General features: G+C 38.5%; 1 non-coding gene across 1 annotated transcript; it reads left to right on the top strand.

Annotated features, from left to right (window-relative positions):
• The first annotated feature begins 61,590 nt into the window (after nucleotides 1-61,590).
• LOC127099847 (small nucleolar RNA R71) lies at nucleotides 61,591-61,697 on the top strand. Its single transcript, XR_007794314.1, has one exon. It is a non-coding gene; the product is annotated as a small nucleolar RNA R71 (small nucleolar RNA).
• Nucleotides 61,698-288,358: the final 226,661 nt, after the last annotated feature.

Here is a 288,358-nt window from a genome sequence, read left to right as displayed (position 1 = left end):
CAGCTGGAGAGGCTAATGGTCCCAATGGACCGGGGCCTATCCCGATCCCGCATGTCAACCTAGATCAACAACCCATTCAGGATGGTCAGGATGATCAGTTTCCCTTGCTTCAGGAAGACTTTGGCATGGACCCCATGTTTAGAAGATTGGAAGAGAGGTTGAAAGCAGTGGAAGGACAGAATCCTCTGGGAGTAGATGTTGCTGACTTGGGGCTGGTCCCAGGTGTGAGGGTGCCACCGAAATTCAAGGTCCCGATATTTGACAAATACCATGGCAGCTCTTGCCCCAAAACTCACGCGCAAGCCTATTTCCGTAAAATGGTTGCATACTCTGATGACGAGAAGCTACTTATGTACTTCTTCCAGGATAGCCTAGCTGGGGCATCCTTGGAATGGTATATGAGGCTGGACAGAGCCCACATCCGTTGCTGGAGGGATTTGGCAGAGGCTTTCGTGAAGCAGTATCAGTATAATACAGACATGGCTCCGGACAGAACTCAACTTCAGAATCTGTCTCTTAAAAGCAATGAGTGCTTCAGGGAATACGCTCAACGCTGGAGGGATACAACTTCCCGTGTTCAGCCTCCTATGTTGGAAAAGGAAATGGCCAACATGTTCATGAATACGCTGCCTGGACCTTATCTGGAGCGTCTGGTGGGGTGCAATGCTTCCAACTTTGCTGATGTGGTCTCTACTGGAGAAAGGGTGGAGAATTACCTAAAGACCTATAAGAGCCAGAGTGGAGGTGGATCCTCATCAGGGGTGAAGAAGTCGTTCATTCAGGGACAGAAGAGGGGAGAAGGGGATGCAAATGCCATATCTTCTTATCAGAACAGGGATAACCGGAGGAATAATTTTCAGAATTATCATCAGCAACCGTATGTTGCGGCTGTGACCATTCCAGCTGCAGCGCCACTACAACAACAACAATCACAACGTCAACCAGCTCAGTACCAACAACAGCAACAACCGGGTAACAGACCCTCTTATCAACAGAGGCAAAGGATGATGGACCGGCGTTTCGACACCCTTCCAATGTCGTACGCTCAGTTGCTTTCTAGTCTTGAACAACTACAACTTGTGCAACTGCGCACTCTGGCCCCTCCTGTTGGTAGACTTCCGGTGGGTTACGACGCCAACGCTAGGTGTAGCTTCCACTCTGGGGCACCTGGCCACAATATTGAGAACTACAAAGCTTTTAAGCACGTAGTTCAGGACCTCATAGATTCAAAGGCCATCGACCTTGCACCGGCTCCGAATATCGTTAACAATCCCATGCCCCAACATGGTGGTGCGAACGTTAATATGATGGAAGGGGAAGCCAGATCCGTCAAAGATGTGCTGAAGTTGAAGACTCCATTGTTGGATATCAAAGGATGCTTGCTGAAGGCATATGTTTTCCCCGGTTGTGGGAAGGGTTGTTTGGATTGTGCCACTCAGAGTGGAGGTTGTTTGAAGCTATAGTAGGGTATCCAGGCCTTGCTCGACAAAGGTATCCTCCAGGTTGAAGATTTGTCTGTCCAAGAGTTTGTGGAAGGAGTTGAGGAAGAAGGGTTTGAAGATGCTACTGATGAATTCGCAGATGTTGTTCCTACTGATTCTGTAATCCATGATGATGTATTTATTTTTTCCAATGTGGATGATCCTGATGTAATTGAACTTGATCCTGATGTTTCGGATGCTTGCATTTCAATGAATGAGATTTCCGAGTACGACTGTGATATTGCTACTATCACTATTTTCTACCCAACTAATCAGATCAGTGTGCCAGAAGTGCAACCCGTGCCACCAGTGCGACGATCTACTATGACCATCACAACCCCTGGTCCTTTACCTCTTACCAGTGAAAGGCCATTCCGTGGCATTATGGGGGGAGTGTGTATACGCACGATCATAAGGTGGAACGGCCACTGAAAGCAGAAGAGGGTCAGAAGCCTGAACTTGACGATCCCGCAATGGATAATGTCGGTGGAATCGGCCGATTCACCAGGAGTGGTAGATTGTTCTCACCACCGGTTACCCAAGCTGATAATGCTGATGCTGTGGCGAAAACCAAAGGCAAGCAAGTCGTGAATGAGGGTACCTCTGCACCCCGGGATGGTTCTGAGCCCACTTTTACAAAGGATGTGGACGAACTTCTGAGAATCATAAAGAAAAGCGACTACAAGGTAGTCGATCAGTTGATTCAGACTCCGTCCAAGATATCCATTCTCTCGCTCCTGTTGTGTTCGGAGGCACACAGGGAGGCACTTCTGAAGGTTCTTAATGCTGCATATGTACCTCAAGAAATCTCGGTAAACCAACTAGAAGGGATCGTCGTCAATGTGCATGCAGGCAAACGGGTTGGGTTTTACCGATTCTGACTTGACACCAGCCGGACGCAATCATAACAAGGCTCTGCACATCTCAATGAAATGCAGAGACACCGTGCTATCGCATGTTCTGGTGGATACAGGCTCCTCTCTCAATGTGCTACCCAAGAGAGCCCTGTCGAAGTTAGAAGTAAAGGGTTTGGTCTTGAAACCTTCAGGTGGGATTAAGGCAAAAGTTAGGGATTAAGCGAATGACTGCGTTCTGAGTTAGGGATTAAGCGAATGACTGCGTTCTGAGTTAGTTCTGAATCTCATCTCATGTCGATGACTGGAAATTTTTGAAAGGTAGGAAACAGTCCAATCACCTTTTCAGAAGGCTGATCATCTGGAGGATCTTGAAGACGGGCAAGTCATAGCAGAATTGGAACCCAATAGAAATCCATTTCACATTGCCATTAGATTAATTTCTGTTTTTATCTTTTGTGCGATTACCTCTTTCCAGGGATTGCTTCCTGATGTAAATGCCTATTCAGAGGCCATTCAATCAATAAAATCATGTTATTCAGTATATCTCTGTTTTCATTTTCATTTTACTGTTTTGTTTGCAAAAATGACGTCCGAATTTTTGATAAACATTGCATCATGACACATAAGGGCTTTACAGGTACATGCTCAATAAACATATAAAATTGTTGTAAATTTTAAGTGCTTTGGATCGTCTATTCAGAACAGATACCCTCGGGGCATTTCCTTAAAATCCCCTTGCAGATGATCGTGAATATCTTCCCCAGTGAGGTCACCAACAGACGAATTCGGTGTCTTATCCCTGCAGAGCTGATCAGAGTGTTGGATTCTTCAATCCCCAGCAGGTTCTCACCACCGTACTTCCCCAAGCGGTTGTTTCAGAATATACACTCCCCAGTAGAGTTGACAGTTCCAGATTGTATACCCCCAGCGGAGTTGACAGTGTCAGACTGTATCTTCCCAGCAGAAGTGGCTGCTCCTTAGAGTTCGAGGCCAGATCGATAACCCCAATGCCAGATCCATGGTTTCTTTCCTTGAAGCAGAACCTCGGTACCGTATCGGTGTTTGCTTCCCTTGCTGAGTCATCTCTCGCAAATCGTGGTTGCCAGAACCACTATCGCTTTCCCCAACAGCGGGTTTTCAGTGTCGTTCTCTCCCCAGTAAGAATCTCGGTATTTCGTCATTGCTAGAACACCGTGTGGCGGGTCATTTCCCCACAGAATTCTTTGCACTGTGCATCTCCAACAGCCTTGCCAGAGTCCAGAAGATGGTGATCATTTCCCCAGTAGATCCCCTTGCCTCAGCTTGGCATTCTACCCAGCATTTCGCATCCCTGCATGTAGAATCATATTCCATTGCATCCTCCCAAATCGCGTAGCATTTCCATTTTCATGGAGCATTACGCCATTGAAAGATTCAAACATACGCATGTAAGCATAAAACATTCTCGGTATCCCAAGTGATAAGCTAGAAGTTATTTCCAGTACTCAGACTGAAGATTGTTCATTACCCACCTTGGTTATCCCCAGCAAGTGTCATTGGCCCATGCGCCACCTTTATTATCATTCCCTATTTCTGCCAATGCTGACAGGCATGAAGTTTTCCAATGTTCAGATCGAAGAAGTTTCCGACGTTCAGGTCGATGCAACTTGTGGCATTCAGGCCAATTTTCCGGTATCCAAACCGAAGGGGCATTCAGGCCAGTTTTCTGGTATCCAGACCGAAGTGGCATTCAGGCCAGTGTTCCGATATTCAGATCGAAGTGGCATTTAGGCCAGTGTTCCCGATATTCAGATCTAAGTGGCATTTAGGCCAAGTCTTTCCGATGTTCAGATCGAAGAAGTTTCCGACGTTCAGGTCGATGCGACTTGTGGCATTCAGGCCAATTTTCCGATGTTCAGATCGAAGTCCTTTCCAGTATTCAGACTGATGAGCGACATTCAGACCATGGTTATTTCTGTGTTACCATTTATTTTGGTATCCAAGTTAACATTCTTTTTCGGTATTCAGACTGACTCTCACCGTACCAGACGGATTCTTCTTTCAAGACCACCTCTTTGCCGATTCTGACAGGCATTGTTACTTCACTTCACTTCAGTGCAAATTTTTGGGCTTTTATTGTATTCAATCCCTTGATACCTCGAAAGCACGAAAGTCACTGCTATCTTCTTTCCAGGTCTCCAGTTGATTGAATAGGGGCAGCTGTAATACCCCAAAATTTACCCTTCATTTTCCTGGAAGCATACGCTTTACACCTCATGCATGCATTCATTTTTAGGTCATTTAACATTAGATACATTGCATTTCATCATGTCAATCAGAATTAGATCCAAGAAAACGAAGAAAAAAAAAAGTTAAAAATAAATAAATAAATAAAATTAATTAAATAAATAAATAAAATATAACAAATTTTTTTGGACTTGGGTCTCCCTCATTTGAGCCCAGTACCCACGAAAACCAGTCTATAAATACTGAAGTTTCAGTAGAGGAAAGGACACTTGGAGTTACACTGGGAGATTCACTGGAGAAAGATTTTGAGAGAAGGAAACCTAGGAACTACTCTGCAGCGACCTTCAGGCAGCCTTGAGAAGTTCACTCCGCCTCACACAAACCCTAGTATTACTTTGCAGATCCGGCCGTACCATTCAATCTTAATCAATCTCTCCAATCAGGTTTGCCATATATCCATCATCTTTATGCCTTTAATTTGAATGCTCTAAATGTATGAGGTATTATGCGTGAATTTGATACCCTTTTGATGCATGTGTTTGACAAGAGGTTTAGGCCTCCTACCCTTGATTGCTTTTTGTGAATTTTTATGGAATTACTCATGTGGTTACATTTTGATTTAGGGGCAACTCTTGGTTACCCTATTTTTGTTTCTCTAACCTGTCTTTGTGTTGCCATGGCATTGTTTTCCCTGGATTTCACCTTGTTTGTCTAACCTTTCTGTTGAGTTTTCGTGAGGGCTCACATACTCTTGCAAGGATACCATCCGGAGGTTTATCCTGATTAATCGTATTGACTGATTTTCTTTGATGGTCTAGCTGGAGAGATCTCAGGGTTGCTAATCCTTTAATTGCTGTAACTTCGGATCTTTATCCGTGTGGTAATTTTTTCCTTTTCTCGTACTTTATCGCTTTCTTAGCTGGAAGACCTCGATAGGAGGCAATATTTGAGCCCCTTGGTGGCATTTTACTTTGAGATACATGTTTTGTGTTTTGTATTCATATCCCCACATGTAGCGCGGTTCCTTCGTCAAGGACTGCCTGTTTGCCCTCGAGCATCCCAAACCCTAAAACCCAAAGCAACATGTTTACTCCTTCTACTACAGGCGAGTAAGTCTCCAAAGGTCGAGCATCCGGTAGATTGCGTAGTGACGTCGTTCGTCCAAAACCCAATCCACAACCCCGTAGTTAGCCGAACTACGGCTTGCTCTGATTCTCATTCCAGATGAGATACGTAGGCATAACACGCGATGTCTTAGCGAGCACACATCCCCCAAACCATAGGTCAGCCGAGCTACGAAGACTCTGATTCTCATATTCAGATGAGATACGTATGCAGTGGATGCGACATCCGCGCGAGTCATTTCTCTTAACCTTTTTAGTAAATAAACACATTAGGTAAACCCATACCCTTTAGACAAAAACCACAAAAGTGGATCCCGTAGAGTACTACGGATGCGTAGGGGTGCTAATACCTTCCCTTCGCATAACCGACTACCGAACCCAAGATTTGGTTGCGAGACCCCGTCTTGTCCTTTCCTTTTTCAGGTTTACTTCGAGCGTTTCCTTTCCCTCCTTTGGGATGAATAACGCACGGTGGCGACTCTCCTGTCTTTTTCATTCGCCGGTTGTTTTTTCGCGCACTGTATTTTTCAGGTTGCGACACATCTCCCAAAATGAATGGATGATATTAATTTGGTAAAAGTCCTCCTGACCAATTTGATTTTTGATCCATTCCCCTCCCTCTTCACCTCATTCCCTTTCTTTATACATCCATTTCATTTGGCCTATGATATCTCAAAGTCCTAAGGCTAGTTGATTGAAAATTCAACATAGGTATGGATGAGATTAGGCCACCTCTTTTGCATATTCTTTTTGTGTGTGGTATGTTTCATGAGCATAATCCATTATACTATGTCTCTAACATGCATTAACACCAAAATTCTATTGCTCGACCTCAAATAGTTGTGACTTCTACATAAGTCCAATTACGATTGCTTAACATAGCGCTAAATTTGTGACACAAAAGGCATATCAGTCTAGTTAGTGAGATTGTAAGTCTCCTCTCTTTCATGGTATTGTGTGGAAACTTGGCCTTTTTTCCTTCCTTTGGAAGATGTCTTGGCTCAAGGATCCATGCTTGTAACAAGTGGGTTGAGTGTTCTCTAAAGAATGTCTTAAAAAATGAAAAGCAAAAGCAAAACAATACTAACTTCTAACTTATCAATAACTAACTTTTAACTTCAAGCCCTTTACCTTAATGTCATTTAATTTTAGCCTTTATTCATTTCCCATTATTCATACCATTCTAATTGTTTATGTTAATGCAATTTTCACTTTGTCCACTTCGACCATATTATGTGATATATCTTGTTTGTGTACTTTGCTTGTTTGTGTGGTCTTTGACCAATAATGTACATAATAATAACAAAAACCCTAAAAAACTTTTGTGTGGACTGTTGGCTTGATCTTGGACATATGGACTTAGAATTTAGCCAATGCCAACTTTCTGTAAAACCAAGTGCTTGCAATTTGAAACTTTATCTGATACATCATTCAAGATTCCTCTGAGTTCATCTACAACATGATAATTGTGAAGTTGTTATTTTGAACATGTGACTTGTGGAATTCATCTGTTACATGGGCTAATTTGAAAAAGATCATAAAGTGGCTAAAGCTTGGATGTGGCTATCTTTATTTGATGCATTTGCTCTTCAAGATTGATATAATTGTTCATTTGTGTGTTGCTTAATTCAAAATGTCCAAGGGAATTCTGGGTTTCTATTGACATTCTTGTTTATTGGATTGCTACCCATTGGTCAGATCTTTTCAACTCTCAACTTTTAATTTTTTGCATAGGATTAGTCTCTTCATCTTCTCCCCTTTTCTTTAATTTCAAGATCTCCCCCTCCTCCCTTTTCAAAATCTTCTTTGATTGAACTTATGTTGTTTTAAACTTTGAGCACTTTGCAAAAAGATAGAAACTTTGGCCTTATGCCATAGCATTTTCAAACTTCTTTTCTTAAATAAAATTTGTAAATAAACATAACTATACTTGACTTAAACTTTCAAAAAGCCAAAAAGAACTAACTCATTCAAACCATTTTTAGGCCTTTGTGCCTTTAAAACTTAATTTTTATTAAAAGCAATGCATTCACTTTGAAATTTGTGTCACGAACTACGAGGTTTTGATCCCTCATTTTTATGTTGGTACGTAAGCACAAGTCCGAAGGTCTTGTCAAACACAAAAATATAATTCATGAATTCTTTTCTCATCCCCACATTCTATTAGTTTGTAAACATCATTTTTGTACAAAATACATATGCACACAAAAAGGGATCCCTAGGAGTACCTAGGAAACTTTGGGTGCTAACACCTTCCCTATGCGTAACCAACCCCCTTACCTGTAATCTTTGACATTTTATTAGTTTTAATTTGAAAACTTCTTACTTTTTGGGTTTTCGTACTTTTTCCCCTTTCCCTTGGAAACAATAAAAGCGCGATGGTGACTCTTGTTATTTGATCTCTAGCTTATCCATAGCTTGATGATCATGAATTCACCGCTACAGGATACCCGAAGGGTTATCTGCTTGGGAAACCCATAGAGCTCCACACTTAAGAATTGCTATTTTTCGAAATGCTATTGATATTGCTTTAAAACTGCCTCTGAAAAATTCTTGCATTTATATGTCTAAGTAAATTATTTTCGTTAAAAAATTTAATTTCAAAAATGATCATAATAAAATTTAAAACTATTTGGCTGAAATAAACAAGAGTAGAAACAATTGGATAAAAGTTCAACTTTATTTAATAGAATGGTAGTCTGTAAATGACAAGACTCCATAGATTTTACAAAGTTAAAAATGGTAATTTATATGGAAAATGGTTACATTTAATACAAATGACTGCTAATCCTTCTAGCAATTCTTGATATCCACTATGCTTTTGGCCGCCACCAGGGATGATAAATTGTCGTCAACCCTTGTGCTCAACAAAGCTTCTCCAATACTGGACGATTAATAACATGAAGTTACTTGCCATAATCCCTAATTTTTGCATAAGTTTCGCCAGGGTGGGATACATAACTTATCGGGATATTTTTTCTTCTGTTTTATGTCTCTAATTTTTTCCTGGATCACCCTTTCGGATTTTCAATCCACCGAGACGCTCATTTTTTCCTAAGCCGCCCTTTCGGGTTTTCAACTTAGCGAGTTGTTCTTTTCTTTTTTAGGCGAAGTATTTCTTGACTGCATCTGCGTTCACAGGACGAGTGAACTCTTCACCATCCATAGTTGTAAGAATCAAAGCACCGCCTGAAAAGGCTCTCTTAACAACATACGGGCCTTCATAATTAGGAGTCCATTTGCCGTTAGAATCTGGTTTGAAAGATAAGATATTCTTGAGCACAGGGTCACCTTCTTTGAACACCCGAGGTCTGACCTTCTTATCAAAAGCTTTCTTCATCCTTTGCTGATATAACTGACCATGACACATGGTAGTTAATCTCTCATCTTCTATAAAATTCAACTGATCGAACCTGGTCTGACACCATTCAGCCTCAGTCAACTTGGCTTCCATGAGCACACGCAGCGAAGGAATATCGACCTCTACGGGGAGCACTGCTTACATACCATATACAAGAGAGAAAGGGGTTTCCCCTATTGAAGTGCAGATGGATGTACGATACTCGTGCAAAGAAAATGGAAGCATCTCATGCCAATCCTTATATGTGACAACCATCTTCTGAATAATCTTCTTGGTGTTCTTATTTGCAGCTTCAACAGCCCCATTCATCTTGGGTCTGTAGGGAGAAGAATTATGATGTGCAATCTTGAAGTCTTTGCAAAGAGCTTCCATCATATTATTGTTCAAGTTTGATCCATTATCAGTAATGATCTTACTTGGCACACCATAACGGCATATAATTTGATTCTTGATAAACCTTACCACAACTTGCTTGGTTACATTTGCATACGATGTCGCTTCAACCCATTTTGTGAAGTAGTCTATTGCCACCAAAATGAAACGATGTCCATTCGAAGCTTTAGGCTCAATCATCCCAATCATATCAATTCCCCACATGAAGAAGGTCCATGGGGAAGATATAACATTCAATAGCGTCGGAGGAACATGAATCTTATCTGCATATATTTGACACTTGTGGCATTTCTTTACAAACTTGCAACAGTCAGATTCCATTGTCAGCCAATAGTAACCTGCTCGCAACATCTTCTTTGCCATCGCATGTCCATTGGAATGAGTACCAAAGGAACCTTCATGGACTTCAATCATCAACAAGTATGCTTCGTGTCTAGCCACACATCTGAGCAGAACCATGTCGAAGTTTCTCTTATACCGTACATCACCATTCAAGTAGAAATTGCCTGCTAATCTTCTCAAAGTCTTCTTATCTTTCAAAGATGCCCCAGGCGGGTAAATCTGACTTTGGAGGAAACACTTGATGTCATAATACCACGGCTTCTCGTCTTGGACCTCTTCTAAGAAAAACATATGAGTCGGCCTATCAAGACGCATCACAGTCAAATTGGGAACCTCATTCCAATACTTTACTATGATCATTGAAGCCAACGTTGCTATAACATCTTCCATCCGGTTCTCATCTCGAGGGATATGATGAAACTCAACTTTTGTAAACAAAGTTAAAATCCTCCTTGCATAATCTTTGTACGGTATCAAACCGAGTTGATTCTTTTCCCATTAACCTTTGATCTGATTCACAACCAAAGCTGAATCTCCAAAGACATCTAAGTACTTGTTTCTGAGATCAATGGCCTCTTCAAGCCCCATAATGCAAGCTTCATATTCTGCCATATTGTTTGTACACTTGAAAGTCAATCTAGCTGTAAATAGTAGATGCGTGCCTTGAGGAGTAACGATCACTTCCTCAATGCCATTTCCATATTGATTGACAGCTCCATCAAATACCATGCCCCAACGAGAACCAGGTTATGGCCCTTCTTCAAGCAATGGTTCATCACAATCTTTCATTTTCAAGTACAAGATATCATCATCAGGAAAATCATACTACACAGGCTGATAATCTTCAATTGGTTGGTGAGCCAAATGGTCAGCCAAGATACTATCTTTGATTGCTTCCAGAGATTGGTATTCAATATCATACTCTGATAATAACATCTGCCAACGGGAAATTCTCTCAATTAAAGCAGGCTTCTCAAATATATACTTGATTGGATCCATTTTGGATATCAAACAAGTGGTATGATTCAACATATACTAACGCAGACGCTTAGCAGCCCAAGCCAATGCGCAACAAGTTTTCTCGAGCATAGAATACCGAGTCTCACAGTCGGTGAACTTCTTACTGAGGTAGTAAATTGAAAGTTCCTTCTTTCCAGTCTCATCTTGGTAACCAAGAACACAACCCATACTATCTTCAAGCACAGTCAAATACATGATCAAAGGTCTTCCTTCAACAGGTGGCGACAAAATCAGAGGTTCAAGTAGATACTCTTTGATACTGTCAAAAGCTTTCTGGCAGTCTTCGGTCTAATCACAAGACTGATCTTTCTGAAGAAGCTTGAATATAGGCGCACATGTGGCAATCATGAATGAAATGAATCTTGAGATATAATTCAAGCGACCGAGAAAACGTCTGACTTGCTTCTCAGTTTTGGGCGTTGACATCTCTTGTATTACTTTGACCTTAGCAGGATCAACTTCAACACCCTTCTCGCTGATAATAAAGCACAACAATTTACGAGAACGAACACCAAAAGTACACTTATTGGGATTCAAGCGGAGTTTATACTTCCTCAAACGCTGGAATAGTTTCAACAAATGCTCAACATGTTCCTCTTCGTCAATTGATTTAACAATCTTTTCATCGACATAAACTTGAATCTCTTTATGCATCATATCATGAAAAAAAGTAGTCATTGCTCTCTAGTAAGTTGCACCAGCATTCTTTAAACCGAAAGGCATCACTCTATAACAGAATATTCCCTAAGGTGTAATGAATGTGGTCTTCTCCCTATCTTCGGGTGCCATCTTGATCTGATTATATCCGGAAAATCCATCCATAACCGAAAAGACTTTGAATTTAGCAGTATTGTCTACCAACATATCAATGTGTGGCAGAGGGAAATCATCTTTCGGACTGGCTTTATTCAAATCTCTATAGTCAACACATATGCGTACTTTTCCATCTTTCTTTGGCACAGACACAATATTGGCCACCCATTGCGGATACTCAGCGGTCACAAGGAAACCGACATCAATATGCTTTTGCACTTCCTCTTTGATCTTCACAGCCATCTCAGGATGTGTTCTTCTCAACTTCTGCTTGACTGGCGAGCATTCTGGTTTCAACGACAATCTATGCTCCACAATCTCAGAATCCAAACCAGGCATGTCTTGATATGACCAAGCAAAACACATCTGAATACTCTCGAAGAAGATCAATCAACCCCTTCTTGACATTTGGACACCGTTTAGACCCAATCTTGACTTCCTTCACATCATCCTCGGAACCCAATTTGACTAACTCAATCTGCTCTTCGAACGACTGAATGGTCTTCTCATCATGCTCAAGAAGACGAGATAATTCATCACTCACTTCTTCATCATTTTCCTCCTCGGCCTCAAATACAGGGAATTCAAAATTTGGAGAAGGAGAAGAATAATTGTATTCAATGGGGTTAGAAACCAACCTGCATAATGATTTTATATTTTGATTTTAGAGAAGTGAATTTGTGACCAAATATTATGCAGATGGACAATTTATATTGTTTACTTATGTTTTTTGTGATTACCATTTTCAGAATAAGGAAAAAAGTAAAAACAAAACATCATAGATGTGGATGAGTAGAATTAATTTTATTAATGATCAATTTCAAAATGCCCAAAAATGTTCATTTCCCCCTTAGGCATAGGAGAAGGATTTTTCAAAACATATAAAAGCAATTACTTAGATCGATGCAAAATAACAGGAACATCAACAACAGTCCAATTGTTGCAAGCCTTTCCATGCGTCACAAAATTGGTGCAGTCTTCCTCTTCGTCATCCTTTAGCACAATAACTAAGTGTTGTTCTTTGCCATGAATGAACCCTCTGCTATGGAAGCTAAGTTGCATATCCTCAGACCTTGCAGTTGATGAACCTTGCTAAAAACCCATACCGATTCTTCCTTTATTGCCGGAGACCTCTACCATGCGCCCCCACTGATCAGAGTTGCCTTCTCCAACAATCTTCCTTGCATCTTTCAATAAGGACATAGGTGTCCCAACTCTCTTTTCAGCAGCAATAGATAAGGCTTGGAACAGAGTTCCGACCTCGTCCTCAGCTTCAATGTAAGAGAAAGATGACAGGTGGCTAACCAACAATGCCTTTTCCCCGCCATCAATTACAAGCTTTCCATTCTTCATAAATTTGAGCTTTTGATGCAAAGTGGAGGTAACAACTCCCTCCTCATGGATCCATGGCCTTCCCAACAGGAAACTATAGGCCGAGTGGATATCCATTACTTGAAAATTAATCTAGAAGTCACTCGGACCTATCTTCACTGGAAGGTCCACTTCACCTATCACTGTTTTGCGGGAACCGACAAAAGCTTTGACGATTACACTGCTATACCTCATGGGCGCTCCTTGATATGATAGCTTTGACAAAGTTGACTTCGGCAACACATTCAATGAAGACCCGATGTCAACAAGCACATTAGACAAATCATCATTGCATTTCAGAGAGATATGCAAATCCAAGTTATGATTTCTACCCTCCTTAGGGAGTTCTTCATCACAGAAACTGAGATTGTTGTAGGAAGTGATGTTAGCCACAATATGATCGAATTGATCCATCGTCACATCATGTTCCACAAATGCTTTCTCAAGAACTCTTTGTAGTGCTTCTCTGTGCGCTTCTGAATTCATGAGCAGAGACAGTACTGAAATTTTTGAGGGGATTTGGAGCAGTTGCCTCACCACATTGAACTCACTCTTCTTAATCAGACGAAGTACCTCATCATCATCATCATTAGCCTTCAAATTGATGGATTCACCAGAATGACATTTTGAAGTACTAACCGGATCTACAGCATGCACTTCCACCTCCTTACTAACAGCTGATTCTTCTTTATCTTTTGGGAACAACGACCCAAACACACGACCACTTCGGGTCACCTTGGTAACATCAACAATGCTCACTGCAGAGCTGGTCATAGGCAACGGAACCTCTTGACCATCATTCATCATTGTTGCATTGTACTGATATGGAACAACTTTATCGGATGAATACGGGACTGGACCCGCTAACCGTATGACCAACGATGATATTGATCTGTTGTTGACTTTGTTATTGTTACTGCTGTCATATTGAATCACCACTCTCTCGGGATTCTTGAATACTAGAACTATTACATTCACATGGTAATCTACATGACGGGATTGAACAATCTGAATCATGCCTTCATCCATCAACCGCTGGATGTCCCTTTTCACAACCTCACAACCTCTCGGGTTGACACTACAAAAAGCACAACCGTCATGGTCATGCTCATAATCACTCACCATACAAATGTCTCTGTGCATCGTCACCAAGGACCTCCGGATGAAACGAACATCAAATACTTTAAACTCCCCAGGACAACCGTCCACCAATTTTAACTGATGAATTCCCATCAACGGGCAATGGATTTGCTTTTAAGTTGGGTGCACGGTCCTTGAAGGACACCATTCCACTCTTTACCAACTTCTGAACCACGTACTTGAGCGGATAGCAGTTCTCAATGTCGTGTCCGGGTGCTCCTTGGTGGAAAGCACAACGGAGTTCGGGCTTGTACCACCATGGAAGTGGTTCGGGAATTTGTGGCAGGTTTCTTGGCTGGAGTAGGTTCTTTAGAACCAAAGATGGGTATAGCTTTGCATAAGTCATAGGAATCGGGTCAAAAGAGACCTTCTTCCTCTCAAAGTTTTGTTGATGGTGATTGTTGGTATTATTGTTGTTGTTGTAAGTGTTTGTGTGTTGTTGCGGCGGTTGCTATTGACGTTGTTGTTGTTGAATTGGTACTGATTAATTATTCGAGAATATAGGAATGACTGAAGATACTTGATGATGGTGTTGACAGGATGGTTGATTCCTTCTGATCTGAGGCCTCCTCTACCTCCCACTAGAAATTGCATTAGCTTCACTATCTTTCTTCTTCCCAAGGCTACTGCCATATCTCTTACTTGACGACGCTTCATATTTTGACAATCGTCCTTCTCGGACACCTTCCTCAAGCCTCATCCCCATGTTTACCATTTCAGTAAAGTCACTGGGGGCACTGGCAATCATACGTTCATAATAAAATGAACTCAGGGTCTTCAAAAAGATTTTTGTCATTTCCTTCTCCTCTAAATGAGGAATGATCTGAGCATCCAATTCTCTCCATCTCTGCGCGTACTTTTTGAATGTCTCCTTATCCTTCTGAGACATAGACCTCAGCTGGTCTCTATCAGGCGCCATATCCACATTGTACTTATACTGTTTGATAAAAGCTTCTCCTAAGTCGTTGAAAGTTAGAATGCTTGCACTGTCCAACCCCATATACCATCTGAGCGCAACACCGGTCAGACTGTCTTGGAAGTAGTGGATCAACAGCTGATCGTTGTTAGTTTGGGTAGACATCTTGCGGGCATACATCACTAGATGACTGAGCAGACATGTGTTCCCTCTGTATTTTTCAAAGTCAGGCGCTTTGAATTTCACTGGAGTCTTCACATTTGGCACCAGACATAACTTAGCAACACTTTTCCCAAACAGGTCCTTACCTCTCAACGTCTTCAATTCCTTGCGCAACTCAAGAAATTGATCCTTCATTTCGTCCATTTTCTCATAAACATTCGGACCCTCAGATTGCTCAAAATGATAAATGGTGTCCTCTACACGAGGTAAGGTGTGCACAACGGGAGGTGGCACAGACATGACCGGGCTAGATGTCGACATAGAAACAAAAGTGGGTGCAAAGCCCTCAGGCACGAAATTCGGCAGCATTTCCCACGAGAATCCGGAAGGCATAGCAGGCGCAAAGTGAGCGGTAGCAGCAGGCATGGTAGAGGTAGCCACCTTGGAAATAACAGTCCTCTGAGGAGGAGGAGTTGCGGGTGTTGGAGACGACTAGCTCTGAGCAGCCAACACTGACTCAATCATGGCAGTCAGTCGAGTGATCTCGTCCTTCAGCTCTTTGTTCTCTTGCTCAAGATGTTCCATGATTCTCAGATGATTGGCGTGAGTGTTGTACCGATGAGTCAGCTTGGCTGAAGCACAGAAGAAACAACAATGAGACATTTGGTGAAAGAGAAACCTGCATATGCAAATGATGCATGAAATGCAATGCTTGTTTATTTATTTTTATTTTCAAGGAACTTACTATATTATTTGCAAATATATATATATTTAATAACAATTGCAACAATTTGATACAACCATAAGAAATCTCTTTTCATTTATATAATTGGAAGGATTACACTGAGTACAACTTCAGAAACCAAATGAAAAATTACAAGAGAAAAGGAGACTAGTCATCCTAAGGATCCCTAACAACAACGTCAGAAGATCTGGTTGAAGGTGCGTACTTCCTTCGCATGCATCGAATCTCGGTCTCAAAAGAAGTCTCCATCCGAGTCTTCTCGAGGACAAGCTGATCAACAATCTTCTTCCAAGCAACGAAATGCTGAGGCATGCTAGAGGAAGATGAAACCTCCGACTCTCTTTGTCTCTTTGTCACTCGGTCTTCATGTAGTTCAATAAGTGCATCTTTGTCCTTAGATTCTGACTACAACTCCTCATGCTTCTTGCTCAAAGCATGGAAACGCTCTTTCCACATATCCTTCTCTTGCTTTATCTTGGCGAGCGCGTCTTCCAACTACTCTACATCTTGGTTAGGGAGGGTTAATGGCTCAACCACAACCCTAGACATAGGTCTTTCACAAGGATAAGGCATCTTCAACTCCAAAGCTCTCTTCTTCACCCAAAGAGTGTAGGCTTCCAAAGCTACACAAATGCACAGACCAAGCTTGGATCTTCCCTTCCTATACACATTATGCGAAGCATGCACAATCTTCTGCTTCAAATGTTGGGGATCTTTACCCTTTTAATAGAAAAGACCTTCTAATAAAGTGTTATTAGGTTTGTCTCTCAAGAGGAACCCAAGCTGACGACGAGCCAAAGCAGGGTTGTAGTTAATTCCTCCTTGTGTACCAATGAGAGGCACATTAGAGAATTCACCACAACAATCAATAATATCCAAACTGCTCAAAGAAGGATCATACCAAACTATATCATCATTAGTGAGAGACATAAGTCTCTGAGACTACCGTAGACATTGTTTGTTCTCCACAAAAGCATGTGTCTAAGGCAAGTGCGAAATAAACCACTTGTATAGAAGAGGAATGAAACAGACAATAGTTCCACCACCTTTAGAATTCCTTAGATGCAAAGAGAAATACATATCACCCAACAAAGTAGGCATAAGATTCCCAATCAAGAAAAGTCTAATAGCGTTAACATCAACAAAACCGTCAATGTTAGGGAACAAAGCTAATCCATAAATGAGCAACACAAAGATAGCTTCAAAGGCATCCACACTACCGGCTTGAGCTAAAGGAGTAGCTTCCTTAATGAGGAAATCAGATGGCAACCCAAATAAACCTCCTTTCTTCACCCAATGAGCCTCTATCTCTGACTTCTTCAAGTGAAGAGCTTCAACAATAAGTAAAGATCTGGGAATCTCTTCCAATCCACTAAAAGGCACCCTACTAGAAACAGGTATCCCCAAGAGATGGGCATACTCCTCCAATGTAGGCACAAGCTGATAATCTGGGAAAGTGAAGCAACGGTAGAGAGGATCATAGAACTGCACTAGCACACTCAGGAGTCCTTCAACCACATCAGTAGACAAGATAGAAAGAAGCTTTCCATGATGTTGTTTGAAGTCCAAGGGATCTAATACAAAAGATGCTAGCTTCCTTAACTCTTTCAAGTCGGGACATCTGAAAATATTTGCAAATAATACCTCAGTTCCTTGAAATTTTCGTGTGATGAATATTATGATGCGCATGAATGCATGGATGCAACAATCACAAATAAGGGATCACACACAGGAAAAACAAACAAAGGTCAAGGGATGAATCAAGTCATTGTCAAGATCAATCATCCATTTTGGTGGATTATGGTTTACACCTTATCAACACCCAAGTTCCATTGATATTGACAAGACTTGATTGGATCAACCAAGAATCAAGGGTTTGTTGTGAGTCACGAGCATGGAGTCTGGGTAAGAACCATCCCAAAGGAGTGAACTAAGGGTAAAATTTTGTAGATCATGTTCTAAAAAGTTCCCAGAGTCTTAATTCCATCTATTAGATATTACAGGTTAAGATGACTGACTCATCGACCCATACTATTCTCAAGAGAAACCCGTCTGAGTGTAGTATCGCGTAACAACTGTTATCAAGTCTACATTTGAACAGTCTCTGTACTACGTCCTAAATAGGCCAAGAGGGGTAAATGTTCTACGGTCCACAGCTTCTCGGACCCAAATTAGAGATAGTAATGCCTAACCACAAATAATTGTGTGACATTTCCCAAATCCAAAAGGGTCTCCACTGAGCAGATGGATATAAAGCCAACTTGTTAAGGACTACTCCGCACAAGTCGAACATGACTATACCATCCTCCTATCTTAATTGCACTCAAGCTCGGGTTAGAACTTATCTCATAACTCAGAGATCACTAAGCACAACAAGCAGATTATATCACACAAATAAATATACATACATCAAATATACAATTATATACACACAAAAAAGTAGGCTAAACATCAATAAAACATAAGAATCGCCACTTAATTTCTGTAGCGGTAAGTTCATGATCATCAAGCTATGGATAAGCTAGACATCAATAAAACCAGAGTCGCCACCGCACTTTTATTGTTTCCAAGGGAAAAGGGAAAAGTACGAACAAAACCCAAAAGTAATAAGTTTTCAAATCAAAACTAATAAAATGTTAGAGATTACAGGTAAGGGGGTTGGTTACACATAGGGAAGGTGTTAGCACCCAAAGTGTCCTAGGTACTCCTAGGGAGCCCTTTCTTGTGTGCATATGTATTTTGTACAAAGTGATGTTTACAAACAAATAGAATGGGGGGATGAGAAAAGAATTCATTAATTATATTTTCTGTGTTTTACAAGACCTTCGGACTTGTGCCTACGTACCAACATAAGAATGAGGGATCAAAACCTCGTAGTTCGTGGTATAAATTTCAAAGTGGATGCATTGTTTTTAACAAAAATTAAGTTTGAAAGGCACGAAGGCCTAAAAATGGTTTGAATGAGTTAGTTCTTTTTAGCTTTTGAAAATTTTAAGTCAAGTATAATTAAGTCTATTCATAAGTTTGATTAAGAAAATGAGTTTGAAAATGCAATGGCATAAGACCAAAGTTTCTAGTTTGCAAAGTGGTCAAAGTTTGGAACAAGACTAGTTCAAGCAAAGAAGAATTTTAAAAGGAGGGAGAGATTTTGAAATTAAAGAAGTGGGGAGAAGATGAAGAGACTAATCCTATGCACAAAAATAAAAGCTAAGAGTTGAAAAGATTTGACCAATGGATAGCAATCCAATAGACAAAAATGTCTTATAGAAACCACAAATTCCCTTGGATATTAGAATCCATCCACAAACAATGCATACAATATTATCTTGAAGAGCAAGGCATCAAATAAAGATGGCCCCATCCAAGCTTCAGCCACTCCATGATCTCCTTCAAATTTGCTCATGTAGCAGATGAATTCCACAAGTCACAGGTTCAAAATAACAGCTTCACAATGATCATGTTGCAGATGAACTCAAAGGGATCTTCAAAGATGTATCAGATGAAGTTTCAAATTACAAGCACTTGGTTACGTGAAAGTAGGCATTGGCCAAGTCCTTTAGCATAGGGAGGTTGCCTAGATTCTAAGTCCAATTGTTTAAGATCAAGCCAACAGTCCACACAAAAGTTTTTTAGGGTTTTTGTTATTATTATGTACATTAATTGTCCAAGACCACACAAACAAACAAAATATACACAAGCAAGATATATCACACAATATGGTCCAAATGGACAAAGGGAAAATGGAATTTAACATAAACAATTAGAATGGTATGAATAATGGCAAATGAATAAAGCTTAATAATTAAAGTGCATTAAAAGTAAATGGCTTGAAATTAAATGTTAGTTGTCAATGAGTTAGAAGTTAGTATTGTTTTTCTTTTGCTTTTTTTTTGTTTTAAGTCATTCTTTGGAGAATACTCAACCCACTTATCACAAGCATGGATCCTTGAGCCAAGACATCTTCCAAAGGAAGGAAAAAATCCAAGTTTCCACACAATACCATGAAAGAGGGGAGACTTACAATCTCACTAACTAGAATGATATGCCTTTTGTGTAAAAAGTTTAGCGCTATGTTAAGCAATCATAATTGGACTTATGGAGAAGTCATAACTATTTTAGACCGGGCAATAGAGTTTTGGTGTTAATGCATGTTAGAGACATAGTATAATAGACTATACTCATGAAACATACCACACACAAAAAGAATATGCAAAAAGGGTGGCCTAATCACATCCATACTTATGTTGATTTTGCAATCAACTAGCCTTAGGATTTTGAGATGTCATAGTCCAAATGAAATGAATGCATAAAGAATGAGAATTAGATGAAGAGGGAGGGTAATGGATCATAACTCAAATTGGTCAAAGGAGGACTTTTACCAAGTTAATATCATTCATTCATTTTGGGAGATGGAACGTAGATTCCATCAATCCCCTAAATCCAATGATATTAACTTAACAAAGTCAAATCAACCTTGACCAAGGCCCAACAACACAAGTCAAACTTACACAAACCATCACAAGAGGTCAACACAATTATTTGGCATTTATTCAATTTAAAAATACTAAAAATAATGCATTAAATTAAATATGGTTTTTTAAATTCCTAAAACCTCATCAAAGTACCAAAGAAATGGCGATGAGATTTATCATAGGTCAAACAAGGTCAAATGACCTTGGATAAATATTTTTAGAATTTTTTAAGACTTAAAAGTATTTTTAAACAATTAAAAAAATCACAAAATCAGTTAAATCATGAAAAATATTAATAATGATCCAAAAAATAATTTTAATTCAGAATATGAGAGAGGAAATTATTTGAATTTTTTTGGTGAAACTCTCATATTTTTTGGATCAATATTAAAATTAATATGAATTAATGAAAATCAAATGGATTAAAACAAAAATCAAAAAATCAAAAAACGTGAGCCACTTGATCTCCCTCATTAATAGAGGTGGCAGATCAAGTGGATGGAAACGCGCGTTCCATGATGCACTGCAGTCAACATGACATAGGCTTGGTATTCAAAAGCAACATATGAGATTAAAACATTTTGAAAGAGATCAATGGCTTAGAACTTGTCCAGCACACCACCGGCGCTGGACCTCCGATCACCTTCTCAGGCGAGGTCCACCGGACTGGTTCACTCATCACCATCAAGAAAATGAAAAAGGAGGACATGATCTGAAAGAAAAAATGGTGTTGAGCACGAATCTGACCTCAATTTCAACTAACTCCAAATATATAGAAAGATACGAGGAGTTAAATTTTGAGGTGTATCAACTGAGTTGCTTCGATTTGACCTCAAAGCAACTCAATCTTCTTGCCTATATTGGTAGGACTTCAGATAACCAAAGATCCAAGAGAATTGATGAGATATGAGTGAGAATTGAAGAGAAGAAGTTTTCTAAGATTTACCTTCAATGCTGTGCAGAAATGGATCTTGCTTGCTTCAACCTTGATCTAATCACACTTGAGAAGCTTGCAGGAGAGGCTTAGCAATGGTACAAAGCTTTGGATCCTGGAGTTTCTGAATCTCCAAACAGTGAGATTCAAACTTAATTTTCAAGTTGAAAATTCTCAGGTTTTCCTTTGAATGGTGAGGGTTTCAATTGGGGGAAAAGCTGGCGCGCAAGGTGTGTTTGAATTGATCTCCAAGGGCCTGTATTTATAGCAATCGGGACTGATATTTGCACACTTGAAAAATTGCTAAATTTGGACATTTCATGCACAAGCTTGCATGGGTGTCTACAGGCCCATGAAGCAATCCAATTTGATCCATGTACAATCTTTTTGAAGTTCAAATGAGGCTTGGATGTCAAGGCAATGTGAATTGTGATTTTTGGCATTTGATTTCTTCCAATCATGCAGACCTGTTAAGACCATGTGCAGCCCTAGCAAACTTTATCCAAAATGCATGAACTTGGGTACTAGGGAAACAACTTTTATGTTGAACACTTTTTCATTTAGAACTTGGATCATGGTGAATTTTGAGGTGGAAGTTTGGAAATTTCAACATGTTGAAATTTTTTCTAAGTGTCAAGCCATATATCTCAATATTCCACCTTACTGAACTTTTTATATGAGCTTCAAATGAGAAAGGTGTCTTCATAAAAAATGTAGCTATTTCAAAGAACTTAAACATGGTCACCAATTTGATGTCATTTGGATTTAAAATGATAGAATTATGCATTTTTGAAGTTTGGAAAAATCACTTGTTCAATGGTATAGGTAAAAAATGACCTATAATGTAACCTCATATCACATGCTCATAAAAGTTGAATTCGCTCTTACTCCAAACATCAAAGTTGAATTATAAATCTTGAATTTAATTGTGCAACTTGTAAATCTTTCATATCATAAAAATTGAGCAAGTTATGGTCTTGGGAAGTTGACTTTCAAATTAAGGTTTAGACAAAATGACCTATAATGTTTCAACACAGAAAATGATTTTCCAAGCAAAACTAGCTCTAGGTCGTAACATGAAAGTTATTTGGAATGTCATTTATAGTAACGTTGTTCTTGGAATCATTTTGATATGGTGAAAATTGTAGGAGATAGGGTCTAGGGAGACCCAACTTTGATCAGATGAATTCATCTGGCCAACCACCATCAACCAACTTGCTAACCTTCAATTCTCTTGACTTTTTAGGCTCATGGTAGATCATATATGCATAAGATGATGAATTTTGTAGTTTCCCTTGAGAATTTTGATCAATTGATGAGATAGCTTGTTGGGGAAGTTACTTAAGATACCCAGTCAAACTAGGGTTTCCAAGGCAAATCACCTCCAAACTCTTGAAGAATACTTGATCAACATAACATGTAGAGATCATTGGGACTCATATATGATGCTTATGACCATTTGTGGATCAATACTTGGTTGTGATTTTTTTATCATGAGGGTCTCAAACCCTAGATATGGATTTAATAGATCAATGAGGATCATGCCTTACCTACAAAAGAGTTAGGCAAATGATAATATACAAGTATGATACAATCATATGGTGCTTGGTGATCTCTCCCAAAACAAACCCAATGAAAGAGGGGTAAGGAAAATGCCAAAGTATGATCCCAATGCTAATGCATATGATGAGATTGCATGAGGGATCTTAGGGTCAAAATTGGGGTCTTACAAAAACCTCATAGTTCGTGATACAAATTTCAAAGTGGATGCTTTGCTTTTAATAAAAATTAGGTTTAAAAGGCACAAAGGCCTAAAAATGGTTTGAATTAGTTAGTTCTTTTTGGCTTTTTAAATCTTTAAGTCAAGTATAGTTAAGTTTATTTACATGTTTATTTAAGAAAAGAAGTTCAAAAAATGCAATGGCATAAGGCCAAAGTTTCTAGTTTGCAAAATGGTCTAAGTTTAGAAACAAACCAAGTACAAACAAAGAAATTTTTAAAAGGAGGGAGAGATTTTGAAATTAAAGATATGGGGAGTGTAAGACCCTAATTTTGACCCTAATATCCCTTATGGCATCATATCATTTGCTCAATACATTGCCTCAAGGATCATAGCATGTGTGGCTCCTTAACTCTAGGGGTGTGACTTGTGTGAGTGGTTTGAGACCACCAAGTATGCTTGTATTGTATATTATTGCTTTTATTATTTTTATTACTAACCAAAAGCACAAAAATATGTCACTAACTCTTTTTGTTTTGAAGCTCAAGTGATCATGTGCTCCAATGCTCCTAGGAGGCTCCTAAGCTCAATGAAGTGGCTAGATGAAGATGAGAATAAGCATGAAAATGGTTCACAAAGATCCTAATCATCATATATACCTCCCACATATCTCAATTTGCCAATTTGATCAAGATAACCCAAGGGGCTTAAGGATTGTTTCCCAAGGAAACCCTAGTTCAACTGTGCATTGATTGTGCCTTGCTAATGAAGCAACCTCAACCTATGATCAAATTTAATCAAGGGAAGTTCTTTCATTCATTATTTTATGCATATATGAGCCTATGTGAGGCCCCTAAATCATTCATTCATCAAGATTTGAAGTTTGGCCTTGAGAAGTTGACCAGTCAAGTCATCCGACTAAACTAAGGATCACTGAGACACAACGTGTGATGTGCTTGTCAAATGAAGATGACCCCAAAATACAAAATCTTCTTAAGAACCATATGAACAAATTTAATGTTCATCAAAAATCCATTTGAAACTTGGAAGGTCATCATTCATTTCAAAACATTATAGGTCATTTTGATTGAAACCCTAATTTTGGGTCAACTTCTCAAGGACCTAACTTCCTTAATTTTTGTGATTTTGAGGTGAGACGAAATTCATTGGAAATTTTAAGATGTCTAATTCAAATGTTATGTTGGAAAAAATTTCATAATCCTAAAAGAAACACATCTGATAATACAAAACATTATAGGTCACTTTGGACCTAAGTCATTGAATTTGAAAAATTCCCAACTTCAAGTGCCCATAACTTTCTCATGACAAATCCAAATGATGCAAAATGTAAGTCTAAATTGATCATATTGAAACTATCTACAACTTTGATGTTGGAGGTTTTTCCGTTTGAGGCTTTTACCATTGAAAAAGAAGGGCTTGAAGATGCTTGCTTTTAGTAAAAAAATTCAAAGGAGAACCTAGACATGTTTTGTACCCAAACCTTCACAGTCAGTTTTCATAAATTTCCAATTGCCAAATGAATTTTTGCCCAAGATGACTTTTGTTCCTTATTTCAAGGGCTTTCCAACCATTACTCACATTAATTTTTTGGACTTTTCATGTGTGAGTTACGAATAGCTTTATGTTTATATTCATTTTTGCATTTCACATTATAACTGGGTGTGCAAGCTTGTGCAGTCCCTTGTGCACGTCCAATTCACTTCCATTTGATCTCAGCATGGATTTCCATTCATTCTTGGGCCTTACATGCGCCTGTACAGGCCCATGCAAGAAGGATTCAAACTTCATGCACACGAGGGAAGCATTGCCTTGCATCACATTTCAGCTATAAATAAGAGTGCATTCTCATTCAAATGGCAACCAAGTGGAGATCTAAAGTGCTGCTGAATAGAAATTCAAACCCTCACTAAAGGAATTTTCAGTTTTCTTTCTCTTTTTCAAGCTTGAATTTCAACATCATTAGTTGATTTTCAAGGCTTAATTCCTTAACCTAGCATCACCATCACACTTCCAGAGCAAAAGTAGATCAAGAGCTTCGAAAATTTGTGTTGTTTAAAGCTTCAATTCAGAGGTAGAACCTCAAACTTTTTTGATTTAGATCTTGCAATACAATGTGAATTCCTTTGGTTTATGTTGTTTTCTGAAGTCCTCATGCTTGAGGCAGGCCAGTGGTGGTCTTAATTTTGCAAATCGTGCCATTTCAGTTCATGCACCATGATCTTCAAGCTCATGTTTCTCTCTAAATAGGAACCGTGAGGAGGATCCATGGTTACAGGGGTGATGTACATCACCTCAGCTTCATTTTGATATCCTCAGTTTTCATTTTCATTAAACTTTAATTTCCTGTGCGTGGTGGCCGGATCTGGTTAGATCGCCGAAGAAGATGGTGGTTTTTACCACCATCCCCACGTGGGAGCTTCAGAGCCCTTGGATCATGATGAAATGTTTTAATCTTGGCCATTGCATGTATTGACTTATTTTAAATCATTGTGTTGCGCCTTTGACCAAGGCACACCATGTGACCACGCCTCTGAGCCATTGATGCATTGCCCGTCAATTAATGAAACCATCTGAGGGCGCTGCTTTTTTCTATTTTCTTTATTTTGTTTTAATTTCAGTTAATTCCTTTTGTTTTCAAAAATTCATAAATATTTTATTTGAAGTCACAAAAATATGAGATCAATGCCAAAAAATTTCTTGAAAAATCTAGTTTCATATTTTGATTTTTGATTATTTTTGTGACTTCATTTAATATTTTTTGTGAATTATTTGGTTTTTAATAGTTTTAATTCATATTTAATTACTTTATGATATTTGAAAAATCCAAAAATATTTTCATAACACCCATGGATCATGATAAGTCAATGAAAAATAGTCTCATCAATTTCTTAATTGACTTGAGATTTATTTGAGATTCTAATTCATATTGTGTTATTTTTCATGATTTTTAATTGTTTTTAAATAGTTTCTGATTTCAAAAATTATTGAGAAAATTTATCAAAGCTTGTTTGACCATGTTAGACCTATGAGAATATAATTGGACTTGTTGAATTTGATTTGAATTAAATTTAAGGTTTGACCATATTTTGTTTATTTTATTTTGCATTTTATTTTAATTCAAAAAACACCAAAAAATTATGTTTGACTTGTTGACTTGTAGTCTTCATTTCTCTTCTGTTTGACATTGATTGATGATGACTTGGTTCACATTTGATCAATTGAGTTTGATGTTTGAATTCTCTTTCCATCCATTTCATCTTCATCCCATTTTATTTTATTTTATTTTTTTGGCCAATGAGTTAATGTCTTATGGTTAGTCTTGACAAATGAGAGGTTTAACCAATGAGTTGTTTTGTGTCCAAGATAGGTTGCTTCTTGGTCAAGCAAAAAAACTAAAGTCCATACAAGGCCTTTCTCTTTTCTTTTGGCATGGCAAGTTTGTGGAGCTTAGCTTACTAGTCATGATCTCTAACTTGTGTTTATTTGCCTATAGTTTTATTGACCGACTTCAGATAGGTGTGACTACTACATTAGTCCACTTACGATTTCTTAACATAGCGCTACATTGTCTTATGACAAACTAACATAACCATACTAATTGCTAACTTTAATTTGAGCATTTAATTTCTTGCCCTTTACTTTAATGCACTTTATTTCTTGCTCATTTATTCATATTGCCTTGTCATTTTTGCTCACTTGAGCACATATTTTATGTTTATGCCATTTTCCTTTTGCTCATTTGAGCTTATTATTGTATATAAATATATTGTTGCCTTGTGTTTGTTTTGTCTTTGTTTTGTGTGAACCTAATGCAAAAAGGAGAAAGGACTTAGAATTAGGATATAGCTATGCTTAAAGGAGTTCAAGAGCAACTAGGCCTCATGCCTTTAGAATGCTAAAACTTGTTGAAGAGCAACTAGGCCTCATGCCTTTAGAATTCTAAATCTCAAAGTTGACTTTAAAGGACTTCCTTTCCAAAACTTATTCTTTATCCATTTCCCTTATTATGTTGTGAACTTTTTGATGTTTGCTCTTGTGTGATAGGGATTCCATCTTGAGATAAAAAGGAGGACCATTGTCATGAGTAGCCAAGTTAAGAGAGACAAGTCAAATGGAGATCCTAGGAGCTTGAATATATTTGTTTGATTGCTTGAATGTTTGCTAAGTCCAAAGAAAAGGAGCATCTTGAATCATCTCTATGATTCCAAGAAAAGGAACTCAAAGGGTTTTATTTTCTCTCTTATCTTTGTTTGCTTTAGGACTAGCCCTTCGCTTCTTCTCCTCACTCTAACCCAAGCAAAAATCTTTTCTTTCAAACTTTGAAATTGTTTTCAAACTAGAAACCTAGGCCTTATGCCTTTGACTTTTCAAACTTTTTTTCATTAATACTCATTGTGAATGAATCTTAATCCTACTTTGACTTCATTTTTGTAAGTACATCTAACTTGTAAATACAACTCACTTCAAGTAGTTTTGTGGTTCCAATGGCCACCTTTTCTAAAAAATTTCATAAAAATTAGTCATAGGTTTGAGTTATCATAGTGGTTGATGTAAATCTCACCTCATCCTTAGTGATTGGATTATAAGCCTTCCATACTTATTATAGGGTTAACCCCTCACTAGTATGTTAAAGCTCTCCTCACATGATGGATTGTTGGTTTAGGTTGAGTTTTCTCCCTTTGATAACAAAAGACCTTAAGGATTTTGATCAAATCAATTCCCCAATCTTTGTGATTTTTACCCCGAACTACGAGGTATTGATCCTACCTTTGTGATGGTACGTAGGCAATGGGTTCATCCATTCAAACAATAAAATTTGTAAATATAATCTATTCTTTTCTCATCCCTCCAATCTTTTGCACATATTTTCACAAATACCAACCTATAACACATATTTGCAAAAAGGGTTCCCTTAGAGTACTAAGGATGTTTTGGGTGCGTAAAACCTTCCCATTTCATAACCAACCCCCTTACCTAGATCTTTGACATTTTCATTAGTTTTTGACTTGATAAAACTTCTTACTTGGCTTTTGTTCTCTTTTTAGCCTTTCCTTTGGACAAATAAAAGTGCAGTGGCGACTCGAATTGTATGTTGACTTTTGGTTTAGTCAATAAAGCATAAGGTAATGAAAACCCCGCTACATAAAAGTGGCGACTCTGTTGGGGAACTTATCACTCTCTAGTGGGTTTAGCCTACTTTTTTCTTATGTGTGTTTATATTTATTTGGTGACATATTTTTGTGCAAATTTAGGATGACTGTATTGTTTGTAATGTATGAATTGCTTGATATACTAATTGCTTGTATGCTTGGTGTAGCGGGGTATTCGTTACCTTTATATTTATTGACTAAATCAAAAGTAAATCATACAATTCGAGTCGCCACCGCACTTCTATTTATCCAAAGGAAAGGTTAGAAAGCGAACAAAAACCGAGAAGTTTTATCAAATCAAAAACTAATAAAAATGTCAGAGATTTGGGTAAGGGGGTTGGTTATGCAATGTGAAGGTTTTAAGCACCCAAAACATCCTTATTACTCTAAGGGAGCCCTTCTCACCAACGTTATAAGGTAGGTTGGTATTTGTGAAAAAATATTTGTGCAAACATGATTGGGGAGGTGAGAAAAGAGCATACAATTTATTTACAATTTTGTGTTTGAATGGATAAACCCATTGCCTACGTACCATCTTAAAAAGGTAGGATCAAAACCTCGTAGTTCGGGGTAAAAATCTCAAAAAGAAGTTGGTGAATTGATTGGTCAAAAGCCTTAAGGTCTTTTGTTATCAAAGGGAGAAAACTCAACCTAAAACCACAAATCCACCATGTGAGGAGAGCTTCAACATGCTAGTGAGGGGTTAACCCTATAATAAGCATGGAAGACTTATAGTCCATCACTAAGGATACAGGTGATTATTATATCAACCTCTAGGATAACTCAAACCTAATAGCTAATGTTTATGAAAAGATTTGGCAAATGGTCATTGGAACCACAAAACAATTGAGTGAGTTGTATTTACAAATGAAAAGTATTCACAAAATAAGGTCAAAGTTGACTTAAGATTCAATTCAAAATAAGTGTTATGAAAAGAGTTTGAAAAATCAAAAGCATAATGCTTAGGTTTCTAATTTTGAAGACAATGTTAAATGTTTGCATAAAAGTTTGGCCTGGGTTAGAGTGGGGGGAAGAAGAGAAGGGCTAGGTCTTAAACATGCAAAAATGAGGGAAGAAAAATAAAACCACATTGGAGTTCCCCTCTTCAGATCATAAAGATGATCCATGTTGCTCCCTTTCCTTTGGAATTAGCAAGCAATAAGCAAATAACTCAAGCAATCAAGAAAACAATCAATCAAGCTCCTAAGAATCTTCCAATTGACTTTTGTATATCTTATCTTGGATGTCCATGACAATGGTTCTTCTAATTGGCTCAAGTTTGGGTCCCTAGCACACAAGAACACAAAAATCAAAAAGTTCCACAATGCAAGTAAAAGAATGGACAAGAGTGAGTTTAGAATTAGGGGTCCTTTCAATGTCTTCTTCAAGATTAATCATTCTAAAGGCATGAGGACTAGTTTCTCTTTGACAATTTAAAGCATTCTAAAGGCATGAGGCCTAGTTGCTCTTCAAACTCCAATAGCATAGGTAAGGTCCTAAATCTAAGTCCTTTCTCCATTTGCATTGGGTTCACACAAACAAAACAAAACAAGCACAATAGTATATACACAATAATGTGCTCAAGTGAGCAAAAGGCAAATTGCATTAACATAAACATGAGCACAAGTGAGAAAAGGGCAAAGGCAAATTAATTAATATGCAAGAAATTAAATTTCATTAAAGTAAATTGCAAGAATTAAATGCTTGAATTAAAAGTTAGTGATTAGTAGTTAGTGTTAGTGTGCCATAAGGCAACTTAGCGCTATGTTAAGCAATCGTAAGTGGACTAATGTAGTAGTCACACCTATCTGAGGTCGGTCAATAAAACTATAGGCAACAAACACAAGTTAGAGACCATGACTAGTAAGCCAAGCTCCTACAACTTGCCATGCCAAAAGAAAAGAAAAAAATGATCTTGTATTGATTTAGGTTTTTGGTTGACCAAGAAGCAACCTATCCTTAATGCAAAGCAATTCACTTGATATTTGATCAAGATGAATTTGATTTGAATCAAGGAAGGTTAAACCTCTCATATGTCAAGGCTAACCCCCTATCTTTAACTCATTGATCAAAAAGAAAAAGAAGAAGAAGAAGAAGAAGAAATGGAATGTACATGAATGGAATTCAAATAACATAACCAACACATATTGATCAATCATGAATGGAATCAACATGAATCAATGGTAAACAAAAGTGAGATGAAGCTTAGAAGTCAAGAAACAAATAAAATATTTTTGGTATTTTTGGAATTAAAATAATACTTGAATTAAAATAAACAAATAAAGGTCAAACTTCAAATCCAATTCAAATCAACTTGGAAAAGTCCAATTGGATCATCATAAGTTCAACATGGTCAAACAAGGTTTGACAAAAAATTTCATCATTTTTTGAAAACAGAAACTAATTTTAAACAATTAAAAATGAAGAAAAATAGCATAATTGAACTAAAATCTCAAATAAATCTCAAATCAATTAAGAAATTGATGAGAATATTTTTCATAGATTCATCATCATTCAATGATGTTAAGAAAACATTTTTGGCATTTTTGAATATTGGAAACTATTTTAAATGAATTAAAAATAACCAGAAAAGAGAAAATTCACAAAAAAAATATTAAATGGACTCATAAAAAATATTAAAAATAATTTTTAGAAACTAGAATTTAAGAGGGAAATATTGCAATTGGTCCCATATTTTTATAATTAAAAATGAAGAAGTTATGAATTTTTGAAATAAAATGGAATTAAAGAAAATAAAATGGAATAATCAGAAATTAGAAAAATCATGGAGCGTCTGATTCTGATTCATTAAATGACGTGGAGGATCAAATGGATGATAGGCGTACGCTCATGATAGATCAGAGCCACAAATCGAATGGTCCAGAGCTCATTCACGTGGAGACGGTGGTGTACACCATCGTCTTCTCCGGGGAGACTCACCGCTCCGGCAAAGATTTGCAGGTTTTCAAAACCTCATTAAAATGCACGATCCTTATATCATTGGAAAGCTGGGGTGATGTACATCACCCCTGTGCCATTGGTTTCCACTCAAGATCACTATATGAAGAGAAATCAGAGATGGAAATTTATGGTGTTCAAACTGAACTTGCCCAATTCATGAAATTAAATGCACAGATCAATTGCCTCTCACATGAGGACTTCAGAGGTACCAACAAACACAAGAAATGAGCAATATCCAAGGAGTTTCGAATCAAAAAAGTTTGGACAACAACCTTTGAAGTGCAGCTTTCAAACACTTGATCTACTCCAATTCTTTGATTCAGCTTGTTCTTGAGATGGAAAGGAAGCAAGGTCTAGGAATTGAAGTTCAATGATCAACCAATGAAGTTGAAAATTGAATTTGAAAATTGAAAGAGAAAAGCAAAATCCCTTTTAATGGAGGTTGGGATTTTACTTCTGCAGCAATTCAGGCGCCTTGAGGTTGGTCTTGAATGAAGCCAGGCATGTGTATTTATAGCAAGAGATGATTCAAGCAATGGAAAACTCATGTGTGCATGAGCTTGGATCCTCCATGAATGGGCCTGTACAGGTGCATGGGAGGCCCAAATCCAATGCAAATGCAAGTTGAGATGCAAGTGAGGTGTTTTGGACGTGCAAATTTCATGGTACAAGCTTGTGCATGGAAATTTAACATGTTATGCATAAATGAACACAAATCTTCTCCTCTTCGAAAATGCCCTTTGCCAAATTGAAACATGGCCATGTGGGTAATGGTTGAAAAGGCATTTACATGAGGAACAAATGTTATTTTGAACAAAAATACATTTGGAGTTGGGAAAATATTGAAAACTGATCATGAAGTTCAAGGTGCAAAACATGTGTATGGAAATTTTGCCAAAATGGACAAACTTCAAGCCCTTCTGTTTCAATGATGCATGCCTCAAATGACACAACATTCAACATAAAAGTTGTATATATTTTCAAGACAATCAATTTGGACTTAAATTTTGCATCATTTGTATTTTGTATGAGGAAGTTATGGGCACTTGAAGTTGGACTTTTTCAAGATTCAATGGCTTTGGTCCAAAGTGACCTATAATGTTTTGTATTATCACATGTATTTCTTTTGGGATTATGAAATTTTGTCCAACATAAACAATTAAGTAGACATCTTAAAATTTCCAATGAATTTGATCCCACCACAAAATCATGAAAAATGAAGGAGTTAGGCCCTTGGGAAATTGACCCAAAATTAGGGTTTCAGTCAAAATGACCTATAATGTTTTGAAATGAATGATGACCTTCCAAGCTTCAAATCAATTTTTGATGAACATGAAAGTTGTTCATATGGTTCTTAAGAAATGTTTTCTTTAGGGGTAATATTCATTTGACAAACACATCAAAAGTTAGGTCTCAGTGGATTTCAAAATAGTCTGATGAATTGACTGATCAACTTCTCAAGTCCAAACTTCAAATCTTAATGAATTGATGATTGAGGACACTAACATAGGCACAAATATGCATAAAATGATGAATGAAAGAACTTCCCTTGATTTTATTTGATCATGGGTTGAGGTTGCTTCATGAGCAAAGCACAATCAAAGCACAATTGAATTAGGGTTTCCTTGGGAAACAATCCTCAAGCCCTTTGGTTTATCTTGATCAAATTGACAAATTGAGATACTTGGGAGGAATATATTATGATTGAGATATTTGTTAAGCATTGTCATGCTTTCTTTCAACTTCATCTGGCCACATCAATGAGCATAGGGGCCTCCTAGGAGCCTTGGATCACATGATTGCTCAAGCTATAAAACAAACAAAGTTAGTGACATATTTTATGCTTTTGGTTAGTAAACAAAATAAGAAAAGCAATAATATAAAATTCAAGCATGCTTGGTGGTCTCAAACCAACTCACACAAGTCCCAACCCAAGGTTTAAGGAGCCAAGATGCTATGATCCTTGAGGAAAATGCAATGTGCAATGATATGATGCCATGAGGGATCTTAGGGTCAAAATTGGGGTCTTACACTTGGTCGTTTCTTGTGAGATGAGTTCTATACCTGAACTTGAGTGCACTTATGATAGGAGAATGACATAGTCTTGTTGACTTGTGTGGAGTTATTCCTTAGCAAGTTGACTTGCAAGCCCATTCAGTTGGTGGAGGTCTTGTTGGGATCAATAATGTCACACGAGTAGTCGTGGTTAGGCATTACTCTTTCCAATATAAACCTTAGAAGCCAAGGACCTTAGATACCTAGCCCATCTTGGCCTATTTTAGGATGTAGTGCGAAGGTCGTTCAAGTGTAAGATTTGATACGATTGTTACGCGATACTACACTCATAAGAGTCTCTCTTGAGAATATTTTTGGAATACGAGTAGTCGTTTTATCTGATAATATCCGAAAGATGAGATGATGACTATGGGGACCTTTTTAGAACATGATTGTCAGGTTTAACCATAGTACACTCCCTTTGGGTGGTTCTTAACCAAGACTCCATGCTCGTGACTTAGAACAAACCCTTGATTCACGGTTGATTCGTTCTCGTATATCCTCAATATCAATGGAACTTGGGTGTTGATAAGGTGTAAACCATAATCCACCAAAATGGATGATTGATATTGATGATGAATTAAGCCATCCCGTGACCTTTGTATGGTGTGACTTGCTTAATCCTTGAGTGTGATTGTTGCATCCATGCATTCATGCATTCATTTGCATCCATATCATCAACAATAAAGAATTTTCAAGGAACTTAAGGGGTCTATTTGCAAATTTTCAGAGACATGGATAAGCAAAGAAGGAATACGAAGAAGTACAGTTTCAGACGACCCGACTTGAAAGAGTTAAGGAGTTTGACATCTTATGTATTAGAGCCTTTGGAGTTCAAAGCTCTCCATGGGAAGCTTCTGTCTATTCTTCCTACTGAGGTGGATGAAGGTCTGATGAGTGTGTTGGTGCAATTCTACGATCCTCTGTATCGGTGCTTCACTTTTCCAGATTTCCAGGTTTTGCCTACACTTGAGGAGTATGCTTATCATGTGGGTATACCTATCCTGGATCAGTTGTCATTCAGTGGTTTGGAGAGGGTTCCTTCTTCCCAAGAGATTGCTGACATGCTTCACATAGATGTATCTGATATTGTTGCTCATATGACTACCAAAGGTGGAATTCAAGGTCTCCCATCTGATTTTCTCATTGCCCAAGCTACTTTGTTTGGGAAGGCCATGAGTGAGGACGCCTTTGAAGCCATATTTGTACTTCTCATATATGGGCTAGTGTTATTTCCCAACATCGACAATTTTGTGGATGTGAACACTATTAGGGTTTTCTATTCTCTTAATCACGTTCCGACTCTGTTGGGTGACACTTACTTCTCTTTGCATATGAGGAATGCAAATGGTGGTGGATCCATTGTGTGCTGTCTGCCTCTGTTGTACAAGTGGTTTATTTCTCACTTGCCTTAGACGCTCGCCTTCAAGGAGAACAAGGGATATCTACGGTGGTCTGCGAGACTCATGTCTCTCACTAATGATGATATCTCTTGGTATAACCGTGTTTATGATGGCATTCAAATTATTGATTCTTGTGCTGAGTTCTCCAATGTGCCTCTTCTTGGTACATGTGATGGAATCAACTACAACCCTGGTTTGGCCCGCCGTCAGCTTGGGTTCCCCTTAAAGGATAAACCTAACAACGTTTTGTTGGAAGGCTTATTCTTTCAAGAGGGTAAAGATCCTCAGAACTTGAAAGATAGGATGGTCTGCGCCTGGCGCAAAGTTCATAAGAAAGGGAGGAAGGAGCTTGGTATGAAGAATTGTATTGTTTTGGAACCCTACACCGCTTGGGTGAGGAAGAGAGCTCTCGAGTACCGCATGCTATATGATTATCCGAGACCTACCCCTATGGTTATGGTTGGGCCCTCAACCCTCCATAACCAAGGAGTAGAGGAGTTGAGAGATGAAGACCCGTCACGTACATGGGTTCGTGAGCGTGAGGAACTTCTTCAGCAGCTCAAAGATAAGGATAAAGTGATAGAATTTCTGGAGCATCGGGTTATTGATGAGCCTGATGATGTGGTTACTTCTCTTCTTCCTCACTCATCTAGGTTTTGGAAGAGGAAGTATGATCGGATCGCCAAGGAGAAGGCCGATATGGAAGCAACTTATAAGAGAGAGGTGAGGAGGCTTCGTGCGTCTTATCTTCCGATCTCGAGAGCTTTGGATGATTGTTTCTAGGGATCCATAGGATGTTCATTCTCCTTTTCCCTTATATTGTATTTGGTTACCAAAATTGTACTACTTCTTTGGTGTAAAAATTCCCCAAATATTATTGCTATGAGTATTCCATATGTGTCTTAAAAGATTAATATTTCCAAATATTTGCAAATAGATCTCTATAAAGTGCCTCTGATTAAAAAACAAAACCATATGCACAAACATTGCATGCATCATATGCATAGGCAGGTTTTGTTCTAAGCTCTTGGTTAGTGGTCTAACTCTTTGTTCTTCATTTATTTTGAAGACAAGCTGACGTACCGGTATAATACTAGAGCCAATCATCCGAGGATAATGGAGCATTTAGAGCAAGAGAACAGGGAATTGAAGGAAGAGATCGCTAGGCTGACTTCCATGATGGAGTCAATTCTGGCCGTACAGAGCCAACCTTCGCCAACTCCTCCCGCGAGGACGGTCATATCTGAGATAGCAACTTCCACTGTGCCGGCTGCAATAGCCCACTTTGCTCCGTCTATGCCCGCTGGGTTCCCTTGGGGAATGCCTGCTAATTTCGTGCCAGAGGGTTTTGCTCCTACTCTCGCTTCTTTGCCGGCATCTAGCCCCGTCCTGTCTGTGCCACATCCCGTTGTGCACACCCTTCCCCGTGTTGAAGACACCATCTATCATTTCGAGCCATCTATGGGTCTGGATGTGTATGAGAATATGTATGAAATGAAAGATCAATTCCTTGAGTTGCGCAAGGAACTAAAGACTTTGAGGGGTAAGGACCTCTTTGGTAAAAGTGCTGCTGAGTTGTGCCTAGTGCCCAACATGAAGATCCCTGTTAAATTCAAAGTACCTGACTTTGAGAAGTATAAGGGAAACACATGCCCGCTCAACCATCTTGTGATGTATGCTCGCAAGATGGCAACACAGATTGATAATGACCAACTGCTGATCCACTACTTTCAGGATAGCCTGACAGGTGCTGCGCTCCGGTGGTATATGGGGTTTGAGAGTGCTAGAATCCGCTTTTTCAACGATCTAGGCGAGGCCTTTGTCAAGCAGTACAAATATAATATGGATATGGCTCCAGACAGGGACCAGTTGAGAGTAATGTCGCAGAAGGACAAAGAGACCTTCAAGGAGAACGCCCAGAGATGGCGAGAGTTGGCAGCTCAGATAGTGCCACCCCTGGAAGAGAAGGAGATGACAAAGATCTTCTTGAAGACTTTGAGCTATTTCTATTATGAAAAAATGATTGCCAGTGCTCCCTCAGACTTCACTGAAATGGTGAATATGGGGATGAGATTGGAAGAAGGGGTCCATGAAGGACGGCTATCTAAAGATGACAGCTCCTTAGCAAAGAAGTATGGAGGCTTTGCGAGGAAGAAAGAAGGAGAGGCTCATGTTGTGTCCTCTCATACTAAAAGAAGGCCCTCTATAAGGAGGAAGGATGTGCGTCCAGCCATCAACCAACACCAGGTGGCTCATATAGCACCTGCTTTTAGAGAAGTTCATCATCAACAACAACAATAATAACATCATCAACAGCAACAGGCCTACCAGCCTCACAATAATAATAACACCAGCACCAGCAACTACGAGAGGAAGAGGGTAACTTTTGACCCGATTCCGATGACATATGCTGAGCTTTATCCTTCCTTAATAGATAGGAAGCTGATAACTCCACGAGATCCTCCTGCTATGCCAACCAACCCTCAGTGGTGGTATAAGCCAAAGCTTCATTGTGTGTATCATTCCGGTGCTCCCGAACATGATGTGGAGAACTGTTACCTGTTGAAGACCAAGGTGCAAGACCTTGTGAGAAGTGGGATATTGGTTTTTGAGGACGTAGGTCCAAACGTGAAGAAGAACCCATTGCCCAAGCATGGGAAAGCAGCTGTTAATATGGTCCAGGGTTGCCCTGGAAAATACAGAGTCTTGTATGTTAACAACATAAGGCAATCTTTGGTCGAGATGCACAAGCGGTTGTGTGAACACAGCCACTATGAGCATGACCATGATAGGTGCCAGGTGTGCACTATTAATGAGAGAGGATGCTGACAAGTAAGAAAGGACATCCAAGAGATGATTGATCAAGGGATGATTGAGATACTTCAGAATCGTAATGAGGATGTAGTTGATGTTATCACCCCAATGTTTAAAATTCCTGAGCTTGTTGTCGTCAAGTATGATGGGAGCAAGAAGAAGGTATCGCCGACTCTTGTGATAAAGCCAACGGGCCCTGTCCCTTATGTATTAGACAAGGTTGTTCCCTACCGATATAACATTATGATGGTAGAAGATGGAAAGGAGGTGTCATTGCCCTCAACTTCTGTAGTGAGCATTTCAAATGTCAGTGGTGTGACCCTTAGTGGTTGTGTTTTCTCGGCTCCGCCAAAATCCCATGAAGATGTCATGAAGAGAACTGTTGTTAATCCTGTCGGTCCTGTGGGGACTTCTTCTTCAAATAATCCTGTTGTGAAGGGTGTTGACCCTGTTGCTGTTAAGAATAATAACACTCCTATCCTGGTTGGCCAGTCTTGCATTATGAAAGAGGATGGTGATGAGATTTTGAGGCTCATCAAGAGGAGTGAATACAATGTTGTTGATCAGTTGCTACAAACTCCATCAAAGATATTTGTCTTATCTTTGTTTATGAATTCTGAGCCACACCGCGAAGCTTTGCATAGGGTGTTGGACGTGGCATACGTGGACCACGATGTCACAATAGAGCAGTTTGATAGCATTGTTGCAAATATAACCGCTTGCAACAATTTGAGCTTCTGTGATGATGATCTTCCCGAGGAGGGAAAATACCATAATTTGGCTTTACACATATCCATGAACTGTAAGGATGATGCCTTGTCCAATGTGTTGGTGGACACAGGATCATCACTTAATGTGTTTCCAAAATCCACTCTGGCTAAGCTTTCGTACTAGGGGCCTCCCATGAGGCAGAGTGGAGTGGTTGTGAAGGCGTTTGATGGATTGCGCAAAACCGTGATCGGTGAATTAGAGATCCCGATCGAGATTGGACCTAGTGATTTCCATATCACTTTCCAGGTCATGGATATTCATCCGTCTTACAGTTGTTTGCTTGGCAGACCATGGATTCACGAGGCAGGCGCCGTGACATCCACCTTACACCAAAAGTTGAAGTTCGTGAAGAACAAAAAGTTAGTGATGATAGGGGGAGAGAAGGATCTCTTGGTCAGTCATTTATCTTCCTTCTCCTATATTGATGCTGAGGACGAGGTTGGAACTCCGTTCTAAGCCTTGTCTATTGTTGAGCCTTCAAGGAAAGGACTTTCTTCATTTGTCTCCTACAATGATGCAAAGTTGGCCATTGAGCATGGTGCAACTATTGGTTTAGGGAAAATGATTAAGTTGGAAGATAACAAGTCCCGAGCTGGCATATGGTATTCTTCTGGTGTTTCCAATGAGCGTGGGTTGTTCCAGAGTGGAGGATCCATCCACACCGTTGAAGATCAGGAAGCTGTTGCCATTGCGGAAGATGATGAAGAGGAAGACCTTGGCAAATTTGTTATACCCGGAGGAATTTTTAATAATTGGGTCGCTGTTGATGTTCCAACAGTTATCCATAAGTCAACGTAATGTGGTCATTTTGTTTTAAAACCCTTCTCCCATGCCAAAAGGAGAAGTGAAGACATTGTTGGCACAATTTGATTAATACAATGCTATTCATTCAATAATCACATGTTAAATGTTTGTTTTTCCAAATTATTTTTCCTTTTTCCTTTTTGCATGAAATTGGTGATCACCATAAAACCCTAAAAAGAGAATAAAATCAATCTTTTCATCTGCATAATGATTTGCCTTGTTTGAATTTTGAAATCTCTTTTATACTCAAAATCATTATGGAGGTTGATCAAACCCATTGAACATAATGATCCAACACCATCTCCCAATTTTGAGTTCCCTGTATTTAAGGCCGAAGAAGATGATGTTGAAGAGATTCCTGATGAGATTACCCGTCTGCTTGAGCACGAGGAGAAGATCATTCAGCCACATCTTGAGAATCTGGAAACGATCAACTTGGGGTCTGAGGACTGCATTCGTGAAGTAAAGATTGGGGCACTCCTGGAAGAATCTGTTAAGAAGGGGTTGATTGAGTTTCGACGAGAATATGTCGACGTCTTTTCCTGGTCGTATGAAGACATGCCTGGTCTAGATACGGATATCGTGCAAAATTTCTTGCCATTGAACCCTAAGTGTGTGCCTGTAAAGCAGAAGCTTAGAAGGACTCATCCTGATATGGCAGTGAAGATTAAAGAAGAAGTTCAGAAGCAAATTGATACGGGGTTTCTAGTGACTTCTACATATCCTCAATGGGTGGCCAATATTGTGCTTGTGCCTAAGAAAGATGGAAAAGTCCAAATGTGTGTGGATTACCGTGACTTGAATAAAGCTAGTCCGAAAGATGATTTTCCGCTACCATATTGATATGTTGGTAGACAATATAGCTAAATTCAATGTCTTTTCATTCATGGATGGATTTTCCGGATATAATCAAATTAAAATGGCACCCGAGGATATGGAGAAGACAACATTCATCACACCGTGGGGAACATTCTATTATCGAGTGATGCCATTCGGTTTGAAGAACGCCGGAGCCACGTATCAACGAGCTATGACTACCTTGTTTCATGATATGATGCACAAGGAGATTGAGATATATGTTGATGATATGATTGCGAAGTCGAAAACGGAAGTTGAACATGTAGAACACTCGTTGAAGCTTTTTCAGCGTTCGAGGAAGTACAAACTCCGCCCTGAATCCGAACAAGTGTACATTTGGAGTCCGTTCTGACAAGTTATTGGGCTTTATCGTCAGTGAAAGAGGTATTGAGGTTGATCCTGCCAAGGTCAAAGCAATACAAGAGATGCCTACGCCCAAAACTGAGAAGCAACTCCGAGGTTTTCTTGGCCGCTTGAATTACATTTCGAGATTTATATCCCACATGACTGCCAAATGTGCGCCTATATTCAAGCTCCTCCGGAAAGATCAGCGTCATGATTGGACCGAGGATTGCCAAAACGCCTTTGACAGTATCAAATAATATCTGTCTGAGCCTCCAATTCTGTCTCTGCCTGTTGAAGGGAGACCTTTGATTATGTACTTGATCGTACTTGACGATTCTATGGGGTGCGTCCTAGGTCAGCAAGATGAATCAGGAAAGAAAGAGTATGCAATATACTACTTGAGTAAGAAGTTCACCGATTGTGAGTCTCGGTACTCAATGCTTGAGAAGACATGTTGTGCTTTGGCTTGGGCTTCTAAGCGTTTGCGCCAGTATATGTTGAATCATACGACTTGGTTGATATCCAAAATGGATCCAATCAAGTATATCTTTGAGAAGCCTGCTTTAACTGGGAAAATTGCCTGTTGGCAGATGTTGTTATCTGAGTATGATATTGAGTATCGAGCTCAAAAAACTATCAAAGGTAGTATCTTGGCTGACCATTTGGCACATCAACCAATTGAAGATTATCAGTCTGTGCAGTATGATTTCCCTAATGAGGAGATTCTGTATTTGAAGATGAAAGATTGTGATGAGACTACGCTCGATGAAGGGCCAGAGCCTGGTTCCCAATGGGGTATGGTGTTTGATGGTGCTGTTAATCAGTATGGAAATGGTATTGGGGCAGTGATTATTACTCCTCAAGGCACACATTTTCCTTTTACAGCAAGGCTAACTTTCAAATGCACGAATAATATGGTGGAGTATGAGGCTTGTATTATGGGTTTGGAAGAATGTATTGATCTTAGGATCAAACATCTTGATGTTTATGGTGATTCGGCCCTTGTTGTTAATCAGATTAAGGGTGAATGGGAGACAAATCATCCTGGCCTCATCCCATACATAGATTATGCGAGGAGGATTTCAACTTTCTTTACTAAGGTTGACTTCCATCATATTCCTCGAGATGAGAATCAGATGGTAGATGCTCTTGCTACGCTTGCTTTAATGATTGTTGTCAAGTATTGCAATGAAGTCCCCAATATTACTGTGATGCGCTTGGATAGACCAGCTCATGTGTTTGCAGTTGAAGAAGTGAAAGATGATAAGCCGTTGTATTATGATATCAAGTGTTTTCTCCAAATTCAGACTTACCCGCCTGGGGCATCTGTTAAAGATAAGAAAACTTTGAGAAGATTATCCGGTAGCTTCTACCTTAATGGTGATGTGCTTTATAAGAGGAATTTTGACATGGTTCTGCTCAGATGCGTGTATAGACACGAAGCAGACCTGTTAATGACTGAAGTCCATGAGGGTTCATTTGGCACTCATTCCAATGGACATGCTATGGCAAAGAAGATGTTGAGAGCAACCTACTATTGGCTGACAATGGAGTCTGACTGCTGCAAATACATGAAGAAATGCCATAAGTGTCAGATTTATGCGGATAAGATTCATATTCCCCCGACACTTCTGAATGTTATTTCCTCGCCATGGCCTTTCTCCATGTAAGGAATTGACATGATTGGCATGATTGAACCTAAGGCGTCAAACGGTCACCGTTTTATTCTCGTAGCTATTGATTACTTCACCAAGTGGGTTGAAGCGGCATCATATGCGAATGTCACCAGGCAGGTGGTCGTGAAGTTTATCAAGAATCAACTCATATGTCGATATGGTGTGCCAGACAAGATCATTACGGATAATGGATCTAACTTGAACAACAAGATGATGAAAGAGCTGTGTAGCGAGTTCAAGATTGCGCATCATAATTATTTTCCCTATAGACCCAAGATAAATGGGGTTGTTGAAGCTGCTAACAAGAACATCAAGAAGATTATTCAAAAGATGGTTGTTACGTACAAAGATTGGCATGAGATGCTGCCATATACTTTGCATGGCTATCGTACATCTGTTCGCACTTCAACAGGGGCAACCCCTTTCTCCCTTGTATATGGCATGGAGGTTGTGCTCCCCGTGGAGGTTGAGATCCCATCAATGAGAGTCTTGATGGAAGCCAAGTTGACTAAGGATGAATGGGTTCAGAGTCGTTTTGACCAACTGAACTTGATTGAAGAGAAGAGATTAACTGCCATGTGTCATGGTCAGTTATATCAGCAAAGGATGAAGAAAGCCTTTGATAAGAAGGTCAAGCCGCGTGTGTTCCGAGAAGGTGACCTCGTGCTCAAGAAAGTCTTGTCTTTCACGCCCGATTCCAAGGGCAAGTGGACTCCAAACTATGAAGGTCCATATGTTGTTAAGAGAGCCTTTTCAGGCGGTGCTCTGTTGCTTACAACTATGGATGGGGAGGATTCCACTCGTCTTGTGAATTCAGATGTAGTCAAGAAATGCTTCGCCTAAAAAAATTTAAAAAACAGAATAGCTCGCTAAGTTGAAAACCCAAAAGGGAGACTTAGGAAAAAATGAGCGTCTTAGTGGATTGAAAACCCAAAAGGGAGGTCCAGGCAAAAGTTAGAGACATAAAAAAATGAATATATATCTCGCTAGATTGAGTACCTCACCCTGGGGCAATCTAGGCAAAAATTAGGGATTTGGCAAGTAACTACATCCTGACAAGACATTGCTCTACAGCTGTCTTTTGTCAAAGATTCTCGCTCAGTCATCGTCAACTGAAGCTTCAAATACATTGGGTTCATAGTTGGTGGAGAAACGGTCATTATGTTCAATGTAGCCCTTTTTCCAATATATATCACCAATTTCAAATTTGTAAAGATCCATGGAGTCTCACCATTTGCGGACTACCATTCTATCAAATAAATTTGAGCCTTTATCCAATTCTTGGCACTCTTACTTGTTTCTGTTTAAGAAATGTTTGCATGTTTTAATTGATAAATATCATTGTTTTAAACAAATAAAATTTTATAAACTGTTTTTAAGCTAAATGAACATTCACAATGACTTAAAGGATAGTTGGAACGTCTTCAGTGCTCTCCCAAGGATAGTACGATCTCCAAAGGGTAAGACATTTGTTCATATTCTGGCATGTTTATATCCTCTTCATCAACTTTCAGTTGTTTCTTCAGCAAGAAGTTTTCTAGAGCAGTTGGTGAAGGGTTTGTTTCCTTTTTTATCCCTAACTACAGCGTGTTTACGAGGGATTCATTTCCGATCCCCTCAACCGAGGTTGTTTCCTTCAAGGGTTGCTTACAGTCCATCCCCAGTGGAGTTTCCTAATCCGAGCTTGATAATTTGTATCCCTTCCGTGTCTGAAGATTTCTTCCAATATTGGACGGCGATGAGGAGGATGTGTTGTGTCCTTCCCCAGCGGAGAAAATTTTTCTTTTTCCCCTAAACAGAGATGTCTATGCAGCAGTTAGAAGGGAGTGTTTTGATTGATGGGTATCTGTTTGACGATTGTCCCCCATAGAGTTTCACATCATTCCTTGATAAGATCCCTAGTAGAGGTTCTTCTATGACTGATCTTATTAGTATTCAGCCACCTGTTCCCAAGAATTGTTGGAAAATCCCCGGCAGTCGAAAGTTGTGACTTTGCCTAGCGGTGGTCCATGTCTCCTGGTATTAGATCATCCCCATCAGAGCTGAGTTCTCCTATAGGCCTTGCCCTCCTTCTCAGGATGTTGCGCCAAATGTCTGTTCGTGGCTCTTGGGCCTGTTTTAGTTAGATATGTCTGTCTGTCAGCATTAATCATACATAAATCACGCATATATATGCATAATCATAGCATTCAGATATTCATGATGCATTCTTTGCCATATATCTTTGTTGGCTATCTCCTGCTATGGGTGAAATGTTCTTCCCCAAGAAGATGTTTGAGTATGATCTCTCCATATAGAGTCAACCCCATAGGCAGAAAGTGTCTATTTTTCCCTCTTTATTCCCCATTGAGTTATGTCCTTGTGGGCGACTTTTGTTTCAGTTTCCACCCCAATTATGTACCGGGATGGAATTACTCCCCTGAGTTATATCCTCATCAGGTTGAGTCTTGTTTGATTGTGTCTTTCTGGTTTGTTCCTAGATTGACTCCTTTCTTGTTATACCCTGCAATTCCCTGTGGTTCGGTTGTTCAAATGCTCAGTAACCAGTATTTGTTCACCTTCTTCCCCAGCGGATTTCTATGGTTTTTAACCTAGTAACCGATAGATGTAATCCCTTCTTTGTTGGTTATCTTTACCCAGTAACTGATATTGATATTCCTTCGTTTTTGAGTATACCACCCAGTAACCGGTGATATATCTCTTGGATAATTGCTTTTGTTAGGCAATTTATCCCTTGCGAGTCATCTTTCATTTACCCTTTGTTTGGTAATGATTGTTTCTCCTTTTGATTGATCATCATTTTATACCCAGTAACCGGTATCCCGATGTCCTTTCTTTTCGGTCGATTTATCCTTTATTAACCCAGTAACCGGTTGTGGATAATCTTCCATGCGAGTATGTTATCTATGTTATGACGGTAATAGATAATATATCTCATGCGCGTTTCGGTCGAAGTCTTTTTCTTCCCCAGTTGAGTAAGATTCGTATCCTCTTGTGGGATCGAATGTCCATCCTATAAGTCGAGTTTGCTTTTTCAACCCTCCTTTCAGATGATGAGTGTCTTGGATATGCTCCGAATTCAGGCCTAGTTAGTCACCTATTATATGCCAAGTAACCGGTATCCCTGGTGTTCCTTCCTTCTGCTCCCTATTATGACTTTTGTCCCCTGTGGAGTCAGATTTCCCTGAGTTGAGATATGCCTTTTAGGTCCTTCTCAGATGTTTTGGATATTTGATATCTCTCACCCTTATACCGGTCTTAGATACTCTGTCTTCTTGAGTGTGTTGTTCTCTCACCTAGTAACTGGTGCTTTGACAACATGTCTCTCTTTGAGTTTATTACCCAGTAGCCGGTAATATCTCGTCGTTTCTTCCTCAACCGCGTCCTTTGTGGACATCCCCGTCTGAGTCCGGGTTTTTTATCCGATGTATCCTTTGTGGATAGTTTCGCTGTATTGGCATATTCCCTAGTACATGCATCTTTGCGCCAGCTCGAGTCTTTCCATCGATTTATTTTCATGGAATCCCTTCGCGTCTCCAAGGAAGTTTTTAAGTCGTGACCTGCTCACGCATTTTTCCTTATGTTCCCCCGGAGTCTTTGTTTCCCTAGTGAATGAGATATTCCTATGGATTTTTCAGTTTCTCCCGATTTCTTTTCCTTTGTGGCAATTATTCACCATGAAGATTTTATTTTGCATGCATACATTTGCATCATGAGGTCTCTTAGGGACCAAAATTCGTCTCTTTGTCATTAATTAAGCCCATTCTACCTCGTCGAGATGAAGATTTTAACCTTCATATCTCCGGCTAGAATGAACTTAAATAGGGGCATCTGTAAGACCCTAATTTTGACCCTAAGATCCCTCATGGCATCATATCATTTGCTCAATACATTGTCTCAAGGATCATAGCATGTGTGGCTCCTTAACCCTAGGGGTGAGACTTGTGTGAGTGGTTTGAGACCACCAAATATGCTTGTATTGTATATTATTTCTTTTCTTATTTTGATTACTAACCAAAAACACAAAAGTATGTCACTAACTCTTTTTGTTTTGAAGCTCAAGTGATCAGGTGCTCCAATGCTCCTAGGAGGCTCATATGCTCAATGAAGGGGCTAGATGAAGATGAGAATAAGCATGACAATGGTTCACAAAGCTCCTAATCATAATATATTCCTCCCAAGTATCTCAATTTGCCAATTTTATCAAGATAACCCAAGGGGCTTGAGGATTGTTTCCCAAGGGAACCCTAGTTCAACTGTGCATTGACTATGCCTTGCTCATGAAGCAACCTCAACCTATGATCAAATTTAGTCAAGGTAAGTTCTTTCATTCATTATTTTATGCATATATGAGCCTATGTGAGTCCCCTCAATCATTCATTCATCAAGATTTGAAGTTTGGCCTTGAGAAGTTGACCAGTTAAGTCATCTGACTAAACTAAGGATCACTGAGACACAACTTGTGATGTGCTTGTCAAATTAATATTACCCCAAGAGAAAAAAATGTTCTTAAGAACCATATGAACAACTTTCATGTTCATAAAAAATCCATTTGAAACTTTAAGGTCATCATTCATTTCAAAACATTATAGGTCATTTTGACTGAAACCCTAATTTTGGGTCAACATCCCAAGGACCTAACTTCCTTACTTTTTATGATTTTGAGGTGAGACCAAATGCCTTGGAAATTTTAAGATGTTTACTTCAAATTTTGTGTTGGAAAAAATTTCATAATCCTAAAATAAACACATGTGATAATACAAAACATTATAGGTCACTTTGGACCTAAGTCATTGAATTTGAAAAATGCCCAACTTCAAGTGCCCATAACTTTCTCATGAAAAATCCAAATGATGCAAAGTTTCAGTATAAATTGATCATATTGAAAAGATCTACAACGTTGATGTTAGAGGTATTTCCATTTGAGGCTTGTATTATTGAAACAGAAGGGCTTGAAGATGCTTGCTTTTGGTAAAAATTTCCAAAGGAGAACCTAGACATGTTTTGTACCCAAACCTTCACAGCCAGTTTTCATAAATTTCCAATTGCCAAATGATTTTTTGCCCAACATGACTTTTGTTCCTTATTTCAAGTTCTTTCCAACCATTACTCACATTAATTTTTTGGACTTTCCATGTGTGAGTTTAAAAGAGCTTTATGTTTATGTTCATTTTTGCATTTCACATTATAACTTGGTGTGCAAGCTTGTGAAGTCCCTTGGGCACGTCCAATTCACTTCCATTTGATCTCAGCATGGATTTCCATTCATTCATGGGCCTTACATGCGCCTGTACAGGCCCATGCAAGAAGGATTCAAACTTCATACACACGAGGGAAGCATTTCCTTGCATCATATTTCAGCTATAAATAAGAGTGCATTCTCATTCAAATGGCAACCAAGTGGAGATCTGAAGTGCCGTTGATTTGAAATCCAAACCCTCACTAAAGGAAATTTTAGTTTTCTTTCTCTTTTTCAAGCTTGAATTTCAACATCATTAGTTGATTTTCAAGGCTCAATTCCTTAACCTAGCATCACCATCACACTTCTAGAGGAAAAGTAGATCAAGAGCTTGGGGAATTCGTGTTGTTTGGAGCTTCAATTCAGAGGTAGAACCTCAAACTTTTTTGATTTAGATCTTGTAATACAATGTGAATTCATTTGGTTTATGCTGTTTTCTGAAGTCCTCATGCTTGAGGCAGGCCAGTGGTGGTCTTAATTTTGCAAATCGTGCCATTTCAGTTCATGCACCATGATCTTCAAGCTCATGTTTCTCTCTAAATAGGAACTGTGAGGAGGATCCATGGTTACAGGGGTGATGTACATCACCTCAGCTTCATTTTGATATCCTCAGTTTTCCTTTTCATTAAACTTTAATTTCCTGCGCGTGGTGGCCAGATCTGGTTAGATCGCCGGAGAAGATGATGGTTTCCACCACCATCCCCACATGGGAGCTTCAGAGCCCTTGGATCATGATGAAACGTTTTAATCTTGGCCATTACATGTATTGACTTATTTTAAATCATTGTGCCGCGCGTTTGACCCAGGCACACCATGTGACCGCGCCTCTGAGCCCTTGATGCATTGCCACGTCAATTAATGAAACCATCTGAGGGCGCTGCTTTTTTCTATTTTCTTTATTTTGTTTAAATTTAAGTTAATTCCTTTTATTTTAAAAAATTCATAAATATTTTATTTGAAGTCACAAAAATATGAGACCAATGCCAAAAAAATTCTTGAAAAATCTAGTTTCATATTTTGATTTTTGATTATTTTTGTGACTTCATTTAATACTTTTTGTGAATTATTTGGTTTTTAATAGTTTTAATTCATTTTTAATTACTTTATGATATTTGAAAAATCCAAAAATATTTTCATAACACCTATGGATCATGATAAGTCAATGAAAAATAGTCTCATCAATTTCTTAATTGATTTTAGATTTATTTGAGATTTTAATTCATATTATGTTATTTTTCATGGTTTTTAATTATTTTTAAATAGTTTCTGATTTCTAAAATTATTGAGAAAATTTGTCAAAGCTTGTTTAACCATGTTAGACCTATGAGAATTTAATTGGACTTGTTGAAGTTGATTTGAATTGAATTTGAGGGTTGATCATATTTTGTTTATTTTATTTTGCATTTTATTTTAATTCAAAAAATACCAAAAAATTATGTTTGACTTGTAATCTTCATTTCTCTTCTGTTTGACATTGATTGATGATGACTTGGTTCACATTTGATCAATTGAGTTTGATGTTTGAATTCTCTTTCCATCCATTTCATCTTCATCCCATTTTTTTTTTGGCCAATGAGTTAATGTCTTATGGTTAGTCTTGACAAATGAGAGGTTTAAACTTCTTTGATCCAAACCAAACTCAACTTGATCTAAGATTAAGTGTGTTGTTTTGTGTCTAAGATAGGTTGCTTCTTGGTCAAGCAAAAAACCTAAAGTCCATACAAGGCCTTTCTCTTTTCTTTTGGCATGGCAAGTTTGTGGAGCTTGGCTTACTAGTCATGATCTCTAACTTGTGTTTATTTGCCTATAGTTTTATTGACCGACCTCAGATAGGTGTGACTACTACATTAGTCCACTTACGATTGCTTAACATAACGCTACATTGTCTTATGACAAACTAACATAACCATACTAATTGCTAAGTTTAACTTGAGCATTTAATTTCTTGCCCTTTACTTTAATCCACTTTATTTCTTGCTCATTTATTCATATTGCCTTTTCATTTTTGCTCACTTGAGCACATATTTTATGTTTATGCCATTTTCCTTTTGCTCATTTGAGCTTATTATTGTATATAAATATATTGTTGCCTTGTGTTTGTTTTGTCTTTGTTTTGTGTGAACCTAATGCAAAAAGGAGAAAGGACTGAGAATTAGGATATACCTATGCTTAAAGGAGTTCAAGAGCAATTAGGCCTCATGCCTTTAGAATGCTAAAACTTGTTGAAGAGCAACTAGGCCTCATGCCTTTAGAATGCTAAATATCAAAGTTGACTTTAAAGGAATTCCTTTCCAAAACTTATTCTTTGTACATTTCCCTTATTATGTTGTAAAAAAATTTATATTTGTTCTTGTGTGATAGGGATTCCATCTTCAGATAGTAAGGAGGACCATTTTCATGAGTAGCCAAGTTAAGAGAGACAGGCCAAATGGAGATCCTAGGAGCTTGAATATATTTGTTTGATTGCTTGAATGTTTGCTAAGTCCAAAGGAAAGGAGCATCTTGAATCATCTCTATGATTCCAAGAAAAGGAACTCCAAGGGTTTTATCTTCTCTCTTATCTTTGTTTGCTTTAGGAGTAGCCCTTCTCTTCTTCTCCTCACTCTAACCCAAGCCAAAATCTTTTCTTTCAAACTTTGATATTCCTTTTAAACTAGAAACCTAGGCCTTATGCCTTTGACTTTTCAAACTTTTTTTCATTAATACTCATTGTGAATGAATCTTAATCCTACTTTGACTTCATTTTTGTAAGTACGTCTAACTTGTAAGTACAACTCACTTCAAGTTGTTTTGTGGTTCCAATGGCCACCTTTGCTAAAAAATTTCATCAAAATTAGTCATAGGTTTGAGTTATCATAGTGGTTGATGTAAATCTCACCTCATCCTTAGTGATTGGATTATAAGCCTTCCATACTTATTATAGGGTTAACCCCTCACTAGTATGTTGAATCTCTCCTCACATGGTGGATTATTGGTTTAGGTTGAGTTTTCTCCCTTTGATAACAAATGACCTTAAGGCTTTTGATCAAATGAATTCACCAATCTTTGTGATTTTTACCCCGAACTACGAGGTTTTGATCCTACCTTTGTGATGGTACGTAGGCAATGGGTTCATCCATTCAAATAATAAAATTTGTAAATATAATCTATTCTTTTCTCATCCCTCCAATCTTTTGCACATATTTTCACAAATACCAACCTACAACACATATTTGCAAAAAGGGTTCCCTTAGAGTACTAAGGATGTTTTGGGTGCGTAAAACCTTCCCATTTCATAACCAACCCCCTTACCTAGATCTCTGACATTTTTATTAGTTTTTGACTTGATAAAACTTCTTACTTGGCTTTTGTTCGCTTTTTAGCCTTTCCTTTGGAAAAATAAAAGTGTGGTGGCGACTCAAATTGTATGTTGACTTTTGGTTTAGTCAATAAACCATAAGGTAACGAAAACCCCGCTACAGGGAGGAGATGAAGAGACTAATCCTAAGCATAAATTTAAAAGTTAAGAGTTGAAAAGATCTGACCAATGGGCTGCAATCCAATAGACAAGAATGTCATATAGAAACCCAAATTCCCTTGGACATTAGAATCAAGAAACAAACAATGCACATAATATTAACTTTAAGAGCAAGGCATCAACTAAAGATAGCCACACAATAGACAAGAATGTCTTATAGAAACCCAAATTCCCTTGGACATTAGAATCAAGAAACAAACAATGCACACAATATTAACTTTAAGAGAAAGGCATCTACGAAAGATAGCCACCCAAATTCCCTTGGGCATTAGAATCAAGAAACAAACAATGCACACAATATTAGAATCAAGAAACAAACAATGCACACAATATTCCAAGCTTAGCCATTCCATGATCTTCTTCAAATTTGCCCATGTAGCAGATGAATTCCATAATGCCACAAGTCACTGGTCCAAAATAACAGCTTCACAATGATCATGTTGCAGATGAACTGAAATGGATCTTTGATGATGTATCAGTTGAAGTTTCAGATTACAAGCACTTGGTTACATGAAAGTTGGCATTGACCAAGTCCTTTGCATAGGGAGTGTTGCCTAAATTCTAAGTCCAATTACCTCAAATCAAACCAACGGTCCACACAAGATCTTTTTATGGTTTTTATTTTTTATTATGTACATTAATGGTCAAAGACCACACAAACAAAACACAATATACACAAGCAAAATATATCACAAAATATGGTCCAAATGGACAAAGTGAAAATGGCATTAACATAAACAATGAGAATGGTCTGAATAATGGCAAATGAATAAGGCTTAAAGAATAAAGTGCATTAAAGTAAATAACTTGTAAGTAAATGTTAGTTGTTAATGGGTTAGAAGTTAGTATAGATTTTGCTTTTTTTGTTTTAAGTCATTCTTTGGAGAACACTCAACCCACTTATCACAAGCATGGATCCTTGAACCAAGACATCTCCCTAGGGAAGGAAAAAAGGCCAAGTTCCCACACAATACCATGAAATAAGGGAGACTTACAATCTCACTAACTAGAATGTTATGCCTTTTGTGTCAAAAATTTAGCGTTATGTTAAGCAATCGTAATGGGAGTTATATAGAAGTCACAACTATTTGTGATCGGGCAATAGAATTTTGGTGTTAATGCATGTTAGAGACATAGTATAATGGACTATGCTCATGAAACATACCACACACAAAAAGAATATGCAAAAGAGGTGGCCTAATCTCATCCATACTTATGTTGATTTTTCAATCAACTAGCCTTAGAATATTGAGATATCATAGGTCCATGATATGAATGCATAAAGAAGAGGAATAAGATGAAGAGGGAGGGGAATGGATCAGAACTCAAATTAGACAAAGGAGGATGATCGCAGCTTTATGAGTCGAATTTGGGGTACAAACTGCAAGTGCACAGTTCTATCGCGTAGTTTTAAAAGATATCGATCCCACAGGGACTTATGAATCGATATACCGTTTTCTAAGGTTACTTCGTAAAGCTAAGGCGGATGATACTTTGATTGTTCGAGGGAAAAGTTAAAACTAAAATAAGATATAGATTAAATATCAATTAAGCGGATATCGGTATGTAGTTCGTCGTAATTAGGGAATCAAATCTTCGTTGGTTTCTTGGTTTTTTTTAAAATAAATCTTTTCAGTAAATACTGTTGATTAAAAGTCTTTTCTCAAACTCTCACTCTGTTGAATAGACTATGACTTTATATTAACGCAGCTGTCACTTATTGGTTAAGTCCAAAATCACTTTTTGAAAACAACAGAATCTATAGAAACTCTTTTTAAGAAAACACTAATCGTTTAAACACCCTCGTCTCAAACTCTCGCTCTGGTGACTTAGATTATATAATTAAATTCAAATGCTTAACTCTCGTCCTCACATTTAACTTTTAAAAATACTTTTTGAAAAAGATCAGAATTTAATTAACTCTAAAAATTTCTTTCGCCCTGATCTAGAATTAATGCTCAATTTACTATGTCCAGTTAAAAACTCAAACTTTCGCTCTATTGATTTTAACTTCTTTAGTCTTTTACTCTCGTACAAAAACCTTGGTATTAAACTTGTAAATTGAGACCATAAAAAAGAGTGATTTTATTTTTAAACGTAATTAAACCAACTTAGTTTTGATTCCTTCATTCTGCTTACTTTACATACCGATACCTAAGTAAATTAGCCAGACATGCTAAATAGATCTAAACAATCATTGTGCTTAAATAAACTCATCTCAGACAAATAATATAAATAAACAATAAAGCAGGGCATATATAAATTCAAACAATAATTAAAGAACCTGAATAATTTATAGCAATCTTTGAACACTCCACCACAGACCGGTTGGATTTGTTCTTGAATTCTTCAATCGGGCAGGAAAATAAAAGTGAAGGAATAAAAATCTAGGGTCTAACGTAAGGTTAGATCTAGTAAAAGATACACAATAGTTTCCGGTGTAGAAACTATTGTGTGAAAAATTAATTAAGTGCTTAAAGGAATTGCTGGAAAAGAAAATAAAAAAATTGCAAATAAAGCAAAAACTGTAAAAAGGTAATGATATGCTTGCACGGCTGGAAGAGAAAAATTGAACGAAGCAGAGAGACGGCCGAGAGAGCCTTAGGGTTTGCCAAAAGCCACTATTTATATTGCTCACTTTTTGTAACGGTTTCCAAAGGCTTTCCGTGTAAAAATCCTCACGTTCCAATAGTCAAGCGTAACAATAGGCTTCAACGTGCCTCTGTTGCGCTTCTGAAGCCAAAAATATAGGAGAATGGTGTGACGTCCGTCACACCATGTGTTACGCTCGTAACACAAGTAGGCAGGGCGTGACGCTCGTCACACCTTGTGTGGCGCTCGTCACAGGCGCAGCGCCTGTGCTTTTGGGCTGGGCCTTGGCTTGGTGGAATTTGCTTCTTTTCATTTCTTTTTGCACCTCCTTTTCTTCCTTTTTCACTTGTGCTTCAAATAAACTACCTGAGATAAATAGAAAGCAAAATACCAAGTAGTATCGAATAAAATGAAATAAATTGAAGTGAATAATAATATAATTTAATTAAATCGAGTCCTAGAATGTGATATTATTTCATGTTATCAAACTCCCCCATACTTAGACCTTTGCTTGTCCTCAAGCAAAATACAATATAGAAATCGTTTAAAAATTTAGCCAGATGAAATTTCAAAACACACATCAATTCGTACTAGGTTGCAAGTAGATTTTGTTTAGGAGTAGCTTGAGTTTAATCTTGACATCAACAACTACCGTTACAACCTCAGGTAACCTCACCTTATGCAAACCAGTTCGAGTCATGCCATTATAGCTAGCCTAGTTCTTTCACTCTTATTTCACCCGTTTTCATTCTAGCGAAATCACATTAAGCCCTTTATCGTTTCGCGCACATAGTGGAGTGACCGGTTAGTGATTCTGATCCCCTTTTTAGCTTGAAGCTCTGGTACATTAGTCGGATAACTTCGTTATTTGGTCCATTGCAAATTGCGGGGGATCGGACCGTAGTCTGCCCTACCAAGTTCAGCACCAGATACCTGCTGAACCAACTCATAATGGATCTTTCGTATTATGTTTTTGTATGATCTGCAGCCTTTAGATTAAATGATCTGGTAAGGATCACCTAACTTAGTTAGTGCATTTCCTGATATATATATTTTTTATTTTGGGAATCATTCACTTATATTCATCGGCCTTCCACGTAGTTTGCTATTAAGATGGTGCTGACTTCTTGTATAAACTACTTGGGGTTACTATAAAGTTAAAAGTCCAGGGACTTGTATAACAGGTACCTTTCTGATCTAACATGTTGAGGTTTGTTTAGAGTGTTGGGGCGGTAATAATTTTTTTTGTCTTAATTTTTCTCAAGTTTGATGAAATAGGCAACCATTATACTTACTGAGTGTGTTGAATTTTTGTTATGGCTCATGAAAATTTGAGGGAATAGATAATAGAAATTTCTCACACTAGGGACTTGATTTAGAATAAATATATATTATAATAAGTATTTTTTTTAATTAAATAATAGAAAGGGAAATAACATTGAAAGGAAAGATAACGTACTTGAAAAGGGAAAGTTTAAAGAACAAGGTTGCTGGCCTTCTTCGTCGACGACGTCGTGAGGATAGCATCCATGATAGCATCCATGATGTCGTCGTTGGTTGCTGGCCTTCTTCGTCGACGACGTCGTGAGGATGGACCAGCTGCATTATCGGAAGGGTTGAGCGGGACTGATTGTTGTGCAGGAACTTGATCACCCTGCTCCATTTCGGCGAACTCGTCTGAAGGCGGGTTTGCTTGGGTAGGCTCGGTGGCTTCAGGAGCATTCAGATCATAGATGTGGCGGTTGGGATTGGTGACATCTGTTAGGGCAATGTTGGGTAGAACAACGCTTGGGACTTCCTGGTTGTTCACCATAAGGTAATACCCTCCGCCTACTCTGTTTTTGATTAGACGGCTGGACCGACAGTAACTTATATCCATAGATAGGGGAGGTAAAGATTCTAAATTTTGGAGTCGGTCCCCTAGGTTTAAGCCAAGTGCTATTGTGGTTATTAGTCCACCTATTACAAAAGGTTGACGGCCTCTAGCACATAGGGTGCGGATGTGATGAAATAGGAAGGCGGCAGCGTTTACCTAAGTATCGCTTTCAAAGACGCATTGGAGGAAGAATAATTCCTTGGCGTTTACTTTGCTGTTGTTCGGTCTTCCAAAAACTGTGTTTTGTAGGATGCGGGTAAAGTACCGGATGGTTGGGTTATGTATATGGGAAGCAAGGAGCACATCCCAGTTGTTGGTTTCTACACCGGATATTTTCCTAAAGAGGTCGAAGGCGTGTATGTGCCACTGGGAATTCGGAGGGATTCTCGGGTGGACTTGACCTTCTACGGGGAATTGTAGCATGGTACTCAATTGGTTTTGGGATAGGGAGTACTCGGTGTTGAACAAACGGAAGGTTGCGGTACCGGTTAAGTACTCGTCTTCACCGGTGGGAGTGTTGTACGAATAGGAACTTAAAAATTCTAAGGTTAGGGATGGATAGGTAGGTTGATTGTGAGTGCACAGAAAGGTTCAACCAGCAAGGCGGAGCATCCATTCTATACCTTGAAGTAATCCTAATTGTTGTAAACAAGTTAAATCAGGGTACCTGGTGGATTGGACGCCTCGCTGTTGGAAACGCTCGAATTGCTCCCTTTGATAATTATCATCTTCGGATCAGAAGATGATAATTCCGAAAGCTTGGTTGCCCGTCATATCGATAAGTGGTTTGAAAGAAGTAGAAGGTAAGAAGATGAAATGTATTTTATAGAATGGTTTGTGGTGTATGAAGAAAGGTATGGTGGGTATTTATAGGAAAAAATTTGGAAGTTGGAAAGGGAGTGGTTGAAAAGTAAATAAATGTGGGTAAATGTGAATAAATGGGGAAGGTAAAAAGGTGAAGTGGTGTAACGGTCGTGTCCCAACGGTTAGTAACGTCATGGATTGTGTGACGCTCGTCACACAGTCATTCTGGCAACGTACTTTGTTTTTACCATTATATTTTATTGTTGTTATTTTGTTATGGATATGTTTTATTTTATTTTGCTATTGTGATAATTTTAAATTGCCTTGCATGCTATTCTACTTTCCATAATATATATATATATATATATATATATTATAATATATATATATATTATATATATATAATATTATATATATATATATATATATATATATATTATATATATATATATATATCTTTAATAAGTCATGTAGGTAGTAACAGTAGAGAGCATTATTGCTAGATGTTGCATAAGCCATAATAAAGTAAAATAAATCAATAGCTTCATAAAATAATCATAATGTAACATTGGAAAACAAAAACAAAAATGCGAAAGAGAAACAAATACTAATATTATAAATAATATAAAAACTAATGAATAGCCTAAACTAAAACTAAGTAACTAAGAAAAACAACTTCTAGCCACTTGCGGGATCTCTGGCCGGAGGGGCAAAGGAGTTAACACGGTTTAGCAACTCGTGGAATTGATTTGTCATAGTGCTCATGTATCCCAGAAATTCTTGTCCCATAACAAAATAAAATTAAAGAGAAAATAGGAATAAAAATATCTGTGGGTTGTCTCCCACTAAGCGCTTTGTTTAATGTCGCAAGCTCGACATAAAAACTATCAAATATAATCTATAAAGTCTGGAGGCATTACGTCTAAGTGCAAGACTTGCGAATCTTCATTGTTTTCTGCATAGTGATAATGTTTTAGACGTTGTCCGTTTACGGTAAATGGTTTCATAGATTTGCCTTTAATTTCTACCGCTCCACTGGGAAAGACATTGGTGATTTGGAAAGGACCTGACCATCTAGATCGTAGTTTTCCCGGGAATAACTTTAGCCTAGAGTTAAATAACAGGACTGTATCGCCTTGTTTGAAGATTTTCCTTGATATGCGCTTGTCATGCCATTGTTTTGTTCTTTATTTGTAGATTCTGGCATTTTCGTAAGCGTCTCGTCTGAGTTCCTCTAGTTCGTTTATATCAAGGATTCGCTTTTCACCGGCGGCCTTATAGTTTAAATTTAGATTTTTAATAGCCCAGTAGGCTTTATGTTCTAATTCTACCGGGAGGTGGCAGGATTTTCCATAAATAAGCTTGAATGGGGTTGTCCCTATGGGAGTTTTGTAAGCGGTTCGATATGCCCATAAAGCTTCTGGTAATTTCAATGACCAGTCTTTCCTTGAGGTGGCGACTGTTTTTTCCAATATTTGTTTGATTTCTCTGTTAGACACTTCCACTTGCCCACTGGTTTGAGGGTGGTAAGGTGTCGCTACTCTATGCCTTACGCCATACTTAAACAGTAGTTTTTCGAGTACCTTAGATATGAAATGCGATCCGCCATCACTGACTACTATTCTTGGGACACCAAATCTTGGAAATATTATATTCTTAAAGAGTCTAGTTACTACTCGTGTGTCATTTGTTGGAGAAGCTATAGCTTCAATCCATTTTGATACGTAGTCAACCGCTACAAGTATGTACTTGTTACCGAAAGAAGGTGGGAAAGGTCCCATGAAATCTATTCCCCACACGTCAAAAATCTCTACTTCCAAAATGCCCTTTTGTGGCATCTCGTCACGTCTAGATATGTTTCCTGTGCGTTGGCACCTATCACGTTTCTTGATAGCCGCATGCACATCCTTCCATATATTTGGCCAATAAAAACCGGCTTGTAGGATTTTGGAGCAGGTCTTGGATGTACTTGCATGTCCACCATAAGGAGCGGAGTGACAGTGTTAGATTATATTTTCTACCTCTTCTTCAGGTATACACCGACGGAAAATACCATCGGGGCCTCTTTTGAAAAGTAAAGGGTCATCCCAGTAATAGTGTTTTATGTCATAGAAGAATCGTTTCTTTTGCTGGTAGGATAAAGTAGGTGGGACTATTCCGGCAGCTAAATAATTGACGAGATCAGCGTACCATGGTGTAACAGATATAGCTAAGGTGGTTTCTACCTGTTTATCAGCTTTATTTTCTTCCAAAGTAGCTATAAGTTTATCGTACGAGAAATCATCGTTGATCGATGTTCTTTCCGGTTCCAGGTTTTCAAGTCTAGAGAGGTGATCTGCTACTAAGTTTTCAGTTCCTTTTTTATCTTTGATTTCCAAATAGAACTCTTGTAGCAACAAGATCCACCTTAGGAGTCTAGGTTTAGCATCCTTTTTTGTTAAGAGGTACTTGATAGCAGCGTGGTCAGTGTAAATGATTATTTTGGCTCCGACCAAGTAAGAACGAAATTTATCTAGCGCAAATACTACTGCTAAAAGTTCTTTCTCGGTTGTGGCGTAATTCATTTGTGCTTCATCTAGAGTTCTACTTGCGTAGTATATGACGTGAAGCTTTTTATCCTTTCGTTGTCCTAAAATAGCACCCACAGCGTAATCACTGGCATCACACATTATTTCGAATGGTTCATTCCAATCTGGTGTCTGCATTATGGGTGCGGAGATCAATGCTTGTTTAAGCGTTTGGAATGCTTCTAAACATTTGTTGTCGAAGATGAATTCAGCATCTTTCATCAATAGTCCGGTCAAAGGTTTAGTTATTTTAGAGAAGTCTTTAATGAATCGTCGGTAAAAACCGGCATGTCCTAAGAAGCTTCGTACTTCTCTTACAGTTTTCGATTACCTCTATTTTGGCCTTGTCTACTTCAATCCCTCTGTTTGAGATGATGTGTCCTAAAACAATTCCTTCTTGTACCATAAAGTGACATTTTTCCCAATTAAGTACTAGGTTTACTTTTACACATCGTTATAGAACTTTTTCTAGGTTTTCAAGACATTCTTCAAGGCTTTGTCCGCATACGGAGAAATCGTCCATAAATACCTCCATGATGTTTTTGAGAAAATCGGCGAATATCACCATCATGCACCTTTGGAAGGTTGCAGGAGCATTGCACAAGCCGAACGACATTCGTCGATAAGCGAAGGTACCAAAAGGACATGTGAACGTTGTCTTTTCTTGGTCATCAGGATGAATTAGTATTTGAAAGAAGCCTGAATAACCGTCTAGATAGTAGAAATGAGAATGTTTTGCTAATCGTTCTAACATCTGGTCAATGAATGGTAAAGGGAAATGATCTTTTCGGGTTGCTTTGTTTAGTTTCCTATAGTCAATGCACATTCTCCATCCCGATTCGATTCGTTTAGTTATAGTTTCTCCTTTTTCATTTTCAATAACTGTTATACCTCCCTTCTTTGGTACTACGTGTACCGGACTAACCCATTTGCTATCAGATATAGGATATATGATACCTGCCTCTAATAACTTGGTTATTTCCTTCTTCACTACCTCACTCAGGATCGGGTTTAGTCTCCTCTGGTGTTCCCTAGAAGTTTTACAGTCTTCTTCTAGCATGATGTGGTGCATACAAATAGAAGGACTTATTCCTTTAAGGTCGGTGATGTTGTATCCTAGTGCGGTTGGATATTTTCTTAAGATATGCAGGAGTTTTTCTGTTTCGAGTTTTCCTAGGTCTGCATTAACTATCAGTGGTCGTTCAAGTTCTAAGTCTAGGATTTCATATCTCAGATTTTTGGGAAGTGTTTTCAGGTCTAGGGTTGGTTTCTTAAGGCATTGCGTAGGATCCGGTGTTATTGCTAAACATTGGTTGAGTTTGTCTTCTACAAGATAGTCAGATGATTTTTCATTTTCTAACTGTTTATTTTATGCATTCATCGATGATATCCATGAAGTAACATGTGTCTTCTATTGCAGGTGCTTTCAAAAATTGGGAAAGAATAAACTCAATTTTCTCTTCTCCTACTTCGAAAGTGAGTCGTCCTCGTTTTACGTCTATGATTGCACCGGCAGTTGATAAGAACGGTCTTCCCAGTATAATGGGTGTAACTTCATCTTCTCTAATGTCCATAATTATAAAATCGGTTGGAATGTAGAATTGACCTATGCGCACGGGAACGTTTTCAAGAATTCCTACAGGATATCTAACAGAACGATCTGCTAGTTGCACAGACATTTTAGTTGGTCTTAATTCTCCCATTTCAAGTTTCTTGCATATGGATAAAGGCATAACACTAATACCGGCTCCTAAATCGCATAAGGCTTTATCTATGACAAATTTTCCTATGTGACAGGGTATAGAGAAACTACCCGGATCTTTAAGTTTAGGAGGCATATTCTGGATTATAGCGCTACATTCAGCAGTGAGTGTAATGCTTTCGCTATCTTCAAGTTTCCTTTTATTAGAAAGAATTTCTTTTAAGAACTTAGCATATGAGGGCATCTGCGTAATAGCTTCTGTAAAAGGAATTGTGACGTTTAATTGTTTCAGTAGGTCAATAAATTTTTTAAATAGGCCCGCATCTTTGGTTTTAATAAGCCTTTGAGGGTAAGGGATAGGTGGTTTATAAGGTGGTGGAGGTACATAAGGTTCTTTCTTTTCTACGGTTTCCTTATTACTCTCTTACTTTTCCTTAGGTTTATTTTCTTCCTCAGTTGACTTTTTAGAGTTTTGGTTTTCTATCCTTGGATCAGACGGTCCTTCCACTTTCGTTCCACTTCTTAGTATGATTGCATGAGCGTGGCTTCTCGGGTTAGGTTGGGGCTGTCCAGGAAATGTACCAGTTGGGGCAGCAGTAGGCGCTTGTTGTTGAGCTACTTGTGATATTTGTGTTTCCAGCATTTTGTTATGGGTAGCCAGGGCATCTACTTTACTTGCTAGTTGTTTTATTTGTTCGCCAGTGTGTACATTCTGGTTTAAGAAATCTTTATTAGTTTGCTGTTGAGAAGCTATGAAGTTCTCCATCATGATTTCCAAGTTGGATTTCCTAGGAACGTTATTGTTAGGTGTAGATGGGATCGACTTTTGATATCCAGGAGGTATAGCTGGGGCTTGATTTGGAGCTTGTCCAGGCGCGTATAAGGGATTATTACTCTTATATGAAAAATTAGGATGATTCTTCCAGTTGGAGTTATAGGTATGCGAGTACGGATTTCCTTGAGCATAGTTTACTTGCTCTGCTTGGATTCCTGTTAGGAGCTGACAATCTGCAGGAGTGTGACCTTGGATTCCACAGACTTCGCAATTCTGAGTTATGGCAACCACGGTGGCTGGAGGTGATACATTTAAACTTTCAATTTTCTGGACCAGAGCATCCACTTTTGCATTAACATGATCAAGGTTACTTATCTCGTACATGCCACTTTTCGCCTGAGGTTTTTCTACCATTGTTCTTTCGCTTCCCCACTGATAGTGGTTTTGGGCCATGCTCTCGATAAGTTGATAAGCATCAACGTAAGGTTTGTTCATAAGTGCACCACCTGTGGCGGCGTCTATTGTTAACCTCGTGTTGTACAAGAGACCATTATAGAAGGTATGAATCACTAACCAGTCCTCTAAACCATGGTGTGGACAAAGTCTCATCATGTCTTTGTATCTTTCCCATGCTTCGAAAAGAGACTCGTTATCTTTCTGTTTAAATCCATTTATCTGGGCTCTTAACATAGCTGTTTTGCTCGGCGGAAAATATCGGGCAAGAAAGACTTTCTTCAACTCGTTCCATGTGGTGACTGAGTTGGAAGGAAGAGATTGAAGCCATCTTCTAGCGCTATCTCTTAACGAGAAAGGAAAGAGACGAAGTCGAATTGCCTCTGAAGTGACACCATTAGCTTTAACAGTATCAGCGTATTGGACAAATACGGATAAATGAAGGTTTGGATCCTCGGTAGGATTTCCAGAGAATTGGTTCTGTTGCACTGCTTGCAACAGTGAAGGTTTAAGTTCGAAGTTGTTTGCTTCGATTGCGGGCGGAGCAATACTCGAATGCGGCTCATCTTGCGATGGAGCGGCGTAATCTCGAAGAGCACGAGCTGGTTCTGCCATCTCGGGTTTCGGTGAAGGAAGAAGATTTTTGAGATCAGGAATTTCAATAGGAGGGAGATTGTTTGCAGCACGATATTCTCGAATTCGTCGTAAGACTCGGAGATATAGTTCGATGTCGTTGATTCGTAAGTAGAACGACTCGCCTTGTGAGCGAGTGTGTGGCATACAAATCAACGAAAGAAATAAAAATAAAAATAAGCCTTGGTCTCTACAGCGTAACAGAAGAGTTACGATATCGACTAAATAAAAGTCCCCGGCAACGGCGCCAAAAACTTGATCGCGACTTTATGAGTCGAATTTGGGGTACAAACTGCAAGTGCACAGTTCTATCGCGTAGTTTTAAAAGATATACCGTTTTCTAAGGTTACTTCGTAAAGCTAAGGCGGATGATACTTTGATTGTTCGAGGGAAAAGTTAAAACTAAAATAAGATATAGATTAAATATCAATTAAGCGGATATCGGTATGTAGTTCGTCGTAATTAGGGAATCAAATCTTCGTTGGTTTCTTGGTTTTTTTTAAAATAAATCTTTTCAGTAAATACTATTGATTAAAAGTCTTTTCTCAAACTCTCGCTCTGTTGAATAGACTATGACTTTATATTAACGCAGCTGTCACTTATTGGTTAAGTCCAAAATCACTTTTTGAAAACAACAGAATCTATAGAAACTCTTTTTAAGAAAACACTAATCGTTTAAACACCCTCGTCTCAAACTCTCGCTCTGTTGACTTAGATTATATAATTAAATTCAAATGCTTAACTCTCGTCCTCACATTTAACTTTTAAAAATACTTTTTGAAAAAGATCAGAATTTAATTAACTCTAAAAATTGCTTTCGCCTTGATCTAGAATTAATGCTCAATTTACTATGTCCAGTTAAAAACTCAAACTTTCGCTCTATTGATTTTAACTTCTTTAGTCTTTTACTCTTGTACAAAAACCTTGGTATTAAACTTGTAAATTGAGACCATAAAAAAGAGTGATTTTATTTTTAAATGTAATTAAACCAACTTAGTTTTGATTCCTTCATTCCGCTTACTTTACATACCGATACCTAAGTAAATTAGCCAGACATGCTAAATAGATCTAAACAATCATTATGCTTAAATAAATTCATCTCGGGCAAATAATATAAATAAACAATAAAGCAGGGCATATATAAATTCAAACAATAATTAAAGAACCTGAACAATTTATAGCAATCTTTGAACACTCCACCACAGACCGGTTGGATTTGTTCTTGAATTCTTCAATCGGGCAGGAAAATAAAAGTGAAGGAATAAAAATCTAGGGTCTAACATAAGGTTAGATCTAGTAAAAGATACACAATAGTTTCCGGTGTAGAAACTATTGTGTGAAAAATTAATTAAGTGCTTAAAGGAATTGCTGGAAAAGAAAATAAAAAAATTGTAAATACAGCAAAAACTGTAAAAAGGTAATGGTATGCTTGCACGGTTGGAAGAGAAAAATTGAACGAAGCAGAGAGACGGCCGAGAGAGCCTGAGGGTTTGCCAAAAGCCACTATTTATATTGCTCACTTTTTGTAACTGTGTCCAAAGGCTTTCCGTGTAAAAATCCTCACGTTCCAATAGTCAAGCGTAACAATAGGCTTCAACGTGCCTCTGTTGCGCTTCTGAAGCCAAAAATATAGGAGAATGGTGTGACGTCCGTCACACCATGTGTTACGCTCGTAACACAAGTAGGCAGGGCGTGACGCTCGTCACACCTTGTGTGGCGCTCGTCACAGGCGCAACGCCTGTGCTTTTGGGCTGGGCCTTGGCTTGGTGGAATTTGCTTCTTTTCATTTCTTTTTGCACCTCCTTTTCTTCCTTTTTCACTTGTGCTTCAAATAAACTACCTGAGATAAATAGAAAGCAAAATACCAAGTAGTATCAAATAAAATGAAATAAATTGAAGTGAATAATAATATAATTTAATTAAATCGAGTCCTAGAATGTGATTTTATTTCATGTTATCAGAGGACTTTTACCAAATTAAGATCATTCATTCATTTTGGGAGATGGAATGTACATTCCATTAATCCCCTAAATCTAATGATCTTAACCTAGCAAAGTCAAATCAACCTTGACCAAGGCCCAACAACACAAGTCAAACTCATACAAATAATCAAAATGGCTCAACACAACTATTTGGCATTATTCAATTTAAAAATACTAAAAATAATGCATTAAATTAAATATGGTTTTTCAAATTCCTAAAATCTCATCAAAACACCAAAGAAATAGCCATGAGATTTATCATAGGTCAAACAAGGTCAAAGGACCTTAGAGAAAAAATTTCAGAATTTTTAGAGACCTAAAATTAGTTTTAAACAATTAAAATTATTCACAAAATCAATTAAATCATGAAAAATATTAATAATGATCCAAAAAATAATTTTAATTCAAAACATGAAAGATGATTTTATTTAAAAAATTATGGTGAAACTCTCATATTTTTTGGATCAATTTTAAAATTAATATGAATTAATGAAAATCAAAGGAATAAAATGAAATTCAGAAAATACAAAAAACATGGACCACTTGATCTCCCTCATTAATTGAGGTGGCAGATCAAGTGGTCATCAACGCGCTTTTCACCATGGACTTAAGTCAATGCACCACATGGATGGTAATCAAAACCAACCCGTGAGATTAAAACATTTTGAATTGATCATGTGGCTCAGAACATGTCCAACACATCATCGACGCTAAACCTCTGGTCACCTTCTCAGGCGAACCTCGCCGGACTGGTTCAGTCACCGCTATCACATAAATGAAAAAGGAGGACATGATCTGAAAGAAAAAATGGCGTAGAGCACGAATCTGACATCAATTTTAAATAACTCCACATATATAGAAAGATATGAGGAGTTGGATTTTGAGGTGTGTCCACTGAGTTGCTTTGATTTGATCTCAAAGCAACTCAATCTTCTTGCCTACATTGATAGGACTTCAGACAACCAAAGATCCAAGAGAATTGATGAGAATTGAGTGAGAATCGAAGAGAAGAAAGTTTCTGGAAAATACCTTCAATGTTTTGCAAAACTTGATCTTGCTTGCTTCAATCCTTGCTTGATCACACTCAGGGAACTTAAAGAAGTGGTTTGGAAATGGAACAAAGCTTTGGATCCTGGAGTTTTTGAATCTCCAAACAGTGAGATTCAAACTCAATTTTCAGATTGAAAATTCTCAGGTTTTCCTTTGAATTGTGAGGGTTTGAAAAGAGGGGGCAAAGCTGGCATGCATGGGATCCTTCAAATGAGCTCAGAGGGCTTGTATTTATAGCAGTTGGGAATGTTATTTGCACACTTGAATTTGCTTCCAAATTTGGCAATGTCATGCACATGCTTGCATGGGCGTGTACAAGCCCAAGAAGCAATCTATTTTGGTCCAAATACATCTGAAATGAAGTTGAAATGAAGCTTGAATGGCAAGGCAATGCTATATGATGTTTTGAACATTTGATCTTTCCACTTGATGCAGACCTGTTAAGACCATGTGCAGCCCTAGTAAACTTTATCCAAAATGCATGAACGTGGGTTCTTTGGAAAGCTTAGGTCAAGGGAAACAACTTTGATGTTGAACACTTTTTCATTTGGAACTTGGATCATGGTGAATTTTGAGGTGGAAATTTGGAAGTTTCAACATGTTGAAATTTTTTCTAAGTGTCAAGCCATATATCTCACTCAATATTCCACCTTGCACACCTTTTTATGTGAGCTTCAAATGAGAAAAGTGTCTTCATCAAAATTGTAGATATTTCAAATACCTTCAAAATGGTCACCAATGTCATGTCATTTGGATTTATAATGATAGAGTTATGCATTTTTGAAGTTTTGAAAAATCACTTGTTCAATGGTATAGGTCAAAAATGACCTATAATGTAACCTCATATGCCATGCTCATAAAAGTTGAATTAGCTCTTACTATAAACATAAAAGTTGAATTATACATCTTGAATTTGATTTTTCAACTTGGAAATATTTCATATCATAAAAGTTGAGCAAGTTATGGTCTTGGGAAGTTGACTTTCAAATTAGGGTTTAGACAAAATGACCTATAATGTTTCAACATAGAAAATGATTTTCAAAGAAAAATTAGCTCTAGGTAGAAACATGAAAGTTGTTTTTAATGTCATTTAGAGTAACGTTTCTCTTGGAATCATTTTCATATGGTGAAAATTGTAGGAGATAGGGTCTAGGGAGACCCAGTTTTTATCAGATGAATTCATTTGGCCAACCACCATCAACCAACTTGCTAACCTTCAATTCTCTTGACTTTTTAGGCTCATTGTAGATCATATATGAATAAGGTGATTAATTTTGAAGTGTCCCTTGAGAAATTTGATCAATTGATGAGATAGCTTGTTGGGGAAGTTACTTAAGATACCTAGTCAAACTAGGGTTTCCAAGGCAAATCACCTCCAAACTCTTGAAGAATACTTGATCAACATAACATGTAGAGATCATTGGAACTCATAAATGATGGTTATAACCATTTGTGGATCAACCCTTGGTTGTTCTTTTTTTGTCATGAGGGTCTCAAACCCTTGATATGGATTTGATAGATCAATAAGGATCATGTGTTACCTACAAAAGAGTTAGGCAAATGATAATATACAAATATGATACAATCACATGGTGCTTGGTGATATCTCCCAAATTAAACCCAATTAAAGAGGGGTAAGTATAATGCCAAAGTATGATCCCAATGCTAATGCATATGATGAGATTGCATGAGGGATCTTAGGGTCAAAATTGGGGTCTTACAAAAACCTCGTAGTTCGAGATACAAATTTCAAACTGGATGCTTTGCTTTTAATAAAAATTAGGTTTGAAAGGCACAAAGGCCTAAAAATGGTTTGAATGAGTTAGTTCTTTTTGGCTTTTGAAATCTTTAAGTCAAGTATAGTTAAGTTTATATACATGTTTATTTAAGAAAAGAAGTTTAAAAAATGCAATGGCATAAGGCCAAAGTTTCTAGTTTGCAAAATGGTGTAAGTTTAGAAACAAAACAAGTACAAAAAAAATAATTAAAATGAGGGAGAGATTTTGAAATTAAAGAGATAGGGAGGAAATGAAGAGACTAATCTTAAGCATAAATTTAAAAGTTAAGAGTTGAAAAGATCTGACCAATGGGCGGCAATCCAATAGACAAGAATGTCATATAGAAACCCAAATTCCCTTGGACATTAGAATCAAGCAACAAACAATGCACACAATATTAACTTGAAGAGCAAGGCATCAAATAAAGATAGCCACATCAAGGCTTAGCCATTCCACGATCTTCATCAAATTTGCCCATGTAGCAGATGAATTCCACAATGCCACAAGTCACAGGTTCAAAATAACAGCTTCATAGTGATCATGTTGTAGATGAACTCAAATGGATCTTTAATGATGTATCAGATGAAGTTTCATATTACAAGCACTTGGTTACATGAAAGTTGGCATTGGCCAAGTCCTTTGCATAGGAAGTGTTTCCTAATTTCTAAGTCCAATTATCTCAGATCAAACCAACAGTCCACACAAGATGTTTTTTATTGTTTTTGTTTTTTATTATGTACATTAATGGTCAAAGACCACACAAACAAAACACAATATACACAAGAAAAATATATCACAAAATATGGTCCAAATGGACAAAATGAAAATGACATTAACATAAACAATGAGAATGGTCTGAATAATGGCAAATGAATAAGGCTTAAAGAATAAAGTGCGTTAAAGTAAATATCTTGAAAGTAAATGTTAGTTTTTAATAGGTTAGAAGTTAGTATTGCTTTTGATTTTTTTTGTTTTAGGTCATTCTTGGAGAACACTCAACCCACTTATCACAAGCATGGATCCTTGAACCAAGACATCTTCCTAGGGAAGGAAAAAAGGCCAAGTTCCCACACAATACCATGAAATAAGGGAGACTTACAATCTCACTGATTGTAGTAGGGTATTCGTTACCTTTAGATTTATTGACTAAATCAAAAATAAATCATACAATTCGAGTCGCCACCGCACTTCTATTTATCCTAAGGAAAGGTTAGAAAGCGAACAAAAATCGAGAAGTTTTATCAAATCAAAAACTAATAAAAATGTCAGAGATCGGGGTAAGGGGGTTGGTTATGCAATGGGGAGGTTTTAAGCACCCAAAACATCCTTAGTACTCTAAGCGACCCCTTTTCACAATGTTGTAAAGTGGGTTGGTATTTGTGAAAAATTATTTGTGCAAACATGATTGGGGAGATGAGAGAAGAATGTACAAATTATTTACTATTTTGTGTTTGAATGGATAAACCCATTGCCTACGTACCATCTTAAAAAAGATTAGGATCAAAATCTCGTAGTTCGGGGTAAAAATCTCAAAGCAAGTTGGTGAATTGATTTGTCCAAAAGCCTTAAGGTCTTTTGTTATCAAAGGGAGAAAACTCAACCTAAAACCACAAATCCACCATGTGAGGAGAGCTTCAACATGTTAGTGAGGGGTTAACCCTATAATAAGCATGGAAGTCTTATTGCCCATCACTAAGGATACAGGTGAGTATTATATCATCCACTAAGGTAACTCAAACCTAATAGCTAATGTTTATGAAAAGCTTTGGCAAAAGTGGCCATTGAAACCACAAAAACAATTGAGTGACTTATATTTACCAATGAAAAGTATTTACAAAGTATGGTCAAAGTTGACTTAAGGATTCAATTCCAAATAAGTGTTATGAAAAGAAGGTTGGAAAATCAATAGCATAATGCTTAGGTTTCTAATGTTGAAAACAAATGTTAATGTTTGCACAAAAGTTTTGGCTTGGGTTAGAGTGGAGGGAAGAAGAAGAATGGTTAAGTCCTAAACATACAAAGATGAAGGAAGAGAAGTAAAACCACAAATGGAGTTCCCTTCTTGAGATCACAGTGATGATCCAAGTAGCTCCCATCCTTTGGAATAAGCAAGCAAATAAGCAAATACTCAAGCAATCAAGCACACAATCAAAACAAGCTCCTAGGAATCCTCCAATGGCTTTTGGTATCTCTCACTTTAGATTCTCATGACAATGGTTCTTCAATTTGGCTCAATGTTTGGGAGCCCTAGCACAAGAACACACAAATCAAAAAGTTCTATAATGCAAACAAAGAATGGACAAGAGGGAATTTAGAGATTAGGATCCTTTCAAGTCCTCTTCAAGATTAAGCATTCTAAAGGCACGAGGCCTAGTTGCTCTTTGACATTTTTCTTCTTTTATAGCACTCTAAAGGCATGAGGCCTAGTTGCTCTTTGACTCCATTTTGCATAGGGAATGTCCTAAAGTCTAAGTCCTTTTGTCCATTTGCATTTGGTTCACAACAATCAAAACAAAACACAAGCACAATAGTATATACACAATTATATGCTCAAGTGAGCAAAAGGCAAATTGCATTAACATAAACATGAGCTCAAGTGAGCAAAGGGCAAAAGCAAATGAATAATATGTACAAGATATTAAATTGCATAAAGTAAATTGCAAGAATTAAATGACTTGAAGTAAAAGTTAATGGTCAATAGTTAGTGTTAGTGTGCCATAAGGCAATTTAGCGCTATGTTAAACAATCGTAAGTGGACTAATGTAGTAGTCACACCTATCTGAGGTCGGTCAATAAAAATATAGGCAACAAACACAAGTTAGAGACCTTGACGAGTAAGCCAAGCTCCTACAATTTGCCATGCCAAAAGAAAATGAGAATGATCTTGTATTGATTTAGGTTTTTTGCTTGATCAAGAAGCAACCTATCCTTAATACAAAGCCATTCACTTGATCTATGATCAAGATGAATTAGATTTGAATCAAGGAAGGTTAAACCTCCTATACATCAAGACTAACCACCAATCTTTAACTCATTGATCAAAAACAAAAAAGATGAAGAAGAAGATGGATAAGAATGTACATTAATGAAATTCAAATGAAATAAGCAAAGTGCATTGACCAAAGACAAATAGAATCAAGGTCAAACAATAGTAAACAGAAGCAAAATGAAACTTAGAAGTCAAGAAACAAATAAATAAAAAATTGGTATTTTTTCAAAATTAAAATAATACTTGTATTAAAATAATCAATTAAAGGTCAAACTTCAAATCCATTTCAAATCAACTTTGAAAAGTCCAAATGGATCATCCTAAGTTCAACAAGGTCAAACAAAGTTTGACAAAAAATTTCATCATTTTTAGAAACCAGAAACTATTTTTAAACAATTTAAAATGAATAAAAAATAACCTAATTGAACTAAAATCTCAAATAAATCTCAAATCAATTAATAAATTGATGAGAATATTTTTCATAGATCCATCATCATTCAAAGAGGTTAAGAAAATATTTTTGCATTTTTGGTATATTGGAAACTATTTAAAAAGAATTAAAAATAACCAGAAAAGGGAAAATTCACAAAAAATAGCAAATGATAAAATAAAAAATAGAAATTATTAAAGATCATTTTTAGAAACTAGAAATTAAAAGCAAAATAATGCAATTGGACCCATATTTTTTGGAATTAAAATGAAAGAGTTATGATTTTTTTGAAATGAAATGAAATAAAAGAAATAAAATGGATTAAATCAGAAAATAGAAAAAACCACACGCGTTGGATTGAATCTCATTAATTGACCTGGCACATCTAATGGTCCACATGCGCGAACTCACCATGAGTCCAAGTCAATGAGAAACATCCAGCATTAAATAAAGTCATAAGATTTAATAGCTATGATATAAACTGGAGATCAGATCCAAGGGTCCACATTCGATCTGGCAAAGAGACGGTGGTGTACACCACTGTCTTCTCCAGCGAGCTTGCAGATTCCGCTGGAACTTGCAGACATGGAAATCTTAATAAAAATGGGCGATCCTCATATCATTGGAAAGTTGGGGTGATGTACATCACCCCTGTACCATTGGTTTTCCTTCTAGATCCCCATAGGAAGGGAAATCAGAAGAGGAAAATAATGGAGTTCAAACTGAACTTGATGATTTTGCAAAATTAAGAACACAATTCAAATGCCTCTGATGAGAGGACTTCAACCAAGCCAATGAACACAAGAAACAAGCAATAATCAATGAGTTTCGATTGAAAAAAGTTTGAACATCCACCTCTGAAATGTAGATCTATGGAGCACGATTCTTCACAACTCTTGATTGCAATTTGCTCTTGAGGTGAAGATGAAGCAAGGCCAAGGAATTTTAAGTCCAATGATCAACCAATGAAGTTGAAAATTGGATCTGAAATTTTGAAATGAAAGAGAGAAATTCCTTTAGGTAAGGTTTTGGATTCAATTCTGCAGCAGCTAAGGCACCTTCAGGTTGATGAATGATGAAGCCAAGCATGGTTATTTATAGTGAAAGGCAAGGCAAGGCATGAGAATTATGTGTGCATGAGTGATAAGGGCCTCCATGCATGGGCCTGTGCAGGCGCATGGAGGGCCCAAATCCAATTGATTTGGCAAGCTTAACATCAGCATAATAGTTTTGGACGTGCAGATATGAGGTAATTGGATTGTGCATGAAGTTTGAACATGGTTTCCATAATTGCACCAAAATCTTCTCCTCTTCGAAAATGCATATTCCCAAAATGAAACATGGCCTTGTGGGTAATGGTTGGAAAGGTATTGACATGAGGATCAATTGTTATGTTTAACACAAATCCATTTGGACTTGGGAAATTGATGAAAATTGGTCATAAAGTCCAAGGTGCAAAACATGTGCATGTGAAAATTTCCAAAATGGACCAACTTCAAGCCCTTCTGTTTCATTGATGAATGCTTCAAATAACAAAACTTTCAACATTAAAGTTGTAGATCTTTTCAATAAAATCAATTTGGACTTAAATTTTGAATCATTTGGATTTTTTATGAGAAAGTTATGGTCACTTGGAGTTGGGCTTTTTCACATTTCAATGCCTTTGGTCCAAAGTGACCTATAATGTTTTGCATCATCACATGTGTTTATTTTAGAATTATGAAAATTTGTTCAACAAAAAAAAATGAAGTATACATCTTAAAATTTCCAATTCATTTGATCCCACCTCAAAATCATAAAAAATGAGAGAGTTAGGTCCTTGGGAAGTTGATCCAAAATTAGGGTTTCCGTCAAAATGACCTATAATGTTTTGAAATGGATGATGACCTTACAAGCTGAAAATCAATTTTTGATGAACATGAAAGTTGTGCATATGATTCTTAAGAACATTTTTTATCTTGGGGTAATCTCCATTTGACAAACACATCAAAAGTTAGGTCTCAGTGGATTTCAAAATAGTCAGATGAATTGACTGATCAACTTCTCAAGTCCATACCTCAAACCTTGATGAATTGATGATTGAGGACACTAAAATAAGCTCAAATATGCATGAAATTATGAATTAAATAACTTCCCTTGATTGAATTTCATCATGGGTTGAGGTTGCTTCAAGAGCAAGGCACAATTGATGAACAGTTGAATTAGGGTTTCCTTGGGAAGCAAGTCTCAAGCCCTTTGGTTTGCTTTGATCAAATTGACAAATTGAGATACTTGGGAGGCATATATGATGAATGAGATCTTTGTGAACCATTTTCATGCTTGCTCTCACTTTCACCTAGCCATCCTTTGAGCATAGGGGCCTCTAGGAGCCTTAGATCTTGTGATTGCTCAAGCTACAAAACAAAAGATGTTAGTGACATATTTTTGTGCTTTTGGTTAGTAAACAAAATAAGAAAAGAAATAATATACAATTCAAGCATGCTTGGTGGTCCCAAACCAACTCACACAAGTCCCAACCTTAGGGTAAAGGGCCAAGATGCTATGATCCTTGAGGCAAATGCAATGTGCAATGATATGATGCAATGAGGGATCTTAGGATCAAAATTAGGGTCTTACAGATGCCCCTATTTAAGGTCATTTTAGCCGGAGATATGAAGATTAAAATCTTCGTCTCGACGAGGTAGAATGGGCTTAAATAATAACTAAGAGACGAATTGTGGTCCCTAAAAGACCTCATGATGCACATGTATGCATGCAAGAGTTAATACTCTGTAGGGATATATGTCCACAAAGGAAAAGAAATCAGGAGAAACTGAAAAATCCATACGAGTAATACACTCACAAATGGGACAGAGACTCTAGGGAGTAAAGGGGGATAAAATGCATGAGCAGGTCACGACTTAAAACTTGTTGAGCGACACGAATAAATTCCATGAAAATAAATCAAATAGAAAGACTCGAGCCGATGCAAAGATGCATGTATTAGGGAATATGCCAATACAACGAAACTATCCACAAAGGATACTTCGGATAAAAATCCGGACCCATGTAGGGAAAAACCCACCAAAGGAGGCTTCAAACCGGGAACGTCCACAAAGGACTCAGCTGAGGAACAACAAATGAGGTATTACCGGCTACTGAATAATAAGCTCAAAGAGACATATGATCAAAACACCGGTATAAGGGTGAGAAAACAACATGCTCGGGGAGAAAGAATATCTAAGACGGGTATAAGGGTGAGAGATATCAATCATCCAAAACATTTGAGGAAGACCTAAAACGGTGTTCTTCAACTCAGAGAAATATGACTCCGTAGGGGACAAAAGTCATAATAGGAAGCAGAAAGGAAGGAACACCAGGGATACCGGTTACTGGGCATATAATAGGTGACCTACCAAAGCGTGAATTGGGGAATATTTCCAAGACACTCATCATCCGAAGGGAGGGCTAAAAAAGCAAACTCAATTACAGGATAAACATTCGATTCCAAAAGGAAATATGAATCTTACTTGACTGAGGAAGAAAAAGACTTCGACTGAAGAGTGCATGAGATATATTATCTATTACTTTCCGAACGTAGATAGCATACTCGCATGGAAGATTATCCACAATCGATTACTGGGTTAACAAAGGATAAATTGACCGAAAAGAAAGGACATCGGGATACCGAATATTGGGTATAAAATGATGACCAATCAAAGGGAGAAACGATCATTACCCACAAAAAGGGTAAATGAAAGATGACTCGCAGGGGATAAATTTCTTTATCAAAGCAATCATCCAAGAGACATATCACCGATTACTGGGGGATATACTCAAAAGGAAGGAATATCAATACCAAATATTGGATAAAGATAACCAACAAAGAGGGGATTACATCTACCGGTATGAGGGTAGAAAACCACATAAGAGAGCAACCGTCATCGATTAGGATGAACCAAATCAAGGGTTAACTCTGCAAGGGGATAAAATGGGGTTTACAACTACCAGTATGAGGGTAGAAAACCACAGAAAATAGGACTTACAACTACCGGTTCCTGGGTAGAAGGCCACAAAACTCTGTCGGGGAAAAGATGGACAATTACTGGTTACTGAGCAATCATTCATCTAAACTACGGGCAAGCTGAAAGGGAAATAACAAGAGCAGTCAATCTAGGAACAAACTAGAGAGACACAATGAAACAAGACTCAACCCCATGAGGATATAACTTAGGGGAGTAATTCCACCCCAATACATATTTTGGGAGGAAACTGAAACAAAAATCATCCACGAGGACATAACTCAGTGGGGAATATGGAAGAAAGGATAAACACTTTCTGCCTATGGGGCTGACCCTATATGGGGAGATCAGACGCACACATCTGCTTGGAAGAAATATATACCACCAAATAGCAGGAGACAACAATCAAAGATATATGGCAAAGAATGCAACATGAATATCTAAATGTTATAATTATGCATGTATATGCGTGGTTTATGTATGATGAATGCTGACAAACAGACATATCTAACACAAACAGGTCCAGGAATCAATGGACAGACATCCGATACTACATCTCAAAAGAGAAAGCCAAACCACTGGGGAAACTCCCAATCTGGTGGGGGCAACCAATACCAGGAAACACCAATCTCTGCAGGGGGATAAAACCAATGCTGAGAATCAAATAAAGTCACTTCCAGGGGAGCAAACAGGATCACCGGGAACTAGAGACTGCTGTTGGGAACGAGCAAGGGAACACAATCACCAAAGCTGGGGATCTTCCAACAATACGCAGAGAACAGGATAAGATCAGAGAAGAAATCTACTGGGGATCTTATCGGGAGGTAATGTAGAAATTCTATGGGGAACAACCACCAAAAAGAAGCACATCCAATAAATAACTTCTAGCCACGGAGGAATATCCCTGTTGCGGAGAAGGAGGACCAGTCACTCCTCTGGGAAAGGAAAAGAAAATATCTTCCTCAGAAGTTCCAACGCCAAGTCAGGATCAAACAGAGCCTCGGGTGGGGAGAACACACAGATAAGATTCCTTTGTAGAAGAAACTCTACTGGGGAATCTACCAGGACAAGGTAGGAAATTCTGTGGGGAACAACCACCAAACTGAAATTTCAAGAATCAACACAATTCCTCATACTGCCGGAGAAATAGTCTCTGCCGAGGAAGGAAAAAAACAACGCTCCACTGGGGATAGAAAATAAACATTTTCATCACCCGCTCTTCTAGGAGGAGGAATCATCCGAGAAGGAGAAAATAACAGCAATCAGGCTCTAGCCAAGCAACTCTCCTGGGGAACACTGTTGGTGACCAAATCGAGGATAACCTGAAAGCGGTCTGCTGGAGATAACCTGCTAGCGACCCAAAATGGGGAAGTCTCACATGGACAACCTTGCTAAGGATGGATAGGAAGCAAACCTGCTAGAGATCACGGTACGTGAATCTGCTAAGGATTAGCTACAAACTTAACTGTTGAAGATTCCACCCATGTTGGGATTTCCTGCTCACTCTGCGGGAGAATTCCAATCTGAATGAGGGAAGACCAACTTCCTCTAAAAGAGACAGCATATCAATTTATCAATCTATAAGGGATTTTAGGTCAATCCACACAAGGGATGATAACCATATAATTGATTACACAAATGCTAAATCCCAACTCAATTGGGGAGCTAGAAGACCAAGGCCAAACTCCAAACTCTTATGGGGATTTGGTGGGATGTTAGAGATATACTCCTCCAAACAAAATAGGACCAAAGCTCCAGACTCTCTAGGGAAATTGGTGATGCATAATCTTCTTCTGCGCTCGCGAAGGAGACAACCTGAAAGATAATGAAGAGGATACAAGTATGTTAGGAATAAATGAACAAATATCTTACCCTTTCGGAGATCATACTATCCTTAGGAGAGCACCGAAGATGTCCCAATTATCCTTTTTAGTTATTGTGAATGTTCAATTTGTTTAAAAACAGTTTAAAAAACTTTATTTACTTAAAACAATGATATTTACCAATTAAAACATGCCAACATTTGTTGGACAGAAACAAATAAGAGTGCAAAGAATTGGATACGGGCTCAAATTTATTTGATGGAATGGTAGTCTGGAAATGGCAAGACTCCATGGATCTTTACAAATTTGAAATTGGTGATATATCTTGGAAAAGGGATACATTGAACATAATGACCATTTCTCCACCAACTCTGAATCCGATGTATTTGAAGCTTCAGTTGACGATGACTGAGCGAGAATCTCTGACAGAAGACAGTTGAAGAACAAGGTCTTGTCAGGATGCAGTTACTTGCCAAATCCCTAATTTTTGCCTAGATTGCCCCAGGGTGAGGTACTCAATCTAGCGGGATATATATTCGTTTTTTTTTGTCTCTAAATTTTGCCTGGATCGCCCTTTCGGGTTTTCAATCCACCGAGACGCTCATTTTTGCTTAAACCGCCCTTTCGGGTTTTCAACTTAGCGAGCTATTCTTTTTTTATTTTAGGCGAAGTATTTCTTGACTGCATCTGAATTCACAGGACGAGTGAAATCCTCCCCATCCATAGTAATTAGTATTAAAGCACCGCCTGAAAAGGCTCTCTTGACAACATATGGACCTTCATAGTTTGGAGTCCACTTGCCCCTGGAATCGGGCGTGAAAGATAAGACTTTTTTGAGCACAAGGTCACCTTCTCGGAACACACGAGGCTTGAAATTCTTATCAAAGGCTTTCTTCATCCTTTGCTGATATAACTGACCATGGTACGTGGTAGTCAATCTCTTCTCTTCTATCAGATTCAGTTAGTCATAACGACTCTGAACCCATTCAACCTCAGTCAACTTGGCTTCCATCAAGTCTCTCATTGATGAGATCTCCACCTCTACTGGGAGTATAGCCTCCATGCCATAAACAAGAGAGAAAGGGGTTGCCCCTGTTGAAGTGCGGACAGACGTACGATAACCATGCAAAGCAAATGGTAGCATCTCATGCCAATCCTTGTACGTAATAACCATCTTCTGGATAATCTTCTTGATATTCTTATTAGCAGCTTCAACAACCCCATTCATCTTGGGTCTATAACGAGAAGAATTGTGATGTGCAATCTTGAACTCGCTACACAGCTCTTTCATCATCTTGTTGTTCAAGTTAGATCCATTATCAGTAATGATCTTATCTGGCACACCATAACGGCATATGAGTTGATTCTTGATAAACTTCACAACCACCTGCCTGGTCACGTTTGCATATGACGCCGCTTCAACCCACTTGGTGAAGTAATCGATTGCTACGAGAATAAATCTGTGACCGTTGGATGCTTTCGGCTCTATCATGCCAATCATGTCAATTCCCCACATAGAGAAAGGCCATGGTGATGAAATCACATTCAGAAGTGTCGGAGGAATATGAATCTTATCCGCATAAATCTGATACTTATGGCATTTCTTCACATATTTGTAGCAGTCAGACTCCATTGTCAGCCAATAGTAGCCTGCTCTCAACATCTTCTTTGCCATGGCATGTCCATTGGAATGAGTACCGAATGAACCCTCATGGACTTCATTCATCAACAGGTCTGCTTCGTGTCTATCCATGCATCTGAGCAAAACCATGTAAAAATTCCTCTTATAAAGAACATCGCCATTGAGGGTGAAACTGCCGGATAATCTCCTCAAAGTCTTCTTATCTTTAACAGATACCCTAGGCGGGTAAATCTGACTCTGAAGAAAAAATTTGATATCATAATACCATGGCTTATCATCTTCCACTTCTTCTACTGCAAATATGTGAGCTGGTCTATCCAAGCGCATCACAGTGATATTGGGGACTTCATTCCAGAATTTCACCATAATCATTGAAGCAAGCGTAGAAAGAGCGTCTGCCATCCGATTATCATCTCAAGGAATATGATGGAAGTCAACTTCAGTAAAGAACGTTGATATCCTCCTCGCATAATATCTATACGGGATGAGGCTAGGTTGATTCGTCTCCCATTCACCCTTAATCTGGTTAACAACAAGGGCCGAATCATCATAAACATCAAGATGCTTGATCCTAAGATCAATACACTGTTCTAAACCCATAATACAGGCCTCATACTCCACCATATTATTCGTGCATTTGAAAGTTAGCCTTGCTGTAAAAGGAAAATGTGTGCCCTGAGGAGTAATAATCACTGCCCCAATACCATTTCCATATTGATTTACAGCGCCATCAAACACCATGCTCCATCGGGAACCAGGTTCTGGCCCTTCATCGAGCGTAGGCTCATCACAATCTTTCATTTTCAAATACAAAATCTCCTCATCCGGGAAGTCGTACTGAACTGACTGATAATCCTCAATTGGTTTATGTGCCAAGTGGTCAGCCAAGATACTACCTTTAATAGCTTTCTGAGCTCGATACTCGATATCATACTCAGATAACAACATCTGCCAATGGGCAATTCTCCCAGTTAAAGCAGGCTACTCAAAGATATACTTGATTGGATCCATTTTGGATATCAACCAAGTTGTATGATTCAACATATACTAGCGTAAGCGCTTAGCGGCCCAAGCCAAAGCACAACATGTTTTCTCAAGCATTGAGTATCGAGACTCACAATCAGTGAACTTCTTACTCAGATAGTAGATGGCATATTCTTTCTTCCCTGATTCGTCTTGCTGACCAAGGACACAACCCGTAGAGTCTTCAAGAACCATCATATACATGATCAAGGGTCTCCCTTCCACAGGAGGAGACAGAATCGAAGGCTCGGACAGATACTCTTTGATACTTTCAAAGGCCTTCTGGAAATCCTCGGTCCAATCATGACGCTGATCTTTCTGGAGGAGCTTGAATATTGGCGCACATGTGGCAGTCATGTGGGATATAAATCTGGAGATATAATTCAAGCGGCCAAGAAAACCTCGGACTTGCTTCTCAGTTTTGGGCGCAGGCATCTCTTGTATTGCTTTGACCTTGCCAGGATCAACTTCAATACCTCTCTCGCTGACAATGAAGCCCAATAACTTGCCGGAACGGACTCCGAATGTACACTTGTTAGGATTCAGGCGAAGCTTATACTTCCTCAAACGCTAAAAAAGCTTCAACAAGTGCTCTACATGTTCAACTTCCGTTCTTGACTTTGCAATCATATCATCAACATACACCTCGATATCCTTGTGCATCATATCGTGAAACAAGGTAGTCATAGCTCGTTGATACGTGGCTCCGGCGTTCTTCAATCCGAAGGGCATCACTCGATAACAAAATATTCCCCAAGGTGTGATGAATGTTGTCTTCTCCATATCCTCGGGTTCCATTTTAATCTGATTATATCCGGAAAATCCGTCCATAAATGAGAAGACATTGAATTTAGTTGTATTATCTACCAACATATCAATATGTGGTAGAGGAAAATCATCTTTCGGACTAGCTTTATTCAAGTCTCTATAGTCCACACACATTCAGACTTTTCCATCTTTCTTAGGCACGGGCACAATATTTGCCACCCATTGAGGATATGTAGAAGTCACCAGAAACCCCGCATCAATTTGCTTCTGAACTTCCTCTTTGATCTTCACTGCCATATCAGGATGAGTTCTTCTGAGCTTCTGATTCACAGGCACACACTCAGGCTTCAAAGGCAGGATATCAGTATCCAAACCAGGCATGTCTTCATATAACCAGGCAAAGACGTCGACGTATTCTCGTAGTAACTCAATCAACCCCTTCTTCACAGATTCTTCCAGGAGTGCCCCAATCTTCACCTCACGAACACAATCTTCAGACCCCAAAGCTGTGGCTGAATGATCTTCTCTTCGTGCTCAAGCAGACGGGTGATCTCGTCAGGAATCTCTTCAACATCATATTCTTTGGCCTCAAAGAAAAGGAAACCCAAGGTTGGGAGATGGTGTTGGATCATTATGTTCAATGGGTTTGATCAACCTGCATAATGATTTTGGATATAAAAGAGATTTTAGAATTCAAGCAAAGCAAATCATTATGCAGATGAAAAGATTGATTTTATTCTATTTTTAGGGTTTTATGGTGATCACCAATTTCATGCAAAAAGCAAAAAGTGAAAATAATTTGGAAAAAATGAACATTTAACATGAATTTATTGAATGAATATCATTGTATTTATGGGCCAACAATGTCATCACTTCTCCTTTTGGCATGGGAGAAGGGTTTTTAAACAAAAATGAACATTACGTTGACTTATGGACAACTGTTGGAACATCAACAACGACCCAATTATTGCAGACCCCTCCAGGGATGACAAAGTTGCCAGAATCTTCCTCTGCATCCTCTTCCACAATAGCAGCAGCTTCCTGATCTTCAACCGTGTGGATAAAACCACCACTCTGAAACAACCCATGCTTGTTGAAAATGCCTGAAGAATACCCTATGTCAGCCCGGGATTTATTGTCTTCCAGCTTAATCATTTGTCCTAAACCAGTAGTTGCGCCATGCTCAATGGCCAACTTCGCATCATTGTAGGATGCAAATGAAGACGTTCCTTTCTTATAAGGCTCAGCAATATATAAAGCTTGGAACGGAGTCCCAACTTCATCCTTTGCATCGATATAAGAAAAGGAAGACAAATGGCTAACCAAGAGAGCCTTCTCTCCCCCTACTACCACCAACTTTTTGTTCTTGATAAATTTCAACTTCTGGTGTAGGGTGGACGTCACGGCGCCTGCCTCGTGAATCCATGGTCTGCCCAACAAGCAGCTATCTGATGGGTGGATATCCATGACCTGGAAAGTGGTCTGGAAATCATTTGGTCCAATCTTGACTGGGAGCTCAACCTCGCTAATCACAATTTTGCGGGATCCATCAAAAGCTTTAACAACCACTCCACTCTGCCTCATGGGAGGCCCCTGGTATGATAGTCTAGTGAGAGTGGATTTTGGCAACACATTCAATGATGATCCAGTGTCTACCAACACATTAGACATGGCATCATCTTTGCAATTCATGGAGATGTGAAGTGCCAAATTGTGGTTCCTTCCCTACTTAGGGAGATCAGCATCACACAAACTCAAATTGTTACAAGCGGTAATGTTTGCAACAATACTATCAAATTGTTCTATGGTGACGTCATGATCTACATACACCACGTCCAACACCTTCTGCAGAGCTTCACGGTGTGGTTCTGAGTTCATTAACAAAGATAGCACATATATCTTTGAGGGCGTTTGTAGAAGTTGATCTACAATGTTGTATTCACTCCTCTTGATGAGCCTCAACATCTCATCGTAGTCCTCTTTCATCATGCCATTCTGGCCAACAGGGACAAGAGTTTTAGCAGCAACGACGGCAGGTCTATTCACAGCAAGTACCGGATTCGGAGAAACAGTAGAATTCCCCAAAGGACAAACAACACTATCAGGAGTATCAACCCTTCTGTTGTCAGCCTGGGGTTTCGGCGGCGCCGAGAAAACACGACCACTACGGGTCAGGCCACTGACATCAACGATGTTAACAACAGAGGTGGAGGGTAGGGGCACCTCCTTCCCATCTTCTAATGCCACAACATTATAACGATAGGGAACAACCTTATCAGAAGAGTATGGCATAGGGCCAGCTGGCTTGATTATGAGAGCAGGAAAAGCCTTCTGCTTGCTGCCATCATATCGGATGACAACAGGCTCAGGGATCCCGAATACTGGTGATATCACATTAACTTCATAATCCTCATCGCGATTCTGAAGTATCTCAATTACACCTTCATCTAGCATTTCTTGGATGTCTTTTCTAACATGACGACATCCCCTCTCATTGACAGTGCAAACATGGCAACTGTCATGGTCATGCTCGTAGTGACTGTATCCACACAACAGTCTGTGCATCTCGACCAATGATTGTCAGATATGGCTGACATATCGGACCTTATATTTGCCAAGGCAACCCTAAACCATGTTGACAGCAGATTTCCCATGCTCGGGCAATGGGTTCTTCTTGATGTTAGGACCTACGTCCTCGAAAAATAATATACCGCTACTCACAAGGTCTTGAACCTTGGTCTTCAATGGATAGTAGTTCTCCACATCATGTCCGGGAGCACCAGAATGATAACCACAATGAAGCTCAGGCTTATACCACCACTGAGGATTGATAGGTATAGCAGGTGGGTCACGTGGAGTGATCAGTTTCCTCTCTATCAAAGAAGGATATAGCTCTGCATAGGTCATCGGAATAGGATCAAAACTGACCCTCTTCCTATCATAGCTTGTACTAGTCTGATTATTTTTTCGAGGCTGGTAGGCCTGCTGTTGAGGACGGTGCTATTGTTGTTGATACTGTTGATGTTGCTGTTGCTGATTGTGATGTTGATACTGCTGATTTTCTCTAAAAACAGGCGCTATATGAGCCACCTGATGCTGATTACCGGCGGGACGCACGGTCTTCCTCTTCATAGAGGGTCTTCTGGATTTGACATGGAAGGTCACAACATGTGCCTCACCATCTTTCTTCTTCCCAAACGCCCCATAACATTTGGCAGAAGAGCCTTTTTCTCTAGTCAGGCGCCCTTCCCTGACTCCTTTTTCCAGACGCATCCACATATTCACCATCTCGGTGAAGTCAGAAGGAGCGCTGGCAATCATCCGCTCATAATAAAATGAACTCAAGGTCTTCAGAAATATCTTGGTCATTTCTTTCTCTTCCAGCAGAGGCACAATCTGTGCAGCTAATTCTCGCCACCTCTGGGCGTACTCCTTGAAAGTTTCCTTATCCTTCTAGGACATGGCCCTCAATTGATACCTATCGGGAGCCATATCCACGTTATATTTATATTGCTTGACGAAAGCTTCGCCAAGGTCGTTGAAGGAGCGTATGTTCGCGTTGTCCAAACCCATGTACCATCTCAGGGCGGCACCGGTCGGGCCGTCTTGGAAATAATGAATTAGGAGTTGATCATTGTCGGTCTGAGTCGATATTTTCGTGCATACATAACCAAATGGCTGAGAGGGCAAGTATTTCCCTTGTACTTTTCAAAGTCAGGTACTTTGAACTTTACAGGGATCTTGACATTAGGAACAAGGCAAAGTTTAGCAGTAGACTTGCCAAAGAGGTCCTTCCCTCTGAGAGTTTTCAGTTCCTTGCGAAGCTCAAGGAACTGATCATTCATAGCATCCATCTTTTCATACACGTCTGGGCCCTCAGATGGCTCAGAGTAGTAAATGTTATCGTCTACTCTCGGCATAGTATGCACGACCGGAGGTGGCACAGCAAGGACCAGGCTAGATGAAGGTGAGAAAAACAAGAAAGGGGGGGGGGGTTTGAATTGTTTTGGAAAATAAACGCTTTTTCAAAAGAAGAACACACAGAATTTTATACTGGTTCGCTTATAACACAAAGCTACTCCAGTCCACCCGGCCAAGGTGATTTCGCCTTCAAAAAGGACTTAATCCACTAATCTTGAAAGATTAATACAACCAAACGTCTAAGAGAGTGATCTCTTAGTCCTCCCAAGTATACAGACTACGCAAAGTCACTTGAGGAACAAAAGCAATTTAGCAAAAAAGAATTGTAATCGAGAGTGCTTCTAAGAGTAAGCAAATATTACAGCAAAAAGAGCAAGCAAGTGTTTTCACGTATGAGCAACAGCTCGTGAAAAACTAAGAGAGAATGTAAAGAATTCTCTGTGCGTTGTTGTGTTTCTCTCACTGAAGTATGTTGTCCTTTATATAGTGGTGAAAGGACCGTTGGAGTGATGACAGAATATTTGTCGTTGATGAGCATTCAATGTCATTACTTTTGTGTTTCTTGCCATAACCAAGTTGTCTCCCTGAATAATTTCTTTCCAAATATACTTTCTTTCCATTTGAAGAAGTTCTTTTCGTTACTCTTTCTGGATTTGGAGAATCTTCATCAGAGTCTTTGTTATCTCGGAGTTTTTGCGTCAATCGGAGATTGCTTTGAGGTTACATCAGAGCTTCTAAGAGTACTTGGTCTTTTAGATCATCAGAGTTGAGTCCAGTGGAAGTTTAGAGCTTCTGGCATTCTGCTGTCCTGTTTTTCTCAGAGTCAGAACTTCTAGAGCGCACTTCTTCTTCAGATGCTTCTGATCTTCTAATACTTTGTATCTGATCAGAGTTTGTATCTGATAAAGCGATCAGATTCCTTTGATTCTGTTCAGAGTCCTGCACACTTAGAGAAATTTCGTTAGGGTGCCATTTTTGGTTTCATCCTTTGTTATCATCAAAATCCTGGAATTCTATTGTAGAACTAATTTTGTTCTTACAATCTCCCCCTTTTTGATGATGACAAAACAATCTTAATTTATAGATGAAACATTTAGAGATAAGAATTTTATCAGATCAGATAGAAGTGAGCTCCCCCTGAGATAAGCCTGGGAGTTCAGAAGTTCTTACCGGAGCTTCCATGATATGATGTTTCTAGATACTCTTCTGCAAATATCTGAGTCAAAAAGGATTAGAACCATTGTATTGAATATAATGTTCGCAGAGTACTAAAGGATTTAGATATGTTTTCATCAGAGCTGTTTTTATTTCCCCCCCTTTTTGTCAGAATAAAAAAGACTTAGCAAAAAAAGGAAAGGTAAAATATATATATATATATATATATATATATATATTCAGATAGAAAAACACAAACAGCAGAAAGCAAGAACAAACATAATCAGAAAGCAACAAGCAAAACAGCAAAGGAAAATCCTAGATACCTAAGGGTTTGGAGGTGGAGGCATCCTCTGAAGCAGCTGGATCAGCAGATTCTGAATGTTGACATTGACTGAATCCTGTTAATCCAATCTAGCTCGGACTTCCTTCTACTCCTTCTGAAGATCTTCAAGAGTCTTGAGAACCAGCGGGACAAAGGTGGAAGACTCCCCCTGAGTCAGAGCATCAGGTTCTACCCTGTTGGCAGATTCTTCAGCACGACGAGCTTCGGTTCAACAACAGCTTTAGCTTTAGCTTCAGCACCAGCTTTTGCTTCAGCTTCAGCAGCAGCAGCGTCAGCTAGAGCTTTGGCTTCAGCTTCCTTAAGTCTTTGTATTTCCTCTTGCCTTGCTTTTTCTTCTGCCTCCTTTCTGGCTTGCTCCTCAGCTTCTCTGGCTAAGCGCTCCTGTAGTCTTACTTCAACATCTCTAATGAAGTCGTTTCTGACTTGCTCAGAGAGGCTCTACAGTTTGAAGGCTTCAGAGGTCATCCAGCCAATAACTCTGTTCCAGTGTGTCCTAACAGCTGAAGGATCATCACTGATGCCAGAGTTGATGGTCAGAGATTTGACCTTGTCAACTGAGACTCCTGCAAACAACATTATTGCTTCTTCTAGGGTTGGCAGGGTGTTTTGTGGTTCAGAGGGTGGAGGTGGATAAGTGGGAGGGCTTAGGTTGAGAGTTTGCGGTTCAGCGGATGTGTTTGGTAGGGGTGTGTCAGAGGTAATTGGTTCAGAAGGTTGAAGGTCAGATGGTGTTGAGTTTGGTTGTTCTGCGGGTGGTGAAGTGACTTCAGGTTCAGGTGGGGTTTGTGGTGGTTGTTGTAAGCCCAGAGTCTGAGCGTGAAGTTAGGCTAAAGTAGGAGATGAGGGGTCAGAATGTTCTGTGTCAGATGAGATGTTGAAGTAGGGGGTGATTCTGGAGAAGAAGATGAAGATGGTGAGGAGGTTTCATTCAGCATTTCTGCTTCAGAAAGAGGTAAGGTGGTGGTGGCAAGATTAAATTTCTGAGATGTTTTGGTGGTTGAAGGCGGGGTGTCTGAGTGAGTGTAGATAGGTGTTGGTTGAGGGAGAGAAGAAGCAATGGGTTGTGTTTGTGCAGAGGGAGCAAGAGAGACAGACTTACCAGAAGGCTCATGCAGAGGTGCTGGAGGTCTTGATCCGGAGGATTCTCCTAGATTTGCCTTCTTCGCGTGCCTCACCTTTTCAGAGTGTCCTCGTGGATGCTTCATGAAGTTTGGAGCCTTATCTGGTAGATCGCTTAGGTTGAAGCCTGAGATATCCACTCCTTCTTTCATCAAATTATCCATATAGAAAAGGATTACATCTCGGAGGTCTTCCTTTGAGAACAGATAGAGTCCATGGGGAATATCCCTCTGATCTTTTAGAGCATCCCAGGAAGTGTCCAGAGTAGGTTTGACTTTGACCTGATCCAGAATCCCCATGCTCTTCAGATTCTTGGTGTTGAGAGGTTTTCCAGTGTCGATCATCACATCTTCCATGAGTCTGAGCTTTAACAGGTGGTCCACCAGGCGACTTTCAATCAGAACGTCAGAGATTAGCCTTCCCAGAGGAATGTAGTTTCTGGGCTTCATGTGGTTTCTTGTATCTCGCACAGAGTCTCTGAGATACTTGAAGAGAAGTGCTGGAAGGCAGAGCTTCAGACCCTTGTGGATGCAGTACAGAATGCACTTCTGGTTTGTGTTGATGTAGTCTAAGGAGTTTGACGCTGGGCGATGATGGATGGTACTTTAAGACCCTAATTTTGTCCCTAAGATCCCTCATGGCATCATAACATTGCATTTGCATTGACTCAAGGATCATTAGCATCTTGGTTCCCTTTGCCTTTGGGAGGGACTTCTTGTGAGTGGTTTGAGATCACCAAGTATGCTTGAATTGTATATCACTGCTTTTCTTATTTTGTTTACTAACCAAAAGCACAAAAATATGTCACTAACATCTTTTGTTTGTAGCTTGAGCAATCACCTGGTCAAGAGCTTCAAGGAGATCCTTTGTGCAATGATAAGGTCAGGAGGAGATGATAGCAAGCATGGTAATGGTTCCCAAAGCTCTCATCCATCAAATATGCCTCCCTAGCATCTCAATTCATCATTTTGATCAAATCTAGTCAAAGGGTTTGAGGTTTGTGCCCCAAGGAAACCCTAATTCATTTGTGCACCATAATGCCTTGCTCTTGAAGCAACCTCAGCCCATGATCAAATACAATCAAGGGAAGTTCTTTAATTCATAATTTCATGCATATTTGAACTTATTTGAGTGTCCTAAATCATCAATTCATCAAGATATGAGTCATGGACTTGAGAAGTTGATCAGTCAATTCATCTGACTATTTTGAAATGCACTGAGACCTAACTTTTTATGTGTTGGTCAAATGGAGATGGTTCCAAAAGAAACAATGTTCTTATGGACAATATGAACAACTTTCCAAGGACATCTCCCATTCTAATACATTATAGTTCATTTTGACTGAAACCCTAATTGTGGGTCAACTTCCCAAGGACATAACTCATTCATTTTGGAAAGCTTAAGATGTCTAATTCAAATGTTATGTTGAACAAAATTTAAAAATCTCAAAGGAAATACATGTGATAATGCAAGACACTATAGGTCCTTTTGGGTCAAATGCATTAAAAGGCAAAAGAGTCCAACTTCAAGTGCCCATAACTTTTTCATCAAAACTCCAAATGATGCAAAATTTACGTCCATTTTGATTTTTTTGAGAAGATCTACAACTTATATGTTGGAGGGGTTTCCATTTGAGGCTTGCATCATCAAAATAGAGGAGCTTGAACATTGGCAATATTTGGAAACCTTGCCTTGACATGTTTTGCACATTACACTTTAAACTCAAAATTCACCAATTTCCACACTTCAAATGGATTTTTGCCCAACATAACAATTGTTCCTTACATCAAGACCTTTCCAACCATTACCCACATGCTTATGTTTGGATTTTCTAATTGGCATTTTCTAAGAGGTGAATGTTTAGGTTCAATTATGGAATTCACATCATAACTTCATGCACAAGCCAATGCAGCTCTAATCACACGTCCAAACCATTGGCATTTGAGTTCAGCTTGCATTTTCATCCATTTTTGGGTTTTTCACGCGCCTGTACAGGCCCATGCATGAGAGGTCCAAGTTCCTTGCACACGAATTTTCTCCTTGCTTGCATCAGCCTTGGCTATAAATACATGCTCCTCTTCATTCAATTCTCAACCTAATGGCGCCTAAGATGCTGCACAATTGAATCCATAACCATTACCAAAGAAGCTACTTCACTTTTCTTCAAATTTTTCAGATCCAATATTCAACTACATCTGGTTGAATCCTTGGATCTAAAGCTTTTAAACCTTCATCATTCAGCTCATTGATCTTCTGTTTTGGCAAAGCAAGCAAGGAATCGAGCTCAAATCTCCAGAATTCATGTTTGTTCTCCAACTGGTATTTCCTTCGAAACTCATCATATATTGATCCATTTGCCTGGCCAAAGTGTTTTCTGAAGTCCTCACTTGAGAGGCAAGCTAGTGGTAGCTTCAATTTTGTTTTTCTTTGATCTACATTTTTCATACCTGAATCTTCCACCTCAGATTTCTCAACCTGTAGGAATCTTGAGTGTGATTCAAGGTTACAGGGGTGATGTACATCACCCCAGCTTCATTTTGGTATAAGGATCGTGCAAAATGGTGAAGGTTTGAAAACCTGCAAATCTGGCCGGAATTTGGAAGCTCACCGGAGAAGAAGGTGGCTCCGGTGGCCGTCCTAGTGATAGATCAAACCACAACCCTTGGATCTCATGTGCACGATCTAATCTCAACCTTTGTTTTATTTGACTTTTTTAAATACATGGTGTGCACCCATTGACTGAAGAGTATGGTGGGAGCGCACATCTGGAGCGCATGATCTGCCAGCTCAATTAATGAGCTCAGATCTGACGCTCCTAGTTTTTTTGAATTTTCAAATTTCTGATTTAATTTATTTTATTTCATTTTATTTCAAAAATTCATAACTCTCTCATTTTTAATCCAAAAAATATGGGACCAAATAATTTCTAGTTTCTAATTCTGATTTTTAATATTTTTGATTTCATCATTTGATATTTTTTGTGAATTTTCTCTTTTCTGGTTATTTTTAATTCATTTTAAATAGTTTTTGATATTCAAAAAATACAAAAATATTTTCCTAACTTATTTGAATGATGAATGATCTATGAAAAATATTCTCATTAATTTTTTAATTGATTTGAGATTTTAGTTCAATTAGGTTATTTTTATTCATTTTTAATTGATTAAAAATAGTTTCTGACTTTTAAAAATGCTGAAAGTTTTTGTCAAACTTTTTTTGACCTTGTTGAACTTGGGATAAATTACTTGGACCTTTCAAGGTTGATTTGAAGTAACTTTGAAGTTTGACCTTTCTTTTTTAATTCAAGTTTATTTAAATATTTAAAAATGCCAAAAATAGTATCCTTATTGTTTGATCTCCAATCTCCATCTCATTTCTGATTTTTTATTGTTTGACTTTGACTTTCAATGTCATTTAGTCAATACATATGGATTGGTACATCTTATTTCACTTTATGCATTTTGATCTTTCCATTTTCATTATCCTTCCTTCATCATCTTCTTCTTCTTCTTCTTTCTTTTTGATCAATGAGTTGAAGGTTGATAAGTTAGCATTGATTAGGGAGACTTAATCTTCCTTGATTCAAATCTAATTCATCTTGATCAATTGATCAAGTGAATGGATTTGCATTAAGGATAGGTTGTTTTCTAAATCATGCAAAAGACTTAAACCAATACAAGATCAATTCTCTTTTTTTCTTTTTGGCATGGCAAGTTGTTGGAACTTGGTTCACTAATCAAGTCTTCTAACTTTTGTTGTTGCCTACATTATTATTGACCGGCCTCAGATAGTTGTGACTTCTACATAAGTCCAATTACGATTGCTTAACCTAGCGCTAAATTTGCCTTATGGCACACTAACTACTAACACTAACCATTAACAATTAACGTTTACTTTTTGCTCTTTACTTTTATGCAATTTACTATTCTTGTACATATTATCCATTTGCTTTTCTCTTTGCTCACTTGGGCACATGTTTATGTTAATGTCATTTGCCTTTTGCTCACTTGAGCACATAATTGTGTATATATTATTATGCTTGTGTTTTATTTTGATGGTTGAGAACCAAATGCAAAGAAGTGGACTTAGATTCTAGGACATACCCTATGCAAAGAATGGAGAAATGGACTTAGATTCTAGGACATTACCTATGCAAAATAGGATTAAAAGGACCTTAATACTGAATATGGACCAAATCTCTAAACTCACTCTTGTCCATTCTTGATTTACTTCATGGAACTTTTGATGTGTGTGTTCTTGTGCTAGGGGTTCCCACTTGAGCTTAATTGGAGGACCATTGCCATGTTCATCCAAAGTGAAAGACACATTGAGGATCTCTTAAGAGGCTTGTTTGATAATTGCTTATGCTTTGTGTGATTGCTTATTCCAAAGGATGGGAGCTACTTGGATCATCTATATGATCTCAAGAGAGGAACCCCATTGTGGTTTTGATTCTTCATCCCTCATCTTTTCGCTTTACTTAGGACCTTAGCCATTCTTCTTCTTCTCTCCACTCTAACCCAAGCCAAAACTTTTTGTGCAAACATTTAACTATTGTTTTCAAACATTAGAAACCTAAGCCTTAGGCTTGTGATTTTCAAACCTTCTTTTCATAACACTTATTTTGAATTGAATCTTTAAGTCAACTTTGACCATTTTTGTGTATACTTCTAATTGGTAAATATAACCCATTCAAATGTCTTTTTGTGGTTCCAATGGCCACTTTCTTAATCAAATTTTCCATAAACTTTTGCTATTAGGTTTGAGTTATCCTTGTGGTAGATATAATACTCACCTATATCCTTAGTGATGGACAATGAGTCTTCCATGCTTATTATAGGGTTAACTCCTCACTAGCATATTGAAGCTGTCCTCACATGGTGGATTTGTGGTTTTAGGTTGAGTTTTCTCCCTTGGATAACAAAAGACCTCAAGGCTTTTGGACCAATCAATTCACCAACCTGTTTTGAGATTTTTACACCGAACTACGAGGTTTTGATCCTAATCTTTTTTAAGATGGTACGTAGGCAATGGGTTTATCCATCCAAACACAAAATGTAAATAACTTGTATATTCTCTTCTCATCTCTTCAATCATGTTTGCACAAATAAACTTTCACAAAACAATAACCTTGCAACAAGTATGAAAAGGGCTCCCTAGGAGTACCTAGGATGTTTTGGGTGCCTAACACCTTCCCATTACATAACCAACCCCCTTACCCAGATCTCTGTTTCTCTTTTACTAGTTTTTGTTAAAACTTTTAGGTTTTTGTTCGCTTTCTAACCATTCCTTTGGATAAATAGAAGTGCGGTGGCGACTCGACTTGTATGGTTTACCTTGGATTTAGTTAATATCTCTAATGGTAACGAATACCCCGCTACAGGTACCCAGAATGATCTTCAGCCAAACACGGAGGTTCTAAAGTAGCTCCTTGTTCTTGAAGGGGTTGCCTTCTGTGTTCTGCTTGAAGATTGTTCGGTTAATCTCTTGGGACATGTATATTTCCCTAGGATTGATGTTGTAGATTCTTCTGCCTCCATCTTTTTCCATGCCCAGAAGAGCAGCAATGGACTTCTCAGTTATCACTATCTTGACTCCCAAAATATAGGAGACAATGAAGTGGTCATCAACGTCAGCGAATCTCCAGGATTCCTTCACAAGATTTGTGTAAACTGGACCATATAGGCGTTTGAAGTAGTTTCCCCAACCTTGATTTCTGAGTTCATCTGTGAGATCAATGTCGTTTCTATGCATGTTGTCAAAATCCACCAAGGATTCACATAGAACTTCCAGCTTCTCAAATGGCGTTGCAAGGTTGATGTGAGGCTCACGATCAAGAATGTGAGGCTCTTTGTAGATGGGAGTAGTGACTACACCGGTAATCGCTGGGTTTGGGTTGCTTGAACTTGGAGCTTGTTCGCTTGAATCCATTTGTTGAGAGAAGTTGTAAACAACTTGTTGTTGAGCATCCATGATGTTGTTGAAAGCTGAGATGAAGATGAAGAATGCTTGCAGGAATGCCTTGAGAGAGTTGAGGTTTAAGGGTGCGTGAGAGTGAAAAGTGTGCAATGAGTGAAATGAATGTGTTTAAATACCCAAATTAGGGCGCATGCAAAACGACACACAAAACAGAGTTTAGCACAAAAACCAAGTCAGCACGTTTAGAGGGAAAAATGATTACAGCTCATTAATGATGTCTAATCCCAACAGCTAGTACACTGCTCGAGGAGATTTCAAGATACTGTTTCTTGATTACTGCTAGACAGCTGTCTAGAAGTTCCAAGGTCAGACGCAAGGTACTCCACGTGTTTGCTTTATCTGATCTTCAGGAATACCAACGGATTGGTTCCTGGAGATTTCTAACTCAGATAACTTCTAACTTGGTAGGAGTATCAGAGTCAGAGGTAGAACCCATTGTGTTTACATTAGAGTCTCATTTTACAACTTCAGAGGCACATATTATTCAGGGCAATTTTGAATGTTCAGATTCTTTAGGATGAAGAGGAATCTATCTTCAGCTAAGGGTTTAGTAAATATGTCAGCCCATTGATGATCAGTATCAATAAATTTCAATGTTACTACCCCTTTCTGAACATAGTCTCTGATAAAGTGATGTTTTATTTCTATGTGCTTAGCTCTGGAGTGTAAAATGGGATTCTTGCTTAAACAAATGGTAGTAGTATTATCACAAAAGATAGGAATGTTACTCTCGAAGATTTGCAGATCCTCTAACTGATTCTTCATCCAGAGCATCTGAGTAGTGCACAGTGATACTGAGATGTATTCCGCTTCTGCAGTGGACAGGGCTATGGTTGATTGTCTTTTGCTGGCCCAGGATATCAGATTATTTCCCAAGAGCTGACAATTTCCAGATGTACTTTTTCGTTCCATTCTGTCTCCTGCGTAATCTGCATCACAAAAACCAGATAGTCTATACTCTGATGTTTTCTCATACATCAGGCCCAGATTAGGAGTTCCTTTCAGATATTTGAGAATTCTCTTAACTGCTGTTAAGTGAGTTTCTCTAGGATCTGATTGAAATCTGGCACAGAGACAAACACAATAAAATATCAGGGCGAGTAGCAGTCAGATAAAGAAGGGAGCCTATCATACCACGATAAAGCTTCTGACAAACCTTTTTACTGACTTCTTCTTTTTCAAGAATGCAGGTTGGATGCATGGGTGTCTTTGCAGAATTGCATTCAGCCATATCAAATTTCTTCAGAATGTCTTTTATGTATTTGCTTTGATGAACGTACGTGACTTCTGAAGTTTGATTGATTTGAATCCCTAGAAAGAACTTTAGTTCTTGCATTAAGCTCATTTCAAATTCTGCCTGCATCAGCTCAGAGAATTCTTGACATACAGAGGCGTTAGCTGAACCAAAAATGATATCATCAACGTATATCTGGCATATCATGAGATCATTATTAATGTTTTTACAAAAGAGTGTAGAGTCAACTTTTCCTCTAATAAAATCATGTTCCAGAAGAAAATTACTTAATCGTTCATACCAAGCTCTGGGAGCTTGTTTAAGTCCATATAAAGATTTCTTAAGTTTAAAAACGTGTTCTGGATAATTTGAATTTTCAAAACCTAGGGGTTGGTTGACATACACTTCTTCTGATATATAACCATTAAGGAATGCGCTCTTGACATCCATTTGATATAATTTGATAGAATGATTTATAGCGAATGATACAAGTAAGCGAATAGATTCTAACCTGGCAACTGGAGCAAAGGTTTCATTGTAGTCAATACCTTCTTGTTGACTGTAACCTTGAGCTACCAGTCGAGCTTTGTTTCTGACGACTTCTCCTTTCTCATTCAGCTTGTTTCTGAACACCCATCTGGTTCCGATAACGTGAGTGCCTCTGGGCTTAGGAACAAGATCCCAGACGCCGTTCTTTGTGAATTGATCTAGCTCTTCTTGCATGGCTAGAACCCAATCGCTATCTTGAAGTGCCTCATCACAGGAAGTAGGCTCGATCAGAGATACTAGTCACAGAGAAGTTTCTTCAGGAGTCTTGAAGGTAGACCTAGTTCGGATAGGTTCGTCCTTATTTCCCAGAATCAACTCTTCAGATATTTTGAGGCGACTTTTAGCTTTTGGGATTACTGGAGCGTTAGTTCCTTTTGAGGTTTGAATGGCAGTTACTTTTGGAGCTTTAATCTTCTCGTCAGATCCTGCAAGCGTGATCTCCAAATCTGCAAATTTCTCAACTAGCTTTGACTTTTCAAGGTCAAGCTTATCATCAAATCTGACATGAATTGATTCTTCCACAATTTTGGTTTCTGTATTGTATACTCTGTAGCCTTTAGAGCGTTCTAAGTATCCTAACATTATACCTTTTTGTGCTTTGGAATCAAACTTGTTCAGATGGTCTTTAGTATTTAAAATAAAACAAGAACATCCAAAAGGATGAAAATATGAAATGTTTGGTTTTCTTCCTTTACACAGTTCATATGGAGTCTTTTCCAGAATAGGTCTTATGGAGATTCTATTCTGAATGTAACACGCTGTATTTACAACTTAGGCCCAAAAGTGCTTAGCCACATTTGTTTCATTGATCATGGTTCTGGCCATCTCTTGGAGTATCTTATTCTTCCTCTCTACAACTCCATTTTGTTGTGGAGTTCTAGGGCAGGAGAAATCATGGGATATTCCATTAGAGTCAAATAATTCCTAAAAAAATTTGTTTTCAAATTCCTCACCATGATCACTTCTGACTCTGACAATTTTAGAGTCAAATTCTTTTTGCACTTTGGAACAGAAGCTAGTGAATACAGAGTGAGACTCGCTCTTGTGCTTTAGGAATTTTACCGATGTCCAGCGACTAAAATCGTCAATAATGACTAGTCCATACTTCTTTCCATTGACTGATGCTGTTTTCACAGGACCAAATAAATCAATGTGAAGAAGTTCCAGAGGCTTAGAGGTAGAAACAATATTTTTCTTTTTGAAAGATGTTTTTGAAAATTTTCCTTTCTGACATGCTTCACACAGAGCATCTGAAGAAAACTTCAACTTAGGTAGGCCTCTGACTAACTCGAGTTTATTTAGCTGAGATAGTTTTCTCATGCTAATGTGGCCCAAGCGTCTATGCCATACCCATTGCTCTTCGTGAATAGACATCAGACATTTCACATTTTGTTCTTTTAAATCAGAAATATTTATTTTATAAATATTGTTTTTCCTCTTGCCTGTGAATAGGACAGAACCATTGTTTTGATTTATGGCCTTACATGTTTTTTGATTAAAGAGTACATCATAACCGTTATCACTTAATTGACTTATTGATAACAGGTTATGCATTAATCCTTCTACATATAGGACATCAGATATAGAGGGAAGAGTACCATTACCAATAGTTCTGGAGCCTTTGATCCTTCCTTTTTGATCTCCTCTGAAGCCTACGAATCCAGCATCTTTAGGTTCCAGACTTTGGAACATAGACTTTCTTCCCGTCATGTGTCGCGAGCATCCAGAGTCCAGGTACCATGAGTGGTGTTTTAACTCTGCTGCATAAGATATCTGCAACATAAACAATCTTATCCTTTGGTACCCAGAGTCTTTTGGGTCCTTTGTGATTAGTTTTCCCATAGCTTCTTAACATTTTGGGTTTTCTAGCATTATTAAATTTTTGCTCTTATGTGTGTGTGTAGTGATATGAAAATGGAGATTTAGATTGGTCATTAGTAGAAGTTTTATCTTCACTAGGATCATACCCAATTCCTCTTCTATTGTTCTGACTGACTCCATAAATCATGGATGCCATTATACTCCTCCCTATCCCATTTTTCAGAAACTTTTGAAAAGCCTTTTCATATTTATAAATTATTGTGTTTGAAGTTTGTGGAGCTTGAGATAACGCTTCTTCAAGTTTTGAGCATTTTTTCTTTGTTGCATCTCTTTCTAATTGTAGCGGGGTATTCGTTACCATTAGAGATATTGACTAAATCCAAGGTAAATCATACAAGTCGAGTCGCCACCGCACTTCTATTTATCCAAAGGAATGGTTAGAAAGCGAACAAAAACCTAAAAGTTTTAACAAAAACTAGTAAAAGAGAACAGAGATCTGGGTAATGGGGTTGGTTATGTAATGGGAAGGTGTTAGGCACCCAAAACATCCTAGGTACTCCTAGGGAGCCCTTTTCATACTTGTTGCAAGGTTGTTTTTTTGTGAAAGTTTATTTGTGCAAACATGATTGAAGTAATGAGAAGAGAATATACAAGTTATTTACATTTTGAGTTTGGATGGATGAACCTATTGCCTACGTACCCTCTTATAAAAAGATTAGGATCAAAACCTCGTAGTTCGGGGTAAAAATTTCAAAATGAGTTGGTGAATTGATTGGTCCAAAAGCCTTAAGGTCTTTTGTTATCAAAGGTAGAAAACTCAACCAAACCACAAATCCACCATGTGAGGATAGCTTCAACATGCTAGTGAGGGGTTAACCCTATAATAAGCATGAAAGACTCATTGTCCATCACTAAGGATATAGGTGAGTATTACATCTACCACAAGGATAACTCAAACCTAATAGCTAAAGGTTATGAAAAATTTGATTAAGGAAGTGGCCATTGGAACCACAAAAAGACATTTTAATGGGTTATGTTTACCAATTAGAAGTATATACAAAAATGGTCAAAGTTGACTTAAAGATTCAATTCAAAATAAGTGTTATGAAAAGAAGGTTTGAAAATCAAAAGCCTAAGGTTTCTAATGTTTGAAAACAATAGTTAAATGTTTGCACAAAAAGTTTTGGCTTGGGTTAGAGTGAAGGGAAGAAGAAGAATGGCTAAGTCCTAAGCAAAGCAAAAAAAAGGAGGGATGAAGAATCAAAACCACAATGGAGTTCCTCTCTTGAGATCATATTGATGATCCAAGTAGCTCCCATCCTTTGGAATAAGCAATCACACAAAGCATAAGCAATCATCAAACAAGCCTCTTAAGAGATCCTCAATGTATCTTGTATCTTTCACTTTGGATGAACATGGCAATGGTCCTCCAATTTGAGCTCTCATAGAATTCCCTAACACAAAAGCACACACATCAAAAGTTCCATGAAGTAAACCAAGAATGGACAAGAGTGAGTTTAGAGATTTGGTCCATATTCATCATTAAGGTCCTTTTACTCCAATTCTGCATAGGGAATGTCCTAGAATCTAAGTCCATTTCTCCATTCTTTGCATAGGGTATGTCCTAGAATCTAAGTCCACTTCTTTGCATTTGGTTCTCATCAATCAAAACAAGAACACAAGCACAATAGTATATACACAATTATGTGCTCAAGTGAGCAAAAGGCAAATGGCATTAACATAAACATGTGCTCAAGTGAGCAAAGAGAAAAGCAAATGGATAATATGTGCAAGAATAGTAAATTGCATAAAAGTAAAGAGCTAAAAGTAAAAGTTAATTGTTAATGGTTAGTATTAGTAGTTAGTGTGCCATAAGGCAAATTTAGCGTTATGTTAAGCAATCATAATTGGACTTATGTAGAAGTCACAACTATCTGAGGCCGGTCAATAATAATGTAGGCAACAACACAAGTTAGAAGTCTTGATTAGTGAACCAAGTTCCAACAACTTGCCATGCCAAAAGAAAAAAAGAGAATTGATCTTGTATTGGTTTAAGCTTTTTGCATGATTTAGAAAACAACCTATCATTAATGCAAAGCCATTCACTTGATCAATTGATCAAGATGAATTAGATTTGATTCAAGGAAGATTAAGTCTCCCTAATCAATGCTAACTTATCAACCTTCAACTCATTGATCAAAAAGAAAATAAGAAGAGTAAGAAGAAGGAGATGGATGATGGAAATAAAATGGCAAAAGTACAAATGCATTAAATGAAATAAAATGTACCAATCATCATATGTTGACCAATAACATTGAAGGTCAAAGTCAAACAATCAAAAACGGAAGTGAGATCAAGATTGGAAGTCAAGAAATGAACAAAATATTTTTGGCATTTTTAATATTAAAAGTAAACTTGAATTAAAAATAAAAGAAAGATCAAACTTCAAAATTACTTCAAATCAACCTTGAAAGGTCCAAGCAATTTATCCCAAGTTCAACAAAAAAATTCAGAATTTTTACAAGTCTGAAACTATTTTTAATCAATTAAAAATGAATAAAAATAACCTAATTGAACTAAAATCTCAAATAAATCTCAAATAAATTAAAAAATTGATGAGAATATTTTTCATAGATTCATCATCATTCAAATAGGTTAGGAAAATATTTTTGTATTTTTTGAATATCAAAAACTATTTAAAATGAATTAAAAATAACCAGAAAAGAGAAAATTCATAAAAAATATCAAATGATAAAATAAAAAATATTAAAAATCAGAAATAGAAACTAGAATTTATTTGGAGACTAATGCAATTGGTCCCATAATTTTTGGATTTAAAATGAAGAAGATATGAATTTTTGAAAACAATGGAATAAAAGAAATTAAATGGAAATTAAAATCAAAAATTTAAAATGAGAAAAAGTGTGAGGCGTTGGATCAAGAGCTCATTAATTGAGTTGGCGCATCAAAAGGATCATATGCGCGCGCCTACCAAACACACTAGTCAACCGTGCCACATGTAGTATTAAATAAAGTCATAAAAAAGAGAGGCTCTGATTAAATCTGGAAAACGAATCCAAGGGTCCAGGATTGATCTGGAAATGGGACGGTGGCCAGCGCCACCGTCTTCTCCGGCCAGCTCCGGCGGAGTCCAAAATTTGCAGAGATTCAAAAGGTAACCAAAATGCACGATCTATACATCTTTAGAAAGCTGGGATGATGTACATCATCCCTGTGCCACTCGATTCCACTCTAGATCTCTATATTGAGAGAAATCAGAGATGGCAGTTCTGTGGTGTTCATCATGAACTCAATGGATTTCAAAAATTAAATGCACAATCATGATGCCTCTATTGAGAGGACTTCAACCAACACAAGATCCAAGCAAATAGGTCAATATATGATGAGTTTCGAAGAAAATACCAGTTGAAGAACAAACTTGATTTCTGGAAACTTGAGCTCGATTCCTTGCTTTCTTTGCCAAAATAGAAGATCAATGAGATGCAGGATGAAGGTTTAGAAGCTTTAGATCCAAGGATTCAACCAGATGTAGTTGAATTTTGGATCTGAAAAATTTGGAGAAAAAATGAACTAGCTTCTTTGGTAATGGTTATGGATTCAATTGTGCAGCATCTTAGGCGCCATTAGGTTGAGTTTGAATGAAGTTGGGCACTTCTATTTATAGCAAAGCAAGCTGCAAGCAAGGTGAATTCTCGTGTGCATGGAACTTGGACCCTTCATGCATGGGCCTGTACAGGCGCGTGCAAAGCCCAAAAGTTGATGCAGATGAATGCTGAACACAAACCAAGTTGAATTGGGCGTGTAATTTGAATGGCATTTGCTTGTGTATCAAGATTTCATGTGAATTCCATATTTTGACCTAAACATTCACCTCTTCGAAAGTCCCATTTGGAAAATCCAAACATAAGCATGTGGGTAATGGTTGGAAAGGTCTTGATGTAAGGAACAATTGTTATGTTGGGAAAAATCCATTTGAGGTGTGGAAATTGGTGAAATTGGGGTTTAAAGTGCAAGGTGCAAAACATGCAAAGGTAATATTTCTAAATTTGGCCAATGTTCAAGCCCTTCTGTTTTGGTGATGCAAGCTTCAAATGAACTAACTTCCAACATCAACGTTGTATATCTTTTCAAAACAATCAAAATGGACTTAAATTTTGCATAATTTGGATTTTTTATGAAAGAGTTATGGGCACTTGAAGTTAGACTTTTTTGCCTTTCAATGCATTTGGTCCAAAAGGACCTATAATGTCTTGCATTATCACATGTATTTCCTTTGAGATTTTGGAATTTTGTTCAACATAACATTTGAATTATACATCTTAAGCTTTCCAATGCATTTAATCCCACCTCAAAATCATGAAAACTTAATGAGTTGTGTCTTTGGGAAGTTGACCCAAAATTAGGGTTTCAGTCAAAATGACCTATAATGTCTTGGAATGGCTGATGACCTTCCAAGTTTTAAATCAAATTTTTATGAACATGAAAGTTGTTCATATTGTCCTTAAGAACATTTTTGCTTTTTGAATCATCTCCATTTGACCAACACATAAAAAGTTAGGTCTCAGTGAATTTCAAAATAGTCAGATGAATTGACTGATCAACTTCTCAAGTCCATGACTCATATCTTGATGAACTGATGATTGAGGATACCCAAATAAGTTCAAATATGCATGAAATGATGAATTAAAGGACTTCCCTTGATTGCATTTGACCATAGGCTGAGGTTGCTTCATGAGCAAGGCATTGTGGTGCACAGATGGATTAGGGTTTCCAAGCTTCAAACCCTTTGACTTGTCTTGATCAAAATGATGAATTGAGATGCTAGGAAGGCATATTTGATGGATGAGTGCTTTGGGAACCATTGCCATGCTTTCTATCATCTCCTCTTGGCCTTATCATTGCACATATGATCTCCTAGAAGCTTTGACCTTGTGATTGCTTAAGCTACAAACAAAAGATGTTAGTGACATATTTTTGTGCTTTTGGTTAGTAAACAAAATAAGAAAAGCAATGATATACAATTCAAGCATGCTTGGTGATCTCAAACCACTCACAAGAGATCCCACCCAAGGACAAAGGGAACCAAGATGCTAATGATCCTTTAGGCAATGCAAATGCAATGTTATGATGCCATGAGGGATCTTAGGGACAAAATTGGGGTCTTACAGATGCCCCTATTTAAGATCATTCTAGCCGGAGAAGTGAAGGTTAAAATCTTCGTCTCGACGGCGTAGAATGGGCTTAAATAATAACAAAGAGACAAATTTTGGTCCCTAAGAGACCTCATGATGCAGATGTATGCATGCAAAAAATGGTAAAACTCTGTGGGGATATGCGTCCACAAAAGAAATCCGGAGAAACTAAAAATCCAAAGGAGTAATACACTCACTAGGGAGACAGGGACTCTGGGGGAGTAAAGGGTAAAAATGCGTGAGCAGATCACGACTTGAGACTTGCTGAGAGACACGGAGAGAATCCATGAAATGAATCAATGGAAGAACTCGAGCTGACTCGAAGATGCATGTATTGGGGAATATGCCAATACAGCCAAATTATCCGCAACGGATACTTCGGATAAAAATCCGGACTCAGGTGGGGATGTCCACTAAGGACTCAGCTGAGGAAGATCCCACCAGGAATCTCCTAGGGAAGCAACGAGATGAGGTATTACTGGTTAATAGGTAATAAGCTCAAAGAGACGTGTGATCTGAACACCGGTATAAGGGTGAGAGAACAACATGCCCCGGAAGAATGAATATCTAAGACCGGTATATGGGTGAGAGATATCAATCAACCAAATCATCTGAGGAAGACCTAGAAAGGTATATCTCAACTCAGGAAAATCTGACTCCACAGGGGACAACAAGTCATAATAGGGAGCAGAAGGAGGGAACACCAGGGATGCCGGTTACTGGGCATATAATAGGTGACCAACCAAAGCGTGAATTGGGGAATGTTTCCAAAACACTCGTCATCCAACAAGAGGGAAAAAAGCAAACTCGATTATGGGATGGACATTCGATTCCAAAACAGGGATACGAATCTTACTCAACTAGGGAAGAACAAAAGGCTTCGACGAAAGAGTGCATGAAATATATTATCTATTACCGTCATAACGTAGATAATATACTCTCATGGAAGATTATCCACAACCGGTTACTGGGTTAATAAAGGATAGATCGACCGAGAGAGAAGGGCATCGGGATACCGAAACTAGGTATATAATGATGACCAATCAAGGAGAGCAACAAACATTACCGACAACCGGTAAATGAAAGATGACTCGTTGGGGGTAAACTGCTTAATCAGAGCAATTATCCAAGAGTAGGGAATATCATCACCGAATATTGGATAATGATAACCGTCAAGGAGGGGATTACATCTACAGGATACTGGGTAGAAAACCACGGAAGAGTAACCGTCATCGATTAGGATGAACAAAATGGTTAACTCTGCAAAGGGGAGAAAGTAGGGTTTACAACTACCGGTATAAGAGTAGAAAACCGCAGACTCCGCCGAGGATAAGATGAATAATTACCAATTACTGAGCAATTATTCATTTATACTACGGGGAAACACAGGAAACACCCACAAGAAGGCCTATTTAGGATCAAACCAAAGAGGCACACTGAATCAAGACTCGTCCTAGTGAGGATATAACTCAATAGGGGAACCCATCCCAATATATGTGTTGGGAGGAGACAAAAAACAACCGTCGTCCACGAGGATATAACTCAGTGGGGAATGCGGAAGGAAAGATAAATACTTTCTGCTTAACGGGCTGACTCTATATTGAGGGATCAGACGCCGACATCTGCTTTGGGAATGTACTACCAACTAGCAGAGAATAACAAACAAAGATATATGGCAAAGAATGCAATATGAATATCCGAATGTTTGAAAATTATATGCGCACATGCGTGGTTTATGTATGATGAATGCTGACAAACAGACATTTCTAAAACATCTCCAGGGAATAAGCACTCAACAGCCGGTACTACATCTCAAGAGAGAAAGCCAGACTCCATGGAGAGTATCCAATCTTCCGGGGATCAGAGATACCAGGAAGCAAAGACCTCTGCAGGGGATGAATCATCAGTTAATCTTGCTGGGGACAGAAGTTTATTGCACAAATAAAATCTGTTGCGTAAGCAACTCCACCGGGGAATCTATCCAAGGGATAAAGGGATTCTGGGGATCAACCACCAAGTACCGTACCCACCAAGGAGATCACATCTGCTGAGGAGGAAAGGTTGCTACTCCGCTGAAGGGGAGAGTGGTGAATATCTCAACAAGCATTCCACTCAGTAGGATAAACCACAAAAGGCTCCGGAGGGAGAAGATACAGTCATGCCAGGAATATGAACAAATGTCTTACCCTGTTAGAAATCATACCATCCTTGGGAGAGCACTGAGGATCTCCTAAGTATCTTTTCGTCATTGTGAATGTTCACTTTGTTTAAAAATAGGTTATGAAAAATTTGTTTCTTCAAAACAATGATATTTTTTCAATTAAAACATGCAAAACATTTGTCGAATAGAAACAACTAAGAGTGTAAATAATTGGATAAAAGGCTCAAATTTATTTGATGGAATGGTAGTCTGCAAATGGCAAGACTCCATAGATCTTTACAAATTTGAAATTGGTGATATATATTGGAAAAGGGCTACATTGAACATAATGACCATTTCTCCACCAATTCTGAATTCGATGTATTCGAAGCTTCGGTTGACGACGAATGGGCGAGAGTCTCTGACGGATGACAGTTGTAGAACAAAGTCTTGTCAGGATGCAGTTACTTGCTAAATCCCTAATTTTTGCCTAGATTTCCCCAGGATGAGGTACTCAATCTAGCGGGATACCTATATTCATTTTTTCATGTCTCTAACTTTTGCCTGGACCGCCCTTTCGGGTTTTCAATCCACTGAGACGCTCATTTTTGCCTAAGTCGCCCTTTCAGGTTTTCAACTTAGTGAGCTATTCTGTTTTTATTTTTAGGCGAAGTATTTCTTGACTGCATCTGAATTCACAGGACGAGTGAAATCCTCCCCATCCATAGTTGTAAGTATCAAAGCACCACCTGAAAAAGCTCTCTTAATAACATATGGCCCTTCATAGTTTGGAGTCCACTTGCCCCTGGAATCGGGCGCAAAAGACAAGACTTTCTTGAGCACAAGGTCACCTTCTCGGAACACACGAGGCTTGACCTTCTTATCAAAAGCTTTCTTCATTCTTTGTTGATATAACTGACCGTGGCACATGGTAGTCAAATCTCTTCTCTTCTATCAAATTCAGTTGGTCATAACGACTCTGAACCCATTCAGCGTCAGTCAACTTGGCCTCCATCAAGACTCTCATTGATGGGATCTCCACCTCTACTGGGAGTACAACCTCCATGCCATAAACAAGAGAGAAAGGGGTTGCCCTTGTTGAAGTACGGACAGATGTACGATATCCATGCAAAGCAAATGGCAGCATCTCGTGCCAATCCTTGTACGTGACAACCATCTTTTGGATAATTTTCTTGATATTCTTATTAGAAGCTTCAACAACCCCATTCATCTTGGGTCTCTAAGGAGAAGAATTATGGTGTGCAATCTTGAACTCACTACACAGCTCTTTCATCCTTTTGTTGTTCAAGTTAAATCCATTATCAGTAATGATCTTATCTGGCACACCATAACGGCATATGAGTTGATTCTTGATAAACTTCACGACCACCTGCCTGGTCACATTTTCATACGATGCAGCTTCAACCCACTTGGTAAGGTAATCAATTGCTACGAGAATAAATTTGTGTCCGTTGGACGCTTTCGGTTCTATCATGCCAATCATGTCAATTCCCCACATGGAGAAAGGCCAAGGTGATGAGATCACATTCAACAGTGTCGGGGGAATATGAATCTTATTCGCATAAATCTGACACTTATGGCATTTCTTCACATATTTGCAGCAGTCAGACTCCATTGTCAGCCAATAGTAGCCTGCTCTCAACATCTTTCTAGCCATGGCATGTCCATTGGAATGAGTACCAAATGAACCTTCATGGACCTCAATCATCAACAGGTCTGCTTCGTGTCTATCCACGCATCTGAGCAGCACCATGTCAAAATTTCTCTTGTAAAGCACATCACCATTGAGGTAGAAACTTCCCGATAATCTCCTCAGAGTCTTCCTATCTTTCACGGATGTTCCAGGAGGGTAAATCTGGTTCTGAAGGAAACACTTGATGTCATAATACCATGGATTATCATCTTTCACATCCTCTACTGCAAATACATGAGTTGGCCTGTCCAAGCGCATCATAGTGATATTGGGGACTTCATTCCAAAATTTTACCACAATCATAGAAGCAAGTGTAGCAAGAGCGTCTGCCATCCGATTCTCATCTCGAGGAATATGATGGAAGTCAACCTTAGTAAAGAGCGTTGAAATCCTCCTCGCATAATCCCTATATGGAATGAGACCCGGCTGATTCGTTTCCCATTCACCCTTAATCTGATTAACAACGAGGGTCGAATCACCATAAACATCAAGATGCTTGATCCTTAGATCAATGCTCTCCTCCAATCCCATAATACAGGCTTCATACTCAGCCATATTATTCGTGCATTTGAAAGTTAGCCTTGCTGTAAAAGGAATATGTGTGCCCTGAGGAGTAATAATCACTGCCCCAATACCATTTCCATACTGATTTACAGCGCCATCAAACACCATACTCCATATGGAACCAGGCTCTGGCCCTTCATCGAGTGTAGGTTCATCGCAATCTTTCATTTTCAAATACAGAATCTCCTCATCTGGGAAGTCATACTGAACTGACTAATAATCCTCAATTGGTTGATGTGCCAAGTGGTCAGCCAAGATACTACCTTTAATAGCCTTCTGAGCTCGCTACTCAATATCATACTCACACAATAACATCTGCCATCGGGCGATCCTCCCTGTTAAAGCAGGCTTCTTGAAGATATACTTGATTGGATCCATTCTGGATATCAACCAAGTCGTATGATTTATCATATCATGGCGTAAGCGCTTAGCAGCCCAAGCCAAAGCACAACATGTCTTCGCAAGCATTGAGTATCGAGACTCACAATCAGTGAACTTCTTGCTCAGGTAGTAAATAGCATATTCTTTCTTTCCTGATTCGTCTTGCTGACCAAGGACACAACCCATTGAATCTTCAAGAACAGTTAGATACATAATCAAAGGTCTTCCTTCCACGGGCGGAGACAGGATCGGAGGCTCAGACAAATACTCTTTAATACTGTTGAAAGCTTTCTGGCAATCCTCGGTCCAATCATGGGACTGATCTTTCCGGAGGAGCTTGAATATCGGTGCACATGTGGCAGTCATGTGGGATATGAATCTGGAAATATAATTCAAGCGGCCAAGAAAACCTCGGACTTGCTTCTCAGTTTTGGGCGTAGGCATCTCTTGTATTGCTTTGACCTTTGCAGGATCAACCTCAATACCTCTTTCACTGACAATAAAGCCCAATAACTTGCCGGAACGGACTCCAAATGTACACTTGTTGGGATTCAGACGGAGCTTATACTTCCTCAAACGCTGAAAAAGCTTCAACAAGTGCTCTACATGTTCGACTTCCGTTCTTGACTTGGCGATCATATCGTCAACATATACCTCGATCTCCTTGTGCATCATATCATGAAACAAGGTGGTCATAGCTCGTTGATACGTGGCTCCGGCATTCTCCAAACCGAAGGGCATCACTCGATAACAGAATGTTCCCTAAGGTGTGATGAATGTTGTCTTCTCCATGTCCTCGGGTGCCATCTTGATCTGATTATATCCGAAAAATCCATCCATAAATGAGAAGACGTTGAATTTAGCCGTATTATCTACAAACATATCTATGTGTGGTAGAGGAAAATCATCTTTCGGACTAGCTTTATTCAAGTCTCTATAGTCCACACACATCCAGACTTTTCCGTCTTTCTTAGGCACGGGCACAATATTGGCCACCCATTGAGGATATGTAGAAGTCACCAGAAACCCTGCATCAATTTTCTTCTGAACTTCCTCCTTGATCTTCACTGCCATATCAGGATGAGTTCTTTTGAGCTTCTGCTTCACAGGCACGCACTCGGGTTTCAAAGGTAAGAAATGTTGCAAAATATCAGTATCTAGACTTGGCATGTCTTCATATGACCAGGAAAAGACAACGACATATTCTCGTAGCAATTCAATCAACCCCTTCTTAATAGATTCTTCAAGGAGTGCCTCAATCTTCACTTCTCGCACACAATCTTCAGACCCCAAGTTGATTGTTTCCAGATTTTCAAGATGCGGCTGAATGATTTTCTCTTCATGATCAAGTAGACGGGTAATCTCGTCAGGAATCTCTCCAATATCATCTTCTTCCGCCTCAAATACAGGGAATTCAAAATTGGGAGATGGTGTTGGGTCATTATGTTCAATGGGTTTGATCAACCTGCATAATGATTTCGGATATGAAAAGCTTTAGAATTCAAACAAGGCAAATCATTATGCAAATGAAAGATTGATTTTATTTTATTTTTTAGGTTTTATGTGATCACCAATTTCATGCAAAAAGCAAAAAGGGAAAATAATTGGAAAAACAAACATTTAACATGAATTTATTGAATGAAAATATCATTGTATTTATGCGCCAACAATGTCATCACTCCTCCTTTTGGCATGGGAAGAGGGTTTTCTAAACATAATGAACATTACTTCGACTTATGGATGACTGTTGGAATATCCACAGCGACCCAATTATTGCAGAATCCCCCCAGGGATGACGAAGTTGCCAGAATCTTCTGCATCCTCTTCCAAAATGGCAGCAGCCGCCTCATCTTGACTGGTGTGGATGAAACCTCCACTCTTGAACAACCCTTGCGTGTTGAAAACCCCAGACGAATAACCTATCCCAGCCCGAGACTTGTTGTCTTCTAGCTCAATCATCTTCCCTAAACCAGCAGTTGCACCACACTCAATGGCTAACTTTGCATCTTTATAGGAAGCAAATGAAGAAGTTCTCTTCTCCATAGGCTCAGCAATAGATAAAGCTTGGAAAGGAGTTCCAACTTCATCCTCAGCATCTATGTATGAGAAGGAAGACAAATGGCTAACCAGGAGAGCCTTTTCTCCCCCTACCACCACCAGCTTCTTATTCTTCACAAATTTCAGTTTCTGGTGTAGGGTGGATGTCACGGAGCCCGCCTCGTGAATCCATGGTTTGCCTAAGAGACAGCTATACGATGGGTGAATGTCCATAACCTGGAAGGTAATTTGGAAATCACTTGGTCCGATTTTGACTGGGAGATCAACTTCCCCAATCACAGTTTTACGAGACCCATCGAAAGCCTTCACAACTATTCCACTCTGCCTCATGGGAGGCCCTTGATATGACAGTTTCGAAAGAGTGGTTTTTGGCAATACGCTTAGTGATGACCCAGTGTCCACCAGCACATTGGACATGGCGTTTGTAAGACCCCAATTTTGTCCCTAAGATCCCTCATGGCATCATATCATAACATTGCATTGCCTCAAGGATCATTGGACACCTTGCTTCCTTCCCTGTGGATGGGATATTCTTTGAGAGTGGTTCTTGATCACCAAGCATTGCTTGCATTTGTATATCATTGCTTTTCTTTTTATCATTAACCAAAATGTACAAAAATATGTCATTAACCTTTGTTACTTGCAGCTTAAGCAATCAACAGTCAAAGCAATTCAAGTAAATCTTGTGTGCAAGAGATGAAGTTTCCATTGAGATATGGATCATGTGATCATTATGTTGAGCTTATGTGAGCTATAGGTTCATTTTGGAGCAAGTTCCCAAGTGGCAAAGGCCCCAAATTCATCAGGACATTTTCAGGTCATCTAAGGGCCTATGCAGTCAACTGAAAAGTCAACTGTGGGTTTTGAGTGTGGAAATTGAGTGTCTTCATCCCATTCATGTCCAAATCATGCTTATTCATCATGCTAAAGATCAAGGTTGAAGAATTTGAAGTCAAGTCAAAAGTTTCCAAAAATGGAAAGTGACCTATAATTTCAACTTTCCAAAAATGGCAAGTTTTTGATCCAACTTCAACTCAACTTTCCAACATCAAAGAAGCTTCAAATGGAATTTTGTCCAACATGAAAGTTGAATATCTCTCTCTCCCATTTCCAAAAAGTCCAAGATCAAGAGCATCTGATGAATGGTTGAGGAGATATGATCCAATCATTGCCAAGTGTGCATGGAACTTCAAATGGCCATATTTTTTGATCCATAACTCCAAATTTGGTGGTTCTTTTTGCATTTTGCTTCTCATGACATGAGCTTTTCAAAACATTCATCACATTGCATGAAATGTTATCACATGATCATTTGTTAATCCATGCCTTTTATGAAGGGAATTTGCAAAATTCAAAAATGGTGCAACATGGGAACTTTCTACCATTGCCAATGTGTTTAAAAGATGATTTTAAGTGACTTTGATCAAGGAAGTGGTATTGTTCACATGGGTTTACTACATGCACCATGCATTTTTGAGATTTTGCAAAACACCTTATTTCCATTAACCAAGTTAAGTATGGATTAGCAAGGTGATTAAGGGAGATATAAATACCTAAATCTAACAGAATTTGGAGGAGGTTAATCACAATTCACCATTTCTAGATCTAAGAATTTTCTCCCTCCAAAATTTTCTTCAAATCACAATTCAAATTTCTTCAACATAACACCTTGTTTTTGTTGAAGATTCATGATCAGTGAGTTGAATAGAGTGTGAATCCATTGATTGTTTGAAGAATTCGTGCATAATCAAGCCTAATTCAAGCAAGAACTCAAGAATGGAAATTCTGTTTTGAGCTAGATCCAGCACCTGTCAAGCTTCCTTTTCTTCATCAAACATCATCACAAGCATTATAGAGTGCATTTGGATCATTCAAAGCTTCAGATCGTGCGAATTCAAGGATCTGCTCTTCAAGAGGTCAAGTTTTGAATCTCTAAATCTTGCAATTCATTGCCATATTCTTGTAGATCTATGCTTGCTGATGATTCTGAGCTAAATTTCGTGAAAAATGATGCATTATTGAGTTAGTTATGTGTGATTCAAGTTTTGCATTCATAAATGTTTTTGCTCGATTCTCTCTTGTTATGATGAATTATGCTTAGCTATTGCTTGATCTGTAATCACCATGGAAAGATCTTTGAAATGATGTATTTGTTTTGGATTTCTGGAAAAAAATCTGGAAAAATGTTTGAAGGTTGCACTGTTCACCTTCGTCTTCATGAAGAAGACGAAGTAGCATCGGAGTAGCGACGGTTTAGCGTCCAATTTTGCCTGGCTAGGGTTTACAGGTGAAACGACACCGTTTTGGTGTTGGCGCGTGCTCATTTGAATCTGCACATGGTTCGATCCTTGGCGCAACCAGTTTTCAAATATGTTCATCATTTATGCTTTCCCTCCAAATTACATGCTACTTGATCATTTTGATTTTCATTTTTTCTTCCAACTTCAAAAATGCATAACAAATTGAAAAATGCTCCAAAAAATGCCTGGTTTTTTGCTACACGTTCCTTAGAATGTCTAGTTTTTTATGATGATAATTTCTGAAGTTGTGCATGGCTGGATTTTGAATGGTGCTATAATCTTTGATCATATGTGCTTTTGTGACCTTGCCTTATTCACTTATTGTGAAATGCTTGATTTTAATCCAAATTGCTTGAAATTTTGCATGATTGTTCTTGACATGTTGTCGGACCTCTGAGGCTTGATTGTGCATTTTTCTCATTTACCATTTCTGTTTTATGCATGTGTTTGCATGGTGTGACAATTTGTGTCACAATATTGATAGTCCAACTTGTGCAATTTAATTTCCATATCAAATGATCTCTAATGCTCCTGATTTTTTGTATGATGATTGGTTTGGATGTGTTAAATGCTCATGAATTTTTCAGAATTATTTGAATCATTTCTGTTTTGATTTGGAATTTTCATTCATGATGATCATATATGAGCTTTGAAATTGCCTTTGAATTCCTTTGCACATGAAATGCTTTTTCTTGATGATTTTGACTTGGTCCTTTTTAGGACATGTTAATATGTGTTTGAAGTTGCATTGTGTTGAATTTCAGCTCCTGTTTTGAATTTTTTCTTCACCTTTGACCCTAGGCTTTGACCTAGTGGTTTGTACTTACATGTGAGCTTTGAATTTCAGGTTCAAGCATCCAAATTCCATGGTTGATGTTGCTTCATCTTTTGAATGTTGATATTTGCTATTGATTGCTAACATTTGCTGTTTTGTAGGTTGATGACAATTCACTTGAGTTTGCCTTATGGCTTATTTGTTGTACATTGGGATTGTCTGTTTGTTGTGGACTGTTGTCTGTTTGTCTGAATACTGTACTGATTTGTTTAGTTGTTTACACAGGTACCTAAGTTACTTTAAGTTCATTTGAACTTTGCTTTGCTTTGCTTGTGGTTGGCATACCACTTAGGTATAATCCCTAATCTTCATGTAGTCTGGAAGACCTGTCATGTTACTTTGGCAGGCACCTGTCTGAAGCCCTCCTTAAGAGGCCATGTTTTTGTTTGTTTAATTTTGTGCCAAGCAGGTAAAGTCCTCTTAAGAGGCAATGGGTAGATAAAAGGGATGTGCAATCCATCCCCTGCTATTCAGTTGTGTCATTCACTTTGCTCACACCATGTGTTGATGCATTGTGAATAAGAACCCAAGATCTTATAGAGTCAACCATTGTGGAGAAGAGTTCCCTCATTCTGAACTCCCACACTTTCTATTGATTAAAGCTCTCCCAGGCCAGGGATAAGAGCTATGAGGCATAACCCTCATCTCCATTTCATCTGCTTCACCCTAACTCTCAATGTTAGGGTTAAGAGCTCAAAACACCCATATAGTATTGGCTTGTTTAAAGCCCAACCTTGATTGAGCCTCTTGATTGTGTATAGTGTGTGCTAACTGATTGCTTGATTGCTTAACTGTGCATCTTTCATGTTTCCTTTTGCATCATTCCATGTGCTTGCTTTTGCTTTTCACAGCATGTTTGTTTGTGTGAGGAGTCATATATAAGACCATTGATTGGCTATCTGTTTCCTATGATCATTTGTTGTGGAGTCAGGTGTAAGTCCATAGATTGGTTACCTATTTCCTTATTTTGTTTTGTCCATTGAGGATTCAATTGTAAGTCCATTTATTGGCAGTTGTTTCCTGTGATCTGGTAGGAGTTGGGACTAAGACCATTGATTGGCATTCCATTTCCTTGGAGTCGAGTGTAAGACCATTTATTGGCAACTTGATTCCTCTTGCTTTTTGCATTTGTTTTTTTTGTTTTGTGAGACTAGTATAAGTCCATTGATTGGCATCTGGTATCCATGTTTGTTTTGTTTTGTGAGATTGGTGTAAGTCCATTGATTGGCATCCGGTATCCATCTTGGTTTTGTGAGTCTAGTGTAAGTCCATTGATTGGCATCTGGTTTCCATTCATGGCTTATCTGCTTTGCTTGTTGCCTTTTCCAAAGGAATCACTTGGATCATCTACATATGATCTCAAGAGGTGAAATCCTAAGAAGTTTTGCATCCCTTAACCTCCCACCCTTTTGTTTCTTTAAACCTCCATTTTGCATGTTAACTCAAACCAGAAAACTTTTGTGCAAACATTTTCACTTGTTTTCAAAACTAGAAACCTAGGCCTTAAGCCTCTGATTTTAAAACTTCATTTTCACAATACTTCTTCTGAATTGAATCTAATGTCAACTTTGACCATCTTTGTGAATACTTCTAATTGGTTAATTTCACTCACTCAATTGTTTTTGTGGCCCTAGTCCACCTCTTAATCAAGTTTTCATGCATTAGCCATAGATCTGAATTATCTTAGTGGTTGATGTGAATCTCACCTTTTGTCCTTAGTGATTGAATTGTAAGACTTCCTTGCTTATTATAGGGCATGGTCCCTCACTAGCAAGTTGAAGCTTTTCTCACATGGTGGATTTGTGGTTGTATAGGTTGAGTTTTCTCCCGTGGATAACGAAAGACCTTAGGGCTTTTGTTTAAAATGAATTCACCCATGTTTTGGAAATCTTTTAGCCGAACTACGACGTTTTGATCCTTTCCTTCCATGGAAAGGTACGTAGGCAACGGGTTCATCCGTTCAAACACAAAAATAATAAAATTGTATATTCTTTTCTCATCCTCCCAATCAATGTTTGCACAATAAATATTTTCATAAATAATATCTTTTTGCAACAATTTGTGAAAAGGGTTCCCTAGGAGTACCTAGGATGCAATGAGTGCCTAACACCTTCCCTTTGCATAATTACCCCCTTACCCAGATCTCTGTACCTTTTTTATTAGTTTTCTTTGTAAAACTTCTTAGGCTTTTGTTCGCTTTTTAGCCATTCCTTTGGATAAATAAAAGTGCGGTGGCGACTCTATCTTTGTATGCTTTGCTTTTGATTTAGTCAATAAATCATAAAGTGACGAATACACCGCTACAGAAAAGTGGCGACTCTGCTGGGGAGAACAAGAACTTCCTAGTGGGTTTGCCAACTTTTCACAATTGTTGTGATATATTGTTTAAGACATATTTTTGTACAATTTGGGATTACTGTATTGCTTGTAATGATTGATTTACTTGATATATCAATTGCTTGCTTGTTTGGTGATCTCTGTGAGATGAGTTCTATACCCGAGCTCGAGTGCACCCTATGATAGGAGAATGGCATAGTCTCGTCGACTTGTGTGGAGTTATTCCTTAGCAAGTTGACTTGCGAGTCCATTCACTTGGTGGAGGTCATGTTGGATTAATAATGTCACACAAGTTATTTGTGGTTAGGCATTATTCTTTCAATGTGTGCCTTAGAAGCCAAGGACCTTAGTTTACCAAGCCCATCTTGGCCTATTTTTAGGATGTAGTGCGGAGGTCGTTCAAATGTCAGATTTGATGTGATTGTTACGCGATACTACACTCATAAGAGTCTCTCTTGAGAATATTTTTGGAATACGAGTATTCGTTCCTCCGATAATATTCGAAAGATGGGATGATGACTATGGGAACCTCTGGTAGAACATGTTCGGCAGGTTTAAACCATAGTACACTCCCTTTTGGGTGGTTCTTAACCGAGACTCCATGCTCGTGACTCACAACAAACCCGTGATTCATGGTTGATCCGTTCACCCATCGTTAATATCAATGGAACTTGGGTGTCGATAAGGTGAAAACCATAATCCACCAAAATGGATGATTGATATTAAGGATGGTTGAACCGTTCGTATATCGTTAATATCAATGGAACTTGGGTGTTGATAAGGTGAAAACCATAATCCACCAAAATGGATGATTGATATTAAGGATAATACGAGTTATCCCATGACCTTTGTCTGGTGTGCTTTGCTTGATCCTTGAGTGTGATTGTTGTATTCATGCATCCATGCATTCATCTGCATCCATATCATCAAAAATGAGAAAAAAAATTCAAGGAACTTAAGGGGTTTCTTTGCAAAAAATTGCAGACATGGAAAGACAAATAATTATCCAATGAGATATTTCCATATGCAATAAAATGCTTAATATTTCAAAGTTTGCAAATAAAACCCTCGAGTTCCTTTGAAATAAAAACAAAGCATATGCACAAACACTTCATGCATCATTTTCATAAGCAGGTGTTGTTATCAGCCTTTTTCCTGTGGTTTGATCCCTGTTGCTCTTCATTTATTTTGAAGACGCACTTCGCCTGGTACTACACCAGAGCCAATTCTTCGAGATTGATGGATCATGTTGAGCAAGAGAACTGTGAACTCAAGGAGGAATTTGCCAGACTAAGTGCTTTTGATGGATTTATTCCTGGTTAGCCACTTGTCTTCTTTCTCATATATTGATGCTGAGGATGAAGTTGGAACGCCTTTCCAAGCTTTATCTATAGCAGAGCCGATTGAGAAGAAGTCTCCTTCATTTGCTTCCTATCGAGATGCAAAACTGGCCATTGAATGTGGTCAGTTGCTGGTTTAGGAAAGATGATCGAGCCTGAAGATAATAAATCCCGGGCTGGCATTGGCTATTCTTATGGGGTCTTCAATGAGAAAGGGATGTTCAAGAGTGGAGGTTTCATCCACGCCGATCAAGCTGAGGAAGTCGCTGCTATCTTGGAAGAGGATGCAGAGGATACTGGCAATTTTGTTATCCCTGGCGGGATCTGCCACAATTGGGTCGCTGTGGATGTTCCTACAGTCATTCATAGATCAAAGTAAAGCTTCACTTTGTTTAAAAACCCTTCTCCCATGCCAAAAGGAGAAGTGATGACATTGTTGGCATCATATATACAATGATATTTCATTCAATAAATTCATGTTAAACATTTATTTTTCCAATTGTTTTCACTTTTTGCTTTTTTGCATGAAATTGGTGATCACAAAAATCCCCGAAAAAAAGAGAGCATAAAATCAAACTTTTCATCTGCATAATGATTGCCTTGTTTGATTTCAAAAAGCTTTTCATATCAAAATCATTATGCCGGTTGATTCTTAAACCCATTGAACATAATGATCCAACGCCATCTCCCAATTTTAGATTCCCTGTATTCGAGGCAGAGGAAGATGATGTTGAAGGGGATTCCTGACGAGATTACCCGTCTTCTTGAGCACAAAAAGAAGATCATTCAGCTGTATCTTGAGAATCAACAAAACAGTCAAATTGGGGCATTACAAATGTAATATAAAAAAAAAGAGGGTAAAAATAAAAACAAAATAAAAAAAAATCAAAAATCAAGATTTAAAAAAAAAAAAAAGAGTATACCCTCAAAGCCAAGTTGACTGATGCTAAATGGATTCAGAGTCGTTATGACCAACTGAATTTGATTGAAGAGAAGCGATTGACTGCCATGTGCCATGGTCAGTTATATCAGCAGAGAATGAAGAAAGCATTCGATAAGAAGGTCAAGCCTCGCGTGTTCCGAGAAGGTGACCTCGTGCTCAAGAAAGTTTTGTCTTTCGCGCCCGATTCCAGGGGCAAGTGGACTCCAAACGATGAAGGTCCATATGTTGTCAAGAGAGCCTTTTCAGGCGGTGCTTTAATGCTTACAACTATGGATGGGGAGGATTTCACTCGTCCTGTGAATTCAGATGCAGTCAAGAAATACTTTTCCTAAAAAGAAAAACAGAATAGCTCGCTAAGTTGAAAACCCGAAAGGGCGGCTTAAGCAAAAATGAGCGTCTCGGTGGATAACCTGAAAGGGCAATCCAGGAAAAAGTTAGAGACATGAAAAAAAAATGAATTTGCATCCCGCTAGATTGAGTACCTCACCCTGGGGCAATCTAGGCAAAAGTTAGGGATTTGGCAAGTAACTGCATCCTGACAAGACTTTCTGTTTCACAGCCGTCTGTTCGTCAAAGATTCTTGATTCGTCGTCAACTGAAGCTTCGAATATATCAGATTCAAATTGGTAGAGAAATGGTCATTATGTTCAATGTAGCCCTCTTCCAACATATATCACCGATTTCAAATTTGTACAGATCTATGGAATCTTGCCATTTGCAGACTACCATTCCATCAAATAAATTTGAGCTTTTATCCAATTATTTGCACTCTTATTTGTTTCAATTCAACAAATGTTTTGCATGTTTTAATTGATAAAATGTCATTGTTTTAAACAATAAAATTTTTCAAAATTTGTTTTAAACAAGGTGAGCATTCACAATGATGAAAGGATACTTAAGAATTTCTCAGTGCTCTCCCAAGGGTGGCATGATTTCCAACAGGGTAAGACATTTGTTCATATTCCTGGCATGGTTGTATCCTCTTTCTCCGGATTGTTGTTGGGGTTGTTTCCCAAGCAGAGCTTCTGTTGAGATTTTGTGTTCCCAGAGCAGAGTGCTTGTTGGAAACTTCAATTTGTCTCTCCAGCAGCATTCTCTCCCCAGCATGGGTGCTTTCCTTTTGGAAGATTCGGTAGTTGGTGGGTTGATACTCCAGTACTACATCGTTTCCTCAGTGAAGTCGCCAGCGGAGTTGTTGGTATGATGTACTTCATCTATGTTATCTCCCCTCATCAGGGTGTTTTGTTGAGGTTTTCACCTCTCCTCCCTTCAGCAGAGCAGTGATTCTTTCCTCCTCAGTAGTTGTGGTTTCCTTTTGGGAAGGTTCGGTATTTGGTGGTTGATCCCCAGTTTTCCTTCTCTGCCTCAGATAAATCCCCAGTAGTGTTGTGATGGTTGATTGTACCTGTGATGGTTTTCTCCCCTGCAGAGATTTGGTTGATTTCCTGATGCTTTTGATCCCCGGTAGAGTTGCTTGTGTGGCAGAATCTACTTGTGTGATCTATTTTCCCTCAGTGGGTTCATCCCCAATGGAGTTGCTGACAGTATCCCCAATAGAGTTGCCTGTGCGACCAAATTTTACTTGGGTGGTCTGTTTTTCTAGAAGTTCTTGCCTGCCCAGTGAGCTCCTTTTCTCAGCTGAGATTGATGATCCCTCTGCAGAAATCTCGTGATTTCTCCACTTCCCCAACAGAGTTGCTTTCGTGGCAGTTTCTGCCTGTTGTGAACTTCTGTTCCCCAGTTGGGTTGATTGATGATCCATCGCTCAGAGATTTTGTGATTTCTTTGATATCTCTGGATTTTTCCCATCAGATCTTTGCTTTTTAGCATTCAGATCTCCAGTAGATTGGCTTTCTAGTTGGATTTCTTGGATTTTCCTCTGGAAGTGTAGTACCGGGCGTTTGATTCCTGGACCCTGTTTGTGTTAGATATGTCTGTTTTGTCAGCATTCATCAAATATAAATCACGCATATTCATGCATACTTTCAACATTCAGATATCCATGTTGCATTTTTCCATATATCTTTTGTTCGTTGTCTCATGCTATTGGTGATATAGATCTCCCCAGTAGATCTCCCCAAGCAGATGTCGGGTGTTTAATCTCTCAATATAGAGTCAGCCCCATAAGCAGAAAGTGTTTGTCGTTCCTTCTGCAGTTCCCCACTGAGATATTTCCTCATGGATGACGGTTGTTTCTGTTTCCTCCCAACACATATATTGGGATGGGTTTTCCCTTTTGAGCTCTTTCCTCATTAGGACGAGTCTTGATTCAGTTTGCCTTTTTTGTTTGATCCTGAATTGGCCTTTTTTCAACTGTCTCTTGTGCTTCCCTGTGGAATGAATGAATAAATTGCCTAGTAATCGGCAATAGTTAATTTTATCCTCAGCGGATTTTGGGCCTTCTACCCAGTAACCGGTAGTTGTAAGTCCTATCTTTTTGGGCCTTCTACCCAAGTAACCGGTAGTTGTAAGTCCTATCTTTTTGGGCCTTCTACCCAGTAACCGGTAGTTGTAAGTCCTATCTTTTCGGGCCTTCTACCCAGTAACCGGTAGTTGTAAGTCCTATCTTTTTGGGCCTTCTACCCAGTAAACGGTAGTTGTAAGTCCTATCTTTTTGGGCCTTCTACCCAATAACTGGTAGTCGTAAGTCCTATCTTTTTGGGCCTTCTACCCAGTAACCGGTAGTTGTAAGTCCTATCTTTTTGGGCCTTCTACCCAGTAACCGGTAGTTATAAGTCCTATCTTTGTGGGCCTTCTACCCAGTAACCGGTAGTTATAAGTCCTATCTTTGTGGGCCTTCTACCCAGTAACCGGTAGTTGTAAGTGCTATCCTTTGCGGTTTTCTACCCAGTAACCGGTAGTTGTAAATCCTATATACCTTTTTCCCTTTAGTGGAATCTGTGGTTGTGAACTTTTTGTTCCTCAGCAAGAGTCGGTGGTTTTCTACCCAGTATTCGGTAGTTATAAATCCTATTTTCTTGCTCTCCAGCAGAGTTTGTGGTTTTCTACCCAGTAACTGGTAGTTATAAACCCTATTGTGTTTCCCCGTGCGGAGTTGTGATCCTTTCACTCCCCACGCAGAGGCTTTGGTTTTCTACCCTGTATTCGGTAGTTGTAAACCCTTTCTTTTGTATCCTCATCAGAGTTTTGGCCCTCTACCCAGTAACCGGTAGTTGTAAGTGTAGGAGAATTGCCATCCAAGGCGCATCGGAATTTAAATATTTCTCCATTTAGTGATCCTTACGAATGGGCATGATCAGTGATAGAATCGTTACCTCTTGTGGCGATTCAAACCTTTGGTGCAGGTCTTTGATAATGATCAAAACCTTTGATACAGATCCATGGGGCGATCACGAACGTTGAACGATGACAACGTCTCTACTCAGTCCACACGAACGGATTCCTTCAATCGCAGTGCTAGCTATTATGAATGAAGGCTTTGAGTGAGAGAAAGAGGGAAACAAAATTCCAAGTCTCTACTTGAATTTCTGTCTGAGTAGATTGGAGTGACAATGCTTCTACCCAAGGGGTTCTATTTATAGAACCACTTGTGTGGGCTTCAAGCTAAAAAAAGCCCACTTAAGTGTATTTTGGCCCATGTCTTATAATATGCCCAAAATCACTTAAGTATTTGGTACCTTACCATATTTCGTCTCCCACTTAAGTGCACCGTACCTTACGGTGTTCCTTAGTTACTCTATCTCTCATCAATCCGTCCTTTGTGTGTGACCCTATAGGTTTTCACGGCGTTGGCAATTATATTAAATCACGCATTTAACATAATAAACAGTGAGCGATATCTAGCAACACATCACTGCTACCCAAGTCACGAAAATGTCATGTGATCTGACAAAACCTCCTGTGATAATAATTATGTGTATAATTACCCCTTTGCCCTTATGTCTATATTGAACACAAGGTATAGACCGTGTCATCCTTGTCCAGTTCAATATTGGGCCCATAGACATTTATCCTGTTACGCAGGATGGGCAAATTCCATCTAGGACACTCATGTCCTTTAGCATGCTTTGTGGAGTACCCATCAACTATCTTTATGGTTATCCAGTTACGGACAACGTTGGATCAGCAACAAAGCACTCGACTCTACATCTAGGATCCCTAGTGGTTTCAGGTCGAAGAGTGGTATACACTATTATCACCATGAGAATAACTTATGACACTTTGCATAACTTTCTATATAGTATTCTCATAGCGGGTCAATCCGGTATAAATATTACTCCTAATATTCATACCTATGTTTAAGACTTGATAACTCTTTATCCATGATCCATGAGATGTGATCATCAGTCTACAAACATAATAGTCTTAATGCTTTAATGTTATCCCACTTCACACTAAAGCTCGACTACGGATACTTTAAGAATAGTGTCCTTATGTTTAATGTGTTCTCATGATTAAGTCACACTTAATACATTAAACGGACTATCTATTCCAGGGACTTTATTAATCAACCATAATAAAGAAAATTCCTTTAAATAATTCGATACAAGTACCAAAAGTATTGGCCTCTAGGGCTTACCCCAACAATCTCCCACTAGCACTAGAGCCAATCAAGCATACCCCGTATGCCCATTGATCTAGTATGGACATCATGCTTCTGCTGTGCAAGAGGTTTTGTCAGTGGGTTAGCAACATTGTCAAGTGTAGGTACTTTACATATTTTCACACAACGTCTAAGTATGTGTTTGGATCATTGGTGAGATCTAGGCTCCTTAGCTTGTGCGATAACACCATTGTTATCATAATAGAGACCAATGGGATCCACAATGCTAGGGATTATGCCAAGTTTATTGATCCAAATAGCTTCCTTTGCTGCACTTAAGGCAGCAATATACTCGGCCTCAGTTGTAGAATCAGCAACTGCATCTTGCGTTGAACTTTTCAAGCTCACAGTGCCACCATTTAAGCAAAACACATAACCAGATTGGAATCATTCATATTAAAGCGTCTCAACACTTTTTCTATGTATGTACTCTGACTTAGGCCAAGCAGTTTTGTGATCTATCTCTATAGATTCTAATTCCTAATACATAGGCTGTTTCACCTAGGTCCTTCATAGAAAAGCATTTCCCCAACCAAGACTTTACTTGTTGCAGGGTAGGGATATCGATTCCAATGAGTAATATGTCATCTACATATAACACCAGGAACACGATCATGCTCCCACTAACCTTCTTGTAGACACAAGTCTCATCTTCATTCTTGATGAGTGCATACAGTTTTACTGTTTCATCAAAACGAAGATTCCATGAGTAGGTCACAAGCTCATCATGAGTAATACATCACCTTGATCAGATATCCACATATCTCAGGTAGGTGACGTATCCTGCATGACCTACGTTGGTCTTGTTCTACTTGAGCAGGTTGCTCTTACACAACTAATTGTGTTTCCTACTCTAATTCCTCCATAGGTGTATCGATACTTTGTGATTCTTGAATTTCTTCAAGTTCTACTTTCCTCCCACTGATTCCTTTGGAAATAAAATCCCTTTCCAGGAAAACTCAAGTTCGAGCGACAAACATTTTGCCCTCAGAAGGATTGTAGAAATAATATCCTCTTCTTTCTTTAGGATACCCCACAAATAAGCATTTGTCAGATTTGGGCTCAAGCTTAGTTGAAATTTGTCGTTTCACATAAACTTCGCAACCCCAAATCTTCATGTAAGACATATGTGGTCTCTTACCACTCCATATCTCATATGGTGTCTTTTCAACCTTTTGGATGGAACACGTTTAGTGTGTAAGCTGATGTCAATGGTGTATGTCCTCAAAAGGAGTTTGGAAGATTGGTGTGACTCATCATGGATCGGACCATGTCCAACAGGGTTCGATTTCTTCTCTCAGATACACCCTTCCATTGGGATGTTCCAGGAGGAGTAAGTTGGGATAGGATCCCACACTCTTTCAGATGGTCATCAAACTCTAGGATTAAATACTCATCACTTCGATCTGATCGAAGAGTTTTAATATTCTTACCTAGTTGGTTTTAACTCGTTAGGTTTCACCCTTTTGTATTAATGTTATTAATAGGCATTTCAAGATCAAGGACATATAGTCCATTGTTCGTTTGTGCAGTAGCATAGAATATATCATTCAAATAAATTGAGCAACAATTGTTCTTTATTATAAATGAAAAACCAAACTTGTCCAAACAAGCAATGGAAATAATATTCCTGCTAATTGCAGGTACATAATAACAGTTCTCTAACTGAATTATTAAACCACTAGGTAAAGTCAATACAAAAGTTCCTACGGCTAAAGCAGCAACCTTTGCTCCATAGCCAACTCGTAGGTCGACTTTACCTTTTGCCAAATCTCTACTCCTTTTTAGTTCCTGCACATTTGTACAAATGTGAGAACCGCATCCAGTATCTAATACCCATGATGCAGAAGTAGATAAATTAATAACAAAAATACCTGAAGTTGAAGTCTCTACTCCATTCTTCTTATCTTCCAGGTACTTTGGGAAGTTCCTCTTCCAGTGTCCGGTCTTACCGCAATGGAAGCAGGTGCCTTCTTTTGCTATGCCTCCACTAGGCTTCAAAGCAGCAGTGGGTCTGGGATTGGCAACTTCCTTGCCCTTCCCTTTATCACTCTGCTTAGTGGGTCTTTTGTTCTGTCTCTTTCCATTTCCGATCATCAGAATGGACTTCCCTTTTGACTTCAGATTCTGCTCGGTAGTTCTTAACATGGCGAGCAGTTCAGGAAGAGATTTGTCCATATCAATCATATTGAAATTTAGGACAAATTGACTGAAACTATCTGGCAACAATTGCAAGATCAAATCAGTTGCAAGTTCCTTTTCGAGGGGAAAACCCAATCTCTCAAGATTTTCCACATACCCAATCATCTTGAGTACATGGGGACCTACAGGGGCTCCCTCAGCTAACTTGCTTTGATAAAGGGCTTTTGAAACTTCAAACCTCTCATGCCTTGCTTACTCTTGATAGAGCAACTTCAGGTGTTCGATCATATCGAACGCTGACATGTTCTCATGTTGCTTTTGCAATTCTGAGTTCATGGTAGCTAGCATGAGACAAGCAGTTTCATTGGCATCATCGACATGCTTCTTATAAGCATCTCTTTCTGCCTTAGGTGCAGAACTAGGAGGTTCCTCTTCAGGAACAGGTGTCTCCAAGACATACAGCTTTTTTATCATGTTTGAGGACAATCCTCAGGTTTTGGTGCCAATCCAGGAAATTTGTCCCAGACAATTTTTCCTTATCAAGGATTGATCGCAGGATGTTGTTAGAGGTGTTTGTTGTCATGGTAATCTACATAAGGATTAATGAAAATATAAGTATCATTGACATATTCAATTAGGCCTTTAATTAAATATGCTCCCACTATTTTACTCAAAACAAATGACCCTCATCATTTGATTCGGAAAATCCCGTTGGAAGATTTTCTAGTGGGTCGAGATCCATATTTCACTTCGTTCTAAGTCCACGTAGGCGGATTACACAAAACTAGGTTATTTAGGTAGGAACTCCTTCCAATTGTATCTCATACAACTCTCAAAAATTTCAGTTGGGTAAATAACTCCTTATTCCAATCCATATATGGATCATTCCCAACTCTTGCTTCTAAACATATATATAATCTTATTATAATTTGTTTAGTTAAGTTTGACCCATTGTTTTAACAGTTGGATATTACAATTATCCCATCGCACCTTACTAATATAGAACATGCACCTCGCGTAGGCGAAACCTACATTATTCGATACTAGTCTTGATGAGTGTTAAAACTTGGAAAGCTTAAAACTTAATATTTATTTTGAGGGAATTGCAATTTTTCTGATCTCACCGGCTTGTTTATCATATAAACCGTCTCTCACATGCATCAACATACATTCACATGCATCAACATACATACATACATAATGAAACAGTTATGGCCCCTAGCGCAATTGTTCTCTCAAGCCAATGAGAGAACCTAAGCTAACCTACAACGATCTAAGCTTCTCCAAGCAAGATCTTCAAGGTTGTCCTCCTTTGGCACTGACTTCTTTGCTTTCTTCATATCATTACATTACATGAAAGAAACTCGTTTTACATACGAGGGAGTGAGATGAGAAAAGAAGTTACATTTGGGAGATTAAGAGAGAGGCACGACACGCAGGTCGTATTTTAAAAACCCAAAACAAAACAAAGGAAAACTAAGGCCATAACCGATCACCACAAGACAATAATAAACACTTTATTATTATTATTATTATTAATTCCTTTAATTAATTAAAATCAAATTAAATTTCGACGACCTATCACACTACGCAGAGTTAGCGGGGGGGTCCGCTGTCCGGACAGCGGGAACGGGTGTTCCGCTGCCCGGTCAGCGGACAGGGGTCAAGGGGGCAGCGCCCCTTGCGGGGTCGAAGGGGCAGCGCCCCTGCTCGAAAATTTTAATGAACAATTCATTTAAAATTGACGTCGTTTTTCGTATCAACACTTGATACTTCAAAGCACTTTTTCTAGCCGAACGGGTGAATTTTTCCTTGCGTTAACCGGTTAACCATATGCATTAACCGGTTAACACTGTTTGAAAACGTTTAGAAAATTCTTTTCTGCCTTGCGTTAACCGGTTAACCATATGCGTTAACCGGTTAACACTGTTTGAAAATGTCTTGGAAAACTGTTTTCCGCCTTGCGTTAACCGGTTAACCAAATGCGTTAACCGGTTAACACTGTTTGAAAGTCTCAAAAATTTTATTTCGCATTCCGTTAACCGGTTAACCATATGCGTTAACCGGTTAACACTGTTCGAAAAATGTTTAGAAGGCTGTATTCAGTTTCTCGTTAACCAGTTAACCGTATGCGTTAACCGGTTAACACTGTTCGAAAAAGTGTTTAGAAAGCACAACTCTTGTGCAATCAAACCCCAATCGCATAACTCTCTGACAACACAACCCTTGTGCCGTCACTAACCCTGATGCACCAATTTCAGACCGTCAAACACATCTCGATTGTTAATTCAGTATGATTGATCAACACGTCATTGCTTCACCATACTAATGTCGGATCAAGAAGCAAACGATCATTGATCGCTCAAAGGAAAACAATCACTGAGGGTTTGAATGAACGAAACGAGAACACTATATCATATATAATGTATTTTGCATCAGGATTACATATATCACATATATGTAACTTGATTGATCTCAATTTAACCTTTGATTCATTCTGTCTTTAATCATATTATTACAGAACAAAAACAGATATCAGATTCATGGTTTCGTAAGTGGCTCTGATACCACTGTAGGAGAATTGCCATCCAAGGCGCAGCGGAATTTAAAAATTTCTCCATTTAGTGATCCTTACGAATGGGCATGATCAGTGATAGAATCGTTACCTCTTGTGGCGATTCAAACCTTTGGTGCAGATCTATGATAATGATCAAAACCTTTGATACAGATCCACGGGGCGATCACGAACGTTGAACGATGACAACGTCTCTACTCAGTCCACACGAACGGATTCCTTCAATCGCAGTGCTAGCTGTTATGAATGAAGGCTTTGAGTGAGAGAAAGAGGGAAACAAAATTTCAAGTCTCTACTTGAATTTCTGTCTGAGTGGATTGGAGTGACAATGCTTCTACCCAAGGGGTTCTATTTATAGAACCATTTGTGTGGGCTTCAAGCTAAAAAAAGCCCACTTAAGTGTATTTTGGCCCATGTCTTATAATATGCCCAAAATCACTTAAGTATTTGGTACCTTACCATATTTCGTCTCCCACTTAAGTGCACCGTACCTTACGGTGTTCCTTAGTTACTTTATCTCTCATCAATCCGTCCTTTGTGTGTGACCCTATAGGTTTTCGCGGCGTTGGCAATTATATTAAATCACGTATTTAACATAATAAATAGTGAGCGGTATCTAGCAACACATCACTGCTACCCAAGTCACGAAAATGTCATGTGATCTGACAAAACCTCATGTGATAATAATTATGTGTATAATCACCCCTTTGCCCTTATGTCTATATTGAACACAAGGTATAGACCGTGTCATCCTTGTCCATTTCAATATTGGGCCCATAGACATTTATCCTGTTACGCAGGATGGGCAAATTCCATCTAGGACACTCATGTCCCTCAGCATGCTTTGTGGAGTACCCATCAACTGTCTTTATGGTTATCCAGTTACGGACAACGTTGGATCGGCAACAAAGCACTCGACTCTACATCTAGGATCCATAGTGGTTTCAGGTCGAAGAGTGGGATACACTATTATCACCATGAGAATAACTTATGACACTTTGCATAACTTTCTATATAGTATTCTCATAGCGGGTCAATCCGGTATAAATATTACTCCTAATATTCATACCTATGTTTAAGACTTGATAACTCTTTATCCATGATCCATGAGATGTGATCATCAGTCTACAAACATAATAGTCTTAATGCTTTAATGTTATCCCACTTAACACTAAAGCTCGACTACGGATACTTTAAGAATAGTGTCCTTATGTTTAATGTGTTCTCATGATTAAGTCACACTTAATACATTAAACAGACTATCTATTCCAGGGACTTTATTAATCAACCATAATAAAGAAAATGCCTTTAAATAATTCGATACAAGTACCAAAAGTATTGGCCTCTAGGGCTTACACCAACAGTAAGTCCTATCTCTGTTCCCCTAGCAGAGGTAACCTTTGTGGTTTATCCTGGTTGATGGTGGATTTTGCGGTCTTCTACCCTGTATTCGGTAGTTGTAAATCCTATGTTGTTATTGTCTCTGTAGCGGAGTTTGTGCTTCCTTGTTGGAATAGTTGGATAATTGCTCAGTATCCGGCAATCATTCACCTTATCCTCAGCTGAGTTTTTGGTTTTCTACCCAGTAGTCGGTAATGGTAAACCTCTTGTTCCCTCAGCCAGAATCTTTGGTCTTCTACCCAGTATTCGGTAGTTGTAAATCCTTTGTTCTCCCCTTTGCAGAGTTAACCTTGTTGTTCATCCTAACCGGTGATGGTTACTCTTTGTGGTTATCTTCATTCAGTATTCGATGTTGATATTCCCTCTCTTCTGGTCATTTGCTCTGAGTAAGCACTTGTATTCCCAGCAAGTTTTATGGATAATTGCCGGATGCTAGCAATTTTATCCACAGTGGGTCCTTTCATCGTTTGCCAGTGATTTGTTCCCCGGATCATTGATTTTTTATCAATGCATCCCCGGTGAGTCCTCTTTCATTTACCCTTTTGTTGGTAATGATTGTTGCTCCCTTTTGATCGGTCATCATTATATACCTAGTTTTGGTATCCCGATGCCTTTCCTTTCGGTTGATTTATCCTTTATTAACCCAGTAACCGGTTGTGGATAATCTTCCATGCGAGTGTGTTATCCATGTTCTGACGGTAATGGATAATATATCTCATGCACTCTTTGGTCGAAGCCTGTTGTGTTTCCCCAGTCGAGTAAGATTCGTGTTCCTTTTGCGGAATCGAATATTCTTTGTTCTCCTTTTTTGAGCGTATCTCCCAGTAACCGGTGATATGTCTCCTGGATAATTGCCGGATGCTTGCAATTTATCCCCTGTGAGTTATCTTTCGTTTACCCTGTTGTTGTTGGTAACGATTGTTTCTCTTTTCGGTCGGTCACTTATTATATACCCAGTAACCGGTATCCCTGGTGTTCCTTCCATGCGAGTATATTATCTATGTTTTGACGGTAATAGATAATGTATCTCATGCGAGTATACTATCCACGTTCTGACGGTAATGGATAATATATCTCATGCACTCTTTGGTTGAAGTCTTTTGTCCTTCCCCATTTGAGTAAGATTCGTTTTCCCGTTTCGGAGTCGAATGTCCATCCTGTAAGTCGATTTGCTTTTTCAAGCCCTCCTTTCGGATGATGAGTGTCTTGGCATATACCAATTCACGCTTTGGTCGGTCACCTACTATATACCCAGTAATCGGTATCCCTGGTGTTCCTTCCTTTCTGCTCCCTATTATGACCTTGGTCCCCTGTGGAGTCAGATTTTCCTGAGTTGATGTACCTTTTCAGGTCTTTCTCAGATGTTTGGTTGATTGATATCTCTCACCCTTATACCGGTCTTAGATATTCATTCTTCCTGAGCTTGTTGTTCTTTCACCCAGTAACCGGTGTTCAGATCACATGTCTCTTTGAGCTTGTTACCCAGTAGCCGGTAACACCTCATTTTGCAGATTTTCCCCAGGAGAGTCTCTTTGTTAGACATCCCCCAGTGGAGTTTCTGTTGTGATTTTACCCTTTTGCTGTATTGGTGTTTTCCCCAATATATGCAATTTTCCCCAGCAGGGAGGTTCTGTGTGAATCTTTCCCTAGTCCGAGTCCGGATTTTTATCCAAAGTATCTTTTGTGGATAGTTGGAGTCAGCTTGAGTCTTTCCAATGGATGTGTTCCCTTTGGAAACTTCTTCTTTTCCCCAGTTTGAGTCCTTTACTCCCCAGTGAGTCCCCAGTCTAGTCGTGTCTTGCTCACGCTGTGTCCAATTCTTGTTTTCCCTAATTCAGAGTCGTGTCCTGCTTACGCATTCTTTTTCTTCTTATCCCCATAAGAGTCCTGTTAGAGTCTCTGTTCCTGGTGAGTGTATTACTCCGATGGATCGTCTTTTCTTCTTTGTGGACCTATTCCCCACAGAGTTTGTTTGTTTTACATGCATACATCTGGATCATGAGGTCTCTTAGGGACCAAAATTTGTCTCATTACTGTTATTTAAGCCCATTCTACCGCATCGAGATGAAGATTTTAACCTTCACTTCTCCGGCTAGAATGACCTTAAATAGGGGCATCTGTAAGACCCCAATTTTGTCCCTAAGATCCCTCATGGCATCATATCATAACATTGCATTGCCTCAAGGATCATTGGACACCTTGCTTCCTTCCCTGTGGGTGGGATATTCTTTGAGAGTGGTTCTTGATCACCAAGCATTGCTTGCATTTGTATATCATTGCTTTTCTTTTTATCACTAACCAAAATGTACAAAAATATGTCATTAACCTTTGTTACTTGCAGCTTAAGTAGTCAATAGTCAAAGCAATTCAAATAAATCTTGTGTGCAAGAGATGAAGTTTCCATTGAGATGTGGATCATGTGATCATTATGTTGAGCTTATGTGAGCTATAGGTTCATTTTGGAGCAAGTTCCCAAGTGGCAAAGGCCCCAAATTCATCAGGACATTTTCAGGTCATCTAAGGGCCTATGCAGTCAACTGAAAAGTCAACTGTGGGTTTTGAGTGTGGAAATTGAGTGTCTTCATCCCATTCATGTCCAAATCATGCTTATTCATCATGCTAAAGATCAAGGTTGAAGAATTTGAAGTCAAGTCAAAAGTTTCCAAAAATGGAAAGTGACCTATAATTTCAACTTTCCAAAAATGGCAAGTTTTTGATCCAACTTCAACTCAACTTTCCAACATCAAATAAGCTTCAAATGGAATTTTGTCCAACATGAAAGTTGAAGATCTCTCTCTCCCATTTCCAAAAAGTCCAAGATCAAGAGCATCTGATGAATGGTTGAGGAGATATGATCCAATTATTGCCAAGTGTGCATGGAACTTCAAATGGCCATATTTTTTGATCCATAACTCCAAATTTAGTGGTTCTTTTTGCATTTTGCTTCTCATGACATGAGCTTTTCAAAACATTCATCACATTGCATGAAATGTTATCACATGATCATTTGTTAATCCATGCCTTTTATGGAGGGAATTTGCAAAATTCAAAAATGGTGCAACATGGGAACTTTCTACCATTGCCAATGTGTTTAAAAGATGATTTTAAGTGACTTTGATCAAGGAAGTGGTACTGTTCACATGGGTTTACTACATGCACCATGCATTTTTGAGATTTTGCAAAACACCTTATTTCCATTAACCAAGTTAAGTATGGATTAGCAAGGTGATTAAGGAAGGATATAAATACCTAAATCTAACATAATTTGGAGGAGGTTAATCACAATTCACCATTTCTAGATCTAAGAGTTTTCTCCCTCCAAAATTTTCTACAAATCACAATTCAAATTTCTTCAACATAACACCTTGTTTTTGTTGAAGATTCATGATCAGTGAGTTGAATAGAGTGTGAATCCATTGATTGTTTGAAGAATTCGTGCATAATCCAGCCTAATTCAAGCAAGAAATCAAGAATGGAAATTCTGTTTTGAGCTAGATCCAGCACCTGTCAAGCTTCCTTTTCTTCATCAAACATCATCACAAGCATTATAGAGTGCATTTGGATCATTCAAAGCTTCAGATCGTGCGAATTCAAGGATCTGCTCTTCAAGAGGTCAAGTTTTGAATCTCTTAATCTTGTAATTCATTGCCATATTCTTGTAGATCTATGCTTGCTGATGATTCAGAGCTAAATTTCGTGAAAAATGATGCATTATTGAGTTAGTTATGTGTGATTCAAGTTTTGCATTCATAAATGTTTTTGCTCGATTCTCTCTTGTTATGATGAATTATGCTTAGCTATTGCTTGATCTGTAATCACCATGGAAAGATCTTTGAAATGATGTATTTGTTTTGGATTTCTGGAAAAAAATCTTGAAAAATGTTTGAAGGTTGCACTGTTCACCTTCGTCTTCATGAAGAAGACGAAGTAGCGTCGGAGTAGCGACGGTTTAGCGTCCAATTTTGCCTGGCTAGGGTTTACAGGTGAAACGACACCGTTTTGGTGTTGGCGCGCACTCATTTGAATCTGCACATGGTTCGATCCTTGGCGCAACCAGTTTTCAAATATGTTCATCATTTATGCTTTCCCTCCAAATTACATGCTACTTGATCATTTTGATTTTCATTTTTTCTTCCAACTTCAAAAATGCATAACAAATTGAAAAATGCTCCAAAAAATGCCTAGTTTTTTGCTACATGTTCCTTAGAATGTCTAGTTTTTTATGATGATAATTTCTAAAGTTGTGCATGGCTGGATTTTGAATGGTGCTATAATCTTTGATCATATGTGCTTTTGTGACCTTGCCTTATTCACTTATTGTGAAATGCTTGATTTTAATCCAAATTGCTTGAAATTTTGCATGATTGTTCTTGACATGTTGTCGGACCTCTGAGGCTTGATTGTGCATTTTTCTCATTTACCATTTCTGTTTTATGCATGTGTTTGCATGGTGTGACAATTTGTGTCACAATATTGATTGTCCAACTTGTGCAATTTAATTTCCATATCAAATGATCTCTAATGCTCCTGATTTTTTGTATGATGATTGGTTTGGATGTGTTGAATGCTCATGAATTTTTCCAGAATTATTTGAATCATTTCTGTTTTGATTTGGAATTTTCATTCATGATGATCATATATGAGCTTTGAAATTGCCTTTGAATTCCTTTGCACATGAAATGCTTTTTCTTGATGATTTTGACTTGGTCCTTTTTAGGACATGTTAATATGTGTTTGAAGTTGCATTGTGTTGAATTTCAGCTCCTGTTTTGAATTTTTTCTTCACCTTTGACCCTAGGCTTTGACCTAGTGGTTTGTACTTACATGTGAGCTTTGAATTTTAGGTTCAAGCATCCAAATTCCATGGTTGATGTTGCTTCATCTTTTGAATGTTGATATTTACTATTGATTGCTAACATTTGCTGTTTTGTAGGTTGATGACAATTCACTTGAGTTTGCCTTATGGCTTATTTGTTGTACATTGGGATTGTCTGTTTGTTGTGGACTGTTGTCTGTTTGTCTGAATACTGTACTGATTTGTTTAGTTGTTTACACAGGTACCTAAGTTGCTTTAAGTTCATTTGAACTTTGCTTTGCTTTGCTTGTGGTTGGCATACCACTTAGGTATAATCACTAATCTTCATGTAGTCTGGAAGACCTGTCATGTTACTTTGGCAGGCACCTGTCTGAAGCCCTCCTTAAGAGGCCATGTTTTTGTTTGTTTAATTTTGTGCCAAGCAGGTAAAGTCCTCTTAAGAGGCAATGGGTAGATAAAAGGGATGTGCAATCCATCCCCTGCTATTCAGTTGTGTCATTCACTTTGCTCACACCATGTGTTGATGCATTGTGAATAAGAACCCAAGATCTTATAGAGTCAACCATTGTGGAGAAGAGTTCCCTCATTCTGAACTCCCACACTTTCTATTGATTAAAGCTCTCCCAGGCCAGGGATAAGAGCTATGAGGCATAACCCTCATCTCCATTTCATCTGCTTCACCCTAACTCTCAATGTTAGGGTTAAGAGCTCAAAACACCCATACAGTATTGGCTTGTTTAAAGCCCAACCTTGATTGAGCCTCTTGATTGTGTATAGTGTGGGCTAACTGATTGCTTGATTGCTTAACTGTGCATCTTTCATGTTTGCTTTTGCATCATTCCATGTGCTTGCTTTTGCTTTTCACAGCATGTTTGTTTATGTGAGGAGTCAGATGTAAGACCATTGATTGGCTATCTGTTTCCTATGATCATTTGTTGTGGAGTCAGGTGTAAGTCCATAGATTGGTTACCTGTTTCCTTATTTTGTTTTGTCCATTGAGGAGTCAATTGTAAGTCCATTTATTGGCAGTTGTTTCCTGTGATCTGGTAGGAGTTGGGACTAAGACCATTGATTGGCATTCCATTTCCTTGGAGTCGAGTGTAAGACCATTTATTGACAACTTGATTCCTCTTGCTTTTTGCATTTGTTTTTTTTGTTTTGTGAGACTAGTATAAGTCCATTGACTGGCATCTGGTATCCATGTTTGTTTTGTTTTGTGAGATTGGTGTAAGTCCATTGATTGGCATCCGGTATCCATCTTGGTTTTGTGAGTCTAGTGTAAGTCCATTGATTGGCATCTGGTTTCCATTCATGGCTTATCTGCTTTGCTTGTTGCCTTTTCCAAAGGAATCACTTGGATCATCTACATATGATCTCAAGAGGTGAACTCCTAAGAAGTTTTGCATCCCTTAAGCTCCCACCCTTTTGTTTCTTTAAACCTCCATTTTGCATGTTAACTCAAACCAGAAAACTTTTGTGAAAACATTTTCACTTGTTTTCAAAACTAGAAACCTAGGCCTTAAGCCTCTGATTTTAAAACTTCATTTTCACAATACTTCTTATGAATTGAATCTAATGTCAACTTTGACCATCTTTGTGAATACTTCTAGTTGGTTAATTTCACTCATTCAATTGTTTTTGTGGCCCTAGTCCACCTCTTAATCAAGTTTTCATGCATTAGCCATAGATCTGAATTATCTTAGTGGTTGATGTGAATCTCACCTTTTGTCCTTAGTGATTGAATTGTAAGACTTCCTTGCTTATTATAGGGCATGGTCCCTCACTAGCAAGTTGAAGCTTTTCTCACATGGTGGACTTGTGGTTGTATAGGTTGAGTTTTCTCCCGTGGATAACGAAAGACCTTAGGGCTTTTGTTTAAAATGAATTCACCCATGTTTTGGAAATCTTTTAGCCGAACTACGGCGTTTTGATCCTTACCTTCCATGGAAAGGTACGTAGGCAACGGGTTCATCCGTTCAAACACAAAAATAATAAAATTGTATATTCTTTTCTCATCCTCCCAATCAATGTTTGCACAATAAATATTTTCATAAATAATATCTTTTTGCAACAATTTGTGAAAAGGGTTCCCTAGGAGTACCTAGGATGCATTGAGTGCCTAACACCTTCCCTTTGCATAATTACCCCCTTACCCAGATCTCTGTACCTTTTTTATTAGTTTTCTTTGTAAAACTTCTTAGGCTTTTGTTCGCTTTTTAGCCATTCCTTTGGATAAATAAAAGTGCGGTGGCGACTCTATCTTTGTAAGCTTTGCTTTTGATTTAGTCAATAAATCATAAAGTGACGAATACACCGCTACAGCGTCGTCTTTGCAACCCATAGATATATGTAATGCCAAATTGTGGTCTCTTCCCTCCTCGGGGAGATCTGAGTCACAGAAGCTCAAGTTGTTACAAGCAGTAATGTTTACAACAATGCTATCGAATTGTTCTATCGTGACATCATGATCTACATATGCCATATCCAAGACCTTCTGCAGAGCCTCTCGGTGTGGTTCTGAATTCAAAAGTAATGATAACACCGATATTTTGGATGGCGTTTGTAGAAGCTGGTCTACAACATTGTACTCGCTTCTCTTGATGAGCTTCAGCATCTCATCACAGTCTTCTCTCATATTGCCGCTTGGGCCAACAGAAGCAGGAGTTTCCAATGTAGAGGAGGGCTTAACAACAAGTGCCGAATTCGGAGTGCTCACTGCATTCCCCATCGGGCGTTCAACAGCATCAGCATTAGCTTGGGGCTTTGAGGGTGCTGAAAATACACGACCACTTAGGGTCAAACCACTAACATCCCCAATGTTAACAACAGAGGAAGAGGGCAAGGACACCTCTTTCCCATTTTCTACCGTGACAACATGGTAGCGATAGGGAATTGCTTTTTCAGAAGAGTATGGTACTAGTCCGGCTGGCTTGATGGTTAATGTAGGAGAAACCTTCTGCTTGCTACCATCATACTTGATGATAACAGGTTCGGGGATCCGGAACACTGGAGAAATTACGTTGACCTCGTCAGCATCTTCGTCAACATTTCTGTTTTGAAGGATCTCAATAACTCCTTCATCCAGCATTTCCTGAACATCTTTACGCACCTGGCGACAACCCCTTTGATTGACAGAACAAACTCGGCATCTATCGTGGTCATGCTCATAATGACTATAATCACACAGCAAATGATGCATCTCGACCAGCGATTGTCGAATATGACTGACATATTTGACTTTGTACTTGCCAGGGCAACCCTGGACCATGTTGACAGATTTCCCATGCTCGGGCAATGGGTTCTTCTTCACATTAGGACCTACGTCCTCAAAACACAGAATGCCACACCTTACAAGGTCTTGAACCTTGGTCTTCAAAGGGTAACAATTCTCCACGTCGTGGCCGGGAGCACCAGAATGGTAAACACAATGTAATTCGGGCTTATACCACCACTGAGGGTTAGCAGGTATAGCCGGTGGGCCTCGCGGAGTAATCAACTTCCTCTCTATCAAAGAGGGATACAGTTCTGCATATGTCATTGGAATAAGATCGAAGGTGACCCTTTTCCTCTCGTAACTCGTGCTGGTTTGATTACTGTTTCGGGGCTGGTAAGCCTGCTGTTACGGACGATGTTGTTGTTGCTGATATTGCGGATGTGGTTGCTGATTGGTGTTGTGTTGCTGATACTGCTGATTATCTCTGAAGACAGGTGCTATATGAGCCACCTGGTGCTGGTTACCGGCGGGACGCATGGTCTTCCTCCTCACAAAGGGTCTTCTTGGTTTCACATGGAAGGTCACAGCATGCGCCTCTCCATCTTTCTTCTTCGCAAACGCCTCATAACGTTTGGCAGAAGAGCCTTCTTCTCTCGTCAGACGTCCTTCTCTAACCCCTTCTTCTAGACGCATACCCATATTCACCATCTCGGTGAAGTCAGAAGGAGCGCTAGCAATCATCCGCTCATAATAAAAAGAACTTAAGGTCTTCAAAAAGATCTTAGTCATCTCTTTCTCTTCTAGCGGAGGCACGATCTGTGCTGCTAACTCTCGCCACCTCTGGGCGTACTCTTTAAATGTTTCCTTGTCCTTCTGGGACATGACCCTCAATTGATCCCTATCGGGAGCCATATCCACATTGTACTTGTACTGCTTGACGAAGGCCTCACCAAGATCGTTGAAGGATCGAATTTTCGCACTGTCTAAACCCATGTACCAACGCAGAGCGGCATCGGCCAGACTGTCCTGAAAGTAGTGGATGAGTAATTGGTCATTGTCGGTCTGAGTTGACATCTTCCTGGCATACATGACCAGGTGGCTAAGAGGGCAGGTATTTCCCTTGTATTTTTCAAAGTCAGGGACCTTGAATTTCACAGGGATCTTTACATTAGGAACCAAGCAGAGTTCGGCAGCAGACTTGCCGGAAAGATCCTTTCCTCTGAGAGTTTTAAATTCCTTGTGAAGCTCAAGAAATTGATCATTCATAGCATCCATCTTCTCATAGACGTCTGGGCCCTCAGATGGCTCAGAATGATAGATGGTGTCGTCTACCCTGGGCATAGTATGCACGACAGGAGGAGGAACAGCAAGGACCGGGCTAGATGCCGACATATAAGCAAAGGTGGGAGCGGGACCCTCGGGCATGAAATTGGGAGGCATCCCCCACGGGAATCCGGTTGGCATGGCTGTTGGAGCAAAATGTGCACTGGCTGCAGGCACAGTCGAGGAGACAATCTTTGAGATGACTGTCCTCTAGGGAGGAGTTGAAGGTTTCGGAGAAGACTGGCTCTGAGCAGCCATGAATGATTCCATCAAGGCACTTAATCTGGCCACTTCCTCTTTCAGTTCGCGGTTCTCTTGTTCCAGATGATCCATCAGTCTTGAAATGTTGGCTCTGGTGTAGTACCGGTGAGTCAGCTTGTCTTCAAAATAAATGAAGAACACAGAGTTATACCACAAGACAAGAAGCCGGGAACAAAACCTGCTTATGCACATGATGCATGCAATGCTCGTGCATATGATTTTTCTTTTATTTTCAATGGAACTTTTAGGGTTCTATTTTGTAAATTTTGGAAATATTAAACATTTATCACATATGGAAATATCTCATCAAATAATATCGGGGAAAAGAAGTACATCAATGTCAATCATATACAAGAGAAAAGGAAAATAATCATCCTATGGATCCCTAGAAACAATCATCCAAAGCTCGGGACACAGGAAGATAGGATGCACGAAGCCTCTTCACCTCCCTCTCGTAGGCTGCCTCCATATCTGCTTTCTCCTTGGCAAGTCGGTCGTACTTCCTCTTCCAAAACTTGGAAGACTGAGGAAGTAGAGAAGTCCATGCATCATCAGGATCATCAATGACCTGATGTTCGAGGAACTCTATCAAAACGTCCTTCTCCTTGATCTGCTAAAGCAACTTCTCCCTTTCACGGATCCAAGCACGTGATCGGTCTTCGTCTCTCAACTCCTCTACTCCTTGGTTAGGGAGGGTTGAAGGCCCTGCCATAACCAAAGGTGTAGGTCTCGGATACTCGTAAGGCATGAGATACTCAGACGCTCTCTTCCTAACCCAAGCAGTGTAAGGTTCCATAGCAACACAATTCTTAGGACCCAACTCCTTCCTTCCTTTCCTGTGAATCTTGCGCCAAGCGCGGACCATTCTGCCCTTCAAGTCTTTGGGATCTTTACCCTCTTGAAAGAACACACCCTCTAACAGAATGTTATTGGGTTTATCCTTTAGGGGGAACCCAAGCTGACGACGTGTCAAAACAGGGTTGTAGTTAATCCTACCACATGTACCAAGAAGAGATACATTGGAGAATTCACCACAAGAGTCAATAATCTGCACACCATCATACACACGGTTGTACCAAGAGATATTATCATTAGTGAGAGACATCAGTCTCGTGGACCACCGTAGACATCCTTTGTTCTCCTTGAAGGCGACCGTCTGTGGTAAGTGAGAAATAAACCACTTATACAACAGAGGCAAACAACACACAATGGCACCACCACCCTTTGCATTCCTCATATGCAAAGAGAAATAGGTATCACCCAACAGAGTCGGAACGGGATTAAGAGTAGAGAAGATCCTAATAGCGTTCACATCCACAAACTTGTCGATGTTGGGGAACAATACCAATCCATAAATGAGAAGTACAAATATGGCCTCAAAGGCATCCTCACTCATGGCCTTCCCATACATAGTAGCTTGAATTCCACCTTTGGTAGTCATATGAGCACCAACTAGAGATTCATCTATGTGCAACATGTCTGATATCTCTTGAGAAGTAGGAATACTCTCTAAACCACTGAACGGCAACTGGTCTTGGATAGGTATACTCACAAGGTAGGCATACTCCCCAAGTGTAGGCAAAAGCTGTCAATCCGGAAACGTGAAGCAACGGTACAAGGGATCATAAAACTGCACCAATACACTCATCAACCCTTCGTCCACCTGAGTAGTCAGAAGAGGAAGAAGCTTCCCAAAACGAGCCTTGAAACCCAAATGATCTAATACGTAGGATGTCAGATTCCTTAACTCTTTCAAATCTTGTTGTGTGAAACTATACTTCTTTGTATTCCTTCTTTGTCTTTCTATGTCTGAAATTTTGCAAATAAACCCCCTTAAGTTCCTTGAAAAATTTCTTTATTATTGATGATATGGATGCAAATGAGTGCCTGAATGCATGAATGCAACAGTCACACTCAAGGATCAAGCAAAGCACACCAAACAAAGGTCATGGGATGGATCATATCATCCTTAATATCAATCATCCATTTTGGTGGATTATGGTTTACACCTTATCAACACCCAAGTTCCATTGATATTAAGGATACATGAACGGATCAACCATGAATCAAGGGTTTGTTGCAAGTCACGAGCATGGGGTCTCGGTTAAGAACCACCCAAAGGGAATGTACTAGGGTTTAAACCTGCCAAACATGTTCTACAAGAGGTTCCCATAGTCATCATCCTATCTTTCGGATATTATCGGATAAACGACTACTCATATTCCAAAAATATTCTCAAGAGAGACTCTTATGAGTGTAGTATCACGTAACAATCGTATCAAATCTTACACTTGAACGACTTCCGCACAACATCCTAAGAATAGGCCAAGATGGGCTTGGTAAACTAAGGTCTTTGGCTTCTAAGCTCTATATTGGAAAGAGTAATGTCTAACCACAACTTACTCGTGTGACATTATTGATCCCAACATGACCTCCACCAAGTGAATGGACTTGCAAGTCAACTTGCTAAGGAATAACTCCACACAAGTCAACAAGACTACGCCATTCTCCTATCCTAAGTGCACTTGAGTCCGGGTATAGAACTCATATCGCAAGGATCACCAAGCATACAAGGAATTAATATTCAAGCAATTCAATCATTACATACAATACAGTAATCCCAAATCGCACAAAAATATGTCACAAAACAATACAATACAACAAATATGAAAAGTAGGCAAAACCCACTAGGCAAAATGATCCCCAGCAGAGTCGCCACTTTTCTGTAGCGGGGTATTCGTTACCATTAGAGATATTGACTAAATCCAAGGTAAATCATACAAGTCAAGTCGCCACCGCACTTCTATTTATCCAAAGGAATGGTTAGAAAGCGAACAAAAACCTAAAAGTTTTAACAAAAACTAGTAAAAGAGAACAGAGATCTGGGTAAGGGGGTTGGTTATGTAATGGGAAGGTGTTAGGCACCCAAAACATCCTAGGTACTCCTATGGAGCCCTTTTCATACTTGTTGCAAGGTTGTTGTTTTGTGAAAGTTTATTTGTGCAAACATGATTGAAGTGATGAGAAGAGAATATACAAGTTATTTACATTTTGTGTTTGGATGGATGAACCCATTGCCTACGTACCCTCTTATAAAAAGATTAGGATCAAAACCTCGTAGTTCGGGGTAAAAATTTCAAAATGAGTTGGTGAATTGATTGGTCCAAAAGCCTTAAGGTCTTTTGTTATCAAAGGGAGAAAACTCAACCAAACCACAAATCCACCATGTGAGGATAGCTTCAACATGCTAGTGAGGGGTTAACCCTATAATAATCATGGAAGACTCATTGTCCATCACTAAGGATATAGGTGAGTATTACATCTACCACAAGGATAACTCAAACCTAATAGCTAAAGGTTATGAAAATTTTGATTAAGGAAGTGGCCATTGGAACCACAAAAAGACATTTTAATGGGTTATGTTTACCAATTAGAAGTATATACAAAAATGGTCAAAGTTGACTTAAAGATTCAATTCAAAATAAGTGTTATGAAAAGAAGGTTTGAAAATCAAAAGCCTAAGGTTTCTAATGTTTGAAAACAATAGTTAAATGTTTGCACAAAAAGTTTTGGCTTAGGTTAGAGTGAAGGGAAGAAGAAGAATGGCTAAGTCCTAAGCAAAGCAAAAAAAAGGAGGGATGAAGAATCAAAACCACAATGGAGTTCCTCTCTTGAGATCATATTGATGATCCAAGTAGCTCCCATCCTTTGGAATAAGCAATCACACAAAGCATAAGCAATCATCAAACAAGCCTCTTAAGAGATCCTCAATGTATCTTGCATCTTTCACTTTGGATGAACATGGCAATGGTCCTCCAATTTGAGCTCTCATAGAATTCCCTAACACAAAAGCACACACATCAAAAGTTCCATGAAGTAAACCAAGAATGGACAAGAGTGAGTTTAGAGATTTGGTCCATATTCATCATTAAGGTCCTTTTACTCCAATTCTGCATAGGGAATGTCCTAGAATCTAAGTCCATTTCTCCATTCTTTGCATAGGGTATGTCCTAGAATCTAAGTCCACTTCTTTGTATTTGGTTCTCATCAATCAAAACAAGAACACAAGCACAATAGTATATACACAATTATGTGCTCAAGTGAGCAAAAGGCAAATGGCATTAACATAAACATGTGCTCAAGTGACCAAGAGAAAAGCAAATGGATAATATGTGCAAGAATAGTAAATTGCATAAAAGTAAAGAGCAAAAAGTAAAAGTTAATTGTTAATGGTTAGTATTAGTAATTAGTGTGCCATAAGGCAAATTTAGCGTTATGTTAAGCAATCATAATTGGACTTACGTAGAAGTCACAACTATCTGAGGCCGGTCAATAATAATGTAGGCAACAACACAAATTAGAAGTCTTGATTAGTGAACCAAGTTCCAACAACTTGCCATGCCAAAAGAAAAAAAGAGAATTGATCTTGTATTGGTTTAAGCTTTTTGCATGATTTAGAAAACAACCTATCCTTAATGCAAAGCCATTCACTTGATCAATTGATCAAGATGAATTAGATTTGAATCAAGGAAGATTAAGTCTCCCTAATCAATGCTAACTTATCAACCTTCAACTCATTGATCAAAAAGAAAATAAGAAGAGGAAGAAGAAGGAGATGGATGATGGAAATAAAATGGCAAAAGTACAAATGCATTAAATGAAATAAAATGTACCAATCATCATATGTTGACCAATAACATTGAAAGTCAAAGTCAAACAATCAAAAACAGAAGTGAGATGAAGATTGGAAGTCAAGAAATGAACAAAATATTTTTGACATTTTTAATATTAAAAATAAACTTGAATTAAAAATAAAAGAAAGGTCAAACATCAAAATTACTTCAAATCAACCTTGAAAGGTCCAAGCAATTTATCCCAAGTTCAACAAGGTCAAACCAAGTTTGACAAAAAAATTCAGAATTTTTACAAGTCAGAAACTATTTTTAATCAATTAAAAATGAATAAAAATAACCTAATTGAATAAAATCTCAAATAAATCTCAAATCAATTAAAATATTGATGATAATATTTTTCATAGATTCATCATCATTCAAATAGGTTAGGAAAATATTTTTGTATTTTTTGAATATCAAAAACTATTTAAAATGAATTAAAAACAACCAGAAAAGAGAAAATTCATAAAAAATATCAAATGATAAAATAAAAAATATTAAAAATCAAAAATAGAAACTAGAATTTATTTGGAGACTAATGCAATTGGTCCCATAATTTTTGGATTTAAAATGAAGAAGATGTGAATTTTTGAAAACAATGGAATAAAAGAAATTAAATGGAAATTAAAATCAGAAATTTAAAATGAGAAAAAGTGTGAGGCGTTGGATCAAGAGCTCATTAATTGAGCTGGCGCATCAAACGGATCATATGCGCGTGCCTACCAAACACACTAGTCAACCGTGCCACATGTAGTATTAAATAAAGTCATAAAAAAGAGAGGCTCTGATTAAATCTGGAAAACGAATCCAAGGGTCCAGGATTGATCTGGAAATGGGACGGTGGCCAGCGCCACCGTCTTCTCCGGCCAACTCCGGCGGAGTCCAAAATTTGCAGAGATTCAAAAGGCAACCAAAATGCACGATCTATACATCTTTAGAAAGCTGGGATGATGTACATCATCCCTGTGCCACTCGATTCCACTCTAGATCTCTATATTGAGAGAAATCAGAGATGGAAGTTCTGTGGTGTTCATTATGAACTCAATGGATTTCAAAAATTAAATGCACAATCATGATGCCTCTATTGAGAGGACTTCAGCCAACACAAGATCCAAGCAAATAGGTCAATATATGATGAGTTTCGAAGAAAATACCAGTTGAAGAACAAACTTGATTTATGGAAACTTGAGCTCGATTCCTTGCTTTCTTTGCCAAAACAGAAGATCAATGAGATGCAGGATGAAGGTTTAGAAGCTTTAGATCTAAGGATTCAACCAGATGTAGTTGAATTTTGGATCTGAAAAATTTGGAGAAAAAATGAACTAGCTTCTTTGGTAATGGTTATGGATTCAATTGTGCAGCATCTTAGGCGCGATTAGGTTGAGTTTGAATGAAGCTGAGCACTTCTATTTATAGCAAAACAAGCTGCAAGCAAGGTGAATTCTCGTGTGTATGGAACTTGGACCCTTCATGCATGGGCCTGCACAGGCGCGTGCAAAGCCCAAAAGCTGATGCACATGAACGCTGAACACAAACCAAGTTGAATTGGACGTGTAATTTGAATGGCATTTGCTTGTGTATCAAGATTTCATGTGAATTCCATATTTTGACCTAAACATTCACCTCTTCGAAAGTCCCATTTGGAAAATCCAAACATAAGCATGTGGGTAATGGTTGGAAAGGTCTTGATGTAAGGAACAATTGTTATGTTGGGCAAAAATCCATTTGAGGTTTGGAAATTGGTGAAATTGGGGTTTAAAGTGCAAGGTGCAAAACATGCAAAGGCAATATTTCTAAATTTGGCCAATGTTCAAGCCCTTATGTTTTGATGATGCAAGCTTCAAATGAAAAACCTTCCAACATAAAAGTTGTATATCTTTTTAAAAAAATTAAAATGGACTTAAAGTTTGCATCATTTGGATTTTTGATGAAAGAGTTATGGGCACTTGAAGTTAGACTTTTTTGCCTTTCAATGCATTTGGTCCAAAAGGACCTATAATGTCTTACATTATCACATGTATTTACTTTGAGATTTTGGAATTTTGTTCAACATAACATTTGAATTAGATAGCTTAATATTTCCAATTCATTTGATCCCACCTCAAAATAATGAAAAATGAAGGAGTTGTGTCCTTGGGAAGTTGACCCAAAATTAGGGTTTCAGTCAAAATGACCTATAATGTCTTGGAATGGATGATGACCTTCCGAGCTTCAAATCAAATTTTTCTGAACATGAAAGTTGTTCATATTGTCCTTAAGAACATTTTTTATTTTGGAATCATCTCCATTTTACCAACACATAAAAAGTTAGGTCTTAGTGAATTTCAAAATAGTGTGATGAATTGACTGATCAACTTATCAAGTCCATGACTCATATCTTGATGAATTGATGATTGAGGATAACCAAATAAGTTCAAATATGCATGAAATGATGAATTAAAGGACTTCCCTTGATTGCATTTGACCATAGGCTGAGGTTGCTTCATGAGCAAGGCATTGTGGTGCACAGATGGATTAGGGTTTCCAAGCTTCAAACCCTTTGACTTGTCTTAATCAAAATGATGAATTGAGATGCTAGGAAGGCATATTTGATGGATGAGAGCTTTGGGAACCATTTCCATGCTTGCTATCATCTCCTCTTGGCCTTATCATTGCACAGATGATCTCCTAGAAGCTTTGACCTTGCGATTGCTTAAGCTACAAACAAAAGATGTTAGTGATATATTTTTGTGCTTTTGGTTAGTAAACAAAATAAGAACAGAAATGATATACAATTCAAGCATGCTTGGTGATCTCAAACCACTCACAAGAGATCCCACCCAAGGATAAAGGGAACCAAGATGCTAATGATCCTTGAGGCAATGCAAATGCAATGTTATGATGCCATGAGGGATCTTAGGGACAAAATTGGGGTCTTACACTAATGTCAAAGATCTGTTTTCATCTTTTAGTTCTAAGATTTTTATCTCAAGTTTTCCACATTCTTCTAATGTTTCTTCAAGAACGCCTTTTACAGCTATAAATTTTTGTTTGAGTTTCTGATATGAGCTGAGAGTTTCAGACAGACATGATTCTAGGCCAGATCGAGAGAGTTCAGAAAATACCTCTTCTGATTCAGATTCTTCATCTAAAGTGTTCTTGGATGTGGTAGCCATGAGTGCCACATTAGCTTGTTCATCCGAGTCTGATTCTGATGAGTCAGATTCGCTGTCATCCCAGGTAGCCATCAGTCCCTTTTTGGTTTTGAGGGAATTTTTCTTGAAGTTCTCTTTTCTGGAACTGTCTTTCTTTAACTTGGGACATTCGTTCCTGTAGTGACCTGTTTCTTTACATTCATAGCAAGTAACATCTTTGTTAGTTTTACCTTTTGAGGTTAAGTCTGATTGGTCCCCTATAGGTCTTGGTCTCCTGAAGTTATTATTCCTCTTTCTCCAGAGTTATTTTACTCTTCTGGTCAGGAGGGATAATTCTTCCTCATCGTCAGAGTCTTCCAGTTCAGAGTCATCAGCATCTTCTGTTTCGGCCTCGAAGGCTTTGTTTCTGTCAGACTTGCGTCTTTCAGATCTGGACTTTAATGCTACAGACTTGATCTTCTTCTAAGGCTCATCTTCCTCTAGTTCTATCTCATGACTTCTGAGTGAGCTGACAAGTTCTTCAAGGTTGATGTTGTTCAGATCCTTTGAGAGTTTTAAGGTTGTGACCATGGGTCTCCACTTCTTTGGCAAGCTTCTGACTATCTCTTTGACATGGTCTGCAGTTGTGTATCCTTTGTCTAGTACTTTGAGACCTGCAATAAGAGTTTGGAATCTAGAGAACATAACCTCTACAGCGTCATCATCCTCCATTTTGAAGGCTTCATATTTCTGGATTAGAGCCAGAGCCTTTGTTTCTTTGACCTGAGAGTTTCCTTCATGAGTCATCCTCAGGGAGTCAAGTATATCTTTAGTTGTTTCTCTGTTGGTGATTTTTTCATACTCATTGTAAGATATGGCATTGAGAAGTATCGTTCTGGCATTGTGATTATTCTTGAATTCGCGCTTCTGATCATCTGTCATTTTACTTCTGGAAACGGCAACTCCAGCATCTGTTACATGAGGTTTGTATCCATCTGTGACAATGTCCCAGAGATCAGCGTCATAGCCCAGAAAGAAACTTTCAATTCTATCTTTCCAGTAATCAAATTTCTCTCCATCAAAGACTGGAGGCTTAGCATTGTAACTGTCTCTTTCATTGGTGTTGGCCATAGTTTTTCTCGTTCTGGATCTCTCTACACTGTTAAGTGTTTGATTAGAAAATCAATAACAGAGCCGAAGCTCTGATACCAATTGAAGCTGAGAAAAACAAGAAAGGGGGGGTTAGAATTGTTTTGGAAAATAAACGCTTTTTCAAAAGAAGAACACACGGAATTTTATACTGGTTCGCTTATAACACAAAGCTACTCCAGTCCACCCGGCCAAGGTGATTTCGCCTTCAAAAAGGACTTAATCCACTAATCTTGAAAGATTAATACAACCAAACGTCTAAGAGAGTGATCTCTTAGTCCTCCCAAGTGTACAGACTACGCAGAGTCACTTGAGGAACAAAAGTAATTTAGCAAAAAAGAATTGTAATTGAGAGTGCTTCTAAGAGTAAGGAAATATTACAGCAAAAAGAGAAAGCAAGTGTTTTCACGTATGAGCAACAACTTGTGAAAAACTAAGAGAGAATGTAAAGAATTTTCTGTGTGTTGTTGTGTTTCTCTCACTGAAGTATGTTGTCCTTTATATAATGGTGAAAGGATCGTTGGAGTGATGACAGAATATTGGCCTTTGATGAGCATTCAATGTCATTACTTCTGTGTTTCTTGCCATAACCAAGTTGTCTCCCTGAATAAATTCTTTCCAAATATACTTTCTTTCCATTTGAAGAAGTTCTTTCCGTTACTCTTTCTGGATCTGGAGAATCTTCATCAGAGTCTTTGTTATCTCGGAGTTTCTGTGTCAATCGGAGATTGCGTTGAGGATACATCAGAGCTTCTAAGAGTACTTGTCTTTTAGATCATCAGAGTTGAGTCCAGTGGAAGTTTAGAGCTTCTGGTATTCTGCTGTCCTGTTTTGCTCAGAGTCAGAACTTCTAGAGCACACTTCTTCTTCAGATGCTTCTAATCTTCTAGTACTTTGTATCTGATCAGAGTTTATATCTGATAAAGCGATCAGATTCTTTTGTTTCTGTTCAGAGTCCTGCACACTTAGAGAAATTTCGTTAGGGTGCCATTTTTGGTTTCATCCTTTGTTATCATCAAAATCCTGGAATTCTATTGTAGAACTAATTTTGTTCTTACACTAGATACCGGCAGAGAAGCAAACGTTGGGGCGAGACCCTCAGGAACAAAGTTTGCGGGCATCCCCCAGGGAAACCCGGCTGGCATAGTAGTAGGCGCGAAGTGGGCACTGGCAGCAGGCACGGTTGAAGAGGCAATCTCGGAAATGACTTTCCTCTGAGGAGGAGTTGAAGGCATTGGAGATGACTGGCTTTGGACGGCCAAGAAAGACTCCATCAGGGCAGTCAGTCTTGCCACTTCCTCCTTCAGCTCTCTGTTCTCTTGCTCAAGGTGATCCATTAGTCTTGAATAGTTGGCTCTGGTGTAGTACCGATGCGTCAGCTTGTCTTCAAAATAAATGAAGAACACAGAGTTAGACCACTGAACAAGAAGCTTGGAGCCAAACCTGCTTATGCACATGATGTATGCAATGCTTGTGCATATGATTTATTTTTTAATTAGAGGAACTTTAGAGCTCTATTTGCAAATATTGAAAATATTAATCATTTAGACATATATATGGATATATCATATCAATAATATCTGGAAAATATTTTACACCAAAGAAGTACAGTCTTGGTAACCAAATACAATACAAGAGAGAAGGAAAATGAACATCCTATGAAACCCTTGAAACAATCGTCCAAAGCTCTCGAGACTGGAAGATAAGTTGCACGAAGCCTCTTCACCTCTCGCTTATAGGCTGCCTCCATATTTGCCTTCTCTTTGGCGAGTCGATCGGACTTCCTCTTCCAAAACCTGGAAGACTGAGGAAGAAGAGAAGTCACAACATCATCAGGCTCATCGATAACCTGATGCTCAAGAAACTCTATCAACGCATCCTTATCTCTAAGTTGTTGAAGTAGCTCCTCTTGTTCACAGATCCAAGCACGCGAACAGTCTTCATCTCTCAACTCCTCTACTCCTTGGTCAGGGAGGGTTGAAGGCCCAGCCATAACCAAAGGTGTAGGTCTCGGATAATCATAAGGCATAAGGTACTCAGAAGCTCTCCTCCTAACCCACGAGGTATAGGGTTCCAAAGCAATACAATTCTTCGGACCAAGCTCTTTCCTTCCCTTCTTATGAATCTTGCGCCAAGCGTGGACCATCCTGCCCTTCAAGCCTTGGGGATCTTTACCCTCTTGAAAGAACACACCTTCTAACAAAATGTTATTAGGTCTGTCCTTTAAGGGGAACCCAAGCTGACGACGTGCTAAAATAGGGTTGTAGTTAATCCCACCACACGTACCAAGAAGAGGCACATTGGAGAATTCACCACAAGAGTCAATAATCTGCACACCATCATATACACGGTTATACCAAAAGATATCATCATTAGTGAGAGACATAAGTCTCGTGGAACAACGTAGACATCCTTTGTTCTCCTTGAAGGCGACCGTCGTGGAACAATGGTACCACCACCCTTTGCATTCCTCATATGCAAAGAGAAATAAGTGTCACCCAACAGAGTAGGAACGGGATTAAGAGTAGAGAAAATTCTAATAGCGTTCACATCCACAAACTTGTCGATGTTGGGGAATAACACTAGCCCATAGATGAGAAGTACAAATATGGCCTCAAAGGCGTCCTCACTCATGGCCTTCCCATACAAAGTAGCTTGAGCAATGAGGAAATCAGATGGGAGACCTTGAATTCCACCTTTGGTAGTCATATGAGCACCCACAATAGATTCATCTATATGCAACAGATCCTCAATCTCTTGAGAAGTAGGAACCCTCTCCAAGCCATTGAATGGCAACTGATCTAGAATAGGTATACCCACAAGATAGGCATACTCCTCAGGTGAAGGCAAAAGCTGGAAATCCGGAAATGTGAAGCAACGGTACAAGGGATCATAGAAATGTACCAACACACTCATCAGACCTTCATCCACCTGAGTAGAAAGAATAGACATAAGCTTCCCATGACGAGCCTTGAACTCCAAGGGATCTAATACATAGGATATTAAACTCCTTAACTCTTTCAAGTCGGGTTGTCTAAAATTGTACTTCTTCGTATTCCTTCTTTGTCTATCCATGTCTGAAAATTTGCAAATAGACCTCTTAAGTTCCTTGAAAATTTTCTCATTGTTGATGATATGGATGTGTATGAATGCATGAATGCATGGATGCAACAATCACACTCAAGGATCAAGCAAATCACACCACACAAAGGTCATGGCATGGATCAAGTCATCCTTAATATCAATCATCCATTTTGGTGGATTATGGTTTTCACCTTATCAACACCCAAGTTCCAATGATATTAAGGATATACAAGAACGGATCAACCATGAATCAAGGGTTTTTTGCAAGTCAGGAGCATGGAGTCTCGGTTAAGAACCACCCAAGGGAGTGTACTAGGGTTAAACCTAGCAATCATGTTCTACAAGAGGTTCCCATAGTCATCATCCTATCTTTCTGATATTATCGGATAAACGACTACTCGTAATCCAAAAATATTCTCAAGAGAGACTCTTATGAGTGTAGTATCGCGTAACAATCGTATCAAATCTTACACTTGAACGACCTTCGCACTACGTCCTAAAAAATAGGCTAAGATGGGCTTGGTAAACTAAGGTCCTTGGCTTCTAAGGCATATATGGGAAAGAGTAATGCCTAACCACGACTACTCGTGTGACACTATTGATCCCAAAATAACCTCCACCAAGTGAATGGGCTTGCAAGTCAACTTGCTAAGGAATAACTCCACACAAGTCAACAAGACTATGCCATTCTCCTATCCTAAATGCATTCGAGTTCGGGTACATAACTCATCTCACAAGAGACCACCAAGCACACAAGCAATTGATATATCAAGCAATTCACACATTACAATCAATACAGTAATCCCAAATTTGCACAAAAATATGTCACAAAAATAATATAAACATACAATACGACAAATATGAAAAGTAGGCAAAATCCACTAGGCTACAAACATCCCCACCAGAGTCGCCACTTTTCTGTAGCGGGGTATTCGTTACCTTTAGATTTATTGACTAAATCAAAAGTAAATCATACAATCCGAGTCGCCACCGCACTTCTATTTATCCAAAGGAAAGGTTAGAAAGCGAACAAAAATCGAGAAGTTTTATCAAATCAAAAACTAATAAAAATGTTAGAGATCGGGGTAAGGGGGTTGGTTATGCAATGGGAAGGTGTTAAGCACCCAAAACATCCTTAGTACTCTAAGGGAGCCCTTTTCACAATGTTGTAAGGTAGGTTGGTATTTGTGAAAAATTATTTGTGCAAACATGATTGGGGAGATGAGAGAAGAATGTACAAATTATTTACAATTTTGTGTTTGAATGGATAAACCCATTGCCTACGTACCATCTTAAAAATGATTAGGATCAAAACCTCGTAGTTCGGGGTAAATATCTCAAAGCAAGTTGGTGAATTGATTGGTCCAAAAGCCTTAAGGTATTTTGTTATCAAAGGGAGAAAACTCAACCTAAAACCACAAATCCACCATGTGAGGAGAGCTTCAACATGCTAGTGAGGGGTTAACCCTATAATAAGCATGGAAATCGTATTGTCCATTGTAAGAGCTTGTTTGTTGTGCACTCATACATTTGCATCATGAGGTCTCTTAGGGACCAAAATTTGTCTCATTGTTGTTATTTAAGCCCATTCTTCCGCGTCGAGATGAAGATTTTAACCTTCACTTCTACGGCTAGAATGATCTTAAATAGGGGCATCTGTAAGACCCCAATTTTGTCCCTAAGATCCCTCATGGCATCATATCATAGCATTGCATAGCCTCAAGGATCATTGGACACCTTGCTTCCTTCCCTGTGGGTGGGATCTTTCTTGAGAGTGGTTCTTGATCACCAAGCATTGCTTGCATTTGTGTATCATTGCTTTTATTTTAATCACTAACCAAAAATGTACAAAAATATGTCATCTAACATTTGTCTTGCAGCTTAAGCAGTCAACAGGTCAAGGCAATTCAAGTGAATCCTTTGTGCAAGAGATGAGGGTTCCAGTGAGATATGGATCATGTGATCATTATTTTGAGCTTATATGAGTTATAGGTCCATTTTGGAGCAAATTTCCCAAGTGGCAAAGGCTCAAGTTCATCAGGCATTGTAAGGTCATCTAAGGACCAATACAAGTCAACTGCAAGTCAACTGAAGGCTTTGAGTGTGAGAATTGAATTTCTTCATCCCATTCATGTTCAAACAAGGCTTACTCATCATGTCAAACATCTACATTGAATATTTTGAGGTCAAGTCAAAAGTTTCCCAAAATGGAAAGTGACCTGTAATTTCAAGTTTCCAAAAATGGAAAGTTTTTGGACCAAATTCAACTCAACTTTCCAACATCGAAGAAGCTTCAGATTAATTTTTGTCCAACATGAGAGTTGAAGATCTCTCTCTCCCATTTCCAAAAAGTCCAAGATCATGAGCATCTGATGAATGGTTGAGGAGATATGATCAAATGATTGGCAAGTGTGCATGAAACTTCAACAAGCCATAACTTTTGACTCATAACTCCAATTTGAGTGCCTCTTTTTGCATATTGCTCCTTATGACATATATTTTCCAAATCATTCATCACATTGCATGAAATTTCATCACATAATCATTTGCTCATTCATGACCATTTTGGAGGGAAATTTGCAAATTCAAAATTGGTGCATCATATGAACAAAATACCATTGCCATTATGCTTATGAGATGGTTTTAAGTGAAAGTGATCATGCATGTGGTACTGTTCATGTCCAATTTGCCATGCACCTCCACACTTTTCAATTTCGGTCATACATCTTATTTTTGTTAATCTCTAATTAACCAATTGCTAATTACATTTTCAGTAGGATTAACACATGGTATAAATGCTAAATCCTAACAGAATTGTTCATAACTTCACATTCTAGATCTCAAATTCTTCTTCCCTCCAAATTTTTCTCTCCATTGAAACTTGAAATTCTTCCACATAGCACTTGAATTTTCTTGCATATTTGTGTTCTATGGTCATCATTGAGTGCAGATCAAGGTGTGGATCGAAGGTTTTGGTGAAGAATTAAGCACATGAAGCTCAAGAACATGAAGATGGAAATTGACTTTTGAGCTAGATCCAAGCATCTCCAGGCTTCAATTCACTCACAAAGCTTCAAGACATCATCTCAGGATTGGATCTGGACACTTTAGGAGCTTGAATCGCTGGTTTCATTGTTCTGCTCTTCAAGAGGTGTGAATTTTGAATCTCCTAATTCTCTTTTTTATGTGCATAATGTTGTAGAGTTTCTCATGCTAAGAATTCTGGTATAGATTTCATGAAATTTGGTTGAGAAATGACTGAGTTATGCTGAGTTAAAGTTTGGTAGATCAAGATGTTTTGCTTCGATTTGCTTTGATCATGAAGAATTAATATGAATTGATGCTGGATTTGTGTTCCTCGTGTCATGAGCTTTCGTTTGGTATAACTTTTACGAAATTCTGAAGAAAAAAAATGAACATCACTGTAGCAATCACCGTCTTCACGAAGAAGACGGTGGAAACCACCCTGCCTCGCCGTTGAAGCCGCCGTCTGCAACAAGCAGAGCTGGCGCTAGGGTTTAGCCAGCGTGTGTCCATGCATGCACTTTCATGGAGAATTCATTGGTTGTGCTCTCGTTGACCATTCCACGTGTTGCCTTGACCATGAGTTGGAACGCCAACTCGTTTAATGAAACGACCGTGTTTTAGGTCCCAGCGTGCGTACGCGCTTCGATCCTTGGCTTTGGACATTTTGTGTTTTATTTCTTCTTTCAGCGTATTTTGATTGCTACTTGGTTCGATTCCGGCCGGTGCCTTTTTTTTCAAATTTAATCCACATTCTTATTTCCTTCCATATTTTCATGTATTTTCTCCATTTAATTCCATTTTATTTTCATCACATTCAAAAAATCATAACAAAATGAAAATGAATCCAAATAATTCCAAATTTTTTCTCACATGATTCTTGAAGTGTCTATTATTTTATGATGTGATTTTCTGATTTTTATCATTTCTGGATTTTTGATTGGGGACTGTTGATTGAACATGTATGCAAATGTACCATGCTTCATTCATTCTATTGTGAAATGCTCAATAATGATCCAATTGCCATGAAATTTAACACACTGATTCCCAACATGTTGTATGATTTTTGAGGCTTGGTTGTGCATTTTTCCCATTTTCCATTTCTGTTTTAGACACATGATTGTATGGTGTGACAATGTGTGTCACACAATTTGATGTCATACTTGTACATTTTCATTTCTAGGTTAATTGAACTCTGTTGATTCTAATTTTTGGCATGATGATTGTGTTTGACATGTTGTGTGCATATAAAAATTTCCAGGATTGTTTGATTCATTTCTGTTTTAATATGAAATTTTCATTCTTGATGACCAATTGTGTGCTTTGAATTTGTTTCTGCCATAGCTTGCTTATGAGATGACTTTGCTTGATGCTTTTGACTTGGTCCTTTTTAGGACATGTTCATGATTGATTAAATGATATTTATGTTGAATATTGGTTGTTGTTTTGACTTTTTGCTTTACCTTTGACCCTAGGCTTTGCCCTAGGGGTTTGTACTCACAATTTGAGCTTTGCATTTCAGGTTCAAGCAATTAGTCCTAATGGATGATGTGATCTCCTTGCTTGAGATACAATTTGCTTTGTTTAACTAATGTTGATTGTGTTGTAGGTCCTTGGGTGGCTAACTCACTTGAGTTGTTGACTTACATTGTGTATATTGGTTGTCTCAATGTTGACTGTCTGTTTAGTTTGTCTGAATGTGAATATTGACTTGTTTGATTTTCTTACAGGTACTTTAGTAGCTTTAACTCATTACTTGAGTTGCTTTGCTTTGCTTGTGGTTGGCATGCCACTTAGGTAATCTCTTTAACTCCATGTAGTCTGGAAGCCCTGTCGTTTATGTTTGGCAGGCATTTGGCTGAAGTCCTCCTTAAGAGGCAATGTCTGTGATTGTTTATATTTGTGCCATGTACTTCAAGTCCTCCTAAGTGAAGAGGCGATTGGCAGATAGAAGGGATGTGCAATCCATCCCCTGCTATTCAGTTAAGTCTTTCATCTTGCTCGCACTACGTGCTGATGCATTTGAATAAACACCCAAAATCTTGTATATAGAGTCAGTCATTGTGGAATAGAGTTCCTCATTCTGGACTCCCACACCTTCTTTGATTCAAGCTCACCCGGCCAGGGTTAAGAGCTATGAGGTCTAACCCTCATCTCCCATTTCATCTGCTCACCCTGACGGTCAATGTCAGAGGTTAAGATCCTGAACACCCTTACATATCTGGCTTGTTTGTCGAGGTTGATATGACCCCTTGACTAAAGCCCAGCCTTGTATGAGCCTTTTGATTGTGTATAGAGTGTGCTAATTGATTGATTGTTTGCTTACTTGTGCATCCTTCATGTTGCTTTTTACATATTGTTTGCATTTTGCTCTTGCATTTGTTATTTGTTTTGTTTGAGGAGTCAGATGTAAGACCATTGATTGGCTATCTGTTTCCTGTTCCTTTTGAGGAGCTGGATATAAGACCATTGATTGACACTCCATTTCCTATATTGTTTTCTTTTGTGGAGCTAGATGTAAGACCATTGATTGGCTATTTGTTTCCTATTTGTTTTCTTTCGTGGAGTTAGATGTAAGACCATTGATTGGCTATCTGTTTCCCATGTCGCTTTGTGGAGTTGGACGTAAGACCATTTTTTGCCACTCCGTTTCCCATTTGTTTTCGGAGTTGGATGTAAGACCATTTATTGGCAATCCATTTCCAGTTTTGTTGCTCCTTTGAGCTTGCTTATTTGCTTTTGCTTTGTGTTGCCTAATTCCAAAGGAACTTCCTTGGATCATTTCTATGATCTTGAGAAAGCGATTCCTATTTGTGGCTTTGTCACTTAACCCTTTTGTGCTTAACCTTGAACCTTGTTTTGCATCCTTAACCAGAAAACTTTTGTGCAAACATTTTCACTTGTTTTCAAAACTAGAAACCTAGGCCTTAAGCCTCTGATTTTCAAATTTCATTTTCACAATACTTCTTCTGAATTGAACTTTAATGTCAACTTTGACTTCATTTTTGTGAATAATTCTAATTGATTAATTTCACTCACTCAATTGATTTTGTGGCCTTGTCCACTTTCTTAATCAAGTTTTCATGCATTAGCCATAGATCTGAATTATCATAGTGGTTGATGTAAATCTCACCGCATCCTTAGTGATCGAATCGTAAGTCTTCCATACTGAAAACATGGTTAACCCCTCTAGTATGTCGAAGCTATTCTCACATGGTGGATTGTTGATTCAGGTTGAGTTTTCTCCCGTTGATAATGAAAGACCTTAAGGCTTTTGTTTAAAATCAATCCACTCACTTTTTTTTGGAAATCTTTTAGCCGAACTACGGCGTTTTGATCCTTATCTTTCATGAAAAGGTACGTAGGCAATGGGTTCATCCATTCAAACACAAAAATAATAAAAATTGTATATTCTTTTCTCATCCCTTCAATCAATGTTTGCACAAAAATATTTCATAAACAAATAATTTTACAACAAGTTGTGAAAAGAGGTTCCCTAGGAGTACCTAGGATGTTGTGGGTGCCTAACACCTTCCCACAACATAATTACCCCCTTACCCAGATCTCTGACCTTTTATTAGTTTTCTTTGCGTAAAACTTCTTAGGCTTTTGTTCGCTTTCTAGCCATTCCTTTGGATAAATAGAAGTGCGGTGGCGACTCTATCTTTGTATGCTTTGCTTTTGATTTAGTCAATAAATCTAAAAGTGACGAATACACCGCTACAGAAAAGTGGCGACTCTGCTGGGGAATACGAGCTTCCTAGTGGGTTTGCCAACTTTTCACACTTTGTTGTATTATATTGTCTATTGTTTATGACATATTTTTGTGCAATTTTGGATTACTGTATTGATTGATTAGCTTGATATATCAATTGCTTGCTTGCTTGGTGATCCTTGTGAGATGAGTTTTATACCCGAACTCGAGTGCATCTTATGATAGGAGAATGGCATAGTCTCGTCGACTTGTGTGGAGTTATTCCTTAGCAAGTTGACTTGCGAGTCCATTCACTTGGTGGAGGTCATGTTGGATTAATGATGTCACACAAGTCATTTGTGGTTAGGCATTATTCTTTCAATATGTGCCGTAGAAGCCAAGGACCTTAGTTTACCAAGCCCATCTTGGCCAATTTTTAGGACGTAGTGCGGAGGTCGTTCAAATGTCAGATTTGATGCGATTGTTACGCGATACTACACTCATAAGAGTCTCTCTTGAGAATATTTTTGGAATACGAGTATTCGTTCCTCCGATAATATTCGAAAGATGGGACGATGACTATGGGAACCTCTGGTAGAACATGTTCGGCAGGTTTAAACCATAATACACTCCCTTTGGGTGGTTCTTAAACGAGACTCCATGCTCGTGACTCACAACAAACCCGTGATTCATGGTTGATCCGTTCAACTATTGTTAATATCAATGGAACCTGGGTGTCGATAAGGCGAAAGCCATAATCCACCAAAAGGGATTATTGATATTAAGGATGGTTGAACCGTTCGTATATCGTTAATATCAATGGAACTATGGTGTTGATAAGGTGTAAACCATAATCCACCAAAATGGATGATTGATATTAAGGATAATACGATCTATCCCATGACCTTTGTCTGGTGTGCTTTGCTTGATCCTTGAGTGTGATTGTTGCATTCATGCATTCATGCATTCATTTACATCCATATCATCAGAAAAAAAAATTCAAGGAACTTAAGGGGTTTATTTGCAAAATTTTCAGATATGGAAAGACCAAAAAGGCATACAAAGAAGTACAGCTTCAGACAGCCCGATCTGAAAGAGTTAAGGAATCTGACATCTTATGTAGTAGATCCCTTGGGTTTCAAAGCTCGTTATGGGAAGCTTCTGCCTCTTCTGACTACTCAGGTCGACGAAGGGTTGATGGGCACTTTGGTGCAGTTCTATGATCCTCTGTATCATTGCTTCTCTTATCCAGACTTTCAGCTGTTGCCTACCCTTGAGGAGTATGCTCATCTTGTGGGTATTCCGATTCTGGATCAGGTGCCGTTCAGTGGCTTGGAGAGTATTCCTACTTCTAAAGAGATAGATGACATGTTGCACATAGATGAATCCTTGGTTAAAGCTCATATGACTACCAAAGGTGGAATTCAAGGTCTTCCTTCTGAGTTCCTCATCGCTCAAGCTACCGTTTATGGGAAGGCCATGAGTGAGGATGCCTTTGAAGCCATATTCGTGCTTCTCATCTATGGATTGGTATTGTTCCCTAACATCGACAAATTTGTGGATGTGAACGCTATTAGGATCTTCTCTGTTCTTAATCCCGTTCCGACTCTGTTGGGTGATACCTATTTCTCTTTGCACCTGAGGAATGCAAAGGGTGGTGGCGCTATTGTGTGCTGTTTGCCTCTGTTGTATAAGTGGTTTATTTCTCACTTACCTCAGACGGTCGCTTTCAAGGAGAACAAGGGATGTCTACGGTGGTCTATGAGACTCATGTATCTCACTAATGACGATATCTCTTGGTATGATCGCGTGTATGACACTGTGCAGATCATTGACTCTTGTGGTGAATTCTCCAATGTGCCTCTTCTTGGTACATGTGGTGGGATTAGCTACAACCCTATCTTAGCACGTCGTCAGCTTGGGTTCCCCCTAAAGGATAAACCTAATAACATTTTTTTAGAAGGTGTGTTCTTTTAGGAGGGTAAAGATCCCCAAGGCTTGAAAGCCAGGATGGTCCGCGCGTGGCGCAAGATTCACAAGAAGGGTAGAAGTGAGTTGGGTCCGAAGATATGCATTGCTTTGGAGCTGTACACTACTTGGGTAAGGAAGAGAGCATCTGAGTATCTCATGCCTTATGATTATCCGAGACCTACACCTTTGGTTGTGGCTGGGCCTTCAACCCTCCCTAACCAAGGCGTAGAGGAGTTGAGAGACGAAGACCTTTCGCGTGCCTGGATCCGTGAAAGAGAAGAGTTGCTTCAACAGCTTAAGGAGAAGGATGCTCTGATCGAGTTCCTCGAGCATCAGGTCATTGATGATCCGAACGACGCTTGGACTTCTCTACTACCTCAGTCTTCCAAGTTCTGGAAAAGGAGGTATGACAGACTTGCCAAAGAGAAGGCGGATATGGAAGCAGCATATGAGAGAGAGATTAAGATGCTTCGTGCAGCTTATCTTCCGGCATCCCGAGCTTCTAGGGATCCATAGGATGTTTATTTTCCTTTTCTCTTGTAATGATTGACAATGCTGTACTTCTCTTTCTCAAATATATTTGATGAGATATTTTCCATATGCGATAAATGCTTAATATTCAAAATTTGCAAACAATACCCTAAAAGTTCCTTCAAAAATAAAAACAAAATCATATGCACGAGCATTGCATGCATCATTTGCATAAGCAGGTGTTTGTTCCGGTCTTCTTGTCTGTGGCCTAACTTTGTGCTCTTCATTTATTTTGAAGACAAGCTGACTCATCGGTACTACACCAGAGCCAACTCTTCTAGATTGATGGATCATCTTGAGCAAGAGAACCGCGAGCTCAAAGAGGAAGTCGCCATACTGAGCGCTTTGATGGAATCTTTCCTAGCTGCTCAGAATCATCCGTATCCAACACCTGCAACTCCTCCCCAGAGGACTGTTATCTCTGAGGTTGTTTCTTCTACTGTGCCAGCTGCTAGTGCCCACTTCGTGCCAACAGCCATGCCGTCCGGGTTTCCGTGGGGTATGCCTCCTGGCTTTATGCCTATAATTCCTGCACCAACATTTGCTTCCATGCCGGCATCTAGCCCGGTCATTGCTGTGCCTCCTCCTGTCGTGCATACCGTTCCTAGGGTAGACGACACCATCTATCATTTTGAGTCGTCTGAGGGCCCAGATTTTCATGAGAAGATGGATGCTATGAATGACCAATTTCTTGAACTCTGCAAGGAATTGAAGACCCTTCGAGGAAAGGATTTGTTCGGCAAGTCTGCAGCCGAGCTCTGTTTAGTTCCCGGTGTGAAAATACCTGTCAAATTCAAGGTCCCAGACTTTGAGAAGTATAAGGGGAACACCTGCCCTCTCAGCCACCTGGTTATGTATGCCAGGAAAATGTCTACTCAAAAGGATAATGGTCAGCTACTCATTCATTATTTCCAGGACAATCTGTCCGGAGCTGCGCTGCGTTGGTATATGAGTTTGGACAGTGCAAACATTCGTTCCTTCAATGATCTTGGCGAAGCCTTCGTCAAGCAGTACAAATACAACGTGGATATGGCTCCCGACCGGGATCAGCTCAGATCCATGTCCCAGAAGGATAAAGAGACATTCAAAAAGTACGCCCAGAGGTGGCGAGAGCTGGCAGCTCAAATTACTCCTCCGCTGGAAGAGAAGGAAATGACCAAGATCTTTCTGAAGACCTTGAGTTCATTTTATTACAAGCGGATGATCGCTAGTGCTCCTTCTGACTTCACCAAGATGGTGAACATGGGGATGCGACTAGAGGAAGAAGTCCGTGAAGGACGTTTGACCAAGGATGAAGGCTCTTCTAGCAAGCGATATGGGGCGTTTGCGAAGAAGAAAGATGGAGAGGCACATGCTGTGCAATCCCATGTGAAACCTCGAAGACCCTCTGTGAGGAGGAAGCCTGTGCGTTCAGCCAGCAATCAGCACCAGGTGGCTCATATAGCACTTGTTTTCAGGGATAATTCTCAATATCAGCAACACAACAATCAACAGCAAACTCAACAGTATCAACAATAGCATCGTCCTCAACAGCAGGCCTACCAGCCTCGCAACAACAGTAATCAAGCTAGTACGAGTTATGAAAGGAAGAAGATCACTTTCGATCCAATTCCTGTATCATATGCAGAGCTGTATCCCTCTTTGATAGAGCAAAAATTGATTACTCCCAGAGACCCGCCAGCTATACCTGCTAACCCTCAGTGGTGGTACAAGCCTGATCAGCACTGTGTCTATCACTCGGGTGCTCCCGGTCACGATGTAGAGAATTGCTTTCAGCTGAAGACTAAGGTTCAAGACCTTATGAGATGCGACATTCTAAGCTTTGAGGACGCAGGTCCCAATGTTACAAAGAACCCACTGCCCGAGCATGGGAAGTCAGTTAACATGGTCCAGGGTTGCCCTGGAAAATACAAGGTCAAATATGTTAGCCATATTCGACAGTCATTGGTTGAGTTGCATCGCCTACTGTGTGATTACAGTCATTTGGAGCATGATCATGACAAATGTCGTATCTGCTCGGTCAATCGTTTGGGTTGTCGCCAAGTGCGCAAAGATCTTCAAGAATTGCTGGATGATGGGACTATTGAGATTCTTCAAAACAGAAATGTTGATGAAGACGAACCTGAGGTTAATGTGATTTCTCCTGTGTTCAGGATCCCTGAGCCTGTTGTCATTCGATATGATGGTAGCAAGTAGAAGGTTTCTCCTGCCCTGGTTATCAAGCCTGCCGGTCCTGTGCCTTATTTATCTGATAAAGCAATTCCATTCCGCTATAATGCTGTTGCTGTTGAAGATGGGAAAGAAGTGCCCTTGCCTTCTCCATCTGTTGTGAATATAGCTGATGTAAGCGGATTGACCCGTAGTGTTCGCGTATTTTCAGCATCCCTGAAGCCTCAAGCTGTTGCTGACTCTGGTAAGCGTCCGGTTGGGAATGCTGTGAATTCTCCGAACCCGACACCTGTTGCTAAACCCTCCTCTGTACAAAAGACTCCTGCTTCTTCTGTTGGCCCAAGTGGCATTGTGAATGAAGACTGTGATGAGATGCTGAGGCTCATCAAGAAGAGTGAGTACAATATTGTAGATCAGCTTCTACAAACGCCGTCCAAAATCTTCGTGTTATCCTTGCTTCTGAATTCAGAACCCCATAGGGAGGCTCTGTAGAAATTTTTGGATTTGGCTTATGTTGATCATGATGTCACAATTGAACAATTTGACAGCATTGTTGCAAACATTACTGCTTGCAACACTTTGAGTTTCTGTGACTCTGATCTCCCTGAGGAGGGAAGAGACCACAACATGGCTTTACATATATCTATGAATTGCAAGAGCGACGCCATGTCCAACGTGTTGGTGGACACTGGGTCATCTCTGAATGTATTGCCGAAGACCACTTTTTCGAGATTGTCATATCAAGGGCCTCCCATGAGGCAGAGTGGTGTTGTTGTGAAAGCTTTTGATGGGTCGCGTAAGACTGTGATTGGGGAAGTTGATCTCCCAATCAGGATTGGACCAAGTGATTTCCAGATCACCTTTCAGGTTATGGATATCCACCCATCTTATAGCTGTCTCCTTGGTAGACCATGGATTCACGAGGCTGGCGACGTGACATCCACCCTACACCAGAAGCTGAAATTCGTTAAGAACAAGAAACTGGTTGTGGTAGGGGGAGAAAAGGCTCTCCTGGTTAGCCACTTGTCTTCTTTCTCATACATTGATGCTGAGGATGAAGTTGGAACTCCCTTCCAAGCTTTATCTATAGCCGAGCCTGTTGAGAAGAGGTCTCCTTCATTTGCTTCCTATCGAGATGCGAAACTGGCCATTGAATGTGGTGCAGTTGCTGGTCTAGGAAAAATGATCGAGCTTGAAGATAACAAGTCTCGGGCTGGCATTGGCTATTCGTCTGGGGTCTTCAACGAGCAAGGGTTGTTCAAGAGTGGAGGTTTCATCCACGTCGGTAAAGCTGAGGAAGCTGCTGCTATTCTGGAAGAAGATGCAGAGGGTACTGACAACTTTGTCATCCCTGGTGGGATCTGCCACAATTGGGTCGCTGTGGATGTTCCTACGGTCATTCATAAGTCAGCCTAATATGTTTGCTTTGTTTAAAAACCTTTCTCCCATGCCAAAAGGAGAAGTGATGACATTGTTGGCATCATATATACAATGATATTTCATTCAATAAATTCATGTTAAACATTTGTTTTTCCAATTGTTTTCACTTTTTGCTTTTTTTGCATGAAATTGGTGATCACAAAAAACCCTAAAAACAAGAATAAAAACAATCTTTTCATCTGCATAATGATTTGTATGTTTAAATTCTAAAGTTTTTATTATCCAAAATCATTATGCAGGTTGATTCTAAAACCCATTGAACATAATGATCCAACGCCATCTCCCAATTTTTGAATTCCATGTATTTGAAGCAGAGGAAGATGATGTTGAAGGGATTCCTGACGAGATTACCCGTCTTCTTGAGTACGAAAAGAAGATCATTCAGCTGTATCTTGAGAATCAACAAAAAAAGTCAAACTGGGGCATTACAAATGTAACAAAAAAAAAGAGAGGGGTGAAAAACAAAATCAAAATCAAAATAAATAAAAAATAAATAAAAAAAAAAGAAATAAAAAAAAAAGAAATAAAAAAAAAGAAATAGCACCCTCAAACCTTGAGTTGACTGATGCTGAATGGATCCAGAGTCGTTATGACCAACTGAATTTGATCGAAGAGAAGCGATTGACTGCCATGTGCCATGGTCAGTTATATCAGTAGAGAATAAAGAAAGCATTCGATAAGAAGGTCAAGCCTCGTGTGTTCCGAGAAGGTGACCTCGTGCTCAAGAAAGTCTTGTCTTTCGCGCTCGATTCCAGGGGCAAGTGGACTCCAAACTACGAGGGTCCATATGTTGTCAAGAGAGCCTTTTCAGGCGGAGCTTTGATGCTTACAACAATGGATGGGGAGGATTTCACTCGTCCTGTGAATTCAGATGCAGTCAAGAAATACTTCGCCTAAAAAGAAAAACAGAATAGCTCGCTAAGTTGAGAACCCGAAAGGGCGGCTTAGGCAAAAATGAGCGTCTCGGTGGAAAACCCGAAAGGGCGATCCAGGCAAAAGTTAGAGACATAAAAAAAAAGAAGAGAATTTGCATCCCGCTAGATTGAGTACCTCACCCTGGGGCGATCTAGGCAAAAATTAGGGATTTGGCAAGTAACTGCATCTTGACAAGACTGTGTTCTACATCTGTCATTCGCCAGAAATTCTAGATTCGTCGTCAACCGAAGCTTCTAATACATCGAATTCAAATTGGTAGAGAAATGGTCATTATGTTCAATGTAGCCCTTTCCAATATATATCACCAATTTCAAACTTGTACAAATCTATGGAGTCTTGCCATTTGCAGGCTACCATTCCATCAAATAAATTTGTGCTTTTATCCAATTATTTGCACTCTTATTTGTTTCAATTCAACAAATGTTTTGCATGTTTTAATTGATAAAAATATCATTGTTTTCAAAATAAACAAACTTTTCACAAAACAGCTTTTAAACAAAGTGAACATTCACAATGATCAAAGGATACTCAGGAGATTCTCAGTGCGCTCCCAAGGGTGGTTTGATTTTCAACAAGGTAAGACATTTGTTCATATCTCGAGATAACTGCATCTTTTTCCTGTAGAACCTTTTATGGTTTCTCCTCAGCAAGGTTGCTCAGTGCAGTGTTGATTGAAGTTGTTCAGCTTCATCTCCCTAGCAGTACGACATTCTTCCTCCTAGCCTCTACTAGCCCCATGGTGGTTTTCATCCCCAGTGGAGTGCTGTTTTAGCCCTATTGTGGTTTGCATCCCCAGTAGAGTGTTGTTTGAATGCTTTCGTGGGTCAGTTCCAAGCAGAGTGTTTGTTGAAGACTTCAAACTTCCCCTCCAGCATTATTCTCTCCCCATCATGGGTGCTTTTCTTTGGAAAATTCGGTATTTGGTGGGTTGACATCCTGGTACTTCGTCATTTCCTCAGACAGATCCCTAGCGGAGTTGTTGGTATGATGAACTTCATCTATGCTATCTATCCCCATCAGAGATCTGGTTGCTTCCTGGCATTTCTGATCCCTAGCGTGAGTTGCTGTTGTGGCGTTTCTGCCTGTGCATTGGACTCTTTTCTCCGGTTGTGACTGACGATCCCTCCGGAAACCTCTTGAGGCCTTCCTCCCCTGCAGAGATTTGGTGATTTCCTCATATCTTTGATCCTCAATAGAGTGGCTTGAAGGGCAGGATCTACTTGTGTGATCTTTTCTCCCTCAGTGGGTCTTCCCTAGTGAAGTTGCTTGGAGTTGCTTTCGTGGCAGTTCTTGCCTATGCAGCGAGCTCTCTTTCCCAGTTGAGACTGATGATCCATCCTTGCAGATGATCTTTGTTGTCTTTGATCCCGGTAGATTGATTGCTCTCTGGTGATCCTGGCTTTCTCTTTCGAGATGTAGTAACGGGCGTTTGATTCCTGGACCTGTTTGTGTTAGATATGTCTGTTTTGTCAGCATTCATCAAACATAAATCACGCATATTTATGCATACTTTCAACATTCAGATATTCCTGTTGCATTTTTCGCCATATATCTTTTGTTTGTTGTCTCCTGCTAATGGTGATATAGATCTCTCCAGTAGATCTCCCCAAGCAGATGTCGGGTGTCTAATCTCTCAATATAGAGTCAGACCTTAAGCAGAAAGCGTATGTCCTTTCCTTCTGCATTTCCCCACTGAGATATATCCTCGTGGATGACGGTTGTTTCCGTTCCTTCCCAACACACATAATGGGATGGGTTTTCCCTTTTGAGTTCCTTCCTCATTAGGATGAGTATTGATTCAGTTTGCCTTTTTGGATCGTTCCTAAATGGGCTTCTTTGTAGCTGTCTCTTGTGCTTCCCTGTGGTATAAATGAATAATGCTTACTAACCGGCACTCATTCATCTTATCCTCAGTGGAACTTGTGGCCTTCTACCTACTAACCGGTAGTCATAAGTCCTATCTGTGTGGTTTATTGCCTACTAACCGGTAGTTTTAAATCCTATTCTTTTATCCCCTAGCAGAGGTAACCTTTGTGGTTCATTATGGTTGATGGCGGATTTTGTGGTCTTCCACCTACTAACCGGTGGTTGTAAATCCTATTTTCTCGCTTTGTTCCTCAGCGGAATCTTTGGTCTTCTACCCATCATCTCGGTAGTTGTAAACCCTATTTTCTCTCCTTGCAGAGTTAACCTTGTTGTTCATCCCAACCGATGACGGTTACTTTTTTGTGGTTTTCTGCCTACTAACCGGTAGATGTAATCCCCTCTTTGCGGTTATCATTACCTAGTTTTTGGTATTGATATTCCCTCTCCCTTTTGGATATTTGCTTTGATTAAGCAATTTTATCCCCAGCGGGTCTTCCCCTTCCTTGTGGGTATTTGCTCCGAGTAAGCAATTTTATCCTCGGCGGGTCCTCTTTCATTCACCATTTACCAGTAATGTTTGTTGTCCCTTTTGATTGGTCATCATTATCATACCTAGTTTGGTATCCCGATGCCTTTCTTTTCGGTTGATTTATCCTTTAACAACCTACAACCCGGTTATGGATAATCTTCCATGCGAGTATATTATCTACGTTTTGACGGCTATAGATAATATATCTCATGCACTCTTCGGTCGAAGCCTTTCGTGTTTCCCCAGTCGAGTAAGATTCGTTGTCCTTTTGCGGAATCGAATATTTTTACCCCATTTGTTTGGATAATTGCCGTATGCTTGCAATTTATCCCCAATGAGTCATCTCTCGTCTACCCTTTTGTTGTTGGTAACGATTGTTTCTCTTTTCGGTTGATTTATCCTTTAACAACCTACAACCCGGTTATGGATAATCTTCCATGCGAGTATATTATCTACGTTTTGACGGCTATAGATAATATATCTCATGCACTCTTTGGTTGAATCCTTTGTTTGTTTCCCCAACTGAGTAAGATTCGCATTCTTTACAGAATCGAATGTCCATCCTATAAACAAGTCTACTTTTCTAGCTTTCTTCAGGATGATGAGTGTTTTGGAACACACACCAATTCACGCCTTTGTCGGTCACCTGTTATATGCCTACAACCCGGTATCCCTGGTGTTCCTTCCTTTCTGCTCCCTATTATGACCTTGGTCCCCTGCGGAGTCAGATTTTCCTGAGTTGATATACCTTTTTCAGGTCTTCCTCAGATGTTTTGGTTGATTGATATCTCTCACCCTTATACCGGTCTTAGATATTCATTCTTCCTGAGCTTGTTGTTCTTTCACCCAGTAACCGGTGTTCAGATCACATGTCTCTTTGAGCTTGTTACCCAGTAACCGATAACACCTCATCCTTTTGCTTCCTCTGGAGAGTCTTTGTTAGACATTCCCCAGCGGAGTTTCTGTTGTGATTCACCCTTTTGCTGTATTGGCGTTTTCCCCAATATATGCAATTTTCCCCAGCAGGGAGGTTCTGTGTGAATCTTTCCCCAGCCTGAGTCCGGATTTTGATCTGAAGTATCCTTTGTGGATAGTCTTGCTGTGTTGGCGTATTTCCCAGCACACGCATTTTTGAGTCAACTTGAGTCTTTCCATCGGATTTGTTTTCCTTTGGAAACTTTTTCCCCAGTGTCTGTCCTTTATTCCCCAGTAAAGTCTCCAGTTTCAAGTCGTGTCCTGCTCACGCATTCTTTTCTTTTTCTTATCCCCATAAGAGTCCCATCAGAGTCTCTGTCCCACTAGGAAGTGCATCATTCCTGTGGATTGTCTTTCCTCCTGTTTTTTCTTTTCTTCTTTGTGGACACATATCTCCACAGAGCTTGTTTCTTGTGCACTCATACATTTGCATCATGAGGTCTCTTAGGGACCAAAATTTGTCTCATTGTTGTTATTTAAGCCCATTCTTCCGCGTCGAGATGAAGATTTTAACCTTCACTTCTACGGCTAGAATGATCTTAAATAGGGGCATCTATAAGACCCCAATTTTGTCCCTAAGATCCCTCATGGCATCATATCATAGCATTACATAGCCTCAAGGATCATTGGACACCTTGCTTCCTTCCCTGTGGGTGGGATCTTTCTTGAGAGTGGTTCTTGATCACCAAGCATTGCTTGCATTTGTGTATCATTGATTTTCTTTTAATCACTAACCAAAAATGTACAAAAATATGTCATCTAACACTTGTCTTGCAGCTTAAGCAGTCAACAGGTCAAGGCAACTCAAGTGAATCCTTTGTGCAAGAGATGAGGGTTCCATTGAGATATGGATCATGTGATCATTATTTTGAGCTTATATGAGTTATAGGTCCATTTTGGAGCAAATTTCCCAAGTGGCAAAGGCTCAAGTTCATCAGGCATTGTCAGGTCATCTAAGGACCAATACAAGTCAACTGCAAGTCAACTGAAGGCTTTGAGTGTGAGAATTGAATTTCTTCATCCAGTTCATGTTCAAACAAGGCTTATTCATCATGTCAAACATCTACATTGAAGATTTTGAGGTCAAGTCAAAAGTTTCCCAAAATGGAAAGTGACTTATAATTTCAAGTTTCCAAAAATGGAAAGTTTTTGGACCAAATTCAACTCAACTTTCCAACATTGAATAAGCTTCAAATGAATTTTGTCCAACATGAAAGTTGAAGATCTATCTCTCCCATTTCCAAAAAGTCCAAGATCATGAGCATCTGATGAATGGTTGAGGAGATATGATCAAATGATTGCCAAGTGTGCATGAAACTTCAACAAGCCATAACTTTTGACTCATAACTCCAATTTGAGTGCCTCTTTTTGCATATTGCTCCTTATGACATATATTTTCCAAATCATTCATCACATTGCATGAAATTTCATCACATAATCATTTGCTCATTCATGACCATTTTGGAGGGAAATTTGCAAATTCAAAATTGGTGCATCATATGAACAAAATACCATTGCCATTATGCTTATGAGATGGTTTTAAGTGAAATTGATCATGCATGTGGTACTGTTCATGTCCAATTTTCCATGCACCTCCACACTTTTCAATTTCGGTCATACATCTTATTTTTGTTAATCTCTAATTAACCAATTGCTAATTACATTTTCAGTAGGATTAACACATGGTATAAATGCTAAATCCTAACAGAATTGTTCATAACTTCACATTCTAGATCTCAAATTCTTCTTCCCTCCAAATTTTTCTCTCCATTGAAACTTGAAATTCTTCCACATAGCACTTGAATTTTCTTGCATATTTGTGTTCTCTGGTCATCATTGAGTGCAGATCAAGGTGTGGATCGAAGGTTTTGGTGAAGAATTAAGCACATGAAGCTCAAGAACATGAAGATGGAAATTGACTTTTGAGCTAGATCCAAGCATCTCCAGGCTTCAATTCACTCACAAAGCTTCAAGACATCATCTCATGATTGGATCTGGACACTTTAGGAGCTTGAATCGCTGGTTTCATTGTTCTGCTCTTCAAGAGGTGTGAATTTCGAATCTCCTAATTCTCTTTTTTATGTGCATAATGTTGTAGAGCTTCTCATGCTAAGAATTCTGGTATAGATTTCATGAAATTTGGTTGAGAAATGACTGAGTTATGCTGAGTTAAAGTTTGGTAGATCAAGATGTTTTGCTTCGATTTGCTTTGATCATGAAGAATTAATATGAATTGATGTTGGATTTGTGTTCCTCGTGTCATGAGCTTTCGTTTGGTATAACTTTTACGAAATTCTGAAGAAAAAAAATATGAACATCACTGTAGCAACCACCGTCTTCACGAAGAAGACGGTGGAAACCACTGTCTTCACGAAGAAGACGGTGGAAACCACCCTGCCTCGCCGTTGAAGCCGCTGTCTGCAACAAGCAGAGTTGGCGCTAGGGTTTAGCCAGCGTGTGTCCACGCATGCGCTTTCATGGCGAATTCATTGGTTGTGCTCTCGTTGACCATTCCACGCGTTGCCTTGACCATGAGTTGGCACGCCAACTCGTTTAATGAAACAACCGTGTTTCAGGTCCCAGCGTGCGTACGCGCTTCGATCCTTGGCTTTGGACATTTTGTGTTTTATTTCTTCTTTCAGCGTATTTTGATTGCTACTTGGTTCGATTCCGGCCGGTGCCTTTTTTTTCAAATTTAATCGACATTCTTATTTCCCTCCATATTTTCATGTATTTTCTCCATTTAATTCCATTTTATTTTCATCACATTCAAAAAATCATAACAAAATGAAAATGAATCCAAATAATTCCAAATTTTTTCTCACATGACTCTTGAAGTGTCTATTATTTTATGATGTGATTTTCTGATTTTTATCATTTCTGGATGTTTGATTGGGGACTGTTGATTGAACATGTATGCAAATGTACCATGCTTCATTCATTCTATTGTGAAATGCTCAATAATGATCCAATTGCCATGAAATTTTACACACTGATTCCCAACATGTTGTATGATTTTTTAGGCTTGGTTGTGCATTTTTCCCATATTCCATTTCTGTTTTAGACACATGATTGTATGGTGTGACAATGTGTGTCACACAATTTGATATCATACTTGTGCATTTTCATTTCTAGGTTAATTGAACTCTGTTGATTCTAATTTTTGGCATGATGATTGTGTTTGACATGTCGTGTGCACATAAAAATTTCCAGGATTGTTTGATTCATTTCTGTTTTAATATGAAATTTCCATTCTTGACGACCAATTGTGTGCTTTGAATTTGTCTTTGCCATAGCTTGCTCATGAGATGACTTTGCTTGATGCTTTTGACTTGGTCCTTTTTAGGACATGTTCATGATTGACTAAATGAGCTTTATGTTGAATATTGATTGCTGTTTTGACTTTTTGCTTTACCTTTGACCCTAGGCTTTGCCCTAGGGGTTTGTACTCACAATTTGAGCTTTGCATTTCAGGTTCAAGCAATTAGTCCTAATGGATGATGTGATCTCCTTGCTTGAGATACAATTTGCTTTGTTTAACTAATGTTGATTGTGTTGTAGGTCCTTGGGTGGCTAACTCACTTGAGTTGTTGACTTACATTGTGTATATTGGTTGTCTCAATGTTGACTGTCTGTTTAGTTTGTCTGAATGTGAATATTGACTTGTTTGATTTTCTTACAGGTACTTTAGTAGCTTTAACTCATTACTTGAGTTGCTTTGCTTTGCTTGTGGTTGGCATGCCACTTAGGTAATCTCTTTAACTCCATGTAGTCTGGAAGCCCTGTCGTTTATGTTTGGCAGGCATTTGGCTGAAGTCCTCCTTAAGAGGCAATGTCTGTGATTGTTTTTATTTGTGCCATATACTTCAAGTCCTCCTAAGTGAAGAGGCGATTGGTAGATAGAGGGTATCTGCAATCCATCCCCTGCTATTCAGTTAAGTCTTTCATCTTGCTCGAACTACGTGCTGATGCATTTGAATAAACACCCAAAATCTTGTATATAGAGTCAGTCCTTGTGGAATAGAGTTCCTCATTCTGGACTCCCACACCTTCTTTGATTCAAGCTCACCCCGGCCAGGGTTAAGAGCTATGAGGTCTAACCCTCATCTCCCATTTCATCTGCTCACCCTGACGGTCAATGTCAGAGGTTAAGAGCTTGAACACCCTTACATATCTGGCTTGTTTGTTGAGGTTGATATGACCCCTTGACTAAAGCCCATCCTTGTATGAGCCTTTTGATTGTGTATAGAGTGTGCTAATTGATTGATTGTTTGCTTACTTGTGCATCCTTCATGTTGCTTTTGCATATTGTTTGCATTTTGCTCTTGCATTTGTTATTTGTTTTGTTTGAGGAGTCAGATGTAAGACCATTGATTGGCTATCTGTTTCCTGTTCCTTTTGAGGAGCTGGATATAAGACCATTGATTGGCACTCCATTTCCTATATTGTTTTCTTTTGTGGAGCTAGATGCAAGACCATTGATTGGCTATCTGTTTCCTATTTGTTTTCTTTCATGGAGTTAGATGTAAGACCATTGATTGGCTATCTGTTTCCCATGTCGCTTTGTGGAGTTGGACGTAAGACCATTTATTGGCACTCCGTTTCCCATTTGTTTTCGGAATTGGATGTAAGACCATTTATTGGCAATTCTCACATGGTGGATTGTTGATTCAGGTTGAGTTTTCTCCCGTTGATAATGAAAGGCCTTAAGGCTTTTGTTTAAAATCAATCCACTCGCTTTTTTTTGGAAATCTTTTAGCCGAACTACGGCGTTTTGATCCTTATCTTTCATGAAAAGGTACGTAGGCAATGGGTTCATCCATTCAAACACAAAAATAATAAAAATTGTATATTCTTTTCTCATCCCTTCAATCAATGTTTGCACAAAAATATTTCATAAACAAATAATTTTACAACAAGTTGTGAAAAGAGGTTCCCTAGGAGTACCTAGGATGTTGTGGGTGCCTAACACCTTTCCACAACATAATTACCCCCTTACCCAGATCTCTGACCTTTTATTAGTTTTCTTTGCATAAAACTTCTTAGGCTTTTGTTCACTTTCTAGCCATTCCTTTGGATAAATAGAAGTGCGGTGGCGACTCTATCTTTTATGCTTTGCTTTTGATTTAGTCAATAAATCTAAAAGTGATGAATACACCACTACATCCATCACTAAGGATACAGGTGAGTATTATATCATCCACTAAGATAACTCAAATCTAATAGCTAATGTTTATGAAAAGCTTTGGCAAAAGTGGCCATTGAAACCACAAAAACAATTGAGTGAGTTGTATTTACCAATGAAAAGTATTTACAAAGTATGGTCAAAGTTGACTTAAGGATTCAATTCAAAATAAGTGTTATGAAAAGAAGTTTGGAAAATCAAAAGCATAATGCTTAGGTTTCTAATGTTGAAAACAAATGTTAATGTTTGCACAAAAGTTTTGGCTTGGGTTAGAGTGGAGGGAAGAAGAATGGCTAAGTCCTAAACATACAAAGATGAAGGAAGAGAAGTAAAACCATAAATGGAGTTCCCTTCTTGAGATCATAGTTATAATCCAAGTAGCTCCCATCCTTTGGAATAAGCAAGCAAATAAGCAAATACTCAAGCAATCAAGCACACAATCAAAACAAGCTCCTAGGAATCCTCCAATGGCTTTTGGTATCTCTCACTTTGGATTCTCATGACAGTGGTTCTTAAATTTGGCTCAATGTTTAGGATCCCTAGCACAAGAACACACAAATCAAAAAGTTCTATAATGCAAACAAAGAATGGACAAGAGGGAATTTAGAGATTAGGATCCTTTCAAGTCCTCTTCAAGATTAAGCATTCTAAAGGCATGAGGCCTAGTTGCTCTTTGACATTTTTCTTCTTTTATAGCACTCTAAAGGCATGAGGCATAGTTGCTCTTTGACTCCATTTTGCATAGGGAATGTCCTAAAGTATAAGTCCTTTTGTCCATTTGCATTTGGTTTACAACAATCAAAACAAAACACAAGCACAATAGTATAAACACAATTATGTTCTCAAGTGAGCAAAAGGCAAATTGCATTAACATAAACATGAGCTCAAGTGAGCAAAGGGCAAAAGCAAATGAATAATATGTACAAGATATTAAATTGCATAAAGTAAATTTCAAGAATTAAATGACTTGAAGTAAAAGTTAATGGTCAATAGTTAGTGTTAGTGTGCCATAAGGCAATTTAGCGCTATGTTAAGCAATCGTAAGTGGACTAATGTAGTAGTCACAGCTATCTGAGGCCGGTCAATAAAAATATAGGCAACAAACACAAGTTAGAGACCTTGACTAGTAAGCCAAGCTCCTACAACTTGCCATGCCAGAAGAAAATGAGAATGATCTTGTATTGGTTTAGGTTTTTTGCTTGATCAAGAAGCAACTTATCCTTAATGCAAAGCCATTAACTTGATCTATGATCAAGATGAATTAGATTTGAATCAAGGAAGGTTAAACCTCATATACATCAAGGCTAACCACCAATCTTTAACTCATTGATCAAAAAGAAAAAAGATGAAAAAGAATATGGATAAGAATGTACATTAATGGAATTCAAATGAAATAAGCAAAGTGCATTGACCAAAGACAAATGGAATCAAGGTCAAACAATAGTAAACAGAAGCAAAATGAAACTTAGAAGTCAAGAAACAAATCAAAAAAAATTGGTATTTTTTCAAAATTAAAATAATACTTGAATTAAAATAATCAATTAAAGGTCAAACTTCAAATCCATTTCAAATCAACTTTGAAAAGTCCAAATGGATCATCCTAAGTTCTACAAGGTCAAACAAAGTTTGACAAAAAAATTCATCATTTTTAGAAACCAGAAACTATTTTTAAACAATTTAAAATGAATAAAAAATAACCTAATTGAACTAAAATCTCAAATCAATTAATAAATTGATGAGAATAAGAGGTTAAGAAAATATTTTTGCATTTTTGGAATATTGGAAACTATTTAAAATGAATTAAAAATAACCAGAAAAGGGAAAATTCACAAAAAAATAGCAAATGATAAAATAAAAAATAAAAAATATTAAAAATCATTTTTAGAAACTAGCAATTAAAAGGAAAATAATGCAATTGGTCCCATATTTTTTGGAATTAAAATGAAAGAGTTATGATTTTTTTTGAAATGAAATGAAATAAAAGAAATAAAATGGATTAAATCAGAAAATAGAAAAAACCACACACGTTGGATTGAATCTCATTAATTGACCTGGCACATCTAATGGTCCACATGCGCACGCTCACCATGAGTCCAAGTCAATGAGAAACATCCAGCATTAAATAAAGTCATAAGATCTGATGGCTATGATATAAACTTGAGATCAGATCCAAGGGTCCACATTCAATCTGGCAAAGAGACAGTGGTGTACACCACTGTCTTCTCCGACGAGCTTGCAGATTCCGGTGGAAGTTGCAGACATGGAAATCTTAATAAAAATGGGAGATCCTCATATCATTGGAAAGTTGGGGTGATGTACATCACCCCTGTACCATTGGTTTTCCTTATAGATCCCCATAGGAAGGGAAATCAGAAGAGGAAAATAATGGAGTTCAAACTGAACTTGATGATTTTGCAAAATTAAGAACACAATTCAAATGCCTCTGATGAGAGGACTTCAGCCAAGCCAATAAACACAAGAAACAAGCAATAATCCATGAGTTTCGATTGAAAAGGTTTGAACATCCACCTCTGAAATGTAGATCTATGGAGCACGGTTCTTCACAACTCTTGATTGCAGTTTGCTCTTGAGGTGAAGATGAAGTAAGGCCAAATAATTTTAATTCCAATTATCAACCAATGAAGTTGAAAATTGGATCTGAAATTTTGAAATGAAAGAGAGAAATTCCTTTAGGTGAGGTTTTGGATTCAATTCAGCAGCATCTAAGGTGCCTTCAGGTTGATGAGTGATGAAGCCAAGCATGCTTATTTATAGTGAAAGGCAAGACAAGGCATGAGAATTATGTGTGCATGAGTGATAAGGGCCTCCATGCATGGGCTTGTACAGGAGCATGGAGGGCCCAAATCCTATTGATTTGGCAAGCTTAACATCAGCATAATAGTTTTGTGCGTGCAAATATGAGGTAATTGGATTGTGCATGAAGTTTGAACATGGTTTCCATAATTGCACCAAAATCTTCTCCTCTTCGAAAATGCATATTCCCAAAATGAAACATGGCCTTGTGGGTAATGGTTGGAAAGGTCTTGACATGAGGATCAATTGTTATGTTGAAAACAAATCCATTTGGACTTGAGAAATTGATGAAAAATGGTCATAAAGTCCAAGGTGCAAAACATGTGCATGTGAAAATTTCCAACATGGACCAACTTCAAGCCCTTCTGTTTCATTGATGCAAGCTTCAAATGACAAAACTTTCAACATAAAAGTTGTAGATATTTTCAAGAAAATAAATTTGGACTTAAATTGTGCATCATTTGGATTTTTGATGAGAAAGTTATGGGCACTTGAAGTTGGATATTTTTACATTTCAATGCCTTTGGTCCAAAGTGACTTATAATATTTTGCATTATCACATGTATTTATTTTAGGATTATGAACATTTGTTCAACATAACAAGTGAATTAGACATCTTAAACTTTCCAATTCATTTTATCCCACCTCAAAATCATAAAAAATGAGAGAGTTAGGTCTTTGGGAAGTTTATCCAAAATTAGGGTTTCAGTCAAAATGACCTATAATGTTTTGAAATGGATGATGACCTTACAAGCTTAAAATCATATTTTGACGAACATGCAAGTTGTTCATATGATTCTTAAGAACATTTTTCCTCTTGGGGTCATCTCCATGTGACAAACACATCAAAAGTTAGGTCTCGGTGGATTTCAAAATAGTCAAATGAATTGACTGATCAACTTCTCAAGTCCATACCTCAAACCTTGATGAATTGATGATTTAGGACACTCAAATAAGATCAAATATGCATGAAATGATGAAGAAAGAAATTATCTTGATTGAATTTGATCATGGGTTGAGGTTGCTTCAAGAGCAAGGCACAGTTGATGAACAGTTGAATTAGGGTTTCCTTGGGAAGCCAGTCTCAAGCCCTTTGGTTTGCTTTGTTAAAATTGACAAATTGAGATGCTTGGGAGGCATATATGATGAATGAGAGCTTTGTGAACCATTGTCATGCTTGCTTTCACTTTCACCTGGCCATCCTTTAAGCATAGGGGCCTCTAGGAGCCTTAGATCTTGTGATTGCTCAAGCTACAAAACAAAAGATGTTAGTGACATATTTTTGTGCTTTTGGTTAGTGTCGCATCCGCGAAAAACAACCGGCGGGCTGAAACAAAAAAACAACACAGAGCCGCCACTGCGCGTTATTTATCCCAAGATAGGGAAAGGAAACGCTCAGAGAAACCTGGAAAAAGCATGGTCTCGCGACCAAAGAGAAAGGGTAAGGGAGTCGGTTACGCAAGGGGAAGGTATTAGCACCCCTCACGTCCGTCGTACTCGACGGGATCCACGTTCTAGGAAAAGAAAAGGTTGCTAAAACACCACACACACACGCACCGAAGACAACACAGATGGGGTTAAGAGAAAGAGAGCTCGATAGGACGTCGCATCCTATGCCTACGTATCTCGTCTGGAACGAGAATCAGAGCTGCCGTAGTTCGGCTCACGCACGCCAAACAAGCAAACACAAACACAGGCAAACTGGGAGCCTGAATGCCAATCACTGGGCTTACATCAGCATCCGAACCAAAACACACACAAGAGGGCAAACGTGGAGCCCGACCGCCAATCACTGGGCTTACGTCGGCATCCGAACCAAACACGCACAGGAAGATAACAAGCAAACACACACAAAAGAAAAAAAAAGTGCCCGGAGAGACCTCGCACGGTCTCCTGCCTACATACCTCGTCTGGAACGAGGATCAGGGCGATGTAGTTCCCCCCAAGGGGGAAAGAAATTTTAGCCAGAAACCAAGGGAAGACACACTACCAGGGAGCTGTACTCGAGCCTAGTGTTGTCATGCATCATTGCCCTACGTTGAGGTTTCTACCTACTTGCACAACTGCAAGCTAGTCCTATCCAGGAAGAAAGCAAGCATACAAGCATACAAGCAAACAGAGCAAACAAATATTCACAAAGCACACACTATAACCAGTCAAGTGAGGCTCAAACAATGGGTTTGACTGCCGAAGCAAGTCGTCTGTACAAGGGTAGTGTTCGCTCTTAACCTTGCCATTGCGAGGCTAAGGTGAAGCAGATGAAAGGTGAGTGAAGATTAGACTTCACAGCTCTTATCCCTGATCAGGGAGAGCTTCAGACAAAGGAGCGTGGGTCCAGAATGGAGGGACCCTTCTACGCTCAAAGACTCTGACTCGGTTGTGCAACAGCACAAGATCTTGGGTTTGTGTCCCAATGCATCAACACACAGCCGTGTGAGCAGAGGGACGACTCAACAGAATAGTGGGGGATAGATTGCATATCCCTTTGATCCACCAATTGCCTTAATCAAGGACTTTACCTGCTTGGGCACAATATTAAACAATCACAAACATCGCCTCTTAAGGAGGACTTCAGACAGTTGCCTGGCCAAGTAACAGGCCAGGTCTTCCAGACTACATGAAGAATAGAAGTCCTACCTCAAGTGGTTTAAAAACCAAGCAGCAGCAAGCAAGTTCTTAAAGAACTGTAAGCGACTAAATGTACCTGAAATCAATCAAGTATCATTAGTACTCAGACAAACCAACAGTAAACAGCAAATGTTAATCAGTTAAACTACACAGGCAACACAAGTTAATGCACACAAGTGCAAGCTATAAGCCCAAACTCAAGCATCACAACCTACAAAACAAAGTCAAGTTAGTTTATAAACATCAACCAAACTCAATTCAAATTGCCTTGAAGCAATCTCCTTAAGCATTGTGCATTTCATCCTGAAAATCCACACCAAATGTGAGAAACTAGACCACTAGGCCAAGCCTAGGGTCCAAAGGGATAAAAAAAATCTAAACAGCAAGCAAACCCAATCCAAAATCACATTCAAACAAATAGAAAGCAAATGCAATTGGTCTCATGCTCATATCATTCACCAATATCAATTCATGCACAATATACCACAAACTAGGTCAAATACAACACCAAAAGTCCAAACAGAATGACTTCAATCAAAGGCATACCAAAACAATTCCAAAAATCCTCAAATAATTCACACCTAAACAGGACACAATCAACAAGTAGCATGTCAATTTTCAGCTCAATTGGACAAAAGAAAGTAGGTCAATGAAAATCAAGAAGTCCAGACACAATTATGTAAGCCAATTCAAGACATCCAAGCAAGCATCCATTTCAATAATTCATAAAACAGTGACAACAATTAAGAAATGAATGGGACCAAAAGAATGATGTCCCACAATGTGTCTACAATCAACATATCAAATTTCATCTTCATCCAGTACCATATGAGAATTTCACAAGCAAAATGCCAACATGTGTCACATAAATTCACAAAATGAGCATACAGAGAAGAAAAATACCAATCAATTCGAAAATGCAACCAAAAATCCCAGCAAAATTCACATGTTATCTTGACATATCAATGATCATCCACACAAAATTTCAGCTCAAATCAACATCCCTAAGCATTTTAAATAAAATCAGAAAGTTGACCTAGCTTGGTGTGACACAAATTGTCACACCTTAATTCAAAAATTCATATCTAATCAACCAGGTATCCAAAATTCACAAACCATACATGGAAATCACCATCAACATGTCCAGAATAAGCACAAAAATTTTCATTCATTTCTTTAAAGGTATGAGCATTTCATGATAAAAATGGCAAAACATACAAAATATGCACACAAGTCAAAGATCAATAGGCAAGGTCAAAATTTCTCCATGTACAACTTATGGTATCATGCCTATAAAAAACTAGAGAGAATTTGGGATCTATCAAAAAAAACCTCACTATTTTTGGATTAATATTGAATTTTTTATGATTTTTTTAAATTAAATGAATTATTGAATAATTATTTAACATGTAAATGAATTAATTAAAGTCTGGATGGCATTATTGTAATTATCCTAAGCCAAAGCCAAAACGCACAACACAACTTAATGCGCTGGCGGTGTACGATTGGCTCTTCTTCCGCGGGAAACAGCATTCGAAAATTGCCATGCGAATTAGCGGATCAAACAGGGAGGTTTTTCCAGAATTTTACGTTCTTCCTCGTTGCTCACGTGTTCTTCTTCTTCAAGTTCGGTTTCAATCATTCCTCAACCAAAATGCACAAATGAGGTACCGTTGGAACCGTCTCTCAACCTAGATCACAAATGTGCTAATGATTTCTCCTAACTCTCACTGTAGCGACGGGATCGAGCATTTAAAGTTTCACATTCAAACATTCAAAGCATGATAACTCAATCTACAGTTAACTAAATCAAAAACCAAGCCTATCATGTTGATCTACATTGCAAGCTCTACAATAAGCATATGACAATTCAAGAAATGATGATATTCGATTTTATGCACCTTGAATGAAGCAGTGATGAAATCTCGTGTTTCCTCGTGCCAAAGTCCAAAACAGATTGAGATTAAGGTTGAGGAAGATGAATGCAACTCGTAGCTTGATCCGAAACAGCTCCACGTGTGAGATATTTCAATTTGCCATTGATGAGCATATGATGAACAGTCACGAATCCAATGCCTTCTTGCTCCAAATTACCAAAACAGTTGAAGCTAATGATCCATGGAAGATGAAGCAAAAGGAATTTCGCAAAATGATTGAGAATTGATGAAGATTGATGAGAAAAAGTGATGAAGCTTTTTGGAGAATTTGAGAGGTTTTGGTGAAATTCAGTTACAGATCTTGGTGAATGTGATTGTGATCCAAATTCAGTTATGATTAAGCTCTTATACTTCCACTTAATCACCTTATTAATCACCAATTAACCAAAATGAAAATGATTAGCTTAATGCAATTTCTTAAGGCAAGGGCAAAAATGCCATTTCACAATAGGGCCCATGACAGCTGTATGACAGCTCACACACTCTCCAAATTCCATTTGTGATGTGTTGGCACTTGTCCCATGTTGATTGGTTTTGTATTTTTCAATTTCACCATGTCATGCCAAATTGTGTAATTTCAAGTGAAGTTCCAAAATAACTTAACCAAATATCGTACTTTGAAATGTTATGACAATTCAAACCATCTCTAATTGGCATATGTGAGGTGTTGCAAAAACTCCCATGCCAAAATTCCAATTATTTCTCAACTTGGACCATTTTGCCCTTGGATTTTTAACTGTGCACTTGAAAAATGACTTTTTGCATTGACCATTTTTGATGAATTCCAATTATGCACCATGAAATTACATGTTAAATGGAGTTTGCTCATAAAAAGATCATCCCATTTGGACACTCCATGTGAAAGTTATGCCACTTTGATTATGGGTCATTTTTGAAATTGAATGGACCATAACTTGCCAACCATACATGGGAATTTCAAGTTCTTGGACTTTTTGGAAAGGTGAGACCAAGATCTACAACTTTCATGTTGAACAAATTTTCATTTGAAGCTTCCTTGGACATGTAAATTTGTGGTAAAAAACTTTCCATTTTTGGAAATTTCCATTACAAGTCACTTTCTATTTTTAGCAATTTTTGTCCTGACTTTATTTTCTCCATTCTTGAGCTTTGCCATGTCAAATAACACTTGTTCCAACATGAATGAAGTGTATCCAACTCTCTCCCACCTCCAAATCCATAAAATCAAGCACAGTTGACCACAGTTGACTTTTCAACTGATAGATGAATCTGGCAATGCACTGATCAATCTGAGCCCCAATTCTCTGATGAAATGGCTTAAGGATGAAACCCTAGCCTCAATAAGCTCCATAAAATCATGGAATGATCCTCATATCCATCATAGACCCCATCTCCTTGCCATGCCCTGATTGGCCCAATGCAACTGATTAGGGTTGACCAGTGGTCAAAACCCTAATCTCAAGGAATCTGCTTCAACACTTGATGATGACAAACCATAATGATGATGATGAATCATTTCCACCAAGATAAGGACCAATCTCCTTGAGATCACAAAACCTTAATTTGGACCTCCACATCCTCAGATGATTAATGACCAGTCCAATGAAACCCCAGCATGCACATGACCTCTTCATCTCCTGATCAAGACTTGTGAGGATGACTTGCACAATGTAACCACATGATATGCAATATGCAATGCCTAATGACCTAAAAATGTTATGCAATATGTTATGCTAGTCCCAAGAGAGGAGGGCAAATTTTGAGGTGTTACAGTTAGTAAACAAAATAAGAAAAGAAATAATATACAATTCAAGCATGCTTGGTGGTCCCAAACCAACTCACACAAGTCCCAGCCCTAGGCTAAAGGGCCAAGATGCTATGATCCTTGAGGCAAATGCAATGTGCAATGATATGATGCCATGAGGGATCTTAGGGTCAAAATTAGGGTCTTACACTAACTAGAATGCTATGCCTTTTGTGTCAAAAATTTAGCGCTATGTTAAGCAATCGTAATGGGAGTTATATAAAAGTCACAACTATTAGAGATCGGGCAATAGAATTTTGGTGTTAATGCATGTTAGAGACATAGTATAATGGACTATGCTCATGAAACATACCACACACAAAAAGAATATGCAAAAGACGTGGCCTAATCTCATCCATACTTATGTTGATTTTTCAATCAACAAGCCTTAGGATATTGAGATATCATAGGTCCATGATATGAATGCATAAAGAAGAGGAATAAGATGAAGAGGGACGGGAATGGATCAAAACTCAAATTGGACAAAGGAGGACTTTTACCAAATTAAGACCATTCATTCATTTTGGGAGATGGAATGTACATTCCATCAATCCCCTAAATCCAATGATCTTAACCTAGCAAAGTCAAATCAACCTTGACCAAGGCCCAACAACACAAGTCAAACTCATACAAACAATCAAAATGGCTCAACATAACTATTTGGCATCATTCAATTTAAAAATACTAAAAATAATGCATTAAATTAAATATGGTTTGTCAAATTCCTAAAATCTCATCAAAACACCAAATAAATGGCCATGAGATATATCATAGTCAAAGGACCTTAGAGAATTTTTTTTAGAATTTTTAGAGACTTAAATGTATTTTTAAACAATTAAAAATATTCACAAAATCAATTAAATCATGAAAAATATTGAGTTGCTTTGAGGTCGAATCGAAGCACATCATGAAACTCAAATTTCAAATCCATGTATCTTTCAATATACATGGAATTGGAAGAAATGGAGGCCAGATTCGAGCTCCTGAGCATTTTTCCTTTGGAATAGTATCCTTGTTTTTCATTTTTCATTGAGTTGATGGTGGACCAATCCGGTGAGGTCTATTGGAGAAGATGATCGGAGCCCAAGCTCCACGATATGGTGGCTTGTTCCTATCCATCTGATCATCTCCTCATGTTTTAATCTTGACCCTCAGTTTGAATTACCTTGTTTGTAGCGCGGTTGACTTGGTGCATGGTGGACCATAAGCGTGTGGGTATCAAATTTGCTACCTCAATTAATGAGGAATATCTGATGGACCTTATTTTTTTTACTTTTTCTTTTAATTCCTCCTATTTTATTTAATTCAGAGAAATTTCATTTTTAATCCAAAAAATATGGGACATTCATCAAAAATCTTTAAATATTTTTCTCTTCCATATTCTGAATTAAAATTATTTTTTGGATTAATTTTGATATTTTTTAGGAATTAAATGTTTTGTGCATATTTTTAATTGTTTAAAAATACTTATGACTTTTCAAAAATAGTGAATTTTTTTGTCTAAGGTCTTTTGACCTTGTTTGACCTAGGATAAATCCCTTGGCCATTTGTTTGGTGCTTTGAAGGGATTTTAGGTTTTGACCAAATTAAAATGCATTTTAATTCATTTTTCAATGGATTTTTAATTGATTAAATATTTAAAAATATTACTGAGCCATTTTTATGGTTTTGTGATGTTTGACTTTCTGTTTGGGCCTTGGACAAGGTTGGTTTTACTTTTGCTGGATCAAAACCATTGGATTTAGGGGATTGATGAAATGTACATTTCATATCCCAAAATGAATGGTGGTTTTGATTTAATGAATTTACTCCCATGATCAATTTGTGTTTCTATCTTACCCTCCCTCTTCATCTTCATCCCTATTATTTCACATTCCCTCATTTGACTAATGAAATCTCTAGTGTCTAAAGGCTAATTGATTCATCAATGACCTTGTGTCAGATGAATCAATACAAGTATGACTGAGATGGGTCCCTCCCTCTTGATCTTTTATTTTAGTGTGTGGTATGTTTTAGGAGTTTAGTTCTTCATACCAAATCTCTAACATGTATTAACACCTACATTTTCATTGCCCGACCTCAGATAGTTTTGACTTCTACATAAGTCCAATTACGATTGCTTAACATGGAGCTAAATTTGACCCTCAAGGCAAACCATTATAGTAAGTGAGATTGTAAGTCTCCCATTCTTCATGGCATTGTGTGAAGACATGACCTTTTTTCCTTTCATGGGAGCTAGTGGCATACTTGATGAATTATCCAAGCTTGAGCCCTTCTCATGGAAGATGTCTTGGTTTAAGGATTCATACTTATGAATTAATGGTTGAGTGTTCTCCAAAGAATGACTTAATCAATTAAAAAACACCATTAGTTCTTGACTAACTTTTGACTAACATTTGACTAACTCTTGTTAATATTGCTTTACTTTCAAGTCATTTACTTTATGCAATTTAAATTTCAGTCATTTATCATTCATTGTCATTTACATTTTTATATAACTTATTTATGTTTATGTCATTTTTACTTTGCTCATTTGAGCCATATCTTGTGATTATATATATATATATATATATATATATATATATATATATATATATATATATATATATATATATATATATATATATATATATATATATATATGTGTGTGTGGTGTGTGTTGTGTGTGTGTGTGTGTGTGTGTGTGTGTTTTTTTGCTTGTGGTCTTAGGACCTTAAAATACCTAATAACAACAAAAACCCCAAATAAACATCTAGTAGACTGTTGAACTTGATTTGAACTCCTGGACATAGGATTAGGCAACATTCCCTATGCAGAAAGGACTTGGCCAAAGCCAAAATTCTAAGACTGAGCCTTCATCTGATACAAGCCCTTGGGTTTTGTTTGAATTCATCTGCTACTTTGTCTTTGTGCTTAATTTTTATTTTGATCTTGTGTATGATGCTCTGCTCTGAGTTGATCAAGGAATATTTCTTTTGATACATGGGAAGACAATGAAGACTGCTAGCTTTGGGAATTACTTGCTTGGATGTGGCTATCTTTAATTAATGCCCTGATCTTCATAATGTCTGGATATTGCTCATTGCTTATTGATTATTGCTTCATAAAAGTCCAAAGGAAAATGGGTTTCCATATGACATTCTTGTCTGTTGGATTGCATCCCATTGGTCAGATCTTTTCAACTCTTAACTTTTAAATTTTTGCTTAGGGTAGTCTCTTCATCTCTTCCCACTTTTTAAATTTCAAACCTCTCCCTCTTTTCAAAAACCCTTCTTTGCTTGTGATTTTAGACTTAGACATTGTTTAATGACTAGAAACTTTGACCTTATGCCATTGAATTTTCCAACTCTTTCTTAAATTAAATTTGTAAATAAACTTAACCATATTGACTTAAAATTTCAAAAGACAAAAAGAACTAACAACTTCATTCAAACTTTTAGCCCTTTGTGCCTTTTCTTATTAACCTTTTGTTAAAAGAAATTCACCAACTTATTTGAATTTTTTACCATAAACTACGAGGTTTTGATCCCTCATTTTTATGTTGGTACGTAGGCATAAGACCAAAGGTCTTGTTAAACACAAAAATATAATCAATGAATTCTTTTCTCATCCCCACATTCTATTTTTCTCAAACATCTTTTATACCAAACACATATGCACACATAAAAAAGGGCTCCATAGGAGTACCTAGGATACTTTGAATGCTAACATCTTCCCTCTATGTAATCAACCCCCTTACATGTAATCTATGGCATTTTATTAGTTTTGATTTGAAAACTTTTTATATTGTGGTTTTGTTTGTACTTTTCCCTTTTCCTTTGGAAACAATAAAAGCGTGGTGGCGACTCTGGTTTTATTGACGTTAAGCTTATCCATAGTTTGATGGTCATGAATTTACCGCTACAGGTGATAACACCCAAAGTGTCTTAGGTACTCCTAGGGAGCCCATTTTTATGTGCGCATGTGTTTTTGGTATAAATGATGTTTGAGAAAAATAGAATGTGGGGATGAGAAAAGAATTCATTTATTATATTTTTGTGTTTGATAAGACCTTCGGTCTTGTGCCTACGTACCAACATAAAAATTAGGGATCAAAACCTCGTAGTTCGTGGTAAAAATTTCAAATAAGTTGGTGAGTTGCTTTTAACAAAAGTTTAATAAGAAAAGGCATAGAGGGGCAAAAAATTTGAATGGGGTTATTAATTATTTTTTTCTTTTGAAATTTAAGTCAATATGGTTAAGTTTATTTACAAGTTTCATTTAAGAAAAGAAGTTCGAAAAATCTATGGCATAAGGCCAAAGTTTCTAATCATTAAAACAATGTCTAAATTTTAAATCACATGCAAAGAAAAGTTTTTGAAAAGAGGGAGAGAGATTTTGAAATTTAAGAAATGGGAGGAGATGAAGAGGCTATCCTAAGAATTTCATATAGAAACCCATTTTCCTTTGGACTTTAATCAAGCAATGAGCAATATCAAGACATCATGAAGATCAAGGCATCAAATAAAGATGGCCACATCCAAGCAAGCATTCCAATAGATAGCAGTCTTCATTGTCTTTCAATGTACCAGATGAAATATTCCTTGATCAACTTAGAACAAAACATCAGACACAAGATCAAAATAACACTTGAGCACAAAGACAGAGTAGCAGATGAATCCAAGAAATTTCCAAGTCTTGCATCAGATGAAGGCAAAATCAGAGATAGCTCAGTTTTAGAATGTTGGCATTGACCAAGCCCTTTAGCACAAGGAATGTTTCCTAATTCTAAGTCCAGAAGCTCAAATCAAGTTCAACAGTCCACCAAGTTTTTTGGGGGGGTTTTGTTGTTATTAGGTATTTTAAGGTCATAAAACCACAAGCAAAACCAAAAACACACAAGAATATATATACACAATCACAAGATATGGCTCAAATGACATAAACATAAACAAGTTATATGAAATGTAAATGGCAATGAATGATAAATGACTAAAATTTAAATTGCATAAAGTAAATAACTTAAAAGTAAAAGCATAAGGAGTAAGAGTTAGTCAAATGTTAGTCAAAAGTTAGTGGTGTAGAGGTGATTTTAATTGATTAAGTCATTCTTTGGAGAACACTCACCCATTCATTCACAAGTATGAATCCTTAAACCAAGACATCTCCGTGAGAAGGGCTCTAACTTGGATAATTCAACAAGTATGCCACTAGATATCATGAAAGGAAAAAAGGTCAAGTATCCACACAATTCCATGAAGAATGGGAGACTTACAATCTCACTTACTAGAATGACATGCCTTAAGGGTCAAATTTAGCTCTATGTTAAGCAATCGTAATTAGACTTATGTAGAAGTCACAACTATCTGAGGTCGGGCAATAAAAATATAAGTGTTAATGCATGTTGGTGATTTGGTACAAAGAACCAAATTCTTAAAACATACCACAAACTGTAAGACCCCAATTTTTACCCTAAGATCCCTCATGTAATTTCATCATAAGCATTAGCATTGGGATCATACCTTGGCATCCTCCTTACCCCTCTTTCATTGGGTTTGTTCTGGGAGAGATCACCAAGCACTTTGTGATTGTATCATACTTGTATTTTATAATTTCACTAACCAAAATATCAAAAAATATGTCTTTGCATTTGCCTACCTCTTTTGTAGGAAGGGCATGATCTCCATTGATCTATCAAGTTCACATCTAGGGTTTGAGACCCTCATGAACAAAGAGCACAACCAATAATTGATCCAAGAATGGTTATGAGCATCATATATTATTCCCAATGTTCTCTTCATGTTGTATTGATCAAGTTTTCTTCAAGAGTTTGAGGGTGATTTTCCTTGGAAACCCTAGTTTGACTGGGTATCTTGAGTAACTTCTCCAATAAGCTATCTCACCAATTGATCAAATTTCTCAAGGGACACTTCAAATTTCATCATCTTATGCGTATATGAGCTACCATAAGCCAATAAAGTCAAGATAATTGGAAGTTAACAAGTTGATTATGGTGGTTGGCCAGATGAATTCATCTGATCAAAACTGGGTCTCCCTAGACCCTATCTCCTACAATTTTCACCATATGAAAATGATTCCAAGATCCAACTTACTCTAAATGACATTCCAAACAACTTTCATGTTGATACCTAGAGCTAGTTTTGCTTGGAAAATCATTTTCTATGTTGAAACATTATAGGTCATTTTGTGTAAACCCTAATTTGAAAGTCAACTTCTCAAGGCCATAACTTACTCAATTTTTATGATATGGAATATTTCCAAGTTGCAACATCAAATTCAATGTCTCTACTTCAACTTTTATGTTTGGAGTGAGAGCTAATTCAACGTTTTTGAGCATGTGATATGAGGTTACATTATAGGTCACTTTGGACCTATACTATTGAACAAGTGATTTTTCCAAACTTAAAAAATGCATAACTCTATCATTTCAAATCCAAATGACATGAAATTGGTGACCATTTTTAATACCTTTGAAATAGATACAACTTTGATGAAGCCACTTTTCTCATTTGAAGCTCATATAAAAAGTTAAGCAAGGTGGAATATTGAGACATATGGCTTGACACTTAGAAAAATTTTGATATGTCAAAAATTTCCAAACTTCCACCTCAAATTTCTTCAAGTTACAAACTCCAAATGGAAAAGTGTTGAACATGAAAGTTATTCCTCTTGATCTCACCTTTCCAAAGAGATCAAATATATTCATTTTGGACAAGGAATGCATAGGCTGCGCATGGCATGAACATGGTGTCATCACTTGGCAAGGATCAAATTTCAAATCTTCATAAACACTTGCCTTGCAATCCAAGCTGAAGTTAGATCATCTCACACTCATTTGTGGACTTATGGTAATGATTTTATGGGCTTATGCGCGCCCATGCACCCATGCATCATCAATGACCAAATTTGGAAATTGAATTCAAGTGTGGAAAAAGCAATGGATTCAGCTATAAATAGAGCCTCATATGCTCAACATTTCACACACATTGGTGCCAGCTTTGATCCTCTAACTCTAACCCTCACATTGCAAAGGATAAACCTGAGAAATTCACTTGAATTTGAGTTTGAATTTCCACTGTTTTAAAATTCAAATCTCTAGAAATCCATAGCCTTTTGAGCATTCAATCCTTCTTCTGCAAGCATTTGGAGTGAGATGAAGCACGAGCAAGAGCAAGATCAGTTGAATCCAGACCTCAATTGAAGGTATTTTCCAGAAATTTTGATCTCTTCGATTCTCTCTAATTCTAGCTCAATTCTATTGATTCTTTGGTTGTCTGAAGTCCTACCAGTGTAGGGAAGAAGATTGAGTTGCTTAGAGGCCAAATCGAAGCAACTCAGTTCATGTACCTCAAATTTCAACTCCATGTATCTCTCAATATATTTGGAGTTAGGGTGAATTGAGGCCATATTCAATCTCAGTGCCATTTTTACTTTGAAATCATGTCCTTGTTTTTAATTTTGGTGATGGTTGAAGGTGGACCAGTCCGGTGAGGTCCACCGAAGAAGAAGACTGGAGCTACAACTCCGACGATGTGTTGGCATCTCCCACAACCATAGGATCCATCTAATTCATTTTAATCCCGAGCGTTCTTTCTAATTACCAAGGTTATGGCGCGCTGACTAGAGTCCATCGTGGATAGCGCATTTGTGACCAATTGATCTGATATTTTAATTTTCATTTTAATTGCATTATTTTCAATAATTCATATTAAATTCAATATTGATCCAAAAATATGGGACGTTCACCAAAAAAATTCAAATATTTTTCTCTTTCATATTCTGAATTAAAATTATTTTTTGGATCATTATTAATATTTTTCATGAATTAATTGATTTTGCATTTGTTTTTAATTGTTTAAAAATATTTTTAAATGTCCAAAAATTATGAAATTTTTTCTCCAAGGTCCTTTGACCTTGTTTGACCTATGATAAATCTCATGGCCATTTCTTTGGTGTTTTGATGAGATTTTAGGAATTGGACAAACCATAGAAATGCCAAATAAATTTGTGACCAATTGTGATGACTTGTTTAGGTTTGACTCTTGTTGTTGGGCCTTGGTCAAGGTTGATTTGACTTTGTCAAATTAATATCATTGGATTTAAGAAATTGATGGAATGTACATTCCATCTCCCAAAATGAATGGATGATATTAATTTGGTAAAAGTCCTCCTTTGACCAATTTGTGTTTTGATCCATTCCCCTCCCACTTCATCTCATTCCCTTTCTTTATGCATTCATCTCCTTTGGCCTATGATATCTCATAATCCTAAGGCTAGTTGATTGAAAAATTGACATAAGTATGAACGAGATTAGGCCACACCTTTTTCATATTCTTTTTGGGTGTGGTATGTTTCATGAGCATAGTCCATTATACTATGTCTCTAACATGCATTAACACCAAAATTTTATTGCCCGGCCTCAAATAGTTGTGACTTCTACATAAGTCCAATTACGATTGCTTAACATAGCGTTAAATTTGTGACATAAAAGGCATAAGCATTCTACTTAGTGAGATTGTAAGTCTCCCCTCTTTCATGGAATTGTGTGGAAACTTGGCCTTTTTTCCTTCCTTTGGAAGATGTCTTGGTTCAAGGATCCATGCTTGTGATAAGTGGGTTGAGTGTTCTCCAAAGAATGACTTCAAATAAAAAAAGCAAAAGCAAAACAATACTAACTTCTAACCTATTAACTAGTAACTTTTAATTTAAGGCATCTACTTTAATGCCATTTAACTTTTAGCATTTTATTTCATTTTCCATTGTTCATTATCATTCTAATTGTTTATATTAATGCAATTTTCACTTTGTCCACTTGGACCATATTGTGTGATATATTTTGTTTGTGTATACTTTGCTTGTTTGTATGGTCTTTGACCATTAATGTACATAATAACCATAAAAAACCTAAAAGACTTTTGTGTGGATTGTTGGCTTGATCATGAACAAATGGACTTAGAATCTAGGCAACCTTCCTATGCTAAAGGACTTGGCCAATGCCAACTTGTTGAGAAACCAAGTGCTTGCAATTTAAAATTCATCTGATACATCTTTGAAGACCTCTCTAAGTTCATCTGCAACATGATCATTGTGAAGTTGTTATTTTGAACCTGTGACTTGTGGAATTCATCTGTTACATGGGCTATTTTGGAGAAGATCATGGAATGGATAAGCTTGGATGTGTCCATCTTTATTTGATGCCTTGCTCTTCAAGATAATCTAATTGTGCATTTGTGTGTTGCTTGATTCTAAAAGTCCAAGGGAATTCTGGGTTTCTATTGACATTCTTGTCTATCGGATTGCTATCCATATGGTCAGATCTTTTCAACTCTAAACTTTTAATTTTGTACATAGGATAGTCTCTTCATCTTCTCCCCATTTCTTTAATTTCAAAATCTCTCCCTCCATTTTTTAAAATCTTCTTTGTGTGAACTACTTTTGTTCTAAACTTTGACCAATTTGCAAAAAAAAATAGAAACTTTGGCCCTATACCATTACATTTTCAAACTTCTTTTCTTAAATCAAGCTTGTAAATAAATTTAACTATATTTGACCTAAACTTTCAAAAAGCCAAAAAGAACTAACTCATTCAAACCATTTTTAGGCCTTCGTGCCTTTCAAACTTAAATTTTGTTAAAAACAATGCATCCACTTTGAAATTTGTATCACAAACTACGAGGTTTTGATCCCTCATTTTTATGTTGGTACGTAGGCACAAGATCGAAGGTTTTGTCAAACACAAAAATATAATTAATGAATTCTTTTCTTATCCCCCCATTCTATTTGTTTGTAAACATCACTTTATACCAAGTACATATGCATACAAAAAGGGCTCCCTAGGAGTACCTAGGGCACTTTGGGTGCTAACACCTTTCCTCTATGTAACCAACCCCCTTACCTGTAATCTCTGACATTTTATTAGTTTTGATTTTAAAACTTCTTACTTTTGGGTTTTGTTCGTACTTCTTCCCTTTTCCCTTGGAAACAATAAAAGCGCGGTGGCGACTCTTGTTATTTGATCTCTAGCTTGTCAATAACTTGATGATCATGAATTTACCGCTACACAAACTAAAAGAAAAATCAAAAGGAATGGATCTATCTCAGTCATACTTGTATTGATTCATCTAACACAAGGTCATTGATGAATCAATTAGCCTTTAGACATTAGAGATTTCATTGGTCCAATGAGGGAATGGGAAAGAATAGGGATGAAGATGAAGAGGTAGGGGAAGATAGAAACATAAATTGATCATGGAAGGAATTTCATCAAATTGAAACCATTCATTCATTTTGGGAGATGAAATGCACATTTCATCAATCCCTTAAATCTAATGGTTTTGATCCAACAAAAGTCAAATCAACCTTGACCAAGGCCCAAACAGAAAGTCAAACATCACAAGACCAAAAAAATGGCTCAACATAATTTTTAAATATTTAATCAATTAAAAATCAATTTTAAAAATGGATTAAAATGTATTTAAATTTGGTCAAAACCTAAAATCCCTTCAAAACCTAAAATAAATGGCTAAGGGATTTATCATAGGTCAAACAAGGTCAAAGGACCTTAGACTAAAAATTTCACTATTTTTAAAAAGTCAAAAGTATTTTTAAATAATTAAAAATATGCACAAAAACATTTAATTCATGAAAAATACCAAAATTAATCCATAAAAAAATTTTAATTCAAAATATGGAAAAGAAAAATATTTAAAGATTTTTGGTGAAAGTCTCATATTTTTTGGATTAAAATGAAATTTCTATGAATTAAATAAAATAAGTGGATTACATGGAAATTCAGAAAATAAAATGAAATTAAAAAAAAACAAGGGCCATCAAATCTTCCTCATTAATTGAGGCGCATATCTGATGGCCACACGTGTGCTATCCACGATAGACCAAGTCAAACGCGTCACACCAATGGTAATCAGAACCAAGAGCCTAGATTAAAACATTTTGAATGGATCAAAGGGTTGGGAACACACCAACACACTACCGGAACTAGGGCTCCGGTCATCTTCTCCGGTGAACCTCATCGGACTGGATGACCACCAACCCTCACCAAAATGAAAAACAAGGACATGATTTTAAAGAAAAATGCTTAGGAGCTCGAATCTGGCTTCAATTTTCTCCAATTCTGAGTATATTGAAAGATACATGGATTTGAATTTTGAGGATCATGAACTGAGTTGCTTCGATTTGACCTCAAAGTAACTTAATCTTATTGCCTACATTGGTAGGACTTCGGCAAACCAACAATCAATCAAAATGGATGAGAAATGAGGGAGAATCGAAGAGGAAAAGTTTCTGAAATCTCACCTTCGAGGAGCTTCAAATTAGCTTGATCTTGCTTCCAATTTGGCTTGGCTTTACTCTAGAAGCTTGCAGGAGATGATTTGGATGGTTAAAAAGCTTGGACTCTTGGAGTTTATATTCCAAAACATAATGAGAATTAAAACTCGATTTCTCAAGAAATCTTCAAGATTATCCTTTCAATGGTGTTTGGGGAAGAAGGGGGTCGAAGCTTGGGCAAGAGGGATCCAATTTCTGATCACCAGGGTCATGTATTTATAGCCATGCTCATTGCTTTTTGCACGCTTCAAAAATATGCTAAAATTGGAAAGGTGAGATGGATGCTTGAATGGGCACGTGATAGGCCCATGAGATGATGTAATTAAGTCCAAAAATGATCATGAGTGATGCTGAAAGTGTAACATGAAACCATGCATTTGAAAATGAGAAGTGGTCATGAGATTCATCCAAATGGAACAATGAAGAGTAACCATGTGCAAGTCATTTAAACCTTGTCCAAATGAAGTTATTTTGGACGTTTTTAGAATGGTGAGATCAAGGGGAACAACTTCCATGTTGAACACTTTTCTATTTGAAAGTTGGATCATGATGAATTTTGAGGTGGAAGTTTGGGAAACCAAACATATTCGAAAATTTTCCAAGTATCAAGTCAAATGACCACTTCTTCCACCTTGAATAACTTTTGATATGTGCTTCAAATGGAAAAAGTTCCTTCTTAAAATTTGTAGCTCTTTCAGTCCTATTCAATTTGGTCACACATTTTACCTCATTTTGATTTGGCATGAAGGAGTTATGCATTTTAGAAGTTGAGGAAAATTGCTTGTTCAATGGTAATGGCCCAAAATGACCTATAATGTTTTCTCTTGGAAAATTCCTTTGCATGTTGAATTTTAAGTTTCTAAAAGAATCAAAGTTTGAGAGGATATCATGAAATTGATCATGAAACTTGGATGGCCTTCATCTCATGACAATTGAGCAAGTTATTGTCCATGGAAGTTGACCTTCTAACTAGGGCACAGACAAAATGACCTATAATCTTTCACCATAAAAGATGACTTTTCAAGCAAAACTAGATCTTGACCTCAACATTAAAGTTGTTTGGAATCATTTTCATATGACAAAAAGTGTAGGAGATAAGGTCTAGGTAACCCCAGTTTTGACCAGTTGACTTTCTCTGGTCAACCTCCTTGAACCAACTTTTAAACTTGAAGTTCGCTTGATCTTTTGGACTCATGGAGGACCATATATGCATAAGATGATGTAATATGAATTATACCTTGAAATATTTGATCAGTTGATGAATAAACATGTTGAAGAAGTCACACAAGATACCCAGATGAACTAGGGATTCCAGGACAAACAAGCTTCAAACTCTTTGTGATTTCTTAATCAAAATGATAGGTGAAGAACATGGGGATCCATATATAATGTCTTGAACCAATGGGAACCATTTCTTGATTAATCTCCTTGTATTGAGGGTCTCAGACCCTAGATGTGAGCTTGATGAGGCATAGGTGGATGCACACGCTACCTACAAAAGAAACATTATACATAGACATATTTTTGGTATTTTGGTTAGTAAACAAAGAAAAATAAAGTATGGTACAATCAAATGTACTTGGTGATCTCTCCCAATTCAAAACCAATGAATGAGGGGTAAGGAATATGCCAAGGTGTGATCTCAAAGCCAATGCATATGATGAGTAAGCATGAGGGATCTTAGGATCAAAATTGGGGTCTTACAGCTTCCCCTATTTAAGGACATTCTAACTGAGGATGTGAAGGTTAAAATCTTTGTATCAACTCAATAGAATGGAATTAAATACCAACATCAAGAAACAAATTTTGGTCCCTAAGAGACCTCATGATGCATATAATTGTATGTAAAAATAATCTTTGTGGGGAATATATTGTCACAAAGGAAAAAAATTCGGAGAGACCGAAAGTCCACAGGAGCATAACGCATTCTATAAGGAAAGCTCACTGAGGAGACAGAGACTCTGGGGGGATAACAAGCTATGCGTAGGCCAGACTACGACTTGAAAACTGCTGGAGACACAAGGCGAATTCCCATGAAAATAAATCAATGGAAAAACTCGGTGTAGGGACAAGGTTAATCTGCGGGGGATAGGAATAGATCAGAATAAAGTCAAAATACTCAAACCAAACTGGGTATTGGAAATTTCACTAAGGAGATACGTGCCCAAACTCAACTGGGGAAGAATGAACTTCAACACAGGAGTACAAGAGATATATTATCTATTACCTGTTACTGGGCAAGAAGATAATACACTCTGATAGAGGGACATCCATTACCGGTTAGGGTAAACAAATCAAGGATGACTCACTGAGAAAAAGAGGTGTATTCATTACCGGTCAACTAGGTAAGAATAACCTACTGGGGAGAGAAATCAAATAAGATTTACAACTACCGGTTACTGGGCAGAAGACCAAAGAGAGAGTATTCGTCACTGGTTAAAGTGAACATATAAAGGATAAACTCAAGGGAAGACTATACGTCATCGGTTAGGATGGACATATCAAGGATAAACCACCTGGGAAAAAAGGAAGAATATATGTTACCAGTTAGGGTAAACATATCAAGGATAGACTGCTGGGGAAGAATAGGAATTACATGTACCAGTTACTGGATAGAATACCAAAGAGAGAGTATCCGTCACTAGTTAAGGTGAACATATCAAAGATAAACTCAGCAGGGGAAAGTAGGAATTATAACTACCGGTTACTGGGTAGAATATCAAAGAGAAGATAAAATCTGTCACCGGTTAAACTGAACATATCAAGGATAGACTCTCTAGGGAATAAAATGGGGATTACAACTACCTTTTTACTGGGCATAAAACCAAAAAGGAAGAATATCGGTCACCGGTTAGGATGAACATATCAAGGATAGACTTACTAGGGAAACGTGGAAACGAATCCGCCGGGGAATACAAAGGAAGTGGATTACATTTTACCGGTTATTGGGAAAAAGTAATGTACTCGTCATTGAGAATAATATTACCAGTTATTGGGTAATAGACTCTCAGGGGATCAAATTATCTATCTAGGTAATAACTAGAAAGAAACGGTCAAACAAAGACACAACCTAATGAGGATATAATTCAAAGGGAGTGGTTCCTTATCTGGGAAGGAAATTGAAATAATAATCATCCACGAGGAAATAACTCGGTGAGGAATGATAAAGGTTAAACTATTTTAGCCTAAGGGGATGACACTCTACAATTGAAGGAGGACAGACACACCAAATCTGCACGGGTAAATACTATTATCGAAGCAAGGGATCAAAAGAATAAATCAAATGCGATAAAATGCATAATGAGATATCTGATGTTGTGTTTTATGCATGAGTATGCATATGTATGATTGTGATTATGCTGATAAAACAATACAAAGGATATAAGTAACAAAGATTTGAATCACTGCAACACTCGGCTAATCTCAACAAGATGGAAAAAACCAACTGGAGAAAACTGTGGGGATGAAAATAAATCATTTATCTCTACATAAATCAACTCTGTTGGGGAAAGACATGGAGTCCATTTGCCCCTAGCATCAGGTTTGAAAGATAAAATCTTCTTGAGCACGACATCACCTTCTCAAAACACACTAGGCCTGACCTTCTTATCAAATGCTTTCTTTATTCTCTGTTGATACAAGTGACCATGACACATGGTAGTCAATCTTTTCTCTTCAATCAAATTCAACTGATCATATCTGGTCTGACACCATTCAGCTTCAGTCAACTTAGCTTCCATGAAGACACGCATTGATGGGATCTCAGCCTCCACGGGGAGCACATCTTCCATACCTTAAACAAGAGAGAAAGGGGTTTCCCCTATTAAAGTGAGGATGGATGTATGGTACCCATGCAAAGTAAATGGGAGCATCCCATGCCAATCTTTGTATATCACAATCATATTCTGAATAATCTTCTAAATGTTCTTGTTCGCAGCTTCAACAGCCCTATTCATCTTAGGTCTGTAGAGAGAAGAATTATGATATGCAATGTTGAAGTCTTTGCAAAGAGCTTCCACCATATTATTGTTCATGTTCGATCCATTATCAGTAATGATCTTGCTTGGCACACCATAACGGCATATAATCTGATTCTTGATAAATAGGACCATAGCCTAGTTGGTCACATTTGCATATGATGCCGCTTCAACCCACTTTGTGAAGTAATCAATAACAACAAACAAGCATGGATCCTTGAACACTCAACCATCTATTCAAAAGCATGGATCCTTGAACCAAGACATCTTGCAAAGGAAGGAAAAAAGGTCAAGTTTCCACACAATACCATTAAAGATGAGAGACTTACAATCTCACTTACTAGAATGATATGCCTTTAGGGTCAAATTTAGCTCTATGTTAAGCAATCGTAATCAGACTTATGTAGAAGTCACAACTATCTGAGGCCGGGTTAGGTGTTAATTCATGTTAGAGCTTTGGTATAATGAACCAAACTCCTAAAACATACCACACACTAAAAGAAAAAGGATCAAAGGATGGACCTATCTCATCCATACTTGTATTGGTTCATCTAACACAAGGTTATTGATGAACCAATTAGTCTTAGGATGTTGAGATTTCACTGGTCAGTGAAAGGGATGGTAAAGAATGGGATTAAAGGTGGAGAGGGATGGGAGATGAGAGAAACACAAATTGGACATGGGAGGAATTTTATAAAATTAAAATCATTCATTCATTTTAGGAGATGAAATGTACATTTCATCAATCCCCTAAATCCAATTATTTTAACTCAACAAAAGTCAAATCAACCTTGAGCAAGGCCCAGACACATAGTCAAACATCACAAGTCAGTAAAAATGGCTCAACGCAATTTCTATACAATTAATCAATAAAAAATGCATTTAAATTAAATTTAGTTTGGTTAAGACCTAAAACCTCTTCAAAATACCAAATAAATGGCCAAGAGGTTTATTTTAGGTCAAACAAGGTCAAAGGATCTTAGATAAAAAAATTCACAATTTTTTAAAAGTCAAAAGTATTTTTAAATAATTAAAAATATGCACAAAAATAATTAATTCATCAAAAATATCAAAATTAATCCAAAAATAATTTTAATTTAGAAAATGAAGGAGGAAAATATTTAAAGATTTTTGGTGAAAGTCCCATATTTTTTGTATTAAAAATGAAATTATTATGAATTAGACAAAATAAGCTAATTAAAATATAAAATCATAAATTAAATTAAATGAGAAAAAACAAGGGCCATGAGATCTCCCTCATTAATTGAGGTGGCAGATCTAATGGCCATGCATGTGCAGTCCACCAAAGACCAAGTCAAACATGCTGCAGGAGTGGTAATCAAAACTAAAGGATGAGATTAAAATGTTGAGAGATGATCTGAAGGATAGGACCTTGCCACCACACCACCAGAGTTAGGGCTCTGGTCATCTTCTCTGGTGGACCTCACCGAACTGGTTCACCCTCAACCAACACCAAAATGAAAAACAAAGACATGGATTTAAATAAAAAATGCTCAGGAGCTCGAATATGGCCTCAATTTTCTCCAATTCCAAGTATATAAAAAGATACAGGGATTGAATTTTGAGGATCATGATCTGAGTTGCTTAGATTTGGCCTCAAAGTAACCCAATCTTGTTGCATACATTGGTAGGACTTCAGCCAACCAAAAATCACAAAGAATGATGAAAAATTGATAGAGAATCGAAGAGATTAAGTTTCTGAAAAATTACCTTCGAGTTGATTCAAATTCACTTGATCTTGATCTGGATTTGCTTGCTTTCTCTTCCTCTTGCTTGCAGAAACCAATTGAGATTAAAATGGAAGTGAATTTTTGGAGTTTGAACTTCAAAACAGAAGATGAAGTTCAAGCTCGATTTCAAGAGAAATCTTCATAAATTCTATGGAAATGAGGGTTTGGATTGGTCTAGCAAATATTGGGTAAGGTGTTCCTTCTGTTTCTGAAGCCATGAGCTTGTTTAAATAGGCAATGGAATTGATTTTTGCACCATTTAAAATTTTGCCAAAATTGGAAACCAACTTGCATGGATGCATGGGTAATGATCTGAGCAGAAGGAATGATGCAATCCATCTCCAATTTGTGTGTAATTGATGCTGAAGTCATTACAATGAAGCATGCAAAGAAGAATGATCACTTGAATCCAAAACTTTCCAAAACAAATCCCACAATGGAGCCATATGAAAGTCCCTCAATTTTGATCCAAATGAGATACTCTAGGACTTTTTAGAAAGGTGCGATCATGAGTAACAACTTTCATGTTGAAAATTTTTCCATTTGAAGCTTGGATCATGATGAATTTTGAGGTGGAAGTTTGGGAAATCAAACATATTTAAAAAAATTCTAAGTCCCAAGTCAAATGTTCACTTCTTCCACCTTGAATAAGTTTTTCTATGGACTTCAAATGAAAAACGTTCCTTCATAAAAGTTATAAATATTTCAAACCTATTCAATTTGGTCATAAATTGGACCTCATTTGGTTTTGGCATGAAGGAGTTATGCATTTTAGAAGTTGAGGAAAATCATTTGTTCAATGGTAGTGGCCCAAAATGACCAATAATCTTTCCTCTAGGCACATACATTTTCAAGTTGAATTTGAACTTTCTCCATACATAAAAGTTGAAGTAGACATCTTTAATTTTATCACGAAATTTGAATTTCTTTCATCTCATAAAAATTATGAAAGTTATGGTCTTAGGAAGTTGACCTCCAAACTAGGGTTCATACAAAATGACCTATAATATTTGACCATAAAAATTGACTTTCCAAGGAAAACAAGCTCTTGATTTAAACAGGAAAGTTGTTTGTAATGTAATTTTGAGTAAATTTACTCTTGGAATCATTTTCATATGTGTAGCGGGGTATTCGTTAACTTTAGATTTATTGACTAAATCAAAAGTAAATCATACAATTCGAGTCGCCACCGCACTTCTATTTATCCAAAGGAATGGTTAGAAAGCGAACAAAAACCTAACAGTTTTATCGAATCAAAAACTAGTAAAAATGTCAGAGATCTGGGTAAGGGGGTTGGTTATGCAAAGAGAAGGTGTTAGGCACCCAAAACATCCTAGGTACTCCTAGGGAGCCCTTTTCACATTTGTTGTAAAGGTTATTGTTTTTTTGTGAAAATTTATTTATGCAAACATGATTGAAGGGATGAGAAAAGCGTGTATGTTTATCTAATGTACTACTTACTAAAAGAAGGGTCACAGAAAATGACTCGCATGGATGTCGCATCCACTGCATACGTATCTCATCTGAATTTGAGAATCAGAGTCTTCGTAGCTCGGCTACCTATGGGTTAAAGAGGAGTGTGCTCGCTAAGACATCGCGTCTTATTCCTACGTATCTCATCTGGGTTGAAAATCAGAGCAAAACATAGTTCGACTAACTACGGGGTAAGGGTTGAACGACGTTACTACGCAATCTACCGGATGCTCGACCTTTGGAGACTCACTTGCCTGTAGTAGAAGGAGTAAACATGTTCTTAGGAGAAGAAAAATCAATGAGTTGTTTGCATTGTAGGAACGCTCATGCAAAAAGGGCAGTCCTAGGCGAAGGAACCGCGCTACCTTACTAACATGCATAGAAGTAAACACACGAAAACATTGCCTCCTATCGAGGTCTTCCAGCTAAGAAAGCAGTAAAATTCTAAATGGTGCGTCTCGACCAGCGATCATTGAATATGACTGACATGTTTGACCTTGTATTTGCCAGGGCAACCCTGGACCATATTGACAGATTTCCCATGCTCGGGCAATGGGTTCTTCTTCACATTAGGGCCTACGTCCTCAAAACATAGAATACCACACCTCACAAGGTCTTGAACCTTGGTCTTCAAAGGGTAACAATTCTCCACGTCGTGGCCGGGAGCACCAGAATGGTAAACACAATGTAACTCGGGCTTATACAACCACTGAGGGTTAGCAGGTATAGCCGGTGGGTCTCTCGGAGTGATCAACTTCCTTTCTATCAAAGAGGGATATAACTCTGCGTACGTCACCGGAATAGGATCGAAAGTGACCTTTTTCCTCTCGTAACTTGTGTTGGTTTGATTACTGTTTCGAGGCTGGTAGGCCTGCTGTTGTGGACGGAGCTGTTGTGGCTGATATTGCTGAGGTGGTTGCTGATTGTTGTTGTGATGCTGGTACTGTTGATTATCTCTAAAGACAGGTGCTATATGATCCACCTGGTGCTGGTTACTGGCGGGACGCACAATCTTCCTCCTCACATAGGGTCTTCTTGGTTTCTCATGGGAGGTCACAACATGTGCCTCTCCATCTTTCTTCTTTGCAAACTCCCCATAACGTTTGGCAGAAGAGCCTTCTTCTCTGGTTAACCATCCTTCACGGACCCCTTCTTCTAGACGCATCCCCATATTTACCATCTCGGTGAAGTCAGAAGGAGCGCTAGCAATCATCCTCTCATAATAAAAAGAACTTAAAGTCTTCAAAAAGATCTTAGTCATCTCTTTCTCTTCTAGCGGAGGCACGATCTGTGCTACCAACTCTCGCCACCTCTGGGCATACTCTTTAAATGTTTCTTTATCCTTCTGGGACATGGCTCTCAATTGATCTCTATTGGGAGCCATATCCACGTTGTACTTGTATTGCTTGACGAAGGCTTCGCCGAGATCATTGAAGGATCGGATGTTCGTGCTGTCTAAACCCATGTACCAACGCAAAGCGGCACCGGACAGACTGTCTTGAAAGTAGTGGATGAGTAGTTGGTCATTATCGGTTTGAGTCGACATCTTCCTGGCATACATGACCAGGTGGTTGAGAGGACAAGTATTTCCTTTATACTTTTCAAAATCAGGGACCTTGAATTTCACAGGGATCTTCACATTTAGAACCAAGCAGAGTTCGACAGCAGACTTGCCGAAAAGATCCTTCCCTCTGAGAGTTTTCAATTCCTTGCGAAGCTTAAGAAATTGATCATTCATAGCATCCATCTTCTCATAAACATCTGGACCCTCAGACGACTCAGAATGATAGATGGTGTCGTCTACCCTGGGCAAAGTATGCACGATAGGAGGAGGGACGGCAAGGACCGAGCTAGATACTGGCAGAGAAGCATAGGTGGGAACAGGACCCTCAGGCAAGAAATTGGGAGGCAGCTGTAGCACCTCAAATTTGCACCCTACCTTTTGTACATTCATTTCATATTAGGTCATTAACATAACATGGTCCACTGCATAACATTGCATTGTCCATTTGCCCAAGTGCAAGCCCACTGACAAATTAGGTCAAACTGGTCAGGAGAATCAGTCCAACAAGCAAGCATGTGCTATTTTCATTGAGACAAAGCCCTGGGGTTGATTTATCAAGTTCATATGGTCTAAGGATCATTGTGAAGTGATTTGGACAAGGATTGGATGCTCAGAAGTCAACAGTCAAGCTGAATTTCAGCTGGAACCATAGAAAGTCAACTGTGGTCAACTGTGCCTGATTTTATGGATTGGAAGGTGTGAGATGGTTTGAAAGGCCTTATTCATGTCCATATAAGTCTCATTTGACATATCAAAGACCAAGGTTGAAGATTTGGAGGTCAGATCAGAAGTTTCCTAAAATGGCAGGTGACCTGTAATTTCAGTTGCCCAAAATGGAAAGTTTTTCTCCCCAAAATTACTTCATCATACAAGCTCCAAATGGAATTTTGTCCAACATGAAAGTTGAAGATCTTGATCTCACCATTCCAAAAAGTCCAAGAACTTGAAATTCCCATGTGTGGTTGGCAAGATATGGTCCATTCATTTTCCAAAAATGCCCAAAATCAAAGTGGCATAACTTGCACATGGAATGGCCAAATTGGATGGTTCTTCTTTGAGCAAACCACATTTGATGTGTACTTTCATAATCCATCATCACATTTTTCCAAAAGCCTTCACATAAAAAGGTCAATTTTCAAGTGCACCAATTAAAAACCAAGGGCAAAATGGTCCAAAACTCAAATTACATGGAATTTTGAAATGGGACTTTTTGCAACACCTTCCAAATGGCATTTTTGACTTGTGTGAATTGAGTTTAGACTGATATGTGGACTGGTTTAAGAAAGGGCATATTGGACCAAAGCTTGAAAAATGCATATTACACTAATCTTTTCCATTTGCTTAATCTTAATTAATTTTGGATTAGGGAGAGGTATAAAGAGATAATTGTAACTGTATTGCTTAATCACTAATCATTTTTTAAGATCCAAACAGAAAAATCACAAGCATTCTCTCAATTTCTCACAACTTCACATACACTTTTTTTCATTTTTTCATCAACAATTCATCAATATTCGTGGCCTTTGGTTGTTGAATCTTCATCTGCAGGTGTTGATAAGGGACTGTTTGCATCAATTGGAGCAAGAATCAAAGCCAATTCCAACTGTTGCATAGCTCACTCTCCAATGGCAGCTGCGAATTCTTCCATGATCGTGCGCCTTTGAGCTGGATTTCCACCATCAATTACCTTCATAATCAATCTACTTCTTCTGTTTTCGTGAAATGGATCAAAAGGAGCAAAGATTCATCAACTGCTACCATTAAAGGTTGGAAATCAAACCTCACCATTGCTTGTATTGAGATAGGGCATTTGCAGATCCTTGATTGTAGAGTGCTAAGATGCTTGTAGTTTTGATTTTAATCAATTATTGAGAGAGAAATCTAGGATTAAAGATTGCATGTCAAAATTTCTTTCGTTCGATTCGCCTTGTACATGAACTTCTGGATGATTTCATAGTGATATTTGTAATCTACATGCTTAGACCTTTCCATCCATATATCATTTGTGAATTTTGGTTGAGATTTGAGCATAACCAATTCTTGAGGTGATGAACACTATGAACAACGAAGAACACGGTTGATTTCTGGAAAATTCATCGTTTGATCCGTTCATACGCTTGCCATTTCAAATTTTCTGTTTACCGCTTGTTCGAACCAATTGCACAGTGACACCGCATTAATGAAGCGGCACTGTTTTGGCCATGACTTAGGTTAATTACAAAAATGCCACAGACTTAATTCATTTCATTAATTCATTTAAATAAACATTTCATTTATTCAATTAACTTCAAAAAATCACATAAAATCCATTTTAAGTCCAAATTTAGTGGGAGTTTTTTTTGTTAGATTCCAATTTTTCTCTAGAATTTTTTAGGCATAATAGTTCATGTTGTGCCTAGTAGAATTTTGGAATGGTATATTGATTCTTGTCATGTGTGCTATTTTCATATGTTTTACCATTTTAATCACCAAATAATCATGCTAGCTCCAAATTGAATGAAATTTCACATGATGATTCTTGACTCACTCCTGGAGATTTTGATGTATGATTTGTGATTTTTGGATCTCTGGTTTGATAGATATGATTAATTCTTTTTGAGTGTGACAATATGTGTCACACTATGCTATGCTGAGTTCATGATTTATTTTTCCATGCTTATGCTTTGCCTATGGCTCTGATTTTTTGCATGAGATGACTTTTATATGTTAGGTTTCACCCTGATTTTTTTGTGGATTTAATTGATCCATTTTCTAATTGATTTGGATTTTTGATTGTTGTTTAGCATTTTTGGATTGTTTCTTGAGCGACAAACTTACATGACTTGTTAAATACTCATCCCTGACCATATGAATGTGAAATTTGGTGGAGTGCTTCATAACATGTTAAACTTCATTTTTGCTTTGGTCCCATTCATTTCCCATTTGATCTCACTGTTTTACAATTGATTGAAATTGACACTTGGTTTGTGACCTAGTTTAGGTTGATTTTTGCATGCCATGACATGTTGGATTTAATTCCCATAGCTCCACTAGTCCAAATTGCATGAAAATTGATAGGTAGCTCATTGAATATGTCCTGTTTAGAATAGAATTTTTGTGGAATTTATTGAGCTGTTTTGATATTTGTTTGGTTGTGATCATGCTGTTGACTCATATGTGGTTCATACTTGACTACTTTGACTTAGATTGTGCATAAAATGAAATTAGTGCATAGTTTTGATGTGAGGCCAATTAGGTTCTCTTTTTAATTGAATTACCTTGATTTTGATCATGTTTCACTTGCTGTTTTAACATTTTTCTATCTTTTTGACCCTAGGCTTGTCCTAGTGGTCTTGTATCTCATGTTTGAATGTGATTTTCAGGTTAAGAGGCAAAATACCTTAAGGAGGTGGATTCACATTTGATTGAGATATCATTTGACATTGTACACTAACTTGTTTTGTTTTGTAGGATGTTTGGCTCCTTTGAGTTGGCTTGCATTTTGGTGCATTGGATTGTGTTTGTCTGTTTATAGCTAATTGTGAACCCCTTGCTGTTTAGTTATGTGATTGGTATACTGATGATAGTTGATTGATTTCAGGTACATTAGTTGCTAATATTGCTTTGCTTTGCTTGATAAGCAATTTGCACTGAGGTATAACACCCTTGTCTCCATGTAGTCTGGAAGACCTGGCCTGTTACTTGGCCAGGCACCTGTCTGAAGTCCTCCTTAAGAGGCGATGTTTGTGATTGTTTACTTTTGTCCCCAAGCAGGAAAAGTCCTTGATTAAGGCAATTGGCGGAACCCAAGGGATATGCAATCTATCCCCCGCTATTCTGTTGAGTCGTCCCCCTGCTCACACCACTGTGTTGATGCATTGGGATACAAACCCAAGATCTTGTACAGTGTACAATTGAGTCAGTGTCTTGAGTGTAGAAGGGTTCCCACATTTTGAACCCACGCTCTTTTGTCTGAAGCTCTCCCTGACCAGGGATAAGAGCTGTGAAGTCTCATCTTCACTCTCCTTTCATATGCTTCACCTTAGCCCCTCAATGGCAAGGTTAAGAACACCACCCCTGTACAGATGACTTGCTCTTGCAGTCTTACCCTTTGATTGAGCCCCATTTGTGTGCATATAGTGTGTGCTACTTGTGAATGCTTGATTTGCTGTTTACTTGTGCTGAATAGGATAGGCTTGCTTCCTGTGCAAGTTAGCTAGAAACCTTGACTTAGGGACAATCTTGCATGATAACAGCTAGGCTCGAGTCGTAGTCTCCCTAGTTGTGTCTCCCTCTGTTATGTGGTTAGGCTAGTCCTGTGTCCCTTCGTAGGGGAACTACGTCGCCCTGATCCTCATACCAGATGAGGTACGTAGGCAGGAGATGAGCAGATCTCTCCGGGCGCCTGTGTCTTTGTTTTGTCTTGTTGTGTGCTTGGAAGCTGATGTAAGTCCATCGAGTGGCGTTCGGGTTCCAGTGTGGGTGTGTTTTGGTTCGGATGCTGATGTAAGTCCAGTGATTGGCATTCAGGCTCCACGTTTGCCTTCTTGCGTGCGTTTGGTTCGGATGCTGATGTAAGTCCAGTGATTGGCATTCAGGCTCCACGTTTGCCTTTTTGTGTGTGTTTTGGGTTCGGATGCTGATGTAAGTCCAGTGATTGGCATTCAGGCTCCACGTTTGCCTTTGCCTGTGTTTGTTTGTGTGCGTGTTAGCCGAGCTACGAATGCTCTGATTCTCCTTCGTCCAAAGGAGATACGTATGCATAGGATGCGACATCCTAGCGAGCATGTGTCGTTTCCCCAGTCCGAACTACTTTGACTCTGATGTCTATGCCTGATAGACTAAGTAGGCCCAGGACGCGATGTTCTGCCGAGTCCGTCTTGTTTGTTTCCTTGTGTCTCTTTCAGCCTGTGTAGATGTTTATGAGCAGTGATTTTAGCAACCATTTTCCTTCCTATTGTGCGTGGATCCCGTCGAGTACGACGGATGCGTAGGGGTGCTAATACCTTCCCTTCGCATAACCGACTCCCGATCCCATTCTCTTTGGTCGCGAGACCATGCTTTTTCCCAGGTTTACTCTGAGCGTTTCCTTTCCCTCTTGTGGGATAAATAATGCACGGTGGCGGCTCTGTTGTTCTTCGTTTCCCGCCGGTTTTTCGCGTAATGCGACAGCTGGCGACTCTGCTGGGGATAAAGTGAAGTTGACCTGTGCTGGTCCTTCTTCCCTAAGCGAGTCTCTCCTAGCGCTCTCTAGGTTAGGGCTTTGGTTGCTATCTGCTGTTGTTTATTGCATTCATTTCATTTACTGTTTGCATTCAATGTTTGCATTAATGTTCGCATTCATTCATATTCATCTGCTGTGTTGGCTGTGTTTCTCTGTTTGGGGTGGGAGTTACTCGAGGTAAAAGGCCCAATACCCAGGCTATGAGTGAAATCTAGGAAACCTAGGAATAGAGTGATTCATGGGAAGCGGGTGGTGTACGCCACTTAGCGAAACATTGATATCACGAGCAGTTCAGACTCTGATGGGGTATTATCGATGCATACATCTGGTGTGCACAGGATGATATTCTTGAAAGGGTTGTTTATCCTGCGTTTCTCTCGACCTTACCCTGGCCTAGATGACACCCGTGAGTGGGAGGGGATGATCATTACAGGTACTGTTGCTGACTTGTTGGTGACTTGTTGGTGACTCTTGGTACTGATGGTGACTGTGAATTATGGACATTTATTTCTGGGACGCCAGAGTTCTGTCCATGGTTTATCAGCGGGTTCCGTTTATTTTGGATCCCCGGGTTGAATTTGAGAGTGCCTGTTCAGAGGATCTGGCTGTCATCCGTTCAGCGGATGTTTCTGTGATAGTGAGGTAATCTCCGGTTCCGTTTATTTCGGAACCCCCAAGTCGGATTTATGGTGACTCAGTTGACTGTGACTGGTTCATAGGATGGGTCTTCAGATGACTTGGTGCCGCGGTGACCTGCATTCATGCATTTGCATCATCCCATTTCGCATTCATCTGCATTCAACCCATGTCTGTCCGTACTCAGGGTCCATTATTTTTAACAGAGACTCAGGTTGAGAGACATCCAGATGTCAGAATGTTGTTGATAAAATTTTATCCGTCTCGATGAAACCGGAATCAAAGGACATAATATTCCTAGTACGGACAGACATTGCATGTGTGAGTCATACTAACCTGTTTACTGTTTTGTAGGTTTCAGTATTCAACCGGTGCGCATAGCTCGTCTGCTCAGGCATCCTGCTAGGGGCAACAGATCTGAATCGATGGATCCTCCCAACGCCGACATCCTCGAACTGAAAGAGATAGTGAGAGATTTGTTCAGTGTTGTGCAAGGGCTTGCCTTGGGGCAGAAAGCCATGGCCGAGAGATTGGAAAAGATTGAGAAGTGGCTGATGGTGGAGAAAGTTCAGGCAAAAGCTCCATCATCCGAAGTGACAAATCCCTCTGACTCTGTAGCAAAGAAGATCTCTGGTAGTGGTCCGCTCAAAAAAGAGGTTGACTCAAGTGGTATGCCAGCAAAGAAAGAACGCAGTAAGGATCGTTATCATCCTTATGCTGCCGCTGTAATCACTCCTGTTGGTAATCCACCTGTACCACCGCAACAACTACCACCTCAACAGAATGCACCGAGAGCTAGGAGCCAGGTGAAGAAGAAAAAGGAGGAGCGTCAGTTCGAGGAACCACCTGTGACCTACACCCTTTTGTTCAGGAGATTGAGGGATTTGGGTTTAGTCCGGCCAAGGATTTTGATTCCCGTAGCACAACAGAAGAGGCCTGCACACTATGATGAGAATGCCAGGTGCGAGTTCCATTATGGGGCACCCGGACACAGTGTTGAGGGTTGTAGGGCTTTCAAGCATGTCGTCCAAGACATGGTGGATTCTAAGACTATCAGCTTAGCCCAGATCATGGAGGGAGATGTCAACCCTGTGCCCAGGCAGGGTCCTATAAAAGTGAAGATGGTGAAAAAGGACAAGAGAGGAATGGGGGTGACTGAGGAAGATCAGTTAAAGGTTCCAGTGGCTGTGGTCCCAAAACCTCTAATGCAGGATGGAGTTTTCCCTGTCGGTGATGATTGTTGTGCGGCCGTCGCCACAGAGTGGTGTGCATTGATGAGAGATACAACCCAGAAGACGATGGAAGTGGAAATGGATAGTGAAAAAGTTGAAACACCCAGTCAAGCAATTGAAACCATCAAGGTAGAGAATGTTGTTGTTATTGGGAAAGAGAAGACGCTGTCCATTTCTTCTTATAAACAAGCTCTAGAAGTGGTGAAGAACAAAGAGGCTCGAGGCTGGGGAAGGATCATTGACATAGTGGTAAAGGCAGACATGTTCGGGATTGGCTATCCAGATCAAGAGTCGTCTAGACCAAACAGAGGACGTCGTCCGCCGTACATCTTTGTCAGTGCAGGAATGTTGAATCCTGATCATGCCTGTTCAGTGGGTGAAGAGATCGACCGCGACCGCGAGCTAGAGCTGTGGATAAAGTCGTGCGTACCAGGCAACTGGAAGGCCTCTAAAAGCATCACTGTCGCTCATCCGGAAGAGTAGTTTTTCTGTGTTAATTTTGTTTGCATGAAAGCCATACGTTTTTCCCGAAACGTAATGGTCCATTGTAAGGGCCATCTCATGTGTTTCATTGTGCAACCTTTTGCATCAGTAATAAATGGATGTTTTTGTGATCAAAAGCGGTGTTCCCTGTTTTTCATTTTTTGCAGTTTTAAAAAATAAAGATGGCAATGTTTTTCGTTTTTCTTTTGAGCTTGTCTCGTTCCAACCACAAAAGTGACCATTCTCCTGATCTCATGGATAACAATTTGGTTACCCCTCTATATGACTTCGACAATCCGATCTATCATGCCGAAGAAAAAGGCGAAGAAGATTGTGATCTGCTGGAATTAGCTAGGTTGTTGAAACAAGAGGAGAAGGTGATTCAACCACACGAGGAGCGAGTCAAGATGGTAATCCCGAGTACCGCCGAGGCCAGAAGGGAAATGAAAGTTGAGGCCGCTTCAGAGGCAAGTCAAGAACAGAATGGTAGCCCTGTTGAAAGGGCAGGTTGATATCTTCACCTGGTTGCATCAAGGTACACCAGGGGGGAATACCCATGTTGTGGGGCACGAGCTACCATCGAGAGAAGACTATCCTCTAGTGAAGAAGAAGGCTGGTGCCACGGATCAAAGGGCTACGGTGACTTTGTTTCATGATATGACTCATCGTGAAAGCGAATGCCATGTTGATGACATGATGACAAAGTCCCAAGTAGAAGAGGGGCATCCGGTGGACTTGATCCAGTGGTTTGACAGGTAGAGATAACTCATACCGTTGAGTTCGAATCAGTGCACTTATGGAGTGCTGTCCGGTAAGCTGCCGAGGCTTATTATGAGCGGATAAGAGGAATCGAGGTCGATCCTGCAAAAAAAAAAATTTATTAAGAAAAAAAAGGAACAGTGCAAGAAACGCCTGAACCAAAAACAAAAAAAAAAAAAGAGAGAAAAGAAATCAAATGGTCAGGTGGAATGGTGACTGCCAAGGGGCATGGAAAGAAAAAATGAGTAGCAGGAACCTCTGATTCTGATGCCTTCCTTGGAAGAAATAACTGTTAATCTGGTACTTGACAGCCCTCAAGGGGTCTATGAGGTGTATTGGGTCAGCATGATCAGTCTTGCCGAAAAGAGCATGCAATTTACCTAAGCAAAAAGTTTATCGACTGTGAAACAATACACTCACTGTTCGAGAAAACTTGATGTACTTTGGCATAGGCTGCTCGCCGACTGAGACAGTATGCTGGTTCATACCACTTTGTGGATGTCCAGAATGGATCTGATCAAGTACGTGCTTGAGAAGTCAGCATGGACCGGACGGGTTGCGAGAGGGCGAATGGTGTCGACTGAATACGATGTTCAGGATGTCTCCCAGAAAGTAATCAAGAGGAGGGTACTGTATGGTTATCTCGCCCACTGATGATTATCAGTCAAGGAAGTTTGAAGTCCCTGATGAGGACATCTCGAGGTACTCAAATCGAAAGATTGAGAGTGGCCGATCCCGGAGGAGGGGCCTGACCCTGAATCCGAACGGATTCTGATGTCTGATGGGGAGAATTTAAAGTGAATGAGCTAGTGCTTCCCCGATAACCGTTGAAAGCACCAACGATGGTGGTTGAGTACGAAGTTGGTATCCTGAGTGTCGTGCTTCGATACGTACATCTACTGGGGCAACACCTTCCTCATTCAGTATGGGATGGAAGTGATATTGCCTGCTGGAGGCTAGATCTCATTGTGGAGAATCCGGATGGATGAGAAGTTAGAAAAGGGCAAGTGGATAAGGACTTGGTATGACGCGTTGAGCATGATCAAGAAAGGAGGTTGACAGTTACTTATCATGGGGCAGTGGTACCCAGTAAATGAAGCATTTTTTTAACCGAGACGTGCGACCTCATGGGTAGCATGGAAGAGATGTGGTGTTGAAAAAGATCCTTCCTCCTCAAGACGATCGTGGGGTAAATGGATAAGCAGTTATGAATGTCCATTCGTGGTCAAAAAGGTCTCCTCTGACAGAGCCTTGTTGTTGACGACCACGGATGATGAGGATTTGCCACACCCTGGACATGCGGACGCAGTTAAAAGATACTTCGTGGAAAAAGAGACCCGCTGGACAAAAAGAATAAAAGAGTCCAGGCAAAAAGGGGCATCCCGGCGAACCGAAAAAAAAAAGGAGAAAGGTTCGGGCAAAAGTTAGGGATAATAAAAGAAAAGAACTGTACACCCGGCAAGTCGAAAACCCCACAAGGGCGGCTTGGGCAAAAAAGGGTATCCCGGTGGACTGAAAACTTGAAAGGGCGGTCCAGGAAAAAGAGGGATTGAAACGAACAACTGCGTCCAGCATGATCGTGTGCTTGAGATATGACTTGGATAATCTCCGACAGAGATCGATCGGAAGCGTCTTGTTCAGAAGACAGAAAGTGAGGAAAGTCTTGAGGACATATGAGGTGTAACTGAGTTGGAACCCGATGAGATCACGGTTTCACGTTGCCATTAGGATAGATTTTTCCTTTTGTGCGCAATCACCTCTTTCCAGGGTTTGCTTCCTGTGTGTTGCTCAGTTCTTAGCCACTTTTTTGTTTCAGTCAATAAGTGTGTGTTCAGTCAAATATTTTGTTTTTGTTTTCATTACCGCTTTGATTACGAAAACATCCGTTCGTTTTGATAAAGAATACTTGCATTTTGAAACATGGAGGTCCCTTCCGATGCATGCTTATAAGATTGAAATCTGGAAATCTTATTCGGAAGTTTGAGTGACCAAGATGTTGAAGTGTTGGCACGCCTGGAGCACGCTTTTATCTAACAATCTCTTGTGCAAGTGCTGTTAGATATCTTCGTTCGCTGGCAAGTAGTGATATGAAATCTTTTGACAAAAGAGATCCCTGCAGAGCCCGACCAGGGGCAATGGATAGACGAACGGTGAAAAGCCCGTGACAGAGTTGCGATGACGATCCTGAAAGCTAATCAAGAAGACTCTTCAAAGTCTAAGGACTGGAAAGTTTGTATGTGTCCCAGGAATTCGATCTTCGTGGGATGAATCAGAAAAGCCCAGGCAGGTCTGAGAGTTCTCAAAAGTGGAAAGCCGACACTGTGGGAGGACGATGGACGCCGCTGTTCGACGACTCGACAGTGTTCCGTGTCCAATAGGTTATATCTCCTCAGTGGGTGTGAGAGGGTTATCTCCCTAACAGATTTGAGATCAGTTTCTCCTCAGCAAGTCTGAAGGTTACTGCCTTCCCAGCAGAGTTTGTGTTGATGGTTTTCCCTCAGAGAGGTCCTCAAGCGGATTGGGTTCGGAGAAAATCATCCCCAGTAGAGACAAGCATGGGTTGCCTCCCCTAGCATGGTAATCTCCAAGCAGTGGGTTCGATGGAGGTCATCCCCAGCAAAGGTGGTCTTTCCCCAGCAGGGTGGAAATGGATGTGGTAATGAAAGCTTCAGCGCAGTTCTTGGAGCTCCCCGGTGTTGTCTCTGGAGGAGATGTGTTTTTTATGCATTCATCATGTAGATAAGCATAACATACTGCATCACTAGTGCGTAGCATTTCCATGATCATGGGGCATTGCGCTAAAAAAAACCTCATGCATCTGCATTGCAAGCATATCCATTAGCCCTTAGCCGTGGTGACCGAGAATGGATTGTTAGAAAGAGTTTAGCATCGCTTGGATCGACTTCAGAAGTGGGTTCCCAACAAGTGACTCCTTAGATGAGTGGGTATCCCCAGCAGTGTTACTTCCCGAAGTTGGCAGCATCTTGCAAGTTTAGGTCAAGTCCCCTAGCAGATGTGGGTGTGTCTGATCTCTCCATGTAGAGTCTACCCCTTAAGCAGAAAGTGTCTACCATTTCCTTCTGCGCTCCCCACTGAGTTAGATCCTCGTGGATGACGGTTGTTTCCGTTCCCTCCCTCACGGGACGGGTTTCCCTATTGAGTTCTTTCCTCATTAGGATGAGTCTTGTTTCAGTCTGCCTTTTTTGGATCGATCCTAAATTGGCTCCCCGTTGACTGTTTCTTGTACTTCCCTGGGGCATAAATGAATAGTTGTTCACTAACCGGCACTCGTTCATCTTATCCTCAGCGGAATCTTTTGTGGTTTTCTACCTACAAACCGGTAGTTGTAAAATCCCACTTTCATCCCCTAGCAGAGGTAACCTTGGTGGTTCATTCTGTTTGTTGGCTTCTACCTATAAACCGGTAGCTGTAAGTCCTATCGTTGTGGTTTTCTACCTACAAGCCGGTAGTTGTAAAATCCCACTTTCATCCCCTAGCAGAGGTAGCCTTTGTGGTTCATTCTGTTTGTTGGCTTCTACCTACAAACCGGTAGTTGTAAGTCCTATCTTTGTGGTTTTCTACCTACAAACTGGTAGTTGTAAAATCCCACGTTCTCCCCTTGGTGGAGTTAACCCTGTGGTTCATCCTGATTGATGACGGTTACTTTTTCCGTGGTTTTCTACCTACTAACCGGTAAATGTAATCCCCTCTTTGTGGTTATCATTATCCTGTCTCGGTATTGATATTCCTTTCACCTCTCGGATATTGGCTTTGAGTAGCAACTTTATCCTCTTTTGATTGGCCATCTTTTGCATACCTAGTCCTGGTACCCTGATGCCTTTCTTTTCGGTCGATTTATCCATTTTACAACCAATCCGGTTATGGATAATCTTCCATTCGAGTGTATTATCTACGTTTTGACGGCTATAGATAATATATCTCATGCGCTCTTGGGTCGAAGTCGTCCTCCCCAGTTGAGTAAGATTCGTATTCCTTTGTTCGGAATCGAATGTCCATCCTTTAACAAGTTGGCTTCCGCTTTCTTCAGGATGATGTCGGTCGATTTATCCATTTAACAACCAACCCGGTTATGGATAATCTTCCATGCGAGTATGTTATCTACGTTTTGACGGCTATAGATAATGTATCTCATGCGCTCTTGGGTCGAAGTCGTCCTCCCAGTTAAGTAAGATTCGTATTCCTTTGTTCGGAATCGAATGTCCATCCTTTAACAAGTTTGCCTTTGCTCTCTTCAGGATGATGTCGGTTGATTTATCCATTTAACAACCAACCCGGTTATGGACAATCTTCCATTCGAGTGTATTGTCTATGTTTTGACGGCTATAGACGATATATCTCATGCACTCTCTGGTCAGTCTTTTGATTGTTTCCTCCAGCAGAGTAAGATTCGTATTCCTTGTGGAATCGAATGTCCATCCTCTAACAAGACTGCTTTTCTAGCCCTCTTCAGGATGATGAGTGTTTTGGAACACAAACCAATTCACGTTTGGTCGGTCACCCGTTTCATACCTACAACCCGGTATCCTTGGTGTTCCTTCCTGTTTGCTCGCTGTAGTGACCTTAGTCCCCAGTGAGACCCCCTGCAAGTGTTTAGCCTTGCCCAGGCATGTAGATGTCAGTATCCTGTCAGCACCCGTGTGTGTTTGTTTCTTTGGTGTCGGTAAACACCATCTCTCGGTGATTTCCAGTCATGCGTAGTGTCTGGTCTTCTTTGGTGTCGGTAAACACCATCTTTCGGTGATTTCCAGTCATGCGTAGTGTCTGGTCTTCTTTGGTGTCGGTAAACACCATCTTTCGGTGCTTTCCCAATCGTGCGTAGTGTCTGGTCTTCTTTGGTGTCGGTAAACATCATCTTTCGATGTTCGTAACATCGTCTCTTCCCTAGTGAAGTTTCCTCCTCTCCGTTGGTGTCGATAAACGTCGAGTTTTTCCTATGCGTCCGATGATGTGTAGTTGTTCTTTCCCCACAGGGTCGTCCCCAGAAGATTTCTCCTCTCCGTTGGTGTCGATAAACGTCGAGTTTTTCCTATTCGTCCTATGACGTATAGTTGTTGTTCCCCACAGATCATTTGGTAATACCAGATGATTCCCCTCAGAGTTTCCTCCTCTCCGTTGGTGTCGATAAACGTCGAGTTTTTCCTAGTCATCCTATGATGTCTAGTTGTACCCTTCCCCATGTGGATTTACCTCCCCGTTGGTTTCGATAAACGTTGAGTTTTTCTCATTCGTCCGATGACGTCTGATTGTATACCCTATTCCCATTCATTCATTAATGTCTGGTTGATTTCCCAGCCAGAATCCCCAGTAGACGTCCTATTTGGTGTCCGGTTGTGGTCTCCCTTTCGTCCGTTGGCGTCTGGTTGAGTTTTCTCCTTCTCCGTTGGTGTCGATAAACGTTGAGTCTCCCTTTCGTCCGATGACGTCTGGTTGAGTTTTCTCCTTCTCCGTTGGTGTCGATAAACGTTGAGTCTCCCTTTCGTCCGATGACGTCTGGTTGAGTTTTCTCCTTCTCCGTTGGTGTCGATAAACGTTGAGTCTCCCTTTCGTCCGATGACGTCTGGTTGAGTTTTCTCCTTCTCCGTTGGTGTCGATAAACGTTGAGTCTCCCTTTCGTCCGATGACGTCTGGTTGAGTTTTCTCCTTCTCCGTTGGTGTCGATAAACGTCGAGCTTCTCCCTTTCGTCCGATGACGTCTGGTCGAGTCTTCCCATTCATCCGATGATGTCTGGCTACCTCTCCGTTGGTTTTGGTAAACGTCGAGTTTTTCCTGGTCGTCCCAGTTGGTTACCTCTCCGTTGGTCTTGGTAAACGTCGAGTTTTTTCTGGTTGTCCCAGTTGGTTCACCTCTCCGTTGGTTTTGGTAAACGTTGAGTTTTTCCCATTACGTCCGCTGACGTATGGTTGTATCATTTCTGGGTCGTCCCCAGTAGAGTTGAGTTACCTCTCCGTTGGTCTTGGTAAAGGTTGAGTTTTTCCTAGTTGTCCGCTGGCATCTAGTTGAGATTTCTGTTCCCCATTCATCGTGTGTTGATGTCTGGATGTGGTTATACCTCTAACGAAGACAAAAGCAGAAAAAAGACAAATCCCAGCAGTGTGCAAATTTCTACGGTTCTTGGTATTCAATCCCTGTTTACCCTGAAAGTCTGACAGCCGTTGCTCTCATCCGTTCGGGTTCCCAGTTGATTGAATAGGGGCAGCTGTAGCACCTCAAATTTGCACCCTACCTTTTGTACATTCATTTCATATTAGGTCATTAACATAACATGGTCCACTGCATAACATTGCATTGTCCATTTGCCCAAGTGCAAGCCCACTGACAAATTAGGTCAAACTGGTCAGGAGAATCAGTCCAACAAGCAAGCATGTGCTATTTTCATTGAGACAAAGCCCTGAGGTTGATTTATCAAGTTCATATGGTCTAAGGATCATTGTGAAGTGATTTGGACAAGGATTGGATGCTCAGAAGTCAACAGTCAAGCTGAATTTCAGCTGGAACCATAGAAAGTCAACTGTGGTCAACTGTGCCTGATTTTATGGATTAGAAGGTGTGAGATGGTTTGAAAGGCCTTATTCATGTCCATATAAGTCTCATTTGACATATCAAAGACCAAGGTTGAAGATTTGGAGGTCAGATCAGAAGTTTCCTAAAATGGCAGGTGACCTGTAATTTCAGCTGCCCAAAATGGAAAGTTTTTCTCCCCAAAATTACTTCATCATACAAGCTCCAAATGGAATTTTGTCCAACATGAAAGTTGAAGATCTTGATCTCACCATTCCAAAAAGTCCAAGAACTTGAAATTCCCATGTGTGGTTGGCAAGATATGGTCCATTCATTTTCCAAAAATGCCCAAAATCAAAGTGGCATAACTTGCACATGGAATGGCCAAATTGGATGGTTCTTCTTTGAGCAAACCACATTTGATGTGTACTTTCATAATCCATCATCACATTTTGCCAAAAGCCTTCACATAAAAAGGTCAATTTTCAAGTGCACCAATTAAAAACCAAGGGCAAAATGGTCCAAAACTCAAATTACATGGAATTTTGAAATGGGACTTTTTGCAACACCTTCCAAATGACATTTTTGACTTGTGTGAATTGAGTTTAGACTGATATGTGGACTGGTTTAAGAAAGGGCATATTGGACCAAAGCTTGAAAAATGCATATTACACTAATCTTTTCCATTTGCTTAATCTTAATTAATTTTGGATTAGGGAGAGGTATAAAGAGATAATTGTAACTGTATTGCTTAATCACTAATCATTTTTTAAGATCCAAACAGAAAAATCACAAGCATTCTCTCAATTTCTCACAACTTCACATACACTTTTTTTCATTTTTTCATCAACAATTCATCAATATTCGTGGCCTTTGGTTGTTGAATCTTCATCTGCAGGTGTTGATAAGGGACTGTTTGCATCAATTGGAGCAAGAATCAAAGCCAATTCCAACTGTTGCATAGCTCACTCTCCAATGGCAGCTGCGAATTCTTCCATGATCGTGCGCCTTTGAGCTGGATTTCCACCATCAATTACCTTCATAATCAATCTACTTCTTCTGTTTTCGTGAATTGGATCAAAAGGAGCAAAGATTCATCAACTGCTACCATTAAAGGTTGGAAATCAAACCTCACCATTGCTTGAATTGAGATAGGGCATTTGCAGATCCTTAATTGTAGAGTGCTAAGATGCTTGTAGTTTTGATTTTAATCAATTATTGAGAGAGAAATCTAGGATTAAAGATTGCATGTCAAAATTTCTTTCGTTCGATTCGCCTTGTACATGAACTTCTGGATGATTTCATAGTGATATTTGTAATCTACATGCTTAGACCTTTCCATCCATATATCATTTGTGAATTTTGGTTGAGATTTGAGCATAACCAATTCTTGAGGTGATGAACACTATGAACAACGAAGAACACGGTTGATTTCTGGAAAATTCATCGTTTGATCCGTTCATACGCTTGCCATTTCAAATTTTCTGTTTACCGCTTGTTCGAACCAATTGCACAGTGACACCGCATTAATGAAGCGGCACTGTTTTGGCCATGACTTAGGTTAATTACAAAAATGCCACAGACTTAATTCATTTCATTAATTCATTTAAATAAACATTTCATTTATTCAATTAACTTCAAAAAATCACATAAAATCCATTTTAAGTCCAAATTTAGTGGGAGTTTTTTTGTTAGATTCCAATTTTTCTCTAGAATGTTTTAGGCATAATAGTTCATGTTGTGCCTGGTAGAATTTTGGAATGGTATATTGATTCTTGTCATGTGTGCTATTTTCATATGTTTTACCATTTTAATCACCAAATAATCATGCTAGCTCCAAATTGAATGAAATTTCACATGATGATTCTTGACTCACTCCTGGAGATTTTGATGTATGATTTGTGATTTTTGGATCTCTGGTTTGATAGATATGATTAATTCTTTTTGAGTGTGACAATATGTGTCACACTATGCTATGCTGAGTTCATGATTTATTTTTCCATGCTTATGCTTTGCCTATGGCTCTGATTTTTTGCATGAGATGACTTTTCTATGTTAGGTTTCACCCTGATTTTTTTGTGGATTTAATTGATCCATTTTCTAATTGATTTGGATTTTTGATTGCTGTTTAGCATTTTTGGATTGTTTCTTGAGCGACAAACTTACATGACTTGTTAAATACTCATCCCTGACCATATGAATGTGAAATTTGGTGGAGTGCTTCATAACATGTTAAACTTCATTTTTGCTTTGGTCCCATTCATTTCCCATTTGATCTCACTGTTTTACAATTGATTGAAATTGACACTTGGTTTGTGACCTAGTTTAGGTTGATTTTTGCATGCCATGACATGTTGGATTTAATTCCCATAGCTCCACTAGTCCAAATTGCATGAAAATTGATAGGTAGCTCATTGAATATGTCCTGTTTAGAATAGAATTTTTGTGGAATTTATTGAGCTGTTTTGATATTTGTTTGGTTGTGATCATGCTGTTGACTCATATGTGGTTCATACTTGACTACTTTGACTTAGATTGTGCATAAAATGAAATTAGTGCATAGTTTTGATGTGAGGCCAATTAGGTTCTCTTTTTAATTGAATTACCTTGATTTTGATCATGTTTCACTTGCTGTTTTAACATTTTTCCATCTTTTTGACCCTAGGCTTGTCCTAGTGGTCTTGTATCTCATGTTTGAATGTGATTTTCAGGTTAAGAGGCAAAATACCTTAAGGAGGTGGATTCACATTTGATTGAGATATCATTTGACATTGTACACTAACTTGTTTTGTTTTGTAGGATGTTTGGCTCCTTTGAGTTGGCTTGCATTTTGGTGCATTGGATTGTGTTTGTCTGTTTATAGCTAATTGTGAACCCCTTGCTGTTTAGTTATGTGATTGGTATACTGATGATAGTTGATTGATTTCAGGTACATTAGTTGCTAATATTGCTTTGCTTTGCTTGATAAGCAATTTGCACTGAGGTATAACACCCTTGTCTCCATGTAGTCTGGAAGACCTGGCCTGTTACTTGGCCAGGCACTTGTCTGAAGTCCTCCTTAAGAGGCGATGTTTGTGATTGTTTACTTTTGTCCCCAAGCAGGAAAAGTCCTTGATTAAGGCAATTGGCGGAACCCAAGGGATATGCAATCTATCCCCCGCTATTCTGTTGAGTCGTCCCCCTGCTCACACCACTGTGTTGATGCATTGGGATACAAACCCAAGATCTTGTACAGTGTACAATTGAGTCAGTGTCTTGAGTGTAGAAGGGTTCCCACATTCTGAACCCACGCTCTTTTGTCTGAAGCTCTCCCTGACCAGGGATAAGAGCTGTGAAGTCTCATCTTCACTCTCCTTTCATATGCTTCACCTTAGCCCCTCAATGGCAAGGTTAAGAACACCACCCCTGTACAGATGACTTGCTCTTGCAGTCTTACCCTTTGATTGAGCCCCATTTGTGTGCATATAGTGTGTGCTACTTGTGAATGCTTGATTTGCTGCTTACTTGTGCTGAATAGGATAGGCTTGCTTCCTGTGCAAGTTAGCTAGAAACCTTGACTTAGGGACAATCTTGCATGATAACAGCTAGGCTCGAGTCGTAGTCTCCCTAGTTGTGTCTCCCTCTGTTATGTGGTTAGGCTAGTCCTGTGTCCCTTCGTAGGGGAACTACGTCGCCCTGATCCTCATACCAGATGAGGTACGTAGGCAAGAGATGAGCAGATCTCTCCGGGCGCCTGTGTCTTTGTTTTGTCTTGTTGTGTGCTTGGAAGCTGATGTAAGTCCATCGAGTGGCGTTCGGGTTCCAGTGTGGGTGTGTTTTGGTTCGGATGCTGATGTAAGTCCAGTGATTGGCATTCAGGCTCCACGTTTGCCTTCTTGCGTGCGTTTGGTTCGGATGCTGATGTAAGTCCAGTGATTGGCATTCAGGCTCCACGTTTGCCTTTTTGTGTGTGTTTTGGGTTCGGATGCTGATGTAAGTCCAGTGATTGGCATTCAGGCTCCACGTTTGCCTTTGCCTGTGTTTGTTTGTGTGCGTGTTAGCCGAGCTACGAATGCTTTGATTCTCCTTCGTCCAAAGGAGATACGTATGCATAGGATGCGACATCCTAGCGAGCATGTGTCGTTTCCCCAGTCCGAACTACTTTGACTCTGATGTCTATGCCTGATAGACTAAGTAGGCCCAGGACGCGATGTTCTGCCGAGTCCGTCTTGTTTGTTTCCTTGTGTCTCTTTCAGCCTGTGTAGATGTTTATGAGCAGTGATTTTAGCAACCATTTTCCTTCCTATTGTGCGTGGATCCCGTCGAGTACGACGGATGCGTAGGGGTGCTAATACCTTCCCTTCGCATAAACGACTCCCGATCCCATTCTCTTTGGTCGCGAGACCATGCTTTTTCCCAAGCTTACTCTGAGCGTTTCCTTTCCCTCTTGTGGGATAAATAACGCACGGTGGCGGCTCTGTTGTTCTTCGTTTCCCGCCGGTTTTTCGCGTAATGCGACAGCAACCCCCACGGGAACCCGGTTGGCATGGCTGTTGGAACAAAGTGTGCACTGGCAGCGGGCACAGTAGAGGAGACAATCTCGGAGATAACCGTCCTCTGGGGAGGAGTTGAAGGTGTCGGAGAAGACTGGCTCTGGGCAGTCATGAATGACTCCATTAGGGCAGTCAATCTGGCCACTTCCTCTTTCAGCTTGTGGTTCTCTTTCTCTAAGTGATCCATCAGTCTTGAAATGTTGGCTCTAGTGTAGTACCGGTGAGTCAGCTTGTCTTCAAAATAAATGAAGGACACAGAGTTAGACCACAGGGCAAGGGACCGAAAACAGAACCTTCTTATGCATATGATGCATGCAATGCTTGTGCATATGATTTGTTTTTTATTTCAAAGGAACTTTAGAGTTTTATTTGCAAATTTTGGAAATATTAAGCATTTTATCACATACGAAAATATCTCATCAAATAATATCAGGGGAAAGAAGTGCAACATCGTCAATAATACACAAGAGAAAAGGAAAATAATCATCCTATGGATCCCTAGAAACAATCATCTAAAGCTCGGGACACAGGAAGATAAGATGCGTGAAACCTCTTCACCTCCTTCTCGTAGGCTGCCTCCATATCGGCCTTCTCTTTGGCGAGTCAATCATACTTCCTCTTCCAGAACTTAGAGGACTGAGGAAGTAGAGAAGTCCATACATCATCGGGGTCATCAATAACCTGATGCTCAAGAAACTCAATCAACGCATCCTTCTCCTTAATCTGCTGAAGCAACTCTTCACGTTCGCGGATCCAGGCACGTAAACGGTATTCGTCTCTCAACTCCTCTACTCCTTGATTAGGGAGGGTTGAAGGCCCAGCCATAATCATAAGTGTAGGTCTCGGATACTCGTAAGGCATGAGATACTCAGATGCCCTCTTCCTAACCCAAACAGTGTAGGGCTCCAAAGCGATGCAATTCTTAGGACCCAACTCTTTCCTTCCTTTCCTATGAATCTTGCGCCAAGCGCGGACCATCCTAGCTTTCAAGCCTTGGGGATCTTTACCCTCCTGAAAGAATACACCCTCTAACAGAATGTTATTGGGTTTATCCTTTAGGGGGAACCTAAGCTGCCGACGTGCCAAAACAGGATCGTAGTTAATCCCACCACATGTACCAAGAAGAGGTACATTGGAGAATTCACCACAAGAGTCAATAATCTGCACACCATCATATACACGGTTATACCAAGAGATATCGTCATTAGTGAGAGACATAAGTCTCGTGGACCATCGTAGACATTAGTGCGAGACATAAGTCTCGTGAGAAATAAACCACTTATACAACAGAGGCAAGCAACACACAATGGCGCCACCACCCTTCGCATTCCTCATATGCAAAGAGAAATAGGTATCGCCCAACAGAGTCGGAACGGGATTAAGAGTAGAGAAAATCCTAATAGCGTTCACATCCACAAACTTGTCGATGTTGGGGAATAACACTAGCCCATAGCTGAGAAGTACAAATATGGCCTCAAAGGCGTCCTCACTCATGGCCTTCCCATACATAGTAGCTTGAGCAATGAGGAACTCAGAAGGGAGACATTGAATTCCACCTTTGGTATTCATATGAGCATCAACCAGAGATTCATCTATGTGTAACATGTTTGCTATCTCTTGAGAAGTAGGAACCCTTTCCAAGCCACTGAATGGCAACTGATCCAGAACAGGTATACCCACAAGATAAGCATACTCCTCAAGTGTAGGCAAAAGCTGAAAATCCGAAAACGTGAAGCAGTGGTACAAAGGATCGTAAAACTGCACCAATACACTCATCAATCCTTCATCCACCTGAGTGGCCAGAAGAGGAAGCAGCTTCCTGAAACGAGTCTTGAAACCCAAGGGATCTAGTACATAGGATGTCAAATTCCTTAGCTCTTTCAAGTCTGGTTGTCTGAAGCTGTACTTCTTTGTATTCCTTCTTTGTCTTTCCATGTCTGGAAATTTTGCAAATAAACCTCTTAAGTTCCTTAAAAATTTTCTTTATTATTGATGATATGAATGCAAATGGGTGCATGAATGCAACAATCACACTCAAGGATCAAGCAAAGCACAACAAACAAAGGTCATGGGATGAATCATGTTATCCTTAATATCAACCATCCATTTTGGTGGATTATGGTTTACACCTTATCAACACCCAAGTTCCATTGATATTAAGGATGCATGAACGGATCAACCATGAATCAAGGGTTTGTTGCAAGTCACGAGCATGGAGTTTAGGTTAAGAACCACCCAAAGGAAGTGTACTAAGGTTTAAACCTGCCAAACATGTTCTACAAAAGGTTCCCATAGTCATCATCCCATCTTTTGGATATTATCGGAGAAACGACTACTCGTATTCCAAAAATATTCTCAAGAGAGACTCTTATGAGTGTAGTATCGCGTAACAATCGTATCAAATCTTACATTTGAACGACCTTCGCACTACATCCTAAAAATAGGCCAAGATTGGTTTGGTAAACTAAGGTCCTTGGCTTCTAAGGTCTATATTGGAAAGAGTAATGTCTAACCACAACTTACTTGTGTGACATTATTGATCCCAACATGACCTCCACCAAGTGAATGGACTTGCAAGTCAACTTGCTAAGGAATAACTCCACACAAGTCGACAAGACTATGCCATTCTCCTATCCTAAGTGCACTCGAGTTCGGGTATAGAACTCATCTCACAAAGATCACCAAGCATACAAGGAATTAATATCAAGCAAATCAATCATTACATACAATACAGTAATCCCAAATTGCACAAAAATATGTCACAAAACAATACAATACAACAAGCATGAAAAGTTGGCAAAACCCACTAGGCAACTCCCCAGCAGAGTCGCCACTTTTCTGTAGCGGGGTATTCGTTACCTTTAGATTTATTGACTAAATCAAAATTAAATCATACAATTCGAGTCGCCACCGCACTTCTATTTATCCAAAGGAATAGTTAGAAAGCGAAAAAAAACCTAAAAGTTTTATCGAATCAAAAACTAGTAAAAATGTCAGAGATCTGGGTAAGGGGGTTGGTTATACAATGGGAAGGTGTTAGGCACCCAAAACATCCTAGGTACTCCTAGGGAGCCCTTTTCACATTTGTTGTAAAGGTTATTGTTTTTTGTGAAAATTTATTTGTGCAAACATGATTGAAGGGATGAGAAAAGCGTGTATGTTTATCTAATGTACTACTTACTAAAAGAAGGGTCAAAGAAAATGACTCGTACGGATGTCGCATCCACTACATACGTATCTCATCTGAATCTGAGAATCAGAGTCTTCGTAGCTCGGCTACCTATGGGTTAAAGAGGAGTGTGCTCGCTAAGACATCGCGTCTTATGCCTACGTATCTTATCTGGGATGAAAATCAGAGCAAAACATAGTTCGACTAACTACGGGGTAAGGGTTGAGCGACGTTACTACGCAATCTACCGGATGCTCGACCTTTGGAGACTCACTCGCCTGTAGTAGAAGGAGTAAACGTGTTCTTAGGAGAAGAAAAATCAATGAGTTGTTTGCGTTGTAGGAACGCTCATGCAAAAAGGGCAGTCCTAGACGAAGGAACCGCGCTACCTTACTAACATGCATAGAAGTAAACACACGAAAACATTGCCTCCTATCGAGGTCTTCCAGCTAAGAAAGCAGTAAAATGCTAAAAGGTGTAAAAAGGATTAAGATCTACCACATGGGTAAAGATCCGGAGTAACAGCAACTCAAGAAATAAGAAACCTAGAGATCTCCCCAAGCTAGCATCATCAAAGAAAGTGAGTCAGTATAGGTAATCGGAATAAGCCTCTGTGGGAGGGGTATCCCACAAATAAAGTGGTATACCACGCAAGCCATCTCTTTTGAGGTCATGTGATCCCTCACAAAACTCAGCAGACAGGTTACGATAACAAGAGAAAACAATGCCATGACGAAAACAAAACAAGTTAGGGCAAACAGAAAAAACAAATGTTGTCGCGATCGCTGCTGCGTCGCTTAGCGAAGCCTCGCTACATGCTCGCCTAGCGATGGTGCTAGCGAATGCCTGCGGATTCTGGATTTTTCATTTGATAACAGTCCGACCTCGGTAATCCAAACCCTATGGCAATCATCTCAGAAACGAAACGGTTAAACATTCAAGATATTGTTTACACATTCATGCATATCTAAACCTGGGGGCAAAACTGTATGATACCTCATACATTCAGAGCATTCAAATTGAAAGTAATGGGAATAAGGGCAAACCTGATTAGAGAGACCGATAAAAATCGAATGACACAGCTGGGTTTGCAAGGCAGTGTTAGGGTTTGCGTGAGGCGGAGGTGAAAAAGTGTGTGAGTCAGGGTGAACTTCTCAGAGCTGCCTGGAGGTTGCCCTGAGTTCTCTGTCAGGTAGTCTCTCTCTTTGATAATCCAGGATTTGTAATAGTCTCCAGTCCCCTTTTTCTCAAATGAAGCTCTGGTATTTATAACCTAATTTTGGTGGCTTGGTGGGCTCAGAATCAAGCCCAATTTTTTTTGTTATTTTCCAGAATGTGCGCGCTTCGCCTAGCGAAGGAACTGCTCGCTTAGCGAGCATGACAGTTCTCCTCACTAAGCGAACCACTCTGCTCACCTAGCGAGCATGACAGCTCAGAGACAGACTTTTACTCTTTCCAGGTTAGCATTTTGAATGATGAATAGATCCCATTGGAACATGTTGGAAGTAACCCACATCATTCCCTTGTATTACCTGATCACCCGAATAGAATCTACAAAGCGTCTTGGATGATACTCAAGCTTCAAACAAAAGAGGTTAGTGACACATTTTTATGCTTTTGGTTAGTAAAAAAAACTATATAATTCAAGCATGCTTGGTGATCTTAAACCAATCACAAGGAGTCCCACCCAAAGGCAAAGGGAACCAAGATGCTTATGATCCTTGAGGCTATGCAAATGCAATGTTATGATGCCATGGGGGATCTTAGGGCCAAAATTGGGGTCTTACAATATGACAAAATTTGTATGAGATAGGGTCTAGGGAACCCTAGTTTTGACAAGTTGACTTTCTCTAGTCAACCACCATGAACCATCTTGCTAGCTTGATATTCTCTTGACTTTTGGGACTCATGAAGGATCATATATGCATAAGATGATGTAATATTAAGTATCCCTTGAAATATTTGATCAATTGATGAAGAAACTTGCTGAAGAAGTCACACAAGATACCCAGATGAATTAGGCTTTCCAAGACAAACAACCTCCAAACTCTTGATGATTTCTTGATCCATATATGATACTTAGAACCAATGTTAACCATTTCTTGATTGAAGTCCTTGAATTAAGGGTCTCAAACCCTAGATATGAGGTTTATAGAGCATGGGTGAACACACACACTACCTACAAAAGTAACAAACTATACTGTAGCGGTAAATTCATGACCATTAAGCTATGGATAAACTTAACATCAATAAAACCAGAGTCGTCACAATACTTTTATTGTTTCCAAAGGAAAAGGGAAAAGTACGAACAAACCCCCAAGATAAGAAGTTTTCAAATCAAAACTAATAAAATGCCAGAGATTACAGGTAAGGGGGTTGGTTACACAGAGGGAAGGTGTTTGCACCCAAAGTGTCCTAGGTACTCCTAGGGAGCCCTTTTTTATGTCTGCATGTGTTTTTGGTATAAAAGATGTTTGAAACAAAATAGAGTGTGGGGACGAGAAAAGAATTCATTAAATATATTTTTGTGTTTGACAAGACCTTCGGACTTGTGCCTACATACCAACATAAAAATGGGGGATCAAAACCTCATAGTTCGTGGATCAATTTCAAAGTGAGTGCTTTTAACAAAAGATTTAAATTTAAAAGAGGCATAAAGGGGCCTAAAATATTTTGAATGAGTGTTAGTTCTTTTTGTCTTTTGAAATTTTAAGTCAATATGGTTAGATTCATTTACAAGTTGATTCAAGAAAAGAGTTTGAAAAAATGCAATGGCATAAGGCCAAGGTTTCTAATTTGCAATAAAGTCTGACTGTAGAAATCACAAGTAAAGAAGATTTTTGAAAAGAGGGAGAGATTTTGAAATTTAAGAAATAGGAGGAGATGAAGAGACTAATCCTAAGCAAAAATTAAAAGTTAAGAGTTAAAAAGATCTCACCAATGGGATGCAATCCAATAGACAAGAATGTCATATAGAAACCCACTTTTCCTTTGGACTTTAAATCAAGCACTATCAATAAACAAGTAGCAAGATGAAGAGCAAGGCATCAAATAAAGATGGCCACATCCAAGAAAGCAACTTCATAGTCTCCTTCTTGATCTTCCCTTGTATCAGATGTCATACTCCTTGAATGGCTCAGAATAAGGCATTAGACACAGGTTCAAAGTAACATTTGCATCAAGACCGCATAGCAGATTAACTCATGTGGACCTCAATACTTGCATCAGATGAAAGCTCAAATCACAATAACTTGGTTTCATAAAAGTTGGCATTGGCCAAGTCCTTTTGCAAAGGGACGGTTGCATAATTCTAAGTCCAAAGCTCAGATCAAATCCAACAGTCCACACAAACATTTTTTATGGGTTTTTGTTGTTTATTAAGTATCTTAAGGTCATAAGACCACCAACACAAACAAGGTACACAAACAAATATATATATATATATATATATATAATATATATATATAATATATATATATAATATATATAATATTATATATATATATATATATATATATATATATATATATATATATATATATATTATATATTCACAATATATGGCTCAAGTGAGCAAAGTGAAAATTGCATAGACATAAACAAGTTAAATGATATGTACAATGGCAAATGAAATGGTAAATGACTTGAAATTTAAATTGCATAAAGTAAATGACTTGAAATTAAAAGAAACAATAATAAAAGTTAGTCATATGTTAGTTGATTAGATGTTAGTGAAGTTTTTCTTTTCTCATTGATTAAGTCATTCTTTGGAGAACACTCAACCCTCTATTCACAAACATGGATCTTTGAACCAAGACATATTCCAAAGGAAGGAAAAAAGGTCAAGTTTCCACATAATACCATGAAAGGGGGGAGACTTACAATCTCAATTACTAGAATGCTATCCTTTTAGGTCAAAATTTAGCTCTATGTTAAGCAATCGTAATTGGACTTATGTAGAAGTCACAACTATATGAGGTCGGGTAATAGAAATTTTGGTCTTAATGCGTGTTAGACATATGGTATAATGAACCATACTCCTAAAACATATCACACATAAAAAGAAAATGGTCAAAGGATGGACCTAATCTCATCCATACTTGTATTTGTTTATCTAACATGAAGTTATTGATGAACCAATTAGCCTTAGGATTTTGAGACTTCGTTGGTCAATAAGAGGAATTGGATAGAATGGGATTGAAGATGAAGAGGGAGGGGAAATAGAACAAACACAAATTGGTAAAGGGAGGAATTTTATCAAATTAAAATCATTCATTCATTTCAGAAGATGAAATGTACATTTCATCAATCCCCTAAATCCAATAATTTTAATCCAACAAAAATCAAATCAACCTTGACCAAGGCCCAAACACATAGTCAAACTTCAAAAGTCAATAAAAATGGCTCAGCATAATTTCTACACATTTAATCAATTAAAAATCAAATTAAAATGCATTTAAATTAAATTATGTTTGATCAAAAACCTAAAACCTCTTCAAAACACCAAATAAATGGCCAAGATATGTATCATAGGTCAAACAAGGTCAAAGGACCTTGGACAAAAAATTTCATTATTTTTGAAAAGTCAGAAGTATTTTTAAACACTTAAAAATATGCACAAAAACAATTAAATCATGAAAATATCAAAATTAATCCAAAATATAATTTTAATTCAGAAAATGAAAGATAATTTTTTTGGTGAAAGTCCTATATTTTTTGGATTAATAATGAAATTAATATGAATTAGTTAAAAATAAGCAATTAAATAAAATATTCGGAAATTTAAAAAAAGGAGAGCCATGTGATCTCCCTCATTAATTGAGGTGGCAAATCAGATGGATGGAAACGCGCATTCCACATGCACTTCAGTCAACTATCCCACACACGTGGTAATCAAAAGCAACACACAAGATTAAAACAATTCAGTTGGATCCTATGACTGAGATGCATGACAACACATCACCGGAGCTAGGGCTCCGGTCTTCTTCTCCGGTGGACCTCACCGGACTGGTCCACCTTCAACCATCACCAAAACGAAAAACAAAGACATGGATTTAAAGAAAAAATGCTCATGAGCTCAAATATGGCTTCTATTTGTCCTCAAAGCAACTTAATCTTCTTGCCTACATTGATACGACTTCAGACAACCAAAAATCAACAAGAATGGTGGAGAATTGAGGGAGAAACGAAGAGATGAAAATTCTGAAAAATTACCTTCAATGGAGCTTCAGATTGGCCTGATCTTGCTTTCATTTATGCTTGGCCTTGCTTCAGATGCTTGATAGAAGAGAAATAGATCAAGGAAATGGATAGACTCTTGGAGTTTCAATCTCAAAACAGATGGAGAATTGAAACTCGATTTTCAAAGAAAATCCTCAACTTTATCCTTCAATGGCGAGAGTTTATGGCTTCAGGTTCAAAGCTTGGGCATGAGGTCCTTAATTCTGAGCAATGAGATTGATTTTTGCACACTTCCATTTTTGGAAAAATTTGAAATCCTCTCTTGCATGGATGCATGGGCGTGCACTAGGCCCATGAGATAATGTATTCTGATCCATAATCCAATGTACACCCTACTGAAATAATGTTAGAAGTCCATGCACATGTGTATGAAAAATGGAAGTTGAAATTATCCAAATGGTCATTTAACTTACACCCATGCGCAAGTCCCTCATACTTTTCCCAAACGATATGATATTAGACTTTTTGGAAAGGTGAGATCAAGGGGGACAACTTTCATGTTGAACACTTTTTCATTTGAAGCTTCGGTCATGACTAATTTTGAGGTGGAAGTTTGGGAAATCAAACATATTTGATCATTTTCTAAGTCCCAAGTCAAATGTTCACTTCTTCCACCTTAAATAACTTTTTCTATGGACTTCAAATGAGAAATGTTCCTTCGTCAAAGTTGTAGCTCTTTCAAACCTATTCAATTTGGATTTGGCATGAAGGGGTATATTCATTTTATAAGTTGAGGAAAATCACTTGTTCAGTGGTATTGGCCCAAAATGACCTATAACGTTTCCTCTTGGTACATGCATTTGAAAGTTGAATTTCCACTTCCTCCAAACATAAAAGTTGAAGTGGACATATTGAATTTGATCATGGAATTTTAATGGATTTGATCTCATAGAAATTTATCAGGTCATGGTCTTGGGAAGTTGACCTCCAAACTAGGGTTCAGACAAAATGACCTATAATATTTCACCATAAAAAATGACTTTACAAGAAAAACTAGCTCTTGACTTAAACATGAAAGTTGTTTGGAATGTCATTTTGAGTAAAATTTATCTTAGAATCATTTACATATGACAAATATTGTAGGAGATAGGGTCAAGGGAACCCCGGTTTTGACCTGTTGACTTTCCCCGGTCAACCACCATGAACCAACTTGCTAGCTTGACATTCTCTTGACTTTTGGGACTCATGGAGGATCATATATGCATAATATGATGTATTGTGAAGTATCCCTTTAAATGATTGATCAGTTGTTGAAAAAAACTTGTTGAAGAAGTCGCATAAGATGCCCAGATGAATTAGGGTTTCCAAGGCAAACCAACTCCAAACTCTTGATGATTTCTTGATCAAAATCACATGTGAAGATCATGGGGATCCATATATGATGCTTAGAGCCAATGTAGACCAATTATTGATTATGCTATTTGCATTGAGGGTCTCAAACCCTAGATATGAGCTTGATAGAGCATAGGTGGGCATACACACTACCTACAAAAGTAACAAACTAAACATTAACATATTTTTGTATCTTGGTTAGTAAATAATGAAAAGTTAAGTATGATACAATCAAATGTGCTTGGTGATCCCTCCCAAGGTAAACCCAATGAATTAGGGGTAAGGAGGATACCAAGGTGTGATCCCAATGCCAATGCATATGATGAGATAGCATGAGGGATCTTAGAATCAAAATTGGGGTCTTACAGTTGTCCCTATTTAAGGACATTCTAGCTGAGGAGATGAAGGTTAAAATCTTCGTATCGACTCAGTCGAATGGACTTAAATAACAACATACAAAAACAAATTTTGGTCCCTAAGAGACCTCATGATGCATATGATATGAAATGTTAAAAGTAATCTATGTGGGGAAAATGTTTCCAAAAAGGAAAAGAATCCAGAGAGACTGAAAGTCCGCAGGAGCATAATGCATTCCGTAGGGAAAACTCACTGGGGAGACAGAGACTCTGGGGATAAAAGGTTGTGCGTAGGCCAGGCTACAACTTAAAACTGTTGGAGGGACATGAAGGATCCTATGAAAATAAATCACAGGAAAGACTTAGTCGGGGATAACGGGAAAGATCTATAGGGAAACAGATAAATCAGGACACAACTGAAATTCCTGAACCAAACAGGGGATGGCGACTTCACTGAGGAAATACACACTCAAACTCAACAGGGGAAGAAATGAACTTCAAGGCAGGAGTAACCGAAGTATATTATCCACTACCGGCTACTAGGTAAGGAGATAACATAATATGACATAGAGGACATCCATTACCAGTTAGGTAAATATATCAATGATGACTCGCTGAGGGCAATAGAAGGTGTATTCATTACCAGTTACTGGGTAAGAATAACCTACTGGGGAAAATTCCTAATAGGGTTTACAACTACCGGTTACTGGGCAGAAGACCAAAGAAATAGAATATTCGTCACTGGTTAAAGTGAACATATCAAGGATAGACCTAGAGGGAAGAATATTCGTCATCGGTTAGGATGAACATATCAAGGATAGACCTAGAGGGAAAAGTAGGAATTACATATATCAGTTACTGGATAGAATACCGAAAAGAGAATATTTGTCATCGGTTAGGATGATAATTTCAAGGATAGACTCATAGGAGAGAAATAGGAATTATAACTATTAGTTACTAGATAGGACACCAAAAGAGAGAATATTTGTCATCGGTTAAGATGAACATCTCAAGAATAGACTCCAAGGGGAACCAGGATTTACAACTACCGGTTACTGGGCAGAAAACCATAAAGAGGAGGAAACCCGTCATCGGTTAGGATGAACATATCAAGGATTTACCCTCTGGGGAATGAAATAATAGGGATTACAACTACCTTTTTACTGGGTAGAAAACCAAAACGAGAATATATGTCATCGATTAAGATGAACATATCAAGGATAGACTCAAAAGGGAAAGAATATCCGTCATCAGTTAAGATGAATATATCAAGGATAGACTTTTGGGGGGAAACGTTAAAACGGATCCGCTGGGGAGAAAAAAAGGAAGTAGATTATTTTTACCGGGTATTGGGCAAAAGTAAAGTGCTCACAAATCGAGAAGAATATTACCATTTACTAGGTAACAGACTCTCGGGGGATCAAGGTATCTATCTAGGCAAGATCTAGAAAGAAAAGGTAAATCAAAGACTCAACCCAATGAGGATATAACTCAAGGGGAGTGGTTCCATCCAGATAATCAACTGGGGAGGAAACTGAAATAATGATCATCCACGAGGAAATAACTCAGTGGGGAATGAGAAAGCTTAAATTCTTTCTGCTTAAGGGGGATGACACTCTATAATTGAGGGAGGACAAACACACCAAATCTGTGTGTGGGAGAGGATACTACCACAACAGAGGATCAGAGAAATAATGAACCACAAAGTGCAATAATAATGCAATAATGAAATCTATGAATGTATATGTATATGTATATATGATGATTATGCTGACAAAAACAACCACAAGGATACAAATGTCAATGATATGAATCATCGATACAACACTCAGCTAATCTCAATAGGATGGAGGCATCAACCGGAGAAAGAGATGTTACGGATGAACATGAATCATTCTTCTCAAAGATGGCGACCCTGGATACGGAAGAGGATAGATCTGTTGAGGTTCTGTACCATCAACTTTGCGAGGAATTTTAGGTCAACACCATATCAAATGGGAGACAATCTTGTAGAGGATCAGAAATATTGATCAAGAATCAGTGTTGACAGGGGATCAGGGAGGAGCTCCACTGGCGATTTGAGGAGAATAACAATCTGTGTTGAATCTAAGCAAACAGCTAAGAAAATGCGCCTACAACTCAAGGGAGGCAAATACAAACTCAAATGGGGAAACCAACAAAACTCAATTGGAGATGTTGAATTTCCGCTGGGGAGGAAACAGAGATCACGCCAACTGCTTGGGAAAAACCAACAACGCTTCGCATTTTAGGGCTCACCTGTTCTCAGACAGTTATTGATATTCCTTAATGAAATCGACTGCTTTAAAAAGTAATTGCTTTTATTTTTAAAGAAAAATATGATTTTGATTTTTAAATTCAATTTCAAAATAATCATCACAAAATTTAATTCTATTTGGCTGGAAAATAAATAAGAGTAAAAACAATAGGAAAAAAGCTCAACTTTAATTAATAGAATGGTAGTCTGTAAATAACAAGACTCCATAGATCTTTACAAAAGTTGAAAAATGATAATTTACAGGGAAAAGGGGCTACATTGAATACAATGATCACTAATCCTTCTACCACTTGAGTATCCACTGTGCTCTTGGCTTCGGTTGAGAATGACGAATCAGAATTGACTGACTTGCTCAAGAATGTCTTTAAAATTGAAGATCAACAAGATGCAGTACCTTGCCATAATCCCTAATTTTTGCATAAGTTGCCCCAAGGTGGGGTACTCAATTTATCAGGATAAATTTTTTGTTTTATGTCTCTAATTTTTTCCTGAATCGCCCTTTAGGGTTTTCAATCCACCGAGACGCTCATTTTTGCCTAAGTTTCCCTTTCGGGTTTTCAAATTAGTAAGTTGTTCTTTTCTTTTTAGGAGAAGTATTTCTTGACTGCATCGGCGTTCACAGGACGAGTGAACTCTTCACCATCCATAGTTGTAATAATTAAAGCACCGCCTGAAAAGGCTCTCTTTACAACATATGGGCCTTCATAATTAGGAGTCCATTTGCCCCTAGAATCTGGTTTGAAAGATCAAATCTTCTTGAGCACAAGGTCAGCTTCTCTAAATACACGAGGCCTGACCTTCTTATCAAAAGTTTTCTTCATTCTTTGCTGATATAAATGACCATGACACATGGCAGTCAACCTCTTCTATTCAATTAAGTTCAATTGGTCATATCTGGTTTGGCACCATTCAGCTTCTATCAACTTGGCTTCCATTAAGACACGCAATGATGGGATCTCAACCTCTACTGGGAGCACAACTTCCATGCCATAAACAAGTGAGAAAGGGGTTGCCCGTGTTGAAGTGCAGATGGATGTACGATACTCATGTATAGGAAATGGGAGCATCTCATGCCAATCTTTGTATATTACAACCATCTTCTGAATGATCTTCTTAACGTTCTTGTTTACAACTTCGACAACCCCATTCATCTTAGGTCTGTAGGGAGAAGAATTACGATGTGCAATCTTGAAGTTTTTGCAAAGAGCTTCCGCCATATTATTATTCAAGTTCGATCCTTTATCTAATGATCTTGTCTGGCACACCATAACGACATATAATCTTATTCTTGATAAACCTCACAACAACTTTCTTGGTTACATTTGCATACGATGCTGCTACAACCCACTTTAGGAAGTAATCAATAGCCACCAGAATGAAACAATGCTCGTTCGAAGCTTTAGGCTCAATCATGCATATCATATCAATTCCCCACATGGAGAAAGGCCATGGGGAGGATATGACGTTCAACAATGTCGGAGGAACATGAATCTTATCTGCATAAATTTGACACTTATGGCATTTCTTCACAAACTTGCAACAGTAAGATTCCATTGTCAACGAATAGTAACCTGCTCTCAACATCTTCTTAGCCATAACATGTCCATTGGAATGGGTACCAAAGGAACCTTCATGGACTTCAGTCATCAATAAGTCTGCTTCATGTCTATCCACGAATCCGAGTAGAACCATATCAAAGTTTCTCTTATAAAGCACATCACCATTCAGGTAAAAATTGCCAGCTAATCTTCATAAAGTCTTCTTATCTTTCAAAGATGGGGGTAAATCATACTTTGAAGAAAACACTTGATATCAAAATACCACGGATTTTCATCTTTGATCTCTTCAATAGCGAACACACGAGCTGGCCTATCAAGACGCATCACAGTCAAATTGAGAACTTCATTCCAGAATTTCACCACAGTCATTGAAGCCAACGTTGCAAGAGCATCTGCCATCCGGTTTTCATCTCGAGGGATATGATGAAATTCAACCTTTATAAACAAATTTGAAATCCTCATCGCATAATCTCTATATGGCATCAAACTAGGTTGATTTGTCTACCATTCACCTTTGATCTGATTCATAACCAAAGTTGAATCTCCATAGACGTCAAGATATTTGATTCTTAGATCAATGGCCTCTTCAAGACCCATAATGCAAGCTTCATACTCAGCCATATTATTTGTGCACTTGAAAGTCAATCTAGTTGTAAACGAAAAATGCGTGCCTTGAGGAGTAATAATCACTTCCCCAATGCCATTACCATACTGATTAACAGCTCCATCAAATACCATGCCCCAACGGGAACTAGGCTCTGGCCCTTCTTCAAGCAATATTTCATCACAATCTTTCATTTTTAAATACAAGATATCTTCATCAGTAAAATCATACTGCACTGACTGATAATATTCAATCGGTTGGTGGGCCAAGTGGTTAGCCAAGACACTACCTTTGATAGCTTTTAGAGATCGGTATTCAATCTCATACTCTGATAACAACATCTGCCCACGGGCAATCCTCCCAATTAAAGCAAGCTTCTCAAAAATATACTTGATTGGATCCGTTATGGATATCATCCAAGTGGTATGATTCAACATATATTGGCGCAGACGCTTAGCAGCCCAAGCCAATGCGTAATAAGTCTTTTCAAGCATAGAATAACGAGTCTCACAGTCGGTGAATTTCTTACTGAGATAGTAAATAGCATGTTCTTTCTTTCCAGTTTCGTCTTGCTGATCTAGAACACAACCCATACTATCATCAAGCACGACCAAATACATGATCAAAGGTCTTCCTTCAATAGGCGGAGACAAAATCGGAGGTTCAAGCAGATACTCTTTGATACTGTCTAAATCTTTCTAGCAATCCTCGGTCCAATAACAAGACCGATCTTTCCGAAGAAGCTTGAATATAGGCACACACGTGGCACTCATATGCAATATGAATCTTGAGATATAATTCAAGCGGCCAAGAAAACCTCTTACTTGCTTCTCAGTTTTTGGCGCAGGCGTCTCTTGTATTGCTTTGACCATGGCAGGATCAAATTCAATACCTTTCTCGCTGACAATAAAGCCCAATAACTAACCAGAACGAACACCAAATATACATTTATTGGGATTCAAGCGGAGTTTGTACTTCCTCAAACGCTGTAATAGCTTCAACAAATGCTCAACATGCTCTTCTTCATCACTTGATTTAGCAATCATATCATCAACATAGACTTCAATCTTCTTATGCATCATATCATGAAAAAGAGTAGCCATTGCTCTCTGGTATGTTGCACCAGCATTCTTTAAATCGAAATGCATCACTCTATAATTGAATGTTCCCCAAGGGGTAATGAATGTGGTCTTCTCCATATCTTCGGGTGCCATCTTGATCTGATTATAACTGGAAAATCCGTCCATAAACGAAAAGACTTTGAGTTTAGTTGTATTATCTACCAACATATCAATATGTGGCAGAGGGAAATCATCTTTCGGACTAGCTTTATACAAATCTCTATAATCAACATACATATGACGTTTCCGTCCTTCTTAGGAACAGGCACAATATTGGCCACCAACTGCGGATACTCGAAGGTAACAAGGAAATCAGCATCAATTTGTTTTTGCACTTCTTCTTTGATCTTTACTGCCATATCAGGATGAGTCCTCCTCAACTTTTGCTTGACTGGCGAGCATTCTGGCTTCAACGACAATCTATGCTCCACAATCTCAGAATCCAAACCAGGCATGTCTTGATAGAACCAAGCAAACACGTCTGAATAGTCTTGGAGAAGGTCAATCAACCCCTTCTTAAACTCTGGACACAGTTGAGACCCAATCTTGACTTCCTTCACATCATCTTGGGAACCCAAGTTGACTAACTCAATCTTCTCTTTGAATGACTGAATGGCTTTTTCCTCGTGCTCAAGTAGACGAGATAATTCATCAGATACTTCTTCATCACATTCTTCCTCGGCCTCAAACACAGGGAATTGAAGTTTTGGAGGAGTAGGATCATTGGATTCAATGGGTTTAGAAACCAACCTGCATAATGATTTGATATTTTGATTTTAGAGAAGTGAATTGTGACCAAATATTATGCAGATGCACAATTATTGTTTATTTATTTATCTTTTTTGTGATTACAATTTTCATAAAAGCAAAAAGTAAAAATAAAACATCATAGATGTGGATGAATAGAATTGCATTTTATTGATATTAAAATTTGAAAATGCCCAACAATGTTCACTTCTCCCTTAGGCATAGGAGAAGGATTTTCTCAAAATAATGAAAAACAAAGTACTTAGAGCGATGAACAATAACAGGAACATCAACAGAAACCCAATTGTTGCAAGCCTTTCCAAGCGTCACAAAATTGGCGCAATCTTCATCTCCATCACCCTCGATCACAACAACTGAGTGTTGTTCACTACCATGAATGAACCATCAACTGCAGAAACTCAGTTGAACATCTTCAACTTTGACGTTGAACGACCCTAGTTAAAATCTCAACCTGACTATGTTCTTGTTCTCGATGACTTCTACCATACGGCCCCACTAATCAGTAATGCCATCTTCAATAATTTTCTACGCATCCTTGAAAAAAGACATGGGTGCCCAAGTTTTATTCACTTCAGCAATAGATAGAGCTTAGAATGGAGTTCCAACCTCATCCTTAGCTTTCACGTATGAAAAAGACGACATGTGGCTCACCAACAACGCTTTCTCTCCACCCACAATGACAAGTTTTCCATTCTTCACAAATTTCAACTTTTGGTGTAGAGTCGACGTTACAGCTCCAGCCTCATGTATCCATGGCCTTCCCAAAAATTAGCTATAGGCCGGGTGGATATCCATTACTTGAAAATTACTTTGAAAATCACTCGGACCTATCTTCACCGGAAGGTCCACTTCTCCTATAACAGTCTTGCGAGGACCATCAAAAGCTTTGATGATAACGCTATTGTACCTTATAGGAGCGCCTTGATATGATAACCTTGACAGAGTTGACTTGGGGAGTACGTTCAAAGAAGAACCGGTATCAACCAACACATTTCACAATGCATCCTCCTTGCAATTCATCAATATATGTAGTGCTAGATTGTGATTTCTTCCTTCCTCGGGAAGTTCTTCATCACAAAAGCTCCAATTGTTGCAGGAAGTGATGTTAGCCAGAATGTGGTCAAATTGATCCACAGTTACATTATGCTCGACATATGCTTGCTCCAACACTCTTTGCAATGCTTCTCTGTGCGCTTCAGAATTCATTAGCAGAGACAACATTGAGATCTTCGACGGAGTTTAGAGCAGCTGCTCCACTATATTAAATTCTCTCTTTGTGATTAATCTTAGTACCTCATCATCATTATTAGGCTTCAATTTGTTGGATTCACTAGACTAATACATTGGAGCACTAACTGGATCTACCGCAGGCACATCGACCTTCTTACCAACCGACACATCTTCTACCACTTCTTTCGGCAAGACAGGTCCAAAAACACGACCGCTAAGGGCCACCTTCGCTATATCAGCTATATTCATAATAGAATTGGCCGTAGGCAACATAACCTCTTGACCATTATCCAACATGGTAGCATTATACTAATACGGAACATCTCTATCGGATGCATACGGGACGGGGCCCATTAACCGTATTACTAACGGTGATATCGATCTATTGACGTTGTTACTACTACTGTTGTCAAACTAAATTACTACCCGCTCTGGGGTCTTAAACACAGGAACAATCACATTAACATCATCACCCAAGTGACGGTACTGGAAATTCTGAATCATACCTTCATCCATCAGCCTTTGAATATCTCTCTTGACAATGACGCACCCTCGAGGGTTTACACTGCAAACCATAAAACCATCATGGTCATGCTCACAATCACTAACCAGGCAAATGTCCTTATGCATTGTTACCAAGGACCTTCTAATAAAGCGGACGTCATAGATTTTGAACTCTCCGGGATAACCATAGGAATAGGGTCGAAAGAGACCTTCTTCCTCCCGAAGTTCTGTTGTTGCTGATTGTTGTTAGTATTGTTGTTGTAGTTGTTTGTTCTTTGTTGTGACTGTTGTTGACATTGTTGTTGAACTGGTACTAATTGATTATTTGAAAATACTGGAATAACTGACAAAACTTGGTGATGATATTGACGCGGTTACATATTTCTTTTGACATGAGGCCTCCTCTGCCTCTCTACTGACACTACATTGGTTTCACCTTCCTTCTTTCTGGCGAAACTCCTTCCATACTTCTTGCTTGATGATACCTCTTATTTAGAAAAATGTCCCTCTCGGACTCCTTACTCTAACCTTATCCCCATGTTTACTATTTCGGTAAATTCATTAGGGGCACTAGCAATCATTCGTTTGTAGTAAAACGAACTCAGGGTCTTCAGGAAAATCTCGGTCATCTCTTTTTCTTCCAATGGAGGACTGATCTGAGCAGCAAGCTCTCTCCACCTCTGGGCATACTCTTTGAATGTCTATTTGTCCTTCTGAGACATAGACCTCAGCTGGTCTCTATCAGGCACCATGTCCACATTGTACTTATACTGTTTCATAAAAGCTTCACCCAAATTGTTGAACATGCGAACACTTGCACTATCTAGCCGCGTGTACCACCTCAAAGTGGCACCAGTCAGACTGTCTTGGAAGTAGTGAATCAATAACTTATCATTATCAGTTTGCGTTGACATTTTCCTGGCACACATGACAAGATGCCTAAGTGGACAAGTATTTCCCTTATACTTTTCAAAGTCAGGGACTTTGAACTTTATCGGGATTTTGACATTCGTCACTAAGCAAAGTTCAGCAGCACTTTTACCGAATAAATATTTTCCTCTCAATGTCTTCAATTTCTTTCGCAACTCAAGGAACTGATCTTTCATCTCGTCCATCTTCTCATAAACATCCGGGCTCTCAGACGGCTCGGACTGATAGATAGTGTCGTCAACACGAGGCAGAGTGTGAACAACTGGAGGCGGAATAGACATGATCGGTCTAGATGCCGATATGGAAGCAAATGTGGGCGCAAACCCTTCAGGAACAAATTTCGGTGGCATTCCCCACGGGAATCGGCAGGTATAGTCGCAACAATAGGCACAACCGAGGTAGCAACCTCTGAGAGGACAGTCCTCTGAGGATGAGAAGTTGCAGGAGTTGGAGAAGACTGATTCTGAACAGCTAGAATAGACTCCATCATGGCAGTCAGACGAACAATCTCATCCTTCAATTCTCGGTTCTCTTACTCTAAGTTTTCCATAATTCTGGGTTGATTCGCGGGAGAGTTGTACCGGTGAGTCAGCTTGGCTGAAGCATAGAAGAATAACTAATAAGACATTTGGCGGAAGAAAACCTGTTATGCAGATGATGCATGAAATGCAATGTTTTGTTTGTTTTTATTTTCAAGGAACATACTATTTTATTTGCAAATATATATTAATAACAATTGTAACAATATGATTGACCATAAAAATCTCTTTTATTCATATAATTTGGAAGGATTACACTGAGTACAATTTCAGAAACCAAAATACAAATACAAGAGAAAAGGAAACTAATCATCCTAAGGATACCCTAACAACAGTGTCAGATGATCTAGCTACAGGCACGTACTTTCTTCGGATGCGTCTAATCTCGGACTCAAAAGAAGTCTTCATTTGAGCCTTCTCGAGGACAAGCTGATCAACAATCTTCTTCCAAGCACCAGAAGGCTAAGGCATACTAGAGGAAGATAGACCCTCTGGCTCTCTCTGGCTCTTCACTGATTTATCTTCAAGAAGTTTAATAAGTGCATCTTTGTCCTTAGACTCAAGATGGAACTCCTCATGCTTTCGGCTCAAAGCATGGAACCACTCCTCCCACATATCCTTCTCTTGCTTCATCTTGGCGAGTGTGTCTTCAAACTCCTCTACATCTTGGTTAGGGGAAGTTAATGGCTCATCCACAACCATATACATAGTTCTCTCACAAGCATATGGCATCCTCGATTCCAAAGCTCTTTTCTTCACCCAAGTAGTGTAACCTTCCAAAACTACACAGTTGCGCGGACCGAGCTTAGATCTTCCTTTCCTATGCACGTTATGCCAAGCATGAACCATCTTCTGCTTCAAATGTTAGGGATATTTACCCTCTTGATAGAAAAGACCTTCTTACTTAGTGTTATTAGGTTTTTCTCTCAAGGGGAACCCAAGTTGACGACAAGCCAAAACAGGGTCGTAGTTAATTCCTCCTTGTGTACCAATGAGAGGCACATTAGAGAATTCACCACAACTGTTAATAATATCCAAGCTACTCAATGGGGATTCATACCAAACTATATCATCATTAGTGAGCGACATAAGTCGCTGAGACCACCGTAGACATTGTTTATTCTCCACAAAAGCAGGTGTCTGAGGCAAGTGCGAAATAAACCACTTGTACAAAAGAGGAACACATCATACAATAGTTCCACCACCGTTAGAATTCCTCAAATGCAAAGAGAAGTACATATCACCCAACAAAGTAGGCATGGGATTCCCAATCAAGAAGATTCTAATGGCGTTAATGTAAGACCCCAATTTTGACCCTAAGATCCCTCATGTTATCTCATCTTGTGCATTGGCATTGGGATCACACCTTGGCACCCTCCTTACCCCTCATTCATTGGGTTTTCCTTGGGAGATATCACCAAGCACATTTGATTGTATCATACTTCATTTTTCATTATTTACTAACCAAAATACAAAAAATATGTCAATGTTTAGTTTGTTACTTTTGTAGGTAGTGTGTATGCTCACCTATGCTCTATCAAGCTGATATATAGGGTTTGAGACCCTCAATGTAAGGAGTACAATCAAGAAATGATTCACATTGGATATAAGCATCATATATGTATCCCCATGATCTTCGCATGTTATTTTGGTCAAGAAATCATCAAGAGTTTGGAGTTAGTTTGCCTTGGAAGCCCTAATTCATCTGGGTATCTTGTGTGACTTCTTCAACAAGTTTTTTCAACAATTGATCAAACATCTCAAGGTATACTTCATATTTCATCATCTTACACATATTTGATCCTCCATGAGTCCCAAAAATCAATAAAATGTCAAGCTAGCAAGATGGTTCATGGTGGTTGACCAAAGGAAGTCAACTAGACAAAACTGGGGTTCCCTATACCCTATCTCCTACAATGTTTGTCATATGAAAATGACTCCAAGATAAAAGTTACTCATAATGACATTCCAAACAACTTTTAGGTTGAATTCAAGATCTAGTTTTGCTTGGAATGTCATTTTTTGTGGAAAAAGTTATAGGTCATTTTGTCTGAACACTAGTTTGGAGGTCAACTTCCCAAGACCATAACTTGCTCAATTTTTATGATATGAAATCCATTCAAATTGCATGATCGAATTCAAGATGTCTACTTAAACTTTGATGGTTGTAGGAAGTGCAAATTCAACTTGAAAATGCATGTTCCAAGAGGAAACATTATAGGTCCTTTTGGGCCAATACCATTGAACAAGTGATTTTCCTCAACTTCTAAAATTCATAACTCCTTCAAGGTGGAAGAAGTGAACATCTGTGGTCAAATTTTTGACCAAATTGAAGAGGTTTGAAAGAGATACAACTTTTATGAAGAAACTTTTCTCATTTGAAGTCCATAGAAAAAGTTATTCAAGGTGGAAGAAGTGAACATTTGACTTGGGACTTAGAAAATTTTCAAAAATGTTTGATTTCCCAAACTTCCACCTCAAAATTCATCATGATCTAAGCTTCAAATGAAAAAGTGTTCAACATAAAAGTTTTTCCCCTTGATCTCACCTTTCCAAAATTCTAAAATCATCTCATTTGGCTAGAGTATGAGGGACTTGCACATGGGTGTAAGTTAAAGGACCATTTGGATAATTTCAACTTCCATTTTTCACACACATTTGCATGGACTTCTAACATGATTTCAGCATGAAGTACATTGAACTATGGATTAGATTACATCATCTCATGGGCCTAGTGCACGCCCATGCATCCATGCAAGAGAGAATTTCAAATTTTCCCAAAAATGGAAGTGTGCAAAAATCAATCTCATGGCCTATAAATACAACCCTCGTTGCTCAAAATTAAAGACCTCATGCCCAAACTTTGAACCTGCAACCATAAACCCTCACCATTGAAGGATAAACTTAAGGATTTTCTTTGAAAATCAAGTTTCAATTCTCCATCTATTTTGAGATTGAAACTCCAAGAGTCCATCCCTTTCCTTAATCTATTTCTCTTCAATCAAGCATCTGAAGCAAGGCCAAGCATAATTGAAAGCAAGATCCTGCCAATCTGAAGCTCCATTGATGGTGATTTTTCAGAAATTTCATCTCTTTGTGCATATTTTTAATTGTTTAAAAATACTTCTGACTTTTCAAAAATAATGAAATTTTTTGTCTAAGGTACTTTGACATTGTTTGACCTATGATAAATCTCTTAGCCATTTATTTGGTGTTTTGAAGAGGTTTTAGGTTTTTGATCAAACATAATTTAATTTAAATTCATTTTATTTTGATTTTTAATTGATTAAATGTGTAGAAATTATGTTGAGCCATTTTTATTGACTTTTGAAGTTGGACTATGTGTTTGGGCCTTGGTCAAGGTTGGTTTGACTTTTGTTGAATTAAAATCATTGGATTTAGGGGATTGATGAAATGTACATTTCATCTCCCAAAATGAATGAATGATTTTTCTTTGATAAAATTCCTCCCATGACCAATTTGTGTTTGTTCCATTTCCCCTCCCTCTTCATCTTCAATCCCTTTCTATCCCATTCCTCTCATTGACCAATAAAGTCTCAAGGATCCATGCTTGTGAATAGAGGGTTGAGTGTTCTCCAAAGAATGACTTAATCAATTGAAAAGAAAAACTTCACTAACATCTAATCAACTAACATTTGACTAACTTATATTATTCTTTCTTTTAAATTCAAGTCATTTACTTTATGCAATTTAAATTCAAGCCATTTATCATTTGCCATTTTACATATCATTTAACTTTTTTATGTTTATGCCATTTTCACTTTGCTCACTTGAGCCATATATTGTGTTTGTATATATTTGTTTGTGTATCTTGTTTGTGTTTGTGGTCTTATAACCTTAAAATACTTAATAAACAACAAAAACCCCTAAAAAAATGTTTGTGTGGACTGTTGGATTTGATTTGAGCTTTGGACTTAGAATTAGGCAACATTCCCTATGCAAAAGGACTTGGCCAATGTCAACATTTCTAAAACCATGCTTTTGTGATTTGAGATTTCATCTGATGTAAGTATTGGGATCCACATGATTTCATATGCTACATGGTCTTGATGCAAGTGTTACTTTGTTCCTATGTCTAATGCCTTATTCTGAGCCATTAAAGGAGTATGTCATCTGATACAAGGGAAGATAAAGAAGGAGACTATGAAGTTGCTTTCTTGGATGTGGCTATCTTTATTTTATGCCTTGCTCTTCATCTTGCTACTTGTTTATTGATTGTGATTGATTTAAAGTCCAAAGGAAAAGTGGGTTTCTATATGACATTCTTGTCTATTGGATTGCATCCCATTGGTGAGATCTTTTGAACTCTTAACTTTTAATTTTTTCTTAGGATTAATCTCTTCATCTCCTCCCATTTCTTAAATTTCAAAATTTTCTCCCCCTTTTCAAAAATCTTCTTTGCTTGTGATTTCAAAGGTTAGACTCTTTTGCAAACTAGAAACTTTGGCCTTATGTCATTGCATTTTTAAACTCTTTTCTTGAATCAACTTGTAAATGAACTTAACCATATTGACTTAAAATTTCAAAAGACAAAAAGAACTAACACTCATTCAAAGTATTTTAGGCCCCTTTATGCCTCTTTTAAATTTAATTTTTTGTTAAAAAGCAATTCACTCACCTTGAAATTGATACCACGAACTACGGGGTTTTGATCCCGCATTTTTATGTTGGTACGTAGGAACAAGTCTGAAGGTCTTGTCAAACACAAAAATATAATTAATGAATTATTTTCTCATTTCCATACTCTATTTATTGCAAACATCTTTATACCAAAAACACATACACACATAAAAAGGGCTCCCTAGGAGTACCTAGGACACTTTGGATGCTAACACCTTCCCTCTGTGTAACCAACCCCCTTACCTGTAATCTCTGGCATTTTATTAGTTTTAATTTTAAAACTTCTTATCTTTGAGTTTTGTTCGTATTTTTCCCTTTTCCTTTGGAAACAATAAAAGTGCGGTGGCGACTCTGGTTTTATTGACGTTAAGTTTATCCATAGCTTAATGGTCATGAATTTACCGCTAAAGGTAAAATAAAAAAACCATCAATGTTAGGGAACAAAGCTAAACCATAGATGAGCAACACAAAGATGGCTTCAAAGGCATCCACACTACCAGCTTGGGAAAAATAAGTAGCTTTCTCTATGAGAAATTCAGAAGTCAGCCCAAACATTCCTCCTTTCTTCACCTAATGAGCCTCAATCTCATACTTCTTCAGATGAAGAGCTTCAGCTATAAAATGACATCTGAAACTATACTTCTTAGTGTTCCTTCATCCATAATCCATGGTCTGAGAATATTTGCAAATAAAACCTTAGTTCCTTGAAGTTATTTATTTCTGTGATGAATGTTATGATGTGCATGAATGCATGAATGCACGAATGCAACAATCACAGATAAGGGATCACACATAGGGAAAACAAACAAAGGTCAAGGGATGAATCAAGTCATTGTCAAGATCAATCATCCATTTTGGTGGATTATGGTTTTCCCCTTATCAACACCCAAGTTCCATTGATATTGACAAGACTTGGTTGGATCAACCAAGAATCAAGGGTTTGTTGTGAGTCACGAGCATGGAGCCAGGTTAAGAACCATCTCAAAGGAGTGTACTAAGGATAAAAACTTATAGATCATGTTTTAAAAAGTTCTCATAGTCTTAATTCCATCTATCGGATATTATAGGTTAGGATGACTGACTCATCAACCCATAATATTCTCAAGAGAAACTCGTCTGAGTGTAGTATCGTGTAATAACTATTATCAAGTCTACACTTGAACAGTCTCCGCACTACGTCCTAAATAGGCCAAGTTGGGTTAAATATTCTACGGTTCTCAGCTTCTCGGACCCCAAATCAGAGAATCTAATGCCTAACCACATATAACTTGTGTGACATTCATAACTCCAAAAGGGTTTCCACTGAGTAGATGGGTCTCAAGTCAGCTTGTTAAGGACTACTCCACACAAGTCGAACATGACTATACCATCCTTCTATCTTAATTGCACTCAAGTTCGGGTTAGAACTTATCTCACCACTCAGAGATCACCAAGCACAACAAGCAGATAATATCACACAAACTAATATACAAACATCATATATGCAATTATATACACATAAAAAAGTAGGCTAAACCCATTGAGGACTACTCCCCAACAGAGTCGCCATTTAATTTCTGTAGCGTTAAATTCATGACCATTAAGCTATGGGTAAACTTAAAGTCAATAAAACCAGAGTCGCCATCACGCTTTTATTGTTTCTAAACGAAAAGGGAAAAGTACAAACAAACCCCAATGATAGGAAGTTTTCAAATCAAAAGTAATAAAATGCCAGAGATTACAAGTAAGGGGGTTGGTTACACAAAGGGAAGGTGTTAGCACCCAAAGTGTCCTAGGTACTCCTAGGGAGCCCTTTTTTATGTGTGCATATGTTTTTGGTATAAAAGATGTTTGAAACAAAATAGAGTGTGGGAACGAGAAAAAAACTCATTAATTATATTTTTGTGTTTGACAAGACCTTCGGACTTGTGCCTACGTACCAACATAAAAATGAGGGATCAAAACCTCATAGTTTGTGGATCAATTTTAAAGTGAGTGAATTACTTTTAACAAAAAATTTAAATTTAAAAGAGGCACAAAAGGGCCTAAAATATTTTGAATGAGTGTTAGTTCTTTTTGTCTTTTGAAATTTTAAGTCAATATAGTTAGATTCATTTACAAGTTGATTCAAGAAAAGATTTTGAAAAAATGCAATGGCATAAGGCCAAGGTTTCTAATTTGCAATAAAGTCTAACTGTAGAAATCACAAGCAAAGAAGATTTTTGAAAAGGGGGAGAGATTTTTAAATTTAATAAATGGGAGGAGATGAAGAGACTCATCCTTAGAAAAAATTAAAAGTTAAGAGTTGAAAAGATCTCACTAATGGGATGTAATCCAATAGACAAGAATGTCATATAGAAACCCACTTTTCCTTTGGACTTTAAATCAAGCACTCCCAATAAACAAGTAGCAAGATGAAGAGCAAGACATCAAATAAATATAGCCACATCTAAGAAAGCAACTTCATAGTTTCCTTCTTGATCTTCCCTTGTATCAGATAACATACTCCTTGAATGGCTCAGAATAAGGCATTAGACACAGGTTCAAAGTAACATTTGCATCAAGACAATGTAGCAGATGAACTCATGTGGATCTCGATACTTGCATCAGATGAAATCTCAAATCAAAATAACTTGGTTTCAAAAATGTTGGCATTGACCAATTCCTTTTGCATAGGGAATGTTGCCTAATTCTAAGTCCAAAGCTCAGATCAAATCCAACAGTTCACACAAACATTTTTTAGGGTTTTTGGTTATTATTAAGTATCTTAACATCATAAGATCACCAACATAAACAAGTTACACAAACAAATATATATAATCACAATATATGGATCAAGTGAGCAAAGTGAAAATTGCATAGACATAAACAAGTTAAGTGATATGTACAATGGCAAATGAAATGGTAAATGACTTGAAATTTAAATGGCATAAATTAAATGACTTAAAATTAAAAGCAACAATAATAAAATTTAGTCAAATGTTAGTTGATTAGATGTTAGTGAAGTTTTGATTTTTTGATTTTTTTCATTGATTAAGTCATTCTTTGGAGAACACTCAACCCTCTATTCACAAGCATGGATCTTTGAACCTAGACATCTTCCAAAGGAAGGAAAAAAGGCCAAGTTTCCACATAATACCATGAAAGGGGGGAGACTAACAATCTCACTTACTAGAATGCTATGCTTTTGGGTCAAAATTTAGCGCTATGTTAAGCAATCGTAATTGGACTTATTTAGAAGTCACAACTATATGAGGTCGGGCAAAAGAAATTTTGGTGTTAATGCATGTTAGAGACTTGGTATAATGAACCATACTCCTAAAACATACCACACACAAAAAGAAAATGGTCAAAGGATGAACCTAATCTCATCCATACTTGTATTGGTTCATCTAACATGAAGTTATTGATGAACCAATTAGCCTTAGGATTTTGAGACTTCATTGGTCAATGATAGAAATGGGATAGAATTGGATTGAAGATGAAGAGGGAGGGGAAATAGAACAAACACAATTTGGTCATGGGAGGAATTTTATCAAATTAAAATCATTCATTCATTTTGGGAGATGAAATGTACATTTCATAAATCCCCTAAATCCAATGATTTTAATCCAACAAAAGTCAAATCAACCTTGACCAAGACCCAGACACATAGTCAAACTTCAAAAGTAAATAAAAATGGCTCAACATGATTTCTACACATTTAATCAATTAAAAATCAAATTAAAATGCATTTAAATTAAATTATGTTTGATCAAAAACCTAAAACCTCTTCAACACACCAAATAAATGGCCAAGAGATTTATCATAGGTCAAACAAGGTCAAAGTACCTTGGACAAAAAATTTCATTATTTTTTAAAAGTTAGAAGTATTTTTAAACAATTAAAAATATGCACAAAAACAATTAAATCATGAAAAATATCAAAATTAATCCAAAATATAATTTTAATTCAGAAAATGTAAGAGAAAAATATTTGAATTTTTTTGGTGAAAGTCCCATATTCTTGGGATTAATAATGAAAATAATATGAATTAATTAAAAATAAGCAATTAAATAAAATAGTCAGAAATTCAAAAAAAGGAGAGTCATCTGATCTCCCTCATTAATTGAGGTGGCAGATCAAATGGATGGAAACGCACGTTCCACATGCGCTTCAGTCAACTATCCCACTCACGTGTTAATCAAAAGCAAAGCACAAGATTAAGATAATTCAGTTGGATCCTATGGCTGAAATGCATGACAACACATCACCGGACTGGTCCACCATCAACCATCACCAAAATGAAAAACAAAGACATGGATTTAAAGAAAAAAATGCTCAAGAGCTCGAATCTGGCCTCAATTTTTTCCAATCCCAAGTATATAAAAAGATACAGGAATTTGAATTTTGAGGATCATGAACTGAGTTGCTTCGATTTGACATCAAAGCAACTCAATATTCTTGCCTACATTGATAGGACTTCAGACAACCATAAATCAACAAGAATGGTGGAGAATTAAGGGAGAATCGAAGAGATAAAAATTCTAAAAAATCACCTTCAATGGAGCTTCAAATTGGCACGATCTTGCTTTCAATTATGCTTGGCCTTGCTTTAGAAGCTTGATGGAAGAGAAATAGATCAAGGAAAGGGATGGACTCTAGGAGTTTCAATCTCAAAACAGATGGAGAATTAAAACTCGATTTTCAAAGAAAATCTTCAAGTTTATCCTTCAATGGTGAGGGTTTATGGCTGCAGGTTCAAAGCTTGGGCATGATGTCCTGAGTTCTGAGCAATGAGGGTCTTATTTATAGGCCATGTGATTGATTTTTGCACATTTCAATTTTTGGCAAAATTTGAAATTCTCTCTTACATGGATGCATGGGCGTACACTAGGCCCATAAGACAATGTATTCTGATCCAATATCCAACGTACACCCTGCTGAAATCATGTTAGAAGTCCATGCACATGTGTATGAAAAATGGAAGTTGAAATTATCCAAGTTGTCCTTTAACATACATGATCAGTCACCATTTATGCTAGACATTCCACTATTTAACCGTAAATAAGTCAGGTAAACTGCGTCAACTGAAGCATTTTTAGTTAGATATAAGCTCAATTCTATAATATGAAGTATGTTGTTACTTATGAATTTCTTGAGGATATTTTACACTTTTGGGTATGTTAGCAGGTCAAAAAGTAGTCTGGAAGCTCAGAGAATCAAACGTCAGATGCTAAATTAAGCCCAAGCAAGAAAACGGAAGAAAAAAACCAAATTCTTGGAGAACCTACTGTCCATACGCGTATGGCATTACTTGATACGCGTATGGACCTTCCCAGTACGCGTAGCATACGCAAATGCCCAGAGGGGTTGAAAATCAAGCAAAAAGACAAGCTTCTGGTGATATGCGTACCAAACTGGTGATACGCGTACCAGACTGGGCAATACGCGTACCAGACTGGGCAATACGCGTATCAGAGGCTGGCTTACGTGCAGTACGCTTACCAGACTGGGCAATACGCGTATCAGACTGGGCAATACGCGTATGGCCCCCAAAATCAGGAAAAGCCCAACTGCATAGCTATTTAGAGATGGAGAACACGATTTTCCGAGGGTTGGACGATTTGGAGAGAAAAAAGACGCATTTTGAGAGCTGGAGACTCTACGAGTATCAAAGGATTCATATGTTCAAGAGTTTTCCGACGATTGAAGATTGATTCCTCACGAAATTCTGTAATGACAACAATGTTAATCTTTGTTTTTATTTCGATTATGAGTAGCTAAACCCCCCATTGCTAGGGGGGTGACCCTGATTCTGAATGTGACAGATTTTATGTTTATGAGTGCATTGACTATTTCTTCTTTTCCATTGATTTGTTCTTATTACCGTTCTTTATGCTTTATTCGTCGGACCAACGAATGATGATTAATATGAATAGTTTAAGCTGGACAGCGATTATTCATTGATCTGGATAAGAACTTTGGATAGTAAAAATAACCTAGGACTAGGGATTTTCTATCTGACCGGTAATTCTTGATATTTGAATGCTTGAGTATGAACTTAATCATTTATGGACATAGTAATTAGGTTACATAATCAAAGGTCTTTTCACTAAGGAATTAGGAATAGATACCCTTGAGGACCGGAATTAATTGGACAGGAATATTGTCTAAACTTTCATAAATTATATCTGTTACAGGAAGTTTCATTCACCGAACCCTAGCAATCTTCTCTCAGTTGTCTCTTGTTCAACCTTTTACTTGTTTTATTTATTTGCAATTGGTAGTATAATTACTCACAACACAAAAACCAAAGGCTTTTGTCTAATTGAAACAATCTATAAACTCTGTATCGTCAAGCAGTCCTTGAGATCGACAAACGGGGAATTTCCCTTTTATTACTACAGTGAGAAAAATAGTACACTTGCTATTTTCCCATCAAGTTTTTGGCGCCGTTGCCGGGGACTGCCAAAGATAATAGAGTTTAGTAATTTATTTTCAATTAGAATTTTGTTGCTCTGCATCCAAAATTTTATTTACTGCTAATTTTAATTTTTTATTTTTATTGTTATTATAACTAATTTCTTTCTAATCTGTGTATGCGAGGTAAGGCCTCAGCTAATTTTCATTTTGACGCAGAACCAGAGAGAACATTGCGCGCAAAGCTCAGAGAAGCTAGAAGAAAGAAACTGGCAAACTCTGACACCGAAGAGCCGGCCACACCTAGAACACCAGCTTCTGTTCACTCCGAAAAATCTGAGTCAGACACATATTCACATCCAGACACTGTTAACATGGCTGCAGACCCACCCCCAGCAGAAAGACTTTTAGGTGACTATGGCAGACAGAATAACCCAGCAGTGCGGTTGACCATTGTTAACCAACCGGTTAATGTTACTCACTTCCAGTTACACCCCTCAACTATCCGTCAGTTAGAAAGCAAACCTTTTGCAGGAAAGATCAATGAGGATGCAAACAAGCATCTGCAGAGGTTTCTTACTATGACTACATCATTAAAAATTGATGGGCATTCTGAAGAGGCAAAGAGATTGGTCATGTTTCCATTCACGTTATCTGAGGACGCTGAGGAATGGTTCTATTCCCTACCTGCAGGAAGCATTACTACATGGCAACAAATGGAAACAACATTCTTGAATGAGTATTTTCCTGCTTCTGTGTATATCCGTAAGAGGTATGACATTGTGAATTTTAAACAGAAAGAAGGAGAGACACTCAGAGATGCATACAAAAGATTCAAGAGATGTTTAGTTGCATGTCCTACACATAATCTGGATGAAACTGAACAAATGCAGAATTTTGTAAACGGGCTGAAGATGAGAACTAAGCAACTCATTGATACAGCTGCCGGTGGCTCGTCTAATTTTTCTACAGCAACCGGTATCAAAAAAATCATCGAAGCTATTGCAGCAAATGAGCATTTGGAATTATATGACCGTACTGTAAATCAGCCGGAGGGAAAAATTGACTTGAAATTAGCAAATCAGGTAGTGAAAATGGAAGACCAGATTGCAGCTGAGGTTGAAAGAAGATTGAAAGCTATGAATTTAGGTACCCAGACTGTTGCTCAAGTTCAACCGGTTCCGACCATGATTTGTGAGATTTGTAGTGGACCACACTTTACCATGCATTGTGTTGCAACCGCAGAACAAGTGCAAGCTATAAATTACCTGAGGCAGAATAATCCCTACTCAAATACATATAATCCGTCCGGGGTGGAAAAATCATCCTAATTTCTCTTGGAAAGATCAGCAAGGTAATGTTCAGAATCAAGGACCTCCACAACAACAACCACCTTACCAACCACAATATCAATCGCAACAGCAACCTTATCAGCAACAAATACCGAAGAAAGCGGATTGGGAGATTGCTATAGAGAAGATGGCAACTCAGAATATGCAATTTCAGGAGGAGACCAGGAATAATCCGAAGAGCACCAGTGCATCCATTAAAAATCTGGAGATTCAAGTGGGTCAGATAGCACAACAGATAACAAATTTTCAAACATCGGGCGCATTACCTAGTGCAACAGTGACAAATCCGAGGGAGCACCATAATGTGAGTGCGGTAACAACAAGAAGAGGAAGATATGTTGAAGATCGTAAGAAGAAGGATGAAGAAGAAGATCAGTTGCTTGAAGTGGACCTGGAAATCTTAGAAAACAAGACACCATCTGAGGAAGAAATTGTAATACCGCCGGTGGTACAAGAAAAGCTCCCTGAACCAAAACCCATCATTAAGCTTCCTTTCCCACAAAGAAACAAAAAGAAGAAGCAAGATGAGAAAATTTTTTAGAAATTCATGGAGTTGTTCAGGAAATTAGAAATCAATATTCCATTCTCTGAGGCACTCGAGCAGATGCCTATCTATGCGAAATTCATGAAGGACATTATCTCCAAGAAGCGCACCACTGACACTGACCCTGTTATACTAACTGAAACTTGTAGTGCTATTTTGCAGGGTATGAAGATTCCAGTAAAGAAGCCAGATAGAGGTTCTGTGACCATCCCGTGTACCATTGGAGATAGGTCTTTTAAAAGGGCGCTGATTGATTTGGGGGCTAGTGTTAGCCTTATGCCTTTGTCTATTTACAGGAAGCTAGGAATTGGAAATGTTCAAGATACCAGAATGACACTTCAATTTGCTGACCACTCAGTGAAGAGACCTTTTGGGGTAGTTGAGGATGTTCTGGTCAAAGTTGATAAATTTGTTTTTCCTGTTGATTTTGTAATTTTGGAAATGCCAGAAGATGAAGAGATACCTCTGATTCTGGGCAGACCTTTCTTAGAAACAGGGAGATGCAATATAGATATGGAGGAAGGTACCATGACCCTAAAGGTGTATGATGAAGAGCTCAGAATTGATGTCCGAGATACTATGAAACATAAAGAGAATATGTGTACAAACCACTCAGTGGAAGTGATTGATCAAATTGTAACTAGCACAATTCAAAGAAAGTTTCCTGAATTACCGTTAGAAAGAGTTCTTAGTCTGTCGGTCAGAGAGATGGAGGAGAAGGATGAGGAAAAAGAAAAAGAAGTGCTTGCTATGCTGGACGCACAAACCCCTTGGAGGAAATACAAACCACGCAGGTGGGAGGATCTGAGATCTTCACCAGAATTAGAAGATGAAAAGGTACTGAAGAAACATAAAAGTGGTATTGGTGTTTTAAATGAGAAGAATGGCGACACCTTCAAGGTTAATGGTCAGAGGTTGAAACCATATGATCCCGGTGAAGGGGGACCAATTGAAACTGTTAAACTCATCTGAGTATGAGGTGTCCCGTCGAGCCATGCGACGTTAAACGAAGCGCTCCTTGGGAGGCAACCCAAGGGAGGTTTGAAATTTCTTTGTGTATTTTTCTTTTTGGTTTATTTAGTTTTTAATTTTTGTTGCTTTGATGTAATCACCTATTATGGGTTGGCTTAATCTAATGAATTTGATTTGGTTTACCTCCATTTTCCTGTTTATTTCGTTAGATACGTGACTATGTCTGGCTATTGGGTTTCTTGATCACTTACACCAAATACTTGGGCGTCCTCGCTTTCAGTCCCCTGACTGTAGATACTGTTGTTTATGATTGGACGCACTGGTTAAGATTAACATCAAAACCACAAGCATGAGCTTTGAACTCAGAGGTATGATAGAACAAGTCAGCTTAACCCGTTCTGGTGAGATCATAAAAAGCCAAACACTTATCATCATATGAGAGATATCAGGTATGTCTTTATCAATCTTGGTTTGCGTACGTTCTTTTGTTATTATTAGCTGTACGAATACACACACTGAGGCATGTTTTTGTTTATCACCTAGAGCCTTTCTAGCCATCCCTTTATTATTATTATTATCCATTGTTTTACCCTGTTGAGCCTGTTAATCATTTATTTTTGACATACCCGTTTTTTTCTAAAAGCCATGACCTTGTACCTATCCTACCCTGTTCAGAGTATGTGAGGATTGATTTCATCTCTACGTTTCTATCTGAGTTTGGGGTTGCTGTTGGAATAGCAATCTTTAAGTTTGGGGTAGCTTTGCAGTACGTGAATAGTAAGTGAATGTCGTATAAAAGAAAGAAAAAAAAGAGAAAAAAAAAGGAAAAAAAAAAGAGAAGAGAAAAAGAAAAAAAAAGAAAAACAACAACAACATGAAAAGAAAGAAAGAGAAAAGCGAAAAACAATAAAAGAACAGCTTTTGAAAAATTCTACATTCACTATAGATAAAAGGAAAAGAGGATTGCAAAACCCTACAGGAATAATAGGAAAGAAACGTAGTGAGAGAATGATTTCATGTACTCTGAACCAAAAGACCCAAAAACCGTTGTTCCAATTTCATACCCTACCTAAACCAAAGCCCCGTTACAACCCAAAAAGACCTCAAAAAGTGTGTGTGATTGTACATGTTGATAGGATGAGAGAATTTATTCAAACTTCTGATTTGATATTGCATATTGTGATTTGAGAGTGATAACACTTTAACCCAGAGAGACTTGGTGAGAGTGTGATATAAGCTGACAGGTAAAGTCATATCTCTGAGGGAAAGAGTTTCTAGCTCGTTGGCCATGTGGAAGAATCAGAAAACCTGAAAAACATCAAGAGGTCCAGTGCGAAAGATTTCAGCAGTATTGTGGTAAGAACTGTTTTATAGTAAGTTTGGGGTGACATGATCGTATGGTAATAAAATGTTACTTGAGGACAAGCAACAAGCTAAGTTTGGGGTTGTGATCAGTCACCATTTATGCTAGACATTCCACTATTTAACCGTAAATAAGTCAGGTAAACTGCGTAAACTGAAGCATTTTTAGTTAGATATAAGCTCAATTCTATAATATGAAGTATGTTGTTACTTATGAATTTCTTGAGGATATTTTACACTTTTGGGTATGTTAGCAGGTCAAAAAGTAGTCTGGAAGCTCAGAGAATCAAACGTCAGATGCTAAATTAAGCCCGAGCAAGAAAACGGAAGAAAAAAACCAAATTCTTGGAGAACCTACTGTCCATATGCGTATGGACCTTCCCAGTACGTGTAGCATACGCAAATGCCCAGAGGGGTTGAAAATCAAGCAAAAAGACAAGCTTCTGGTGATACGCGTACCAAACTGGTGATACGCGTACCAGACTGGGCAATATGCGTACCAGACTGGGCAATACGCGTATCAGAGGCTGGCTTACGTGCAGTACGCGTACCAGACTGGGCAATACGCGTATCAGACTGGGCAATACGCGTATGGCCCCCAAAATCAGGAAAAGCCCAACTGCATAGCTATTTAGAGGGGAGAACACGATTTTCCGAGGGTTGGACGATTTGGAGAGAAAAAAGACGCGTTTTGAGAGCTGGAGACTCTACGAGTATCAAAGGATTCATATGTTCAAGAGTTTTCCGACGATTGAAGATTGATTCCTCACGAAATTCTGTAATGACAACAATGTTAATCTTTGTTTTTATTTCGATTATGAGTAGCTAAACCCCCCATTGCTAGGGGGGAGACCCTGATTTTGAATGTGACAGATTTTATGTTTATGAGTGCATTGACTATTTCTTCTTTTCCATTGATTTGTTCTTATTACCGTTCTTTATGCTTTATTCGTCGGACCAACGAATGATGATTAATATGAATAGTTTAAGCTGGACAGCAATTATTCATTGATCTGGATAAGAACTTTGGATAGTAAAAATAACTTAGGACTAGGGATTTTCTATCTGACCGGTAATTCTTGATATTTGAATGCTTGAGTATGAACTTAATTATTTATGGACATAGTAATTAGGTTACATAATCAAAGGTCTTTTCACTAAGGAATTAGGAATAGATACCCTTGAGGACCGGAATTAATTGGACAGGAATATTGTCTAAACTTTCATAAATTATATCTGTTACAGGAAGTTTCATTCACCGAACCCTAGCAATCTTCTCTCATTTGTCTCTTGTTCAACCTTTTACTTGTTTTATTTATTTGCAATTGGTAGTATAATTACTCACAACACAAAAACCAAAGGCTTTTGTCTAATTGAAACAATCTATAAACTCTGTATCGTCAAGCAGTCCTTGAGATCGACAAACGGGGAATTTCCCTTTTATTACTACAGTGAGAAAAATAGTACACTTGCTATTTTCCCATCAATACACCCATGTGCAAATCCCTCATATTGTGGCCAAATGAGATGATCTTAGACTTTTTTGAAAGGTGAGATCAAGGGGAACAACTTTCATGTTGAACACTTTTTAATTTGAAGCTTGGATCATGATGCATTTTGAGGTGTAAGTTTGGTAAATCAAACATATTTTAAAATTTTCTAAGTCCCAAGTCAAATGTTCACTTCTTCCACCTTGAATAACTTTTTCTATGGACTTCAAATGAGAAACTGTTCCTTCATCAAAGTTGAATCTCTTTCAAACCTATTCAATTTGGTTACAAATGTGAGCTCATTTGGATTTGGCATGAAGGAGTTATGCATTTTAGAAGTTGAGGAAAATCACTTGTTCAATGGTATTGGCCCAAAATGACCTATAATGTTTCCTCTTGGCACATGAATTTGCAAGTTGAATTTGAACTTCTTCCAAACATCAAAGTTGAAGTAGACATATTGAATTTGATTATTCAGTTTTAATGGATTTCATATCATAAAAACTGAGCAAGTTATGGTCTTGAGAAGTTGACCTCCAAACTAGGGTTCAGACAAAATGACCTATAATCTTTCACCATAAAAAATTACTTTCAAAGCAAATATAGATCTTGACTTAAATATGAAAGTTATTTGGAATGTAATTTTGAGTAAATTTTCTCTTGGAATGATTTTCATGTGACAAACTTGTAGGAGATAGGGTCTAGGGACCCCCAGTTTTGACCAGTTAACTTTCCTTGGTCAACCACCATGAACCAACTTGCTAGCTTGACATTCTGTTGACTTTTGGGACTCATGGAGGATCATATATGCATAAGATGATGTATTGTTAAGTATCCCTTGAAATATTTGATAAGTTGTTGAAAAAAACTTGTTGAAGAAGTCACACAAGATACCCAGATGAATTAGGGTTTCCAAGGCAAACCAACTCCAAACTCTTGATGATTTCTTGATCAAAATAACATGTGAAGATCATGGGGATCCATATATTATGCTTAGAGCCAATGTGAACCATTTATTAATTGTGCTTTTTGCATTTAGGGTCTCAAACCCTATATATGAGCTTGATAGAGCATAGGTGAGCATACACACTACCTACAAAAGTAACAAACTAAACATATACATATTTTGGTATTTTGGTTAGTAAATAATGAAAAATGAAGTATGATACAATTAAATGTGCTTGGTGATCTCTCCCAAGGCAAACCCAATGAATGAGGGGTAAAGAGGATGCCAAGGTGTGACACCAATGCCAATGCATATGATGAGATATCATGAGGGATCTTAGGGTCAAAATTGGGGTCTTACATATACATTGACATATTTTTGGTATTTTGGTTAGTAAATAATGAAAAACAAAGTATGATACAATCAAAATGTGCTTGGTGATCTCTCCCAATGCAAATCCAATGAATGGGGGGTAAGGAGGATGCCAAGGTGTGATCCCAATGCCAATGCATATGATGAGATAGCATGAGGGATCTTAGGATCAAAGCTGGGGTCTTACAGCTGCCCCTATTTAAGGACGTTCTAACTGAGGAGGTGAAGGTTAAAATCTTCGTATCGACTCAGTAGAATGGACCTAAATAACAACATTTAAACAAATTTTGGTCCCTAAGAGGCCTCATGATGCATATTATATGAATATTAAAAATAATCTATGTGGGGAAAATATTGCCACAAAGGAAAAGAATCCGGAGAGACTGAAAGTCTACAAGAGCATATTGCACTCCATAAGGGAAACTCACTAGGGAGACAGAGGATCTTGGGGATAAAAGGTTGTGCGTAGGCCAGGCTACGACTTAAAACTGTTGGAGACGCGAGGGAATTCCATGAAAATAAATCAATCGAAGGACTCGATTGGGGATAAAGGAGCAAAACTGCAGGGGAAACGGGTATATCAGAACAAAACTGAAATACCTAAACCGAATAGGGAATTGGCGACTTCACTGGGAAAATACGCACACAAACTCAACTGGGGAAGAATGAACTTCAATAAAGGAGTATCAGAATTACATTATCTATTACTGGGTAGAAAACCAAAGAGGAGAAAACCCTTCATCGATTAGGATGAACATATCAAGGGTTAACTCTCTAGGAAGAATATGTGTCATTGGTTAAGATGAACATATCAAGGATAGACTACCTGGGAAATGTAAAACGAATCACTAGGGAAAATAAGAGGAAATAGATTACTGTTACCGGGTATTGGGTAAAATTAAAGCACTCGCAAATCGAAAAGAATATTACCAGTAACAGGGTAATAAACTTTCAAGGGACCAAAAGCATCTATCTAGGTAAGATCTAGAAAGAAACGGCCAAACAAAGTCTAGACCCGATGAGGATATAACTCAGGAGGAGTGGTTCCATCCAAACAATCAACTGGGGAGAAAGCTGAAATAATAATCATCCACGAGGAAATAACTTAGTGGGGAATGAGAAAGATTAAATTCTTTCTGCTTAAGGGGCTGACACTCTACAATTGAGGGAGGAAAGACGCACTGAATCTGCATAGGGAAATAATATCACTGTAGTAGAGGATCAGAAGTAAGGAATCAAATGCAATAGTATGCATAATGAAATATTTGATGCATAAATATGTACGTATATGTATATATGATTTGATGATTATGCTGACAAAACAATCACAAAGGATACAAATGTCATTGATCTGAATCATCACTACAACACTCGGCTAATCTCGACAGGATGAAAGCACCAACTAGAGAAAAAAAGTTAGGGATGAACATAAACCATCCATCTCTGAATATCTCAAACCCTGATGAGGAAGGAGAAAAGATCTGCTGAGGACTTGAATCATAAACTCTACATGGAATTTTAGGTCAACACCATACCAAATGGGAGACAACTTTGCAGAGGACCAAAAATACTGCTCAAGAATTAGTGTTAGCGAGGATCAGGAGTGAACTCCGCTAGGGACTTGCAAGAAACAAAAGTTTTGTGATGGATTTATGCAAACCGTTGAGAATATGCGCCTACAACTCAGTTGGGGAGGCGATTGCAAAACTCAGCTGGAGAAACTGAATTGTCGTTGGGGAGGAAAAAATGACCAAACCAACTGCTTAGGGAAGACCAACAATGTTTCGCACTTTAAGACTTACCTGTTCTCAGACTGCTGTTGATATTCCTTACTGAAATCGATTTCTTTTTAAAGTAATTGCTTTTATTATTTTAAGAAAAATGATTTTGATTTTTATTGATTCAGAAATTTCAAAATGAATCATCATAAAAATTCAATTCTATTTAGCTGAAAGATAAATAAGAGTAGAAACAATTCGATAAAAAGCTCAACTTTATTTAATAGAATGGTAGTCTGTAAACGACAAGACTCCATAGATCTTTACAAAATTTGAAAAATGGTAATTTACATGGAAAAGGGCTACATTGAATACAATGATCACTAATCCTTTACAAACTTAAATATACACTATGCTCTTAGCTTCAGTTAAGGACGATGGATCAGAATTGACTATCTTGCTCAAAACTGTTCTCAAGACTGGAGATCAAACAAGTGTTGTTACTTGCCATAATCCCTAATTTTTGGATAAATTGCCCCGAGAGGGGTTACTAAATCTATCAGGATAAATTTTCTGTTTTATGTCTCTAATTTTTGCCTGGACCTCCCTTTCGGGTTTTCAATCCACTGAGACGCTCATTTTTGCCTAAGCCGCCCTTTCAGGTTTTCAACTTAGCGAGTTGTTCTTTTCTTTTTTAGGAAAAGTATTTCTTGACTTCATCAGCATTCACAGGACGAATGAACTCTTCACCATCCATAGTTGTAAGAATCAAAGCATCGCCTGAAAAGGCTCTTTTAACAACATATGGGCCTTCATAATTAGGAATCCATTTTCCCCTAGCATCAGGTTTGAAAGATAAAATCTTCTTGAGCACAAGGTCACCTTCTCTAAACACTCGAGGCCTGATCTTCTTATCAAAAGCTTTCTTCATTCTCTGCTGGTACAACTGACCATACACATGGTAGTCAACCTCTTCTCTTCAATTAAATTCAACTGGTCATACCTGGTTTAACACCATTCAACTTCAGTCAACTTGGCTTTCATCAAAACATGTAATGACGAGATGTCAACCTCTACCAGGAGCACATCTTCCATACCATAAACAAGTGAGAAAGGGGTTTCCCCTGTTGAAGTGCGGATGGATGTACGGTACCCATGCAAGGTAAATGGGAGCATCTCATGCCAATCCTTGTATGTTACAACCATTTTCTGAATGATCTTCTTAATGTTCTTATTTGCAGCTTCAATAGCCCCATTCATCTTAGGTGTGTAGGGAGAAGAATTATGATGTGCAATCTTGAAGTCTTTGCAAAGAGCTTCTACCATATTGTTATTCAAGTTAGATCCATTATCAACAATGATCTTATTTGGCACACCATAACGGCATATAATCTGATTCTTGATAAACCCCACAACAACTTTCTTAGTTACATTTGCATACGATGTCGCTTCAACCCTCTTTGTGAAGTAGTCAATAGCCACCAGAATAAAACGATGTATGTTTGAAGCTTTAGGCTCAATCATGCCAATCATATCAATTCCCCACATGGAGAAGGGCCGTGGAGAGGAAATGACGTTTAATAGTCAGTTACTTTCCATGATCCCTAATTTTTGCATATATTTGACACTTATGGAATTTCTTCATAACCTTGCAACAATCACATTCCATTGTCAGCCAAAAGTAGCATGCTCTCAATATCTTCTTTGCCATAGCATGTCCAATGGAATGAGTACCAAAGGAACATTCATGGACTTTAGTCATCAACATGTCTACTTCGTGTCTATCCACGCATCTGATAAGAACCATATCTAAGTTTCTCTTATAAAGCATATCACCATTCAGGTAGAAATTTCCGGCTAATCTCTTCAAAGTCTTCTTATATTTCAAAGATGTCCCGGGTGGGTAAATCTGACATTAGAGGAAAAATTTGATATCAAAATAACATGGCTTCTCATCCTTGACTTCTTCAATAGAAAACACATGAGTTGGCCTATCAAGACGCATCACTGTCAGATTAGGAACTTCATTCCAAAATTTCACCACAATAATAGAAGCCAATGTTGCAAGAGCATCTACCATCGGGTTTTCATCTCGAGGGATATGATGAAACTCAACCTTTGTAAAGAAAGTTGAAATATATCTTGCATAATCTCTATATGGTATCAAACCGGGTTGATTCGTCTCCCATTCACCTTTGATCTGATTCACAACCAAAACTGAATCTCCATAGACGTCAAGATACTTGATTTTAAGATCAATGGCCTCTTCAAGCCCCATAATGCTAGCTTCATACTCAACCACGTTATTTGTACACCTGAAAGTTAATCTAGATTTAAACGGAAAATGAGTTCCTTGAGGAGTAATAATCACTGCCCCAATGCCATTACCATACTGATTAACAGCTCCATCAAATACCATACCCCAACGGGAACCAGGTTCTGGCCCTTCTTCAAGCAATGGTTCATCACATTCTTTCATTTTCAAGTACAACATCTCTTCATCAGAAAAATATATTGTACTGATTAATAATCTTCAATCGGTTGGTGAGGCAAATGGTCAGCCAAGACACTACCTTTAATCGCTTTTTGAGATAGGTATTCAATATCATACTCAGATAGCAACATCTGCGAACGAGCAATTCTCCCAATTAAAGAAGACTTCTCAAAAATATACTTGATTGGATCCATTTTAGATATCAACCAAGTAGTATGATTCAACATATATTGGCGTAGACGCTTAGCAGCCCAAGCCAATGTGCAACAAGTCTTTTCAAGCATAGAATACCTAGTCTCACAGTCGGTGAATTTCTTGCTGAGGTAGTAGATGGCATATTCTATCTTTCCAGTTTCATCTTGCTGGCCCAGAACATAGCCCATACTATCATCAAGCACGATCAAATACATGATCAAAGGTCTTCCTTCAACAGACGGAGACAGAATCGTAGGCTTAAGCAAATACTCTTTGATATTGTCAAAAGCTTTCTGGAAATCATCGGTCCAATCACAAGACTAATCTTTCCGAAGAAGATTGAATATAGGCACACGTGGTAGTCATATGCGATATAAATCTTGAGATATAATTCAAGCGGTCGAGAAAACCTTTGACTTGCTTCTCAGTTTTGGGCGCATGCATTTCTTGTATTGCTTTGACCTTGGCAGGATCAACTTCAATACCCTTCTCACTGACAATGAAGCGCAACAACTTACCAGAACGAACACCAAATGTACATTTATTAGGATTCAAGCGGAGTTTATACTTCCTCAAATGCTGGAACAGTTCCAATAAATGCTCAACATGTTCTTCTTCATCACTTGATTTGGAAATCGTATCATCAACATAGACTTCGATCTCTTTATGCATCATATCATGAAAAAGAGTAGTCATAGCTCTCTGGTATGTTGCACCAGCATTCTTTAAACCCAAAGGCATCACTCTATAACAGAATGTTCCCCAGGGTGTAATGAATATGGTCTTCTCCATATCTTTGGGTGCCATATTGATTTGATTATAACCTTAAAATTCATCCATAAACGAAAAGACTTTTGAATTTAGCTGTATTTGAAGGAGAAGAGTGATCCAAAATACAACGGAATTTAAAATTTCTCCTTTAGTGATCCTTACGAATGGGCATGATTAGTGATATAATCGTTACATCTTGTGGCGATTGTAACCTTTGATGCAGATCTACGGAGCAATCACGAATGTTGAACAATGACAACGCCTCTACTCAGTCCACACGAACAGATTCCTTCAATCTCAGTGCTAGCTACTATGAATGAAGGTTTTGAGTGAGTGAGAGAGAGAGAGAGAGAGAGAGAGAAACGAAATTGCAACTGCACAAATGCTTCTACACAAGGGTTCTATTTATAGAACCACTTATGTGGGCTGCAAGCTAAAAAAGCCCACTCAAGTGTATGTGGCCCATATCTTATAATATGCCAAAATCACTTAAGTGTGTGGTACCTTACCATATTTCGTATTCTACTTAAGTACACCGTACCTTATGATGTACTACAATTCACTTAAGTGCACCGTACATTACGGTATTCCTTAGTTACTCTATCTCTCATCAATCCGTCCTTTTGTGTGTAACCCTTAGGTTTTCGCGGCATTGACAATTACATTAAGTCACATATTTAACATAATAAATAGTGAGCGGTATCTAGCAACACATCACTGCTACCCAAGACACGAAAATATCATGTGATTTGACAAATCCTTTTGTGATAATACTTATGTGTATAATTACCCTTTTGCCCTTATGTCTATATTGAACACAAGGCATAGACCGTGTCATCCTTGTCCAGTTCAATATTGGGCCCATAGACATTTATCCTGTTACGCAGGATGGGAAAATTCCATATAGGTCACTTATGTCCCTTAGCATGCTTCGTGGAGTACCCATCAACTGTCTTTATGGTCATCCAGTTACGGACAATGTTTGATCAGTAATAAGGCACTCGACTCTACATCTAGGGTCCATAGTGGTTTCAGGTCGAAGGGTGGTATACACCATTATCACCATGAGAATAACTTATGACACTTTGCATAACATTCTAAATAGTATTCTCATAGAGGGTCAATCCAGTATAAATATTACTCTTAATATTTATACCTATGTTTAAGACTTGATAACTCCTTATCCATGATCCATGAGATGTGATCATCAGTCTATATACATAATAGTCTTAATGCTTTAATGTTATCCCACTTAATAATAAAGCTCGACTATGGATACTTTAAGAATAGTGTCCTTATGTTTAATGTGATCTCATGATTAAGTCACACTTGATACATTAAACAGACTATCTATTCTAGGGACTTTATTAGACAAACATAATAAAGAAAAAGCATTTTATTATTAATAAATAATACGATACAAGTACCAAAAGTATTGGCCTCTAGGGCTTACACCAACAATCTCCCACTAGCACTAGAGCCAATCAGGCATACCCCTAATGCCCATAGATCTAGTATGGCCATCATGCTTCTGTTGTGCAAAAGGCTTTGTCAGTGGGTCAGCAATATTGTCAAGTGTAGGTACTCTGCATATTTTCACATCTCCTCTATCTATTATCTCTAGAATGAGGTGATAACGCCTAAGTATGTGTTTGGATCGTTGGTGAGATCTAGGTTCCTTAGCTTGTGCGATAGCACCATTGTTATCACAATAGAGACCAATTGGATCCACAATGCTAGGAACTATGCCAAGTTCACTAATGAACATTTTGATCCAAACAACTTCCTTTGTTGCACTTGAGGCAGCAATATACTCGGCCTCGGCTGTAGAATCAGCAACTGTATCTTGCTTTGAACTTTTCCAGCTCACAGTGCCACAGTTTAAGCAAAACACATAACCAGATTGCAATCTAAAATTATCCTTATCTGTCTGGAAGCTAGCATCGGTGTATCCAATTATAGCCAGCTCTTCCTTACCTCCATATATCAAGCATGAGTCCTTAGTCCTTCTCAAATACTTAAGGATATTCTTGACAGCTACTCAACGAGCATCACCAGGATCAGATTGGTACCTACTCGTTGCACTTAAAGCATACGAGACATCTGGTCGAGTACATAACATGGCATACATGATAGATCCTATTGCAGATGCATATGGAATCTTATTCATGCGATCCCTTTCTTCCTTAGTTGAAGGGGATTGTGTTTTTGATAGACACTGGCCATGTTGCATAGGTATGAATCCTTTCTTGGAATCATGCATATTAAAGCGTCTCAGCACTTTGTCTTGTACGTACTCTGACTTAGGCCAAGCAGCTTTTGTAATCTATCTCTATAGATTCTGATTCCTAATATATAGGTTGCTTCACCTAGGTCCTTCATAGAAAAGCATTTCCCCAACCAAGACTTTACTTGTTGCAGGGTAGGGACATCATTTCCAATGAGTAATATGTCATCTACATATAATACCAGGAACACGATCATGCTCCAATTAACCTTCTTGTAGACACAAGGCTCATCTTCGTTCTTGATGAATCCATATTTTTTTACTGTTTCATCAAAACGAAGATTTCAGCTTTTGGAAGCTTGCTTCAATCCATAGATTGATCTTTGTAACTTATATATCTTTTGGGCTTCTTCTGGTATGTCAAATCCTTCAGGTTGTGTCATGTACACATCCTCAAGAAGATTCCCATTAAGGAAAGCAGTTTTGACATCCATCTGCCATATTTCATAATCATGATATGCAGCGATAGCAAGTAAAATCCGAACAGATTTAAGCATTGCAACTGGTGAAAAGGTTTCATCATAGTCAACCCCATGAATTTGTTTATATCCTTTTGCAACCAGTCTTGCCTTATAGGTATGTACCTTACCATCCATGTCAGTCTTCTTTTTTAAGACCCACTTGCATCCTATAGGGTTAACTCCTACATGAGGCTCTACCAAGGTCCAAACTTGGTTTGTATACATGGAATCCATTTCAGATTTCATGGCTTCTAGTCACTTCTCAGACTCGGGACCAGTTATGGCCTCTTGGTAGGTCACAGGCTCATCTTGATTCATGAGTAATACATTACCTTGATCAGTTATGAGATATCCATATCTCTCAGGTAGGTGATGTATCCTGCTTGACCTATGTTGGTCTTGTTCTACTTGAGCAGGTTGCTCTTCCACAACTACTTATGTTTCCTGCTCTAATTCCTCCATAGGTGTATCAATGCTTTGTGATTCTTGAATTTCTTCAAACTCTACTTTCCTCCCACTTATTCCTTTGGAAATAAAATCCTTTTCTAGGAAAACTCCAGTTCGAGCGATAAACACTTTGCCCTCAGAAGGATTGTAGAAGTAATACCCTCTTGTTTCTTTAGGATACTCACAAATAAGCATTTGTCAGATTTGGGATCAAGCTTAGTTGAAATTTGTCGTTTCACATAAACTTCGCAACCCCAAATATTCATGTAAGACATATATGGTTTCTTACCACTCCATATCTCATATGGTGTCTTCTCAACCTTTTTGGATGGAACACGGTTAAGTGTGTGAGCTATTGTCGATAGTGCATATCCCCAAAAGGAGTTTGGAAGATCGGCGTGATTCATTATGGATCAGACCATGTCTAACAGGGTTCGATTTCTTCTCTCAGAGACACCATTCCATTGGGGTGTTCCAGGAGGAGTAAGTTAGGATATGATCTCACACTCTTTCAGATGGTCATCAAACTCTAGGCTTAAATACTCACCACCTCGATCTGATCGAAGAGTTTTAATATTCTTACCTAGATGGTTTTGTACGTCATTCTTGAATTCCTTGAACTTTTCAAAGGACTCTAATTTGTGTTTCATTAAATACACATAACCATATCGATTGAAATCATCAGTAAATGTGATGAAGTACTGAAAACCTCCTCTGGCTGGTATGTTCAGTGGTCCACATACATCAGTATGTATGAGGGCCAAAAGATCATTAGCTCTTTCACCTTTTCCTGTGAATGGAGACTTTTTCATCTTTCCAATTAAACAAGATATGCATGTCTCATATGATTCATAATCAAAAGAGTCCAAGAGTCCATATTTATGGAGTTTGGAAATGCGTTTCTCATTTATGTGGCCTAATCGACAATGCCAAAGGTAAGTTGGATTTAACTCATTAAGTTTCATCCTTTTAGTATTAATGTTATAAATAGGCATTTCAAGATCAAGGACATATAGTCCATTGTTCATTTGTGCAGTAGCATTGAATATATCATTCAAATAAATTGAGCAATAACTGTTGTTTATTATAAATGTAAAACCAAACTTGTCCAAACAAGAAATGGAAATAATATTCCTGCTAATTGCAGGTGCATAATAACAGTTCTCTAACTGAATCATTAAACCACTAGGTAAAGTCAATATATAAGTTCCTACGGCTAAAGAAGCAATCTTTGCTCCATTGCTAACTCGTAGGTCAACTTCACCTTTTGCCAAATCTCTACTCCTTTTTAGCCCCTGCACATTGGTACAAATGTGAGAACCGCGTCCAGTATCTAATACCCATGATGCATAAGTAGATAAATTAATTTCAATAACAAAAATACCTGAAGTTGAAGTCTCTACTCCATTCTTCTTATCTTCCAGGTACTTTGGGCAGTTTCTCTTCCAGTGTTCGGTCTTACCACAATGGATCCAGATTCCTTCCTTTTCTATGCCTCCACTAGGCTTCAAAGCAGCAATAATGGGTTTGGGTTTGGCAACTTCCTTGCCTTTCCCTTTATCACCCTGCTTGGTGGGTCTTTTGTTCTGTCTCTTTCCATTTCTGATCATCAGAATGGACTTCCCTTTTGACTTCAGATTCTGCTCAGCAGTTCTTAACATGGCTAGTAGTTCAGGAAGAGATTTGTCCATATCACTCATATTGAAATTTAGGACAAATTGACTTAATCTATCTGGCAACGATTGCAAGATCAAATCAGTCGCAAGTTCCTTTCCGAGGGGAAAACCGAACCTCTAAAGGTTTTCCACATACCCAATCATATTGAGCACATGGGGACCTACAAGGGCTCCCTCAGCTAACTTGCCTTGAAAAAGGGCTTTTCAAACTTCAAACCTTTCATGCCTTGCTTGCTCTTGATAGAGCATCTTCAAGTTTTCGATCATATCGAACGCTGCCATGTTCTCATGTTGCTTTTGCAACTCTGAGTTCATGGTAGCTAGCATGAGACAAGCAGTTTCATTGGCATCATCGACATGCTTCTTATAGGCATCTCTTTCTGCCTTAGGTGAAGAACTAGGAGATTCCTCTTCAGGAACAGGTTTCTCCAAGACATACAGCTTTCTATCATGTTTGAGGACAATCCTCAGATTTCGGTGTCAATCCAGAAAATTTGTCCCAAACAATTTTTCCTTGTCAAGGATTGATCGTAAAATGTTGTTACAGGTGTTTGTTGTCATGGTAATCTATATGAAAATAATGAAAATATAAGTATCAATAACATATTTAATTAGGCCTTTAATTAAATATCCTCCCACTATTTTACTCAAAACAAATGACCCTCACCATTTGATTCGGAAAATCCCGTTGGAAGATTTTCTAGTGGGTCGAGATCCACATTTCACTTTGTTTTAAGTTCGCATAGGCGTATTACACAAAACTAGGTTATTTAGGTAGGAACTTCTTCCAATTGTATCTAATACAACTCTCGAATATTTTAGTTGGGTGAATAACTCCTTATTTCAATCCATCACATGGATCATTTCCAACTCTTGCTTCTAAACATATATAATCTTATTATAATTTATTGAGTTAAGTTTGACCCATTGTTTTAGCAATTGGATATTACAATTATCCCATCGCACCTTACTAATATAGAACATGCACCTCGCGTAGGCAAAACCTACATTATCCGATACTAGTTTTGATGAGTGCTAAAACTTGGAAAGTATAAACTTAATATTTAATTTTAGGGAATTTGCAATTATTTTGATCTCACTGGCTTATTTATCATATAAATCGTCTCTCACATGCATCAACATACATTCACATGCATCAACATACATAATGAAACAATTATGACCCCTAGCGCAATTGTTCTCCCAAGCCAATGAGAGAACCTAAGCTAACCTAATAACGATCGAAGCTTCTCCAAGCAAGATCTTCAAGGTTGTCCTCCTTTGATATTGAACTCTTCTCTTTCTTCATAACATTACATTAAATAAAAGAAACTTGTTTTACATACGAGGGAGTGAGATGAGAAAAGAAGTTACATTAAGAGATTAAAAGAGAGGCATGACACGCAGGTCGTATTTTAAAAACCCAAAACAAAATAAAGGAAAACTAAGGTCATAACCGATCACCACAAGACAATAATAATAAACACATTATTATTATTAATTTTAATTCTTTTAATTAATTAAAACCAAATTAAATTTCGGCGACCGATCACACTTTCGCATCAACACTTGATACTTTAAAGCACAACTCTTGCGCAGTCACAATCCTAATCGCATAACTCTTTGACAACACAACCCTTGTGTCGTCATTAACCCTAATGCACCAATTTCAAACCGTCAAACACACCTCGATTGTTGATTCAGTAAGATTGATCAACACGTCAGTGCTTCACCATACTAATGTCGGATCAAGAAGCAAACGACCATTGATCGCTCAAAGGAAAACAACCATTAAGTGTTTGAATGAACGAAATAGAAACAATATATCATATATACCATATTTTCTATCAAGATTACTTATATCATATATATAACTTGATTGATCTCAATTGCATAACCTATGGACGATCGATGTATCGCTGCTTCACCATACTAATATCGGATTCCGAAGCATAGTCAACATCAATCATCCAAATCGTACACACATGATGCCAAATTTAATTACTCGTTTATTCTTTGATTCATTATGTCTTTTAATCGTATTAATACAGAAAATACAGAAAATAAGCAGCTATCAAATGTATGGTTTTGTAAGTGGCTCTGATACCACTGAAGGAGAAGAGTGATCCAAAATGCAACGGAATTTAACATTTCTCCTTTAGTGATCCTTACGAATGGGAATGACCACTAATAGAATTGTTACCTCTTGTGGCGATTGTAACCTTTGATGCAGATCTACGGAGCAATCATGAACGTTGAACGATGATAACGCCTCTACTCAATCCACACGAACGGATTCCTTCAGTCTCAATGCTAACTGCTACAAATGACGGCTTTGAGTGAGAGAGAGACAGAGAGAGAGATAGAGAGATAGAGAGAGAGAGAGAAACAAAATTGTAACTGCATAAATGCTTCTACACAAGGGTTCTATTTATAGAACCACTTGTGTGGGCTACAAGCTAAAAAATCCCACTCAAGTGTATGTGGCCCATATCTTATAATATGCCAAAATCACTTAAGCGTGTGGTACCTTACCATATTTCGTATTCTACTTAAGTACACCGTACCTTACGATGTACTACAATTCACCTAAGTGCATCGTACATTACGGTATTCCTCAGTTACTCTATCTCTCATTAATTCGTCCTTTTGTGTGTGACCCTGTAGGTTTTCGCAGCATTGGGAATTATATTAAATCACGTATTTAACATAATAAACAGTGAGCGATATCTAGCAACACATCACTGCTACCCAAGACACGAAAATATCATATGATCTGACAAATCCTTTTGTAATAATACTTATGTGTATAATTACCTTTTTCCCTTATATCTATATTGAACAAAAGGCATAGACCGTGTCATCCTTGTCCGGTTCAATATTGCGTCCATAGACATTTATTCTCTTTATGCATCATATCATGAAAAAGAGTAGTCATAGCTCTCTGGTATGTTGCACCAGCATTCTTTAAACCGAAAGGCATCACTCTATAATAGAATGTTCCCCAGGGTGTAATGAATATGGTCTTCTCCATATCTTTGGGTTCCATATTGATTTGATTATAACCTTAAAATTCATCCATAAACGAAAAGACTTTTGAATTTAGCTGTATTTGAAGGAGAAGAGTGATCCAAAACACAACGGAATTTAAAATTTCACCTTTAGTGATCCTTACGAATGGGCATGATTAGTGATAGAATCGTTACATCTTGTGGCGATTGTAACCTTTGATGCAGATCTACGGAGCAATCATGAACGTTGAACAATGACAACGCCTCTACTCAGTCCACACGAACAGATTCCTTCAATCTCAGTGCTAGCTACTACGAATGAAGGTTTTGAGTGAGAGAGAGAGAGAGAGAAACGAAATTGTAACTGCACAAATGCTTCTACACAAGGGTTCTATTTATAGAACCACTTCTGTGGGCTGCAAGCTAAAAAAGCCCACTCAAGTGTATGTGGCCCATATCTTATAATATGCCAAAATCTCTTAAGTGCGTGGTACCTTACCATATTTCGTATTCTACTTAAGTACATCGTACCTTATGATGTACTACAATTCACTTAAGTGCACCGTACATTACGGTATTCCTTAGTTATTCTATCTCTCATCAATCCGTCCTTTTGTGTGTGACCCTGTAGGTTTTCGCGGCATTGACAATTATATTAAGTCACATATTTAACATAATAAATATAAGCGGTATCTAGCAACACATCACTGCTACCCAAGACACGAAAATATCATGTGATTTGACAAATCCTTTTGTGATAATACTTATGTGTATAATTACCCTTTTGCCCTTATGTCTATATTGAACACAAGGCATAGACCGTGTCATCCTTGTCCGGTTCAATATTGGGCCCATAGACATTTATCCTATTACGCAGGATGGGCAAATTCCATATAGGTCACTTATGTCCCTTAGCGTGCTTCGTGGAGTACCCATCAACTGTCTTTATGGTCATCCAGTTACGGACAATGTTTGATCAGTAATAAGGCACTCGACTCTACATCTAGGGTCCATAGTGGTTTCAGGTCGAAGGGTGGTATACACCATTATCACCATGAGAATAACTTATGACACTTTGCATAACATTCTAAATAGTATTCTCATAGCGGGTCAATCTAGTATAAATATTACTCTTAATATTCATACCTATGTTTAAGACTTGATAACTCCTTATCCATGATCCATGAGATGTGATCATCAGTCTATATACATAATAGTCTTAATGCTTTAATGTTATCCCACTTCATAATAAAGCTCGACTATGGATACTTTAAGAATAGTGTCCTTATGTTTAATGTGATCTCATGATTAAGTCACACTTGATACATTAAACAGACTATCTATTCTAGGGACTTTATTAGACAAACATAATAAAGAAAAAGCATTTTATTATTAATAAAAAATTCGATACAAGTACCAAAAGTATTGGCCTCTAGGGCTTACACCAACAATATCCCACTAGCACTAGAGCCAATCAGGCATACCCCTAATGCCCATAGATCTAGTATGGCCATCATGCTTCTGCTGCGCAAGAGGCTTTGTTAGTGGGTTAGCAATATTGTCAAGTGTAAGTACTCTGCATATTTTCACATCTCCTCTATCTATTATCTCTCGAATGAGGTGATAACGCCTAAGTATGTGTTTGGATCGTTGGTGAGATCTAGGTTCCTTAGCTTGTGCGATAGCACCATTGTTATCACAATAGAGACCAATTGGATCCATAATGCTAGGAACTATGCCAAGTTCACTAATGAACATTTTGATCCAAACAGCTTCCTTTGTTTCACTTGAGGCAGCAATATACTCGGCCTCGGTTGTAGAATCAGCAACTGTATCTTGCTTTGAACTTTTCCAGCTCACAGTGCCACAGTTTAAGCAAAACACATAACCAGATTGCGATCTAAAGTCATCCTTATCTGTTTGGAAGCTAGCATCGGTGTATTCAATTATAGCCAGCTCTTCCTGACCTCCATATATCAAGAATGAGTCCTTAGTCCTTCTCAAATACTTAAGGATATTCTTGACAGCTACTCAACGAGCATCACCAGGATCAGATTTGTCTTTTGAAATTTTAAGTCAATATGGTTAAGTTCATTTACAAGTTTGATTAAGAAAAGAGTTTAAAAATTCATTGGCATAAGGCCAAAGTTTCTATTTTTGAAATAAAGTCTAAGTTTTGAAATCACAAGCAAAGAATTTTTTTGAAAGGGGGGAGAGATTTTGAAATTTAAGAAGTGGGAGAAGATGAAGAGGCTAATCCTAAGCATAAAATTAAAAGTTAAGAGTTGAAAAGATCTGACTAATGGGATGCAATCCAACAAACAAGAACGTCATATAGAAATCCCACTTTCCCTTTGGACTTTTGAATCAAGCAATAATCAACAAGCAATTAGCAATATGAAGAGCGAGGCATAAAATAAAGATGACCACATCCAAGCTAACAGTCTTCTTTGTCTTCCCATGTGTCATATGAAATACTCCTTCATTAACTCAGAATAAAGCATTAGGCATGAGATCAAAATAACAATTGCATCAAGACCATGTAGCAGATGAATTCAAGTGGATCCTAATACTTGTATCAGATGAAAGCTCAAATCACAATAACTTGGTCTAAGAAATGTTGGCATTGGCCAAGTCCTTTTGCATATGGAATGCTGCTTAATCCTAAGTCCAAAAGTTCAGATCAAACCCAACAGTCCACACAAAACAGTTTTTAGGGTTTTTTTGTTGTTTATTAAGTATTTTAAGGTCCTAACACCATAAACACAAAAAAAATACACAAGAAAATATATACAATCACAATATATGGCTCAAATGAGCAAAGTTAAAATGGCATAAACATAAACAAGTTAAATGATATGTAAATGAATGGTAAATGGCTAGAAATTAAATTGCATAAAAATAAATGACTTGAAAGTAAAAGCAATATTAATAAAAGTTAGTCAAATGTTAGTTAATTAGATGTTAGTGATGTTTTGCTTTTCAATTAATTAAGTCATTCTTTGGAGAACACACAACCATCTATTCACAAGCATGGATCCTTGAACCAAGACATCTTCCAAAGCAAGGAAAAAAGGCCAAGTTTCCACACAATTCCATGAAAGATGAGAGACTTACTAGAATGATATGTCTTTAGGGTCAAATTTAGATCTATGTTAAGCAATCGTAATTGGACTTATGTAGAAGTCACAACTATCTGAGACCAGGCAATAAAAATTTAGGTGTTAATACATGTTAGAGCTTTGGTATAATGAACCAAACTCCTAAACATACCACACACTAAAAGAAAAAGGATCAAAGGATGGACCTATTCATTCATACTTGTATTGGTTCATCTAACACAAGGTTATTGATGAACCAATTAGCCTTAGGATGTTGAGATTTCATTGGACAATGAAAGGGATGGGAAAGAATGGGATTGAAGATGAAGAGGGGGGGAGATGAGAGAAATACAAATTGGTCATGGGAGGAATTTTATCAAATTAAAATCATTCATTCATTTTGGGAGATGAAATGTACATTTCATCAATCCCCTAAATCCAATGATTTTAACTCAACAAAAGTCAAAGCAACCTTGACGAAGGCCAAAACACATAGTCAAACATCACAAGTCAATAAAAATGGCTCAACACAATTTCTATACAATTAATCAATTAAAATCAAATTAAAAATGCATTTAAATTAAATTTAGTTTGGCCAAAACCTAAAACCTCTTCAAAACATCAAGTAAATGTCCAAGAGATTTATCCTAGATCAAACAAGGTCAAAGGGCCTTAAACAGAAAAAATCATAATTTTTGAAAAGTCAGAAGTATTTTTAAACAATTAAAAATATGCACAAAAACAATTAATTCATGAAAAATATCAAAATTAATCCAAAAAAAAATTAATTCGGAAAATGAAAGAGGAAAATATTTAAAGATTTTTGTGAAATTTCCATATTTTTTGGATTAAAAATGAAATTATTATGAATTAAACAAAATAAGCTAATTAAAATATAAAATCAGAAATTAAATTAAATGAGAAAAAACAAGGGTCATCAGATCTCACTCATTAATTGAGGTGGCAGATCTGATGGCCACGTGTGTGCAGTCCACCAAAGACCAAGTCAAACGTGTAGCGGGGTATTACTTACCTTTAGATTTATTGACTAAATCAAAAGTAAATCATACAATTCGAGTCGCCACCGCGCTTCTATTTATCCAAAGGAAAGGTTAGAAAGCGAACAAAAACCAAGTAAAAAGTTTTATCAAATCAAAAACTAATAAAAATGTCAGAGATCTGGGTAAGGGGGTTGGTTATGCAATGGGAAGGTTTTAAGCACCCAAAACATCCTTAGTACTCTAAGGGAGTCCTTTTTGCAAAGTTGTATGGTAGGTTGGTATTTGTGAAAATATTTGTGCAAACATGATTGGGGAGATGAGAAAATAATATACAAATTATTTACAATTTTGTTGTTTGAATGGATAAACCCATTGCCTACGTACCATCACAAAGGTAGGATCAAAACCTCGTAGTTCGGGGTAAAAATCTCAAAATAAGTTGGTGAATTGATTTGTCAAAAGCCTTAAGATCTTTTGTTATCAAAGGGAGAAAACTCAACCTAAACCAACAATCCACCATGTGAGGAGAGCTTCAACATACTAGTGAGGGATCCACTATATAATAAGTATGGAAGACTTATAGTCCAATCACTAAGGATAAGGTGTGGTTTACATCAACCACTATGATAACTCAAACCTATGGCTAATGTTTATGAAAAAGGTTTTAACAAAGGTGGCTATTGGAACCACAAGAATAATTTGAAGTGAGTTATATTTACACATTAGAAATATTCTAAAAAATGAAGTCAAAGTTAACTTAAGATTCAATTCAAAATAAGTATTAAATGAAAAGAGTTTGAAAAGTCAAAGGCATATGGCCTAGGTTTCTAATTTGAAGACAATGTCAATGTTTGCACAAAATAAGTTTGGCTTGGGTTAGAGTGGAGAGAAGAAGAGAAGGGCTAGTCCTAAATATGCAAAGATGAGAGAAGAGATAAAACCCTTGGAGTTCCTTTCTTGAGATCATAAAGATGATTCAAGATGCTCTTTACCTTTGGACTTAGCAATTAATTCAAGCAATCAAACAAATATTCAATCAAGCTCCTAGGATCTTCATTTGGCTTGTCTCTTAACTTGGATGCTCATAACAATGGTCCTTCTAACTATCTCAAGTTTGGAATCCCTATCACACAAGAACAAACAATCAAAAAGTTCACATTGCAATAATAGAAATGGACAAAGAGAGAGTTTAGATTAGGGGTCCTTTCAAGTCAACATCAAGATGTAAGCATTCTAAAGGCATGAGGCTTAGTTGCTCTTCAACAATTTTAGCATTCTAAAGGCATGAGGCCTAGTTGCTCTTGAACTCCATTAAGCATAGGTGAGGTCCTAATTCTAAGTCCTTTCTCCTTTTTGCATTGGGTTCAGACAAACAAAGACAAAACAAACACAAGGCAATAGTATATTTACACAATAATGTGCTCAAGTGAGCAAAAGGCAAATGGCATAAACATAAACATGAGCTCAAATGAGCAAAGGGAAAAGGCAATATGAATAAATGAGCAAGAAATTAAATTGCATTAAAGTAAATTGCAAGAATTAAATGCTTGAATTAAAAGTTAGTGATTAGTAGTTAGTGTTAGTGTGCCATAAGGCAATTTAGCGCTATGTTAAGCAATCGTAAGTGGACTAATGTAGTAGTCACACCTATCTGAGTCCGGTAAATAAAACTATAGGCAAATAAACACAAGTTAGAGACCATGACTAGTAAGCCAAACTCCTACAACTTGCCATGCCAAAAGAAAATAAGAATGACCTTGTATGGATTTCAGGTTCTTTGCTTGACCAAGAAGCAACCTATCTTGGACACAAAGCAATTCACTTGATCTTTGATCAAGTTGAATTTGATTTGGATCAAAGAAGGTTAAGTCTCTCATATGTCAAGACTAACCACAAATCATTAACTCATTGGTCAAAAGAAGAATATGAGAGATGAAAATGGAATGTACAAAATGAAAATTCAAATGACATAACCAAAACAAAATGATCAAATGTGAATGGAATCAACATCAATCAATGGTAAATAGAAGTGAAATGAAGATTAGAAGTCAAGAAAGGTCAAACATATTTTTGGTATTTTTTGGAATTAAAATAATACATAAAATAATATGAACAAAGTGAGGTCAAACTTCAAATCCAATTCAAATCAACTTGGATAAATCCAATTGGAACATCATAAGTCTAACATAGTCAAACTAGGTTTGACAAATTTTCTCAGCATTTTTTGAAAACAAAAACTATTTTAAAATCAATTAAAAGCATTAAAATATAACACAAATGAATTAAAATCTCAAATAAATCTCAAATAAATTAAGAAATTGATGAGAATATTTTTCATAGACTTATCATGATCCAAATGTGTTAAGAAAATATTTTTGGAATTTTTGAATATCTAAAAGTTTTTAAAATAAATTAAAAAACAATTAAAAACAAAATAATTCACAAAAAATATTAAATGGAATCACAAAAATAATTAAAAATCAGATTATGAAACTAGAATTTAAGAGAAAAATTTTGCAATTGGTCCCATATTTTTGTGATTCCAAATAAAGGAGTTATGAATTTTTGAAAATAAATGGATTTAAAGAAAATAAAACAGAAATTAAAAAAAGAGAAAAAATCTGGAGCGCATGATCCAACCTCATTAATTGACGTGTACCATCATGTGGCTCAGATACGCATGCTCATTGTGTTCACTAGTCAACAACATCACATATTGGATTAAAAATAGTAAACATAACGCGTGGCCACGATTAGAACGGAGAAGTGAGATCCAAGGGATACAAGCCATCCACGTGGGGACGGTGGTGGAAACCACTGTCTTCTCCAGTGAGAAAACGAATTCCATCCACCAGTTGCAGGTTTTGCAACCTCAACCAAACTGTAAGACCCCAATTTTTTCCCTAAGATCCCTCATGGCATCATAACATTGCATTACATAGCCTCAAGGATCATTGAGCATCTTGGTTCCCTTTGCCTTTGGGTAGGACTCCTTGTGAGTGGTTTGAGATCACCAAGCATGTTTGAATCATATATCATTGCTTTTCTCATTTTTGTCTACTAACCAAAAGCACAAAAATATGTCACTAACATCTTTTGTTTGTAGCTTGAGCAATGACAAGGTCAAAAGCTTCTAGGAGGTCCTTGGTGCAAAGATATTACCAAGAGAAGATGAAAGCAAGCATGGTAATGGTTCCCAAAGCTCTCATCCATCAAATATGCCTCCCTAGCATCTTAATTCATCATTTTGATCAAAGCAAGTCAAAGGGGTGGAGTTTTGTTTCTCAAGGAAACCCTAATTCATCTGGGTACCACAATGCCTTGCTCATTGAAGCAACCTCAACCCAGGGTCAAAAATAATCAAGGAAGTTCTTTAACTCTTCATTTTATGCATATTTTAACTTATTTGAGTGTCCTCAATCATCAATTCATCAAAATATGAGTCATGGATTTGAGAAGTTGATCAGTTAATTCATCTGACTATTTTGAAATACACTGAGACCTAACTTTTTATGTGTTGGTCAAATGGATATGGTTCCGAAAGCAAAAATGTTCTTAAGGAAAATATGAACAACTTTCATGTTCATCAAAATTTTATTTGAAGCTTGGAAAACTATCTGCCATTCCAATACATTATAGGTCATTTTGACTGAAACCCTAATTTTGGGTCAACTTCCCAAGAACATAACTCACTCATCTTGTATTATTTTGAGGTGGGATCAAATGCATTGGAAAGCTTAAGATGTCGAATTCAAATGTTATGTTGAACAAAATTTCAAAATATCAAAGGAAATACATGTGATAATGCAAGACATTATAGGTCCTTTTGGGACAAATGCATTAAAAGTCAAAAATGTCCAACTTCAAGGGCCCATAACTCTTTCATCAAAATTCCAAATGATGAAAACTTTAAGTCCATTTTGATTTTCTTGAAAATATCTACAACTTTTATGTTGGAGGTTTTTCCATTTGAAGCTTGCATCATCAAAACAGAAGGGCTTGAAAGTTGGCCAATTTTAGAAACCTTGCCTTGACATGTTTTGCACATCACACTTTAAACTCAAATTTCCTAAATTTCCACATTCCAAATGGATTTTTGACCAACATAACAATTGTTCCTTACATCAAGACCTTTCCAACCATTACTCACATGGCTACATTTGGATTTGGAAAATATCATTTTCGAAGAGGAGAACTTTAAGTGCATTTTTGGGAAACTTGGTTCAATTACCATGCATGAGCTGATTGCATCAAAATTGCACGTCCATTTCATTCATTCTTGATCTCAGCTTGCCAATCCATGTGGAATTGGGCCCTCCATACGCCTGTACAGGCCCATGCATGGAGGGCCCCTTCATTCATGCAAGTTTGAAATCACACTTTCAACATGGCATTGGCTATAAATACATGGCATGAGAGCTTCCATTACACCCTAATTTTCAACCTGAAATGCTGCTGAAATCATTCCCTAACCATCACTAAAGAAGCAATTGCATTTTCTTCAAAAAAATTTAGATCTAGAATTCAACTTCATTTGGTTGTATTCTTAGATCTAATGCTTCTAGACCTTCATCATACACTCCATTGAACTTCTGTTTTGATAAAGCAAGCAAGGTTTCAAGCTCAAATCACCAGAACTCAAGCTTACATTCCAACTGGTATTCCCTTCGATTCTCCTAATCCATTGACCTATTGGCTTAGATTTTGTGTTGGTTGAAGTCCTCTCAATAGAGGCATCATGTTTATGCTTTTGATTTTTGCAATTCATTGAGTTCATGATGAACACCAGATTTTTCAACTTCTGATTTCTCAAATCCTAGAGATCTAGAATGAAAATGGATGGTACAGGGATGATGTACATCATCCCAGCTTTCTATTGATGTATAGATCGCACGTTTTGGTTGCCTTTTTAATTTCTGCAAATCTCACCGGAAACTGCAAGCTCACCGGAGAAGACGGTGGCTCCGGTGGCTTCATCATCTCCAGTTTAAATCTGGACCGTGTGATCTAATCTCCAGATTTAATCTCGTCCCTTGCTTGTTATGACTTTTAATTCTTTCTCATGTGCACGCATTGACTTGGATCCATGGTAGGCGCGCGCTTCGTGGCTGTCGCATCACGCGAAAAACCGGCGGGAAAACAAGAACAACAGAGCCGCCACCGTGCGTTATTTATCCCAAAAGAGGGAAAGGAAACGCTCAGAGTAAACCTAGGAAAGAACATGGTCTCGCGACCAAAGAGAATGGGATCGGGAGTCGGTTATGCGAAGGGAAGGTATTAGCACCCCTACGCATCCGTCGTACTCGACGGGATCCACGCACAATAGGAAGGAAAATGGTTGCTAAAACGCTGCTCACACTCACACACACTGGCTGAAAGAGACAAAAGAAACTGACTGAAAATGACTCGGCAGGATGTCGCATCCTGGGCCTACTTAGTCTATCAGGCATAGACATCAGAGTCGAAGTAGTTCGGACTGGGGAAACGACACATGCTCGCTAAGGTATCGCACCTTATGCATACGTATCTCCTCGGACGAGAGAAGAATCAGAGCATTCGTAGCTCGGCTAACACGCACACAAACAAACACAAACAAAGGCAAACGTGGAGCCCGAATGCCAATCACTGGACTTACATCAGCATCCGAACCAAAACGCACTCAAGGAGGCAAACGTGGAGCCTGAACGCCAATCACTGGACTTACATCAGCATCCGAACCACACTGGAACCCGAATGCCACTCGATGGACTTACATCAGCTTCCAAGCACACAACAAGACAAAACAAAGACACAGGCGCCCGGAGAGATCAGCTCATCTCCTGCCTACGTACCTCATCTGGTATGAGGATCAGGGCGACGTAGTTCCCCTACGGAGGGAAAAAGGACTAGCCTAACCAGATAACAGAGGGAGACACAACACTAGGGAGACTACGACTCGAGCCTAGATGTTGTCATGCAAAATCATCCCTAAGTTAAGGTTTCTAGCTAACTGGCACAGGGAGCTAGCCTATCCTAATCATGACTTGCACAGGAAGCAAGCCACACCTATACTTAACTTGCACAGGAAGCAAGCCAAGCAAAACCTAACTTGCACAGGAAGCAAGTCTAAACTAACCCCAACTTGCACAGGAAGCAAGTCAAACAAACATATAAGCACAGATAGCACACACTATACACAAGCAAGTGGCTCAAACAAGGGTTAGGTTTTAGTCGAGGGGTCATATCAACCTCAACAAACAAACCTCTGGAACTGGGTGAATGTGCTCTTAACCTTGCCATTGAAGGGGCTAAGGTGAAGCAGATGAAAGGTGAGTGAAGATAAGACTTCACAGCTCTTATCCCTGGCCTGGGAGAGCTTAAGACAAGAATGTGTGGGTTCAGAAAGTGGGAACCCTTCTACACATTTAAAACTGACTCAACTGTACAATTGTACAAGATCTTGGGTTTGTATCTGCAATGCATCAACACAGTGGTGTGAGCAAAACAGATGACACACAGAATAGCAGGGGATAGGTTGCTTATCCCTTGGGTTCTGCCAATTGCCTCTTCACTTAGGAGGTCTTTGACTCTATGCAAGGACAAAAGTAAACAGCCACAAACATTGCCTCTTAAGGAGGACTTCAGACAGGTGCCTGGCCAAGTAACAGGCCAGGTCTTCCAGACTACATGAAGATTAGAAATATACCTCAATGCAAATTGCTTATACAAGCAAAGCAAAGCAAAAGTTCACAAGGAACTAAGCAACTAAAAGCACCTGAAATAGTCAAGCAGATGTTAGTATGCAACTTCAAACAAAGCAAAAGGAAACAGACATTAACAGTTAATCAGAAGCAAATGAATGTGCAAGGCACAAGGCTTAAGGCATGTGAGCCAAGCCACCTACAAAACCAAGAGGTTAGACAATGATATTCAAGCAAGCTCAATCAAAAAGAAATGGTCTCATTGGTCATTTGTTGGTCAACCTGAAAACACAAGCTCAAAAGTGAGTAACAGGACCACTAGGACAAGCCTAGGGTCAAAAGGAATGAAAAAGTCAAAACAGCAAAGGGCAAGCATCCAAAATCATGTTCAAACAATTAAGAAACACAACCAATTGGGTTCACATTCATATCAATCATCATCATCATTTCATGAACAATTTAGGTCAAAGTGTTGCAAACAGAAGCTCATAGAAGTCAACAGAAAGACTTGCATCAAAAGTCAACTCAAACATTTCCAAAAATCACCAAATAAATCATGATCAATCCTAACACCTAGCATGGTAAGCATGTCAAATTTCATCACATTTGGACAAGTGGAAGGCAGTCAATGAAAATCAGAAAGTCAAAGCAATTTTGAACATGCTTAAGGAAGTCAACCAAACATGCATCAACTTGAAAATTTCATAAATCAGAGATGGCATATGATAAATGAATGGGACTAAAACCATGGCAAAGCTTAAGATGTCTAGTAATCACATATCAAATTTCAAGTCCATCTAATAAAGTATGAGAATTTCACAAATGAAATGGGAACATGTGTCACAAAAAGTCAACATTTGACTAAGCAGGGGAGAAAATCTCAAACAATTAGGAAATGCCACAAATAATTCCAAGAAAATTCACATGTAAACTAGACATACAAGAGTAGGTTCATGCAAAAAATCAGATCAACTGGAGGTCAAGAAACATGGTAATGAAAATCATGAAGTTGGACATCAATGGTGTGACACAAATTGTCACACCCTAATTCAAAAAATCATAACTCACAATCCAGATAAGATAAATTCACAAACTCTACACCAAAATCACCATGAATGTGTCTAGTTTAAGCACAAAAAATTTGGGAGCCATTGGATAAAGCATCATCATTTCACAAATGTTTTGGCAAAGTGTACAAAATATGCATACATGTCACAAACCCTTATACCAATTAAAAACCATCCACCAAAAAATTCTGGAAAAATTATGATAAAAAAGTAGAGATCATGATGAAGATGATACAAAAAATCCCATGAAATTTGGATTAAAATTGGTGGAGTTATGATTTTTACAAGATGAATATCACAAATGAAATAAAAATGGAAAAACAACATGACTTAATGGGACCAAAGGGCACGGCCATGGCATTTTTGTAATTATCCGTGCCACTTAATGATACGCGGTCGTTTTGGGCAAGCAAACGAAATGTTCCTATTGGTTGTTGGCTAATGACACAGTAACACACGCTCATGCACGTGAAAAATGGAAAAAATCTGGAAAATGAGGAACTAGGGTTCATGTACAGTGCAAAGCTTCATCACCTTCAAATCGTGTTCAACAATTTTTTTCCAGAAAATGCAATTGCATACACAAAAATGATCAGCAAACAACAAGCAACATGAATCCATCATTGGTTTTCACTAAAACATCACAAAACTCAAGAATCGAGCACAAACAAGTTTCATCACCAAACTTCAAAACAACATAACTTCAGAAATAAACAACCATTTTCAAAACCAAGCATCATGAAGCTCAGCATGGATAGACCTTTCTAAAGCATGTCTCTATTTTAAGAAACAAGGAGGTCGAAATTTTACCAAAGTTGATGAACAGTTGTGATACAGTCGTTATTTGGTAGCTTTGGCCTGAAACAGATGCACCTTAAGCTTCTAAATGAAGAACAGTTGAAGAACTTTGGCTCAAGAGTGTTTGGAATAGCCTCCATTCAGATCTGCCATGGCTGATGCCTCTTTAAAACAGCAGTGGAAAAGGAGCTTCCAGTTGGGAAAAATGGTTGCAACAGGTCCACAATGTTGTATGGATGTTGTATAAGCAAGGCAAGGTTCAGTTCTTTGGCCAATGTTGACAGATTTTGAAAGTGGCAAAAAAAATGAGATTTTTAGAGAGTGAGTTTTTCTGTGTTTTTAGGCTGCAACTAGGGTTCACAATGACAGAAAAATGATGTCCAAATACTCTGTTTAAGAGTACAAATCAAAGCTTCATGAAAATATGGGATAGAGTTGTTGAGAAATGTACTTTTTTTCCAATTTTCAAGCAAGTTGGCATGGGTGTATGTACTTGCACGAATTTGACTTTGTAACATGACCAAAACCACATTTCTGAACTATTTCAATTGGCCAAATGGTTTAAAAATGATTATTTTGAAAAGTCAAAATTCAACTCACTTGAAATTAATTAAGGCAAGTTCAAAAATGCCATTTTGATTGGTAATGTTTTGATGCATGATGGTTACATTTTTGGAAAGAGGGGATCAAATGTGACTTGTAGGAAAAAACCCCACCCAAATTGGCCAAATGGTTTGAGAGATATGGCCTTTTGAAGTTCAAGAATTTCTGAAAATGATTCGATCATAACTTGCCAACCATACATGGGAATTGAGTGTTCTTGGACTTTTTGGAAATGGGAGAACAAGATCTTCAACTTTCATGTTGGGAAAAATTCATTTGAAGCTTGTATCATGATGTAAGTTTGAGGATCAAGACTTTCCATTTGGGCAGGTTTCAATTACAGGTCCAGTTTCCATTTTGGAAATTTCTGATCTGGCTTCAAATTCTTCCATGATGGTGTTTGACATGATATATGAGGCCTATTTGGACATGAACAAGCTCTCTCAAACCAAATCCCATCATCAAATCACTGATTAAATGGACAGTTGACCAACAGTTGACTTTTAGGGTTTCTAACTGACTGTGCACTGACTGATGACTTCTGAACATCCAATCCTTGACCAAAACACTTCAAATGGATCCCCAAGTCATGTGAACATGTTGGACCAACCCTAGGGCCTTGGCTCCTTGAGAATTGTGCTTGCTTGCTTGACTGACTGATCTCCTGACCAGTTTGACCTAATTTCTTGATTGGCTTGCACTTGAGGCAAATGGGACAATGCAATGCTATGCAGTGGACCATGTTATGTTATGACCTAATATGAGAATGTATGTACAATGATAGGTGCAAATTTGAGGTGCTACAGCTGCCCCTATTCAATCAGCTGGGAACCCGAATGGATGATAGCAACGGCTGTCAGACTTTCAGGGTAAACAGGGATTGAATACCAAGAACCGTAGAAATTTGCACTCTGCCGGATATGATACAAGAAGAACCACGTCATTTACTGATGACGCCTGCAATTGACAACTTCAGAAAGGCGAAACCATTTACCGATGGTTAGAAACTGGAAACTTGATATTTACCGATATCAACTTCAGCAAAACCATTTACCGATGGCTGCTGGGAAACAACTTCTGATGTAAGAGGAAGCAAAACCATTTACCGATGGTGGTTTCAAAGAAATTTGACATTTACCGATATCAACTTCAACTCGACCATTTACCGATGGCTACTGCAACTGGGGATCTGATATTTACCGATATCGAAGAAAACGGGGCCATTTACCGATGGCGGATAAAACTGGGCATTCAATATTTACCGATATCGAAGCATACAGGGCCATTTACCGATGGCGTCTCCACTTGGGGAGGAACAAAATCTTTGTGGTGTAATCAGACAAGACGTTTACCGACGACTTCTGGGGATCTTGATTTTATCAACAAGGAAACAAAGCATGACCAGACATTTACCGATGACTGGGATGAGACTCGACGTTTACCGACATCGAAAGATGATGTTTACCGACATCAAAAAACGACCAGACATTTACCGATGACTGGGAACACTTCACTAAGGGAAAAAACAAATATTTGCAACTGGAAAACAGATAGGACATTTACCGATGACTCTACTGGGGACCTCTATCTGGGGATTATCAGACATTTACCGATGACTGCATAGAAGACTCGATGTTTACCGACATCGAAAGATGATGTTTACCGACATCAAAAAATGACCAGACATTTACTGATGACTGGGGAGAAAACCCGATGTTTACAGACACCGAAACAATGGTGTTTACCGACACCAAAAATGATGACCAGACATTTACTGATGACTGGGGAGAAAACCCGATGATTACAGACACCGAAACAATGGTGTTTACCGACACCAAAAATGATGACCAGACATTTACTGATGACTGGGGAGAAAACCCGATGTTTACAGACACCGAAACAATGTGTTTACCGACACCAAAAATGATGACCAGACATTTACCGATGACTGGGGAGAATACCCGATGTTTACAGACACCGAAACGATGGTGTTTACCGACACCAAACAAAGAAACACACGCGGGTGCTAGTATGACACTTACCGGTATCACAAGAACGACATCTTAGATATGTCAAGGCAAGGTTGACCACTTGCTGGGGGTCTCACTGGGGAGAAACAAACTTTCTGTCACCAACGGGTGAGGTAATAAACCTCTGGGGGATATCAATCCTGAATGCTGTCAAGAGCAACTGTAGCAGACTTGCTGTGCTGATGCTGAATAAAATGATCCGCCTCTGCCGGGGATACGGTCTGGTGAGGTTAACACATGAATGCATATGTTTGAATTTTTCTATGGCGTAATGCTCCATATTGAATGGGAATGCTACGCAGTTTGAGGATGCAATGATTACTACATGCAAAATGCAAAATGATGAAAAACTCCGGCTGGGGAGCCAAAACTGATCGGGTACTCCAACTCTGCGGGGAGACTCTGCAGGGAGAGCAACGACTTCTCACTCATGTTGGAGAATAGCACTGCTGCTGGGGAAAGGTAAACTCCGCTGGGGATATCCTTCAGTCCACAGATAGGATAAATGCTGGAGATAAATTTCAATGAACCTGCCTCACTCGGGGAGGAAATCGGCAAATACAGGCCTGCTGGGGATAGGCAATCCTTAGATCTGTTGGGGAATAGAAGGCACTATCCACAGACGTCTCCGCAGGGGAACATAGCTCTGATAGCTTCCAAACTTGCTTGGGGAAAATATCTGCTGAGGAAACGTCCTCACAGATGCCAATCTGAAAAACAGCACAACAAAATGCCCCCAGGGGATACATGGACAAGATACGCTCAAGTGTCCTCAACATTCAAAATGATTTTCAAATGTTTTGTCATCCTGCAAGCTATTGTTTAGCCTTCATGTTTTTATATGCAATGCTTATCAAAAATTCGGACATTTTTGCAAACAAAACAGTAAAAATAAAAACGAAAGAGCTATTTATCTGAATAACGACTTTTTGATTGAAAATGTGCCTGAAAAGGCAAATACATTGGGAGGCAATTCCTAGAAAGAGGTAATTGCGCGCAAAAGGAAAAATCTATCCTAATGGCAACGTGAACACGGCATCCACTATTTCCCAATTCTGTTATAACTCACAGATCATCAGTTTTCCTCCCAACTCCTTGCTTTCTGAGAAGAATGACTGGACGGATCACATCTTTCGAGATGGCAGACGACAAAGCTTGATGAAGTACAGACAACTCAGACTGTAGTCTTCGCTTTAATCCCTCTTTTGGCTGGATCGCCCTTTCGGGTTTTCAATCCACCGGGATACCCATTTTTGCCTAAGCCGCCCTTGCGGGTTTTCGACTTACCGGGTGTACAAATTCTTTTCATTTTATCCCTAATTTTTGCCCGAACCTTTTCTTTCTGTTTTTTGGTTCGCCGGGATGCCCATTTTTGCCTGGACTCTTTTTTTTTTTGTCCAGCGGGTCAATTTATGCGAAGTATTTTTTGACTACATCTGAGTTAACAGGAGACGGAAAATCTTCACCATCCATAGTTGTAAGCATCAAGGCTCCACCGGAGAAGACCTTCTTCACAACATACGGACCTTCATAATTAGGAGTCCACTTGCCCCTGTTATCTGCACCGGGAGGGAGGATCCTCTTCAAAACTAGATCACCGATCTGATAGCTTCGAGGACGCACTTTCTGATCAAAGGCTCGCTTCATCCTTCGCTGATACAACTGTCCATGGCATACAGCTGCTAGCCGTCTCTCTTCGATAAGGCTCAACTCGTTAAACCTTGTTCGAATCCACTCGGCTTCGTCCAGCTTGACATCCAATAAAACTCTCAGAGAAGGAATCTCCACTTCAACAGGTAGGACAGCTTCCATACCATACACAAGGGAGTAAGGGGTTGCCCCGGTCGACGTACGTACTGAGGTACGGTACCCATGCAAAGCGAAAGGCAGCATCTCATGCCAATCCTTGTACGTAACGACCATCTTCTGCACAATCTTCTTGATATTCTTGTTCGCCGCTTCTACAGCACCATTCATCTTCGGTCTGTAAGGAGAAGAATTGTGATGTTCAATCTTGAAATCTTTACAAAGCTCTTTCATCATCTTGTTATTGAGATTCGAACCATTGTCAGTGATGATTCTCTCAGGAACTCCATAACGACATATGATTTCTTTCTTGATGAACCGGGTAACCACTTGTTTGGTAACGTTAGCATAGGAAGCTGCTTCCACCCATTTGGTGAAATAGTCAATCGCAACCAAGATGAAGCGATGTCCATTCGAAGCAGTAGGCTCAATCTTCCCAATCATATCAATGCCCCACATGGCAAACGGCCAAGGCGAATTCATGACATTCAGAGGGCTTGGTGGTACATGCACCTTATCAGCATAGATTTGACACTTATGGCACTTCCGAGCATACTTGAAACAATCGGATTCCATAGTCATCCAGTAATAACCCGCTCTCAACAATTTCTTAGCCATTGCATGTCCGCCGGCATGAGTACCGAAGGAACCTTCATGAACTTCCTGCATTAACATGTCCGCCTCGGGTCTGTCCACGCATCTGAGCAAGACCATGTCAAAGTTTCTCTTATACAGCACATCATCCTGATTCAAATAGAAGCTTCCAGCTAGCCTCCTCAGGGTTTTCTTGTCATTCTTCGACGCACCTTCAGGATACTCCTGAGTCTTGAGGAAGTTCTTGATGTCATAATACCACGGCTTCTCATCAATCACAACAGACTCGGCTGCAAACACATACGCAGGCCTCTCGAGTCGATTCACCGCAACATGTGGCACATGATTCCACCAATGAACTTTGATCATAGACGACAAAGTAGCCAAGGCATCAGCCATTTGATTCTCATCCCGGGGGACATGATACAACTTCACCTTCTTGAAGAACGTCAGTATTCTTCTGGTGTAATCTCTATACGGAATCAAATGCGGCTGATTCGTATTCCAATCTCCATTGACTTGATTGACCACTAGAGCGGAATCTCCATAAATGTCAAGCGTTTTGATCCTCAGATCAATGGCTTCTTCTATCCCCATGATACAAGCCTCATACTCAGCTTCGTTGTTGGTGACGTCAAACGTCAATCTGGCAGAAAAAGGTATATGAGCACCTTTAGGATTGATCAATACTGCCCCAACACCGTTACCGTTCATATTCACAGCCCCATCAAACATCAGTGTCCATTTGTCATCCGGATCCGGTCCTTCCTCGACAAGAGGCTCTTCGCAATCTTTCATCTTAAGATACATGATGTCTTCATCAGGGAATTCAAACATCATAGGCTGATAATCTTCAATCGGTTGCTCGGCGAGGTAGTCTGACAGAATACTACCTTTGATGGCCTTTTGTGACGTGTACTGAATATCATATTCTGTTAGAATCATCTGCCAACGAGCAACGCGCCCGGTGAGAGCCGGTTTCTCAAAGATGTACTTCACTGGATCCATCTTAGAAATCAATAAGGTAGTATGGTTCAACATATACTGCCTCAGTCGGCGAGCAGCCCAGGCCAAAGCACAGCAAGTTTTCTCGAGCAGTGAATATCTT

The sequence above is a fragment of the Lathyrus oleraceus genome, chromosome 6 (genome assembly GCF_024323335.1).
Source record: "Lathyrus oleraceus cultivar Zhongwan6 chromosome 6, CAAS_Psat_ZW6_1.0, whole genome shotgun sequence".
Lineage (NCBI taxonomy): Eukaryota > Viridiplantae > Streptophyta > Magnoliopsida > Fabales > Fabaceae > Lathyrus > Lathyrus oleraceus.
This window is presented reverse-complemented; position numbering and strand designations above follow the sequence as displayed.